The sequence below is a fragment of the Bubalus bubalis genome, chromosome 10, assembly GCF_019923935.1.
Source record: "Bubalus bubalis isolate 160015118507 breed Murrah chromosome 10, NDDB_SH_1, whole genome shotgun sequence".
Classification (NCBI taxonomy): domain Eukaryota; kingdom Metazoa; phylum Chordata; class Mammalia; order Artiodactyla; family Bovidae; genus Bubalus; species Bubalus bubalis.
Window position 1 is genome coordinate 30531417 of NC_059166.1, and position 288358 is coordinate 30819774.

General features: G+C 38.8%; 1 protein-coding gene, 2 non-coding genes and 1 pseudogene across 25 annotated transcripts; 3 read left to right on the forward strand and 1 right to left on the reverse strand.

Annotated features, from left to right (window-relative positions):
• Positions 1-6063: 6063 nt before the first annotated feature.
• AHI1 (Abelson helper integration site 1) lies at positions 6064-225168 on the forward strand. 23 transcript variants are annotated; one of them, XM_044924197.2, is made up of 29 exons: positions 6067-6250; positions 6934-6996; positions 10274-10604; positions 11015-11082; positions 12574-12698; positions 25787-26343; positions 34374-34555; positions 43693-43906; positions 45163-45355; positions 46761-46856; positions 51185-51370; positions 52937-53089; positions 59824-59956; positions 63275-63398; positions 70192-70421; positions 72123-72229; positions 74682-74800; positions 77754-77884; positions 79413-79553; positions 92385-92581; positions 98405-98431; positions 114129-114246; positions 151947-152002; positions 182796-182958; positions 186322-186422; positions 212747-212796; positions 218633-218682; positions 219936-220038; positions 224208-225168. In XM_044924197.2, the coding sequence occupies exons 4-29, from the start codon at positions 11073-11075 to the stop codon at positions 224266-224268; spliced, it is 3627 nt and encodes a 1208-aa protein (XP_044780132.2). In that variant the 5' UTR covers positions 6067-6250; positions 6934-6996; positions 10274-10604; positions 11015-11072; the 3' UTR covers positions 224269-225168. The 23 variants fall into 23 exon arrangements, 20 of the variants coding, with proteins under 20 accessions (XP_025150275.3, XP_044780132.2, XP_006059325.3 ...); XR_003111894.3 differs by lacking the exon at positions 10274-10604 and adding an exon at positions 220241-220489; XM_006059263.4 differs by lacking the exon at positions 10274-10604 and having other exon boundaries at positions 6068-6250.
• On the forward strand, positions 98442-104823 carry LOC102399999 (annotated as a pseudogene).
• TRNAG-UCC lies at positions 145701-145773 on the reverse strand. The gene has a single exon. It is a non-coding gene; the product is annotated as a tRNA-Gly (tRNA).
• A 61170-nt stretch (positions 225169-286338) lies between the features above and the next one.
• On the forward strand, positions 286339-286412 carry TRNAE-CUC. Its single transcript has one exon. It is a non-coding gene; the product is annotated as a tRNA-Glu (tRNA).
• Positions 286413-288358: the final 1946 nt, after the last annotated feature.

Here is a 288358-nt window from a genome sequence, read left to right on the forward strand (position 1 = left end):
ATAAGGTCTTTAAGGAGCTAAGTCAAAATTACATCATTAGGGTGGGTTTTAATCCAGTGTGACAGATATCCTTTTAAGAAGGGATTAGGGCAAGTACACACAAGTACAGAGGGAAGACTATAAGAAGACTCAGGGAGAAGGCAGCCTTCTACAAGCCAAGGAAGGGGAGAGGCCACAGAAGAAAAACAACCCCTTGCTGATACGTTGATCTTGAACATCTAACCTCCAGAACTGTGAAAAATTAAATCTGTTGTTTAAGCCACCCAGTCTGTGGTACTTTGTATAGGAGCCCTAGAAAACTAATACAAATAGTAAAACGAACATTTCTTCTGATTGGTTTAACACGGTCCTCTCCTGGGGATAGTTTATATATCAACCATATTTATGTTTTATTCAGTAAATTCACTATTTTTATTTATTTAATATTTTGAATACCCTAAATCTATTCTCATGAATGATTGCCCAAGTAAATGGTAATTACTACCACCACTACTCATAATCCCTCATCTCTCCTAATTCTAATAGAGTGAGTGACCTCAGTCTTGATCTTGGTTAATGAAAGTAAGTAAAAGTAGCATATTTGCTTTTTCCAATTTGAATGGGACTCATGAATATGTTAACTGTATACTCAAATGCCTACTGGATATATCCTACTGAAAACACCTTTTCCTCCATACCTGCTGTTCCTGCATTTCCATTGTTAATTAGCCATTCTTCAACCAGATATCTAAGCCAGAAACCTCAGTACATTAAAACCATTTTCTATAATTTTAAAATGTTCAATTACAGAAAAAAATTGCAGGAATAGTAAAAGGAACACCTTTGCACAAATTCTCCAATTGCTGATATATTACACTTGTTTCATTGTTCTCTGTGTCTATATATATATATTTTTTAAATTTACTTATAAAATTACATTATTATTTTTCTGAACCATTTGAGTAAGTTGTAAGCCTACAGCTTCATGACCTTTAAACACTTCTCTGTGTATTTTCTAGAAATGAAGGGATCTCCTACATTACCATAGTCATTAAAATCAGGAAAATAACATTGTTAAAATGCCACCATTTAGTTCACAGACCCCATTCACACTTTGTCAATGGTCCCAGTAATATCCTTTATAACAAAAAGATCCAATTCAGAGTCATATGGTCCATTCAGGGGTCATGTCTCTTTAGTCTATTACAAACTGAAGATGTTTAGGTGTTCCTTTGTCTATCATGACCTGGACACTTTTGAAGAGTACAGGTTTATGACTTTGTAGAATGTCCCTCAGTTGGAGTTGTCTTATCTTTCCTCGTGATTAGATTCAGGCTATGTATTTTTTGAGCAGAAATATCAAAATAGTGTGTTCTAAGGATCTCTTGCCATATACATATATTTTTGCATATGTGTGTGTGTTTGTGTGTGTGTATCTCTTACAACTCTCACCTTCTAGTTTTAGCATACATTGAGGATTCTTGTCTGAATCAATCTGTACTATAAAGGTTGCTAAATAGTGATGTTTCTATCTAAATTATTCTTTCTACATTTATTAGTTAGCAATCTAATGTAAGGAAGAGACTTTCCTTATCCCCATTTTTATTGTTTTTTAATAATTAACATTTTATCTATCATATCCTTTATTATAATAAATTCTCTTTGTAGACAGCTTAATAATATACCTAACATTTCCATATAATTTTCTCAAATAGTCTTGGCATGAGCTGCTGCTGCTGCTGCTAAGTCACTTCAGTCATATCTGACTCTGTGTGACCCCACAGACGGCAGCCCACCAGGCTCCTCCATCCCTGAGATTCTCCAGGCAAGAATATTGGAGTGGGTTGCCATTTCCTTCTCCAATTATCCCCATTTTTAAAAACTCATATATTTATGTCAGTATGGACTCAAGTATTCTTAGTGGATCATAATTTATTAACATTATTATACAGATGCTCAGATTGACCCAAAGGTGGCAATGCGGGCCCTTTCAAGCTGAATTCCCTGTCCCTCTGATATGTTCTGGGCTTCCCTTGTAGCTCAGCTGGTAAAGAATCTGGATTCATTTCGATATTTGGCAAAACTAATACAATATTGTAAAGTTTAAAAATAAAATAAAATTAAAAAAAAAAAAAAAAAGAATCCACCTGCAATGTAGGAGACCTGAGTTTAATCCTTGGGTTGGGAAGATACTCTGGAGAAGAGAACGGCTACCCACTCCAGTATTCTGGTCTGGATAATTCCATGGACCATAGAGTCCATGGGATCACAAAGCATCAGACACAACTGAGTGGCTTTCATTATTGATATGTTCCATCATTCTGTGAGAACTTTCTTCACATCCATTTTTGTTTAATTTCTAGTGCAAGAAGATTTTCCAAGGTCATGTTACATTTGCCAAGCTCCTGATCTGGATTAGTCATTTCTCCAGGGCTTCTAGTTCCTATCAATGGAGAATAGCATTAAGAAACCAAGGTCTGGGTGCTATGTACTCATTGCTTCTAAGGTATTATTGCTCCTAGAGATTCTGAACAGAGAGCTAGGGGAAAGATAGATAGATAGGAGACACATATATACACATGTACACAAGTACTTTATCTGTATTTCTGTATGTGTTTACATATATATTGAAGACTGTGAGTTCAATTCCAATCCAACAACACCATCACCAAAGTCATTCTGGAATTGCTCTTTTTCCTATTTGTAACTCCCTTCTACGTTAAGGAGAAGATTGCCTCTCATTAGCCCCAACACACTTATTTCTTCACTCCTCTTTTATGTAACTATTATGGCCCTGACATGCTTACTACCTCTTCATCAGGAAAGGAAAAAAACTGTTTATCATTTTTTATTCTTTCCTATCACTCACTTCTCCATCCAATCACCAAGTCCTAACATTTTTCTACCTTCCAAAAATCTCTTCTGTTCATCCTGACCACTTCTAGTCTTGCCCCTACCACTAGCATATCTTACAGAGTCTACAACAACAGAATCTTAATTAATATTGCTGGCTCTATATTTGTTTTCTTCCCATCCATTTTTATATACTGCAGCCAGAGTTATCTTTCTGAAATTAATAGCTGACCATTTAACTGCATGGTTAAAACAACCTCAGATATGCAGATGATACTACTCTAAAGCAGAAAGTGAAGAACTAAAGAGCCTCTTGATGAGGGTGAAAGAGGAAGAGTGAGAAAGCTGACTTAAAACTCAACATTAAAAAAACTAAGATCGTGGCATCTTGTCCCATCACTTCATGGCAAATAGAAGGGGAAAAAGTAGAAATAGTGACAGATTTTATATTCTTGGACTCCAAAATCACTGCAGACAGTGACTGCAGCCATGAAATTAAAAGATGCTTGCTCCTTGGAAGGAAAGCTATGACAAACCTAGATAGCGTATTAAAAAGCGAAGACATTACTTTGCCAACAAAGATTCATATAGTCAAAGCTATGGTCTTTACAGTAGTCATGTACAGATGTGAGAGCCACAGCATAGCAAAGACTGAGTGTCAAAGAATTGATGCTTTTGAACTGTGGTTCTGGAGAAGACTTTTGAGAGCCCCTTGCACAGCAAGAAGATCAAACCAGCCAATCCTTAAGGAAATCAACCCTGAACATTCATCGGAAGGACTGATACTGAAGCTGACACTCCAATACTTTGGTTACTGGATGCAAAGAGCCAATTAATGTATTAGAAAATACACTGATGCTGGGAAAGATTGAAGGCAAAAGAGAAGGGGGCAGCAGAGGATGAGATGGTTGGATAGCATCACTGACTCAATGGACACGAATTTGAGCAAACTCTGGGAGACAGTGAAGGACAGAGAAGCCTGGAGGGCTACAGTCTGTGATGCTGCAAAGAGTTGGCCATGACTTAGTGACTAAACAACAACAACAACAACAACAACAACAAAACCCTTCAAGAGTACCTCATTGACTTCACAGTACACTGTTTGGATCTCCTCAAAACTTGCTTATCTTTTGTCTTATTTCCTCCAAAAGCCCCCTTTGTCATTCTCACTATTTCACTAAGCCATGCTAAATTTACTTCAGTTCTTGGATTATGCCAAGTTTTCTTTCAGTGAGAAATACACTCCATCTTTTTCTACCCAGAAACTCTTCCTAACCTATATAACTCTACACATTGTTTAGATTTTTACTTAAATGTCACCTGCTGTGAATTATCCTTGACCACTCTTCCCCACTAGCACTACACACACGCACCTCTCTCTGCAAGCTGTTGTAAGGTCTAGGCAAGAGGTAACAGGTATGCATCTCAGCCAGTCTAATAGACTGTGGAATGTGTTATTAAAATGCATAATAACAAGCTAGAATTATAACCTGTCTTTGTAAAGTACGTACTTACATCACAGCTGTGAGGATTGATGAAAAGTGCATAAAATACCTGAATTGTAAAGCCAATATATGTCATCTATTACTCATTCACATATGTTTATAAAGTATGAACTACTTGATATGTATTGTGGTAGACACTAGGGCTTGGGAAATTAATGTATAATGCAAACAGTTAAAGTATAAGGTATAGAATCAGTGTCCAAAGCATAACAAGATATATACCAGGAATACTTGGTGAAATTAGTTAACCTGATTAAGATTCAAAGCATGGACAACATTTGGGTTGAGATGGAGGAGCAGGATTTTACAAGGAAGGATTCTTCAGGAAGACAGGACAGCATGTACAAGAACTAGGGCATGAAAGGGTATGAATTATGCATGAGACTGAAACAAGGCAATGAGAGATGAAACTAGCCAGGTAGATGGCATGTCTTTTATCCTCAGCAAAGTAACACAACTTCCTCCTACCGATCATCTTTGAACAATTTTCAGGACAGTGGTATCAAATTCCCATTTTCAGTGAGGTCAGTATGGCAGCAGTGTGGAGAACGGAATTCAAAACTGAGTCAAGGGACTGGTAATGAGGCCATCTCACAACACTCCCAATGAGAAGTGATGAAGTTGAACAGAAGGCAGTGGGAGTTAAGATGGACAGATCTTACCCTGGGGATGTTAGAAATGTAGAATGGACATGATTTGATGTTAAAAGGCATTTGGAAGGATCTACAGGAATTTAACTAGAAAACTGGGAGGATAAAGCCAAGATAGAAACCTGGAAAGAGAATTAAATTTTAAGTGGAAAGATGGGGATCTACTGGGTTGGTTAAAACTTATCGCTAATTTCTCACAGGATTTGGACAAACAAATGAGATACGCTTTGAAGTGTGTACAGAGGCAAATGGAAATGGAAAAGCTGGACTCCAAAGAAATATGCATAATGCTCTTACCACACAAACGAAGCAACAGGTTTTAGTGCGACTGCAACTGCAGAAAATGCAAGAGTCCTGGACTGACTTGACTAGTATTTTTCCATCCCTGGTGACTCAGAACTAAAGATGGCGCCTGTGGCAAAAATTAGAACGTGGGAGGGGGCACTGGGTGTAGCAGAAGATGATCTTTTGGGGGCTGCTGTTCTGTTTTAAACACATAGTTATCTCACTATAACTGTGATAACTCAGCACCAGATGAATCGTGTTTAATTTTTTTCCCTAAGATTTGGTCTGTGGTACACTTCTGTATTCTTCACGCTTAAAAGGATGTTTCATTTCGTGGGTACGATCGCGTAGAGGAGGGTGGTGGTGGTGGTGGTGGTGGCTTGACAAGTGTATTTCTTCGCATCATTCATGTTTCTTTGCCTTGGCGGGTTCCACGACAGCCTTCGTCTGGCTACAGTTTTGAAGATCAGAGAGCTTCTTCCGGGTGACAGACGGGACGGTAGCAAGCTCCGAGAAGCACCAGCGTATTCCCAGTGTTCCTTCCCGCTCCAGGGAGAACGGATTCCCTTTCGTGGCCCGCGCGGGCCCGAGGAGTCCAGCGCGCGGACCCCGAGCGCGCGCCCCACCGCAGTCTGAGGGCGCGCGCGCCACCTCCACCTACGCCACACGGCAGCGCCTCCGGACCCCGGAGAAGGGGGGGCTGAGGGAGGGGCGGAGCCACGGAGGGGCGCCGAGGTCCGGCAGAGGCCCAAACGGAGAGCGGGGCCCGCATCGGTTGTCATGGGGACGGCGGCGTAGGCAGGCGCTGACGTCGGCGGGAGGCGCGCTGCCCGCACTGCGGCACCCGGCGGGCGCTCAGAGCTTGGGGAAGCGGGCGGCTGGGCTGGCTGGTGGCCACCTCACTCCCAGCCCGCCCCGCACGGTCCGGGCGGTGGCTCCCTAGGGACCCGCTGTCGGCAGTTCTGCGCCCTTTTCTGTGTGAGTACCCTGCAGGCTGGTGGTGGCGGGATCCCGGGCCCGGGAACTCGGCCTGCCCTGCCCTCTCTGGGGACAGCAGCGTGGAGGGCTGCTCCGATCCGAGAGCGTGGGGGCGGTGGGCGCAGCAGGGCGGACGGGGGCCGCGATGGGCCACTGCTGTCTGACCGGCCCAGCGCCGCGGAGTGGAGAGACGTGGTTTTGAGAGTTACCTCTACGTACTTACTTTTCTTCTCCCATTCCTGGGCGGACCTTCTCCGAAGCGTTGAGCGTGCTGTCCTGAAAGAGTGAATGCAATCTTTGCCTTTCCTATTCCAGATTCTGGTTTCAGTTCATTTCAGTCGCTCAGTCGTGTCCGACTCTGCGACCCCATGAATCGCAGCACTCCAGGCCTCCCTGTCCATCACCAGCTCCCGGAGTTCACTGAGACTCAGGTCCATCGAGTCAGTGATGCCATCCAGCCATCTCATCCTCTGTCGTCCCCTTCTCCTCCTGCCCCCAATCCCTCCCAGCATCAGGGTCGTTTCCAATGAGTCAACTCTTCGCATGAGGTGGCCAAAGTACTGGAGTTTCAGCTTTAGCATCATTCCTTCCAAAGAACACCCAGGACTGATCTCCTTTAGGATGGATTCTGGTTTAACAGCATTTAAATCAGATGCTCACTAAGTACATTTATTTCCTTTTAGGGTGTCATCTTGGTGCTGAATCTTGAACCTGTGAAATGCCTTCTTAATTACGTCTGAGAAAAGGTGATCGATCTGTTACGTTTCTAAGTCTAGTTACATTCATAGGGTCATTTCAATATGCATACAAATAGAAGGAAATATATACTATTTAGGAATCTCTTCCAAATGGCTGTGCTACTTTTCAGCATTACTGTAAGAACATCTACTGACTGGAGTATATGACTTTTCCTTCTTCTGAGAAAAGGATGCTAACAGTTTTTTCACCTGTTGCATTTATGATTGCTGTTACTGCTTGGGTCTTATGGAAGAAGATTGCTTGTTATGAGAACTCTGTGAAGTTAAAAAATATATGTGAAAGAAATTTAAATGCCTCCAAATTTTCATCATATTTATAATCTTACATATTTATAAAGACTATCTTGATTTATTGATTGAATTCCTTTTTTCCCATGCTGTAAAATTCAGTTAAGGAGTGAATCATCCAAACCTCTGCCTGTTTTTCCTTTGATCTTTAGTCATTTATTGGCTGATAATGAGGTGTTTAGAGAAAAAATAAAATGAGATGAAATGTAACACAGTTTGTTTTCCTATTTTTTATTAATATCTCTTAGCAGCTCCTGTTAAAGGGATTGTGAGGGAGAAGTTTTTAAATATAATGACATATATGAAATTCACAGATGTCCTTTTAAGTTTGACCTTAATTTTCCTTGATGATCTTACTTATCGAATATAAGTCATTATTAAAGGTGTTTGCTATAGTACACATTACCTTTTAGAGATGATTATTTCTGTAGTGTATTTGCTGTGTTCATCATTGAATAATATTAGTGTTTACTAATTGGATTGTACATTAGACTATTAAATAATAGTAAATAATGTGAATACATAATTATGTTTTGTCTATCACATAATTGTCTATTTTTAATAATGTAATAATCACATAAAGTAATGGGCCATCCATTGTGCTGGTTACTTTTCAGTATTTCCTCTTCTCCTTATAATAAAGTAGGTGCCATTTTCATTTCCCAGGCAAAAAAAAAAAGAACAAGCCTTAGTGAGATTAAGTGGCTTGCCCAAAGCCATACATTCAGTAATTATCACAACAAGAGCTTATGCCTGACTCATTTTGACCCTATTACCGCCCCACCCCTTTTTAAAATGGGAATACACAGATGAAGAGAGCATAGGCCTAGCCCTCCCTCAAGCTAGCAGTTTGGTTGGGGAGGGGTGGGTAGTTTATCAGAGTGAAAATTCAGGAAGCAGAAGGTGGAATGAAGATCAAGGCACTTCGGGAGCACAGTGTAGACCACTTCTTTCTTGAAACTCTTTTTTTCCTTTGGTTACTTCTCCAAGTTTTTCATTTGCTGCCTGATGTCTTTTAGTTTATTTTGTGGGCCCCAAATTTGCTTTTCAGCATTTTTTTTCTTGCAATCATCACAAATATAAATAATGCCCAAATTTTTATCCTCTGTCTCATCACTGGATTGCTATATTCTGTTGTCTACTCACATAAATGGATTATATGTATATGTATCTCCATCCTTAGACACACCAACATACACTATATATATATGTATACAGTAATAATAGCTATCATTTTTGAAGAGCTTGCCATACTCTAGGCATTGTGCTAAGTGTTACTTGCATATTCTTATTTAATCTTTATAGTACCCTATAAGTCATTTATTACTAGTATTCTCTTTTGAAAGATGAGGGATTGAGGTCCACAGAGATTAATCTACTGACGGGTAGAACCAGGAATCTGACAGTAGAGCCAGCGCTTGTAGCTGCTTAATATCCATCAGGTATCAGCCCAACATGTCCCACTAAGTTCACTGAGTGTCCCTGTAAGAAATATCTATTATAATTGTGGCTAATGTTGTTGATGTCTGTTCTGAGGCACTCTTTTAGCCTTTTAATCATTTAACTCTTAACAACAGTCCTCTGAATAGTTGCCGTTAGACTGACTTTACAGAAAAGGAAACAAATTGCCCAGCCTATGCAAGTAACTATGGGAGATTACAGTAATTCCAAGACTTGTGTTATAAACAACTCCACTATACTTGCCTATACTGTTGCTGCTGCTGCTGCTAAGTCGCTTCAGTTGTGTCCGACTCTGTGCAACTCCATAGACGGCAGCCCACCAGGCTCCCCCGTCCCTGGGATTCTCCAGGCGAGAACACTGGAGTGGGTTGCCATTTCCTTCTCCAATGCATGAAAGTGAAAAGTGAAAGTGAAGTTGCTCAGTCGTGTCTGACTCCTAGCGACCCCATGGACTGCAGCCTACGAGGCTCCTCTGTCCATGGGATTCTCCAGGCAAGAGTACTGGAGTGGGGTGCCATTGCCTTCTCTGACTTGCCTATACTGTGCTGTACTCCAATTAATAATACTACTGGTCTAATTATTCAAGTCTGAAAACCATGAGAATCATCCTTGACTGTTTGTTCTCTTTAGGAGTTTTTATTTAATGTATCTAAAATGTCATGAATTTTCTGCTCAGGATAAAACAAAAGAAGTAAGCCTTTCTTGATGGCTCAGAGTCATAGTTCAGCCGTTTTCCTGATTCTTGAATCACTATGAAGTTCTAGTCCCTCAATTCTGTCCGACTCTTTGTGACTCTCTGTAGCCCCACCAGGCTCCTCTTTCTCTGGAGTTCTCCAGGCAAGAATACTGAGGTGGGTTGCCATTTCCTACTCCAGGGGATCATCCCACAGGGACTGAACCCAGGTCTCTTGCGTTGCAGGCAGATTCTTTACTGTCTGAGCCACCAGGGAATCACTATGGAATACTTTAAATATTAAATCTTTATTTGCTTTATATTTTTTCCTATTTATGTGTGGCCAGGTTTCAGTTACTGATGCAGTAACTGAAAAGTATTTGCATGCTTTCTCTTTTCTAATCTGGGGTAGATTAGAAAGATGATCAGCCTTATTAGATCTAAATCATCTAGAAAGAGTTAATGCTGGTTCGTATCAATAAAGAATGGGAGGTTTTACTCTGTGGATTTAATGATGTCTATTTTGTCTGTGTACTGGATAGTTATAGAAGTTAACTCACATAATTAGTTTATTTGTATAAACATTCTTTTTAGCATTTCTTTTCAGACTTTTCTGTCCAAAGTACCACTAATACTAAAGGAACATGGATGTGGATCTCTGGTGATCTAGAACCTTAACTCATAACTGTTGAGCCAAATTAAAAAAAAATTTAAGTCTTTAGTTTTATTCTTAAAAATGTGTGCACATTATGTTCTAATGCGAGAATTAATGTTTTAGACACCCTCATCTTTTAAAAAATTGAAAATTTAAGAATATATATACTGAGTTTATCCATGTTTTAGGTACACAATGATACACACCGAGGTATTGATCTGAGAAGATGGAATGAATATTTGTGCTAAACCTTCTGTTGTAGCAGTATTTTCAGTGGCAGGCACAGAAATATTTAAATTCATTATCTGTGAATGTGCCACCCAGAAGTATACTTTACTAGTGCAATAATGTATGCACTTGGGAAAATCAATCCTGATATGGAGTTTGGTTTCTCAGAAGTACATTGAAATGTCCATTTATTTACTTAAAATACTTTAGTGTTAGTCGCTCAGTCATGTCCGACTCTGCGACCTCATGGACTGTAACCTACCACGCTCCTCTGTCCATGGAATTCTCCAGGTAAGAATACTGAAGTGGGTTGCCATTCCCTTCTCGGGGGATCTTCTTGACCCAGGGATCAAACCGGGGTCTCTCTCATTGCAGGCAGATTATCTACCATCTGAGCTACCAGGAAAGCCCAAATACTTTAAAAGCATACTAAGTTAGATACTTGTTGCCTTTCAATAATTTGAAAAAAATTTTTCTCAATATATATGTATTTTACTCAATTTTGATCCAGTTTGCTTCACTTTAAGACTCTAAACTGATCTAGATGTATTTAAGTTGTTTGTATAAGGTAGGGATAAGAGAACTTAGTTTTATTTTTAACCTGTTGAGATAGTGGACAATCACATAATGTTGCATGGAGTATATTCTATAATTTTTATTTGGAAAATCCATTTTACAAATAAATCTCTTTGTTTTAACAGGATCCTGACTGAATCAATGCTTTATACTATCATTCAGTGCTCTCCGTAAAGCTGAGATATGCCCACTGGTAAGATTTCTATGAAATTTTTTTTATGCAGTGCATGTTATTTACTTTAAAGTTTGGATTATTTTAAGGGATTCTTTAACCAATTAAGGAGTAAAGTAGATATCATCAACCAAATATAACATTTATAGATACTTCATAGTTTGACATTTCTTTCTGTGAAACGTTGGTAATTAAGGTTAATATGTATTTAGTGGCTGGCAATTTGGGACTCAGCTGGGCAGAGTAAATAACATATGGTTATTTTTTATTTTTTATTATCAAATGGATATTTGACTTTAAAGTAGACTTTGGTGAGCTTTTTCCTAAAAGGCAAGCTAGTAAATATTTTAGGTTTGGTCTCTGCTATAACTACTCCACTCTGCCATAGAAGCACGGAGGCAGCCATGATAATTCTTAACAGAGTGGGTATGGCTGTGTTTCAATAAAACTTTATTTATTAAAACAGTTGACTGGCCTGCAGGTAGTTTCCCAATACCTGCCCTGGGGCATTCATTCATTCAGCATTTATTTGAAACACGTTGGCGTATTTATTCTCTTCTAGACCCCATAATAGCTAGGGACGTCGTTATGAACTACTGGGTATAGTGGGAGAGTCACAGTATATTTATATATATAGGTATACAAATAATTATACAAATTCAAGCTGGGTTAAGTGCTGTGAAGGGAAAAAAGTCTGCATTGTGAGAAATGGAGAAATATAGGTGAGGTTGTCAGGAAATGTTCCACTTCACAGGCAACATTTAAAACAGGCATATTAACCCCAGCCAGGTGTGAGGAGTTAGAAGACATCTGCACAGGGTAGAAGCAGCTTCTACCTGTCTGTACTGTGGGAAATTGTCTGTACTGGCAGAAGAGCTAAAAAAGAAAAAAAGGTATGTCTGGCTAGAATGTAGGAATGTCAGGGGCTGTTTTTTTTTTTTAACTGAAGCTGTAGAGGTAGACAGGCCAGGAAATGAGAACCATGTAGGGCATGTGAACAACTTGTTTTATTTTGTTCTAAGTGAACTGGGAAACTCACAGTCTTAAGCAAGGACTAGCCTGATATGATTTATGTTTTAAAGGGGAAAACAACTTTCAGCTTTTAATATTTGTTGAAGGCTTGATTGTAGGCCAGTCAAGCATTAGTCATTTTTCATGAAAAAGTGATCTTTGACTTATGATTATTCTGACTTTACACATAAGGAGAATGAAGTTTAGAGATGTTAAGTGACTTGTTTTAAGGCCACATAACTAACGGTGGCAGATGCTGTGTGCATGGTGAGTAAAAATTAACTTAGCAAAGGAAACTTTTGGAGGGAGTCGCCCAAAAGGTAAGTGGGGTATAAGTGAGTTTGGTGTCACCAAATCCAAAAGAAATGTTGTTTAAGAAAGGACTCGTCAACTGTTTTAACTAAAGCATGTATTTGCGAGGCTGTGGGATTTTATTTTTTATCATGATGTATGTGATAGTAGAGTTGCAGAGAAAATGACATGAGTCATTATTATTTGCAGTTGAGAGTGAAGCTAAAGTGAAGACCAAAGTTCGCTTTGAGGAATTGCTTAAGGCCCACAATGATCTAATACGTGAAAGAAAAAAACCGAAGAAAAAAATTGCCCAATCTGGAGAAAAAATCTCAGTGAGTAATTCATCATTTGGTAATGTTGACTTGAATATCTGCATAAAACCAAGAGTTTCATATGAAAACTCTAAGGAACTTTGGAAATTAAAAACAGCAGAATGGTCAATCACATTGTAAAACAAAGCTTGCCTTCGAATCAGCCTCGCTCTTGGAGTATCGAGCTCTTGAGTGCTGTCCTACAAGAATAACAGACCATCTGGTTCAAGTGACCAGGGAAATGCAAACTAGCCATATTACACAGTCTTGCAGAAAACCCTTATTTTTAACCCAGAATTGTGGAGATTTTAGGAAGTAATATCTTATTTCAGATATGTAATGGCTTATCTTCATATAGACTTCTTCATCTGATTCTACCCAGCAGAACCAGGGGAAATCAATGGACTCTTAAAGAGTTACCCTTTTGTACTTGAGGTACACTTTCAAATGATAGAATTTTTTGGTATTACCCTTGAAGGGACTGAAAATACAGAACTCAAAGAAATACTAAACAAGTCAGAAATTAACTACAACCTGATTCCCAGGGTATTAGAGTCTGTAATAGTATCCCACTTAAGGCACTTCTCACTATTCAAACCTGTCTCGCTATTTCCACTTCTGTTTCCATTTCATACACTCCTTTGACCATAATCTCTGTGTACTCACAGATACACACACAAGCACAAATAAGTAACTTCATGCAAGTTCTGGCAATTAGTACTTGCGTGTTCTGGTAATTGATAAAAGGAATACATACATTCCTTTAACAGGAGTTTTATGAGTTATATACATCCTATATTTTACTTGTAGCATATTTTAACCTAGTCTGTATTTTGTCATGAGACCTGTTCATTTTAGTGTTCTGTCTGGCAGCCATCAGTGTAATCATTATATTCTTGAGTGAAACAAAAAAAAGTAATAACCTTGGCTAGGATCCAGCCGCATGCATGTAAGAGTTCCTAGTACCCAGGGTACTACACTGCATACAAAGTAAGAACCACTGACAGAGTGGAGCAGATTAGGTCTGCCGTAGTGGATGCTGCTCTAAGATAGAACATGCTGCTTTTGGTGTATGGTAGGGAATAGGGGCGTATGGACAATGAACATTGCTTACTGGTACATGCCCTCCCCTTGAGGAAAGTGGTATACATTTGGCAAACCAGAAAGAACCCTGGACACAACTGCAGAATATTTTTATGGACTCAGACAAAGTGGAACTTTCTCTCTCTGTCAGAACTGGGCTTTGTGAGCATGAACAAGGTACAGTTTAAGCCAGGGATACTAAATTAAATGGATAACCAGGAAATGGACAGAAGATACGTCCACTTATCTAAGATCCAGTCTAGGTGTGGGGGACACATAAGGGATAGGTGATTTAAAGTAACTTACTCAGACTCTTTTGGCACACACCAGGCCATCCACAGTCTCTCTTAATTTAAAGATAAAAGTATTTAGGAAGAATTTTTCAGCTGGACAGAAGCAGCTTATTCCTAGAAAGCAAAAATATTTTTGAAATGCTTTACTTTAACAAATAGAGGAGAATGACTAAATTTTGTCTGGTAAATAATAATATGGGCTTCCCTGTGGCTCAGCTGGTAAAGAATCTGCCTGCATTGTGGGAAACGTGGGTTTGATCCCTGCGTTGGGAAGATCCCCTGGAGAAGGGAAAGCTATGTAAATGATTTCTACTAACATAATGCAACTGAATTAGTACTTTAACAAATAGAGGATCATGTTTTTATTTACTAAATAATAGTGCTCTCTTTCAAGCACTTCTGAATATTTTATGTATATTCACTAGTTTTTAATTTAATACACACAATACAATTATGAAGCTTCATTTACATTTATAGATAGGGAAACTAGATCACAGAGAGTTTGAATAACTTACCCAGAGTTGCATAGTTAGTGATAAAACCTTGATTCAAACTGACAATCTGACTTCAGAATCTACTGTCTTCACCACAATCCAATAGGACCCTGTTTAATAAAGTAAGAAGTGATAGGACCTCTTTAGAACAAGAACTCCCAAGTGTAGAACATGCTGAGACTAAAAAGGAAGCAGGGTTAAATAGGAAAATTAAGCAAAGGGAAAGCCATAGAAGAATTCATAATAATGGAAGGTTTATCTTACTGTTTTTCAACTATCAGGCACTCTGATAAGGTCTTTACAAATTATCGTTTCTGATTCTCCTGTTAATCATGAAAGTAGGTATTAGAGGTCTTATTTTGCACATGAGAAATTTTATGACCATCTGAATAGAAGACCACTTACTATCTCTGCTGGGTTCATATAGCCAGAAATAGAGTAAGTTGGAGTTATTTATTTATATGTAGATGGTGCTAGTGGTAAAGAATCCACCTGCCAGTGCAGGAGACTTCAGAGACACAAGTTTGATCCCTGGGTTGGGAAGATTCCCTGGAGAAGGGAATGGTTACCCATTCCAGTATTCTTGCCTGGAGAATTCCATGGAAAGAGGAGCCTGGTGGGCTACAGTCCATGGGGCTGCAAAGAGTTGGACACAACTGGGCACACACACACATTTTTCTATGTATTAACATGTATCAAAAATTTTATTTAGCCCACTGATTAATGAGGGAACAAGTAAGATGTTATAACCAGTTCAGATGGATGTGATTTACAGAGATTTATATTATTTACCAGACAAAATTCAGTTGCATTATGTTAGTAGAAATCATTTACATAGCTTTCCCTTCTCCAGGGGATCTTCCCAACGCAGGGATCAAACCCACGTTTCCCACAATGCAGGCGGATTCTTTACCAGCTGAGCCACAGGGAAGCCCATATTATTATTTACCAGACAAAATTTAGTTGCCTTATATTAATGGAGATCTTTTACATAGATTACATACATTACAAAAATCTTTTACATTCCTGTGGACAGGAAACATTTGCATTGCTATGAGTTTTCTATGTTAACTCTTTTTCTCTAGCAAGTTGTAAAATAGTCAATGAAAGCAGAAATAACCAGAATAGATGAGCTAATTTTCACCCACTAGATTTCAAAGACTTTTGTTACACTAAAGTAAAACCAAAACAGCCTGAATCCTTCTATTTAGAGATAACCTACATATACAAATTTTGTGCCGTATTTTTTAATATCATGTAAGAATTTTAGAATCTGGATTTAAAACTACAGTCTCTCTGTGATTCTTTCTTCATTGCTGCCTCAAAAACTGTACCTCAGGCCTAAAATAACAGAATTGACACTAAGGAAAAATTTAGTGATTGGGCAACAAATATAAGAGAGAATGGCCGAAACTAAAATGAAAGATACAGTAAATAAGGACATATAGAAATACTTGACTTACAAGTCTGTGTTCCCAGACAGCACTAATGGAGCAGAAATAATAAAAAGAGCATGAGGAGGAAACTTTCCTGAGAATGAAAAAGGGAGTGGGAAGAGATTAATCCATCTTGCATTCCAGGTAAAGTTTGAGATGAGAACTCTATCTGGAAACTTAAATTTCAAGGGAGAGAGAAATTTTGCTAACATCTAAACAGAAGAAGAAACACCTAGTACATTTCCAGCTTCTCTCCAAAAACACTTAAGTCCAAAGACAATGGAGCAATGTCCATACAATATTTAGGGAAAAATAGTGTTCCAAGGAATGTACTTGCCTACATTGTCAGTCGTGTATGAGGGCAATAGGGAGCATGTGAATTGGGAAAGCATTATGACTGGTGTTCCCTCTGGAAAAAAATCAATAAAACTATGGAAGATAGATTAGTATGTAGTACCATCTCCAGAGACATGAATGAAAACAAAGTATTTAGGAGTAGAGAATTTATAATCTGAAAATAAATTTGGATGAGCCTTGAAACCAGTTATGTATGTAGAAGTTTCTCCATTGTTTCTGCCAGGTGTTTCAAGAAGCTGTGGTACAGGGACTAGTACTGATAACATTGCTTTAGCTTCTAGGGAAAAAAGTCATTTACAGTCTCATTTCATCTCACATTAAATTACATTTCAGATATCTTAAAAAGTTAAATGTAAACATCTAAATTAATAGACAAATATTTAAATAAGAAAACAGAAGTGGGCTGGTTCAGTTTTCCAGTGTGGGAAGATACTCTGATCTTAAATGAAAGACATCCCAAATAATGAGAATATTCTCTGTCTGCACACAGAAGACCAGTTAAATACTTGCTGAAGGAATAGATAAATCTGAGGTAGAAGATACTTTGAGTCAGAAACAAATACAACTAAAAGTTAGCTAATTCACTGAAACTATGATTTTTTTATAGTCACAGATCTAGTACTCATATAGCCAATAATATAGTAATAGCTAAAATTTATTGAACACTTGTATTCTGGAATCAGAAGGTTCTTTTTAGCGTTCTATTCCCCTATCAATCTAAAGAACAACCTATGAGTAAGTTCCATTCCAAATGTTAATAAATAAAGAAATGCTACAAATAAATGCCTTGAATAGTAAGATACTATATCTCTCAGGGCTTTCCAAGTGGTGCTAGTGGTAAAGAACCCACCTGCCAGTGCAGGAGACATAAGAGACGTGGATTTGATCCCTGGGTTGGGAAGATCCCCCGGGGAAGGGCATTACAACTCACTCCAGTATTCTTGCCTGGAGGATCCCATGAACAGAGGAGCCTGATGGGCTACAGTCCATAGAGTCGTGAAGAGTCAGACACAACTGAAGCAACTTAGCATGCAGGTGTCTTAAGTAAGCAAAAGGTATGAGAAAAAATTAATTACAAGAGAAAATGACATTGACTAATAAAAATACAGGAGCACTTTAAAAGCTATTTAGGTTGGAAACCAGAATGGTACTTTTACTTACCAAGAAAGTATTCAGAAGTTAATTACCAGGGTAGAGAGCATAACTTTTTAATATAATGTTCATAAAAAATGAAGCAGTACAAGTATGGACAACTTTTTCAGAAAGTTTAACTATAAAAAGGAGTATTTTCAGTGCTGATATTGGGGAACATGGAAAAGGCAATGGCAACCCACTCTAGTACTCTTGCCTGGAAAATCCCATGGATGGAGGAGTCTTGTAGGCTGTGGTCCACGGGGTCTCAAAGAGTCAGACGCAACTGAGCGTCTTCACTTTCACTTTTCACTTTCATGCATTGGAGAGGGAAATGGCAACCCACTCCAGTGTTCTTGCCTGGAGAATCCCAGGGACGGGGGAGCCTGGTGGGCTGCTGTCTAATGGGGTTGCACAGAATTGGACATGACTGAAGTGACTTATCAGCAGCAGCATTGGGTAAGATAAGGGAGAGATTTGATGATACAGGAAAGGAAAATTTTTAGAACACAAGTTAAGACCCACCTCTTTATAATGAGAAGGAAAGAGAAAAAGATTGTTTAGAGTACATGAAAATTTGTAGATTTGGTAGTTGAAAGTTGCAGCTTTCCATTTGATGGCTTTTGACTCACCGGTGAAAGTGAGTCAAGAAGTGACAACATTGAACATCAGAGGTAAGTAAAGACAGCTTGAAATAGCCAGTGTGCAGAAGGTACAGAAGAATGCATACAAACAGATTATGCAGTATGGGAGAATTGTTTGTAGCTTTGAGGTCTCAGTTGAATTTATAGGCCATATCTTTAGAATAGTACCAATCTTTGAAGTGGTTCAGTTTCTTCAGGCAGCATTCAACAGCCTGGTTATAGTTATAGAGATGAACATCACTTAATTTGAACAGTGCCCCACTCTAGTATTCTTGGCTTGGAAAATCCCATGGACGGAGGAGCCTGATGGGCTGCAGTCCATGGGGTCGCTAAGAGTCGGACACGACTGAGCGACTTCACTTTCACTTTTCACTTTCACACATTGGAGAAGGAAATGGCAACCCACTCCAGTGTTCTTGCCTGGAGAATCCCAGGGACGGGGGAGCCTGGTGGGCTGCCGTCTATGGGGTCGCACAGAGTCAGACACGACTGAAGTGACTTAGCAGCAGCGGAGTTTTTTCCAGACAGGTGTGATGGATAAAAAGTACATGGTAATGGCAAATGATGAATGAAGTGACCGATTATGAAATCAAAGTATTAAGAATTAGAGATGAGAGGCATGATAGATAAGGAGGATATATTGAGTTCAAACCATAATGAATGATCTGTTGTTTTATATCACTAAGTCTGGAGTGGTTTAATACTCAGTAGTAATAACTGGAACCAATAAGTATAAATTGTTAAGTAGAGAATAAATACTCAAACTGTGGCTATTATTAATTTTGAAGTTGCATCTGAATTTTTGCCTTAATTTAAAGGAAGGACTTTAAATCATTATCATTGTCAATCCTTTATCATCTTGATTTCACTCTTTGATTTTCTATCTCATTTTATCCTAATGTTATTTCATAGAGGTGATAACTTCTTTTATGAATAACAGTTTCTAAAAATGTTTTATGTGTTAATTTTAAAGGGTGGAAAATATGCTAGATTTTCTTGTTGTTCAGTCACTCAGTTGTGTTCAACTCTTTGTGACCCCATGGCCTGCAGCATGCCAGGCTTCCCTGTCGTTCACTATCTCCTGGAGTTTTCTCAGGCTCATATCCTGAGTCAGTGATGCCATCCAACCATCTCGTCCTCTGTTGCCCCCTTCTCTTGCCCTCAATCTTTCCCAGCATCAGAGCCTTTGCCAGTGAGTCAGTTCTTTGCATCAGGTGGCTAAAGTATTGAAGCTTCAGCTTCAGCATCAGTCCTTCCAATGAGTACTCAGGGTTGATTTCCTTCAGAATTGATTGGTTTGATCTCTATACTGTCCAAGGGACTTTTAAAGAGTCTTCTCCAGCACCACAGTTCGAAAGAATCAATTCTTTGGTGCTCAGCCTTCTTTATGGTCCAGGTCTCACATCCGTACACGATTACTGCAAAAGCCATAGCTTTGACTCTATGGACCTTTGTCAGCAAAGTGATATCTCTGCTTTTTAAACATGTCTAGGTTTGTCATAGTTTCTTCCAAGGAGCAAGCGTCTTTTAATCTCATGGCTGCAGTCACCATTTGCAGTGATTTTGGAGCCCAAGAAAATAAAATCTGCCGCTGTTTACATTTTTTCCCTGTTTGCCATAAAGTGATGGGACCAGATGCCATGATCTTAGTTTTTTGAATGTTGAATTTTAAACCAGCTTTCTCACTTTCTTTCACCTTCATCAAGAATCTCTTTAGTTTCTTTGCTTTCTGCTGTTCAAGTAGTGTCATCTGCATATCTAAGGTAGTTGATATTTCTCCCTGGCAATCTTGATTCCAGCTTGTGATTCGTCCAGCTCGGCATTTTGCATGATGTACTCTGCATATAAGTTAAATAAGCAGGATGACAATATACAGTCTTGACATACTCCTTTCCCAGTTTTGAACCAGTCCATTGTTATACGTCCAGTTCTAACTGATACTACTTGATCTTCATACAGATTTCTCAGGATGCAGGTAAGGTGATCTATTATTCTCATCTCTTTAAGAATTTTCCACAGTTTGTTGTGATCCACACGGTCAAAGGCTTTAATGTAGTCAATGAAGCAGATGTTTTTCTGGAATTCTTTTGCTTTTTCTGTGATCCAACTGATGCTGGCAATTTGAGCTTTGGTTCCTCTGCCTTTTCTAAGTCCAGGTTTCATAATATTCTTTAGTTAGTTCATGTATTCATTCACCTTTTTCAGGCTCAACATTCCAGAAGCTCAGAGCTCAGTTCTCAGGAGCCATTCAAGAGCTTATCCTGCAAACAGGCCTGGGATTTGCAGGATTTGAGCAACGAGGGCTGCTGAATTAACCCTTTTCTTCCCAACCTCTAACCGACTGATCAGAAAAACAAGGAAAGAAGACAAATTACCAATACTAGGAATGTAAATATAATTCACTGCAGATGTCTTAAAGACCTAAAAAGGACAATAAAAGAGTATTATGAATAACTTTATGACAATAAATTTAGCAACTTAGATAAAATATATAAAGTACTTGAAGGCTACAAGCTACTGAATATTTTATATCTTTTTTAAAAATTTAATTTGTGGTTAAAAACCTGTGGAAAAAACTAGGTGGCTAGTTTTCTCAGCTGACTTTATTAATAAATTTTACCAAACATTTGAGGAAGAAATCATATTAATTCTATATAAACTCTTTCAGACTATGTAAAAAGAGGGAATACTTCTCCATTCTTTTGGTGGGGGTAGCAATTTTAAATTACTCTAATACTAAAAGAGAAAGACATTACAGGAAAATTACACCAGTATCCCTTTTGAACCCAGAGCAGATATCTTCCACAAAATTTAGGGAATCAGTCTTATATAAAAATAATTATATACATTATGTAATTTATCTCAGCAGTATATCAAAATGTTGAAAAAAAATCAATGTAATTCACCATAAAATTAAACAAAACCATATGATCATCTCAATAAATGCAGTAAAAGACTTGACAAAATTTGTCACCCATTCTGATAACTAAAACAAAAAGAGAAGGGAACTTCTTCAACTTGATAGAGGGAATCTACAATAACTCACAGTTAAAATTACTTAAAATTTAAAAACTGACAGCTTTTGCTCTAAGCTTGAGCACATCACCATAGATATTCATAATTGTATGGGTAACCAATGCAATAATGCAATTTTTGAAAAAAAGTATAAAGACTGCAAAAGAAGTAAAAGAATCTCATTCGCAGATGACAGAATCTCAAAAAAATGCTATTAGAACTATTAATGAGTTAGCAGAATATAAGGTCTAAATATAAAAACCAATTGTATTTTTGTACCAGTAGTGAATAATTTAAAATTTAAAATGTCATTTGTAATAGTAACCAAATATGTAGTAATCTAGGATACATTTATCAAAATATATGCAAACCTGGATACTGGAAATCCCTAATCTGCTAAAAATCAAAACCAAATAGATACATCCATGTTCATGGATTGAAAGCATTGTCAGATAATTATTGACAGATTATTATTATCCATTCTCTGAAATTTTGATCTATTGATTCAGTTTAATCCTAATCAAAATGCCAATAGACTTCAAGAATTAAAAATCTGATTTTCAAATTTATTTGGAAATATAAACAACAAACTTAGAACAGCCAAAACGATTTTGAAAAGGAAGAACAAAGTTGAAGGAATTTTATCATCTGATTCAAAACTCATTGTAAAGATATAGTAACCAGGACAACCTGGTATTGTCATAAAGGTGGACATATAAGTCATAAATCAGCAAAGAGTCTAGAAATAGACTCCAGTGTAGGTGGTCAATTGATTGTTGCCAAAATTACCAAGATACCTCAGAGGGGAAAAGGATAATCTTTTTCAACAAATTTTGCTGGAACAATCAGATATACAATACTATAAACTATGACCATATCATATTCAGAAATTAAGTAGAAATGGATCTATGACTTAAAAAATTTAAGAGCTAAATTCTATATATATAACATAAAATAAGCAAGATAAGCTTGGTAACCTTGAGTTATAAACAGATTTCTCAGGATTCAAAAGTATGAACCATAAACGAAAAGGGGGTTAAATTGGACTTTGTGAAAATTCAAAACATTGCTAAGAAAATGAAAACATAAAATTATAAGTTGAGGGAAAATATTTGCAACACATTGATAAAATGTATTGAGAAAACTTTAGGAACTCTCAGAACTCAATGATGTGAAACAACCTTGTGAAAATGGGCAAAAGAGTTGAACACTTAACCAAAGAGATACAGATAGGAAATAAGCATGTGTAATGACGTGCTTAGTAAAGATGTGGTTAGTACGATGTGTGTGCTCGGTTGCTCAGTCGTGTCCAACTCTGCGACCCCACGGGCTGTAGCCCACGAGGCTCCTCTGTCCATGGGATTCTCCTGGTAAGAATACTGGAATGGATTGCCATTTCCTCCTCCAGGGGATCTTCCTGACCCAGGGATATTCCCTGCGACCCAGGTATCAAACCTGCATCTCCTGTATCTCCTACATTGCAGGTGGATTCTTTACAGCAGAGCCACAGGGGAAGCCTGCTTAGTAATGCCGTTAATAATTAATTTGAAAACAATACGGAGATACCATTACATACCTATTAGAATGCAAAAGGATGAAAATTGACAATGCTAAGTGCTGACAAGTGTGTTAAATAATGGGAACTCACTCATTGGAGAGTGTGAACTGGCACTCTCATTTGAGAGTGTGAACTGGCACAGCCATTTTAGGAAGCCGTTTGGCAGTTATTTAAGAACTTAAGTGTATACTTAGCATATATAGCGGTTGCACTTATGGATATTTACTCAAGAGAAATGAAAACATAACATGCAAAGCTAGAAATAACTCAAATGTCCATTAATTGGTATATGGAGAAATAAAATGTAGTATCTTTCCATACAATGAAAATACTGCTCGGCAGTAAATGGAATGTTATTATAAATGCAACTACATGAATGAATCTCAAAGCTTTATGCTGAGTGAAGGAAACAAAAAACTATCGTCTGTATGATTCCATTTATATGAAATTCTAGACAAGACAAACTATAGTGAAAGAAAACAGATCAGTGGCTGAGTGGGGCCAGGACTTGGAGGGTGGAGATTGATTTTGTAAAGGAATGTGTAGGGCACTAGAAATGTTTAGTATCTTGATAGTTGTGCTGTCGTGTGGTGTCATGGCTGTATGTGTTTGTCAGAATGCATTTAAGTATACGCTTACAGCCGGTGATCATTATTGTAATTCTTATAATTTGTTATGCCTCAATAATGCTTATTTTTAAAAATAGACAAGCTAAAGTAAAAAATGATGCAGAGATGGTAAAGATAAATGGATGGTTAAAGATAAATAGAACATGAACAAATGTATTTGAGAGATTTCAAAATTCAGTGATAGTCCATGAAATGTGAAATTCCATGAAGTAGACTTTTTCAATTATAGTATGACAAAACTAGAACAACAAAAATTTAAAATTTATAAATCACTTGGTAATGTAAAATCTATCTCGTGAAGCGATTAGCAAGAAAAAGGGAATACAAACCACAAAAACAGGAATTTAAAAAGTAATGAAACTGTCATCTCAATAGAATTGTGGAATGCTACCAAAGATGCTCTAAGGATTATATTTAAAATGATGTTATTAGTACAAAGGTTGACAGATAAATGGAAGAGAATAAATAAACATCTTATGAGCTTCATATGATGAGCTTCCCAAGGGTTTCATTTTCAAAATCCTTTCTTCTAGACTATAATTCTTTCTTCTGTTTCTAATTTTTGCTTATCTTTTTCCATTTATTAGTGTCCTCACAGTTTACCTTGATTGCCACTACATTTCTGGTACTGAGAAAACAGAAAAGTTAGCATTTGCTCTGTATTGATGTAATGGGAATTCAAGGTTATTAGGTATGACTGTCTTCAGAGAAAGAAGACAAAAGTATGTTTCTGAACAGATTATCATTGATTTTCCTTGTGTGAGGCAATCTAGGATTGAACTTTGGGCCTTCTTTTTTAAGTAATTTCTGAATTTTTTTCTATTTTTAAATTTTCTGTTTTCTTACTGTTTTATGGATATATTGCTTCTAGAAACAGAACATGTGAAAATAAACCTTTAAGAAGGTATTTTTTTAAAATTTGATTAGGAAAGATTTTTGGAGGATATGGCTTCAGAATTTATCCTTAAGGAATAGGTAGAATTTGGAAATATATTTTAGGTGAGCAGAAGAGTCTTAAAGATGGTAAAATATTGGATATGTGGTGGAATACATTTTTCCATCTTTTCACATATATTAGGTACTCTAACTACTTTGAAACATGAGGGTTTTCAATAATTGAACTTTAGTCTTCACTGGTTCCGTCATTTCTGGGAGAATTCTTTGACTTCAATCTTTTATCACTATGGTTTTACCCATTCTGTTTTTGAACACATCTCTTCAGCTTTTATTTCTGTCACTCAAAATTTTAGTTCTAACATCTGCAGTTGTTTTTCATCTCATATCTTTTGGAATCTCTTAATATTAATTCTACTTATTTTAAATTATTTTGTTGATGCTGTTTGTTTTTCTTCCATGTTTTTCTCTTTTATTGGATTTGGTGGACTTCTCCTCGATGTTCTCAGTTGTTAGTCATCTTTGTGTTTGAGAATTTTTCTCCTGCCTGTTGGTTGTTTTCAACATAGCCTGCTTCTGCTGTTTGGTGAGGGTTGTACCTACCTGAGACATGAAGCCGTATCTCTGTCTGTTCAGCTGTTTTGTTCTCTGGGTGAAAGTCACTGCGTAACACAGCTGGAGGAGGGGAACAGAGCTGCCCTCCCAACTCCTCAGTTGGTCATCCTCAGGCTTATCCCTTCTTTTCGTGTTCCTTGCCTCAGCTATGGCTTCCCCAGAACCAGCCTTTTCTCTGGAGAAGTCTTTTCCTAGAGGCTGTGGTTTTCTCTGGTAGTTTCTTAATGGATTTCTTAATGGATCTAATCCTGCCTGTTTTTCATCCTTGGGAGATTTCTCAAAATATTTATTTTATTACTAGTAACATTCCTTTTTGATTTCTAGCATTATTTTCTGTTTATTTCATATTTTAAATAATTTTGAATGGAGAAAGTTAATAATACAAGTATGTGCTTAGTCTGTTATTTGAATTAACTTGATAATATTTAATACTTAGCAGCCTTTTCAGTGATATGTTTAGACTAATTGCACAGTAACCCTAGAGCTATAAACCTTTGGTTTTTGAATTTAATTATGAAGCAAGATAAATGACCTGTGTGTGTTTTCTACTAGAGAACATGAACTACTTTAAGCATAGCTCTTCTAGCAATTTCGCTGGTATCTCTTAATTAGGTTAGAGTATGGATCATTTTGCCAGAGGAAAGTAGCATTTGAGATTTGAGCTGTTAATTCACTTTTAAAAAGTCATTAACATGTTCCCCATGTTAGTTAGCTCATTTGATCTGAATTTATTCTCAAGATTGCTGGTCTAAGACTGGGAGAATAAGCAGGAAAACGCTCACCAAAGGCCCTAGAATGGTGTCAAAGTTTAGTTTAGTTTAGTTCTAATATCTGCATCTGGAGTAAAAAGTGAAATAGTCTTCCCAGTATTGCATATTGTGAAACAGTCAACATGATTTTATCTTCACAGAACTAAACTGTGTTTAGTTGACACTCTGTTATTGTGTCATCTTCTCCTAGCTTGATGCTGTTACAAGCAATCTTCAGAAAATCAGGGAAACTAAAAGTGATGATATAACTACTGCTAATGCTAAGAACCCAGAGAAGAACATACGAGTAATTAAAAACAAACCAAGGGATCCGCAGTCAGCAACTGAAGATCCAGAAAATGATGTTAGTGTGGAGGACGACAAGCAAGAAAAGGCAAATAAAAAGGTTATGAAAACAGCGCTCCAGGTGACTGCACAAGAGATGGAGCCAGAAGCTCCTGAGAAGGGAGATGCAACACCTCAGAAAACACGGACTAAGCCAAAGCCCCGTGTGACTCATGACAAAAGTGAAAAGGCCAAGGAGGAAGGAGAAAAGAATAGTTTAGATGAGGAGCAACTGATGCAAGTATACCAGCTCCAAGTAGCTGAAGAAATGGCAAAGGAGATTAAGAAGAAAATCCGAAAGAAACTCAAGGAGCAGTTGTCTTCCTTTCCCTTAGATTCTTCATTGCATGATGACAAATTGAGTGGTGAAAAAAGAAAAAAGAAAAAAAAGAAAGTTCCCATCTTGTCTAAATCTGAAACAAGGTATGTTACATTGATACATATACAATGTTCTCTTTGAAAGCACTATTTTCAGCTTTTAAGTGATATCTGGAGTTTTGTTACTAAGTCCAAGCTCATAGTGCCTGCCTCATAAAAGGCCAATAATTGTGAGAGACCAGTTTTGGGGGCAATGAATGGCAACTTTATTCAGAAAGCCAGCAAATTCAGAAGATGCTTCATGCCCCAGATACCCATCTTGCCTGAGATAGAATTCAAGCTCCTTCTGAGGAGGAGGGAGTACTAAATACTAAAGGGAGAGGGAGTCAAGTCCAACACTTTCTGGTTCCCTAAGCCTCCAGAGAGGATCTGTTCATTTCCTTCTCCCTGCAGTCATTCACAGGTGGACCTGGTAAGGATGTTTCCTGCGAGCTAAACAAAGGTATTTTAGCTTAATTTTCATTACTTGGGGAGCAGCGTTTCCAGAGATGGGCCATTGTGTATAATTTAAGCACACAGGCAGCATCCTTTTAGTGATTAACTTGTAATAGAATACAAAAGGTTCTTCCTGTTACAATTCCCCCTGTTGGTATCCATACCACAGTCTTGTGGGATAAGGGACAAAGACCATTCTGCTGAATGGAAGTGACAAATTACCTTAGACTCTTCAGTCAGCCCTTTTTGAAATCTTTAGTCAGTCCTATTTGAACCAGATGAAACCTCTCACCACTTTGCTGTCTAATTCATAATAACTTGTGGTTTTGGTTTTAGTTCCCAATACATATATCAAATTTCTATGCTATTTATTTGGACAAAACTGAACAAATTGGTTACCCCTTCTCCAGCTGTAATGGAATCACCGTCTACTTCTGTTGGATAGGCAGACCCGTTGGAGGCAAACTCATGAATAGTGTAGTACAAAAGTTTTAGTATAGTTGGCAACTACTAGGTCTTTAGCACTTTTAGATTCTCCTACCTGGGCAGACACCTGGAATGGCCTACCATACAGTATTTTAAAGGTGCTTAATTTAAGCCTGCTTCTGGGAGCCATTGATCCATAGCAGGGCAACTGGCAAGGCCTTATGCGAAGTTAAATGTCTCTTGGCATTAGTATTTTAGCGACATTTATTGTTTTTCCTATTGATTGTGGTCTCCAGGATGAATAGTTTTAATGCTTATCCAAATCAGGATGATTTCCTGAAGGAGGGCTTTCAGAGACTCGCTGTTCATGGAATACACTTCCACCCACCCTGAAAAAGTATCCACAGCAACACTATCAGGTTACCTGAGATTTCTTGCAATTGCGATATTTAAGTGAAGTCTCTTTTTCAGTGCAGGGTGGGGCAGGTTCCTCTGTGTTGATTCAATGCCTCAAGTCCAAGAGAACCCTTGGGCCTCTTCATTCAGAGTGTCCCTCTCTGCCACATAAGAGGCTCTCATCTTTTGCTGTTGTTCTTCTTTTTCAGCCTAGAGCAGTTTCTGTTTTCCAAAGTTCTTCCTCCTTACAGTAAGCGCATCATTCCTTCCCCAGTGGGGACTTACCTCTCATCCAGTTACTCACCTTCTGGGAATCCAGTGCCTCTGCCAAAAAAGTGATGTTTCATTTTGCATCTTTCTTCTGTTTTTCCCTGTCAAATAGTTTAAAAAAGCAACATCTACCAATTAAGAAATGTTCATTCCAAATGTTCCATCTAATTTTTATAACTTTCTTCTGATACCTGAGGCACTTTGCCCCAAAAGGTCACATCTGCCATTCTGATATTTTCAGGGGTCTCAGGGTCTGCATTAGTATGATGTCTGTAGGTATGATAAATCCTTTCCAAAAATTCAGAGAGGTCTTCATTTGTTTTGCTGAATTTCCTGAATATTGTTCAAACCCTTTTGCTTTGGTTTCCCTTTTCAAAGCCCTGCCAAGATGCACTAACAAGTCGTGCTCTACTAAGGGCCTTCTTCCCTCACTGGGATCCTGTTGGTTCAGCTGTGGGTGCTGTCAAGTGGGCTTCATGTATAGAGGATCCTCCCTATGAGAAGGGTTCCAATCTTATGACGGTTGGGATCTTTCCAATTAAACAAGTCTGAGAAACCCAGCCAGCTGTTTGTTTGCATTTAGGCTCCCTACAAGATGACGGCATCGGAGAAGGCAATGGCACCCTACTCCGGTACTCTTACCTGGAAAATCCCATGGATGGAGCAACCTGGTGGGCTGCAGTCCATGGGGTCGCTAAGAGTCAGACACGACTGAGCGACTTCCCTTTCACTTTTCACTTTCATGCATTGGAGAAGGAAATGGCAACCCACTCCTGTGTTCTTGCCTGGAGAACCCCAGGGATGGGGGAGCCTGGTGGGCTGCTGTCTATGGGGTCGCACAGAGTCGGACATGACTGAAGCGACTTAGCAGCAGCAGCAGCAGCAAGATAACGGCATAAGGGAAATTACCCTGTTCCCATAGTAGCTTCAGGCTCAATCGGGTGCCCTGTCTGGTCTTAAATGGCAATATCAGAACAAGTCCCTCTCCTCCAGAAACTAACACAGGATTTTCTAACTGATCCCTGTAAGGAGGGGAAGTCCTGAGCCCCAGTGTCAGAAGTTGGGACTGGGTAGGAGTGGAAAATGGTGGGAAGGATGGATGTATTGGCATAGTGGCCAGGTTGGCTGGGTCAGTTAAGGTTTGAGGAATTAAGGTTTGAAGCAACATATCCTCACTTTCATTCCCTTCCTTTTTCTTCTTTTCTGATAATAGTACAGATGCTTGCATATAAAGGATTATCATTCTTCCCCTAATTTTTCACAAAATACCTGTAGAGTCATTCAAAATCCTCTGTGAAATAGCAATTTATCATTAAAAGGATACCTTTTTGCTTTAGCATCAACCAACTGGGATTACAACATGCATTTGAATAGAAATCTGATTAATGCTATGACAGATAGTTTAAGACAACACTGAAATTGAGTTATATCATTTACCAGGATATGCCAGAATGTTAGGAACTCTATATAATTTATAGAATATGAATATTAATAACATTTACCCATGTGATTGGAGAGGGAAATGGCAACCCACTCCAATATTCTTGCCTGAAAAATCCCATGGGTGGAGGAGCCTGTAGGCTACAATCCATGGGGTCGCAAAGAGTTGGACACAACTGAGCAACTTCACTTCACTTCTTCACCCATGTGATACAGTCTAAGAAGTGTTAAGTGTTATTTATTTAATAATGCTTCCCATGCAATTGAACATATCAGATAAGCCCAATTAGTTCTATATTCCTCTCTGAGATGGAGAGAAATAATTTGAGATGTTCCAGAGACCCTCTGAAAAACTCCAAAGTTAGCCAGAGGTTAGATGAACTCCACTTAAAACTTGATCTTTTTGGAAGTTTGTTAAAAAATATCAAAAGTTAACCAATGATGATTAAAGATCCCAATGGCAAATACAGATCACTTAAACAAACTCATAATTACCGAAAGTAATTCAATATTTTAATAAAACTTTTTATCCTCTTAGAGAAAGAAATTCAGATTTTCACCACTTTACCTTTAAGATTTCTTAATTAAGTTCAGTCTTACCTTAGAACTTGGTTTAGTTTCAAGTTATGAAAATCTGGAGAGACTATTCTAGATAGACATTTCCAAAACATTATTCCCATAGAGTTTACTCCAGAACTCCTTACTTCATTTACTTGTATTTACTTAAAGCTTTGTCCCATTATTTTATTTTTCTGATAAACTTTGTAACAGGAATGAGGTATTTTTGATTTCTGGTGAACCTAAAGGTACAACGAAAGTATTGTACTTAATGTGGATGACTCTAAAGACATGTCTATATAAAAACAAGTTTAAGCTAACTTTTCATACCAGATATTATTTCCATACTAAGTATTTCCTAGATCATGTGACCCTGAAACTCATTCTGGCCAGTTTCATTGTATTTGAGTATTTGTGTAAGCACTTAATTTCCATTAAGCCAATTAAATAGTGCCCCTTTACAGATTAATTTTGGCAGTGCCACACATGTATAACACATGTGCAAACACACAAACACAGGGACCTCATAGTTCCCCTTCCAAACTTTTAGCCATGAATCTGATACCACAATGTAAAACCCAGTTGTAAAAGAGGGTAGATTCAAATTGGGTTTCTGGCAGACAGAACAAATCAAGGTCAGCTGTCTACATGGTGAAACCATTTTACTAATATTTATGGAAAAGGCACTTCTGTTTCTATGTGTAGTTTTTGGTGATTTTAGGAACCAAGTACAACTTCTTTTTCCTTGGACTATCCCACTCTTGGACAGGAACAGATTTTTTTTTTTTCCTGTTTATTTTCCCAATTTCATATCAGTAAAAGTTTTAACTATCACAAACTGATATGGCTACAAATAGAGAAGCAAAAGCACACAAGATGAAACAAAAAACCCAAAGAACAAACAGAAAATCCTAAATAAACCCTCAGGTTTGGTCCTGGGAGTTTTACATGTACTAACAACATAATAAATGACCAAAAATGACATAATTAACATAGCAAGAATAGCAGTATGTGGTGCACAGGGTCCCAAGATGAAGATCTTAAGAGGAACTGTGGCCACACATTGTTACAGTAAGATATCATTTTCCTTTCACCCATGGGTTCAGAGCTGTAATAGGATTCCTTACGCAAAATGCACTTCAGAGGACTTTGTTTAGGGATAGATGAAACATTCCTTCTTTTCCAAGACAAACAAAACAAACAAATGCTAGCATCCAAAGAAACCAAAAAACCAATTCACAGATCAGGTAGAAGGCCTACAGTTCTTTCCTCTCCCCAGTGGAATACCCCACAAAATAAATTGACTTATTCCTGAGGGAAAAAAAGCCCAAAGGTGGGGAGGAAATGAAGTTCCTGGCTGTGCACACTGGACGACTTACCCTACCACGTGGAGCCCGTCAGCTCCCAAATGTTGGTTCCTTGCTCCAGTTGCCGGGTATTGGGGCAGCCAGTGCCACTGAAGGGAGTTTTGGAGATCAGATCCTCAGGACAGGCAGTCTCGGCAGCTACGAGGCTCCTGGCTGGCTTCACCAAAATTTGTTACCAAGCTTAAGCTTGTACTGCTCACTGCATGACAGGCCAATAATTGGTAGACAAGTTGTTGGGGCAAGGAATAATTGCTTTATTTGGAAAACCAGCAAACTGAGAAAACAGTTGACTCATAACCCCCAAAGAACCATCTTGCCTGAATTAAAATTTAGGCTCCTTTTATACTAAAAGGGAAGGGAGTAAAATCAAACACTTCCTGGTTCCTATCAGCCTCCAGAGAGGGTGTGTTAACTTCTTTCTCCCTGCAGTCACTTACAAATGGACCTGGTCAAGATGTTTCCATGAGCTAAACAAAGGTATTTTAGCTTAATGCTCATTGCTTTGGAAGCAGGATTCCCAGAGTCAGGCCATTATGTCTAATTTAAGCTCACAGGCAACATCCTTTAGTGATTAACATGTAATAGAATACAAAAGGTTCTTCCCTATTACAGTTTCAGAAAGAAAATGTTTAGTCCTCCTTTTGGACATGTGTACTGTGCATGCTCAATTGCTCAGTCATGTCCGAGTCTTAGAGACCCCATGGACTCTAGTCTGCCAGGCTCCTCTGTCCATGGAATTTCCCAGGCAAGAATACTGGAGTGGGTTGCCATTTCCTACTCCAGGAGATCTTCCTGACCCCGGAATTGAATCTACATCTCTGGCATCTTCTACATTGGCAGACAGATTCTTTACTACTGCGCCACCTGGGAAGCCTCTTTTGGACACATGGGCAGTACAATAATAACAGCTAACCTTTATGTGGCCCCTTCTTATGTGCTTATTAATGCTTTACAAGGAATATGTGCTTTCCCCCTTATGACAACTCTGTCAAGAATAGTACTATCATCCTATTTTGCATAATTACATCCTTTATTTAGTTATAAATACTTGCTTAGATATATAAAAATAACATTTTCCCCTTATTTTACAAATAATATTTATTCACTGTAGAACATACAGACACAAAAAGGAAAACATAAGTAATCCACCCATCCAGAGATAATCCCTGTTAGCAATTTGGTATTCCTTTAACCTTTTTTTATATACAGTAGTTACATGTATATGCTTACATACACAATGTGAACTTCCGTGAGTAGATTCTTATTTATTGTCTCTCCTTGGGGTAAACAAGGTAAAAACTATCTTTAAACTACTGTAAGTTTGTTTTTTGTAATCTACATCTGGATAAACAACTTGAGATGGAAACAGTCTGTATTTGACTATTCTCTGATATTCAGGGTCAGTTTCCTTTAATGTCCTCATCTAAAAATAGTTCCCCTCTTATTAAAAGCTAGACAACCAGTTGTAATAAAGAGAGGGCAAACAGAGTTGCTAACAGGCACATGCATTAAAAGTTACCCCAGACTTTAACAGCTCAGAACAGCAAACATATATTGTCTCCCAGTTTCTATGGCTCAGGAATATGAGTGGCTTAGTGGGTGTCTCTAACTCAGGGCCTCTCACAGGCTATAGTCAGGATGTCAGCCCGGGCTGTAGTCATCTCAAGGCTTGGCTAGGGGAGGATCAGCCAAGTGACATGCCAGTTGGAAGATATGGATGATACACTGCTAAACTCACTCATGTGGCCATTAGCAGGTTTCAGATCCTGACTGGCTTTTGGCCAAAGACGTCAGGTCCTTACCAGTGAACCTCTTTACGTGGGCTACTCAGCAAGGGCTCTGAAAGAGAAAAAGCGAGACCAAAGTCACAGTCCTTTGGAAACCTAATCATAGAAGTGGTGCCAATTACTTTTACCATAATCTGTCTGTAAGAAGTAAGTCACTTGATCTAGTCCACAATAAAGAGAAAGGATTACACAAAGATATGAGTATCAGGGAGCTTCCCTGGTGGCTCAGTGGTAAAGAATCCACCTCCCAATGCAGGAGGCGCAGGTTTGATCCCTGGATTGGGAAGATCCTCTGGAGGAGGAAATGGCAACCCACTCCAGTATTCTTGCCTGAAAAATCCCATGCACAGAGGAGCCTGGTGCGCGACAGTCCATGGGGTCACAAAGAGTCAGACATGCTTTGGTGACTAAACAACAACAGCATGAGTATTAGGAGGCATGGATCATTGGAGGCCACCTTAAAGACTGCTTACCACAGTACACCATAAATCTTATTTCTTCACACAGTTACCGTATCTGTTATGAACTGTAAGTCATACTCTTAGTAAGATCAGTTTATGAATTTTAAAGAAAACCATGCTTTACATGACAAAGACATGCAAAGGGTAACTGTTCTCTTTAAATAACAGTATTTGATGATATGATAGAATAACATGACTTTCTAGAATGACTGCTTTGAAATATTTCTTTACTTTTATTTCTCACCCCCTTTTTGAAATATGACTAAATATATTGGAAGTCAATTTTTTATTAGATGCAGTTTCCTTTTTTATTTGGTAAGTCACAAACATTAATAGGCTGATTTCTCCTTACAACTCAGTGTGCTTCTAGGCTGCTACCCTTTACCATTTAGTATTAATAGTTCATGTGATGCAGATTTTAATTTTAATGATAGTCTTCTGAAAACACAGTGGCACATAAGCCACTGGAAAACATAAGCAATTAATTTTTACCTAGAAATCAAAAGTTGGATATCTGAAGCCTCTTGAAAACAAAACAAACAAAATTAGAACACTTTTTTTTTTTTTTTTTGCTTTTAAATAATCTAGAGATTTGTTCATTATTCATTTACTTGGCAGTAGAGTAAGGATGGTTTTATCAGTCCCAAGTAAAAACAGATCCATTGATCATAAAATACAATTCATTTTCCCCAGGAGTTTAGAGATGAGTTTAATTTGGCTCATGGGATATATAACATCACCAAGGGCAAATTAGTACACATAATACTTAGTTTGACAGCTAACCAGTTTAGTGTGTAAGAAAATATATGTATCTCCCAGCAGAAAATAATACTGATTTTAGGATTATCCTTGCCTCTAGTTGCTGTTAACTTTGCTGCAGGGTAATAATAATAATGGTACGTTTCCAGTGGCTTGAACTTGGATTATATTTGCAGTACATCGATCATCTCTGATGACCCAGTTGAAGGTGAACAAAAGAAAGAATCTCCAGTTGGAGCAGTTACTTCAGATACTCATCAAGATGATGAAGTGAGCTCAAAGGAACAAAATGTAGAAGACAACATGCAAGATGACTCAAAATCCAAACTGAAAAAAAAGAAAAAGAAGGCTAAAACAGGTTTGTTATCCAAATTAAATGAAAAATGTGTGCCTTAGTAGGCATAATTTGATTCAGGGACTTTTAGTCCTTAAAACTAAAGAAAATCTAGTCCCGAGTGGTATAATTGAAAAAATAATCCAATACAGAATATTTGATACTTAGATTTGTCTAGATTGTAACATTCATTTATTTATAACTGTGGGTGTCGGTGATGAGTTTGTCTTACTTGAGTCATCATTAGTAATGTAGTTGCTATTGTGACCCAGATTTCTTCTGGATGTTGTTGCCTCTAAATAATTAAGACAGCATTGAAAACTCTAAATGGGCAACAGCCAATAAACATTTCAGATGTTTAAGTCGCATCCCTCTGTCAAACTTGCTATCTTCACGGTTTCTCGTAATTCAGCTTCTTCCTGCCCACTTTTTATTTCACCTCTTGCTTTCTACATTCCTTTCTGCTCATTTCTTTTATCTTATTTTTCATTACTTATTCTTGACTTTTTTCTGCTTCTTACATTTTCTTTTTATTTTCTTTTCAATTTCCATTTATTTGGCCACAAATTGTGATAAAAAAAATGGGCAATTTTAGATTTTATGGTGCTTATTCATGCTGTTTATGGTGTTTTGTGGCTCCAGTAATTAATTTTTTAAAAAGAAAAGTGTACGTATTATGTGTATGCTACTTAGTGAACTTTCACAAACTGGACATGTCTATAAAGTCATCATCCAAATCAAGAACCAGATCATTAGCACTCAGAAGCCCCCCACTAATTCCCTTCTAGTTCATTGTCCTACAGGAGTGAATACTATTTTAACATCTAACACAAAGTTAATTTTCCCCGTTTTTCTATTTTAAGATAAATGTTTAGAATTACAAATACTATGCTCTTTGCTTGTGGCTTTTTTTGCTCCAGATTATCTTTTGTGAGATTTATACTGTTATTGCATGCACTTGAGCTTATGCATCATGAATCCTGTTTTTGTACTTAGATATCCATTGTGTGAATATACCACAATTAATTACCTATTCTTATTGATTAACATTTGAGGTGTTGCTAGTATTAAACGATTATAAGTAAAGCTATAATGAACATTCTGGTCACATTTTTTAATGAGCATGTGTATACATTTTTTGTTGTTGTTGGACATAGTCTTAGAGTAGAGTTTCTATGCCATAGAGTATATATATTTTTCACTTTAACAGATACTTCTCATTTTCCACACTTGGTTTATCAGTAGATACTAGCAGTATTTGAGTTTCCATTGCTCTACATCTTCACTGACATTTATATTATCAGTATTGTAAAATTTTAGTCATTCTTATAAGTGTTTGGTGATTATTCCATTTTGACTTTGATTTTATTTCCATGGTAACTAATGAAGTTGAGCATCTTATTCATGTTTATTGCCTACTTGGATTCCTTCATGGTAGATTTGTTCAAGTCTTTTGTATAATTTTTTAAGAAATGAAATTGTCTGCCTTTTTCTAATTGTGAATGTTTTATATAACTAAATAACAATTTTTCATATATATATATAAGAATATATTTGCCATATATATGTATATCACAAATATCTTCTCTCTCTGGGTTTTATTATTTTTCTCCTACTGGTACTGATATCTTTTGTAAAACAAAATTTAAGGATTTTATATAGCCCAATGTATTCCATGTATTTCCCTTTGATTTTAAGTGCTGTGATATAAGAAATCTTTCCCAAGTCCTGAAGATGTTTCTCTATATATAATTTTCTAAAAGATTTTTGTTTCAGTTTTCACTTTTAGATTTGCAGTTTACCTGGAATTGATTTTTATGTATGGGGATAGGTAGTGGTCCAGACCCATTATTTTCTCATATATGAATATGTACTTGACCTAATACCATTTACTGAAGAGAGCATCTTTGCCCCTGCATTTCAGTGTCACTTTTATCATGAATAAGGTGGCTGTGTAAGGTGATCAGTTTCACTAATCTCCATTCTTAGATGGTTTACGCTAACATCACTATTATGTCTTAGATACAATAGCTTTATAATAGATGTTGCTGTTAATAATGATAGTTTTATTGCTTCTTTTTTAATTCTTATGTCTTATTCTTTATTTTTACCTTGATACACTGCCTAGAATTTTGATTATAGTGTTAAATAGAAGCGGTAATAACAAATACTCTTCTCTAGCTGCCATCCTTAGGGGAGAGCATCCATTATTTTACCATTGAGTGAGACTTTGTTACAGACTTTTTTGTAAATACCCTTATTGGATTATTCCTAATTGGCTAATAGTTTTTTTTTTCTTTTAACCATTCATAGATATTGAATTTTATCAAATGCTTTTTCTGCATCTGTTAAAATAATCATATTAATTTTTACCCTTTTTTCTATTAATGTGATTATTTGATTATTAAGCGATCTTTGTATTCCTGGCAGAGATGGTGGACGCACCTACTTTGTTGTGGTGTATTAGCTTTTTTTTTTTTTTTTTTAATGTATTACTGGATTTGATTTGCTGATACTTTGTTAAGAATTTTTGTACCTGTGTTCACGAGAGAGATTTGTTTGTACTTCTCTGTTGTTGAAATACCCGGAATTAACATCAAAGTTTTGGTGGTCTTAAAAATAATTGGGAAATATTTCCTTTTTCAGTTCTCTGTATTTGTATAAACTGGTGTTATTTCTTCCTTAAATGTTTGGAAGAATTTGCTAATAAACGTTCTTAGGCCACGATTTTCGTTGTGGGAAGAATTTTAAATCAGATTTAGTTTCTTTAATAAATATCAGATTCTTCATATTTTCTGTTTCTTCTGTCAGCTTTGATAGACTGTTTTTTTTTTTGAGGAATTTGTCCATTTAATATGGATTTTCAAATTTTGTATGTCTATGGCATCTGAAAGGGTACCCCTTGATACTGGTAATTGGATTTCCCTTGATTTCTTCATCAATCTTAGCATTTTCAATTTATAAATATTTTTAAAGGACCAACCTTTAGCTTTTGTTTTTATTCTATCATAGATTTGTATATAATTTTAGTGATTTCTTCTGTCTATATTATTTCCTTTTATAAGTTTCTTTGGGTTTGATTTGCTGTTGATTTCTAACTTTATAAGGAGGATTTTATAAGATTTAAGTCATCCTTTGCTTCTAATTGGAGAAGGAAATGGCAGTCCACTCCAGTGCTATTGCCTGGAAAATCCCATGGACAGAGGAGCTTGGTAGGCTACAGTCCATGGGGTCGCAAAGAGTTGGACACGACTGAGCAACTTCACTTCACTTTCACTTTGCTTCTAATAATATTAAATGACCATCTAAGCACTACTTTTAGAGAAGGCAGTGGCACCCCACTCCAGTACTCTTGCCTGGAAAATCCCATGGGCGGAGGAGCCTGGGAGGCTGTAGTCCATGGGGTCACTAAGATTCGTACTCGACTGGGCGACTTCACTTTCAATTTTCAGTTTCATGCATTGGAGAAGGAAATGGCAACCCACTCCAGTATTCTTGCCTAGAGAATCCCAGGGACGGGGGAGCCCAGTGGGAGGCCGTCTGTGGGGTCGCACAGAGTCAGACACGACTGAAGTGACTTAGTAGCAGCAGCAGCAAGCACTACTTTATCTGCATCCCACAAATTTTTGATATGTTCTATATCATTCCATAAAAGTATTTCTTAATTTCCATTTAAATTTCTTAATTTCCATTTAAATTTCTCCTTTGATCAGTCATTATTTAGAAATGTTTTGTTTAGAAGTGTTTTGTTTAGTTTAGTTTCAGGCAGCAGTTTCTAGTTATCTTTTTGTTTGGGGTTTTATCTTCTATTGTTGTCAGAGAACATATTGTGAATTATTTCAATCTCTTGAATTTATTGAGGCTGTCTTATGACCACCTCATGATGAGTTTGGTGAATATGCCACGTGCACGTGAAAAGAATGTGAATTCTGATGTCATTGGGTATGGTGGTGTCCTATGTATGTCAGATCAAGTTTATTGTATTCTCATCTTACTGATTTTTTTTTTTTTTTTGGTCTGCTTATTCTATCAGCTATTCGATGAGTATTAAAGTTTCTAGTATTCTTTTGCATTTCTGTTTTTGTTTGTGTCATTTTTCTCTTTGCATATTTTGGAGCTTTGTTATTGAATATATACATACTTAGGATTGCTTTATCTTCCTATCCAATTGACACTTTTGTTATTGTCATAGTCCATTCAAGCTGCTACAACAAAATACCATGACTGGATGCCTTAAATTGTAAATATTTATAACTCATGGTTCTGGAGGCTGGGAAGTCCAAGATCAGGGTGCTTGCAGATTCAGTGTGGAAGGGGCAAGAGGTTTTTCTGGGTTCTGTTTTATAAGGGCACTAGTCCCATTCATGAAGGCTCTACCCTCATAATCTAATTATCTTCCAAAGGCCCAACCTCTTAATACTATCACATTGAAGGTTAGGATTTCAGCATGTGAATTTGGGGGAGACATAAGCATTCAGTCTATAGTAATCAATATACAGTGTCCTTTTTCATCTCTAATGGTTCATTCTCCATTACGGTTTGAGTTTGCATAGAACACTGTTACCTTTCTCATTTCTCCATCATCTTCCCCACACAGCGTGCCCCTAAGTGGTGCCAACCTGGTTGAGGGGGACAGCCTTTAAACCTCTGCTTGGTCCATGGTCTCCAGGTCTAGGTGGGGCCAGACAGTACTCTTCTTCTGCCTCCGCGTCCCCGAGGCTCCCTGCCTGTGCTGCTCTGCACAGCCTTTGTTGGAGCCACTTTGTGTCCATGTACCTTTCTTTTTCCCCTTCACTGGTTTTCTTCTCCTCCTCCCGCACATGTGGGATCTCAGCCCTCAGGCAGTGACCTCCTTAGGGACAGGTCCCCAGAAAATGTGAAGTGTTCTTGTGCCCCACTCCCGGGTATCTTCTTGTGTATGGTCTGTGTCCTTATGTTCATCATCTCACTGTTAGTTTTTCTGTACCATCTAAGTGTTTTATGTTCCTTATTCTCCTTGGCTTCTTTTGAGTTGTTGAGGTCACTTTTAAAGATGCTCCTTTTATTAACTTATTAATTACACATTCTTCTTCTTTTTTTTTTTTTTTTTTTTTGCTCATGCTCTGAGAGCAGTAAGTTTATTCTTGACTTATGGTCTAATACAAACTAACTCTCTAACAGAATATACTTCTCCAATATACTATTCTAAAACAGTAGAATAGTTTGACTCCATTGAATCTTGTCAGGTAGTTTCTCTGCATCTGTCTCCCACCTGCCTTCTAGTTTCTCATCATGTATCTTAGGGCTGCATGTATTTTAAACTTCACAGATTTTACAGTTACCATTTTGTACAGTTGATATTAATTTATATTCATTCCCAAATTTCCTTTTTTTTTTTCATTTTTTATCTGTGCTAATAATTCAGTTTATTCTTTCTTTCAGTGCAGGCCAGCTAATTTACTCAGATTTTGTTGTGTTAAAAATGCCTTTACCTTCATTTTTGAAGCATGTTTGCTAATATATAATTTTAGGTTGCAGGAAGTCGTATTAATACAGTTGTCTTCTGGGCTCCATCATTTTTTAATCCCAACTGTAATCTTATTTCTGTGCCTTTGAAGGGTCTGTTGTCTTTTTTTCCCCCTTTGCCTGCTCTTTAGATTTTCTGTTTATCTTTGGTTCAGTATTTTATCATGCTGTGCCTAAATATAGCTTTGTTGGAAGCCACCCTGCTTAGAGTTTACTGATTGATATCATTTATCACTTGTGGATATCACTGACCTAGAGCCAGACATCCTGGAATGTGAAGTCAAGTGGGCCTTAGAAAGCATCACTACAAACAAAGCTAGTGGAGGTGATGGAATTCCAGTTGAGCTATTCCAAATCCTGAAAGATGATGCTGTGAAAGTGCTGCACTCAATATGCCAGCAAATTTGGAAAACTCAGCAGTGGCCACAGGTCTGGAAAAGGTCAGTTTTCATTCCAATCCCAAAGAAAGGCAATGCCAAAGAATGCTCAAACTACCACACAATTGCACTCATCTCACACACTAGTAAAGTAATGCTCAAAATTCTCCAAGCCAGGCTTCAGCAATATGTGAACCGTGAACTTCCTGATGTTCAAGCTGGTTTTAGAAAAGGCAGAGGAACCAGAGATCAAATGGCCAACATCCTCTGGATCATGGAAAAAGCAAGAGAGTTCCAGAAAAGCATCTATTTCTGCTTTATTGACTATGCCAAAGCCTTTGACTGTGTGGATCACAATAAACTGTGGAAAATTCTGAAAGAGATGGGAATACCAGACCACCTGATCTGTCTCTGGAGAAATTTGTATGCAGGTCAGGAAGCAACAGTTAGAACTGGACATGGAATAACAGACTGGTTCCAAATAGGAAAAGGAGTTCGTCAAGGCTGTATATTGTCACCCTGTTTATTTAACTTCTATGCAGAGCACATCATGAGAAACGCTGGACTGGAAGAAGCACAAGCTGGAATCAAGATTGCTGGGAGAAATATCAATCACCTCAGATATGCAGATGACACCACCCTTACGGCGGAAAGTGAAGAGGAACTAAAAAGCCTCTTGATGAAGGTGAAAGTGGAGAGTGAAAAAGTTGGCTTAAAGCTCAACATTCAGAAAACGAAGATCATGGCATCCGGTCCCATCACTTCATGGGAAATAGATGGGGAAACAGTGGAAACAGTGTCAGACTTTATTTTTCTGGGCTCCAAAATCACTGAAGATGGTGACTGCAGCCATGAAATTAAAAGACACTTACTCCTTGGAAGGAGAGTTATGACCAACCTAGACAGCATATTCAAAAGCAGAGACATTACTTTGCCAACAAAGGTTTGTCTAGTCAAGGCTATGGTTTTTCCAGTGGTCATGTATGGATGTGAGAGTTGGACTGTGAAGAAAGCTGAGCGCCAAAGAATTGATGCTTTTGAACTGTGGTATTGGAGAAGACTCTTGAGATTCCCTTGGACTGCAAGGAGATCCAACCAGTCCATTCTGAAGGAGATCAGCCCTGGGATTTCTTTGGAAGGACTGATGCTAAAGCTGAAACTCCAGTACTTTGGTCACCTCATGCGAAGAGTTGACTCATTGGAAAAGACTCTGATGCTGGGAAGGATTGGGGGCAAGAGGAGAAGGGGACGACAGGATGAGATGGCTGGATGGCATCACTGACTCGATGGACATGAGTCTGGGTGAACTCCAGGAGTTGGTGATGGACAGGGAGGCCTGGCGTGCTGCGATTCATGGGGTCGCAAAGAGTCGGACATGACTGATCGACTGATCTGATCTGATCTGATCACTTGTTGAAAATTCTTACTCATTATTGCTTTGACTATGGCTTCTTTATCATCCTCTCCTGTTTTTCTAGATATTTATAACTTCACAAACTCTTTTGAGTTTGTCCACATGTTTCTTATAATTTTTCCCTGAAGTTCTTTTTTTTTTTTTTTCATTATGCTTTGGTTTGGATATTTATAATGATTTTTCTTCTGGTTCACTAATCATGCCTTCCTTTGCATCCAGTATGCTTTTTTAGATAAATCCATGAATTCCTAATTTCAGGTGATATATTTTTCAGTTCCATAATGCCTGTTTTTTTTAATCAATTTCAATTCTCTGTAGAAAGTCTCCATTTTTAAAAATTATTTTGTCCTTTTTTCCTTTTTTTCTTGAGCATATTAATCATTATTATAAAGTCCTTGTGTGCTAACTCCAGTACACATCATCTGTAGGTCTGCTGCTGTTTTCTGTGTTTTCTCTTGGATATTGGTCATATAGTCTTGTCTCTTTTATGTCTAGTAACTTTTTTGTTATATGCTGGACATTGTATGTAGAATTCCAGAGTTGCATCTTCCACTAGAGAGGGTTTTCTCTTTCTGCTCTTAGGCAGACAGAGTGGACAACTAATTTCAACTAATTTAAGCTGAGTCAAATCTGTGTCGTAGTTTTGGTAGGACCCTATCTCTATTTGCCCAGTTCCTAGGATGTGGCCTTCCAGGTGTTTCAAATTGAGAGCCTGGCAGATATTTGCCTCGTTAGCCCTTGAGAACTTGGGGGAGAGTCAGCTTTGCCTTTCAGAGGTTTTCAGCTTAGCCCTTTAGCCTTCTGCCCCATACAACTTCAAATTTTGGCAAATGTCGTGAGGGAGAGCCTGGCCATGTGGCTGAGGCCTCTCAAGTCTCCTGGTTTTGTCACTCCAGCTCCATGTGAACAGCAGAATCTCTGCTGGCTTCTCTGTCCCCCAGTAGGGGCCTTCTGCCAGGGGCCATGCCTGGATTCTCAACCTCTAGATATGCCCAGAATTGGTAAGTGATCCCAGGTGAAAAGTGTCTGTAGGCATAAAATCACCATGCCCTCCGGGGCTTCCTCCTTGCCTGCTTTGTTTCAGGCCCTTCCCTCTGGTGAGTCCTTGCTTGCTAAAACAAGACTGGGAGATTTCACTTCTCTTTAGCCTCTCCCACTGGTCATGTGTTTGAGGCCACTTTTATCACTTAACCCCGCACAACGACTGAAAATGTTTCTGGTTACTCTTTCTCCCAGTGATGAACTTCTGCCTTTGTCCTCTTCTCATGTCCTGATCAGAAAGTGTCCCCAGACACTGAAACAGCTGCCAGTCTATCAGCTTACCCCAGATTGATTCTCCCTCTCTGGACTTTAAGTCCATCTACTGTCCATTGTTTTTGTACTCTTCTGATGCCTTTAAAAATAAGTTTTGCAATTTATTTGGCTTTTTCAAGTTGTTTTTTACCAGAAACATTGACCTGCAGCATTCCTGCTGCATTCTACCCAGAAACAGAAATTGTAGTTATAAACAATTTGAGTGATACATATTACACTTAGAAAGTACCTAGATAAAATTGCTTTTTTGCCTTTGGCTCTCATTTTTTTCTCTCTGTGTTGTTGGTCCTTGTTAGGGAAAACAAAGAAAGATACCTCACCCTATTTTAATGCATTAGTAAATAAAGCATTTACTCTCAGAGCATAGTCTGCTATTGTTTGGCTTTTTCTTTGTTTTTCCTTGAAGTGTCTTTGTGAACAGAGATAAATAAGCATGGATCATAAGCATTAGATTATCTGTAAATTCAGTGTTTATTGTTGAGTATATTGTTATGGGAACAATTAATTATCACATTGATAACACTGATTTTCTTCCATGCATGTGGTTTCAGATGATAATGAAGATACTGATGGTGATGGTGTTCATGAAATAACAAGCCGTGATAGTCCAGTTTATCCCAAATGTTTGCTTGATGATGACCTTGTCCTGGGAGTTTACATTCACCGAACTGATCGACTTAAGTCAGATTTTATGATTTCTCACCCAATGGTCAAAATTCATGTGGTTGATGAGAATACTGGTCAATATGTCAAGAAAGATGATAGGTAATTTTTTTAATTGTACAGCCAGTCCTTGAAATTGAAACTGTCTACAGTAGAAGTCCTTTTTCTGCCACTGACGGTCATTCCCTGATAGCTCAGTTGGTAAGGAATCCTCCTACAGTGCAGGAGACCCGGGTTCAGTCCCTGGGTCGGGAAGATCCACTGGAGAAGGGAAAGACTATCCACTCCAGTATTCTTGGACTTCCCTTGTGGCTCAGATGGTAAAGAATCTGCCTGCAATGGCGGGAGACCTGGGTTCGATCCCTGGGTTGGGAAGATTCCCCTGGAGAAGGGAAAGACTATCCACTCTGGTATTCTGGCCTGGAGAATTCCGTGGACTGTATGTATAGTCCATGGGGTTGCAAAGAGTCAGATACGACTGACTGTCACTTTCAATTTTCATACTAATTGTAGGTGTTCTTCAACTATTGATATTGATCAATATGTTTTATAGAAGAAATGAAGTGACTGTGCTAATTGAGTAATTAATTTTAAGTAGAGGAGAGTTGAGACAGTTTCTCTGAAGCTTAATGACTAATTTATGATATTTAGGTTACATTGTAAGTCGTCTCATGTTACACTGTAAATCCTTTAGTTGTCTAACCTCATATTTTCATATATATTTTCTTTTGAATGTAATGTATTGTCTGTCCCTCAGGTGAGGCAGATGTCTTGAATTTAATTTTTCCTAGTATTAATTTTGTAGCTAATACGTGCTTAAGGCCCAAATACAAAGTATAATAAATGACTGTATTAGAATTCAAAAAAATTATTTGCCTGGAAAAATGGCAGAAATTGGAAACAAGAAAATTATCAAAAAGGTTATTCACTTATTCATTTGTCTTGGAGCATAGAAAGAAAATATAACAAACCTTGAAGTACATACAATCCTGTTGTGCTCAAATTTTGTTAATTAAATCTAATGTACTAACTTACCACAAACTCACTTAATATTCTGAAGATGTTACTTTATTCTAGCTTTATATGCTGAAGGACAAATCATACCTCTCACTTTATATTTAAATAATAAAATAATTCTTTGAAACTGAGAGTATGTAAATGCAAAATGAACTGAGATACTACTACTTTTCAGCCTCATAAAATTTGTAGCTTTCTAGGTACATAAAATATTTTTTCCTTATGTATCATGGCTATTTATTGTTTCTGATCACCTCACCTTGAACACCCTAGTTTTATTTTTTTCTTGCCTTCTCAAAATTACAAAGAATTGTGTTAATAGCAGTATCTTTTTTGAACAGTGAACGGCCTGTTTCATCTTACTATGAAAAAGAGAATGTGGATTATATTCTTCCTATTATGACCCAGCCGTATGATTTTAAACAGTTAAAATCAAGGCTTCCAGAGTGGGAAGAACAAATTATATTTAATGAAAACTTTCCCTATTTGCTTCGAGATTTTGAGGAGAGCCCCAAAGTCATCCTTTTTTTTGAGGTATGAATTGAATAGAGCATAAGTTTTAATGAATATTTTAATAGCACAAATGTAAGTTTTTATTTTGGGGCTTCCCAAGAGCTAGTGGTAATGAACCTGCCTGCCAGCGCAGGAGACTTAAGAGATCAGAGTTCGATCCCTGGGTTGGGAAGATCCCCTGAAGCAGGACGTGGCAACTCACTTCAGTATTCTTGCCTAGAGAATCCCATGGACAGAGGAGCCTGGCAGGCTACAGTCCATAGGGTCACAAAGAGTCAGACACAGGTGAAGAAACTTAGCACACAGGCTATTATTTTAGTAGATTAGTAATTCAAAAAAGTGGTGTGAGAATTTGAGGATAACTTGATAATATCCATCAGAAGTCCTTAAAGCTGTTATTCTAACTTTTGGTATTTCTTCTAAAGGATAAGTGGCAAGTACTCAAAGATGTGTAAGGATGTTTATTTCAGCACTGTTTATAATAGCAGAAATTTTAAGGAAATAGGTCTCTTCAATTAGCGGGAGGTTTGGTTAAATAAATTATGATTTTTATTAAACTTATGATATTTACATGATGATATACATATGTATATATTGACTTGGGCTATCCACTACATATTATATGAAAATAGTTTGCAAAATAGTGTTGGAATACATAGAACAAGATTTAAACACCTGTAAACTTGATGTTAATGTTTGTCAGCTATGAGTCTAGGTTACAAGTTGTTTTTACTTTGTTATATATTTTTCTTATACTGTCTGTTTTTTTCATTGGGAATGTATTACATTGAAGACAAGTTTAAGTATATAAGAAATAGGAATAAATTGGAGTATGTATTATTTTTTAAGTAGTCTTCTATAGATTTGTTACCTCAGCAGACCTTTTGATAAGCACCAGTAGGCTCAAAGTGGTAGTCTTTGACAAGTACCTAGAATACATGTGGCTGGTTGGTTGGAAATCCGTGAAGTTTAATATCCAGACAAGATGGAGATATGAAAGAAAATCTTTTGAGAAGCCTAATAAAAACATATATCTAAAGAGAAAATACCCAAATTAGGAAGTTGATCCAAGGAGGAACCTACAGATAAGGCCATGAGTTTATTAAACAATCAAGTCTTTGAAGTCTGTGCTCATACATTCAAAAATGAGCAAAGCCTAAGAATTCTATGCCTGGTATATTTTTGCCAGGACTACATTTGAGATAATACTTTGTCTTGAGTTTTAAATAAATCTTAAAAGATTTATTGATAAAAGATAAAGTGATCAGAAACAGACCTTACTAACTGGGTGAGTTAAAAGTGAGCGAGATGAGATAAAAATGTTTTTCTTCTAAGTGAGGGTTTTTAAAATTTTAGTAATATTAGAAAATATTAAATTTTAGATAACCTAGTATACTGTGAAATAATTTTTTATGCTTACTTACAGATTCTTGATTTCTTAAGCATGGAAGAAATTAAGAATAACTCTGAAATTCGAAACCAAGAATGTGGCTTCCGGAAAATCGCCTGGGCATTTCTCAAGGTATGTTTTTCAAATCTTCAAATGTTATGGATTATTTTTTTTTCAACTCAGTTTGGTGTCATATAAGGAGTAAGGATAAGGAGGTAAGATTGCTGTGGTGAAGAGGTATTAATTCAAACTCAAATGATGCTCATTCAGATTCTTAGATATTTGTTCAGTGCTTAGATGTGTGCCAGATACACTTTATGCTCTGGGGACCCAGCATTGAAAAAGACACACACAGCCCTGCCCACATTTATTCAACTCAACAAATTATCTGTTGAACCTTTTCTATGTGCCAGCCACTGTTCTATTCAGTGAACAAAGAAGATAAATTCCTTGACCTCATGGGCTTCATATTCTAGCAAGAAAACAGGCATAAAACGGTTGATCATAGAGCTTAGCATTTATTATAATTTTTATGAATACTATCAAGATGATGAAAGCATCTGTGGTATCAGGTAAAGGTCTCCTACAGAAAGGACATTGAACCTGATCGTGAGCTGGATGGCAGGAATGAGAAAGAGAGTTCTCGGTTGGGTGCAGAGTATGCAAAGACCCTGATGTTGTAAGGAGCAAGGAATACCTCGATAACCGAAAGAAGGCCACTGAGAATGAAGGACAGAGACTGAGGGAGAAAACGGTGTCCGGAGAGCTTGCTGAGGTAGACAGGGCCTTGGTTACACAAGGTCTTCGAGCCCAAGCCATTATAGCAACTAGCCACCATTATAGACTTTAAAGAGTAATGGGAAGCCATTTAACGATTTTAAATAAAAGAGTGAAATAATCTGATTTATTTTTTATAAAGCTTACTTTGCTGGGTAGAGAATGAATTAGAGAGGTCAGAAATGTAGATACTGGAAATCAAAGTAGAAACTTCTTGCTGTAGTCTAGGTATAAAATGAAGGTATCTTTGACTAGGATGTTTCAACAGAGATGAAACATATGGATAGATTGATGTTTTAAAAGGGTAAATTTTAATTTCATAATTTTTTTATTTCTGACTTCGAACATAAATTTGAGTTGTAAGAAGTCTTGAGTAATTAACCTGTTGTGTATTATCTTATAAAATTTTTCCATTTGTGCATCCATTCATTCAACAAATATTTACTAAATGTCTGTGAATTGCCAGGCACTCTTTTAAATATAGGGTATTTGTAGATAAATTAGACATTGTCCTGGCCCTCCAGTTCAGTTTCTATGTAAACATATTGCCCGTATGATTGTGTGCAATGAAGCAGACGCTGTGAAAACCCAGATGAGACACTTAGTCCATGCTGAAGTTTAGAGGCTTTAAAAGAGGTGCAGTCCGCTTGCTGAATGGCAGCAGATTGACTGTGGTGAGGAAGTCATTAATTCTAGAGTGGTTTTAGAATCCCTCTGTCCATTGTACCTTCTAAAATCTCCCTTCTATAGCCTCTTATACCTTTTTCTAGACCCCATCTCATACTAAATCAAATAAATAAATAAAAACAAAAGACCAGAAAGGGTCCCATTCACAGAGTGAATGAACATTGCCACCTTGTGGTCTTATTAGAAACTGCTTTCGTTACTTTTATGCTACGGTCTGTGCAGAACTGCCCTATTTACTGTCAGTTGCACTTGGGAAACAATGTATTTCACAACATTTTATCTTTTAAGTGTTATACAAATTTTTATTTATTTATTCATGCAATCAGAAGTAAAGGGTACATTATTGTATGTGCGTCCTCTGTTGTAAACATATATATCTTTCATTAGACTGTAAGTTTTCAAGTCACTGGCAATTCTTTTGGGCCAATTTGTTGAACATATTTTAGTCTGTATTTTACCAAATCTCTTTGCATTTAATATATTACTCTTGAAATTCTCTATAATATCATTCCATGCATATGAATGGCGCACAGAAAGTGCTCCATGAGTATCTACTGAGGGAATTAATAAATATATGGAAACTGACTAAAAAAAACTCATCTTTGAGAAAATAACATGAATCAGATTACAATGCACATGTTTTAATACCTGTACCATTGGTTCTAAGAATGTCCTAGGTAATTGTGAAGTTATCATAGTGATCCAAATGAACCCCAAAGAACTTTGTCCAGATATAAATGAGACTTTATCCTAATTCTCAGGTAGAGGCACTTTTGATTCTTTAAGCACATGTATATGACTAATCTGTTAAACTACAAAATAATAAAACCTTATTTATTCATGCTTCACATTCTATGGTTTGTAATCATAATGGCAGGATTTGGCTGAATCTTAGTTGTTTACTCATACTAAGCAGCATACTTGTATAAACAAAATTGGTTAGTGAATATTAAAACAACTTATGGAAAGTATGATTTAGAATCTGGGGAATAAATAACCTTCTAAAAATGATATTATTGCCTTATGATAAGCTTTAGGCAGATAGTACAGTTTATGAAAGGAATCATGAGTGCTTACTATTTAATGACTAAACATCTCAATTGCTCAGTTTGAAACTATTTTTTTATCCTTCTATTTCATAATGTCACCCCTCAGCTTACAACCTCCGTTGACTTTACATCCTCTCCTACAGGGGTAGGGAAAAGATGAGTTGTATTTTTGCTAACTTTTGTTTCTTTATTGATACCTTCTTCCTGAAGGCAGTGCAAATCTGGGTTTTGCCTCAGCTAATAAAGCTTCTATTTGCCAAATTATTGAACATTTTCTAGTTCTTTTACCAGTCATGCTTATATGTGTAGTACCATGATTTTGAAGCTCTTGATACCTTGGTTTTTCTTGACACCATTTTTTCCTGATTTCCTTATCACGTTCCTTCAGTTTCCTTCCTGGTCTTCCACCTATCTCTTTAATATCAATCCTGCTCATGATTTCATCTGTAATCCACTTTTCTTAGACCCTGCTTTTCCTGCATATGCTTTAAAATTCAGACATTTCAGCTTGGGTGACCCATAGCTATCTGACTCCCCCAAACTGAACATCCTCCCTAAATCTCTTGCATCTTCCCTATCTGCTGCCTCATTTGGTAGCACCGCCATCTGCCCAGTCTCCCAGGCTTACCGCCTTAGCGCTGCCTTATCTGTTTTGGTAGCTACAAGTCATATGTGGCTGTTTGAATTCAAATTAATGAGCTAAAATTAAATGTAATTAAAATTTGATTTCCACAGTTGCCCTAGCCCCACTTCAAGTGCCCGACAGCCATAGTGACTAGTGGACACTGTCTTGCATGGCACAAGTTGAGAGCATGCCTGTCATCACAGAAAGTTCTGCTGGATGCACTACGTTAAGCGTCTTTCTTGGCTCTTCCCCGTTTACTTTCCAAGTTGCACGATCAGTAACAGTTATTAAATGTTCCCTGTACTCTGTCCCTTCCTACTCTTCCAGTTTGTCACCTCCATGTTCTGCCTGAACTGCTGCAGAAGCTCTCAGCTGTCTCTACTAATTTGTAAAGGACACAAAGGTTAACAGAGGTATTTTCTACTTAACGGCCACAGTCTAGTGAAAGAGAACCTAATTTTGAGTTGGTGAGATAATTTTTCTCCTAAGAATGTCCACTTATTTAGCTTAAACGTATGTTGCCTTGTTTAATAGCTTTTTAAATTGAATAGACCTTTTTAAGAAGGTGGACCAAAAACATTTTAAAAACATAATATGGAGCCCTCTTTTAGAATAATCTTGACTTTTTGAAAGTCTAACCATGAAATTTTACCAGTAAAAATACTCATGTTGAACAAATGGGAAATTTGTTTCTGTGTTTAAATAATATGCATTTTAATCTTTATCAGTATTGTTACAGACAGATGTATGTTGATCACCTAATTTGTACAAAGTAACACCTGCCACAGTAATGTTAATGCTTTACCAATGGTCTGAAGTTGTATAGGGGGAAAGACAGCTCTTAGGATGTCTTTTGGAGAAGGCAATGGCAACCCCACTTCAGTACTCTTGCCTGGAAAATCCCATGGGCGGAGGAGCCTGGTAGGCTGCAGTCCATGGGGTCACGAAAAATCGGACACGACTGAGCAACTTCACTTTCACTTTTCACTTTGATGCATTGGAGAAGGAAATGGCAACCCACTCCAGTGTTCTTGCCTGGAGAATTCCAGGGACGGGGGAGCCTGGTGGGCTGCCATCTATGGGCTCACACAGAGTGTGACTAGCAGGACTGAAGCGACTTAGCAGTATGTCTTTTCGGTTACCTTGTCAAAATGATCTGAAACTGTGCTTAACCAACTGTGTCACTGTTCTTTGCTTTACAAATCTGAGGAACTTCAGCATGCCATATTAATCTTTTTAAAATGAATTTTTGACTGTCTACTGTTGGTTTATTGGGCATCTTTTCAATGAAAGTAACGTTTCATTTGAATTCTCATTTTAAGCTTCTAGGAGCCAATGGAAATGTAAACATCAATTCAAAACTTCGCTTGCAACTGTATTACCCACCTACTAAGCCTCGATCCCAGTCAAACGTCGTTGAGGTTTTTGAGTGGTGGTCAAAATGTCCAAGAAATCATTATCCATCAACGCTGTATGTAACTGTAAGAGGATTGAAAGTTCCAGAATGTGTAAGTTAATAGCACATGCAAAAAATATATCTTCTGTTGTTGAGATTAAAGGGTGGGTGATGGTTTCTATTTCTATACAGATAAAAACTTTAGAATTATTTTAATAGATATCTGAAGTAGAAAGGAAACTTCAGAGATTATATATTAAGCCTGTAATAGCTGATACTATACTAAAAATAATGCTAATCTTTAAATATTAAAGATAAAAGAATGACTTAATATGTGATGGTGGTTTAGTCACTAAGTCGTGTCTGACTCTTGTGACCCCATGGACTGTAGCCCGCCAGGCACATCTGTCCATGGGGTTCTCCAGGCAAGAATACTGGAGTGGGTTGCCATTTCCTTCTCCAGGGGATCTTCCCAACCCAGGAATCTAACCCAGGGCTCCTGCATTGCAGGCAGATGACTTAATGTGGAAATTGACAAACAGGACCAGACAGTAAATAGTTTCGGCTTTGCAGGCTATGCAGCCTCTCTCACAGCTACTCAACCTAAAGTGAAAGTAGCTACATACACATATGTAGATGATAACCAAACAGATGGTTTTGGATGTGTTTGAATAAAACTTTATTTGCAAAAATGTCATTGGGCTACATTTAGATCATAGCTTGCAGATTTTTTACACTATTATTCAAATAATCAACAAGTAATGTTTCTACTTCTGTTGTATACAGATTAAAATTATGAGTATCTTAGCAAACATTTGTCCTAAAATGAGGTGAAACTTTTGCTTTTGTCTCATTGATACAAAACATTTCAGGCCATTCTGCATATTCTGTATTGATATAAACTGTGACCACAGTGTTGGTTTTCATTGATTTGAATGGAATTAAATCTATTTTAAGAAATGGAGGATTTAAAAACATTAGGTCTTTATGTTATGATCTTAAAGCCAGAGATTCCATAGTGCAATTCCAGAGCTATAATATAACTTCTGGTAGGTATTGGTGAAGAGGTAGAAACAAAGGGACAGAGTGACTAAAACTGCTTCGTTGGAGTTCTGTTTTAGCCTTTCCCTCTTTTAAGGCTTTTAGGTTTAAGACTGTAATTTCTAGCAACTTTCATTTTATTTAAAGTGATAGTGAAAGTTGTTTCATCATCTCCAACTCTTTGTGAATCCATGGAGTATACAGCCCATGGAATTCTCCAAGCTAGAATACTGTAGTGGGTAGCCTTTCCCTTCTCCAGGGGATCTTCCCAACCCAGGGATCGAACCCAAGTCTCCCACATTGCAGGTGGATTCTTAACCAGCTGAGCCACAAGGGAAGCCCAAGATTACTAGAGTGGGTAGCCTATCCCTTCTCCAGCAGATCTTCCCAACCCAAGAATCGAACCGGGGTCTTCTGCATTGCAGGCGGATTCTTTACCAACTGAGCTATCAGGGAAGCCCATTCATTTTATTTTATTTAAATAGTGTACAAATAAAAGTAGAATTTTTTCTGGATTACATTTTGAAACATTTTCATATTATACTGTTTGTTTCAATATTTTAAAAGCCATATATGCTAGAAAAGAGAAAAAGATTAACATGATACATACATTTTCTCATTTTCTGTACATACTTAGGTAAAGCCATCTTACCGTTCTATGATGGCTCTTCAGGAAGAAAAGGGTAAACCAGTGTTCTGTGAGCGACACCATGAGCCAAGTTCAGTGGACACGGAGCCTGGATTAGAAGATTCAAAGGAAGTGGTGAAGTGGAGACGGTTGCCTGGGCAGGTGAGTGTTCACTGACACTGGATTCATTTACATATTTATTTTAAAATGCGCCATCAGCTCCTAGGGTAAATAGCTTGCTACTTAAAGCTTTCAGGTTATCCTTGTTTTTAGCCATGATCTTGTCTGCCTATTACTTCATTTGGTAAAGAATAATAGAGTGCCTAGCGGGTACATACAGATACTATCTTAAGTTCTTTGGGGTTATGGAGAGTTTTATTAGTTTGCCAGAGCTGCCATAAGAAATATCACAGACAGGTTGGCTTAATCAATAGAAATGTATTTTCTCGTAATTCTGGAGGCTGGAAGTCCCAGATTAAGGGTTGGCAGGCTGGTTTATGCTGAGGCCTTTCTCCTTGGCTGGCAGATGGCTGCCATCTTGCTGCTTCTTTGTGGTCTTTTCTCTGTACGTGTACATCCCTGGTGTCTCATCTTCTTCTTATTAGGCTACGGCTCCCCCTAGCAACCTCATTTTAGCTTAATCTGCTCTGTAAAGACCTTGTATCCAAATACTGTTACAGTCTGAGGTACTGGGCTTAGGGCTTCAACAGAGGAATGTAGGGGGACACAGTTCAGGCCATAAATCGACAGTTTTTAGATTCATGAAATTCTCAGTCCCTGGCTTCTTCCTGAATCACATTTTGATAGACAGGTATATGTATATCCTTTTACCAGAAGTTGAGCAGTATTTAAGTTTTCACTAAAATTTTTTTGTACTTGGCTATCATATTTTGCGGTGGCAAGAAGCATTACTGGTGAAGTTTTGCCAGTTGTATTTGTTTCTGTAAAGAGTGGAGTGGTTCATTTTATAGACTCAGTATATACATAAGAGTGACTATTTTCCTAGACTTTTTCACGTTCTGTTTTGCATCATATTTAATTTTCTTTTTGAGGCCAATTTTACAGATACATCTTAAAGTCACTTTTAAACACTTTACACATAATAGTATGGAGAGATAATACTTAGACTGTGCCCTTGGGGACCTTTCACATCAGTTGGGAACATGGGAGTTACTGTGCTGTTCACTAACAGGTATTCTGCAAAGAACTCTTCAGGAAATATAGATATAAAAATAATTGTTTAGATGAGCAGTTCTCAAAAGTGTGATTTAGGCACTGCTGGGAGTCCTCAGACCCTTTCAAGGGATCTGTTGAAGTTAGTCTATTTTCAGAATAAGATCGTAATAATTCTAATGATTCTGTAATGATTTAATCTGTCTTTTTAACTTTCATTCTCTCACAAGACTTTCATTCTCTCACACTGGAGTTTTCCAGAGGCTAAATGATATCTGATATCACAAGAGGGTGAATGCAGAAGCAGTTTTGCTTTTATTAAGCAAATCCAGCTACCATTTATTAAGCCAGATATTGAAAAGATTAGCAAAAATTTAGAGCAGTTCCATTTTATGAAATCTTTCATGAAAAGAAATTATGTTAACATTTAATGGACTTGCTCTGTTATTTTTTAAATGATTAACAAATGGTTTTTTAATTTCTTAGTTTCAATTTCTAATATGGTAAATATCTGTAGATCTAGCCACATTTGGGGATCCTCAAAAAAATTTTAAGACTGTAAAACACCCTGAAATGAAAGCAGTTTGAGGATTTCTGATACGTAAATGGTGATCTGGAGTGGTGGAAGAAGGGTTCATACAACAGGTTGGCGGAGCCTATGACAAACTTTAGAGTGGTCAAGTTAGGAGTGAGTGAAGAGCACAGGGAAGAGTATTTCACATTGGGGCAATGTTAAAAATAAATGGGAAAGCACCTGTTGTATTCCTCAGACACTCAAAGCTTGGTGGGCAGGAAATGCGAGTTTTTGTAAGAGGTCAAGTGGTGATGATGGAGTAGGCCCACACTCTGAAGTGGCTCAAATGGTGGGTAGCCTAATATTTGATTATGTGGGGCTGAGGAAAAGTGGGAGGTTTCAGGTGAGAAGGAAGTGTGATAACAATTGTATTTTAGGACAAATTAACAGTTTGTCCCAGTGCTGGCAATGGCATGTAGTGGACCTTGAAATAGAATACATCCGAATGAGAGGAAGGTGGCCGTTGCAGTCATTGATGTGTGAGGTGAGAAGGATCCAACCTTGGGATGCTGGTGGCAAAAGTGAGAAATGCGACATGAATACGAAAGGAGAAAAGACCTAGTGTGACTGAGTGACTGACAAAGTAGTAAAGAAGTGGAGAGTTGAGGGTGTTGAGGCCCTTTGTTGCTGTTATTAAATGTTCATCAGGTGCGTCTTCTGAGTATAGTGTCTTACTCTGGGAATGCAAGTTAAATGATGGTGTCTTTAGTGTTTTGGCTTTAGTGATGAGGCACAGTTTTCCTTAACTACACCGCCTCCTCTACGAGCAGCAGTAAATGATTATGAAACCTGCTAACTTTTCCTTCAATTTTTGACCTCTTTTTATCCTCCTCTCCCTTTTCTAAATCATCTGGATGGAAAGATGGTATCTGGTACATTATTGACATCTAATAGATGTCTGTTGAATTTTTCACCTTTCTAGTAGCTGCTCATAATTCTGCCTCTTCATATTGCTGCTAAATTGTGATGCTACTTGTGAGAACCTGGTTCCTGTCTAGAAAGCAGGTCCTTGAGTCAATAGTCTTTGACTGAGCTGAGCTTAACCCTCTGAATAATACTTACTAGCTGTATATAGTACTAGAAGTTACTCACAGGTTTGCTGTGATGAATATGTGTGCATGTGCGCTCAGTCACTCAGTAGTGTTTGACTCTTTGCCATCCCATGGACTGTAGCCCACCACATTTCTCTGTCCATGGGATTTTCCAGGCAAGAATACTGGAGTGGGAAGCTATTTCCTAACTCCAGGCCATCTTCCCAACCCAGGGATTGAACCCGCGTCTCCTGTGTCTCCTGCACTAGCAGGCGGATTCCTTATCACTGAACCACCTGGGAAGCTCATGATGAATATATAAAAAGATATTTGTAGTAAAAGTACCACATTCATGGCATATCATAAGGGCCAAATATACATTTTGAATAATAAGAAAGAAATACAGGAACTAAGGCTCACCAAAGTTTTAAAGAAGTAGAATTAGGACAAGTAAAAGCAAGTAGTATTTTCTACAATACATATCAATACTCAAAAAGTTTTGGTTTCATCTGGTAATAAGGAATGAAAACATAAAAATGATGAAGGAATTTTAATAAAAATAGTGAATGAGAAATCAATAGGAAGTGATTGATTTACTCCAAAAATGCATTTTGGAAGGCTTTACAAATGATGGTTATTTAAGAGAAAAAAGAAAGAATGAATATTTATACATCCTGGACTTCAGCTTGGTCTGTATGTCATCTGTAGACTCAGGACAAGTTTATGGTTCCACAAAAATCACCTATTAGTTGCTGTCATGAAAGAAGGGCGTGACACATATTCCCTTTTGCGGCTATATGAAAATAATCTGGTAGTGACAGCTTTAGAGTATCAGATCTTGAAATTTTGTGTTCATCTTTTAGGTGAATAATGCCAGTTAGGCATGGGGTATCAGATCAGTCGTGTCTGACTCTTTGCGACCCCATGAATCGCAGCACGCCAGGCCTCCCTGTCCATCACCAACTCCCGGAGTTCACTCAGACTCACGTCCATCGAGTCACTGATGCCATCCAGCCATCTCATCCTCTGTCGTCCCCTTCTCCTCCTGCCCCCAATCCCTCCCAGCATCAGAGTCTTTTCCAATGAGTCAACTCTTCTCATGAGGTGGCCAAAGTACTGGAGTTTCAGCTTCAGCATCATTCCTTCCAAAGAAATCCCAGGGCTGACCTCCTTCAGAATGGACTGGTTGGATCTCCTTGCAGTCCAAGGGACTCTCAAGAGTCTTCTCCAACACCACAGTTCAAAACCATCAATTCTTTGGCACTCAGCCTTCTTCACAGTCCAACTCTCACATCCATACATGACCACTGGAAAAACCATAGCCTTGACTAGACGAACCTTTGTTGGCAAAGTAATGTCTCTGCTTTTGAATATGCTATCTAGGTTGGTCATAACTTTCCTTCCAAGGAGTAAGCGTCTTTTAATTTCATGGCTGCAGTCACCATCTGCAGTGATTTTGGAGCCCAGAAAAATAAAGTCTGACACTGTTTTCACTGTTTCCCCATCTATTTCCCATGAAGGGGTGGGACTGGATGCCATGATCTTCGTTTTCTGAATGTTGAGCTTTAAGCCAACTTTTTCACTCTCCACTTTCACTTTCATCAAGGGGCTTTTGAGTTCCTCTTCACTTTCTGCCATAAGGGTGGTGTCATCTGCATATCTGAGGTTATTGATATTTCTCCCGGCAATCTTGATTCCTGTTTGTGTTTCTTCCAGTCCAGCGTTTCTCATGATGTACTCTGCATATAAGTTAAATAAACAGGGTGACAATATATAGCCTTGATGTACTCCTTTTCCTATTTGGAACCAGTCTGTTGTTCCATGTCCAGTTCTAACTGTTGCTTCCTGACCTGCATACAAATTTCTCCAGAGACAGATCAGGTGGTCTGGTATTCCCATCTCTTTCAGAATTTTCCACAGTTTATTGTGATCCACACAGTCAAAGGCTTTGGCATAGTCAATAAAGCAGAAATAGATGCTTTTCTGGAACTCTCTTGCTTTTTCCATGATCCAGCGGATGTTGGCCATTTGATCTCTTGTTCCTCTGCTTTTTCTAAAACCAGCTTGAACATCAGGAAGTTCACGGTTCACATATTGCTGAAGCCTGGCTTGGAGAATTTTGAGCATTACTTTACTAGTGTGTGAGATGAGTGCAATTGTGTGGTAGTTTGAGCATTCTTTGGCATTGCCTTTCTTTGGGATTGGAATGAAAACTGACCTTTTCCAGACCTGTGGCCACTGCTGAGTTTTCCAAATTTGCTGGCATATTGAGTGCAGCACTTTCACAGCATCATCTTTCAGGATTTGAAAGAGCTCAACTGGAATTCCATCACCTCCACTAGCTTTGTTCGTAGTGATGGTTTCTAAGGCCCACTTGACTTCACATTCCAGGATGTCTGGCTCTAGGTCAGTGATCACACCATCGTGATTATCTGGGTCATGAAGATCTTTTTTGTACAGTTCTTCTGTGTATTCTTGCCATGTCTTCTTAATATCTTCTGCTTCTGTGAGGTCCATACCATTTCTGTCCTTTATCGAGCTCATCTTTGCATGAAATGTTCCTTTGGTATCTCTAATTTTCTTGAAGAGATCCCTAGTCTTTCCCATTCTGTTGTTTTCCTCTATTTCTTTGCATTGATCGCTGAAGAAGGCTTTCTTATCTCTTCTTGCTATTCTTTGGAACTCTGCATTCAGATGTTTATAGCTTTCCTTTTCTCCTTTGCTTTTCGCTTCTCTTCTTTTCACAGCTATTTCTAAGGCCTCCCCAGACAGCCATTTTGCTTTTTTGCATTTCTTTTCTATGGGAATGGTCTTGATCCCTGTCTCCTGTACAATGTCACGAACCTCATTCCATAGTTCATCAGGCACTCTATCTATCAGATCTCGGCCCTTAAATCTATTTTTCACTTCCACTGTATAATCATAAGGGATTTGATTTAGGTCATACCTGAATGGTCTAGTGGTTTTCCCTACTTTCTTCAATTTAAGTCTGAATTTGGCAATAAGGAGTTGATGATCTGAGCCACAGTCAGCTCCTGGTCTTGTTTTTGCTGACTGTATAGAGCTTCTCCATCTTTGGCTGCAAAGAATATAATCAATCTGAATTCGGTGTTGACCATCTGGTGATGTCCATGTATAGAGTCTTCTCTTGTGTTGTTGGAAGAGGGTGTTTGTTATGACCAGTACATTTTCTTGGCAAAACTCTATTAGTCTTTGCCCTGCTTCATTCCGTACTCCAAGGCCAAATTTGCCTGTTACTCCAGGTGTTTCTTGACTTCCTACTTTTGCATTCCAGTCCCCTATAATGAAAAGGACATCTTTTTTGGGTGTTAGTTCTAAAAGGTCTTGTAGGTCTTCATAGAACCATTCAACTTCAGTTTCTTCAGCGTTACTGGTTGGGGCATAGACTTGGATTACTGTGATATTGAATGGTTTGCCTTGGAAACGAACGGAGATCATTCTGTTGTTTTTGAGATTGCATCCAAGTACTGCATTTTGGACTCTTTTGTTGACCATGATGGCCACTCCATTTCTTCTGAGGGATTCCTGCCCGCAGTAGTAGATATAATGGTCATCTGAGTTAAATTCACCAATTCCAGTCCATTTCAGTTCGCTGATTCCTAGAATGTCGACATTCACTCTTGCCATTTCTTGTTTGACCACTTCCAGTTTGCCTTGATTCATGGACCTGACATTCCAGGTTCCTATGCAATGTTGCTCTTTACAGCATCGGACCTTGCTTCTATCACCAGTCACATCCACAGCTGGGTATTGTTTTTGCTTTGGCTCCATCCCTTCATTCTTTCTGGTAGTGACAGCTTTAGAGTATCAGATCTTGAAATTTTGTGTTCATCTTTTAGGTGAATAGTGCTAGTTAGGCATGGGGTATAAATTCACTCAATTTTATGGAGAATTAAAACTGATTGTCTGCTTTGAAAGTGAAGTAATTTACTATGCTTTTCCATCATTCTGCTTACTTGCTTTCCTCCTCCTCTGCCTCACAGTAAAGGGACCTTTCAAAAAACCAGAAACGACACCAGCTACGATAATTGAAATCAACAACTAGCTTTCATATTTAATGTTTCTTCATCTGTATTTGTAAAATGTATGTTTTACAGGCCTGCCGTATCCCAAACAAGCACCTCTTCTCACTAAATGCAGGAGAGCGAGGATGCTTTTGTCTTGCTTTCTCCCACAATGGAAGAATATTAGCAGCAGCCTGTGCCAGCCGGGATGGATATCCAATTATTTGTGAGTAATGATCCTATCTGTTTAGTCTAATATTAGACTATGAGAGGATTTTTTTTTAATACATTGAAATTTTAGTTTGTCATCCACCCATACTACTGAATTAAAATAGATTTCCTCAAGTAAAGTCACAATTCTTTTTTAATAATTTACACTATACAGTATATGTCCAGGAATAAAAATGAGAATGATTAAACGAAGGATAATAATGAGAATGATTAAATGAAGGATAATAAATTTTTTTAAATATTTAAGAGGTACTCTTTGTGTATTTTCTATTTTAAGTATAGAAATTTGGCAGCATGTAGGATTAATAAATCTCTTGAGGAATTTTAGTCCAATTTTAGTCCTTTGATAATAATGAGAATTTGGTTATGAAAGCCCTCAAATTTTTTATGTACTAAGACAGTAAAAATTGGCTCAGGAATACCAATGAGGAATTTTAATTTTAGTAAATCAGCAGAGAGTCCAAAGACCTACTCTTAAAGTACCTTTAAAAAATGGAGAAACCACGTTGACAAGTTATTTCTGTAACATTAGAGATGTTTTTTCGGTGGGTATTCATGCTCTTCTAGTCATAGAGGCATGAAATACTTTCCCTTCTTGTTAATGGTGAAAACCAGCTCACCTCAGCAGGCAGTAGCCAGCTTTTCATAGGCATCTGCCCCAAGCACTGACTTTGAGTTTCTCTCAGCTTCACAGTTTATTATTCCGGGGCTGATTGGCTCTTTTTTTCAGCAAGGACTCATAATTGGCTTGATTATCAGCTATTAAGTAAATATTCCTCCTTGTGAAATGTTCACTTTAGATGTACAAAGTTATCATGTAGTTTGATTATGACTATGCTATTCTGCTATCGTTAACATTCACTAAAAGCTATGCATTGGGGAAAAAAAGATTCTAAAGAAAACATACCCCCAGAGTATTAATAGTGATTTTTTTTTCCACTATGCACTGGGCAGTGAAAGAATTATTTTCATTCTGATATACGTTTTTAACATTTCCAGAATAAATATGTGTTACTTCGTGCTTTAAGAAAGACTTGAATTTAGATATACCAACTACTGCTTGAATCTGAAAAAATTTTTTAAAAAGGAAGAATCTTTGTCTTTGGTTTTTGATTATGATGTATCTGCGTGGAATTCATTCAGCTCATAGGATGTACGTACAGATTAATGTTTTTCACAAACTTGGGAAGTTTTTCTTCTTTATTTCTTCAAATGTTATTTCTGCCCCCTTCTGTTTCTTCTCTTCTTCTGAGACTCCCATCATTTCTGTGTTGGTGCACTTGATGGTATGCAACAGAGCTCTGCACCTTTATTCATTTTCCTTCATTTTTTTCTTTCTGCCCTTCCGACTACGTAATCTTAATTGAATTGTCTTCACATTTAGCGATTATTCTGACAGTTCATATCTGCTGTTGAGGCCCTCTAGTGAATTGTTTATTATTTCAGTTATTGTACTTTTCAACTCTAGAATTTCTACTTGATCTTTTTTTTTTATAACCTCTATCTATTAATTGGTAAGAAATAATTCTCACACCTTCGTTCTTTAGATGTGGTTTTCTTTAGTTCTTTGAACATACTTTTAAGAAAGGATTTAAAGTATTTAACTAGGTGTCATAGACAGTTTCTGTTGACTGCTTTTTTTTCCTGTTTGTGGCCATACTTTCCTGTTTTGTGTATATGTGTGTGTCTCCCTTGAAAACTGAATATTTTAAATATTATAACGTGGCAACTCTGGAAATCAGGTTCCCTTACTTACCCACCTCCATCTGCCCACCTGGGATCTGTTGTTGTTATCTGTATAGTTATTTTCCTAGTTTTTATTCCTTGTGAGGTGCTACCCCTGGAGTTTTTGTCTTGCTAGCTTGGTGGTCAGCTGATGGTTAGAGAGGGATTTTTAAATATCCTTGAGTAAACAGGTCTCTGCGCCAGTGCCAAAGGGAGCTGTGTGTGTGTATGTGTGTGTGTGTGTTGGGATAGGTTTCCAGTGCTAAAGTAGAGAGTTTACAACTTCACCTTAGCCTTCACTTTCTGTTTGCATGGAGCTTCCCCAGGGCAGTCACAGTAAGATACAAGGCCTTTCAGGTCTGTCTTGCACATGTATGTGCACAGCCTTTGATGTGTGTGTGTTCTTCTCAATTCCCTGGAATATACTGGAGCTTTTCAAAGTACCCTATGGCCATCTCATTCCCAATATTTCCTTTTAAGTTCTTTGATCAGCTTCTTCTACCTGGTATCACTGCCTCGGAGGGCCACACTACTGATTATTTTATGCACCCCAGGGTTAGGACTCTTCATCCAGAGCATGCTCAGAACCAGGTCAGATAAAGCCAGGCCCTGAGAATGGAGCCTTGCAGGAAGCTGCCAGATTGTCTAACAGTTTTGTCTTGGGGATGGGCTTTGGAGGTCTTTAGGCCTTTTCTGCCCCATCTCATAGATGTGAGGCTACTATTCTTTGTAGTTTCAAGGCTGTTGGTTTTCAAGGCTACTCTGGAGCTTGGGAAAGGAGAATGGGAACAGGACAACTTAAAACACCACAGAGCTCACTGTTGTTGCCAATATTCATATGTTTTTCTTTAGTAAGATGCTCCTCAGGTTGTTATAAGCCTTTAATTCCCAAAATTTTGAAAAAGTTAATCTTGACAATTTTTGCCAGTGTTCTCGTTGCTTTTATGGGGGAGCAGATTTTCCAAGGTCTTTATTTTGCTATAGCAGAAGTTCTTCTGTACATAGTATTTTAAATAGCAGTTGGTTTTACCACTAGGTGGAAGTAGAGACTTGGAAATTGTTCTGTGTTGTTAGAAGGTTTTACTGTATACATAACATAACAATACCACAATGCCTTGTTTTTCAGATTAAATTAGAATTTTTCTCTCACAGTAGCAGAGTTTAAGTTTCTCATTGCTTCGAATAGTTAAATTTTGCTTGAAATTTGATTGATTTTCAGATAAAGTAATACTTTATTCATAAAAGCCCAAATTACAGAATCTTTGAAGTGAATTATAATTTAAAAGTTATCTGTTTGATAAGTTGATTATTAAAGATTATTAGGATTGCTTTGAAAAGAGATCAGAATAATTGTTAATTGTAGCATATTATAAAATTTTAGATGTTTAAGTTCTTGTATCTAAAGCAATTGAAATCTTACTTTTAAGTAGATTTTGACCTTTTTTCATACTGAAAATGTTTTTGGTAATAATATTCTATAGACAGTGCTTACCTTATGTTCAAATTATTATAAATTATGAATTTTTATATTATTAAGTTAAGAATCCTCTGTCTGGAAACTTACTAATTTGGGGAATATTTTCATTAGTATATGAAATTCCTTCTGGACGTTTCATGAGAGAATTGTGTGGCCACCTCAACATCATTTATGATCTCTGCTGGTCAAAAGACAATCGTTACATTCTCACTGCATCATCTGATGGCACTGCCAGGTTAGTACACTTCAGAAGCACTCACTGCTGTGTATGCTTTTTGTTGTTCAGTCACTAAGTTGTGTCCGACTCTTTGAAACCGCATGGATTGCAGCATGCCAGGCTTCCCTGTCGTTCAGTGTCTCCTGGATACTCCTGGATGCTCAAACTCAAGTCCATTGTCAGTGATGCTATCTAACTGTCTCATCCTCTGTGTGTGCTGCATGCCCTCAAAGAGAGTAAATAGAATGTAAAGTGATATAACTGCTCTTATGCTTCAATTATGTCTTTCTTATCAAGGGACTGTCATAAATATGCATCATACAGACTCACTGATTAAATAAGTTATGAAAACTTGTTCCTAAACACATGCTGTTAAATATATTTCATTTATATGATATACAGTGTTCCTAATCCTCAGTCTTTAAATGGTCATTTTGTACAGTTTTGATTAATACTTTGAAGTTATTAAACAACTGAGATTTTTTTTCCTGGAATACAAGCTGTTGATGGCAGGGATTCCATCTGTACTGTTTAGCTGGATCCAGAGACCAAGACATGGTGCTGCTCAATGCATAATGTAGGGTCAGTAAATGAATATGCATCTTGCATTTTAAGAGTGTAATAGATTTTCAAATATTTGCATTTTTCAGAATGTCAGTCTTAAAATAATTTAACCCCTTCCAATTTAATAAGCAGTAGTGTTAGTCGCCCAGTCGTGTCTGACTCTTTGCGACCCTATGGACTGTAGCCCACCAGGCTCCTCTGTGCATGGGATTCTCCAGATAGGAATACTAGAGTGGGTCACCATGCCCTTCTCCAGGGGATCTTCCCGACTTAGGAATCAAACCTGGTCTCCTGCAGTGTAGGTAGATTCTTTACTGTTAGAGCCACCGGAGAACTAGAAGCCTACGATTAATCCCTCTTAGCAATATCTTCAATAACCCATCTGGTTTCTTGTTCTTTCAAGTGTAACCATTCTGCCTGATGCCAAGCTATGCTAGAGAAAAAGGCACAACCTTGGTAAGACCTTGACTATGGATTTGAGAATTGTAAAATCCATAAATTCTCATCTCTGCTGAACAGTCCTTTTGCTTACGTTTATTTAGCTATTTTTTTCTTATTCCTCTAGCAACAGATCCAACCAAATCTTACCATGCTTCAAGTTCTTTGCACAATCTTAAGTTCTCTATACAGTCTTTCCACTTTCATTAACTGACTACCTTCAATTTACAGTGTAATGTAACCTGACATGAAATTCCTGTATTTCTCTCTGGTCTACCACCTAATATCCATAAATTTGGGCTTCCCAAGTGGTAAAAAGCCCACCTGCCAATGCAAGAGACATAAGGGGTGTGGGTTCAATCCCTTGGTGGGGAAGATCCCCTGAGGAAGGGAATGGCAACCCACTACAGTATTCTTGCCTGGGAAATCCCATGGACAAAGGAGCCTGGCAGGCTACAGTCCATAGTGTCGTAAAGAGTTGGACATGACTGAAGCGACTTCGCACACACATTCATAAATTTACCCGTGTGTATCTCTATTCATGTCTCTTAACAAAGAGATATGGGTCCCCACGATCCTTTATTCAGTGTGTTCTGTGGTTTGGTGTGCTTATCCTGCTCTCTCTCATCTTTTTCAGCTTTGAATCTCACTTATATGCTAATAACTTCGAGCTCCTTCTCTTTTTCAAATTCAGCTATTAACACACTTCTGCCTGGATTGTCCAGTGGTACCGCAAATCCAAATCTGAAATCACCAAATTTTGTTTTCTGTTTTTAACCTTCATATAGTTTTTGTTTTGTTTGTTTTGTTCTTTTTTTTTTTAATTTAAATATTTAAAAAATTTTACTATGTTGTATTGGTTTCTACCATATAAATCAGCCACAATTATACATACATCCCCTCCTTTCTTAGGTTCCCTCCTCTCCTGCATTCCATCCCTCCAGGTCATCACACAGCACCAGACTGGGCTCCCTGTGCTACAAAGCAACTTCTCACCAGCTAGCCATCTTACACGTAGTGTATCTATGTTGATGGTACTTGTTCTACTCTTTCCCTCTCCACCATGGCCACAAGTCCATTCTCTGCATCTCCAAATTTTTAAATGCATCTCCTTATCTACCCTGCCTCCCAAGCTGGGAACTCAGAGTAATGCTATTCATCTTTCTTTCTCACATCTAAGTAGTTCTAAAGTGTATCAATTTTCCTTCCTAAAAGGCTCACATTCTGTCACATTCTTTCTGTCTTCACTGCTGTTGCCTTAATTCAAGCCCTTGTTATCTTTTTGCTTCAACTGTTGCTGCTTAAGCTTTGCCAGTGTTCCCCCTCTAGCTCCTCCGCCCCTGCTATGCTAAAATTCTTTCCAAAACCATCTTTCATAATGTCCTGACTTTTAAAAATCTTTGATTGCCACTGCCATTTGAAAAATGTTCTGGTTCCTTAGCACGGCATGACAGACATGGCCCTCACTGACCTCCCATTTTCTCCTGTGCACTTCCCATAGTACCCTCTGCCTCACTCACACAAACTTCTGAAACGCCCTTAACATCTCATCTTCTTTGGCATCTCCCTGTTACCTTATTGACTCTCCCTATGCTTCCTTGCACTTCTCCTCCCCTTCCTGCCCAACTCATTCACCCAGCAAACATCTAAGTGCTGTGGTAAGCCAAGGTGGGCTCATAGTCATCATTGAAGACCCAGCTCAGATTTTACCTTTCTTTTTTTATTTTAGATTTTACCATTTTTTGAAGTCAACTTGGATTTCCTCACATAACATATGTTGTATAAAGTATACTTTTTACTTTGTGTAGCTTTGGAGTTGATCCTAATTTAGGACTGTTTGCATCCTAAAAATACTACTGTGAAGGATTAATTGAGTGAAAAGAGAATCATTGTGGCTAGAAATAAAAAGATAGTGAGATTTTGAAAGAGATAAGGAATGCTTGCAGTGAATGAACTAAAGTCAAAAGGGAAAGAACCAGAGTTGCTAATGCTCCCAAGTGGCAAGAAGTTGGGTTTTTGGCCAGGTCTTCTGTCTTCCATTGAGGTCACCATCACCTGTTATTGTTAGCATCTTTTGAGTAACTGTTTTCCACTGGTTAGCTCTCTGCTAAATGGGTTTAATCTAAATCTCTGTCTTTAGTTATCTTCAGTAAAATTTGAGGGAAAAAAAAAAGAGCAGCAGCTCCCAATATAATCAGAAAAACTTGTCCATATGTGGGTGGGTGGGGTGGGTGAAGACGCTCAGTTGTGTCCAACTCTGCAACCCCATGGACTGTAGCCTACCAGGCTCCTCCCTCCATGGGATTCTCCAGGCAAGAGTACTGTCCATGTGTAATGGCTCCCAAATATACCAATGTGTTCTCACTCCATCCTCTCTTCACACCTACTGTTTTAACTTTGGTATATTCTTTTCTTTCCAAATTCAAATAATTTTTTTAATTTTATTTTATTTTTAAACTTTACATAATTGTATTAGTTTTGCCAAATATCAAAATGAATCCACCACAGGTGTACATGTGTTCCCCATCCTGAACCCTCCTCCCTCCTCCCTCCCCATACCATCCCTCTGGGTCGTCCCAGTGCACTAGTCCCAAGCATCCAGTATCGTGCATCGAACCTGGACTGGCAACTCGTTTCATACATGATATTTTACATGTTTCAATGCCATTCTCCCAAATCTTCCCACCCTCTCCCTCTCCCACAGAGTCCATAAGACTGTTCTATACATCAGTGTCTCTTTTGCTGTCTCGTACACAGGGTTATTGTTACCATCTTTCTAAATTCCATATATATGCGTTAGTATACTGTATTGGTGTTTTTCTTTCTGGCTTACTTCACTCTGTATAATAGGCTCCAGTTTCATCCACCTCATTAGAACTGATTCAAATGTATTCTTTTTAATGGCTGAGTAATACTGCATTGTGTATATGTACCACAGCTTGCTTATCCATTCATCTGCTGATGGACATCTAGGTTGCTTCCATGTCCTGGCTATTATAAACAGTGCTGCGATGAACATTGGGGTACACGTGTCTCTTTCCCTTCTGGTTTCCTCAGTGTGTATGCCCAGCAGTGGGATTGCTGGATCATAAGGCAGTTCTGTTTCCAGTTTTTTAAGGAATCTCCACACTGTTCTCCATAGGGGCTGTACTAGTTTGCATTCCCACCAACAGTGTAAGAGGGTTCCCTTTTCTCCACACCCTCTCCAGCATTTATTACTTGTAGACTTTTGGATCACCATTCTGACTGGCGTGAAATGGTACCTCATTGTGGTTTTGATTTGCATTTCTCTGATAATGAGTGATGTTGAGCATCTTTTCATGTGTTTGTTAGCCATCTGTGTGTCTTCTTTGGAGAAATGTCTATTTAGTTCTTTGGCCCATTTTTTGATTGGGTCATTTATTTTTCTGGAGTTGAGCTGTAGGAGTTGCTTGTATATTTTTGAGATTAGTTGTTTGTCAGTTGCTTCATTTGCTATTATCTTCTCCCATTCTGAAGGCTGCCTTTTCACCTTGCTAATAGTTTCCTTTACTAAAGACCTATATATAGAAAACTATAAAACACTGGTGAAAGAAATCAAAGAGGACACTAATAGATGGAGAAATATACCATGTTCATGGATTGGAAGAATCAATATAGTGAAAATGAGTATACTACCCAAAGCAATTTATAGATTCAATGCATTCCCTATCAAGCTACCAACAGTATTCTTCACAGAGCTAGAACAAATAATTTCACAATTTGTATGGAAATACAAAAAACCTCGAATAGCCAAAGCGATCTTGAGAAAGAAGAATGGAACTGAAGGAATCAACCTACCTGACTTCAGGCTCTACTACAAAGCCACAGTTATCAAGACAGTATGGTACTGGCACAAAGACAGAAATATAGATCAATGGAACAAAATAGAAAGCCCAGAGATAAATCCACGCACATATGGACACCTTATCTTTGACAAAGGAGGCAAGAATATACAATGGATTAAAGACAATCTCTTTAACAAGTGGTGCTGGGAACTCTGGTCAACCACTTGTAAAAGCATGAAACTAGAACACTTTCTAACACCATACACAAAAATAAACTCAAAATGGATTAAAGATCTAAATGTAAGACCAGAAACTATAAAACTCCTAGAGGAGAACATAGGCAAAACACTCTCTGACATACATCACAGCAGGATCCTGTATGACCCACCTCCCGGAATATTGGAAATAAAAGCAAAAATAAACAAATGGGACCTAATTAACCTTAAAAGCTTCTGCACATCAAATAATTTTTTGTATGTTCATCTAGTCTTTACAGATTTGAGTATAAATGTTCTCTGCTATGATCAGTCTGATTTTTTTTTTCCCACAAACCCAGTAATACATTTCTTTTGATCTTAGATTCTCCCATTGCTTGCATGACTAAAGCCATCACTGATACCAGTTCAGCATTTATATAAAAAGCTTCATTCTTATGATAAAACATTGTGTCTATTCAAATTATATTGAGCTCTTTTTACAATACACTTGTCATTTCTTCTTGTTCTATAGCATTTCAGATGTGCTGCTAAGATTTATTAGCAGGACACAGAAGTTTTACTTTCAGCATTCTTCTTAATATTCCCTCAAAATTAGTGATTTTTTTTTTTCCACTAAGTACTGTATTTCATGTTACATGAGTTCATTGAAAGTTTCATGATGGTAAAAATGTTTATGCAGTGACACGTGTGTTTTACTTTTACTTGAAAACAGCCTTTCACTTCCTTCGTTACTAGTTTGGATTCTTAGTAGTTGAAGATCATATCCTGTATTTTTAAGCAGCTGCTGAGAAAGCTTATAGAATGTTATTCTTGAGTAGCAACTGTAATTTTTCTTCTATAGTTAATTTTTAAAAAATCTTAATTTGATTCATTTCTTAGTAATAAAAAGGATAAACTATAAATCCCCATGTTAAAAAATAAATTCTTCTAATTCTGATAACCTAAGTTTTTAAAAATTGAGTGCTTCACACTCATAAAGCACCTGTTTGTTCCTAGATTTTGCCTGTTTTTGCACATTGACTTCAGAGAAGGCAATGGCAACCCACTCCAGTACTAACCTGATAGTTTAACTCTTAGGGTTTACTTTTGTCAAGACTATCACAATAACAATATAATTTTCTTTTAAATCACCTGTTATATAAAGGAAGAGATAATGAGTATAAAAAAGTGAGTACTCAATGTTAGATAACCTGTTTCCTATAAAATATTGTAACTATTTTAATGTTATTTTGTTCAAGTACTTATATAGTAATTTGAAAGTAGCTTCTAAGTCTTTGAGATCTTTATGTTAATTATGCTTTGAAATTACAAATAAAAAGTTAATGGAGTACCCTATTAAGTCCTCAACTGTAAGCACTTTGGAAAAGCAATATACACAACCTAAATGGGAAATCATTGAAATTTCTTCCTCTATTTTATTTTTTACTTATATTTTATTAGATGCAATATTTTACCAACTATGCATTGTGTTTAATCAATGTCAAGAATAGGTTGGTTTGAAAAAAATAGAGACATATGCAAGTACAGTTTTTCATTTTGCAGTATAGATTGCAATTAGTAGATGAATTAATATAATGCTTGAAAATAACTGTAAGAAATAGCTTTGTCAAAATGTAAAGAAGTCTGGTCATCAAATAATGTGATCAGATCAGATTATTTTTATTGTTATAAAATTTACCATTGGTTGTTATCATTTGCTTACTCATAAAGTCCATTGCCTATATCGGTTCTTAGAGAAACGTCTGCCTTTCAGAAGCAATAGGTAACATTTTCATCCTTTTCCAGGATATGGAAAAATGAAATAAACAATACAAATACTTTCAGAGTTTTACCTCATCCTTCTTTTGTTTACACGGCTAAATTCCACCCAGCTGTAAGAGAGCTGGTGGTGACAGGATGCTATGATTCTGTGATACGTATATGGGAAGTTGATATGAGACAGGATCCTGCCGTATTGATCCGACAGTTTGACACTCACAGGAGTTTCATCAACTCTCTCTGTTTTGATACTGAAGGTATGTCTGAAATTATATTCAAATTGAAGGCTAGTTACGTGAAGAATTTTTAAAAATTTTTGTTTCACTAGGATAATAATTATTTCAGCTTGAGAGGGACTTTGTGTATTAGATAAAATTAAATATGTTTGTGCATATTTAGATTGTTTGTGCAGATCATATGATAGACCTGGTCATAAATTTGGTACGGCAGTAGTTGTTAGTTAATTTTAAAGTCAGTATATTTCCAAGCATTTTGATTCAACTAATCTTTGCTGTAACAACCAATCCTGTTCCAAATTTATGAATATATTTCATTGGATTGGTGATTGTTCCCTTAGTAGTTTTCTTAAAAGACTCTTTTCTGTAAATGATAAAATTGAGGAAGATAGGGGGAAAGATCCCAGAACAATGTTGAAAATATGTATTTTAAATGTGGCAACAAGATTTTTTTAAGTATATAAACACATGTTTATGAAAGGGAAATTTTCAATTATTTAAGGTTTAATCTTAGAATACAAGTATTATAAATGGTGTTTTAAGGATATAAAATATAATTATTTTATCAGCTGAAAGACTAAAATTTGTTGTATCTATTAAATAGTCAACTTTTCTATTATTTCAGACATTAGGTTTGTATGGCTGTAAACAATTAGTATGGGATCGTGTCAAAATAATAATATTTCTAATGTACTCAGTTCAACCATAAGGATGTTTATAAGCAGGAACCCCTTCAGGAAAGGTCAACCAAGGATAGAAAAGCATCTGAAAACTCTTGTTATAGAAAAAGTAGCTCAGATTGTGAAAGGGAGATGAATAATTTCTTCAGGTATTTGGTTAAGGTGTGAAAAAAGTGAAGTCCTTCTGTGTTGCTCCAGTAGGCAGGAATAGAGCCAAAGCTACAGAAAACAGATTTTTCTTTGCTTAGAATTAGAAAGAACATTCTCACATGCAGAGCATTTCAACAGTTGAGTAAGCTAAAGTGAAAGTGAAATCTCTCAGTCAAGTCTGACTCTGCGACCACATGGCTCCTCCATCCATGGGATTTTCCAGGCAAGAGTTCTGGAGTGGGGTGCCATTTCCTTCTCCATGAATATGCTAAATGTTAATACTTTTGTGTAAAATATTGCATTCACAGTTGCTGAACAGCCATCTGTTCATATGGTTTCTAAAATATGCCTAATTGTTTATGAAGTTAAATCTGATGGCCTTTGAAGTCCCATTAACTGTAGGATGGTTTGACTTTCAGAATTGATGTTAAACTGGAACACCTGTTACTTATTATTTTATTCATTCCCTAATCATTTATTGAGTTCCTACCAGGTCTCAGGTATTATTCTAACAGTATATACTAGAGCATAGGTGTTTCTCCAGGAATGTGAAATGGGTTATATAGGTTAATAAAAGTGGGCAGTACAGATCATATTGGAAAATTAAAATAATTTGTTTTGCTTTGGAATTTGAGCCATGTACACATGAATTGAGATGCTCATTTCATTTTGTTTTCAAATTCAGGTAGGTGACAAAAAAATAAATCACAAGTAACTCAAAAGGGTGAAGAAAATTGGGATCTGATTGTTTGCCATTTGGGCTTTTTTTAAACTACAGTAGCTTTTAATAGCACTTCAGTTTTTTGTCTTATTGGGATATGTTTGCCCAATTTCATAATAGTTGAAACAACTTCTGTGTAACATTTTTACCTAAATAATTTTTTTTTAATAGGTCATCACATGTATTCAGGAGACTGCACAGGGGTGATTATTGTTTGGAACACGTATGTCAAAGTCAACGATGTACAACACTCAGTGCGTCACTGGAGCATAAACAAGGTAGAGTTTCACCTCATACTTGGGGATTTATTTGAAAAAATTGGGAAAAATCACATGACTTAGAAGATGCAGGACATTCTGTTCACTCCTTTCAAAGGAATTAAGTTTTTCTCAGTCCCTCAAAAGTCAGTTATCATGTCTTCCTGATAGTTAATTGATAACATAGTGACTTAATGAAAATTTTCTTCATTTTGGTTGGGCTTTCCTTTCACATTTTTGAGCCTTAAGTTGCACTCTGGTATTCAGGGATCCATTGGTAAAATTTATGCAAAATGAGGTATATGTTATGTTATCATCTATACATAACAACTTATATTTTCTGCTATTAATATTCTTTTTTTTCTTTGTCCAGTAGCATCACTAGAAGTACCATGCTCAAGGTTTTGTTAACAGTGTTATCTCTCAAAATTATGTGATCAAGATTATGTATTAATAAATATGAAGAGGTCTGTCATTTAATCACAGTAATTGTTTCATTTAAAATATACTAAATTGGCCAAAACAAATGAATAGTCTCATTTTTTAAGTAGAGTGTTTTTAAGATGGCTTGTATACCAAGCAACTTTGTTGGTGTATATTTAGTATGTTTTAGTTAAAAATATGAAACAAGTCATTAAACTTGAGTTTTTTATATATATATATATATATATGTCATATATATAAATACGCTATACCTGTGTTCTTTGGTTTTCTTGTTCTTCATAATAGATTGTAGCATTTGTCCCTGTTTGAAAAAAGACGCATGAAAAAGAATTTCCATCAACTTTAGTTAAATCTGTTGAGTCTGTCATATCAATTTAAAAACCAGTCTATTCTATTTTTAGTCATTCTTATCTAGTCTGTCAGATTAATGAATGATGACTTGAGACTCATGTTGTAGCAATTTCATACACTTTGCAAAGAACTTTCTAATTACTTATATGCTGATAAGTGATTGGCAAGGTTCCAAAGGCAACATTTCTAGTCATTTGATTCTGCAATACAGAGTCTACTATTTATATTAAAAATCATGTGTTTTCTTTCCCTCTGTGTAGTAACCAATAAAGGCAAGTATACCTTGGAAATCTGCCACCTGGTGGTTACTTGAGACAGTCAAATATAAAAAGTGAGGAAATGAGGGATGGGATGTCCTTTGAACAGCTTATGCCTGGGACAGATGGAGACTGCGATTTCTTACTTGGTTCTCTTCCACCAGTGGAGTGGGGGATGCTGGCTTATGCTCATTTGTCCCTTAAGATGAAACATCCATGTTGCTTGTCACATACTCTTTGGTGTCGAGCGTGGTCTTTAACACCAGATCTTGAGCATGAATATGATAAAAATATGAAGGAAATCATTAACAGATGCTACAAACACTAAATCTGCCAACTCTTTTCTCGAATTTATTCCTGACACCTGTTATGCAGCCTTGTTTTTGATTTTGCACATTTGCATCTGTGTAAGTGTTGCTCCAATTGCTCAAACCTTCATCAGTGCATCTTCACCTCCACATCATTGTAGTTGGGCTCAGTAAAATCCCCATCTGTGGTGTCAGTGTTTGACTTCATTCTGGAACTTGTAAAAAAGTAGTTGACAGTGGGTTTCAGCACCAAACAGCAGAACCAGGGATTCTACTGCTGCTATTAGGATTATAGCAGTTTGTACCCCACTTGTATTGGTGCCAACCCACCTCTGAAGAGGAGACCCTCTAGAAGTGAGCAAAATAATAAAGGGACCTCGAGGGAGAGGAATGCTATTCAGAATTCTGACTACAGGGTAAAGCAGACCTTCTCTTGACTCTTCAGACTTTAAACAGTTTTGTATTTGCAGTTGTTTTCTTTCTCCTGATAATCCGAACAAGAAGGATTTTGGAAACTGTCCTTATTTATATATGGCTTGTTCAGGCAGATTCTCCTTCCATGTTTGTGTCTTTCTTGACATCAGTAGTCAGGTCTACTTATAGACTTCTTCTGTAACCAGAAGATTTAGCTGCTTTAAGTATCCAGAAAAACCTAAAATTACAATCTAAACTAAATTGTTTCATAATAAGATGCTAATAACTTATCTTTTTCAGGACAAGTGGAGGTAAATGTATGAAAAAATAATCTGAAACTGAAATAGAACTGAGAGCTAATTCTGTACTTAATTTTGAACTTAGAAATTGAGATTTCTTATATGATGATAAACAGACAATGTAGTAATAAAAGATGTGTTTTCAGAAAGTGCTTCTTCTTTGAGAATATACTACAAAAACACTAATTAAATATAGTGTTACTTAGCAGCCCAAAATTACATTTTATCAGCTTTATTTTCATCCTTAACTTGAAGTTACTTGGAATAATTTTGCTAACAATTTTAAAACATCTTGCATTGTGCAATTAAAAATGACCTCTTAAAATTAAACTTAAAAGGGCTTAACTTTAGACAAATTTTGTAGTTGTAATATTACATAATCTTTTTAAACTCATTTTAGGAAATTAAAGAGAGTGAGTTTAAGGGAATCCCGATAAGTTACTTGGAGGTTCATCCCAATGGAAAACGTTTATTAATTCATACCAAAGACAGTACTTTGAGAATTATGGATCTCCGAATGTAAGTATATTTCAGTGTTTGCAGGTTAAACACTCATAGAATAAGTAATGATTTAATTCATATTTATACAATGCAGCTGTGGTTCTCAACTAGAGAATTTTGTCCCTCAGGGGACCTCTGGCAGCGTCTAGAGACACTTAAATGTTTATTCTAGTATCGAGTGGATTGTTACTCAGTTACTCAGTGGTGTCTGACTCTTTGCGATCCGAGGGACTGTGGCCTGCCAGGCTTCTCTGTCCCTGTCCCTGGAATTATCCCAGCAGGACTGACGGAGTGGGTTGTCATGTCCTCCTCCAGAGGATCTTCCCTACCCAAGGATCTGTGTCCCCTGCTGCTCCTGCATTGGCAGGTGGATTCTTTACCACTGAGCCACCTAGGAAGTGGATAGAGACCAGAGGTAATGAGCATCCTGCAGCATATGAGACAGGCCCCTACAACAATTATCTAACTGCAAATGTAAATAGTTTTGAAGCTGAGATGTAGTCAACTGCTTTTTATTTTCACATTAAAAAAGGAGAAACTTCTGCCATGGACTGTCTTTTATCTCTGTGATATTGGTTTAGCATAGTAATATGATCTTATGTCATGCCTGAATAAGAGGGCTTTTTACTAGCATAACACTGGCATGGATACTGTGGGAGAATGATAAGTAGAATTGGCTCATCAGGAGTTTAGAATGTAGTTGTACTCTCCAAAATAACTTGCAAAACACTTAATTAGCCTACAGTGTGACATCTTCAAGGACTGTTACAGAATCTGCTATTCTTTTTTTTTTTCTGTACATCATACCCAACATCATACCTGGAAGGTAGCAAGTACTCCATAAGTATCTTTTAATGAATATAAATATATAGTAAAAGAATTATGTTTTTCATGGTAACAGTGAAGCTGAATAGCTATAATAAAGCTTTATGTTCAAGGCTCTATGGAGAGTCTGGTCTTTGAGCTCAATCTTGAAGGGTGGATAGAATTTAGATAAGATGGCAGTGTCCTCTCTAGGATAGAAAGCCTGGAATAAAGTCAGGATGTGGGATAATAGAAGTTGTGTTCAAAGCAGAGTGAGTTAATCCATATGAGCTTTGGTTTCTTGCTGAGGAATGCTGAGAGACTATGTAGAGATTTGAGCCAGATTTTAGAAGTCCAGGCCTGCAGAGTTTAGTTGTTCTCTTCTTAAGTAGTATAGTATTCAGCCCATGATCACACTTGGGCTCTGGAGGAAAACTGCTTATAGTCAAATACTGCCTGTTCCATCCCTTTAACTGATAAGTCTCTTTTCCTCCTCACACAAATGGAAGAGTACTACACCATCCTCACAAGTGTTTTGTGGGTAATAACTAGTTTACAGATGTAAAGTATTGGGTTGGCCAAAAAATTCATTTGGGTTTTTCCATAACACCTTACAGAGAAACCCTGATGAACTTTCTGACCAAGCCAATACTTAAATTAACAGAAATAGCAGAAGTTTTGACCCAGTAACCTTGGGTTTAGGAATTTATGTTAAGAAAATAATTGTGAAACAGTGCAATGTGTGTGTGTATACACACGCATACACACACAAGGTTGTTCATAGACGTCATATTCATGCTAGGGGAAACATGTTGGATAATTCTTCAGTTCAGTTCAGTTCAGTTGCTCAGTCGTGTCCGACTCTTTGCGACCCCATGAATCGCAGCACCCCAGGCCTTCCTGTCCATCACCAACTCCCGGAGTTCACTCAGACTCACGTCCATCGAGTCAATGATGCCATCCAGCCATCTCATCCTCTGTCATCCCCTTCTCCTCCTGCCCCCAATCCCTCCCAGCATCAGAGTCTTTTCCAATGAGTCAACTCTTCGCATGAGGTGGCCAAAGTACTGGAGTTTCAGCTTCAGCATCATTCCTTCCAAAGAAATCCCAGGACTGATCTCCTTCAGAATGGACTGGTTGGATCTCCTTGCAGTCCAAGGGACTCTCAAGAGTCTTCTCCAACACCACAGTTCAAAAGCATCAATTCTTCGGATACTGGAAATATCCTAAGAGTTACCCAACAATAGAAAATTTCTTAAGATACATTTAGACAATGATATATGCCTATTAAAATGATAATGCATAATTTTTATTTTCTGACATGAAAGGCCATTACTCATGGTTCATTGTTGACTGAAAAAAGCAAATAACAGAGCAGGATATGTAATATCCTGTCTGTAAACCGATGATGATAATAGTACCTGTGCTGTGCTGTGCTTAGTCGCTCAGTCATGTCTGACTCTTTGTGACCCCATGAACTGTAACTTGTCAGGCTCCTCTGTCCATGGGATTCTCCAAGCAAGAATACTGGAGTGGGTTGCCATGCCCTTCTCCAGGGGTTCTTCCCAACGCAGGGATTGAACCCAGGTCTCCCACATTGCAGGCAGATTCTTTACTGTCTGAGCCACCTGGCACATAATAAGCACTGAAAATGTTAGCTGTTATTATTATTCACACGTTTAAAAGCCCAGAAGGGTACATGCCATATTTAATAGATGATTCAATAATGGTTTTTCTAGTATTTCTGCAGTAATCAAGTATTCATTGATTTAAAATTTTTTTCACATGGAAAAAATATAAGAATATAAAAATTCTGTTCATTTTTGAGTTACCAATTCAAATGCATCTTCTTTGCTCCATAGCTAGAATCATCTCTCTCTCTTATCCAAATCTGCAAAGGACTTTTTCTGTTCTTCTTTTGTGGCACTTTCTACATTCACTTTCTATTCTTCTTTAGTGCATTTCTTCTCTCTCCTGCTAAATTATAAGCTCCCTGAGCTCAGGAACTCCCTCTACTTTATTCTTTATCCATCATGGAATGTATCCTGTGTAACAGATTCTCACAAGTTGCTTGTCAAATGCAAATGAAGTATTGAAAAGTTTTTCTACCACTAGTCATTGAAATGGGTAAGACAAGTTACATTTATAAAATCTTTTTGGTTTCTAGATTAGCAGCAAGGAAATTTGTAGGTGCAGCAAATTATCGAGAGAAGATTCATAGCACTTTGACACCATGTGGGACTTTTCTCTTTGCTGGAAGTGAGGATGGTATAGTATATGTTTGGAACCCAGAAAGAGGTAAATAGCATTTCATTGAACTTTAAAAAGATTTGTTTTGTTTTTGATGAAGTATAAAAACTACCATTTTATAGAATAATTTTCAAGGAAATTCTGATTTTAAGTTCTCAGTTATGTTTTTCAAAATTGGAAAGCTGATAATGAAATTCAACTACAGTCCGAATTTATATTAATTCTGTTCTTTATGGTTTTGATATCTTCATGGATTTAGAATTCTGCATTATAATTTAAGGTTTATTCTTTCCTTGCTGGTAATGAGATATTGTTGATCTCACAGAAGTATTTAATGGGGACTGTAATACAAAATTCAGTTATGAACTGAATTTAGAGTTCAACTAGGTATACAAATGGTTAACCATCTACAGTTCATTTTTATTAGAAACAAACATATTCCTGTCAGAGTTTTGGATATTTGAAACTTAATAGCCATTTACCTGAATTACTATAATTCAACTTTTTCAATAAAATAAACTGTTACATTGGATAGTTCATTTGTGCTTCACTTTGCTTTTTTGGAAGAAAAGCCAAAACTTCATAAACATTTGTTTAGCAATAGAAAGAATTTTATAAAATTTACTTTAAAATTTCTTTAATGAGCATCTTTTTTATTTTCATCTCTCCCTTTAGGCATTTTTAACTAATCAGTTCACTTGGGATTTTGTTTTTCTTCTTTGCTTTTTGAGTTCTGATTTTCAGAACTTCTGCTGTAGTCATTAATAGTATGCTGCTGCTGCTGCTGCTAAATCGCTTCAGTCATGTCCGACTCTGTGCAACCCCATAGATGGCAGCCCACCAGGCTCCACCGTCCCTGGGATTCTCCAGGCAAGAACACTGGAGTGGGTTGCCATTTCCTCCTCCAATGCATGAAAGTAAAAAGTGAAAGTGAAGTCGCTCAGTCTTGTCTGACTCTTAGCGACCCCTTGGACTGCAGCCCACCAGGCTCCTCTGTCCATGGGATATTCCAGGCAGGAGTACTGGAGTGGGGTACCATTGCTTCTCCGCATTAATAGTGTGTGTGTGTGTGTGTGTGTGTGTATTTAAAGGAGATGGTACATCAAACAGCCTCTGGGAAAAAAAAAGAAAAATTAATTCCTCACTAAACTTCCCCCAGCCAGATAATTTCTTTAGTTTTAGTCCTGATATTCCTCCTGTAGTTCTCCCTGGAGTTGTTTCTTAGCTGGCATTTGCTCAGCTCTGTCAGATCTCAGATCTCTACAGATCTCTACTTCCAAGCTGTTTGTCTTTAGTTTGTGCCTTGAAACTCCATCAAGACATTGGACCAAAAAGAAGAAAAAGGAAGGCCAAGAGAATGAAAAATAATTGTTTAATATAGTGGGTCGCAAAAGAGTCGGACATGACTTACCAGCTAAACAACAACAGGTCAATTATAAGTATTTAAGGTTTCCCTGTAAATAGCATGAGGTTTATTATTACTTACCATAAAGCTTTTTTTGATAAGTTGCAGGATAATCTTCTAATGAGAAATATCTGAGATAGTACAAATTATTGAATGTCTTTTCTTATTTAGGAGAGCAAGTAGCAATGTATTCTGACCTGCCATTCAAGTCACCAGTTCGAGACATTGCTTATCATCCACTTGAAAATATGGTTGCATTTTGTGCATTTGGGCAGAATGAGCCAATTCTCCTATATATTTATGATTTCCATGGTAAGTCCACTGCTTGATAAGGAGAGAATATTTAGAGTAACCTTTACATTTAGGCTGAACTAGAAATTATGAGCTCTGTGAAAACTGTCATCATTTGTATTAACAAAACTCTCTTGAAAGTATTATGAAGGCCAAGCAGCTTAAAAAAGATCATATTATTATAACATTTTATTTTATCATGAACATTTTTATTATGGAATTTAAATATCATCAAAAGTATACCTAATGGTTGTGCTCTTGTATTATAATCATAAATGGTAGTCATCATTCTCTTCATAGATCAATTTAAATAAATAAAATTCACCTAAAAGCGATTTGGCAATATCTCTAACATTAAAAGGTAAATAACATTTAGGGTATGTGAATCTGTAATGTTTTTACTTGAATATTGAGTTAATTTCTTATTCTTTGTTTTCTTTTTAACTAAAGCACAGTTTAAATAAGTTATGATTTTCTGAGAGTTTCTTAACATTAAAAAAAAAGACAAAAAAGTCACTTAGAGCTGATTGACTTTGTTGTACAGCAGAAACCAACACAACATAGTAAAACAATTATTCTCCAATTAAAAATAGACTTTAAAAAAGGAAGGGAAAAAAGTCAAGCCTCAGCAAAAATGCCTTTTTCTACATTAAAATCACACTGTTCTTTAATTTTGGAAAATAATAAGGAAATAGACTTTGAATACATTTTTAAGAAATAGTATGGCATTATTAGAATCATTCGGATTTATTCTGTTGTTCATATATTTCCTTAATTTCTGACCTGAAATTAGGATTTCGTTGTTCTGTGTGGTATTGACAGTGTTGACACTCTCAAAATTGCAGTTCCATTTTCTTTATATGTTAATTCTTACACAACAATAAATGGTTTTTATAGTCTCTTTCGGAGAAGGCAATGGCACCCCACTCCAGTACTCTTGCCTGGAAAATCCCATGGACGGAGGAGCCTGGTAGGCTGCAGTCCATGGGGTCGCTAAGAGTCGGACACAACTGAGCGACTTCACTTTCACTTTTCACTTTCATGCATTGGAGAAGGAAATGGCAACCCACTCCAGTGTTCTTGCCTGGAGAATCCCAGGGACGGGGAAGCCTGGTGGGCTGCCGTCTATGGGGTCGCACAGAGTCGGCCACGACTGAAGTGACTTAGCATAGCATAGCATAGTCTCTTTAGTTTAAGATACCATTCACCATTTTTGCTAAGATGATTTACACACAATGTCATAAGTACATAAATATATAAATATGTATTTAGATAACGTTGTGAAACTATTTGGACAGAATGTTTTAAATTAGTGAAATGCAAGGGGTTAAGCTTCCTACATTAACACAGTGTGAATTGGTTAATGTTTGTGATAAGTGCTAAGTTGTTAGACAATTGAATTGAGCTGTAAACCTGAAGTTTTGATCATAGTATAAATCTTATTTCTTTATAGGTGAGTTAGAGAATATATGTAAAATTGAGATTTATCTTGTTTTAAAGAATTTTACAGAGAAGAAATAATGAATTTCTGTAACACATATTCAGATTTACAGAACACTATTACTAATGGTGAATTGTTAAACAACACAGTACCATTTACTGTTACAATCAATATAGCAAAAGTCAACACTTCCTGATCACAGGAAAAGACAAGTGGATTTCTCAAATCATCCAGTGTCCAAATTTGTTGTCTAGTTCAAACATAGGTCCTGAGACAGGTCTTTTTTTTATACATTTTTAATCTTCACAGAAAAAAGAAGAGTTACACCTCATTACTTTGTAATTGGGACTGTTATTCAGGAAATAGGTATACAGTTATTTCCTCAAACTCTTAAGGAGTTTCACAACAGTTTTCATTCAATTTCTAATTTACTTTTGAAATTTTCACTACAAATGCAATTTCAACCTCCACCCTTATCTTTTTTCTTCAGTTTACTTTTTGTCTTTGATACAAGTTCATCATTAGATTAGGTTTGTCCATTTATTTTTTCAACAGTAGGTTTTTAGACTAAGGAGTCCATTCTAGAAGCATATGTAGGAAGAGCCAAGTGTTTGAAAGCATTGGTTTTAGGCTCAGTTCTCTTTCTTTGGTGATCTTGCACAAGCCTTCCTGATGCTCCAATTTCCCTGTCTAGTGAATGGTCCTACTGTTGTTGTTCAGTCGCTCAGTTGAGTCTGACTCTTTGCAACTGCATGGACTGCCAGGCTTCCCTGTCCTTCATCTTCTCCCAGAGCTTGCTCAGACTCATATCCATTGAGTCCGTGATGCCGTCCAACCATCTCATCCTCTGTCATCCCCTTCTCCTACCTTCAATCTTTCCCAGTTTCAGGGTCTTTTCCAGTGAGTTGGCTCTTCGCCTCAGGTGGCCAAAGTATTGGAACTTCCGCTTCAGCATCAGTCCTTCCAGTAAATATTCCAGACTGATTTCCTTTAGGATTGACTGATTTGATCTCCTTGCTGTCCAGGGGACTCTCAAGAGTCTTATCCTGCACCACAGTTTGAAGGCATCAATTCTTCAGTGCTCAGCCTTTTTTATTATCCAGCTCTCAGATCTGTACATGACTACTAGAAAAATCATAGCTTTGACTATATGGACCTTTGTAGGCAAAGTAATGTCTCTGCTTTTTAATACGCTGTCTAGGTTTGTCATTGCTTTTCTTCTGAGAAGCAAGCGTCTTTTAATTTCATGGCTGCAGTCACCTTTCACATTGATTTGGGGCTGTGGTCCTACTACTACTGCTATTACTTGTCCTGCCTCAGAGAGTTATTTGTGAAGATGCCATGAGATAGGAACTGTGAAAGTACTTTGTAAGTTGATAAGCACCATATTAAAACAAAAAAGATAAAATGGACTGTTATGCTCATCCAACCAGTATACACTTGACTTTATGGGAACTTTTGTTTTCATATGCTGATAGCATCTCTTTGGAATGAAACTGAAAACCGGGTTTTTTTTTTTTCCTTTCTTTCTTTCTTTCTGTTAGTCAGCCTTTTCCTTTTATATCTTTCTAGCTCAGTTGTTTTAGAAAATAAATGCATAAAATTAAGAACATCATGTTATTTCCACACTGTCTTAATGTACAGGAGGGATTTCCATGGTGTTTTAGAAATTTAAATGTTCAAATAATACACATATTAAAATTATTTTTGCAGTGTCAGTTCATTTTTGATATACTGACTTATCTTTATGAGCAAAACTTAAAAGGCTTCAGCACATTTTCCCAACTCATCACTGCCTATCTTTAAAAAGAAGCATCCTAGGAAAAAGTTATGTAATCTCAAGCAATTCAAGATTTAGCACAGTTCTCATAAATGATATATAACCATGAAAAAAAGGAAAGTTGTTTCAGACTCTAATTTACTCATTAAATACAAGCCAGAATCATGAAGTCTTTAAATTTTTTCAGTGAAAATTATGGCATTTATTACTGACCTAGTATAGTTTTGCCTTATATTTTATTTATCTTTTAACACAGGACTATTTTGCTCAAATTTTCTTGTCTGAAAATAAAGTTTGCATGTAGTTTTACATAAGTGTTTTCATGATATTAAAATTGAAAGATCTAAAACAGTTACATGATTTTTTTAAATAGTATTTATCAGAGCTGCCGATACGTTTAGGCAATTTTCAAGGAAAATGGAGCAAGTTCTTTTTTTTTTTTTTAAATCAGCTAAATAAGCTGTGAATGAGACCACAATGGTAGCTAAATGTATCATCCATCTTTCAGTTCTAGCAAAATCTGTGAAGAGTCAGCAAGCATCTTTCCCTGTTAAGCATATGTTCAGGTTGTGGTCTTCTGGGTCTTTCATTCTACTGACTTTTTGCTTTTTTTGGTAAGAAATATGATTTTTACTTTCAGAAGGCAGTTGTATTTGCCTGATGTTGAAAGAGTTAATCATCTAGTAATACAAAATTTAGTCACAATGTACCACAAATAATGTACTTTTAGGATTCCCATAATAACAGAGTACTAGTCAGAGAAACGGCTTCTCCTGAATTAAATTTATGAAGCTAGACTTTAGCAATTAATGTTCTGTTATTAATCAATACTTGCCTACCTCAGAATGTAGGATCCTGTTCTACATTTAATGGTAATTACATCTGATACAAAGCATTTTGCATGGGCCTGGTACTATTTTAAGCACTTTACATGTATTTATTTTAAGTTTTCACAATAATCTTACGAGGTTGGTACCATAATTATCCCTGTTTTATGGGAACCAGGACTTGGATCCATACAGTCTGGACTTGGAATACATGCTTTCATTTGCTACACTAAACTTTTTAGCAGATTTCCTGAAATATTAGCTTTTGATTGTCTATTATGCAAACCTTTTTTTGTTCCTACAAAACCATTTATTCTTCATCTCTGTGAAATATGTGATTTTTTTGTATTATCTGTACTTTGTGGGAAGTAGAGTTGGAGGCTTATTTGTCTTTTTTTTAAGCAGTACCTAGGCAGCATGCTGACACGTATTGAATATACATGTAGTATTTTGTGTAGAATCAAGCCTAATTTTCAAAGTTGTCAGCATTATATAATAATTCCAGGTAATGAGCCTAATTTTTCTCTAGGTGGCAGTATGTCCTCTGAGTCAGCATTAACTCTGGAGTGCTTTTCCGTCATTGTGTTTGAGACAAAGCAGATCTTTATTGAGCATCTATTGTGTGCCAAGTTGAGCAGGGCTGTGAAACCCAGGAATCAGAACCATGTGCTTTTCTGATCTTTTATACTTCCTAAGTAGTTCATTAAACCTCTGGGAGAATTTTAGTTGGACTGAAAAGCAACCTACTACTGACACTAAACATGATTTTATTTATAAAATTCATATTTGTTAATGATCACCTCTGTTGGTCATTGTTGATAGGTGTATTTTTCACATTGTGACATGCTTTACAGAGTTCATGTGATATATACCTTTACATTCCTATAAAATTTTTGTTATAGAACTTGCCTAGTAACAATAAGCCCATGGTGTTTATTTATAAGGTCCTATACCTAACCTGTCATATTACTGATGTGCAGTAAATCCATAGAACAGAATTATCCACCCTTACATTTTATAAAAATAAAGAATGAAAGGCATGATCAGTATGATCAATTAATAAATTTGGGTCTAATAATAATAGTGGTAGTTATGGTAGCTAACATTTATCAAGAATTTCTGCTATCAAGCATTTATTTGTTTATTTATTAAGTATTCCCTACTCTAATTAGCATTTTACATACGTTATCTTTACAGTCTTCCCCAGTCCTCACAAGGTAGATGCCCGTATTATCCTCGTTTTGCAGATGGTAAAACTGATGCCCAGGGAAATGAAGTTGAATGACGTCACACGATTGATAAAATGATGTCACTTGCCAGACTATCTAACTCCAGAGCCTGTGTTTTTAAAACATTAAACTGTCTGCTACATTACTAATTTAGACTTTGTATTTCCTATTTCATGAAGTAACTGAAGAAGGTAGCCATATATACCTGTGGTGAAATGTAGTGTTTGTTTTCAATTTTAATATTTAGGAAGACCCCTGATAATTAAAACTTTGGTTGTCTAGTATCATAATTAATTGTTCACTCCTTTACAAATGTTGGGGATAATTATAATACATTAAGCCATTATATTCTCAGTATAGTCCAAAATATGAATTTTCTTTATTATGTAATATTAAATTTTATTTTAATTAATATTTTAATATAACTACTTTTACAATATCTTTGCAATAAAGTAATGTCTAGTTGAAATTTGACATCTGTGGTTTTATGTATAATTTAATGGTGTTCTTGAAGTACAAATTGTGGATGATTCAAAAACAGATATTAATATTATACTTGGATAATAATATCCTTATATATCCTATAATATAAGGATAATATAATCCTTATATTTGGATAAGATTAAACTGTAACATATATAACTGATTGTAGGTTAACATTTTGGATATCTATTATTAGGTTAGTAGGAGAAATTAAGATAGCATGGCAACCCACTCCAGTATTCTTGTCTGGAGAACCTCTTGGACAGAGAAGTCTGGTGGGCTACGTACGGTCCAGAGCGTTGCATAGAGTTGAACACGGCTGAAGTGATTTATCACGCATGTATGCCAAATGTTAAGACATATTAAAGCCACCTGTTTCTTGGTCATATCGTGAAGCATCTGTTTTAATATTACACACATGATGAATAATCTGATAGAAAGCTTGTGTCATTTAAGGATTCAGGGCCTGTGGAAAATGTAGTCAACTTAATGGGTTTGAGCACAAACCAGAGTGCTGAATTCCTCATCCAGGCATTTCATTATTCTTACATTGGTGCTTTTTAAAATGCCCCCAAAAGAAAAAAAAATGGTACTGTTCAAAATAGACAACAGTGTGGAGGGAAAGACCAAAGAAGGAACTAGAGCATTTTGGTTCTAGGCAAAAGGATATCACTTTCTATTTGACACTGGTCACAAAATTTATCATTTCTACATCTGTTTTTCCACCTGAAAAATTAAAATAATTTTCTGTCTTATCTCAGTGTTCTATTAAAGGATAAAATGAAACTAGAAAGCAAAGATATGGAGCATTGATATATGGAGCAGTCTACAGCAGGGAAATCCTAGCTGTTTTCTGTAGCAGTAAACTATTTATTTCTCTAGTTTTGAAGTCTGGAAAGTCCAAAATCAAGGGACTGACAGATTCTGTGTCCAGTGAGAGCCCACTTTCTGGTTTATAGATAGCACCTTTTAGCTGTTACTTCATATGGTGGAAGGGGCAAGGGAGCTCTCTGAGGCCTCTTATGTAAGGGCACTAATGCCATTCATGAGGGCTTTGCTCTCATGACCTAATCACCTCCCCAAAGCCTCATCTCTTAATATCATCATCATGGGAGTTAGGATTTCAGGATAGGAATTTTAGGGGAATGTAACATTCAGACCGCAGAAATTCTCTTCAGGAAGCAAATGTGAAAGGAAAAGGGGGAGGCTGCTGCTTAACTGCAGAATTCTAGGAAACTAGAGCAGTAGACTCATCAGCTTATAGTAATAGTATCGTAATTAGAAATAGGAATATTTATAAGGTATCTGGGCTTCCCAGGTGGTGCTAGTAGTGAAGAACCCGCCTGCCAATGCAGAGACAGAAAAAACACAGGTTTAATCCCTGGGTTGGGAAGATCCCCTGGAGGAGAGCATGGCAGCCCACTCCAGTATTCTTGCCTGGAGAGTCCCATGGACGGAGGAGCCTGGTGGCTACATCCACGGGGTCGCAGAGAGTTGGACACGACTGAAGCGACTTAGCATGCATGCATGCATAAGGTATCCAGTATGATAATTATGTACAGTAACAGGGCTACGTATAATAGCAGATGTTGACCAAAGGTAGTAAATGTTGAACCAAAAGGAAATCTTAGTGTTGATATAGTGTAAGAGAAAGACTGTGCTATTTTTTTAGTTATATTTTTATTATGAAGTTAATAACATAAGTACACATAAATTTTAATAATGACAAACCTTGTATTCTCTTCAAATGCAAAGGGTACAGGATTAAAATATCTTATTTCCTCCATTCTTCCTCCTATAAAGATAAAAATCTCCTGAGCAAACCACTTTATTTTTTATGATTGTTTAAGGCCAGAACATACACAAAAGCACTGAACTTATATATATAAATCAGGATAGAGTGTCAGTTATGAAAACATTTTAAGAAATTTTTAAATTATGTAAAATGTAGAATCCCAAATTTTAGATGAAAAAAGATAAATTTAGAAGTATTTTGATGGATATAGGAAGGAAAGGAAACTACATTTCCCTTAAGCAAATGTGGTTGTCACCTTTGTGTTCTCAGCACCTTGTCCATTGCTTTGCAGTACCACTCAGCACACAGCAGGAATTTCTTGTTGACCTCCAAAACTTCAGACCCCCAAAGGCAGGCAGTGTGTTTGTATTCCCAGGGCCTGCTCTAGTGCGCTACTCAGAGTCATGAAAGGGTAGGGATGAGACTGTTAGCACTGTGAGTTTTCAACATTATTAGTTAGGTTAGAGCTAAATTCACAGGAAGAGAAAATGGCAAAGTGAAGAGGTACAGTTATCAAATTGCAACATCGTACTCTAACTGTGACCTATATAATAATGATTTAGAAAGCTTTAAGTGTTAGAAGCATAGAGCTTAAAGGAATTTCAGAAACCACCTATTATAATTTTATAATGAAATAATCTGCACAGTCTTGTACAAATAGATATTTCTAGTGGGTCGAGGAGGGGAAAGAATACAATAACTAGTCAGCAGCCTATTTGTAGTATCTGAGAAAGTGGGTCTTTATGAATATTACTGGACTTCCCTGGTGGCTCAGATGGTAAAGCGTCTGTCTACAATGCGGGAAACCTGGGTTCGATCCCTGGGTTGGGAAGATCCCCTGGAGAAGGAAATGGCAATCCACTCCAGTACTGTTGCCTGGAAAATCCCATGGACAGAGGAGCCTGGTAGGCTACAGTCCATGGGGTCGCAAAGAGTAGGACACAACTGAGCGACTTCACTTTCACTTCATATGAATATTACTGGAGATTGTTTTATGACTCTTCACGGAACTAGAGGAGCTTAAGATAAAGTGGGTGTTAATGTGACTCCTTGAAATCTAGTCAGATAGCTTTTCTACAGAAAATTCCCTTTAGACAATAGAAATAAGAATTCATAATTGCATGGGATTTATTTTTGTTATCTGCATCCATTTAGGCCTTTTTAAACCTTTCTGAAAGGCATCTTAATGCTTGGAAAAATAAATACTTAGGCAATGCCTTTTCTAATTTTACTAGTTAGATAACTTTCTTTTTTAAAAAAGGGAAAATGTTTAGCATAGCATAATGCTTAAAAAATACAGTCTGGCAAAAGGAATAAAATATTACCAAAATCCTACTGTTCTGTATAGCTGTTGCTTATATTAGTATTGGTGCTTCTAATGAAGTGAAATCATGGTTGACTAATGTGTATTTGTGGGCTTCCTTGTTGGCTCAGTGGTAAAGAATCCACCTGCCAGTGCAGGAGATGAGGGTTCGATCCCTGCGTTGGGAAGATCCCCTGGAGAAGGAAATGCAAACCACTCCAGTATTCTTGCCTGGGAAATCCTATGGACAGAGGAGCCTGGCAGGCTACAGTCCACGGGGTCACAAAAGAGTCAGACATAACTTAGTGACTAAACGACATAAGGAATCAGAAGATGCCATTGGTTAGTGAAACCCAGTTTTACTTTCCATTCATAGTAGCAGAACCCGATGAAATGTTAAAAGGCCAATTTTATTTTTTTAACTTTTTATTTTGTATTGGAATATAGCCAATTAACAATGTTGTGATAGTTTCGGGTGAACAGCAAAGGGAGTCAGCCATACAAATACATGGATCCATTCTCCCCCAAACTCCCACCACCCAGCCTGCCACATAGCACTGAGCCGAGTTCCCTAGGCTATACAGTAGGGAAAGGACAATTTTAAAAAGCAAATAAGGCAAAGATCACGGAACATGATTTTTACATCTTGATTCATTCATCCCTGACTGATGCTAGTGTTTTTAACCTCCAGTCTTTGAGCACTTTTCTTCTACAGCTTCAAAGTTTCTCTTTGTTCTTTAAACAGTTTTCTGTTTGAGGTAGATAAATGTTCTGAGTGTTAGGAAAAGAAGTCCAAACTGTGTACTGAAAAATAATAGACCCACAAAAATCTAAGTGTTGAGACATCTACAGTGCTGAGGAATGCGCATCACTACAAGGGTGAGTGGTAAGGTGGTCTCCTTCAGTTTTGTTCCCTGGTTCTTACCACTATCAAAGTCTGAAGGCAGAGAGCCCCTATTGTCCTTGAGCTATTCCTCGCTTAGAACCTGTGAATGAAGTAGTACATGAATATAAAGATCACAGACCTAAAATTGTTTATACGTGCTCTCTCAAGTCCATACTTCTTGAAACCAAGGTTGATGACTTTTAAAAAAAGTGATCATCTTTTTGTATATTCATGATATTGCTTTATAAACTTTTTTCTTCTGATTAATAATATATTGTGAGAAACTTTCCATCGTGATAATTATACATATGTACATAATTTTAGTGGCTGAATTCCGTTTCATTAAATGAATATACTGATTTATTTAAACAACTGTTGTTGCACAATTCCACTGTTATATGTTTTTCATTATTTTAAGCAACACTGTAGTACACACCTGCCTACCCTTACTCAGTTTATTCCTTGGGAAAAAAATATCTTGAGGTGCAGTGGGTTAGTGGAATAGGCAATAAAAGAAACAGCACTTTCCAATTTGCCTTTTTCTCCTTATTTCTGCTTTAATTATTAGTAAGGCTGGCTATGTAGTTCTTGTTTTGTGATTTTTCTGTAATGGTCATTTGCCCATTTTTCTGTTGGATTATTTATTTTTAATTGATTTGATGGAGATTCTGAATAATAACCCCTTCTATCACTTTCTGTTTGCAGTTTTATTGAGGTATAACTGACAATAAACTATATATATATATTTTTTTTATGATTTTTTTTTTTAGTGTGGACCATTTTAAAGTTTTTATTGAATTTGTTACAATATCATTTCTGTTTTATGTTTTGGTTTTTTTTGGCCTCTAGGCATGTGGGATTTTAGCTTCCTAACCAAGGATCCAACCTGTACACCTCTCATTGTAAGGCAAAATTTTAATCACTGTACCTCCAGGGAAGTCCCCCTAAACTGCATATATTTTAAAAGTACACGCTGATAAGTCAAGACATAGTTATATACTTGTAAGACTATCACCTCAATCAAGATAATGAACATATCCATCATCCCCCAAAGTTACTTTGTGCTCCTTAGTCATCTCCCTACCTCCTCCTCCCATGAGGCAAACACTGAATTAATTTGAATTTTCTAGATTTGTATATAAGCAAAACAGTACATGCCATATACTCATTTTTTTTGTTGTTCTGGCTTCTTTCACTCATACTTCCTTTGAAGTTCGTCTTACTTTGTGTTTTAGAGTTTATCAATAGTTCCTTTTTATTTCTGAGTATTATTTTATTGTACTGCTATATCGTGGTTTGTTTTTCCATTCACCTGTTGATGGGCATTTGAGTTTTATTTAGTTTTTAGCTACTACAAATAAAGATGCTATGAATATTCATCTACATGTGTTTGTATAAACATATGTTTTTATTTCTCTTGAGTAAATTCCCAAGAGTAGAAGGGCTGGATCTCTTTGCAGACATGTTTTAAGAAGCTGCCAAACTGTTGTCTAAACTGGTTGTATCATTTAATTTTCTTACCAGTAGTCTATGTTTCAGTATCTCTGTATCTTTTCAAAATTTGAAATGGCTAATCCTTTTAATTTTAGCCTTTGTAATTGGGTAGAGGGCTATTTCATTTTGATTTTAATTTGCTTGTCTTTAATGACTAATGATGGTAACCACCTTTTTGTGTGCTCACTTACCATCCATATTTCTTTTTCAGTGAATTGTATGTCCAAATCTCTTGCCCACTTGTAAAATGGGCTTGTTTGTTTTCTGATTATTGAACTTTGAGAGTTAGGTTTCCTTTATACACATGGTGCTCTATCAGATATATGACTTGCAAGTATTTCTCCCTGTCTTTGGCTTTTCTTCTGTCTTAAGAGCTTTAAAGAAGAGACTTTGAAATTTTTATGAAGTCCAAAATTACCATTTTTTCTTCTATGGATTTTTAAGTTGCATAATTATATAATCAAGGAAATACTATTTTAAATGATTATTTTTTTCTCCTTTGTACTTACAGGCATTTAAAAAATTTCAAATCCATTTATTTTAAATGATCAAATGAGATGCCTGTGAAAGCATCCTGAAAATCACAGAGTTACAATAAAGGTGCTATTTCCTTCCTCCTCCTTCCCCTCCTCCTCATCGTCACTGTCATCAAAAACATTCAACTTCTGAGCCATCTGTTCCACTCTGGAGAATTAATCCAAAGGAAAACCTTCTTTAAAAAAAAACAAATTATGAAAGCACTTACTCACATACTTCCCAGGTGGCTCAGACACTAAAGAAACTGCCTGCAATGCAGGAGACCTGAGTTTGATCCCTGGGTAGGAAGGTCCCTTGGAGGAGGTCATGGCAACCCGCTGCAATATTCTTGCCTGGAGAATTCCATGCACAGAAAGCCTGGTGGGCTATAGTCCATGGGGTCGTGAAGAGTCGGACACAGACTGAGCAATTTAGCACTTCCTTTCACTTTTCTTTACTTACATATGGTCTATAATGAGGGAAAACAGAAAACATTGTATTTAACAATAGGAGAATACATAAACAAACTGTGGTGCTTCTTTCAATGAGATATTGTAAGGCATTTATAAATGGTAATTATACAGTGGTAGAAATAGAAAAAAATCACATTTAAATTGAAAAACTGTTAAATTGTGTTTACACTCATAACCTTACATAAAATGTACATATGGATAAAGATTAGGAGGGGCATAGAAATATGAAAACAGTTGTTTTAAAAGATAGGTTTGTGAATAATCATTTTTTTTTTTTGTATTTTCTTTAATTCTACTTTGTGTTTTTTTTGTACTGTGTTTTCTGTATGTATCTCTTTAAAGCTAGGATCCCATTCCAGTATGTTATATTTACCAGTCCAAGATACTGCCTGGCCTTCCAGGCTCTGTTATACTGCCTCTAACCTCTGACATGAGGTTACCTGTGAAATAAGTTCATTTCCTTCTTTATGATTTTGTCAGTCATGTTGTATTATTATTATGCAGTATTTAAAATGTTTTATGCACTTTCTGATCATGTGTTTAATGCTTCCATTCATGGCTTAATTTTTCCATTGTGCTTTTACTGTGATGATTAACTAATCACGGACTTGTTTTTATTTCCCAGTTGCCCAGCAGGAGGCTGAAATGTTCAGACGCTACAACAGAACCTTTCCATTACCTGGAATACACCAAAGTCAAGGTGCTTTATGCACCTGCCCTAAACTGCCTCATCAAGGATCCTTTCAGATTGATGACTATGTCCCCACTGAACATTCTTCAATGAAGATGCAACAAGTGAAACAGAGAATTGATTCTGTCACAGTATGTTTATTTCATTTTATTCAGTAGACAAGTTGGAAACTTTAAAACCATTTCAATCCTGTTTTACACACCCATGCCAATAAATATTAACTGAATGGAAAAAGTGAGTGTTAGTCACTCAGTCATGTCCAGCTCTTTGTGACCCCATGGACTATAGCCTGCCATGCTCCTCTGTCCATGTAGATTCTCCAGACAAGAATACTGGAGTGGATTGCCATACCCTCCTCCAGAGGATCTTCCCAACCCAGGGACTGAACTCAGGTCTGCTGCATTTCAGGCAGATTCTTTGCCACCTGAACCACTAGGCAATTCCAGTAGTTACTTAAAACTAGGCCTTCTTCTACATGTATAGTTACTTTCTGGTACTTGTTTTAAAATCACTAACTTCAGTAAGCAAACTAAACTTAGGATAATCTATTATGTTTTCCTGGCCTGATAGATTCTGTAACTATCAGCCCAAGACCTGTATCTCTATTTCTAAAGTATGTGTCTATATGCACATATACAGCATGTAGGCACACACATGTACGACAACCAACCAACCTGGAAAAATACTTAACATAAAATATAAAAGAAACAGCCTTCTTAATATGCAAGAACTAAATAATAAAGAAAGTAGTGAGACTTCAATTAGGAAATGGATAAAAGAAATAAACATGTACTTCTATAAAGAGTAGGTGCTGCTGCTGCTGCTGCTGCTAAGTCTCTTCAGTCGTGTCTGACTCTATGCGACCCCATAGACGGCAGCCCGCCAGGCTCCGCCGTCCCTGGGATTCTCCAGGCAAGAACGCTGGAGTGGGTTGTCATTTCCTTCTCCAGTGCATGAAAGTGAAAAGTAAAAGTGAAGTCGCTCAGTCATGTCCAACTCTTAGCAACCCCATGGACTGCAGCGCACCAGTCTCCTCCATCCATGAGATTTTCCAGGCAAGAGTACTGGAGTGGGGTGCCATTGCCTTCTCCGAAGAGTAGGTACAAGTGTTTCATAAACGCATTTTAAAGTTACATCTCACTTCTAAGAAAGGTAGTGCCACCAAAACCAGATATTTGCTGCAAAACTGGAAAATAGATGATAAAAATGAGAAGGACAATGCTTGGTTAAAAGTTCTGTGGTATTCTGTTAGTGATAAATTACTATATAGTCTTTCTCAAAGTTAAGTGGGAAAATGTATTGAAAAGGTAGAACATCCTTAAAAGTCCTTATGCTCTTTGACCATAATAGTTCTTTTACTGAGAATTAGCCTTGAAGACATGGACTTCACAGGCTTGTTTTTTGTTGTGTTCCCCCTTTTGGTGCATTGCCTGGCACTTAATAAATCATCCCTTCTTCTCCTCCTTTGATACGAATATTGACCAGTTTTAAACCAAACATAGGAAGAACTGCATTGAGACATCTTTAGTTTGGACTGTACTTTCTTCCTCTCTCCTTTTCCTTTTTTATAGAGTTACAGAGTGTGAGGTATGCAGATCACACAGGCAAGGGGGGTTAGGTTTAGTTGGAATATGGGGGAAATTTTTTTTATATGTCTCACTATAAATTATAGAATATATGATTATAAATTAATGATTTCAATGTTGTAATTCTGTATATTTTAACATTTTAAAATAACTGAATAATGCATGGTGTTCCAAATTTTAAGAGGAAGTATGAATAGATAAATGGAGTTTTAAAACTTAGAGAAAAATATTTATTCAGTAGGGGGAAGAAAAGGTGGCCTTGTCTAAAATATTGCATGGCAATATGACTTCATCTACAGACCTAAAAGCAACTCACAGACAGACATATAAAAAAAAATTTCCTACAGCCTGTCAGTCTTTACACTGTAAAGCTTAGCATTCTGGAATCATCTTGGTCTTGGAGCTTTTTACCTGCATCATCTTTTATAGCTGTCATCCTCAGATAAATGAAAGGATGTAAGAACAAATGAAAGTAGATGTACAGGAAAAAATTTTTTAATATATTTCAGAAAAATATTTTTTAAGATATGAAATCAAAGGCAAGGGGGAAGTAAATTGATACTTTATTATAAGAGAAAAACTTATTTGTCTTAGAATCATTGATTTATTTAGCTTTTGCTAAACTTCCTTTTAAAAATTATTCAGATGTACGCTTTGGGATTGACATAGATCGAGGCTTCCTTTGGAAATGAAAGCCTTGTCTATGTGCTGTGGTTTTGTAAAACCATATATTTCCCGGGTTAAGAGAATTCTTTGAACTTTTTTTTCAAATGTTCTCTGCAGATTGTTTTCTCTCAGAATGTAAGTAGTATGTATGGGAGTAAAAACAAAATGTCATCTTTGTTCCCACGGAAGCTCCATCCTTTTTACATTTTGCAGGCATTTAGGTTGACTAGATTCCCACCTTTGGTCTCAGTGCCTTTTCTCATATTTCCTGAACTGTGTTTTGTTTGTTATTGTTCAGTCACTAAGTCTTGTCCAACTCTTTGCAATCCCATGTACTGCAGCATGTCAGGCTTCCTTTCCTATCTTCTGGAATTTGCTCAAACTCATGTCCATTGAGTCGGTGATGCCATCCAACCATCTCATCCTGTCACCTCCTTCTCTGCCTGCCCTCAATCTTTCCCAGCATCAGGGTCTTTCCCAATGAGTTGGCTCTTTGCATCAGGTGCTCAAAGTATTGGAGCTTCCGCTTCAGCATCAGTCCTTCCAATGAATATTTAGGGTTGATTTCCTAGGATTGACTGATTTGATCTCCTTGCTGTCCACGGGACTCTCAAGAGTCTTCTCCATTTTAGTAAACCCCAAATTCCTTTTTCTGTTAGGTTTCTGTTACTTAGTTTATAAGAGACTCTGTCATTGGTCTTCTATGTAGAAGTCTAATAGAGAAAACTGTATTACTTCTATAAGACTGTATCCCTGAATATACTTCTTTCTTTGTAACCACGGAAGAAATGTTTTTCTAAGAAAATATAGTTCAAGTTTAGGGTGTGATTTGTGTATGTGTGAATTTTGCATAATAAGTTCAGCTCCGCAGACATTTCATAGGTGTTTACCCGTGAATGAGTAAAAGTTGCCAAAAATAGATAATTTGCTGTTCTTGGTAGCTTTATCATTTACTCATAATAAAACTCAGCTGTTTCATACTTAACAGAGCCAGCACTGTGCTACCCCTGCAGCATCACCTACAGGGCTCTGCAAACCAGCGAAGACCTCACAGGTAGACAGAATCTTGAGAGCAGTGACACTGTTCATTCTAAGGTTTCAGACTCAGAAATTTGGTCTTATCAGTATATCCAGAGCTCCTCAGAATCTGGGGTACCTGCTAAGAGTAAGTGGTCCTACAGAAAGTTGACCTATAAACTTAAATATCTTATAATGAAAAGTATACCTCTTCAGCTGCCTGATCACTCAAGACCACTCTCCCTTTTAAAAATTTACCTACTATCTAGGTCAGTGATCACAGAGTCATAGGGTCTGAATGGGTTTAAAAAATGCTTTAGAGACTTCCCTGGTGGCCCAGTGGAATAAGAGTCTGTGCTTCCAATCGTAGGGGGCACAGGTTTGATCCCTGTTTGGGAAACTAAGAATCCCATGTACTGCATATGGTGTGGCTGAAAAAATTTTAAATAGAAATTAATTAATTAAATAAAATACCGTATGCCAGTATTAGAAAAAAAATGATTGATTTCTCTACCCCACAGGAGATTTCATCTTACAATAATTGGTGATAGTTAACACCTATTTTGGAGAAGGCAATGACAACCCACTGCAGTACTCTTGCCTGGAAAATCCCATAGACGGAGGAGCCTGGTAGGCTGCAGTCCATGGGGTTGCTACAAGTCGGACACGACTGAGTGATTTCACTTTCACTTTTCACTTTCATGCATTGGAGAAGGAAACAGCAACCTACTCCAGTGTTCTTGCCTGGAGAATCCCAGGGACGGGGGAGCTTGGTGGGCTGCCATCTTTGGGGTCGCACAGAGTCAGACACGACTGAAGTGACTTAGCAGCACCAGCCACAACATCTATTTAATTATGGTTAGTAACTGACATAATGAATTCCCAGTACTGTGCTAAATGTTTTACATGTTTGTTGTATTTAACCCTCAAAACCATCCTATAACATAGATGCTAGTATTATCCCCAGATGACACCACCCTTATGGCAGAAAGTGAAGAGGAACTCAAAAGCCCCTTGATGAAAGTGAAAGTGGAGAGTGAAAAAGTTGGCTTAAAGCTCAACATTCAGAAAACGAAGATCATGGCATCTGGTCCCATCACTTCATGGGAAATAGATGGGGAAACAGTGGAAACAGTGTCAGACTTTATTTTTCTGGGCTCCAAAATCACTGCAGATGGTGACTGCAGCCATGAAATTAAAAGATGCTTACTCCTTGGAAGGAAAGTTATGACCAACCTAGATAGCATATTCAAAAGCAGAGACATTACTTTGCCAACAAAGGTTCGTCTCGTCAAGGCTATGGTTTTTCCTGTGGTCATGTATGGATGTGAGAGTTGGACTGTGAAGAAGGCTGAGTGCCGAAGAATTGATGCTTTTGAACTGTGGTGTTGGAGAAGACTCTTGAGAGTCCCTTGGACTGCAAGGAGATCCAACCAGTCCATTCTGAAGGAGATCAGCCCTGGGATTTCTTTGGAAGGACTGATGCTAAAGCTGAAACTCCAGTACTTTGGCCCCCTTATGCGAAGAGTTGAGTCATTGGAAAAGACCCTGATGCTGGGAGGGATTGGGGCAAGAAGAGAAGGGGACGACAGAGGATGAGATGGCTGCATGGCATCACTGACTCGATGGACATGGGTCTCAGTGAACTCCGGGAGTTGGTGATGGACAGGGAGGCCTGGCATGCTGCGATTCATGGGGTCGCAAAGAGCTGGACATGACTGAGCGACTGATCTGATCTGATCTAGTTGAGGCTTTCAGAGATCAAGCAGTGTTGCCAATCTTACACAAATGGAAACATTGTAGCTGAGATTTAGTCCAGGCCATCAGAATCCCATGCCCCAGTCAGTTTTACAGCCTCCTTTTAGTGACTGAGATTACTAATATCCTTTAGATGTAGGGTGTGTCCCTTCGCAATTTCTGGATTTGAAAAAAAAAGGACGTTCTTCTTTTTCAGTTCTCTTTTTCTGTAAACTCCACATTGTTAACATTTTTCTCTGGTTCTATACTAGACTGATGATATATGCTGGTTAACCTTAATTGGACTTGAGTGTTATTTGTGTCTGTTTAGCAGCAAATTTCTAAGTCATTTATTTTATGTTGACTTTGACTAATTTCTTTTTTCAAAAGTGACTTTTTATTGGTCTTATCCCATGAGTTGTAGGCAATTCCTTTCTTTTGCTCCTCCAGTCATATACTTTACTCTTCAGAAGTGTTTATTATTAGACTTCCTCTGGATAAATTACTAATATGAGAATTATACGTATGGGTGTTGTTATTTATAGAGATAATTCTATACTGCAGTTCAGAGTGTGTCTTTTAGATATGTTAGTGTTCCAGTACAAAAGTTTAGTGTTTACGTTAAGTTTATTGAGGAGACAAACTTTTCTCCTGTGACGAGACATAGGCAGATACATGTGGGCCCTCCATAGTCTTCTTTGTCAGTGCCTTTTCTTTTGGCAAGTTAGATTTTCCAAAGTCATGTCACTGAGTCTCTTAATTTTACCCTCTCCCCAGCTCATTGGAAACAGTGCAGAGAGATACCTGCATGTGATAGATTAAAAAACACTCTCCCGGATATTGATTTTGGTTTTTTAAAAGATTAATAGTTGAATGTGTTAAAAAGAATTGATATTTTTAAATGAAATTATGAATATCTCTTTACTTATTATATTGTATTTCTTTTAGGAGGTGATACAAGCCTGTGCAGCAAAGGTGAGTGGTTTTTTATTACCAGGTGGACAACTTCAGTTTCCATTGTGATGACCCAAAGAATTGATACGTACCATTCATAGTTTTAATAGAACTTTTGGAAAAACTTCTTCTGATACCTGTTTTGTTACAATTAGGGTTGAATTTGTCAAGGAATCATAGTACTGGATGGAACCTGAGAATTTAGCAAGTAGTAGCTTACTATTTTTGAAGATTTAAGAATATTACTACCAATAGTAGCTTACTATTTTTGAAGATTTAAGAATATTAGGGAATTGGGATGTATCAATACTTTCAGTAAAGGGTCAGTAAGATCATTTCCTTCTCTGAGAAAAATATAATGTGATACTTTATAGGTAAGAGACACCAACACAGTTCCAGTGTGTGAATGGGGCGTAAAGTGTATAAGCCTTGAAATGAATGGAAGCTGTGCACAAATAGTAATAATATATTGTGCTCTGGATTATTTGTGCCTTGTTTCATACTTCCTTTCCCATTTAACTATGTAACAGTCCTGAGAGACAGGTTAGAGATGATTGTTATTCCACTTTTAGAAAGGAGGAAAATGAAGTTGAAGGAGGGTTAAGTGATTTGCCCAAGACCCCAAAGTCAGTCTGAAAATGGAAATTGATACAAAGAGGCTCTTGGTTGGTAAACAATTGCAACTAAACTATATCTGAGTTGCTTTCCACCTAGCAGCTTTCTTTAGCTTTCTTCCTTTTTGCAAGCAAGGTTGTTTTATGTACAAACTTCAACTCAGTTGTCAAGAAAATAAGTTTTATTTAAAAGAGTTGGAATGACACCACTTGTCCATTCTTCCCTCTTATTTTCTCCTGTCCATTTCCAAAATTCAGGTGAATCATGAGATATCCGTTTATTTGTCACATATGGTTATATATTGTCACAAAGTAAAAGGGTGAGGTCTCCGGAAGGGAAAGAATTAAGGTGGTATTAGTACAGTCAAAGCCTGCTTTATGTAATGTCAGTGCAATAGAAATACTGTCTTTACTCAGCGGACACCTCCTACCACGTGGCAGGTGCTTAGAATACAGAAGTTAGTAGGCTATTGTCTCGTTCCACATGAGGCATCTCGTGGAGGAAATGTGTCAGAAAACACTAGGCTTATCCCATCACTGAGCTGTCCAGTATCAGTCAGGACCCATCACTTTTTTACCTAATTATCACAAGTCAACAGGAAATAGAATAGAGACAAGGGGAAGGAAGATGAGGGGAAAAAAAGAGAACAAGCTTTATTCTGACTTGAGCTGCAGATGTTCAGGAAACTTGTTCCTGATAGCAATGATTGGTGTAATGATTGTAGCTCCAAGATTACTAAATGTTCTTAAGTATGTATAGTGTATAAAACTGGAGTCAAAAAATAGTTTATCCTCTTGATTAGCAGTTCAGAGCTATTTCTCTTTATTTTTACAAGTATGTTATATACCCCTCTTTTGTAATGCTGTCTGAATGCCCAAAGAGTAAAGTGTTCTGCACATATTTGGCAAGGTTTTATGGAGAACATCCTCTGCTAATCTGGAAACTTCCTGAGGGTGGAAGTTCATGTCATTCATCTTTGTGTTCCTAGTACTTAACAAAAGGTAGAATAAATTATGGTTGAAAATATGACATTTTTGGAAATTAGTCAAAGTATGGAAAGATTGGGCTTCCCAGGTGACGCTAGTAGTAAAGAACCTGACCGCCACTGCAGAAGACAAGAGGTGCGGGTTTGATCCCTGGGTCAGGAAGATCCCCTGGAGGGAGGGCAGAGCTACCCAGGAAGATCCCCTGGAGGAGGGCAGAGCTACCCACTCCAGTATTCCTGCCTGAAGAATCCCATGGACAGAGGAGCCTGATGGGCTATAGTCCATGGGGTCACAAGGAGTCGGACATAACTGAAGAGACTTAGAAGCAGTAGCAGGAGCATGGAAAGATTAACCTACTAGTGTCTTTAGTTATTGTCTTTTTTTATGACAGTTTTATTGATGGCTTCCCTGGTGGCTCAGATGGTAAAGCGTCTGCCTATAATGCGGGAGACCTGGGTTCAACCCCTGGGTCAGGAAGATCCTCTGGAGAAGGAAATGGCAACCCACTCCAGTACTCTTGCCTGGAAAATCCCATGGACAGAGGAGCCTGGTAGGCTACAGTCTGTGGGGTTGCAAAGAGTCGGACACAACTGAGCGACTTCACTTTTATTGATACATAATATACATACCACAATAGTCATGCTTTCAAAGTACACAGTTTACTGGGTTTTATCATATACATAGAATTGGCAACCATCACTACTGTCTCTCCAAAAAGAGATATTATTCCCTCCAAAAAGAAACCCCATTTTCTCTTAGCAGTCATTCTCCATTTCTGGATAAGGACATGCACACAGGCACACACATGCACACACACACACCACCAAACAAAGCACTCAAACTCCTGGTAACCAGCAGGAGTGGTTTATACTTTCTGTCTGTATATATTTGCCAATTCTGGTTATTTAATATAAATGGATTCACAAAATATATAGTCATTTATTACTGGCTTTCTATAGCTTAGAATAGTGTTTTCTTGAGTCCACTTGATAAGGAACTAATTCTGTCCTGCGAAAGTTCTCATCTAGATATTAAACTAGCATGCTGAAGGAGCAGAAAGAAGATCACTAATCTTAAGCAGGATAGTGAGCAAGCGAGGAAGAGCAGTGTTCCATGACAAGTTGGGGAGAAGCTCAGGAGATCAGGCCAGCCTTTAAAACGGTCTTGTAAGCATGGTAATGTAGAGGAGGAAAAGCTTTACTTTCTGCCCTTATAGGTTCTGTGACTGGTCTAAGGATTAAATGGGCATAGACAGATTAACAGGAGAAAAAAAATGCAATTTTAATTTCACACATATGTGAGCCCCACAAACATGTGGGATGCCAAAGACTGCCAGTTAGCTGGGGCTTATATACCATCCTGAGCCTAGAAAATGGATGGAGGAGTCTGACACTTCTGGGGCAGAAGGCAACTCGAGAAGGTAAGAGGAGGAGCTGGTTGGCAGACATAAGTCTCTCAGGTGAAAAAGTTGTCCCTAATGACAGATGGCTTTTTCTTGGTATAGAACCCAATTCTAATGTCTGTTTCTCTTACAAAAGATAGCTTCCACTCTGTGTTCAGAATGCCTGTGTTTATAGTTTCTCAAAGTAATCCTTATGCAAAAGAGGCACATTTTTGGGTGGCATATTCTACTATCCTTCAGTAAGGAGTTTAGGATATTAGAGAAACAAGTGACTGAGATGTTAAGCTGGAAAGAACGTGAGAATGGATTTTATTTATTTATTTATTTATTTTGAGAATGGGTTTTAAAAGGCAAGTAATAGTCTTCAGTTCAAGGAAGAGGAGATTGTGGCCTATACTAGGATGGTGTTACAAGATAAACCGAGGCATATTAAACATTTTAGGAGGGTTTTCTTTGAGCAAAAATCTATTCGAATTGGTTAGGGCCAAGCCTAGGATCATTTAGAAGCTTTTCACCAGAAGCAGCTGGGGAAAGACTCCTAGAAAGAAAGGGCCGAAGCAGAACAAGGAAGTTATGATTGGCTATAGTTTAAAGCCCAGTTGGGCTCCTCGAGGAGAGGCCTGGGGCATGGCTGTGTGGGGCCCGGGAGGTCGCCTTTGCTTGCGCGGGTGCCTTGGAGCCCGCAAGCTATTGTGTCCCCATTTCCATAGCTGCGGCCCCCAGGACGTGGAAGATGGGGACAGGCCACAGCCTTCCTCGAAGACTCCCTAGGTCCCCAAGATCTACACCAAAACAGGAGACAAAGGGTTTTCTAGCACCTTCACTGGAGAAAGACGACCAGGTGTTTGAAGCTGTGGGAACTACAGATGAATTAAGTTCAGCCATTGGGTTTGCTATGGAATTAATTGCAGAAAAGGGCCACCCGTTTGTGGAAGAGCTTCAGAAAATCCAGTGCTCCCTGCAGGACGTCGGCTCTGCCCTGGCGACTCCGTGCTCCTCAGCCAGAGAGGCTCATTTAAAACACGCCATGTTCGAGGCGGGGCTCATCCTGGAGCTAGAGCAGTGGATCGACAGATACTCTCACCAGCTGCCCCCGCTCACCACTTTCATCCTGCTTTATTCTTGCCTAGAGAACCCCATGGACAGAGGAGCCTGGCGGGCTGCAGTCCATAGGGTCACAAAGAGTCAGACAGGACTGAGTGACAACACCCAGAGACTACACCCCGTCAGGAGGCAAGAGCAGCTCCACACTGCACTTCTGTCGGGCCGTGTGTCGCTGAGCCGAGAGACGTGTGGTGCCTCTTGTCCAGAGGGGTGAGACCGATGCAAACGTGGTCAAGTTCTTAAACAGACTCAGCGACTATCTCTTCACACTAGCCAGATACACAGCCATGAAGGAAGGGAATCCAGAAAAGATATACAAGAAAAATGACCTGTTGGACCGCACCTGAGACTCTGGGAAAGAATGGAAGTGACAACGGTGAAGGGAAGACTTCGCCCTCGCATCCTGATCCCTGAAGATCTCACCCACAGGGGCCAGAAGCTGGTCTTCTGTCCAGACCTGGCTTCCTTTCACAGCCCTGACACTTCCTTTGGGAGCTGTGGCTAGTGGAGAATCCTACCCTCCTCCCCTGGGCTCTCCTTGGTCTTTGAGGAAGTGGGAATGAAGTCTGTGTTGCAGCAAAGAAAGATAACGTGATTGCTTCATTGAGGAACCAAGCAGAAAAAAAGAATAAAAGTGGGAAAGGCTTGCAAAAAAAAAAAAGCCCAGTTGGTTATTGGGATTAGTTGTCCTTAGGTTTCAGTGTTGAAACCTCGAAGTATTTACAGGCTTAGATTTTGGTTTGCTTATGTGATCATAGGCCACCTGGCATTAAAGCCACTTCAGTCTAATCCTTGAAATGGTTTAAGAGTTGTAATAATGGGAGTGCAAGCAGTGGACAGATTTAGGATATATTTTAGAAGTAGATTCAGCACAACGTGGTGATGGATTAGATGTGGTGTAAGTGAGAGAACAAGAACTTAAAAATCACTTCTGTGTTGCTGCTTATAGCCACTGTGTAGATGCTGGTAGAGCTTTTTAATGAGATGAGGACTACTGGAATGGAGTTTTCTATATGAATGTTGCTGAGAAGTAAGCAATTGGATATTTGAGTCTTGAGCTCTGGGAAGAGTTCAGGGTAAAAGCCGTATTTGTTCTAAACTGTCAGATTTGGTACAATCACCTGGAGAGAGAGTATAGCTAAGTACCTGAGACCCTGAAGAGAGTATGTCAGGAAATCTCACAGGAAGTATTTTAAGAAAAAGGAGTGATAAGCAGTCACATGCTATTGAGTGAATGAGTAAAACGAGGACAGAAAATTGGCAGGATGATGTCCTTTGGTTTCCTAGATGAGTGCTCTTTCAGGGTTAAAGACAGAATGGGAGTCAATAAAGCAGAGACTGTGTAGACCATTCTTTTAAGAAATTTTAACTGAAGAGCAGAGAAGCAGCAACTGGAGGAGAACATTAGATGGACAATATTAAAGTATGTTTATTTGCTACTGGGAATAATTCGGTGGTGACGGAGAAATTGATAACATCCCATGGAGGTGGTTATTGCTGGACTCAAGTCCTTGAAGAAATGAGAGGGAATCAAATTCTAAATGCCAGTGGAGAAACTGGCCTTTAAGAGAAGTGAGTGTTCATCCTCTCTGATAGGCACATAGGTAGAAACTATGGGTAGATGCTCAGATAAAGATTTGATGATGGGAAGATAAAAAGAGTTCTCATCTCTTTACTTCTGAGACAGTAATTGGTATTAGAAGTCTTCCATTGCTCTCACATAAACTTATAATTTCCAAATTTCCTTGCTCTTTCCTTTGTTTAGAGATGGATTGAATCATATCAGAAATGGTATTGCCTGGAGGAATCTCTTTCCATTAAGCTTTGTATGATTCCTCACAAATGGGATTAATCTGTTTTTCTCATGTTCCCAGACATATTGATTCATAATTGGCATGTATTTTAATTGAGTTTATTCTGCTTTGCTGCTGCTGCTAAGTCACTTCAGTTGTGTCCGACTCTGTGCGACCCCATAGACGGCAGCCCACCAGGCTCCCCCGTCCCTTATAATTAATTTTGCCTATATTCTCCAGATTAAAGTATGAATTTCCTCAGGGAGGAACAATTCTATGCTTTCTTTCCGTTCATCTTCCTGTCCTCTCTTCCTTCTTTCTGTTTTTTTAGATTTTACATGGTATTGTTTCCAGCTCTAATCTTTACATGTCTGAATTTCCATACTTCTCTGTAAGCTTCTTGAAGCCAGAGGACTTTTATCTTTTTTTTTTAATTATTAATGTCATCTATACTCAGTTCAGTTCAGTCATTCAGTCATGTCTGACTCTTCACGACCCCATGGGCTGCAGCACACCAGGCCTCCCTGTCCATCACCAACTCCCGGAGCTTGCTCAAACTCATATCCATCCAGTCGGTGATGCCAGGCAACCATCTTATCCTTTGTTATCCCCTTCTCCTCCTGCCTTCAATCTTTCCCAGCATCAGGGTCTTTTCAAATGAGTCAATTCTTTGCATCAGGTGGCCAAAGTATTGGAGTTTCAGCTTCAACATCCGTCCTTCCAATGAACACTCAAGACTGATCTCCTTTAGGATGGACTGGTTGGATCTCCTTGCAGTCCAAGGAACTCTCAGGAGTCTTCTCCAACACCACAGTTCAAAAGCATCAATTCTTCTGCACTCAGCTTTTTTTATAGTCCAACTCTCACATCCACACATGACTACTGGAAAAACCATAGCCTTAATTAGATGGACTTTTCTTGGCAAAGTAATGTCTCTGATTTTGAATATGCTGTCTAGGTTGGTCATAACTTTCCTTCCAAGGAGTAAGCGTCTTTTAATTTCATGGCTGCAATCACCATCTGAAGTGATTTTGGAGCCCAAAAAAATAAAGTCTGACACTGTTTCCACTGTTTCCCCATCTATTTGCCATGAAGCGATGGGACCGGATGCCGTGATCTTAGTTTTCTGAATGTTGAGTTGTAAGCCAACTTTTTCACTCTCCTCTTTCACTTTCATCAAGAGGCTTTTGAGTTCCTCTTCACTTTCTGCCCTAGGGTGGTGTCATCTGCATATCTGAGGTTATTGTTATTTCTCCTGGCAATCTTGATTCCAGCTTGTGCTTCATCCAGCCCAGCGTTTCTCATGATGTACTCTGCATATAAGTTAAATAAGCAGAGTGACAATATACAGCCTTGACGTACTCCTTTTCCTATTTCAAACCAGTCTGTTCCCTGCTGGGTCATATGGTGGTTTTATTCCTAGTTTTTTAAGGAATCTCCATACTGTCTTCCATAGTAGCTTTATCAATTTACATTCCCACCAACAGTGCAAGTACGTTCCCTTTTCTCCACACTCTCTCCAGCATTTATTGTTTGTAGATTTTTTGATGATGGCCATTCTGACCTGTGTGAGGTGATACTGTGGTTTTGATTTGCATTTCTCTAATAATGAGCGATGTTGAGGATCTTTTCGTGTGTTTGTTAGCCATCTGTATGTTTTCTTTGAAGAAATGTCTGTTTAGGTCTTTTTCCCACTTTTTGTTTGGGTTGTTTGTTTTTCTAGCATTGAGGTGTATGAGCTGCTTGTATATTTTGGAATTAATCCTTTGTCAGTTGTTTCATTTGCTGTTATTTTCTCCCATTCTGAGAGTTGTCTTTTCACTTTGCTTATAGTTTGCTTTGCTGTGCAAAAGTTTTTAAGTTTAATCAGGTCCCACTTGTTTACTTTTATTTCCGTTACCTCTAGGAGGTGGGTCATAGTGGATCTTGCTTTGATTTATGTCATCGAGTGTCCTGCCTATGTTTTCCTCTAAGAGTTTTATAGTTTTTGGTCTTACATGTATGTCTTTAATCCGTTTTGAGTTTATCTTTGTGTATGTGTTAGGAAGTGTTCTAACACCCTTTTACATGTATCTGTCCAGTTTTCCCAGCACCATTTATTGAAGAGGCTCTCTTTACCCCATTTAATATTCTTGCCTTCTTTGTCAAAAATAAGGTACGCATAGTGCATGGGTATATTTCTCCACTCCAGTATTCTTGCCTGGAGAATTCCATGGTAGGAGGTTACAGTCCATGGGGTTGCAAAGAGTCAGACACAGCTAAGTGACTAACACTTTAACTTGCAATTTCAACTACGGAATCAGAGTCAAAGATAAAATAGAAGAACAAAAGATTCTTGACAAGTTTTAGGAGTTCTGTGCCAAGAACTAGGGCCAGAGACCTATATGTATATATTTTTCTATTATTTCATACCCCTGTTTCTAGATTTAAATATGGGTACTGTGTGGATCACAATAAACTGTGGAAAATTCTGAAAGAGATGGGAATACCAGACCACTTGATCTGCCTCTTGAGAAATTTGTATGCAGGTCAGGAAGCAACACTTAGAACTGGACTTGGAACAACAGACTGGTTCCAAATAGGAAAAGGAGTTCGTCAAGGCTGTATATTGTCACCCTGTTTATTTAACTTATATGCAGAGTACATCATGAGAAATGCTGGACTGGAAGAAACACAAGCTGGAATCAAGATTACCGGGAGAAATATCAATAACCTCAGATATGCAGATGACACCACCCTTACGGCAGAAAGTGAAGAGGAACTCAAAAGCCTCTTGATGAAAGTGAAAGTGGAGAGTGAAAAAGTTGGCTTAAAGCTCAACATTCAGAAAACGAAGATCATGGCATCTGGTCCCACCACTTCATGGGAAATAGATGGGGAAACAGTGGAAACAGTGTCAGACTTTATTTTTCTGGGCTCCAAAATCACTGCAGATGGTGACTGCAGCCATGAAATTAAAAGATGCTTACTCCTTGGAAGGAAAGTTATGACCAACCTAGATAGCATATTCAAAAGCAGAGATATTACTTTGCCAACAAAGGTTCGTCTAGTCAAGGCTATGGTTTTTCCTATGGTCATGTATGGATGTGAGAGTTGGACTGTGAAGAAGGCTGAGCGCCAAAGAATTGATGCTTTTGAACTGTGGTGTTGGAGAAGAGTCTTGAGAGTCCCTTGGACTGCAAGGAGATCCAACCAGTCCATTCTGAAGGAGATCAGCCCTGGGATTTCTTTGGAAGGAATGATGCTAAAGCTGAAACTCCAATACTTTGGCCACCTCATGCGAAGAGTTGACTCATTGGAAAAGACTCTGATGCTGGGAGGGATTGGGGGCAGGAAGAGAAGGGGACGACAGAGGGTGAGATGGCTGCATGGCATCACTGACTCGATGGACGTGAGTCTGAGTGAAGTCCAGGAGTTGGTGATGGACAGGGAGGCCTGGCGTGCTGTGATTCATGGGGTCGCAAAGAGTCGGACACGACTGAGCGACTGATCTGATTGAGTTCCTTACTTTTAAGCCCATTATTCTGTAATTCTTATCATCAAAAAGTCAGTTACATTTGAGAAGTCTTGACTATAAATACCACCTTAAATTTGGGTAAGATTTAAAACATGGACTGCTTTCATATATGTTAATGAGTTTGACTTCTGTATAATTCTTATAAGGTTATACCAGCCATTTACTAAACAAATGTATATAAACAAAACCCGTCCCTTACCCTCAAAAAGATTATAGTCTCATGGATGTTAACTTACTAGGTAAGCATCCTAAGGTACTACCAGTGCCATGATACTAGAAGATGTGGGAATAGTGGGGAGACAAAGAAGGAGGTCCGTCTGGTCAACAAAGGTCAGTCTAGTCAAAGCTGTGATTTTTCCAGTTCTGATGTATGGATACTGCAAGGAGATCAAAGCAGTCAATCCTAAAGGAAATCTGTCCTAAATATTCATTGGAAGGACTGATGCTGAAGCTGAAGCTCCAATACTTTGACCACCTGATGGGAAGAACTGACTCATTGGAAAAGCCCCTGATGCTGGGAGAGATTAAAGGTAGGAGGAGAAGGGAATGACAGAGGATGAGATGGTTGGATGGCATCACTGACTCGATGGACATGAGTTTGAGGAAGCTCCAGGAGTCAGTGATGGACAGGGAAGCATGGTGTGCTGCAGTCCATGGGGTCGCAAAGAAGTCGGACACGACTGAGCAACTGGGCTGACTAAAATTAGGAGGAGATAAGTTCTAATGGGAAAGTCTGAAAGACTTTTCGTGCCTGATGTAACACTTGAGCTTAGGCTTTGAGAAGAAGTCAATATCAAAAAGGAAGATGGAGCCAGGAAGGAAGCACATTCCAGGAAACAGAAAAAGCATGAACTGAGTCACAGAGACATGAAGCAATGTGGAATGTCTGGGGAGCAATATGCAATTTGTTGCAGCTGGAACATAGGAGATAGAGCAGTAAGGTTGGAAGGCTAATAGTTCTTATAGAAAGCTTTGTTTGCCGTACTAAAAAGTATGGATTTTATCCAGTGGAACAGTTGATGATGGGTTTTAAACAAAAGTGTTGCTCCATCAAATTAGCATTTTAGAAAAATCACCCTGGTAGCAGTATAGAAGAAGAATCAGTAGATGGGAGGACAAGTCAGCAGACTATTGCAGTGGTAGCACCGATGGTGGAGGAGTGGAATCAGGTGCCAGAGCAGCTGACGGCCTAAATGAGCAACTCCGTGTGGAGTGTCAGGAAGCTGTCCAGGGTGATGCCCATCTGTCTGGCTGGAACAGCAGAGTGGGTGATGAGAGCTTTCCCCGAGGAAGTGAACAGCATAGGGAAGGTTAGTTTGGTTCTGAACTTACTGATCAGAAGAGTTTTACATGAAAACATTGTCAGCATGAAAGGCAGATGAAGCAATGAAAACATACATCTTTGCCTGGGATAACCGTGTGGTGTGAGGGAAGTAGAGAGCCCAGTGGGTCTAGCAGGCAACACAGAGAAGCAGTGGCAGGATCACCAACAAAAAATGGTTTCCCAGAAACACGAGAGTGATTGACAGTGTCAGGTATCTCAGAGGCCTGAGTGAATCTGCCAAATTTGATCATTTGAAGTCCATGATGACTTTAGTTTCAGATTTAGTGTTCTGATAGATACAAGCTTTGTTGTAGCTGCTTGAAAGTGAATGGCTGAGCTATATAGATAGCAGTTATTGGCTGTTTTTCAAAAACTTTAACGTTCAATGAAGGTTAAGGAAATTTATGGAATCATAGTAAGAATTACTTGTTTTCTATTTTGTAGTAAAGTGAAAAGATTAATGCTTATAGCCTGTAGACAAACAGCTAATAGAGAATTTGGAAGAGCCTTAAGGATAGCCACATGGAGAAGGAAATGGCAACCCACTCTAGTATTCTTGCCTGGAGAATTCCATGGACAGAGGAGCCTGGCAGGGTACAGTCCACAGGGTTGCACAGAATCAGACACGTCTAAGCATGCATGCAAAGATATCTTCAAGGGAACAGCTGGGGGATTAATTTTAAATGGAAGAGTACCTCTTTATCTGGGCTTCCCTGATAGCCCAGTTGGTAAAAAATCCGCCTGCAGTGCAGGAGACCCTGGTTCGTTTCCTGGGTCGGGAAGATCCCCTGGAGAAGGGAAAGACTACCCACTCCAGTGTTCTGGCCTGGAGAATTCCATGGACTGTATAGTCCATGGGGTCTCAAAGAGTTGGACCTGACTGAGCGAACTTCTCTTTCACCTGTTTATCTGACACTGGAAAGAAAGAGAGGAGGACAGGTGTAAGAGGCATGTTCTTGGAAGTGAGGATTTCAGGGGACTCAGAACCAAATTTTCTCTCTGGAGTAAGGAAGAGAGAGAAAGGAGGTGAAGGTTTGTACTGTAGTATGCATCAGGTTAATTGGCTTTCTCTGAGGCATATTACTACTGGGTAAGTGGTTTGAACCAGTACCAGCTCTTAATTTTGAGCTTTACACAGGGGAATATATTAGTAATCTTTGAACCACCAGCCCTTATACTCAAAAAATCTTGATTAAATATTACAAAATAAAATGTTGTGATGACTGATCCCCATTTGAATTCTGGTTTAGTTAATACTGTAGGGGGTGAACTAATTTGAGGAGAGATTTTCTAGCTCATTACCCCACTGTAAAAATTTAACAGTAACAATGTTTCTTCCCTATCCCTCACTTCATTGTCCCAATTTATAAGGGCAGTATCTAGGACCTAGAGAGATCATGTTGCATCTCTCTTTATGACATCACGGCCTACTCATTTCTTAGGTTTTACTAACCTCTATATCACAGAAATGTAAGTTGCTTTTAGAACTTATGAGGTGTTCAGATAACTGACTTCGGATAACTTGAATCTCACTTTGGCTCAAGTTTTCTGTTTAACTTGTTTTGTAATACTGGGATTTTAATTTTTACAGCAGACATATAATTTGCAACAAAAAAATTTCCTAGGTGCTGGTTTTAGAAGTGTCTTCAAATTAAAGTGTTATCTGCATTGTTGTTCAAATTTAGTTTAAAAAAATAGATGTCCGGAAGAAGGGGGACACATTTGTTAACATAAGTGTATAAACAGTGTTAATATCTTTTCTGTTATCATTGAAATCAAGTTTGAAGTATCTTCACAAATTGAAACTTTGAAAACAATTCTTCAGGTGAATAAAGCATATAAAGTCAGCTAAAAGGATTAGACTTGTAAATATATATGGAAATGAGTGTTACATATCTCCCAATGGTTTTACAATTTAATCACTAAAGGGTAAAACTATTGTAGCCTGTTTAGCTTTGTGCATTCAATTTGAGGTTAGAGCAATGACTTTTTTAACATGAAAATTAACTCCTCCTAGAGAATTAGTATTTGCATATTTTACCAAAACTGTTTATACCCTGAAAGAGCAGGCAAAACAGTTTTTGTGATTAACTTGGCAGTTCTAGGTGGTTGTTTTTTTCTTTTCTTCCATTATGAATTTTATTAAATTTTTATGCTTCTCATTTTGCACAGTATGGAGGTATTAAACTGACTTTGGCAGACTGTGGTTTTTGCATGAGGCAAGCAGAAAAGTGTTTTGTAAAAAGAGGATAGATTGTTGTAGGGTAGACTAGCTTAGCCAACCTTTCTGTTGTTGTAAAATTATTAAGCAATTCTTTTCCACAGCATATGTTTCAAAAATAGATATTGCTTCACTCTGTATAATGGTTGTTATTATTTTTCTTCCTTTAAATGAATTAGTGAATATGTATAGGCTCACTTTGAAAATACTTTGAGTTCTAATTTCAGATCACTATTAGTTCAGTTCAGTTCAGTCACTCAGTTGTGTCCAACTCTTTGCAACCCCATGAATTGCAGCATGCTGGGCCTCCTTGTCCATCACCAACTCCCGGAGTTCACCCAAACTCATGTGCATCGAGTTGGTGACGCCATCCAGCTATCTCATCCTCTCTTGTCCCCTTCTCCTCCTGCCCCCAATCCCTCCCAGCATCAGGGTCTTTTCCAATGAGTCAACTCTTCGCATGAGGTGGCCAAAGTATTGGAGGGTAGTGATTAACAATTATCCATACCTTAGAAACTAAGTTATCCTCCCTGTTATGTTGCCACTCATCACTTCACGAACATTTGAATAGTCTCTAAAGATATGTCAAGAGAGGGCAGAAGTGTAGAAATGCTTAGAAAGACCATATAATTGTAGATCATAAATTGGATTTTTTAAAACAGCATTTTACTTAGAAAAAGTGGCAAGTCTTTCAGTTTGAGTGGAGTCATTCAAGTATCCTATTTGAGCTTTCTTGGTATTCATTTTTTGCTTTAGCACAAGTAATTTTCTGAAGAGGAAGACTGAAAAGCAAATTTGTGTGTATGTGTGTGTGTGCACATGTGCGTGTCCAGCATACACCTGCTTTTTTGCACCAGATTTCAAAATGCTTTGTTTGATAGGTAGGATTAAAATTTTCAAGAACATAGAAGTAAACTGAAAAATGATTCTAAAAAAGAGAAGTGAATTAAATAGTTAAGTGATAAATATGTCATTTTGTGTATAGTACTTCCATATAAAAGCATAGCATTCTGAAAAATTTACTGCAGCATCTTACTGCATTATATATTTCTAAGTACCCTTGCTTGTAATGATGTTAATAATAATAACTAATATTTATATAACAATTTGTATAGCACTTTAGGATCCCCTTTGTGAATGTACTCTGTTTAATCTATTTCATTAATGTTATTTAGTGCTTTAGAGTTAACCTATGTTTTAATACCAATGATTATTATTAGTCTTCAAGCACATTTCCTTTGAAGTTTATTTACTGTTTTTATTATCTCCATTTACAAAATGAAATTCAATGATCTTAGGTGATTTCATTGTTACTTTAGCTGTTGTATCAATGTAAATAGTCAACATTAATTTTGGTCAGTGTTAATAATGGCTTCTTATAGAATTTTTCTAGCTGGATAATTTTTCTTAGCACTGATGTAATATTTGACCCCATCTAATAACTACTTTGGAAAATATTTTTATTTTTCATAAAATGATACCACAATAGTTTAGGAATCTTAGAGCTATAATCGCACATGATCTTAGTTGACTTTTTCACAAAATTCTTTCTTTCAAAAGAAAAACTTAATCTTATATACCATTTACTGTCACTATTTGAAAGAAGAAAAGCATTTACAAATATTATGTAAATAATGAGTCAGATAAAGGGCATGTAACCACAACTCAGTACTGTTGTTCTATGTATAGAACATCAAAAGGGAATTTTTAAATACTAATACAGTGGAAGTCCTCTGTGTAGTTTTGAGTATTTCAAAAAAGAGAGAGAAAGGAGCTACTTTCCTATACTAATATTTACATACCATAAACTGTCATTTTTAATAGTTTGTTAATTAACAGATTACTTTTTTACAGAAAATTAGAAATTTAAACATTTCCTTTTTTTTCAAAATTCGATCACATTTTATCATGCTTGTTGGAAGTGGTAAAAATAATAAGATATGATTGATTTATTAATAATGAAAAAGAGACTAGATCGCTGCTGAAATTATCTGAACTGCAAGATGATTTTACTAACGTTCTAAACATTTAAGCCTTTTTCTGTGAAGTGTACTCTTCATACACTTACAGTGTTACAGTGTGGTTACAATGTAGTTACAATGTTGCACATGTTACTCGTTTCATTTCATTTCATTTCATTTCTGAGTACAGACCATTGTACTTGCACAATTGTAGTAGAATTTTTGTGCTATTGAACATTGTTTTTACTTATAGAAATTTTGCTTGTTCATTATTTGAGTTGTTTTTTGAAAACTGTCTTAAGAATAAGATTTTTTGATACGGCAGAAACTATTTCACCTGGCTAGTTCAGTTGCAGCTGTGTTATCTATGTCACTGTGATACATATAAACGTGAACATTACAGGTGTTTTCTGTACAGTATCTGAAAAGGAAGTACTTGTTCTTTCAAAAATGCTAAGGAAATGTGGATGTGAAACATTTAAAAACTCTTTCTTAATTGAAAGCAGTCAGGGAGTCACTTATTTTTTGCATTTTTTTTTTTTTGGCATAACTTTTAAGACCACTCTAAGTTACTAATAAAGTTAATTCCATGATAAGCAAACTTGTTTTCAAAGTAAGGCAGATTGTAAAAACTATAGAGTTTTGTAAACTCTTAAAAACTAAGCATATAAATCATTGTCACTCCTTTTGACATGTTCCCTGGTTTGCATCGTAAGCAAATATTTCTCATCCACTATTTGCATCAGTAACCCCGGATATTACGCTTTCATTTCTGATTTGCCTTTCCTATTACAGGTCAACAAAAATCTCTCATTCACTTCGACATCAGCCTCCTCACAGCAGTCTAAGTCAAAACAATCAAACATGCTGGACGCTCATCAGATTCTGCGTCAGTTTGGTTTCACTCAAACCGGTGAGCCCCTTTCTTACTTTGACTAGTCAGTAAATGTTCAGATTCTATTTTTTAATGGATGTCATGTATTTCACTTCAGAAGTATGGCTCATAGCATTATAACGGTCAATTTTCACACTTGGTGAATTATATTCCAGCATTTTTTTCTTTAAAAATCACTGAACTATTTCAAAAGCAAATTTGAATTTGGTAACTTTATTTTTTTTTTTATTTTATTTTTAAACTTTACATAATTGTATTAGTTTTGCCAAATATCAAAATGAATCCGCCACAGGTATACATGTGGTAACTTTAATGGTAGATACTCTCATCCTCTAGTCTTTTGAGTAGATAATAATTGAAAAGTCACAGAACATGAGCTTTATATCTGATTCAGTTTCCTTTGGGTAAAGGAACCATAATTTATGGATAATCAGATTTTGTGATTCATTTCAAAGAAACCCCAGGTAAAATGCATTTTGGTAGAAACAGGATGCATCCTGCCAAAATATCACGTTTCTTCAAAACTGGAAAATTAACAAAAGATGCAAATAAGCTAGTTATTTAAATGTATATCAATCACAGAGTTGAAACGAACTATACAATTGCAAATTTTAGGCGAATATTTTAAATTAATTTGAATAAGTTTTTCAAAGAATCTCAAAGAAAAAGCCTCTAGATGAGAAGTGTGTATTTTTGGTATTGAAAGATGTCTGCTTCTATTCATTAGCTTTTGGTATTTTCTAGTATTTTTTTTCTACTATGGAAATCTTTCAGAAAGATGAGAGAACTGAAAAGAACAAAACAGTTGTCTTTGACAGAGAGAGGAGGAAACTTGAGCTTGAAAAGACCAGCTTAATTTATTTAGAAATTTAGGAACGATCTTACTCTTCTACTTTGAAGGTATTTGGAGTTTGCATATGAAGTTAGTGTAATATCGCTGAGTTACATATTCAGTTCAGTTCAGTTCAGTCGCTCAGTCATGTCCAACTCTCTGCGACCCCATGAGCTGCAGCATGCCACACCTCCCTGTCCATCACCAACTCCCAGAGATACCAAAATTCATGTCCATTGAGCCAGTGATGCCATGCAACCATCTCATCCTCTGTAGTCCCCTTCTCCTCCTGCGCTCAATCTTCCCAGCATCAGGGTCTTTTCAAATGAGTCAGCTCTTCGCATCAGGTGGCCAAAGTATTGGAGTTTCAGCTTCAACATCAGTCCTTCCAATGAACACCCAGGACTGATCTCCTTTAAGATGGACTGGTTGGATCTCCTTGAAGTCCAAAGGACTCTCCAAAGTCTCCTACAGCACCACAGTTCAAGAACTAAGCATCAATTCTTCAGCGCTCAGCTTTCTTCACACTCCAACTCTCACATCCGTGCACCACAACTGGAAAAACCATAGCCTTGACTAGGTGGCCTTTATTGGCACAGGAATGTCTCTGCTTTTTAATATGCTGTCTAGGTTGGTCATAACTTTCCTTCCAAGGAATAAGCGTCTTTAATTTCATGGCTGCAGTCACCATCTGCAGTGGTTTTGGAGCCCAGAAAAATAAAGTCTCTGTTTCCACTGTTGCCCCATCTATTTCCCATGAAGTGATGGGACCAGTTGCCACAATCTTAGTTTTCTGAATGTTGAGTTTTAAGCCAACTTTTTCACTCTCCTCTTTCACTTTTATCAAGAGGCTCTTTAGTTCTTCACTTTCTGCCATAAGGGTGGTGTCATCTGCATATCTGAGGTTATTGATATTTCTCCAAGAAATCTTGATTCCAGTTAGTGCTTCATCCACTCCAGCATTTTTCATGGGTACTCTGCATATAAGTTAAATAAACGCAGTGACAATATACAGCCTTGACGTACTCCTTTTCCTATTTGGAACCAGTCTGTTGTTCCATGTCCAGTTCTAACTGTTGCTTCCTGACCTGAATATAGGTTTCTCAAGAGGCAGGTCAAGTGGTCTGGTATTCTCATCTCTTTCAGAATTTTCCACAGTTTGTTGTGATCCACACAGTCAAAGGCTTTAACATAGTCAACAAAGCAGAAATAGATGTTTTTCTGGAACTCTCTTGCTTTTTTGATGATCCAACGGATGTTGGAAATTTGATCTCTGATTCCTCTGCCTTTTCTAAAACCAGCTTGAACATCTAGAAGTTCACAGTTCACGTATTGCTGAAACCTGGCTTGGAGAATTCTGAGCTTTACTTTACTAGCGTGTGAGATGAGTGCAATTGTGTGGTAGTTTGAGCATTCTTTGGCATTGCCTTTCTTTGGGATTGGAATGAAAACTGACCTTTTCCAGTCCTGTGGCCACTGCTGAGTTTTCCAGATTTGCTGGCATATTGAGTGCAGCACTTTCACAGCATCATCTTTCAGGATTTGAAAGAGCTCAACTGGAATTCCATCACCTCCACTAGCTTTGTTTGTAGTGATGCTTCCTAAGGCCCACTTGACCTCACATTCCAGGATGTCTGGCTCTAGGTCAGTGATCACACCATTGTGATTATCTGGGTCATGAAGATCTTTTTTGTACAGTTCTTCTGTGTATTCTTGCCACCTCTTCTTAATATCTTCTGTTTCTGTCATGTCCATACCATTTCTGTCCTTTATTGTGCCCATGTTTGCATGAAATGGTCCATTGGTATCTCTGATTTTCTTGAAGAGATCTCTACTCTTTCCCATTCTGTTGTTTTCCTCTATTTCTTTTCATTGATCACTGAGGAAGGCTTTCTTATCTCTCCTTACTCTTCTTTGGAACTCTGCATTCAAATGGGTATATCTTTCCTTTTCTCCTTTGCTTTTCACTTCTCTTCTTTTCACAGCTATTTGTAAGGCCTCCCCAGACAGCCATTTTGCTTTTTTGCATTTCTTTTTGCTGGGCATGGTCTTGATCCCTGTCTCCTGTACAAGGTCATGAACCTCTGTCCATAGCTCATCAGGCACTCTGTCTATCAGATCTAGTCCCTTAAATAAATTTGTCAGTTCCACTGTATAATCATAAGGGATTTGATTTAGGTCGTACCTGAATGGTCTAGTGGTTTTCCCCACTTTCTTCAATTTAAATCTGAATTTGGCAATAAGGATTTCATGATCTGAGCCATAGTCAGCTCCCAGTCTTGTTTTTGCTGACTGTATAGAACTTCTCCATCTTTGGCTGCAAAGAATATAGTCAATCTGATTTCGGTGTTGGCCATCTGGTGATGTCCATGTGTAGAGTCTCCTTTTGTGTTGTTGGAAGAGGGTGTTTGCTATGACCAGTGTGTTCTCTTGGCAAAACTGTATTAGCCTTTGCCCTACTTCATTCTGTACTCCAAGGCCAAATTTGCCTATTACTCCAGGTGTTTCTTGACTTCCTACTTTTGCATTCCAGTCCCCTATAATGAAAAGAAGATCTTTATTGGGTGTCAGTTCTAAAAGGTCTTGTAGGTCTTCATAGAACCATTCAATTTCAGCTTCTTCAGCATTACTGGTCGGGGCATAGACTTGGATTACTGTGATATTGAATGGTTTGCCTTGGAAACAAACAGTGATCATTGTCATTTTTGAGATTGCATCCAAGTACTGCATTTTGGACTCTTTTGTTTACTATAATGGCTACTCCATTTCTGCTAAGGGGTTCTTTCCCACAGTAGTAGATAAAATGGTCATCTGAGTTAAATTCACCCATTCCAGTCCATTTTAGTTTGCTGATTCCCAGAATGTCTACATTTACTCTTGCCATCTCCTGTTTGACCACTTCCAGTTTGCCTTGATTCACGGACCTAACATTCCAGGTTCCTATGCAATATTGCTCTTTACAGCATCGGACCTTGTTTCTAACAGCAGTCACATCCACAACTGGGTGTTGTTTTTGCTTTGGCTCCATCCCTTCATTCTTTCTGAAGTTATTTCTCCACTGATCTCCAGTAGCATATTGGGCACCTACCAACCTGGGGAGTTCATCTTTCTGTGTCCTATCTTTTGCCTTTTCATACTGTTACATGTTACAGTAGGAAAATATCTGGATCAAGAGCTCTTATCTTAAGTCCTGGCTGTGCCTTTTATTATCCTTGTTACCTGCAAATGTTAGAATTTTCATTTGAAAACTGGGAATGATGTTTGCATTATATATTGTGGAAGATCAAGTCACAAAGTACATATGAAAACACTCTATAAGCATTAGATGCTATGTGAATGTAACATACTTGTATTGTAAACATGATTTGTATGTGCACTAGCTTTGAAAAAATACTTTGAGTTCTAATTTTAAGTCACTCTGGTAATTAACAATTGTCCCAAACCTTAGAAATCTTAAATTTCTAGTCTTTCAGATATTTACCGGAAGTTTGAGCAATAGTTTTGCTCTTCTTGTGTATAGTGGAGGGCAGACCATGTGCACCTCCTATAGATGCATTCTCTGCATCCTAATGTGATACTTGGTTTGCCTTCAGACCACGTCATTTTAATGAGTAGGAGGGAGGAGGGAACCTGGCTCCACCACTTGATGCCTGTCTTTCTGCTGAGGTCTAAATTTCTTCCGGGAACAAATCTTGCCTTCCACATTTCAGGATTAAGAGTATAAAACATAAGTCTGATCAAGTTAGCAGATTGATTAAAGTTCATTCAAGTAGTATCTTAAGTTTATCAGCCAATGAGGTATAGATAATAGATACAAAATTCTTTCTTTTTCTGTAAACGGAAAGAGAAGACAGGATAGATAGGAAGGCTTTGAAATGGAAGAGTGATTACCACTCTGACAGATAAAGAATAAAAGGAAAACCAGATATGATAAAGGCAAGCCTTGCAAACTTAACAATTTTACCTTGGATTCGCTTCCTTTACCTTCAGCTTCCATGGTCATATAGGCCTTGAGTGGGACTTTTAAATCTTGCATATCCCTCGATGTGAGCACTGTCTCAGGAGCATGACCATTAAGCCATGTAATATCTGGTAGGACTGCTTTGCTCAATTTTTAGTTATTCTCATTTTAAGGCATATCGTCCCTATAAAATTTGTTGAGAGACTTCCGTGGCAGTCCAGTGGCTAAGACTTCATGCTTCCAGTGCTGGGGACATAGGTTCAGTCTCTGGTCAGGGAACTAGGATGACACCTGCTGCACAGCCAAAAAAGAAAGAAGAAATTTTCTTAGATACCATTGTATAGAAAACTTATAAAAGCAGAGTATGTAATCCATTGCAAAGTGGCCAAATCCATCTTATTCATTAGGAAGCCAATCTTTGTGAAAAGAATCCTGCACTAGGAAACAGGTGAACTAATTTCTACGCTTGGCTCCACTTCTGAATGACTAGAATTTTTAGCAGTTTCTTTAAGCTTCAGTTTTTTTCATCCCTGCAGGGAAATGAGGGCTCTGGATTTGGTGAGTTTCTATCTTAAAAATTCTGTGAGTCTATTCAATATTCAAAACAGTTTTAAAAGGGGACAAAAGTTAAATGTTCTTGACCGTACAAATAATCTATTAGAATCTGAAATGAAGGACTTTGAAAATAATATAGATAGGATGTTTAAAAACAAAAACCTTACTGAAAAGCTGTCTAAATATCAAGTCTTATGTGCAGCTCTTTCAGTTTGTACAGTATAAAGAAATACAATTTACACAGAACTAGTCAGTATGGCCTACTGGCCTTCATGCCAGAGGCTTAAGAGGAGACTTTGATTTGATACATATTATATGTAAGTGAGTTTATATGCTGGAAGGTTAGGGCCAGGGGTGGGTTTATGGTCTGCTATCACTTCTGTTGACCTCATTCCAGGTGAGTTCTGGGTAATGGAGACTGCTAGAAAAGTATTTGTTTCCTCTTTGGTCTATTTTCTGTAGAGTTTCTAGACTACTGTCTTTACTTATTCTAAAATCATTCTAAGTAACTACTTTGCTTAAGGTCCTTACTTAAATATATGGACAAAATAAGACAGTCTCTGTCCTCAGGGAGCTTACAGTCTGGAAAGGCAAATGAGCATGCAGCAAATTATGTCAGAGTGTGATAAATTCTGAAATCACAGTATAAACAAAGTATCACTGAAATATAGAGGGATAAAGCAGTGGGGCGATTTCTCGTACTTTACATGTCCAAGCAGAACTCTTGCCCCCAAACCCTTCATCTACTTCCACTTCCCCTACCCCACACCAGGTCTTCCCACCAAACACTCAGGCACATGTACCCCGTCGTTTAGGGATCCCTCTTCTCCCTCCACTTCCCTACTTCTGCTCCTATCCCTTAGATTATTCTCCCCATAGCAGACAACAAGATTCTTTGAAAAATGCATTAGATTCTATTATTTCCCTATTTAAAACTCTTTAATGGCTTTCTCCAGCAATCAGAATGAGTTCCAAAGTCCTTATAAAACCTTCCAGGGTCTTGCCTCTTGTCTCTGTCACTGGCCTTATCAGCAGATGGGGTTTTAGAAGGGCACACTAAGCTGAGATGGTTGTGTGCTCAGTTGTGTCTGATTCTTTGCAACCCTATGGACTGTAGCCCACCAGGCTCCTCTGTCCATGGGATTTTCCAGGCAAGAATACTGCAGTGGGTTGCCATTTTCCTCCAGGGGACCTTTTCAACTCAGGGATTGAATCCGTATCTCCTGTGTCTCCTGCACTGCAAGCGGATCCTTTACCACTTGAGCCATCAGGAAAGCCACACTGAACTTCTGAACAAACAATTGGAAGAGAGCCTGACTTGCCTGGTCAGTGGTATGAGGCTTAGGTTAGCTGGAGGAAAGGATGAGATGCATGTATTTAGGAAGACCTGAGCTGCAAAGGTAGATGGGGTCAAATTGTGCCCTACTGGGGAATTCACATTTCATTCTCTAGATAAAACAGAGCTATCCAAAGGTATGAGGATGAAAGAGTAATAATAAAATATGTTTCTAAAAAATACCACTGGTGTCTCAGTGAGGGGTGGGTTAGAGAGGAAAAAAGCTGGATACAACACCTATGATACTTATTTCAGCAACTGTTTATTAGGCTATTGTTCCAGGTACTTAATGAACAAAATAATAAATCAGCTAATTTTATTAAAGTTAAAACTATAAATATTTTCTGAGTAATTTGTATAAGAAATAAATTTATAAAAATATATTCACCAATTATACCTAATGGCAACCCACTCCAGTACTCTTGCCTGCAAAATCCTGTGGACTGAGGAACCTGGTTGGCTGCAACATCCATGGGGTCACTAAGAGTCAGACATGACTGAGCGACTTCACTTTCACTTTTCACTTTCATACATTGGAGAAGGAAATGGCAACCCACTCCAGTATTCTTGCCTGGAGAATCCCAGGGATGGGGGAGCCTGGTGGGCTGCCGTCTATGGGGTCACACAGAGTCGGACACAACTGAAGTGACTTAGCAGTAGCATACCTAGATAAAGCTGGGGGGGTGGGGGAAGAAATTTTAATTTTAACATTTTAAATTAAATCGTAGGTTCAGTTCAGTGTCCGACTCTTTGCGACCCTGTGGACTGCAGCACATCAGGCTTCCCTGTCCATCACCAACTCCCAGAGCTTACTCAAACTCATGTCCATAGCGTCGGTGATGCCATCCAACCATCTTGTCTCACCACATAATGAACGTGTTATGCTCTTCCTGTACTTCCTTTGTATAATGAAGAAAATCTGTAAAATAACATCATGACTTCTACTTGTATAAAAAATTTTATTTATATACATCTTCATTTGATCCTCAGCAAAACCCTCTGAGAAATAAACATTAAAATCACAGAGTGTAAACTCTTTTGAGAGCTTCTTGGTAAAGAATCTGCAGGAGACCAAGTTCTATCCCTGGGTCAGGAAGATCCCCTAAAGAAGGGAATGGCAACCCACTCCAGTATTCTTGCCTGAAAAATTCCACAGACAGAGGATCCTGGTGGACTATAGTCCATGGGATCACAAAGAGTTGTACAAAACTGAGTGGTTATTTGTTGTAAGACCTTAAAGCTTTGACTTTCAGTCCCTTTACATCGAAACTGAGAAGCAGAGGGCCTGAAATGAGAGTTCACATAACTGGTGGCAGTTGTGTCTAGAGAAAGATTGCCTCTCTTCTGGTTTGGTACTGCTCACACTCCCCACCCCATGCTGCTTCTGCCTCTGCAGAGAGGGGGCTCTAGTTCAGATGTGAGGTGGACCCTTGGTGATGCTGTGCCTGGATCCATTACTTCATCCCTGGCCCATTGTCCTCCCACTCTGTCCAGAGGTCCCTCTGGCCATGCGTGTGACTTTTACTCCCTAACATTGGAAGTGTGTGATATATTGCAAACTAGTAACCTGGACAGCACTATTTGGAATAGGTGTAATTGTTAAAACTGAGGTGTCGTAAAAGTAATTTTCTAAGAATTTATGAACTTATCTTTTTACTGGGCCTTGATATACAACTCTGTCTTTGCCAGTTACTAGATTTCTTAAAGCCTAGTTCCAGTGAAACTGTGGTATTCAGTCTCCAGTCATATCAAGAGATTCTCAAGAAATTTAGCTCTGGTCATTGGTCTGAATCCTAGATCCCATTCAACCATCTCAAGAGTTCTTATGGTAGTAGTAAATTTTAACATGTGGATTATTCAGTAATGAGTAAAATCAATCACAGTTATGACGGTGGAAGTTAGAAAGTGCTATCATCTTTGTATGTCTATATTTGAAGGACAGCACCATTCATTTTTGTGTACTTAATGTACATTTTCACTGCATTGCACTAAATTTAATTCATATCAATAGGTAAGTAGAATCATGTAAAACAAAATGATTCATTTTTATTAGTATGACTGTTCATGTAATCTTTTTATCATGTTTTAAAATTGTAAACTTGGAATTTGATGGAGAGGCAGAATGTGACATGGCTTTTAAAAAACAATCAGTAGCTTCTGTCTTCTCCGTAATTTATTTGCACTCTCCTTTACAACATGTTAATATATATTAATGTTTTTATCATACCCTAAACAGTCAAGATATTTGACTTAAAATCATAAAATAATTCAGATAACTTTAGTATTGGTTGAGAGATCTGTCAAGTTAATTTTTGTACTTCCACATGTTGGATAATGTTTGAAAAATGTATTTTTGTATTCATTTTAGCCAAATATAAAGTTATTCCTTTGAGAAGTTCTGAAAATTACAAGCTATTTTTCTAGTTAAATTTTAATTTTATTGTTTTCAATATGTCAATATTTTTAAGCAAGGTTTTAACTTTTTATCAGTTCAGTTCAGTCACTCAGTGATGTCTGACTCTTTGCAATCCCATGGACTGCAGCATACCAGGCTTCCCTGTCCATCACCACTCCCAGAGCTTGCTCAAACTCATGTCCATCAAGTTGGTGATGCCATCCAACCATCTCATCCTCTGTCGTCCCCTTCTCCTCCTGCCTTCGATCGTTCCCAGCATCAGGGTCTTTTCCAGCGGGTCAGTTCTTGGCATCAGTTGGCCAAAATACGGGAGTTTTGGCTTCACCCTCAGTCCTTCCAATGAACACCCAGGACTGATCTCCTTTAGGATGGACTGGTTGGATCTCTTTGCAGTCCAAGGGGCTCTCAAGTATCTTCTTCAACACCACAGTTCAAAAGCATCAATTCTTTGGTGCTCAGCTTTCTTTATGGTCCAGCTCACATCCATACATGACTGCTGGAAAAACCATAACTTTGGCTAGACAGACCTTTGTCAGCAAAGTAATGTCTCTGCTTTTTGATATGCTATCTAGGTTGGTCATAGTTTTTCTTCCAAAGAGCAAGCGTCTCTTAATTTCATGGCTGCAGTCACCATCTGCAATGATATTGGAGTCCCCAAAAATAAAGTCTGTCACTGTTTTCCATTGTTTTCCTATCTATTTGCTATGAAGTGATGGGACCAGATGCCATGATCTTAGTTTTCTGAATGTTGAGCTTTAAGCCAGCTTTTTCACTCTTCTCTTTCACTTTCATCAAGAGGCTCTTTAGTTCTTCTTCACTTTCTGCCATAAGGGTGGTGTCATCTGCATATCTGAGGTTATTGATATTTCTCCCAGCAATCTTGATTCCAGCTTGTGCCACGTCCAGCCTGGCATTATGCAAGATGTACTCTGCATGTAAGTTAAACAAGCAGGGTAACAGTATACGGCCTTGATATACTCCTTTTCCTATTTGGAACCAGTCTGTTGTTCCATGTCCAGTTCTAACTGTTGCTTCCTGACCTGCATATAAATTTGTCAGGAGACAGGGAAGGTGGTCTGGTATTCCCATCTCTTTTAAGAATTTTGCACAGATTGTTGTGATCCATACAGTCACAGGCTTTGGCATAGTCAGTAAAGCAGAAGTAGATGTTTTTCTGGAACTCTCTTGCTTTTTCAATGGTCCAACAGATGTTGGAAATTTGTTCTGTGGTTCCTCTGCCTTTTCTAAATCCAGCTTGAACATCTGGAAGTTCTCGGTTCATGTAATGTTGAAGCCTGGCTTAGAGAATTTTGAGTATTACTTTGCTAGCGTATGAGAGGGAGAAGGCAATGGCACCCCACTCCAGTACTCTTGCCTGGAAAATCCCATGGATAGAGGAGCCTGGTAGGCTGCAGTCCATGGGGTCGCTAGGAGTCGGACATAACTGGGCAACTTCACTTTCTCTTTTCACTTTCATGCATTGGAGAAGGAAATGGCACCCCACTCCAGTGTTCTTGCCTGGAGAATCCCAGGGACGGGGGAGCCTGGTGGGCTGCCGTCTATGGGGTCGCACAGAGTCAGACACGACTGAAGCGACTTAGCAGCAGCAGCAGCAGCGTATGAGATGAGTGCAGTTGTGTGGTAGTTTGAGCATTCTTTGGCATTGCCTTTCTTTGGGATTGGAATGAAAACTGACCTTTTCCAGTCCTGTGGCTACTGCTGAGTTTTCCAGATTTGCTGGCATATTGAGTGCAGCACTTTCACAACATCATCTTTTACGATTTGAAAGAGCTCAACTGGAATTCCATCACCTCCACTAGCTTTGTTCGTAGTGATGCTTCCTAAGGCCCACTTGACCTCACATTCCAGGATGTCTGGCTCTAGGTGAGTGATCACACCATCGTCGTTGTCTGGGCCATTAAAATCTGTTTTGTATAGTTCTTCTGTGTATTCTTTTGTGTAACATTTTAGAGAAGTGCACAATTTTTTAAATAACGTAACTGAAATCTATGTCCTGCTTGACTTCACATTCCAGGATGTCTGGCTCTAGGTAAATGATCACAGCATCATGGTTATCTGGGTCATTGAAATCTGTTTTGTATAGTTCTTCTATGTATTCTTCTGTGTAACTTCTTATAGAGAAGTACAAAATTTTTTAAATAATGTAAATGAAATCTATTATTTGTGTGTCAATTTCACCAGAGAGTCTGTGATATCCTTATATAAACCCATTGTTGAAGGCATATTACATGTAAACTGGAAATATGATGGTTCTTGTATTTCAAAGGGAGAAAAAGAAAACATTTACGCAAAAATTAGATTAGAATAACTCAAACACAGGTGATGGTAAAAGGGGGTTTCCATTTTAAGGAAGGTAAAATGAGTTCAAAGTACTCTTTCATACTATCAGAATTGGCAGAATTTTCTGATAGTATTACTTAATGAACTTCAAACTATTCATTGAAAAAGAATGTTTCATTGAATTCTGATTTCGGATCTCCAGAATTTCAAGGCTTAAGTTCAGGTATGGGTTGGTGAAAGGAATTAATTCACTACCATAGATAATTTACAGAATTAACTGATTTTCTGTAGACAGATGTCCTTAAATTTGCCTTATCTGCTAACCGACCACTCTTCTGAATCCAGCGCTTGTGTGTTTTGGTGGAAAAAGCACTAGACCTGGAGTCAGAAGGCCAGAACGGTTGGGCCTGACTCGAATTCTGCCCCATCACAGCTGTTACCTTGGGTAGTTTCTCTCTCCCAGTATAATGTCCCTACTTTCCTCTTCAGATGATTTTTCTACTTCATAGAATTGTGAGAATCTGAAGGGTATTTTTAATGCTTTGAAATCCATAAGATACTGTGAGAATAAATATCACGAGATTCTATGGGAGATTCTTTTTAAGTTTGAAATTATACAGTTTGCAATGTGGCCAAAGGAATGGAGGAAAATCTTATTTTAAGACATGATTTAATAAAATGTGTTAAGTGATGATGGTTAAGTGATGATAGAGAAAAGAACATGTCAGAGAGGCAAACATGGATTCTCGAAAGAGAATTTTGAGAAGCATGCCAAAAAAGACATGAAGTTGAAGTAATTAGAAGACAAGTTTTCAAACAAATATACCTCAAATATAAATAATCCAACTAGAAGCTTCTTAACTTTTGAAACTTTGACTTTCCATATAAGTACCAGCCCACACAAAACCCCTGGAGATGGGATTGTTTTAATATTTGGATTTTTCTGGACACGGAGAAACAGACCTTGATCACATGGATTTTTTTCTTTAACACATCATCACTATTTTATATTCCCTTCCACAAAGAAGAGATTTCATTTGTTAGATATTTTTGTTGTCATTAGTAATTGGATTCTCTAAAGCTGATGTTTGATGGTACATTAAAGATATAAGATGCTGTTTTAATAACCAATATGAGGGTTTTACTGAGTGATTCTCCAGTGATTTGAGTTAATCTACTTGTTGAAGATTGAAGCATATCTGTACTTGTAATAAAAGTGCCTATATTTCTTCAGTAGTATCACTTTAATTAGTAAACTGTTTCTAACCATGTTCATAACTTAAAGTATATTCTACATATTTGTGTGTGTATGTGCTAAGTCACTTCAGTTGTGTCCATACTCTTTGTGACCCTATGGACTGTAGTCTACCAGGCTCCTCTGTCCATGGGGATTCTCCAGGCAAGAATACTGGAGTGGGTTGCTATGCCCTCCTCCAGGGGATCTTTGCAACCCGAGAATTGAACCCACATCTCTTATGTCTTCTGCATTGCCAGGTGGATTCTTTACCACTCAAGCCACCTGGGAAGCCCATTCTACATATTTATTCTTTACTAATTTGAACATCATTTTTATCAACTCAAGTGAATGTTAATATACTTAATGAATAATCTTTATGCACAAGGTTAGGCACTTAGTATCATGGTCTGCATTGAGATTTCTCCTGATACCCTCTGAAGAGAAAATATGAATGCAAACATTTCTCTTCATCTGAATCTGCTGATTTGAATGAGCTTAAATTTATGCACTATTTTCTAGACATTTATTTTGTAAGAAGCTGTTTTGTAGAATATTTATATGGTGTAAATGGTTCTAACTTTTTGATTTTCAACCTTTTTCTCCCATCCATTAAAAATAGAAGATTTGCTTTATGTTTTTCTTCTTTTTAGTCACATTTCTCTGTGTGTGTGTGTGTGTGTGTATTTTGTTTAAGAACCTACTAAATTTAGTTGTAAAGTATACTGTGACATTTGCCCAGTGGGTTAATTTTTAAAGTAAAATAATTAAGTTACTGAAAAATAACAAGAAAGCAACTGAAAACCATAAACTATAGGAAATTAAAATGAGATCTTACGGATTTAATGAACATGAAAACTACATAATTTCATTGTAACATAGCCAGAATACATGCCAGATCACTGAATTTGTATTTTATAGATATTCTGATGTTTACCTTTTTATCTAAGTTTTCCAATTGATGTGATAACAAATGCTTGATTTGTCTTTTTTATATTTTAAAGATTTATAGAAGTATTTGCATAAGACATCTTTTTTTAAAAAAGATCAAATACAAAATTTCTGAGAGTTTAAGCAAAGTTAAATAGCTGTTGTAGTTTATGTGGCTCTGAAATATGAAATCTAATCTTAGAAAAGATTTTCAGCTTCACATTTGTGTAGTGAGATATATTAGGTTGATGCAAATGTAAATAAGGTTTCAGACCGTGAATTTTAAGTCAGTGTAACTAGGCTCAAACACATATTTATTAATCAAAATAGGAACCATTACAATCAACACATTTTTACCAATGAGAAATAAGTTTGTTTATTCCTGTAGCATAAAAAGTCCATACTTCAGGATTTGAAAAATTCTTGGAAAGCATTTTCTGCTTCCTCTTGGTTGAAGTGTTTTCCCTGCAAAAAGTTGTTGAGATGCTTGGAGAAGTGGTAGTCAGTTGGCAAGAGGTCAGGTGAAATGGCAAATGAGGCAAAACCTCGTAGCCCAGTTGTTCAACATTTGAAGCGTTGGTTGTACGATGTGTCTTCGGGCATTGTCGTGAAGAATTGGGCCCTTTCTGTGGACCAGAATCGGCTGCAGGCGTTGCAGTTTTTGGTGCATCTCATTGATTTGCTGAGCATACTTCTCATATGTAGTGGTTTCACCGGGATTTAGAAAGCTGTGGTGATCAGCTGGGCACAGACAAACAAACAGTTCAGTTCAGTTCAGTCACTCAGTTGTGTCCGACTCTTTGCGACCCCATGAACCACAGCACGCCAGGCCTCCCTGTCTATCACCAACTCCCAAAGTCTACCCAAACCTATGTCCATCAAGTCAGTGATGTCATCCAGCCATCTCATCCTCTATCGTCCCCTCCTCCTCCTGCCCTCAGTCTTTCCCAGCATCAGGGTATTTTCCAATGAGTCAGCTCTTCGCATCAGGTAGCCAAAATATTGGAGTTTCAGCTTTAGCATCAGTCCTTCCAATGAACACCCAGGGCTGATCTCCTTTAGAATGGACTGGTTGGATCTCCTTGCAGTCCAAGAGACGCTCAAGAGTCTTCTCCAACACCATAGTTCAAAAGCATCAATTCTTCGGCGCTCAGCAGGTGGCCAAAGTATTGTAGTTTCAGCTTCAGCATCAGTCCTTCCAATGAACACCCAGGACTGATCTCCTTTAGAGTGGACTGGTTGGATCTCCTTGCAGTCCAAGGGACTCTCAAGAGTCTTCTCCAACACCACAGTTCAAAAGCAGCAATTCTTCGGCACTCAGCAGGTGGCCAAAATATTGGAATTTCAGCTTCAACATCAGTCCTTCCAATGAACACCCAGGACTGATCTCCTTTAGAGTGGACTGGTTGGATCTCCTTGCAGTCCAAGGGACTCTCAAGAGTCTTCTCCAACACCACAGTTCAAAAGCATCAATTCTTCGGCACTCAGCTTTCTTTATAGTCCAACTCTCACATCCATACGTGACCACTGGAAAAACCGTAGCCTTGACTAGATGGACCTTTGTTGGCAAAGTAATGTCTCTGCTTTTTAATATGCTGTCTAGGTTGGTCAGTGACCATGACCTTTTTCTGGTGCAGGTTTGACTTTGGGAAGTGCTTTGGAGCTTCTTTTTGATCCAGCCACTGAGCTGGTCCTCACCAGTTTTTGTATACAGCCCACTTTTTGTTGCACATCATGATGTGATGAAGAAGTGGTTCGTTGTTGTTGCATAGAATAAGAAGACGATGCTTCAAAACGACAATTTTTTTTATTTCAGTCAGCTCATGAGGCACTCACTCACTGAGCTTTTTCACCTTTCCAATTTGCTTGAAATGTTGAGCAACCATAGAATGGGCAACGTTGAGTTCTTTGACACGTGTAGTTGAAAGAGGATCATTCTTGATGATCCTCTCAGTTGGTGGTTGTCAGCTTCCAGTGCCGGCCACTGCACTCCTCATCTTCAAGGTTCTTGTCTTCTTTGCAAAACTTCCTGAACCACCACTGCACTGTATGTTCATTAGCAGTTCCTGGGCCAAATGCATTATAGATGTGGCTCTGCTGCTTTACCACCCGCTTTGAACTCGAATTAGAAAATTGCTTGAATTTGCTTTTTGTCTAACATCATTTCCATAATCTAAAAAAAATACATAGCAAGTAATAAGTCATTGGCAAAAAAACAGAAAGTGAGAAATATACATTTAGACAATGTATAACATAACCTGCATTTCAAAAGGCAAAGATCAACAAAGCACAACCTCTATTACTTTTGCACCAATCTAATATACCCGAACCACTTTTTGTCATATATGTGATTGAACTGTGATCATTGCCATGAGTGAGGTTGAGTTTCCTGAAAGAAATTTCTGTATTTTACTCTTGATATTTGCATTACCCTTTTTCATGTGGAAACTTTGGACTCCTTCTCCTTTCCTTTTTCTAACTAATTGGCCTTCTCATTCCTTTATTCAAGTCTTCCTTAGTTCACCAATCATCCATCTGACCCTCATGGTTTCTTTCTTGTCCTGTTTGCTCCTTTTTCCTAGTATCAAAGTTCTGTGGATGTCATTATATCTTCCTAAATCTCTCTAAGTTCTCTTCTCTGAATTGACATTTCCTCTATGTTCAGTTTTTTTCCTCTGTTAATATATCCTGTGCTTTTCTTTTATGCTAGTGACTTTTTCCTTTATATCTGATGATCCTTGGTATCTGTTTTTTTAAATGAAGGACTGGGTACAAATATGGTTTTCTTTCCTCTTCTGTTGTGTAAGTAACTCTATTATTAGCTTTTTGTCCTCTGAGCAGAAAGCCTATCAAGAACTTTGTGTAAGTGGCTAAAACATATTAACTGGCAGCTTATATTTAGGGTAAAGAGGCAAAATAAATGAATTCACCTGTCAGGCTGTCAGACTAATTGCCAGAAAGAGAATAAGCAGATCAACAGTATCCACTCTAAAGGTCTTCACTCTTTCCAGATGGTTTGTTCAATATTTTTTCTCAGAGACAGTACCACTTTTTTTTTTTTGTGGTTAATGCTCAGCAGTTTTCATTTTATGTGGGATCTACATCCTGTTTGGCCCAAGTGTTTTACATATGAACCTTCGATGATTTCTCCTGGGTTATATTTTATTTCACCACCTTCCCAATACGCTGATTCAGTGTTTGCAACTCCTCTTGAGTTTTGTTTGTCCAATAGATTCTGTATCTCCTTCAGCCCACGGTAATGTTTTCAGACAGATGTGTCGAATCACTTTTCATCTTCTCTAAGTTTGTTGAAATCTCTAATCTGCTCTTTCAGTCTCACCAGTGACCTGTACACACTGCTAATTCCAATGGTCAGTTCTCTGTCCTTATCTTGCTTGACCTATCAGTGGCATTTGACACATTTGATGGCTTAATAACACATGGTTTCCAGGCCACCGCATTCTCAGTTTCTTTCTCTTATCTCATTAGCCACTGCTCTTCATCCTTCTTTGCTATTCCTCTTCTCTTCCATGTCTTCTTAGACTGCTCCACTGCAATCAGATCCTCTTTCATTACCTATATATATAATACATATTCACTTCCTTGGCGATCTCATGACTAAAGAAAACCCACGCACCCAGTGATTCTCAAGTGTTAGTCTTCTGCCCAGACCTCTTTGCTGCATTCTAGACCAGCACAGTCTATTATGGGAGCCTCCAGTCTCACGTGACAGTGGAATACTGGAAATGTGTTTTGTGTGACTTAGAAACTAAATGTTTAATTTTCCTTCATTTCCATTTAAATGTAAATAGCTTCACATGGCCAGTAGCTGTCATTGTGCACAAGTTCAGACCTATATCTGCTGCTGCTGCTGCTGCTAAGTCACTTCAGTCTTGTCCGACTCTGTGTGACCCCATAGACAGCAGCCCACCAGGCTCCCCTGTCCCTGGGATTCTCCAGGCAAGAACACTGGAGTGGGTTGCCATTTCCTTCTCCAAGACCTGTATCTACTTTGATGTAAATCTTTATTATCTGGCATCAGACAAATCAGGTGTTACAATATTAAGACTAGATTACCCATTTTTAAATTAAGTACAAATAATGCTTTTACTATTAAAACTTTCCTGAAAATATCATCCTGAAGATTTCATGATATTTCATCATCATAATTGTGCAGATGTTATTAACAAGCAGTATTGATTAACTTGAATAGAGAGTCCAGAAGTTTATTTTTCATATTTAAATTAGTACCACATATTCTAATAGCACTTAGCCAAGAGGTCAGAAGCACCTGAATTTAGGTTCAGATTTTGTTTCTTATGCTATGACCTGGAGCAAGTTATTTCAACTTAGTGACTCGTCATTTGAAAATAGAGGATAGGAAAGTGTTTACTGCAAGTGAAAGTTTTTAAATACCAACCTATATTTGACTTACAATGCAGTAGAGTTATAGATAGTATCTTTATGACTACATCCAGAACTGTTTTAATCATTGAACTTTTTGATTTTTAACTTCCCACTAAACTTTAGAAAGAGAAATCACTATGCTCTTACAATTAAATTTAGTGAATGTCTTAAGTGAAAAATCCATGTTCTTTTAGTACATAAATATTTTTTTCAGAGTACAACATCTAGGCATACTAATTAAGACGTTTCCAAGACAAAAGGAGTTTTTATTACATAATCCTAAGGTAGGAGAAGTTGAAGGTTTCAGCTTTCCTATCGAAACATAATTCACATCATGGTGGAAATCATGAATGTTTTGTACTTTACTGCTGTGCCTCCAGGGAAAATTGATAGTATCAGTAACCAATCTACTCAGAGTGAGGATTAGAGGAAGGATTACAAAAACTTTATATTGGCCGCAGCAGGCAAGGTGGGAGGGCAGGTTATAAAATGGCAAAATTATTTTTGACTAGGCCTAATTTATGGTCTGTTTCTTATAGTTTCAGAAAGACTGTATTTAATACTGTTTAATATCAACCATAAGACACATTTTACTATTTTTATAATTTTATACTGAAATTGACAGTTTTTCCATTTTTAAGGTAGTTAGGCATATAAAAAGATGTTGTGGGATATATTCCCGAATATGTTTTTGCAAGGTTTTCTGTACATTTTTTTTTGTGATAATAAACTTAGTGCCTGGTCTTAAAGAAAACGAGTATTCTATAATTTCAAAGCCTTTCTTCAGTTGCTAGATCTTATGCTTATTTTTAGTTTTTCAGCGCTATATATCAAATGTTGACCATATCTCTGACAATGAAGAATAGTTTAGTTCATGTTTAAAGTAGAATAAATTTTACTCCATGTTAATCATGTATGTGTATTCCTTTCCTTTATGTATCTATACATTAGCATTTTCACATATTTCCCAACACTGTCCATTTCAGTCTTTATGTTCTGTTATTCTGTGAAAAGTTATGACTTTGAAAAATTAGTTATAGTTTTATTGACTGATCTTGCTTAGAGTAGGCACTACTTAGAATGAAGAACGCAGCTCTTTATGTTTCCCCTCCCGTGGTCATGGGAAAAAATGAAATACCATTTATATCATAAAAATGATAATTTTTATTTCCTTTGTAAATTTCCACCTCCCAAAGTAACTGTTTTGTGAATTAAGTCTATGACAAGAAATACTTTAGTGTTTAAACATTTTGGTTGTGTCTGCTGAAAGCCCTGGAAATTCAGAGAAGGAGGGTTATATAAATGAAGTTTTCATTTACTCTTACTCAGTTAGGTTATACTTTTCTAAGTTGTGCTCAGAATAGCCTAAGGCTTCTCGCAGAGTAGCTAACTGCATGCTTTTGCATTTTGTGGTTTAGTCAGTTTGGTCTGGATAGTGAAGAGACTGTGATATCATAGAATTTACTGGTAATGTTTTCTGGAAATGAATATCCATCACTTATTGAAAATGTCAACTAACAATGGAAATTAGGTTGAGGAATCAGACCTTCTGGTAATGATAGAGATATCTAGATAATGTTGATTTGTATTTTCCAGAATTTTAAACATGTGTTTTCAGGAAGCTTTTTCCTTGAGTAAAAAGTGAATGAAAACGTAAAGAATTACTCTGTTTTTTTTTCTGCATGTCTGAGAGCAAAGTTGATGACAAATATGGAAACTAAGAATTGACTAAGTGGAATGACTGGTCATTTTTTTTTAATAATTTAAGCGGTTTTTGCAATGTAAATGTTTGACAAGTAAAAAGAACATTTTTCTAATGCTCTAATTTCAGTCAATTTACTTTTTTTTTGAATTTCTTCTCTGAAAAAAATTCAATTATAATAATAATATAATAAAATTAAGGGTGATTTTTGACGTGTCCATCTTTTCCTTTTTTTATCAAAACCAGAAATACTATATTTTAGTAGAAGCACTCTTAAAAAAGCTGTTACTGAGTTTAAAAAATAAAAACTTTTTTATACTTTATCAAAAATTAATTCATATAGTCTATCAACCAGTGTTTATGGTGAGTTTACTATGTGTTAGGGACTATGCCACGCCCTAAGGAAATGGAAGATGAAAGACTACCCTCAGAGTCCTCCTAGGCTGAACACAGCAGGCAAAGAAATAGTTATAAGATATTGGAGAGATGACTTCAACAGGAGATAAGCATAAAACACTAAGGAAACACAGAGGAAGGAATCAGCTTGATTAAATGTGTTAATTCTGTGTTGTCTTTACAGTATAGAACAATATTATCCATTTAAGACTGCTCTAAATGGCAGTTTAGAGTTAGGAATCTGAATTTTATTGCTGGCCTTTTATATGACTAATATGTCACAAGTCATGTCATAACCTTAATTGCTATGTTACTTCTTTCAAATGCATCTCCCAGGAGTATTCTGGGAATAAGTGAGTTAATACATAGAAAACCCTCCAGTTTCTTTTATATTAATGTGTATGAGTGACCCTGTGTGTGTGTGCTGTGTATACTTGCCCTTCTTTTGAAAGAAATCCCAGTCTTTCACATCTCAAAGCTATTAAATCTAATTAGGAAGGTTTTTGGATTTTTTTTTTTTATCAATGTAGAATTAACAAAGTTTGGGGACTTTTGCAGAGGTGGTCTTGTTTTCCTTTTTTCTTCATTTTTCTTTTATTTTTGTAGTAATGTTATGAGACTTGATACTTAATGTCATCTCAGGCTTTTCAATCTGTATATTTTCAAGTGAAGATTTAATAAACAGTTGAAAATAAAACACTTTAATGTTAAAGGCAGTTATAAATGCACAGTATCGCAATTAGGCAAGTTAATGTACTTCTTAACATTCATTGAACTTTGAGCAGGGAAAAAATTAATATAATATAATCGTATTTTTAAAATGACTTCTCATTGCTTTGTCAAAAGCATCTTCTAAATCATCATGCTTATGTTCAAAATTTTCTTATCTCTCCCTAAAATTTAAATTTTATCTTTTATGACTAGACCTGGGAAAATGAGTTCTCTCTTTCTTACGTTCTCAATACCACACCACTGTGAGAGAGTGAGAGAGAGTGAAGTCGCTCAGTCGTGTCCGACTCTTAGTGACCCCATGGACTGCAGCCCACCAGGCTCCTCCGACCATGGGATTTTCCAGGCAAGAGTACTGGAGTGGGTAGCCATTGCCTTCTCCACCACACCACTGTAGTAGATGAAAATAGCTTTCCATTATTAAATCCTTTCTAAACGCTAACTTTCTTCTTGTGTGTGTGCTTTGTTTTTTCAATTACAAAGGGTGTTGAATTCCTGTACATGCAGAAACTGGGAATGCAACATTCATTCATACATTCAGTAAGTACCCAATGCGTACTGACTTTGTCCCAGGCACAGTTCTAAGTGTTACGTGAATATATCAGTGAACCAAACAGATAATAATCCATGTCCTTGTTTAAATTTAACTTCCAGCAGAGAGAGACAGACAGTAAGCAAATAAATATAGAATAAATAACAAAGCAAGGAAAGGGCTGGGAAATGGGTTAGGTTGATGTCTTTAATGGGGGGAGGGGCCAAGGAAAGCCTCACAGAGAAGGTGACACTTGAGCAGAATTTTGAAGAAGAAGGAAAGCCGTGTGGTCTGAAAGAGTAGCATATACAACCAAGATGCCAAGTCAGGAGTGTGCTTGGTGTGCATTTTGCACAGCAAAAAAAGGCGAATATGGCTGTTGTGAAGGAATGATGGGGAGAGTGGAATGTCAGAGTGGTAACAAGAGGCTGTATATAAACGAAGTTAAAAGCACTGCCCTATCCCAGTACTGGCAGTATTCACTAGAGATGTATTTTCAAAAGAGCAAGGTGGGTGGGACTGTACAGTTTAATACTTGCTATAATTAAAGATAGGAACAAAATATACTGGAGAGCAGATATGATGTAAAGCAGAAAAATAATTGTTATAAGATGAGAAGACTTATAAAAGGTATTAGGGCATTCCATCTAGGAAGGCTGTTAAAAAATTATGTTAATTGTAGTGGAAGAACAGGACTGAAATAAGAAGCTAGAGAGGTGAAATTATTAACATATTAGAAATTTGGAATATGAATGGTAAGATATAGAGAAGTAGAATTTGAGGATAACTAAGGATTCTAATTTTGGTGAATGAGTGAATGGCAATCCATGAACAAAAATACTGAATAGGAATATTGGGGAAATGGTACTGAATTGTATTTTGGATATAATGAGTTTGAGATGCCTGGCAGACATCTGGATTGAGCTGTCAAACAGCTTGTAGTTCTATTTGAGCCTTATTTATTAAATATCTTACTATGAGTCAAGCCCTAGGCCAGGAACCAGACTGCATACTTTGAAATATAGGCTTGAATCATAAGTATCGATTAAGGAGTGAAGGGCATATGTGTAGTCTTTAAATCCACAAGAGTTAGGGAGATAAGCTGGAAGAGACTATTGAAGAAACTAAGAACCATTAGGATGACTGTGAGATCAATAGCTTGGATATTTGCTGCCTCAAAAGACAATAAAGGAAACACTGAAATAACAAGACGTACAGAAAGCTTTTTTTTATGCTAAATGTCTTTTTAAAAATTCTTCACTGCAGCAACAAATCTGAATAAAAAATAAACTGAATTATATGATTACCCTTCATCTTTTTGTAGCTGTACTTGTGATTTGCAAGGAACTATATAACATTGTTCAAATAATTAATAACAGTATTAAAGACAGATTAAATTATATTTTATGGATTTAACACCAGAATTGAAGTGTTTTTGTCCTTGTCTCAATTTTATTAGAAACATACTTGACTGTCCTCAGATTGAATATCTAGAACATGTCACAAAAGATATGATTTGCACAGACTTCAGTCTCTTGTTAGAAGAAATTGATGAAATACTAAAAATTCTGTTCAGTTCTTAAGTAGAAATAAGAACTGTGGGATTTTGAGGAGTGATTATCTTGCATAATTAAATTATTTGTGTATCAGTTTATGAGTCAGTTAAAGAAATACTAGCTTTATATATTCATTGGATCAGTAAATTTAATTTTTTGACTGATATTTGGGAATAAATAGCACAGATATCTTAGAGACTGGTATAGCCAGGAAATCTTCCCAGAAGGTATGAGATGGAACTGAAGCACAGAAAGACTGAATTATACTGTTGGTGGTGGGTCACATTGTCTGATTGATGTATTCTTCACCGTATAGCTACTCACTTCTCCTTGCTTGCTTTATACTTTTTCACAAGCATTAATTTACTAGTCTCAGAGTTTATGGACCTCTTTTACCCTACTTCCTAGTGTCTTATGCACTCATTCATGTTTACATGCTTCTGGTGAGTGGCTCACTACATGATTCCATGACTGACACATGAAAGCCTACTAATTTGTGGTTTGAATATTCACTGCTTTACCTCTCTCTGTGATGTACGGATATCCAAACATTGTAGATTTAAGGGCTGTAAGGCTTTGATGTTTCTGAATTTGGAGAAGTTTTTCCATATAATAAATGAAAAATGCAGTTTTCAAAGAATATTCTCTTTCTGAAATCTTTAAAATATATAGAGGGCTTTCCATAGCATCCTGAAAAATCTGATATGAAATAAGTATTAACATTTTACCAGGTTAAATGAGGATAAGCCACTTTTAAAATTCACATTTACTAAAAATTCCATTTTAGATGAATATTTAGAAAAATATATGGAATATGGGATGCCTATTCCTGTGGAGAATCTGTAACCAGTTCTGCTGCAAGATGTTTTTGTAATTCTCATTTTCTCTATTCATGTATTCAGTCATTCAACACACACTTATTGAAGATGAACTGTATGATGCAAGAAACTAAAACAGTTTTATTAAGTATAGTGATGGAAATGCTGTGATAGAGGATTTCACAGGAATACTAAGGGAGGGAGACGTGTCGGAGGGCATCTAAATCAGGAGTGGGGTGAGGAGAAGAAAATCACCTAGTGTTTCCTGGAGCGCGCAGTGCTTGCTGTAACTTGAAGGGTTGTCCGAATGGCTTTGCATGCTGGTTTGAGTTAAGCACTTCTCTGGCAGTGTGGGATGTCATTGGAAATTTTACAGAACAAATCAGGGAGTTGGATTAGAAAGCTATTTCAATAATCCAAATGATGAGTGTCCCAAAAAGTAGTGAGATAGAGAGGAAGGGGCAGGCTTTATTTATATTTATTTATATATATATATGTATATATACACACACATATATGTGTGTACATATATCTATATGCATACACATATATATGTATGTATGTGTATATTTTATAATAAATTTTTAATAATAAAAAATTTTAATTAAATGTATGATAAAGTCAATATTTTCATCTCAGGTTTTATGAGGTGAGCCATTAAGTTCTAACAAGAACTCATTATTAGAATCGCCAACCTTTGTCCTATAAATATTTAATTATATTGCTTGAAAGTGAAAGTGAAACATATCCGACTGTTTGAGACCCCATGGACTATAGTCCATGGAGTTCTCCAGGCCAGAATACTGGAGTGGGCAGCCTTTCAGGGATCTTCCTAATCCAGGAATCGAACCCAGTTCTCCTGCATTGCAGATGGATTCTTTACCAGCTGAGCCACAAGGGAAGCCCTAAACCTTAGTTCTACATGTATTTAAAGGCTGTTGAAAATATATGGCAAATATAGAATTTTTTTAATTGAAGTATACTTGATTTACAATGTTGTGTTTCAGGTGTGCAAAGTAATCATTCAATATTTTTATAGATTATACTTCCTTTAAAGTTATTATAAAATATTGGCTATCTTCCCTGTGCTATACAGTATGTCTTTTGAGTGAGTGTGAGTGGTAGTCGCTCCCTTGTGTCGGACTCTTTGCGACCCCATGGACTATATAGCCCGCCAGGGTCCTCTGTCCGTGAAATTCTCCAGGCAAGAATACTGGAGTGGGTTGCCATTTCCTTCTCCAACAATATATCTTTATAACTTATTAATTTTGCACATAGTTTATACTTCTTCGTAATCCTCTATCTCTTATCTTGCCCTCCCCCCTCTTCCCTCTCTCCACTGATAACCACTATTTTGTTCTCTATATCTGTGAATCTGTTTCCTTTCTTTATATTCACTAGTTTGTTTTACATTTTAGACCACATTTAGGTGATATGATACAGTATTTGAATTTCTCTGACTGCCTTATTTATTAAGCATAATATCCTCCATGTCCATCCTTGGAAATTAACTTGTTTATGGCTGGGTAATATTCCATTATACACACAGATCAGATCAGATCAGATCAGTCGCTCAGTCGTGTCTGACTCTTTGCGACCCCATGAATCGCAGCACGCCAGGCCTCCCTGTCCATCACCAACTCCCGGAGTTCACTTAGACTCACGTCCATCGAGTCAGTGATGCCATCCAGCCATCTCATCACACACACACACATACACATATACCACATCTTCTTTATCCATTCATCTGTTGATGATAGGTATTTGGGTGGCTTCCATACCTTGGCTAGTGTATATAATATTGCAGTAAACACGAGGGTGTGTGTATCTTTTTGAATTAGTGTTTTTGTTTTTTTTCAGATATATACTTGAGAGTGGATTTGCTGGATCATATGGTAGTTCTAATTTTAGTTTTCTGAGAAACCTCCATACTGTTTTCCATAGTGGCTGCACCAATTTACATTCCCACCAACTATGTGCTAGAGTTCCCTTTTTCCCATATCCTCACCAGCATTTGTCCTTTGTGGTCTTTTTGATGATAGCCATTCTGACAAGTAGGAGGTGGTATCAGATTGCAGTTTTGATTTGCATTTCTCTGATGATTGGTGACATGGAGCATCTTTCCATGTGTCTGTATGTCTTCTTTGGAGAAATTGTCTATTCAGGTCACCTGCCCACTTCTTAAATCAGGTTATTTGTTTTTTTGATATTGAGTTGTATGTGCTGTTTATTTATTTATTATGTATATTATTTATTGGTCATATCATTTCCAAATATTTTTTCCCATTCAGTAGATAATCTTCTCATTTTGTCAGTGGTTTCCTTGGCTATGTAAAACCTTTAAGTTTAATTAGGTTCCATTTATTTATTTTTGCTTTTGCATCCTTTGCCTTAGGAGAAGATGGGGAAAATTTTTTGCTTCAATTAATGTCAAAGAGTGTTCTACCTATGTTTTCTTCCTGGAGTTTTATGATTTCCAGCCTTTAATTTAGGTCTTTCATCTATTTTGAGCTTTTTCTTTTTTTATCTGGTGTGAAGAAATGTTCTAACTTCATATTTTTTTTACAGTTAGCTGTCCAGTTACCCCAGTATCACTCACTGAAGGGTCTGTCTTTACTCCATTATTTATTCTTGCCTCCTTTGCCAGACCTGCCTGTTGTAGGTCAACTGATCATAAGTGTGTGGGATTTCTTCTGGGCTGTCTATTCTGTTCCATTGATCTATGTCTTTTTGTGCCAGTACCATGCTATTTTGATTATTGCAGCTTTGTAGTATAGTCTGAAATCAGGGTGTATAATACCTCTAACTTTATAAAGATTACTTTGGCTGTTCAGGATCTTTTGTATTTCCATATAAATTTTAGGATTATCTTTTCTAGTTCTGTGAAAACTGTCATGGATATTTTGATGGGGGTTGCTTTAAGTCTGTAGGTTGCTTTTAGCAGTATGGACATTTTAACAGTATTATTAGTTCTTCCAATCCATCCATAGTATCTTTCCATATCTTTGTATCATCTTCAGTTTTCTTTATCAGTGCTTTATAGTTTATAGAGTGTAGATCTTTTACTTCCTTGGTTAAGTTTATTCCTAGGTATTTTATTCATTGTGATGCAATTGTAAATGTCATTATTTTCGTGCTTTCTCTTTCTGATAGTTCATTATTGTTGTTGTTGTTTAGTCACCAAGTCATGTCCAGCTCTTCACGACCTCATGCACTGCAGCACACCAGGCATCCCTGTCCCTCACCATCTCCCGGAGTTTGCCCAAGTTCATGTCCTTGAATCAGTGATGCCATCCAACCATCTCATCCTCTGTCACCTTCTCCTTCTGCCTTCAGTCTTTCCCATCAGGGTCTTTTCCAGTATGTCAGCTGTTCACATCAGGTGGCCAAAGTATTGGAGCTTCAGCTTCAGCATCAGTCCTTCCAAAGAACATTCAGGGTTGATTTCCTTTAAGAGTAACTGGTTTGATCTCCTTGCTTTCCGAGGAATCTCAAGAGTCTTCTCTAGCACCACAGTTTGAAAGCATCAGTTCTTCAGTTGATTGTTATAGTATACAAAATCAACAGATTTCTGTATGTTAATCTTATATCCTGCAACTTTACTGAATTCATTTATTAGTTCTAATAGTTTTGGGTGGAGACTTTAGGATTTTCTGTTTATAATATCATGTCATTTGCAAATGGTGACAGTTTTACTTCTTCCCTTCCAATTTGGATGCCTTTTATTTCTTTTCCTTTCTTTTGTTTTTTTCTTTTTTGTTTGACTGCTGTACCTAAGACTTCCAATACAATGATAAATAGAAGTAGTAAGAGTGGGCATCCTTGTCTTGTTTCTGATTTTAGAGGGAAAGTTTTTAGCTGATCACCATTGAATATAATGTTAGCTGTAGGTTTATCATAAATGGCCTTTATTATGTTGGAATATGTTCCCTCCCAGGTGGCACAGTGGTAAGAATCCATCTGCCAATGCAGCAGACACAAGAGATGCAAGTTCAATCCCTGCATCTGGAAAGATCTCTTGGAATAGGAAATGGCAACCAACTCCAGTATTCTTGCCTGAAAAATGCCATGGACAGAGAAGCCTGGTGGGCTACAGTCCACGGGGTTGCAAAGAGTCAGACATGACTGAGCAACTGACCATACACACACACACACACACACACACACACACACACTAATTTTGATGAGAGTTTTTATCATGAATGGTTGTTGAATTTTGTTTTTCTTTTTGCTCTTCTGATTGGATGATTTGCATTGTTCTAGCTTTCAGATCATTTATGCATTCTTCTATGTTACCTTGTCTGCCATTAATTCTTTCTAGTATGTTTTTCATTTCAGTTATTGTATTCTTTAGTTCTGACTGGTTCTTTTTTATGATTTCTAGTTCTTTGTTAAAATTCTCACTTGTTCATCTATTCTTTCCCAAGTTCAGTTAGTATTCTTATTGCTAATAATTTGAACTCTTTTTCTGGTAAATTATCTGTTTAATTAGTTGTTCTTTCAGGGTTTTTTTGTTTTTTTTTCCTTGTTCATTCATTTGAAATAAAAACTTCTGTCTTATTTTGCTTAACTTTCTACGTCTGTATGAAATTAGGTGAAACTGTTAACCAGTACAGCCTTGAAGTCTTGAAGAGGTGTTGTGGTGTGCGAGCATCCTATGAACTATGTTTGTGCCCACTGGCTTTGATGTTCAACTTGGATCTGAAAGGAGCAAGGGTTGTGCTTTCCCCTAGGGTGTAGTAGCATCAGTCACCTTGGTGGGAAGTGGGGTTAGAGATGCAGGAGCTGAGTCACATGTGAGCATGGGCTTCTCCTTTACTGAGTGGGCATCACCACCGTATCAAGAGTAGGGATGGGTCCCAAGGTTATGGAACAGAAGCCCTACGGGGCAGATCTGAGCTTATTCTATTTCCTTTAAGTACATTCTCCCCACTACTGGAAATGGCACCTTCTCCCCAGAAAAGAGCAGTGCTGGAGCAACAGGAGCCAAAGCAGACATCCACTGGCCCAGGCTTGGGCACATGCTGGGATGGTCACGGGACACCAATCAGAGCTCTAGACCACGCCTGATCTGCCTTCGCGAGTGTCAGCCATGGCCGCCTGCACCCTGTTCACATGTGTGTCGGGTCCAAGTCATCTCCATCCCACCCAAGAGACCACTGTCCTCAACATGAGCACCTCTGAAAGCTGCACCAGACAAGAGGGGCTGGAGCAGGCATCTGGGGTGGGCTGGGTCAAGAGCTGAGGCAGTTGTGGGAAACCGGCCTGAGCCCTCGGCGGTTTCGGTCGGGTTCCTCTGCCTTTTTCAGGGAGTAAACACACATGCCGAAGAAGACAATGGCAACCCACTCCAGTACTCTTGCCTGGCACATCCCATGGACAGAGGAGCCTGGTAGGCTGCAGTCCATGGGGTCGCTAGGAGTCGGACACGACTGGGCGACTTCACTTCCACTCATTGGAGAAGGAAATGGCAACCCACTCCAGTGTTCTTGCCTGGAGACTCCCAGGGATGGGGGAGCCTGGTGGGCTGCCGTCTATGGGGTTGCGCAGAGTCGGACACGACTAAAGCGACTTAGCAGCAGCAGCAAACACACATGCACATACTCTTCTTGAGTGAAGCCTCAGTTTCTTACAGTCCTCCTGTAAGTCCCACTGGTTTTCAAACCCCACTAAGGGGATTCATCTTCCTGATTTTGAACCTTAGAGGTGGAGTGCCCAATATATGGTTCAAACCTCTTACTCCCCAGGGAGGATCTTTGAGTTGCTGACATCCTCCTCCTCTTCTGTGTCCCTTCCTTGGGGCACAGGTTCCAACCTGACTGCTTCTCCTCCCTTCCTCTGCGACTCTGTGTGATCTTTCTTTACAGGCTTGGGTGTAGATGAGTCTTTCCGCAAGTCTCTGGTTTGCTTTCAATGAGAATACTCCACGTGTAGATTTTTTTTGAGGTGTTCATTGGCAGAGGTGAACTTAGCATCCTTCTACTCTGCCAGCTTGATCTCCTTCTGGCTCGGATATTTTAAACATTAAACTCAAAATAATCATCCTGAGTATATATCAATTATGTTTGGTGTTCAGTATGCCAGGTACAGTTTGAAGTACGTTTTATATTAATTAGCTAGTTGAATCCTCCCATCAGCCAGTGAGCTTCCCCTGTACTGAACTAGGAAATGAAGGCATAGAGTGGGTAAATAACTTGCCCAGTTATCAGATATATCACATATCTGATCATTGCAAGAGCCAGTCTTTCTCTGAATTACAGAATAGCTCCAGAGTCAGAATGTATTATACTAATAAATTGTCCTTTGGAATGTATTTTTTTCCTAATTGTAAAGGAACAAAATCTAATAGTAGAGAATTATAAGAAACTCATATCTCTGAACGGGACATTGATTTTCCCAGAAAGTAATTTTTTTTAATGAACGTAGTAGATTTCTGAGTAGAGCTATCAATATGTAAAATACAGTACATTCATGCATTAATTGTGAAGTTTTCTCTCATTTTTAGGAAGGTGTTGTAATCAATCCAGAGTGAGTGTTTTGATTTTTTGTTGGCTCTTTGTTTTAAATAATTTCGAGAAGTTTTTTCAGTAAAAATTTTAAGCCTATTTACTCTGCTTATATGGAATATTTTATAATTTTCAAAACCATTGAAAACTTGCTTGCCTACTTAAAGTCTATTAAAAGCCTACAATCCTTTCTCAGACTTCATTTTGAAATATTTTAAAACCACAGAAAGGTGGAAAAAAGTAGGTAAAATGAAACTTGATTTGCATCTTCTGTTTTAAAACCTCATTCATATATCTGCCAAAAAGAAGGATATTATTTTAAATAACCATAGTTTCATCATCTGGAGAAGGCAATAGCAGCCCACTCCCTACTCTTGCCTGGGAAGCCCCATGGACGGAGGAGCCTGGTAGGCTGCAGTCCATGGGGTCGCTATAAGTCAGACATGACTGAGCGACTTCACTTTCACTTTTCACTGTCATGCACTGGAGAAGGAAATGGCAACGCACTCCAGTGTTCTTGCCTGGAGAATCCCAGGGACAGGAGTCTGGTGGGCTGCCGTCTATGGGGTCACACAAGAGTCGGACACAACTGACGTGATTTAGCAGCAGTTTCATCATCACATCTAGGAAAATAAATGTACTATAATATCAGTTAATAAGCAGTTCATATTCAGATTTTCCTAATTATACCTAAGATGTCTTAAGTAATTTTTTAAATTTACTTACCTATTTCATATAGCATCCAGTCCAAATTACCACTTACATTGGTCATTATTTCATTATAGTCTTATTTAATCTCAGTTCATCTAGAACCTCTTTTTGTTTCTTTGTTTTTCATGATTTTAACTTTTCAAAGAATCTGCCCGATCCAGTTATCCTGTAGAATGTCCACCATTTTGGTTTTGTCTTGATTAAATCCAGGCGATACCTTTTTTGACAAGAATACTGTGAGTTACATGCCTTCTTACATCATGTCAGGTGGCGTGTAATGTCAGGTTGTCCTACTATTGCATTGCTATATTTAGGCTTGGATCTTTTTCTGAATATTTTAATATATCCTGTTAGTCTGTGTGTCTATTCATGTGTCATCCCCACATTGTTTTAATTACAGAGGCTTTTTATAATATATTTTGATAGTATTTTTTTTTTCAATCATTGCTCTTCCCCCCCCCCAAGATTTTTCTAGCTATTCTTGCATGTTCTTTTATATTTTCATTTTATTTATTCATTTTGGCCTCACAGCTCTGCATGCAGGATCTTAGTTCCTGACCAGGGATCAAACCTGTGTCCCCTGCAGTGGAAGTGCAGAGCCCTAACCACTGGACCATCAGGGAATTCCCTGTTCTGTATGAATTTTAGAGTCAACTTGTCTAGTGCTAGGGTAAAAACTTTTTTACTGAAATCACCTTAAATTCATGTGCTGTTACATTGTCTTAGAACAAGGGATGTCTTTCCATTTGTTTAAGACTACATTTATGTATTTTAGAACTGCTTTAACATTTTCTTCATACTGTTTTCTCTGGAGGAGGAAATGGCAACCCATTCCAGTATTCTTGCCTGGAGAATCCCATGGACGGAGAAGCCTGGTGGGCTACAGTCCGTGGGGTCGCAAAGAGTAGGACATGACTGAGCGACTTCACTTTCACTTTTTTGGTATTTATTCTGGTGTTTTCTCTGTTATGATAATCTTGTAAATGGGATATTCTTTTTCATTGTATCTTCTAATTGGTTTTTTGAATATATAAAGAGTATTGATTTTATATATTAAATTTTATATCATGCTGACTTTCTACTTTATTAGTTCTGTTACTGGCTCTGTTTTAGCATTGGTTCTTTTGGACTTTTTGGGTATGAATTGTATCATCTGAGTAACAGTTTTACTTCTTTTCCACTTCTTGAGAAGGGCCTGAAGTTTTCATATGGACATCTTTATATTAAATTTGGCAAGAAAGATCTTTGCCTTTTTAAACTGGTGTATTTTACTGGAATATAATAAATTGTATTTCATTTTCTCCTAGCCATAGATAATCAAAGCATAAATCTCCCTCTGCCCTATGTAGAAATTAATGGCAATTTCCTAATTCAGTTAGGATGTTAGTTCTAGCAAAAAAAAAAAAAAAAAAAAAACTCTTTAGAAGGCTTCGCAGAAGGGAGGGTAGAGGTTCTCCTGTCCTCAGTGTGGTGTCTTGTGCTTGATGGGTTGCCCATGATCATTTGGTGATGATACATAAGATTGCTGATATGTTCTGACTTTAGAATTTGACATTTATTCCTGCCTGCTTAGTTTTTGCAATAAGTCCAGTCATATCTTTCCTTCCTTTCCTTTGATCATGGTCTTGACTTGAAGGTTGATAGAGTTTAAGGAAACTAAAGAATATATAATTCTGCTATTGGAATCAGTCAAGTACGAGTGGTATGAAATGTCATGTCCTGATTTTCCACAAAGTAAAATACCTAAAAGCATCTCTCAAGAAGCATAAAATTTCTTTATTATCTTTCTAGGGTATATTAATGTCTGGAAAATCAGGAAAAAATTTAAGTGATACTTCTCAGTTTTACAGTAGGTTTATTAACCTTTTTAAAAAGAGTCCTAGAACATTAATTCAAACATTCTGATAACTAATGTACACAGTTAACACTGCATTGTAGAATTTTAAGCCAGTGGCATAGCTTAATTCATTCGGTTAACGTTTGAGTTAACTCTTGAGGACCTTCTGTGTTTCAAGTTGGACCAGGCCCAATGGATAGAAAAATGAATTAAATCAGATCCTGACCACAGGGTCTAGACAAACACACAAATGGATCTGGAGGGTGTGTGACGTAAATCCTGGGTTTCAGCAATTGTACTGCTGCTCCTTGTTTTTGTACCCCATCTTCAGATTTGCTTTCTGAAAGCAAAAAAAATTTTAAAGCGAAGCTGTTTCTTCGCTTTAAAATGGGATTATCTTTGTTGTTTATTAGTTACCTTTGTTAAAATTCTTAATAGTTGTCAAGTTTTGTTTTGTTTTGTTTTAATTTAAGGGATTCTCTAATTTTCCCATTGTTATCAGTGGCACTACTAGTTGACTTCCTTGGTGGCTCAGATGGTAAAGAATTTGCCTGCAAGGCAGGAGACCTTGATTCAACCCCTGGGTTGAGAAGATCCTCTGGACAAGGAAATGGCTACCCACTCTAGTATTTGGCTGCCCACTCCAGTATTCTTGCCTGAAGAATTCCACGGACAGAGGAGCTTGGAAGGCTACAGTCCATGGGGTCGCAAAGAGTTGCTCAGATGACTAAGTGACTTTTACTTTCACCAGTTGTGTAGGGTTATTTGCTGCTTCCCTGGTAGCTCAGCTAGTGAAGAATCCCCCTGCAATGCAGGAGACCCCGGTTCGATTCCTGGGTCAGGAAGATCCCTTGGAGAAGGGAAAGGCTACCCATTCCACTAATCTGGCCTGGAGAAGTCCATGGACTGTGTAGTCCATGGGGTTGCAAAGAGTGGGACATGACTGAGCGACTTTCACTTTCAGTTCAGTTCAGTCACTCAGTGGTGTCCAACTCTTTGTGACCCCGTGAACTGCAGCACGCAGGCCTCTCTGTCCATCACCAACTCCTGGAGTTTACTCAAACTCCTATCCATTGAGTCGGTGATGCCATGCAACCATCTCATCCTCTGTCATCCCCTTTGCCTCCTGCCTTCAGTCTTTCCCAGCATCAGGGTCTTTTCAAATGAGTCAATTCTTTGCATCAGGTGGCCAAAGAATTAGATTAGCGTTTCAGCTTCAACATCAGTCCTTCCAGTGAATATTCAGTACTGATTTCCTTTAGGATGGACTGGTTGGATCTCCTTGCTGTCCAAGGGACTCTCAAGAGTCTTCTCCAACACCACAGTTCAAAAGCATTAATTCTTCAGCACTCAGCTTTCTTTATAGTCCAACTTTCACATCCATACATGACTACTGGAAAAACCATAGCCTTGACTAGTGGACCTTTCTTGGCAAAGTAATGTCTCTGCTTTTTGATATGCTGTCTAGGTTGGTCATAACTTTTCTTCCAAGGAGCAAACATCTTTTAATTTCATGGCTGCAGTCACCATCTGCAGTGATTTTGGAGCCCCTCAAAAAATAAAGTCAGCCCCTGTTTCCACTGTTTCCCCCATCTATTTGCCATGAAGTGATGGGACCGGATGCCATAATCTAAGTTACTGAAACTCCTTACCAGAGTTCGTTTTCTCTGCAGGCTCATGACTGTGGTCCCAACTGTACTGCTGGATGTCTGAGCTGTAGCATAACAGTGAAAGGGAACCTGTGCCACTGTTGCTGCTGTACTGAAGCACAGGAGTAAGCTTCTCTTCTCAAGTCTCATCAGGGGCAGATTCAGCCATCTCCCAGTAATTGGCCCTGGAAGCAGATTCCTCCAGGTGGATGGAGCCCTTGGTATATTTGGCCTCCTTTGAGGACCATTGTGGTCCATAGGATCTGCCAGACCCTAGGTGCACTACCAACATTAAACTGACAGAATAGCTAGTTACCAGAGAAAAAGGGGGCAACAGAGGATGAGATGGTTCAGTGGCATCACCAACTCAATGGACATGAATTTGAGTAATCTCCAGAAGATAATGAAGGATAGGGAAGCCTGGGGTGCTGCAGTCCGTGGGGTCACAGAGTCAGGCACAACTTAATGGCAGAACAACAACAGAGGATTTATAGCTTCTCCTGGCTGAAAGACCTCAGTGAACTCTGGAAATCCCATTTTCTGCCTACATCTTGAGAAGAGGCCTGTTTTCTGTGCACAGGTCTTTGCTCAGCACCAAAGAGGATGCAGTCCTCCCATCCTACCCCCCTGCCTGATCCATGGGCTGTGAGATCCCAGAAAATAAACTTCATCCTCTGAGATATGTCCAGGTTGTGCCGTTCCTTGTGCCTTAGTCTTTGTTGGCCTCTGGAAAGGAACTAAACATGATTTCAGATTTTAAAAACATTAGACAAAGTGAAAAAGAAGATGCTCACCTAGAAGATTAAGTGGAACGATTTTCAAAAGATAAATAATTAAGAAGGTAAAAATAAAATGAGGTGAAGAATTAAATAAAAGTTTCCCAGAGCAGAGGAACGATAAGATTCTGCAGATTAAAGGGCTTATCAAGTCCCCAAAAAGATTAATTATAACAAAGACATGCTTAGACACACCCTAGTGAAAGTAGTCTTTCTTCAGGCCTTCAGCTGGCTTGATGAAGCCCAGTCACATCGTGGAGAGCAATGTACTTTATTCAAGGTCTGCTAATTTAAATGTTGATTCCATCCAAGAAATACTTTCACAGAAACATCTGGAATGTATGACCAGATGAAAGTGAAATAAAATATAAATATAGACATTTTAGGTAAAACTTACTTAAAATAGCAAACTATTTGGGATTGTTTTTCCTTAAGCTTATTCCTTTCTGTATATTCTCTGTTGAAAGCTTGAACATACATGTATGATTTATTTCCAAATGATATAATTTTTGTAGGCAATCTAAATTGAAAACTGAGCTTATGTCTATACATAATCCATTTTAAAATTCTAGTTTTCAACACATTCTTATCCTGAAGTTGAAACTAAAATATGCATTTTTTTCTTTGTACTTTCATAAGCTAAGGATGTAGATTTTAGGGGGTTTTAGTTTTTTTATTTTTTACATCACTTTGAAACTACTTTCTAATTGGATAAGAAGTTTAAAATCAGTAATCAGCCAAGGCCAGTTTTATGGCTGTCAGATTATAGTAGTGAGAACACATATGTAAGATGTTGTTAATTCCTGAACCCTGTGGTATGACCACTCTCATTTAAAAGCCAGAGTGTCGTGCCAGACTGTTCTTAGTGGTTGCAGCTAGAGAGGATTGTGAGAATATGGGGGCTGGAGAGATGAGGATTTCACCATTAGTTCTGTATACTTCAGTGTCATTAAAGTCTGCAGTAAGAGTCATCATTATTTGAATATTTTCAAATATGTTTTACTTGGGTTTTTAAATTGTTTATTCAAGGCCAGTGTTATCTATAAATAAAAATGTCTTTCCATCAAAATTACTTTAAAGACACAGTTATTAATACATTTAAGACAGAGCTGTTAATTTGCTATCTAGTATTTCTTCAAAGAAGGATACCTGTTTTACTAGCCTCTTAAGGTCAGAAATCATAATTTATCCTTTATAATCTTATCTTTTTTATTTTTATATGGTTTTTTAAAAATTGGAACATAATTGGTTTACAATGTCATATTAGTTGCTGCTGTACAACATCTTGAATCAGCCATATGTGTACATATATCCCCTTGCTCCCACCCTCCCATTCTGCCCCTCTAGGTCATCACAGAGCACCGAGCTGAGCTCCCTGTTATGATTTATCTTCTATCACTGAGTTCCAAATAGCCACTTAAAACTGTAATAAATATTAGTTGAGTGAATAAGGAGAGTATAGTAGTTTATACTTCACTGGCTAACAGTAGATATTAAGAATATTTTTTAAATGAAACAAATTAGTTTTTAAATCATGTTTAAATCACTTTGTTCATTTTGAAGATATTCTTGCAAAAGTGACCAAAAGCGATTTCTTTGTGTTCATCTCACTTATTTATTGTCCTTTAAGAAAAATGAGTTAAAGGCCTACAGATGAGAGTATCTAGTGTTTTGTTTCAGCTAGGAATTGTGCTATTTGCTATTGACAGTACTTTGCAATTCTCACTTCTAACCTGCTCTGCATTATTTAAACAAACTATTAAACTCCTCACATGTTGGTTTGCTGACTGACAGAGATTGAAAAGTAAATGAGAGCCACACCTGTGTTCATTTTAAACTTGACCTTGACTTTGAACCAGTATCTTTACAGATGAGATGCAGTGTGTTACATCCTTAGAAGATGTTTATTACAAAGGAATGTAGTAGAGGACAGTGGGAACAAAAAGATAAATCTGTGCATGGTAAAATGATTTTTCTCAAGGTTAGCAGTCTATATTGTCATTTTAAAGGAGAGAATGAAGGGAACTTTTTTCTTCAAGTACCTCTGTGGTGATTGAATAAATAGCTGACTATCATAGTAGGAAGTCAGATGATCAAAGGGAAATTTGAATAGATTTATTTATTCTTTTTGTGAAAATAAGAAAGTGATTCTTTTCATAGACTTTTCATATTTCTCTATGAAAACTTGATGACCTCAAGACAGAAGCAAAACTTTGATCTAAGAAATGCAGCAGAGGAAGATAATGGTATAATTTTTGAGCTAAGATCAGAGTAAGGACACATCTTGTGCTCTTGCTGTGTGACAGCTGAATGGGGAAGTTGGCTTTGCTCACCTTAAGTCAGGTCTCTTAGTTAACTAAACTCTCCAGCTGTGTCTGACCAGAGAATTCATGATGCCACTTTAAAGGATTCTGCCATCCAAATGAGGCTTTTTCCTTGTAAGCTGTAGGAGTTATGTCTTGCTGACACAAATGTTTTTAAAATAAAATGTTTAGGTATAATAAGCAAATATTCACAGTCTTTTCATTTCACAGGGATTATGAGCATAGAAAGAAAGCCTTGTAACCACCATGTAGATACAGCACCAAAGGTAAGGCAGTCTGTTTCTGCATTGCTAAAACTGTTAAGAAGGCACTAAATGATACTGGTTGTAGTGACACAAAATGTCATTGTAGAAAACTCTTGTAACCTACCTTTTGCCAAGAGTTATAGCTCTTTACAAATTAACCTTAATGAAGAAACACTACCAATTTTTGCTAAGATACAGGAAAGTAAGATGCTCTGTCCATTTTATAAGTACTTATTTATATTAGTGTTATGAATAGAATGGTTTTTAATTTAAGAAGCTTTATACTTTTGGTAAAGTACTTAACATCTTTATGCAAATTGATTTACAACCTTGTGAAAATGAGCGTTATTTTGTGCACTAGCATCATGATTTTTAGGGTGAATGTTTTGTAATAATGAAAGTAGGCCATTATGCTTCATTTCTCCTGTAGATTACTATGCTTTATTACTAGAGAAGTGAAATCTAATATTTTACCCCTCTTCTATTATGACCAGACAACTAGACGTTTAATAATTATGGTGTCTATTTACTATATAAAAATAATTATAGAAGATAGTATTGAAGGAAGACAATTAAATTTCCCTTTTAATCTCTGTACATAGTATTTGTATGTATGAAATATACTTCAGTTGCTGGTTCCCCACTTCAAAGATTCATATAAAATAGGCTAGAGTATATCTCTTACTAAACATATTATTGTTTCTTATCCTTTCTATATAATAAATCTTTCAAGTACTCCATACAATTCAGCATTTCCTATTGTGAGGAAAGCTTTAGTAAAATACCATTTTTAAGAAAATAAGAAAGTATTAAGCTGTATTTGAATTTTATTGATAATCAATATTTTTCTCACAGACAAATTGATTCCATTTTCTGTTTGTAATAAGTCCATATAATTGATTCAGCATGTTTGGTAACTTAATGTGTGGGGCTTCAGAAAAGACTGGTGTTTGAGGAATTAATCATTAGCATAATCATGAAAAGTACATGAGCATAGTGTACTTATCCTTTAGTGAGTATGCTAAAAGAGTAGCCATTACATTATGTAAATTTTATTCATTAATATTAAAAATAGAAGGCTATAGCAGCAAAGTACTCAAAACCCCCTTCTCCAGTAGGAGCAAAGAAATGGGTTGAGAAGGGCTCACAGTAGGCAAAAAAAAGATGGCAGCAGCAAGAACTACAGTCACCAAATCATTGTATCAAATAATGCTACTTTTGCCCTTTGCATCTAAACTATTGGGAATAAAAAAATGGTGTTTTAGCCATATTTCTAGATACATCGTCAGTCTGGGATGAGAGGTGCTGACACCACAGCTGATTCTACCAAACTGAAGACCATTTAATAAAACTAGACCCAGAGTATAATGGGCTGTATGGGATGAACAATGAGGAATGAACATTGTGAAAGTGGCCAGTACCTACCGTGATGCTGGCATATTTAGGACATGGTCTGTTGTTTGAACTTTAAGATTAAAATGGGTCATGGACTTAAAAAAAAAAAAGGAAGGCTAGCAATTATAGAAAATTACTATTTTAAGCTATTTGAATAATCTCATTTGGTTATATACTTTTGAAATTTATTTTATTCCTGTAGGCTGTTCTGCAGCACCTTGCTTACATTTCTGGGTGTTTTGTACATTTTGGAACTCAGAAAAGTGCAACCTGGAAGGTGTTTTTGTCTCACCCTGTAGGCCGATGGCAGATTCCCATGTTGATTAAATGATAATAGAACCAAATATTCATGAAATCCTGAGAAATAATGATAGTACCATTTGCAGTATCGCCCTAATCTCAAAATGACACCAGTGAATTAGGAACAAAATCGAATGCATAATGGTTTAGATGTTGTTGGTCCTTGGTTATGTTTGCCCAGTTGGATTATTAAATGGTGGCTCCTAATATATTAATAATATATATATTCTGTGTAGTCAATAAGTTTGAAAATACTTCGTTTATACAGACACTCTCCAAACACTCATTAATTCTCCAGGTTCGATTTGAGCCAGTCTTCCTTTCTGACATCTCTTTCTGAGCTCCTCTCCTTCTGTCTCTCTTTGGCAAATTAAGCTTTCTCCTCTTGCCCTCAGTTCCGCAGCTTGCTGCCTTACCAAAGTTACCCTTGGCCCTTTCTCCATAACTGCTAAACAGAATCACAACTCTGTTCATTACCCAGTCTCTTCTGGGCCCAAGGGTAGGTAAAGTCTAATTTTCATAGAAATATAATTTTACCTAATTTCCATCCTTTGTATCAGTGTGCCATTATTTTCCCTAAAGAGTTTAAGAGAAGAAACTATTTAGGGATAAAAGAAATAAGAAAAAGTCTGTCTAAAAATTTAACAAAACGTGATACATATATGTTCAAACTTTTCAGCCAGTACTGGCTGAAAAGGAGAGATACTCCTTGTGCCTGGGGGAAGAAGTAAAGGGGGAGTGGGCTAGCATTTCAGAATGGCTGAGGCTCTGAATGACCCTTGGTCTCATACCTAGCCACCCGTTTCTAGCCAACCTCTCTACGTTTTCTCTTCATCCAAGTACTACCATGAAATGGCTGGGGTCTAAGAGGGTGCTAGATGCTAGGTATGACTATTCAGCAGGGGAAGGAAACAAGACTTTCTCAGGCCTCCATGAAGGAGAAAAATGTTTCTTAATGTTTCAAGTTGGAATGAACCTTTCTGTAAATACATGGTTACAGAGAACCTGTAACCAGGTTGATCCTGTAGCCTTATAGTGGGATGCACTATAAGTGGGATGCACCTATATTAGGTGAATATAGATTAGCCTAAGAATAAAACCCCTTTTGTCCCTTGGTTCTATATTCTTTCTCACTCAATTTACTCGTTTCCTTTTTTCCACTTATTACATGACTTTTAATTTACTTAGATTTTTTTTTTTCTTTTTGACACGCATAATACCGTATCTGTATTTGCAGGTGTCTTTGATACAAAGTAAAACAGAATGTCCCCTAATGGCATGACCTCGTCCACCAAGAAGAATCAAACCTCTCTTCTTCACTGACTATAATCACTACATTTTTTTTTTTTTGCATTCACAATTCTGCATTTTTTTTCATATCCAGGAGTATATTTTCAAGTTATTTTTTTTTTCAAGAAATATAAATTGAAAGTTATATTACCTCAATCTGCATATTTTAAAATATCTCTCATTTGTCTTTGCACGAGACAGCTTGCCAGGGGTTTTAGTCCTTTTCCCTTCAAAACACTTGGAAACTGATCATCTTAAGATGCCTTCTGTCATTTAGTAGCTTGGGAGAGACAGTAAATATCAGTATGATAGTTATCCCTTTGTATAGGTAGTCTGTTTTGCCTGTTCACATACTACAGATTTTGTATTTTCTTTATACTGAATATCTTAGCTCAGATTTGATGCAAAAACATGTGGCTTTCTTTTCACTGATTTGTGGCCTGAATGGTATTCACTCAGGCATGTTACTATTATAGGAAAAGCAAATAAGACATGATACAATCATAATATTAAGATTGTTGTTGTTGTTTAGTCGCCAAGTCATGTCCAACTCTTTTGCAACCCCGTGGACTGGAGCCGTGCCAAACTCCTCTGTCCATGGGCTTTCCCAGGCAAGAATACTGGAGTGGGTTACATTCCCTTCTCCAGATCTTCCCGATCCCAGCTCAAACCCGAGCCTCCTGCATTGGCAGGCAGATTCTTTACTACCTAGCCACCTGGAAACCCTAATATTAGTTTATGTGGAAATAACTAGATCATGCCACTTTAAGAGCTAGTTGCTGCACCTGCTTGTAGCCTATAGGAAGTTAAGGATAATATCAAACTCAGATTAATCAGAGGTCATTGTCTGAACCCTGAAAGGCAGGTGTAAAAGTTAGTTAATAGTTAAATCAGCATAGGCTTGAGTCCCATAGTTACTTTAAATAAAGGACTTATTTGCAAACCAAAGAGAAATAGCAACTAGCATAAGGAAGTCTTCCACCCACATGTTTGGTCTTTTCTTATTGTAAGTTATTACACAAGAAACATGGTTAAAATCTACCTGCCCCTTAATGTACAGTCATATGCACAGCAATTCCCATAGCTTTTCCTATTTTCTGGTGGAATTAAAACATGGTAAACCATATTGAACATATAAAGAATTTTTAGTGATTTGAGGAAAACTGTTTTTGAATCTCTTCCAGTGAAAACAGGTAAGATAAAATTCAAATAACATCAATATGGCCTATTGTAGTCAATCATTTTTGTAAAGTTTCTACTGAGAAGTGAAAGTGTTAGTCTAGTCATTCAGGGGTGTCCAACTCTTTGCGACCCCATGGACTGTAGCCAGCCGGGCTTCTCTGTCCATGAGATTCATTCTCCAGGCAAGAATACTGGAGGATCTTCTCCAGGTGATCTTCCCTACCTAGGGATCAAGCCCAGGTCTCATGCATTGCAGGCAGATTCTTTACTGTCTGAGACACCAGGGAAGCCCAAAACTTCTGTTCATACATTCCAAACATGTAATGTTAATACTATTTCTTTTTTTTAATTTTATTCAGTGATCTTACAACCTCCATTAATGAGAACCACTTTTCTTTAACAGAGGGATTTTTTGTCCGTTTACAAAATTATAGCTTATGTTTTCGTAGAAGTCTGCACATCTACCATGAGTTGAAACAAACTCCAGGCTGTCTCATAAGAATTATACCAGTTATAGAACACTTTAGCCATCTAAGTGTTGCATAAATTATTAAGAATTAAAATATCATAGCTTGATTGGAAATTTAAATGTTGATTCATTTTTCTTCATTGTTGTAAGACCAATTTAACAAGCTATTCATTTATTCCACAGTTAAACTCCCTCTAGGTTTTCTAAGGGTTTGATTGATAAACTTTTGTTACATGATTTTTCATCAGTGGTTCACTTTACTGTGTTTTAGAGTATTTTCCTATTCTGAAAATATATCTGAGATATTTGCAGTGTTGCTTGCCCTTAACAGTACACTTGTTAATAAATATACATGCAAATTAAACTTTTTTCTGAGCCTCTTTTGCATTATATGATTATGGTTTATATGATATTAACTCTACAACATTTTGAGTTGTTTTTGTTGTTAGATTATTATCATTGTTTATTTCACTCTGGGTTCACAAGATTGCTACGTATTGCATTATTACATATTAGCTTAATACACTTTATACATATGTTTACATAAAATATGCCTTTCACATTTTAACATACTGTCAGAGGCAGCTTGTTTATAGATAAATATATGAGTTCAAGTGAAATGTCTTTGATCCAAAGAAGCACTTTATTTTCTCTAATCTATAGAATTTTCCAGGAATTCATAGTATGTAAACTACGGTGAATGTGCCCCTATAAAACTCATAAAACAGAGCCTATGGCCAATCTCTTCCTGAAGGTAATTGCAGGGTGGAGAGGGAACTGATAAACTGTAAGCTTTTATAACTTAAGTCATAAAAGAATCTGTTTTCACTTATCAATAAAGTAGCAATTCAGAGCAATTCTATTGAAATTCAAGTGTAAGTCCAAAATAGGTTTCTTTAAAGACCACTTGTGAGTTGTCTGTAACATTTTTCTTAAGTATCTGCATGTTTTTCTCCAGACATTGTAAATTATGAAGCTTATGTTGATTTTTCCCATTAGCATACTTTACTGACATCTGTTTTTATCAGATTTTTCCCCAAATCTCTTTTGACTTTGCTAAATTCCTCTACCTGACAAAGTTTTAAAATTCTGAAAGTGTTATATTCCTGGAGAATTGTCACACAACAGTGGCATAATAGGAATTTATTTTCTAAACTATCAACAAACATTATGTATACAGTACCCATAGAACAGTACAATACCAAGTGCTGGGTAGTTGTGAGAGTTGTATGAGGAAAGTAGCAATATAGAAAAGTATAAGCATGTTTTGTGTCTCTGAGTAGCTCTTGGTCTCATTTGAAAGTGAGGTGAGATGAAAGTGTTAGTTGCTCAGTCATGTCCAACTCTGCAGTTCCATGGGCTGTAGCCTACCAGGCTCCTCTGTCCATGGAATTCTCCAGGCAAGAATACTGGAATGGGTATCCATTCCCTTCTCTAGGGGATCTTCCCAACCCAGGGATTGAACTTGAGCCTCCTGCACTGCAGGCAAATTCTTTACTGTCTGAGCAACCAGGAAGGCCTGTAAACAGTTAAACCTCAACACATGAACTGAATATAAGTTCAGGGCAATGAGTACAGATGTCATGTCACCAGGCAGCTTGTACTCAAGTATAGGAATATGGGATGGGATTTGAGTGCCATAGGAATTTCCAGGGCTCAAGTAGTTTGGGAAGGCAATTTAGAGTAGAAAGGTGCTTAACTGAATCATAAAGGAAATACGGGATTTTTAAAAGGAGTAGGATATTCTAGACTGGAGTAACAGTGTGACTGAAAATAGTAAGGAAAGGAAAGTACACAAAGTTTATAGATGGAGACAGTTGGCATGAAGCAGAGCTTTTCAGAACATGAGATAGATTAAGAAAAGGTAATTGGGACATGATTTATCAAGATCATTGGATGTTAGATAAAGAATTGAGACTTCTTCAGTATAAGCAACAGTAAGGCATTTGAGGATGAGAATAATATGATCAAGGGGTGATGTTTTTTAAAAAAATTAAAAGCACACATGAAATTGCAGGTAGTGGAGACCAGAAAAAAGTAGGTGCTCTGTAAAGCTATCATAATCCGCTTTCCATGGTGTTAAGGATCTGAATAAGGAAAGAACAGTAGAAATGGAAATAGAAGTATGCTTACGAGAAATATTTGGAAACTAGAGTCAGTGTTGGAAACTCAAAAGAAAAAAGGTAACATAGGAGACAGACACAGGTTACTGAGAGAATGATGGCTGTTAACAGATTTTTTTAAAATAGGGATACAGGATGATGTTTAGAGAAGAATAGATTCTGTATTAGACGTGTTAAATTTCACATAACCATAGGCCATGTACAAGTAGAAATGTTCAGTAGAGAACTGAGAATATAGGCTTGGACCTCAGAAAAGAGGATGAATTTGAAGATCTGCATTTGTTCTGCTTGAGAGAACCGCACTGCACAGCTCTGGGCTCCAGAAGAGAGCTCCAATGGTCAGAGGGCCCAGGCCTCAGTTGTGGCAATCCCACACATCATCATGGATGGGGAGCAAGCAGACTCTTCACAACAGGTGTCCAAAGGCCTCGTCCTGGAAGGAGGCAGATATCCAGTCTTTAGAAAAAGCTTGGCCAGAAACCAGACTGTTTCTACTCATCTCCCAAGTTTGTTCTCCACAGAGTTATCTATCCAAGGCATTGGTGGTGGTGTTTAGTTGAGAAATTGTGTCCAACTCTTTGTAACCCCATGGACTGTAGTCTGCCAGGCCCCCAGTCCATGGGATTGTCCAGGCAAGAATATTGGAATGGGTTGCCATTTCCTTCTCCGGGGGTTCTTCCCGACCCAGGGATCGAACCCACGTCTCCTGCATTGGCAGGCAGATTCTTTACCACTGAGCCATCAGAGAAGCCCATATCCAAGGCATAAATATCGTATGTTAAAGGTCTTGGGGTGCACCCCATCTCCTGCCAGTTGAAGGCCAAGCTATGTAGCATGTGATTTGAAGCCTTTTGCTACCTTTTTAGACATACTTCCAGCTTTTCCCCCATGTTAACGCTGGCTGCTCTGAGCTACTTTTAGTTCTCTAAACATGTCCAGGTCTCCTGCAGTGAGGAGTAATTGTAGAAGAGGGCTTAAGAACACTGAGTCCAGACCAGATGTCCTGGCTTAAAGTCCTGCTTTGGCCACTTTTACTCCATGTGACTTCAGACAAGATTCTTTATCTCTTTATCTGCAAATGAGGATAATACCTACTTCAAGGATCGTTGTGAGGAATGAATGAGTTGAGATACATTCCACTCAATATGTTTCTCTATAACAGATATTGAATATTATTTCATCACAGGAGATGGCCAGATAATAAGAACAAGACCATGTCCCAACCCTAAGGTCTAGAATCCAAGGGAGGACCCCAGAGTCCCAGCTAGAGCATGGAAACCAAGAGCCAGGAAATCTGATAAATGTTGCCTCAAAGGCCTGCCTGTGTCTTGATCAACCTCCTTTCTTTTTCTCTTTTCATATGTATGTATTTATTGCATATTGTGGCTTTTTCTGGGAGTTAATGCAGAAATCCAGTTACACCAGGACAACAAACATATAAACTAGGACTGTCTTGGGCAGTCCTAAATGTGTGAGCACCTTATCCATCCATTCTGTAAGTCATAGCAGCCAAAATGAACTTTCTAAAATGAGAGTCAGAATGGATTATCCTTGTCCTTTTTAACACTCCTCAATAACTTCCTCTTACATGTAGAATAAACCCCAGATCCTTTCCTGGGGCTTACAGGGCCTTGCATGATTTGGTCTCTGCCTACCTCTTCAGCATCAACTTATGATATCCTCTGCTCTGAGTTTCTGGAACACAGCCAGCCTTTCTCACACTCACCTATCAGCCTTGAACATTTGGCCTCTCTGCCAGGAATATACACTCCCTTTGGCATAATGGGCTTTTTCTTTAGATCCCAGTAAATGTCAGGCGTTCAGAGGATCTTCCTTCAGCACTCTATCTGAAGTAGATATTCCCCACTTAGTCTTTTTTATTGCACCTTTTTTCCCTTCTTAATGTTTAGCTCAATTTGTAATTTTTTGTTCAGTTGTTTTCATATTTATCTTTTTGTCTTCCTCAGTCAAATGGATGTAAGTTTCCTGAAAGTAGGGGCCATGTCTGCTTTCGTCACCATTTCTTATAGATTGTCAGCATGTACAGTTTAAATGAATAAAGACTGAAACTATAGAAATAAGCGCAAAGAGCTAGCCTAGACCTCAGGGATGTCCATATTCAGAAGGTTGGAAAAAGCCCCATGGAAGACAGAGAAGAGAGACATAGAAAGTCAGGAGTTGTGTAGCATCTTGGAAGCCAGGGGAGTCTAAATAGAGGGTGTTTTTGTGCTGTCATGGGTAGTCAGAAATGTTTGGGAGATTGGGAGCAGAATGGAAGCATGATGAACTGGAAGCAGTTTAGGAAACCTGTCTTGAGAGGAGGATGGAAAATGCAATAGCAGTTAACATAGCCTTGTGTGTATATTGTTGACTTACACAAAAGAAAGTAATGTTGTGTAAAAGGGCTGCCATGAAAGAAACCTATATAGAACAATGAAGTAAATGTTTCTTTTTCTACATTCTTCAAAAATGAAAAGTTAAGTTTTTGTATTTATGCAGCATTATTACTTTCAAAATGTTTCTCAGAGGAAGGGAAAAATCCAGGAACCTCAATGGAGAGAAAGATGCAGACTGTATTTTAGCATTTGACAAAGGAGTAGTGTAAGGGCAGCTGTAGCAAGATTCCTTTGTTGTTTTTGTTCAGTCACTAAGTCATGTCCAACCCCATGGACTGCAGCACACCAGACTTCCCTGTCCTTCACTATATTCTGGAGTTTGCTTAAACTCATGTCCAGTGAGTTGGGTAATGGCTTACTAAGTACTTAAAACTTTTCTAGTTGGTAAAATGAGGATGTTTGAAGAAGCTGATCTTTTAGGTATACTTTTGGGTCTTTTTTATCTGCTCTTACTATTCCAAGAAAACATATTAAAGAAGAAAAACTAAACAAACTTCTGATAGTCATCACTTGAATAATCACTGATCATTTCTCTCATTCCTTCTGTTCTCAGGACTCAGAATTCACCCATTTACTATATATCTAGAATAGAGCGCGCTCACTTGTGTCTACTGAATTGGCTGACAAATGCCCATCACCACCATTGCTACTAGAAATTCCATGCTGCTTAATTAATGGACATGGGTTAGTTGTCTTTAGTAGATCAAAAACCTAAGTCCTTTCAGTACCAACCAAATCTCTCCAGTTTCATAAGCCCAGTGCTTGGTGAAATGATGCCAAGCAGTAGAATATGGTGTTCAGATAACTGTTTAACTCAGCAGGGGTTGGAGAGTATGTGCAGTACAGCAGGGAGAAGAAGGGACACTGATCCTGCTGCCTGGGGCTCTACTGAAAGAGCACCCAGTAATTTATTTGGCTCTTTTCAGTCTCTGACTATCTTTCCCATACAAATAAAAACATGTTCAGTTATATAAACTGGTAGAAGTTGAGGAATCAGCTCATCAAAACTATGAATCAAGAATAATTCAAAAGTACATAAATCTCCTAAAACAGTACATCCAAAGCATTAAAAAAAAAAAAAAACTAAAATGAAAATCTTTCCATTTTAGATTCTAGCTGAAGTACTTTCTTAGTTAGGCTAGTGAGATGTCTAAAAGTATGAACACATGGTTCCCTTGAGACCTGACTCCAGAGGAATTATTTTGGTCATTTTTTTCCCCCCTGAAAACAGCAAAAAGAGCAAGTGCTGGAAAGGAGTCTGTTCCCTCGGGAACTTAAACTGGGAAGACAGGAAGACAGGAGCCGGAAGGCAGGAGCTCCATTAAATGCCATAAGGGGAGGTAGCGATATGCCCCACTCAGAACATTTGCTAGCCCTCTAGCCTGTTTCTTTGGAGTAGTACTTCCTGTCACTGTAAGTGCAGCTTGTGTTTCTGTAATACAAAGTAGCCAACGTGCAGTTAGTAAATAGATGAACGATGTCAATAAGATTGCAGACTTTTTCCTGCATGGTTTAAGTTCACAGCCATCAAAGGCAGGCTTTTCTCCTAACCAAATGGAAAGACTGAGTAATTTTAGAAAAAAATCTGAAATGCCTTTTGCTAATGGCTGATTTAGTAGCTTCAATAGCTGCTAGTACAAATGAAGAAGCTGCAAAAACATTTCCCTTAATTTCAGAAAAATTGTTTTGTTTGAGAGATGAAGAAATCTAAAACCTGATTGGGTTTTTAATTTTGATTAACTGGTCTCTACTGAAAGTAAATTTTTTCATGGACCTGACTTAACAGTCATGCTGGGTGCAGATACCAGCAGAGGTTTAATACTATATTAGTGCTTTGATTAGAATTGTTAGTTTCTATCAGCACTCTAGTTATAAGTTCCATAGATTTTAAGTAGTCTGAAACAACTGCATTTTTCATAAGCCTCATTCTACAGAATGCAAGGCTTTATAGCAGAAAGGCCTATAAAAATTATGGAATTTTGTCTCCCCTCGTAAACACCACTAAAAGAGAGGTTTTCCATGTTCTTGTTCAGCACTACAATATGAGAACTGTCAACTGCGTTACACGTGGTATCACTAGCTATTATTTATATTACTAGTGTTCATAATGATCCCAAACCTCCAAGATTGTTCATCATAATTATATGTGCATTGACTACTTACTGTGTTGCCAGTGTATCTTTATACTTACTTTCTTTTCATCTGTGTAATTCTTTAATAAATAGTATTATCCCTTATTATTATCCCGATTTCATAAATTACGAAACTGAGGCACTGAAAAGATAAGTGTCTTCCCTAGGGTCACACAAATAGTAAATATAGAGCCAGGAAATTCTTTTTCCTTTTAGTTAACATGTTACCCAAGAGCCTCTGGAGTTCTTGATGTTTGCCAGAGACTGCACTATCTGCTAATACTGGGATATTTTGATGAAACCGTTGCAGTGTTTCTAATCTCTACACATCTTTAGCCCTTTAGCTTCAACATATGAGAAGGATGTATCACTGGTTACTGGAAAAAAAAAAAAACAGTCCCCTTGCTTGTGGATACATTCTTTCCTAGAAAACAAAAATTACTTCTACTTTAGAAACTCTGTGTTTTCATTAATTACTCAAGTTTTGTGCTTTACTACAAAAGATTAGTATCTTGATTTTGCTTTGCTTCTAGATCGTTACAGAACAAGTCAGCTTCCTCTTCTATAAACATGGCTCTTGAGATGTTTGGGCCTGTCTGTCTCATCTTGACCGTCTCTTTTTTAAGATAATTCCATCCATTTAATCCTACTGAATCTATACTGAATCCATCCAGTTTGTTCACGTTCTTTAGAAAGTGGCATCCAGAACTGAACTTAATATTCTAGTTGTGATATGAAAAAGAGTGATATTTTGGGTTTCTGTCATCTGGATACTGTGTTTGATATTGATTTTAAAAATAATTTCTTGATATTTTAAAAAATTTACTGTCAAACCTGTCTTCCCATTATTTACCCGTTTGTGCCTCAGTATGCCCATCTGTTGAAAGGAGGTAATAATAGCACCCACCTCAGAGGGTGGTGCTGTTCACAGTACTGAGCTCAGTACTGTCTAGCTCACAGTAATCTCTCAGCTTTCCACTATTATTGTTTAGCCCTAAGTGCTGTGGTCCATTTATCCTTGTTGAATTTCAACAGTTTATTTTTTACTCACTATTCTTTTGAATCCTGATTATTTTTTTCAGCCCTGGTCACTCCTCAACTCTGTAACATGAGAAGATTTTGTAATGCCCTTTGTTAACTGTCTTTATTCACAACATTAGAAAAATATTGACCAACCAAACAAAATCAAAAAGGCAAAATTTTCTTTATCTATGGTCAGTTAAAGTTTTTGGAGAAGGCAATGGCACCCCACTCTAGTACTTTTGTCTGGAAAATACCATGGACAGAGGAGACTGGTGCGCTGCAGTCCATGGGGTCACTAGGAGTCAGACATGACTGAGCGACTTCACTTTCACTTTTCACTTTCATGCATTGGAGAAGGAAATGGCAACCCACTCCAGTGTTCTTGCCTGGAGAATCCCAGGGACGGCAGAGCCTGGTGGGCTGCCGTCTATGGGGTCGCACAGAGTCGGACACGACTGACATGACTTAGCAGCAGCAGCAGCAGCAGTGGTTAAAGTTTTTATAATCAACAAAATGTCTTATAAATAAAAGCCATTTTGCTTGGGGAATATTACTGTTTAAAAGCAGTTTCAGTGTAACATTGCATTGTCCTTTAGCAAAACATTTACTTGCCTGTCTATTAAAATAAGATTTAATGATTACTTGAAACTTTCCTTTTAATCAATATAAAATTTGATCCCTGTAAGGAAGCTTTAAATATATTATATAACTGAAACCAAAACTTGAGTCGATCATGCTATAAAATGAAGCAATTACCTAGAAAAAAATTTCAGACTTATCATTTTATGGGATATTGTTTTCTATTTGGGGAAAATTTAATCATAAGTTATCAAACTAGTCCTCTATGTTTTCTGCCTAGATGGACATTTGCTATCTCCCAATCTATCTCATGTTCCATAGATTCTTTCCTCACCTTGATAAACATACATGAGTTCACCAGGTTTTTTCTTCCTGTGACGCCTTTTATCCTCCCAGTTTCTCAGTGTCCCCAGAGATCAGTCTTCCAAGAATGCAGACACCTTTTGTTGTAACCACATTATTGGGTCACCCGTTAGTTTAATACATAAAGATTAAGTAGATAAGTCCCTAGAGGGATTGAAACTTCTTGTTCTGTGTTTTTAATTAAACTTTATAAAGTTTTCTCGTCACCGTATCTTGGCCTGGTAATATGACATGAGCAGACTTCTCTTAAGTGCACTTTTTGGATTCAAAGCTTATTTTGACAAACCAGGAAATAAATTTCCTTTTCAGAAATAGACTTGGAGTTCATAGATCTATATTTTGTTTGGAAAATACAATTATATTTGAAGTACTGCAGAAGTATTTGACTGCAAAACACCATTCCTCTTTGATAAAGAACTTTAGGAGTTGAGTAATAACAACCATACCTAACATTTGTTGGGCACTCACTATGTACCACTCACTATGGAAAATGTTTTATGTAGGTTGCTTCATGAATGGATTAATTCTGTAAGATAAAAGCATTATCATTATCATCATCATCATTTGCCAGTAGAGAAACTGAAACACAAAAGATCTTTAAGAGTCTTGTGGAAACATTTTAATTGAATGTGTTAATGCACTGTGATAGATGAGCCAAAAATATTAACTCCCTAAGAGCAGAACCATTTTATACTATTAAACCATCACACTCAAATGTCAGTCAATGGCACAAAGCAGATTCTGTGGAAACTGGGAGCAGCTCAGGTAATATTAGCAGCAGTTAATACCTATAAAAATAATTGTTAGGTTTTAAAACCCTGCTGTGTAGTGTGTATTATCTCATCCTATCTTTGTATCATCACTGTAGCTTGTAATGGCATTAGACAGGGGTGGTAATGAAGAGAGTAGACGGCTGAGCAGTACTGATAGAACTGACCAGAATGACACCTAAGAAGAGTCATGAGGACCTTGAGGATAGGAAAGAGCCAAATACAGATTCCTCCCTCTTCATCATCTACCATGGATGTTGCCTAAGAAAGCCAATTGCAAACTTTGTTTCTTGGAAAACATCCCATCTACCCATCAAGAAGTTTTAATCAGATATGATTTGAGGTTAGTGGATAGGGCCTTAGATTTCCTCAGAATAGTGGCACTTCAGTTCTCATAGCTGTGGGGTGGGTTAAAGACACATAAGTAACAAGAGTAATCTGGATGTGAGAAGGGGATCTTGGGGTTTGGTGGGAAGAAAGGGGCCCAGAAGCTGTGGTTTTTCTAGTGCACTGGCAGAGTCACCTGTGACCTTGAGAAAGGAAATTACAAACACCTGCTATGCTTCAAACTATGCTACCCACATGCCACAGACAGCTGTTTGAAGAACCGGACTAAAAAGAACAGGAATGAAAAGGTAATCACCCAAGAATGAGGTGATTGGACTTTTCCCTTCTTCCTTGAGACCTACTTTTAAAACTCATTGCACACACTCAAGTGTCAGCTGGTACCTTAAGCATGAATGACTCCTTAGTTGATGTTTCTAATCTTAATTATTCTTTTCTTTCTCCATTCTACTAGAAAAATCTTTATAATAAATATATAGGCTGTTAACCATTTGGTAACCAAAGAACCTGAAAATGAGTACAGCTCAATAAAATTACCACCTTCCTTGGGACTTATTTAGGTCATACCTGAATGGTCTAGAGGTTTTCCCTACTTTCTTCAATTTAAGTCTGGATGAAGCACAAGGTGGAATCAAGATTGCCAGGCAAAATATCAGTAACCTCAGATATGCAGGTGACACCATACTTATGGCAGAAAACGAAGAACAACTAAAGAGCCTCTTGATGAAAGTCAAAGAGGAGAGTAAAAAAGTGGGCTTAAAACTCAACATTCAGAAAACCAAGATTGTGGCATCTGGTCCCATCAGTTCATGGCAAATAGATGGGGAGACAATAGAAACAGTGACAGACTTTACTTTTTTGGGCTCCTAAATCACTGCAGATGGTGACTGCAGCCACGAAATTAAAAGATGCTCCTTAAAAAAATAAAAAATAAAAGATGCTCCTTGGAAGGAAAGTTATGACCAACCTAGACAGCATATTAAAAAGCAGAGACATTACTTTGCTGACAAAGGTCCGTCTAGTCAAGGCTATGGTTTTTCCAGTAGTCATGTATGGATGTGAGAGTTGGACTATAAAGAAAGCTGAGCACCGAAGAATTGATGCTTTTGAACTGTGGTGTTGGAGAAGACTCTTGAAAGTCCCTTGGACTGCAAGGAGATCCAGCCAGTCCATCCTAAAGGAAATCAGTCTTGAATATTCTTTGGAAGGACTGATGCTGAAGCTGAAACTCTAATACTTTGGCCACCTGATTCGAAGAACTGACTCATCTAAAAAGACCCTGATGCTGGGAAAGATTGAAGGTGGGAGAAGAAGGGGATGACAGAGGATGAGATGGTTGTCCTACTCAGTCATGTCTGACTCAATGGACATGAATTTGAGTAAGCTCCAGGAGTCGGTGATGGACAGGGAAACCTGGCGTGCTTCAGTCCATGGGGTCACAAAGAGTCGGACATGACTGAGTGACTGAACTGAACTTTGCACTTGTATGTCACTAATACTACCAGCATCCTGGAGAAGGGAGTGGCAACCCACTCCAGTATTCTTGCCTGGGAAATCCTATGGACAGAGCCTGGGGGCTACAGTCCATGGGGTCACAAAGAGTCGGACACGACTGAGTGACTAACACTACCAGCTGCTTAGTTCTTACTGACAAAACCTTGGTGATATATTCAACTTATCTATTTCTCTTATGTTCGACATATATTGTTTACTCCTTCTGTTACATTTTCACAATATGACCTCTTTTGTGCATTTCCACAGTCAGAATCAAGGCTCTTCTCTCTGACATGAATTGCTATGGTCTCCATCTCTATGTTATTTTTGCTTGTATCTATTCCCTTATTCATCATGGCTAACTTCACTTTTTGTAGCCATAATTTCTATGATTTTTTTTTTTTTAGTAACAGCTTTATTTGGATAGCATTCACATAGAAAAATGTTTGCACTTGACCCAGAGGGATGGTATGGGGAGGGAGGTGGGAAGGGGGTTCAGGATTGGGAACACGTGTACACTCGTGGTGGATTCATGTTGATGTAAGACAAAACCAATACAATATTGTAAAGTAAAAAAAAAAAAAAGGTTTATTCTTTTACAGTCTGCAGGTCATTGAATTTTAGTCTATTCAGTTTTGAACCCATTATCAGTGTCCAATTTTAAAACATAGTGGTCACCCCGAAAAGAAATTCCATTCTCAGTAGTAGTCACTGCCCCACTCCATTGCCTTCTCTCCCTAGCCCCTGGCAAATAATAATCTGATTTCTATCTCTCTGGATTTGCCTATTCTAGACATTTTACATAAATGCTGTCATAATATACGTGACCTTTTGTATCTAGCTTCTTTCACTTGGCATGTTTTCAGAGTTCATCCATGTTATAGTATGCATCTTTTTTATGGCTGAATAATATTCAATTATGGATATGACACATTTTATTTATTCTTTTATTTATTGATGAGCATTTGGGTTGCTTCCAGTTTTAGCTGTTTTGAATAATGCTGTATGAACATTTACATACAAGCTTTTGCGTGGACATTGATTTTCGTTTCTCTTGAGTGTGTATTTAGTACTGAAATTGCTGTGTCATATAGTAACTGTGTTTAACATTTTGAGGAACTGCCAATGTTCTCTAAAGTACCTGAACCATTTTGCAATCCCACCAGCCAAGTATGAGAGTTTCAATTTCTCCACATCCTCACCAACACTTGTTAGTATCTTTTTTATTATAGTCATTTTATTGAGTGAAAAGTGATATCTCCTGATTTTGATTTGCATTTTTTAGTGATTAATGAGGTTAGCATATTTTGTAGTGCTATTTGTATCTCTTATTTGGAGAATTTATTCAAATTCTTTGACTATTTTCTAGTTGAGCAAATTATAATTATATTTTACTATATAATTGTCTAAATTAGATATATTTTAATGAATATGGTATGTATGTATGTATATATGTAGGGGATTCAGATCTTATCATACCAAGGGTAGAAATACAGTTTTGTTTTTAGAAATGGAGTTGAAGTTAGCACATCTACATTTAATTTGGAAAATAGGATCACATTTATAGTTGTGGGTGCCCTCTAGAAATATTTCTATTTTAAAACACCATGCCTCTGTGATAACTTAAAGAACTCTGGCATTTGAATCATAATTATACCTGAAACATACTATATGCCTTTCATATGCAGGAATATAGCATATAAATCAGTTCAGTTCAGTCACTCAGTCATGTTCGACTCTTTGCAACCCCATGAATCGCAGCATGCCAGGCCTCCCTGTCCATCACCAACTCCCGGAGTTCACTCAGACTCACGTCTATCAAGTCAGTGATGCCATCCAGCCATCTCATCCTCTGTCCTCCCCTTCTCCTCCTGCCCCCAATCCCTCCCAGCATCAGTCTTTTCCAGTGAGTCAACTCTTCACATGAGGTGGCCAAAGTACTGGAGTTTCAGCTTTAGCATCATTCCTTCCAAAGAACACCCAGGACCTATCTCCTTTATAATGGACACCAACTTAATTTCAATAGTGTGTAAAAACTTTAATTTGGTTCTTTTCCTTCCTGCTTCCTTTTTGCTATTGTGGTCATAGAAATTGCATCTTTATACATTGTAAACCATCAGCACATTTTATAATTCTTCATGAAGTTACCTTTTAAATCAGGTGAAAAGTTGCTTTTAAAAAAGGACACTTACACTGTCTTTGCATTTACTTATGTAATTACCTTTATCAATGCTCTTTATTTATATGGATTTGAGTTACTGTCAAGTGCCCTTTTATTGCAGCCTGAAGGACTCCCATTGGTTTTTCTTAAAAGGCAGGTCAATTAGCAACAAACTCTGTTATCATTTATCTGGGAATGTATTAGTTTCTTCTTTTTTTACATGGTGATTTTGCTGGATATTGAATAGTAGATTGAGTTTTCTTTCCACATTTAATGTTGAAAGCATCATCTTACTAACTTCTGAACTCCAAAGTTTCTGATGAGAAATCTACTGATAATCTTATTGAGAATCCCTTCTATGTGATGAATTGTTTTACTTTCACTGCTTTCAAGATTCTTGGTCTTCAGTAGTTTGGCTACGATATATCTAGGTGTGGATCTTTCTTACACTGTATGGATTTTGTTTAAGCTCTTGAATGTGCAAATTAATTTTTTTAATCATTTTTGGGAAGTTTGTGTCATTATTTCTCTAAATCTTCTTTCTTCTCTTTTCTCTCTTCTGTGCTGTGTGCTAAGTCACTTCAGTCATGTCTTACTCTGTGCTATAACCCTATGGACTATAGCCCGCCAGGATCCTCAGTCCATGGGATTCTCCAGAAAAAATACTAGAGTGGGTTGTGTTTTCTTCTCCAGATCTTCCCAACCCAGGGATTGAACCCACATCTCTTAAATCTTCTGCTTTGGCAGGTGGGTTCTTTACCACTAGCGCCACCCAGGAAGCCCTGTCTCCAAGCAAGAATACTGGAGTGGGTAGCCATTCCCTTCTCCAGGGAATCTTCCTGACCCAGGAATCAAACCTGGGTCTCCCACATTGCAGGCAGATTCTTTAATGTCTGAGTCACCAGGGAAGCCCTTCTAGTGAATATTGTACTTTTCAACTCCAGAATTTCTATTAGCTGATTTCTATTTTGCCATTTGAAGTACTGTTTGGGAAGTTTTAGAATCTCTTACTCAACCATCTTCATCTCTGTATGTATCATAATTATATTTATATGCTAAAGTAGAGATGTTTTCCATCAAGCTGCTGCTTCTGTGATATTACTATCTTCTTCCTCATTAAACCAAATACTCACATGTGTATACATGAACTTTTTTCAGAATTTTTGGATTATCATTGGATTTAGAAATAGACAAGCCTCAGTGTTTAAACAAGATGAGCAGTTACTTATTGATATCTTATTATCAGCAGCCTAAAAAGCTTTTCTTTTTCCATTTAAATTTATTATTTAAGATTCCTACACAGAGTCTTCCCAAATTAACTGAGCTTATAGTCATTTCAGTATAAATATAAACTGTAGTGATCAGATGGACACACATGTTAGTATACATATATCAGCTGTCACTTTGGCCTGATTTCTGTTTACCATATAACTTCCTAGTTTGATGGCTTCAAGAAATTGTAACTGAGAAGCTAATGTAAAGAAAAGTGCTTTGATGATCTTCTTCAGGTGCCATCTGTAATAGAAATACCAAGTCTTAAAGATCCTCCTTTGGGCATAAATCTTAGCAAAAGCCAAAGTCAGTGAACCAGACATATATTTACTTGGTTCCACGCAGGCCTCTAACTTCAAACTTAAATATGTAAGGTTAGTGATTAACAGCATAGATTTAGGAGAAGAGCAAACCTGCTAACATTTAGAATCTGCCAAACTCTGTGATTTAGACAAATAATAATCTTTTAGTTTATAATTGAGGAAACAAAAGCATATATATGAACATGAAAGTTCCTCAGTCCTGTCTGGCTCTTTGCAACCCATGGACTGTAGCCTGCCAGGCTCCTCTGTCCATGGAATTCTTCAGGCCAGAATACTGGAGTGGATAACTGTTCCCTTCCCCAGGGGATCTTCCAAACTCAGGGATCAAACCCAGGTCTCCCACATTGTAGGCGGATTCTTTACCAGGATTCATCTGCCTGCAATGCGGGAGACCCAGGTTCAATCCCTGGGTCAGGAAGATCCCCTGGAGAAGGAAATGGCACCCCACTCCAGTACTCTTGCCTGGAAAATCCCATGGATGGAGAAGCCTAGTAGGCTGCAGTCCGTGGGGTCACAGAGAGTTGGACATGACTGAGCGACTTCACTTTCACTTTTCTTTACCAGCTGAGCCACCAGGGAAGCCCAAGAATCCTGGAGTGGGTAGCCTATCCCTTCTTCAGGGGAACTTCCCAACCCAGGAATCGAACTGGAGGTCTCCTGAACTGCAGGTGGATTCTTTACCAGCTGAGCTACCTGGGAAGCCCCTACAAAGGCATAATAAGAACTAAATAGGGTAGTTATGGATGTATATGTGAACATGCATGTGCACGCAAATATATACCATGTGCATGTATTTGTATGTGCATACGTACAAACACATACATACATAGGGTAAAATGCTTAGCACATGCCTGAATAGTTCTCAAAAATATTAAGTACTATAACTCTTTGTATGCATTATATAATTGCTTGTTGTTGTTTAGTCGCTGAGTTGTGCCTGCCTCTTTTGCGTTCCTGTAGACTGGAGCCTTCCAGGCTCCTCTGTCCATGGGATTTCCCAGACAGAAATACTGAAGTGAGTTGCCATTTCCTTTTCCAGGGGATCTTCCCGACCTAGGCATCAAACTCACGTCTACTGCATTGGCAGGCAGATTCTTTACCACTGAACCACCAGGAAAGCCCCGATTTATTAGTATAGTAAGAAAACAGTTCCAGAATGGAACAGTACAAGTCTGTTTGAAGAATGCAGTAGGATAAAAAAATAATATTCCATTTTTCATAAGGAGTATAATTTCTGTGTGTAATCTTTATAAACCACTGCTTTGAAGTATGAAGTATAAAATTTATAACTACTAAGACTGTGTATAAAACTGAATAATATGTTTGCAAATATTCAGATTTACTTTTGTTTAAAAATATTGTCTTCAACTAGTTCTTTTTTTACTGATTTTACATTTACTCACAGCTCATGGCTTGTTAGGAGAATTTTAAAATGATTATACTTTTTTAAGTAATTCATAAATTATTATTTTAATATTCATTATCAGCATGCACCCTAGTACTCTTTATTGGCAGCTTAAAAGTAGAGAAACAGCAGAGTGACTTGTGCAGATATTAAAAATATCCCTTTTGTCAAAAGGGCCACCAGACCAAAAACAATGACACATAAAACGGAAACTCCCAAGGACAGGGCTGTGATCACTTCTTTCTTCCCAGCCTTTAAGAATAGCTCAGACCCAGTTGTATCTATTGCTGGGTGAATAGGTTTAATCTTTCAGTTTTGCTTGTTTTTCTATTTTAAAAATTTCTCTAATCCTTAAGAGGTTGTAGGGAAACCTAAGAAATGTTTACTATGACTCCTAGTTGCCGTTTGAGCGTGAGCTTTTTGAAAAAAATGATGAAGTAGATGTTAAAATTACTCAAATCTGGAGCTAGTCAGCATTTCAGTGAGATGAGGGAAACTGAGAAAGATAAGTAAAATAGGAAAGGGGAAACAAGTTTACTTTTTATAAGTTTTGCCAGTAACAGTTTGTTATAAAGCTTGATTTTATATTTTAAAATGTTTCTTAACCAAATGTTTGCTAACCATGTAGTCACATATTTGATATGTGCAGAAAATAAACATATAAGTTTTATAAAGTAGGTCATCAAAATAAAGGTAACTAAACCTCAAAGTACATCAGAATCACCTGGCAGGCTTCTTAAAACAAATTTCTGGGTCCATCCCCAGAATCTATGGTTTTAGTTGGTCTGGAATGGGGCCCAAGAATTTGCATTTCTAACCAGTTTCCAGGTAATGTCATTGCTAATCTGGAGGCCACACTTTGGGTTGGGTACCCTCATCTAAACCGATGACTCATAATTCTCCTTTTGTTATCCCTCCTAAGAAAAATAAAGTGCATTATCATTTTTCTTCACTAACAACAACAAAAATAATCCGCAGTCCGATCTATAAAAGTCTGCATCATTTTCTTGATTTTTTTTAAAGGAAATAACCAATACAGAGATGTATTCAACGAAGCACTAATAATTCACTGTAGCAAAGTATGTGAATGGTGATGTCCAGTAAGGTGTTTAATACCAATCATCATATAAAACCAGTAGCTTCATTTATAAGGTCCAAAATCTCAGTCATTCCTATTTGTCAAAGAAGGAAGAAGTATTTCCAACTGGTAAATTCCAAAGAAATGCTTTATCACTATTCTTCTTTAATTATGACTAGCAGGCTTTTCCTCTGTGGTATTACAACAATCAAACAAGCTTTTCTGGTTCATGTGTGATCACAGTGAATACAGTCACACTGTTATCCAGCCAATCAGTGTTTTGAATTCATATTAAAATTTGTGAATGCTGTTCTTTTGTAATAGGTATTTGAATACCTGGTATGATAGAATTTTAAAAATGGAAGGCATACCACCTAGCATCTGGTCCAGACCCCTTAGTTTACACACATCCAGTTTGTGTTTTGTGCTATGTTTTAGCTTTGGAGGCCCAATCAGGACTGAAAACTCACTATCTTGATTCCTAGTTTAGTATTTTTTCCATTAACCTTTACCAGAAGGTATTAGAAATTAAATATTTTCAGTTATCTGTTTAATGAAGCATTTAAGGTCCATATATACTTACATAGCAGATAGTTTGATACAGAGACAATAAACTTTGTGCAATTATTATTTGTTTTCTTTATCTGTTTTCTTAATCACACTAATCTTTCTTATTATCCAGATAAGATCAGTTAAAAATAATAGGACTTTAATTTCTTTTTATTAATATCTTCAGAGTTGTCTTACTTAGTGTTCATGGAAATAATTGTAAGAGACTGTGTATATTTCTACCACATGATGCTTGAAATAGGGTTGTATGTTTTTCCATTTATCTCATGAAATAAAATACAGTCCCAGTGTCACTATTAGTAAAGGAGTCATTTGAATGTTTAGTAATGTACTTCTGTACAATTGAGGATTTATTGTTAAATTTGATTTTCTACCAAAGTTTTTAATCTGCTCTTTTATTCTGTTTTAATAATAAAGACCAAATAGTCCTTGTCATAATTGAGAAATGAGACTTTCTTAAAGTTTAATTTCACTTGTTAACTGCTGGGAGGCAGCAGGCATGCACAGCCGGTGAGGGGACTGGTAGAGGTAAGGGGACCATGCCCAGTATGGCTCACGGGCCGGGGCAGTGATTCTCAGGTGAGGTAATGGGACCATGCCCAGTACGGCTCACGGGCCGGGGCAGTGATTCTCAGGTGAAGTAAGGGGACCATGCCCAGTATGGCTCACAGGCCGGGGCAGTGATTCTCAGGTGAGGTAAGGGGACCATGCCCAGTATGGCTCACTGGCCAGGGCAGTGATTCTCAGGTGAGGTAAGGGGACCATGCCCAGTACGGCTCACGGGCCGGGGCAGTGATTCTCAGGTGTGTAGTGATTGGCAACTGGGCAGTGGGCAAGACGTACCTATATAGAAACTGTGCCAACAGCATGTTCCTGGAGAATTACGTGCCTGCCATCTTCAACTAGTACACAGTCAGCGTAACCATAGGCGACAGCTAGTACCTCCTGATTCTCTATGACACAGCCAAACAGGAAGACTAAGAACAGACCAGACTGATCATCTGAGGCTTTTATCTTATCCGATGCCTGATGTTCTCCTTATATGCTTCTCTGTGGTAAATGTAGCCTTATTTCAAAATGTGAAAGAGGAGTGGGTAACAGAACTTAAGTAATACATGCTAAATATACCTGTTGTATTAATAGGAACTCAGATCTCCAAGTGAAGTGAAGTCACTCAGTTATGTCCGAGTCTTTGCGACCCTGTGGACTGTAGCCTACCAAGCTCCTCCCTCCATGGGATTCTTCAGGCAAGAATACTGGAGTGGGTTGCCATTTCCTTCTCCAGGGGATCTTCCCAACCCAGGGATCGAACCCGGGATTCCCGCTTGGAGGCAGATGCTTTAACCTCTGAGCCACCAGGGAAGTCCATTCTCCAAGGTGATCCCCAAACAAGACAAAGATATGAAAGACAAACCTGTGTCTGGAATAAGGGTGGAAACTAGAAAAGGAAATGGGAGCACACTGGCTGTGTGGAATGTTCAACTTGAACACGTCAGGGATTGAAGTGTTTAGTGAGCTATCACAGCCATTTTAACTTCAGAGAAACAGAAAAAAAAAAGTTCAAGATGTATAAATTTTTTCATTTCATAAGAAACATTTCCAGTGGCCAAGAAAACAGTCCATTTCTCTCAGAAAGCATATGAAATGCTACAGCTACCCTCAGACTTCTTGTATATAATGAAGCAGTTTAAAACGAGAGTGTTTAAAACTTGAGAGTATTTAAAAAACCCTTTTGTCAGAGTTCTATAAAATTCATTAAGAATGTTTCCCTAAAAACTGAAAAAGCAGCAAACCCATCTAAAGCCACAATCTATTCTAAATACTTTATTTCAACTAGAAAGTACTGTCTCTCAGGAGTTTCGTAGTTAAAAAGCTATAATCACCTCATGTTGTAACTAGGAGGAAAACAGTGCTATAAAGATAACGACCTAGCTTATACCATCCATACTTTTGCATAGTTCTTCTGGAATCTACACAAAGAAGCATCTTCTCCCTTTGCTCCCATTACTTGTTCTTGTATGTAAGTTGCTTTCTATTTTAATACATACAGAGTGATGAAATAACAAGGCCAACCACATAGCCAAAGGTCACTCCAGGCCTACAAGAGACGGACATCCCAGAGGAAACAATGTATACGATCAAAGAAGAATAAAGGTTTTATCATCACTTGAGCCAGAAGTGTAACCTAAATATTTCTAACACCTGATGTGCTTTCTTTAAGAATACCAAGAGTGTAATAAAGTCCCAATTGCATTTATCATGAAAACTAAAAATGTACACATTTTAGTTAATGTGCATTAAATACCTGTAACAAGGCTTCTGTCAAGAAGAATAAAATAGTTACTGAGGTGTTTCTTTTTGTTTCATCTTATATTAATTGATAATAATGCTGCCAAAAACCATAAGAAGTACCCTTAATCAGTCTTTGGCTGAGTACTGATCTGCACCTGCATGGGGCAGAACCCCATAAGGAAAGAACCGTCACTGGAGCAGGCTACCCAACAGAAAGAATAGTTGTCAGTCCTGCCAGCCAGATGGACAAGTCTCCTAATACGTGGGGCGTCAAGGGAGAATATCAGGAGAATCACGCCTTGGTGGTGGAGTTTATTGAGTCCTAGAGAAAAGTCTTCCTGAATATGCTCTAACAAAACTTGAAAGAAAACCTGAAAAGGGTCAGACCAATCTCAGCTCACTACCTGCCAGAAAAATGTCCAACACTCTTTAAAAGAACACGAGAAAATCCAGCACTCACCACTGTAAGCTACATACGCATTACTTTTCCAGGACTGTTGTGTCAGATTACCATGAACATGGTGTGGCTTAAAACAAGAAAAATTTATTCTTTCACTGGTCTGAAGGGCAGGATTCTGAAATCAAGGAAGCAAGGAAGAAGCAAAGGGAAGAGGTGCCTCATTGGCTGCATTCTTGCACGCAGAAACTCCCTGACAATTATGGACCCGCAGAAGCAGCGTTGGAGGAGAAAGTGCTCAAGTGTATGATTTATTCCACGTAACTTAGTTGGTTGCATGACTTGGGGTCATTGTGAGTATTAATTTTTGGATTGCATCACGGATAACATTGCAAGGAACATCGGCTGTTGAGAAATACTGGTTAATGTTCCTTCAGCACAGTGGTATCCATTGAGAAGTCTTCAGAGACAGCTATTCTAAAGAAAAACCTCACAGAAGATAATGCAAAGAGGAATTCACCTGTCTTATGGTAGCCTAACAGACTCTGCCTAAACCAAGATATAGTATCTGGCAAACACTGCTAAGAAGTCTGAGAAATATGTCCAACAACAACAAAAAAGCTTGCCAATGACCCTTCTGCCATGAGTGATTATGCCCTAGCAACTCAGCAAGTGTTAAGTAAGGGAGGGAACTCTGTTTCAAATATGTCAATAATAGTCAAAATGTGACCAAGTGGATTTTGTGGAACATTTTATTTCCTAGACCTGTCATTACCAATATGAGCACATAAACACATATTTTTAAATTTCTGTCAAAAAAGAAAGATTGCTAAAAGATTTCAGAAGTCAAGATAATTTCACAAAGATTTCATCAGTTCAAGATTTGGGTCATAGGTGGCTCAGAGGGTAAAGCGTCTGCCTGCAATGCAGGAGACATGGGTTTGATCCCTGGGTCAGGAAGATCCCCTGGAGAAGGAAATGGCAACCCACTCCAGTACTCTAGCCTGGAAAATCCCATGGACAGAGAAGCCTGGTAGACTATGGTCCATGGGATCACAGAGTCGGACACGACTGACTTCACTTCACTTCACTGAGGAATGAGGGATTTCCTAGTGGTAAAGAACCCTCTTGCCAATGCAGGAGACATAAGAGATGCGGGCTTCAGTCCCTGGGCCAGGAAGATCCCCTGGAGGAGGGCAGGGCCCCAGTATTCTTGCCTGGAGAATCCCCATGGACAGACAAGCCTGGTGGGCTACAATCCATGGGGTCGCAAAGAGTCCAACATGACTGAAGAATGATATTTTGTCACGCCTATGTGCAGACTACCATATGCACAAAATGGTGCATTATAGAAGATACTTTTCAAGAGAGTGATCAGAACAGATTTTCTGTGACAAGGCCTACCAAAATAAGAAGAAAATAGAAATAGTATTAATTCATGACAAAACTGCATGAAATTGTGTCTTCCAAAGCTTGGAGACTAAAGCTCCCAGTATGGCTTTACTTTATCCTAAAACAGTGAGATGACAGCGAAATCTAATTGGAGATGGAGAAGACATGACTTCTGCCAAAGCCACTGCCAAATTAAAAGAAGCCAAGTTTACTGTGTATACTGTGATGCTGAGAAGAGAGTAGTAGTAGTGAAAGTGTTAGTTGTTCAGTCATATCCAACTCTTTGTGACCCCATGGACTGTAGCCCTCCGTCCATGGAATTCTCCAGGCAAAAATACTGGAGTGGGTTGCCATTTCCTCCTCCAAGGGAATCTTCCCAACCCAGGGATCAAACCCATTGCAGGCAGATTCTTCACTGTCTGAGCCACCAGGGAAGCCTCAGAAGAGAGTAAGTGATCTTCAAATGAGAAGATAATGATAAAAGCACACGGTGGGACTTCATTGGTGGTACAATGGCTAAGACTCTGCACTCCCAATGCAGGGGGCCTGGGTTCAATCCCTGGCCAGGGATCTAGATCCTACCTGCTGCAACTAAAAGATCCTGCCTGCTGCAACTGAGACCTGGCACAGCCATATAAGTAAATTAAATATTTCTAAAACAAAAAGCCACACTGAAATACAAGCAGATTCTCACAACCCACGTGGCTTTTGTCATGTGTCTTCAGCATGATGATAGAATGGTCATATTATAACTCCACTGCCGCCCACATGTGGGCTGTTGGCATGTGAAACACACTGAGTTCTCAGTGGACAGCAATTTTTCACCTAAGTGTCAGTAATGGTGTGACAAAACAGGGCAGCTTTAGGGAATGTAGTCTCTGTCCTAAGGGTGGTAGTTGCGGAGTTTAGCGATGAGGACATTGTTTCTACATCAGGAGATAGATTACAAGGGTGTGGAACACAGTGCCTTTAGCTGGGTGCCAATGAGGTATTGCCAGTTTGCAATACCATAAGAGATTGGTGAAGAAGGCTGAGCGCCGAAGAATTGATGCTTTTGAACTGTAGTGTTGGAGAAGACTCTTGAGAGTCCCTTGGACTGCAAGGAGATCCAACCAGTCCATTCTGAATGAGATCAGCCCTGGGATTTCTTTGGAAGGAATGATGCTAAAACTGAAACTCTAGTACTTTGGCCACCTCATGTGAAGAGTTGACTCATTGGAAAAGACTCTGATGCTGGGAGGGATTGGGGGCAGGAGGAGAAGGGGACGACAGAGGATGAGATGGCTAGATGGCATCACTGACTCGATGGACATGAGTTTGAGTGAACTCCGGGAGTTGGTGATGGACAAGGACGCCTGGCATGCTGTGATTCATGGGGTCGCAAAGAGTCGGACACGACTGAGCAACTGAACTGAACTGAACTGAAGAGGTTGGTAACTCGTGATTCGCTTGACATCGTCAGCTTATGTGACTGTATTCTGTTTTAGTTGGCCAGAGCTGCTGTAACATAGACAGGGTACTTAAACAACAAAAGTGTATTTGCTCACAGTTCTAGAGGCTAGAAGTCCAAGATCCAGTAGCTGGCCAGGCTGGTTCCTCGTAGCCTCTCTCCTTGCCATGCAGACGGCCACATTTTCACTGTGTCCTCAAGGGGACTTTTTCTCAGTGCACGTGTGCTCATGGTATCTCTTCCTCTTTCTACAGGCATGTCAAGATGAAGAACAATAGGAACAAATCCCCAGGCAGGTTCTGGGACAGGGTCTCAGGTGTCATGAAAGGGGCACAGTGGGCCTGCAGGTGACCCAGGGGTCAGTCTTCCCAGCACAGCCAACTGCCCATGTGCTGCTGTCCAAAAATGTGCCTTGTCTCTCGTGAGTGGTGAGGGTATCATGTCCCTCATCCTGTCCTCTGCTGCTTCTTTCCCATGTTCGATACTAGACAAAGATGGCCTATACGTGTATTTCGTTTAAAAAAAAAAAAAAGAAAGAAAAAATCATGAGTTTAAATCCTGATTCTACCACTTACTAGTTCACTATAAGCAAGTTACTAAATTTCTCTGTATATCAAATTTCTCATTTATGAAACTGAAATAAGACTGTCTGCCCTCAACAGGATTGTCACAAAGGTTGAGTAAGAAAATTCACATAAGCAGCTGGCAAGGGACCCAGCACATGGCATGCACATTTTAATTAGCTTTCCGCTTCTGTGATAGGGCAACACAGGAGAATTCAGGAGAAGAGGTTTGGAGAAGGAGGAATGGAGGAAAAAATTAAGTCCCACTTGTACATGAGTGAGTTGGCATCAATGTACTGAAAGTTACAAAAGATTTGTCAGCTTTAAACAATATCCTACATAATAGGTTGTAAACTAGGGCCTATGCGAAGCAGTACAATAGGAATTGTATTTTTACCATTTAATTTAATTATCATTACTGCCCTTGTATTGTATATCATTAGTACCCTTATATTGTATAGTGACAGCAGTCAATTCCAAATGTATCCATTAAAATCTTCTGGTTCATTTGTTAATAAATATTTTAAATTAATTAAAGGCACCACAAAGAGTTTTATAAGCTGTTATGGAATTCCTAGCTTCCCATGGCCCATACTGTAAGTCTGAACCTTCCAGCATGTATGATCTGGCACCTACTTACTCCTGAACCCTCGGCTTTCCCACTTTCTATCCAGATTCTTCCCTCTAATGCCAAACTCCCACCATATTGAACTACTTGGGATTTCTGTTCCCTGGACTCTCACACATGGGGTTCAGTGCCTGGGACATACTTTTCCATCTTTTCATCTGGCTATTTCCTGATTATCTGTCATTCTCGGCAAAGCCTAAGCAAGGTTCCTCTTCTAGAAGTTATCCTATTTATCACTGTACGTTCACAGAACCAGGCACATTAGGATTTCAGTAAATACTTGTTAGGTGAATAAATAAGTACTCAACCTAAATGCTATGAGTCGGACACAACTGAGCGACTTCACTTTCACTTTTCACTTTCATGCATTGGAGAAGGAAATGGCAACCCACTCCAGTGTTCTTGCCTGGAGAATCCCAGGGATGGGGGAGCTGGGTGGGCTGCCATCTGTGGGGTCGCACAGAGTTAGACATGACTGAAGCAACAGCAGCAGCAGCAGCAACCTAAATGCAAAGGGTTGTAATGATAGTTTTCCATTACATTATACTTGTATAGCCTATAAGTTTTCAACTTCTATTTGCATAGGGAAAAAGTGGAAGTAGTCTATTCTTTATATTATATTATGTCCTGCTTTATACACTGCATCATGTCTGAAGTGGGTTGAGGTTTGCTTCCTTCTTGTAACTGCTGTAAGGGATTTGTAGATGCCTCTGCAGCCATTCATTTTGAATTTGGTTTTTCAAAAGAAAAAAGAATCAAGTATAATGACTACTGTAACGTAACAGAGAAAGAGGGTTCTCATAGGAAGGCCTTTCCTCTTAAATTTGTGACTCTTGAAAATAAGCATATCAAGGTATTTTTAAAGGTAGATTTAGATTGTTGATATAAAATACCAGAAAAAAATGGTATTTGTATAGAAATACATCACAAAAAGATACATTGACAGTAAACCCAAATGATCACAATGAAATTATGTAATCTGGTTGTTCCATTGCATTTTTCCTATTTTATAGAAGTGTTGACCTTCTGGAGATTTTTTTTTCTCTGATGCCTCTGCTTAGCACAGGGAATGGGACCAAATGTAGAATGAAACAATTCTAACAGTGAATGATGTGTGAGCTTCTTTTTTTTTATTTGCTTCACAAGTAATTTACTTAAAAAAAAAATTAACATCTGCTATTTTGAAGCTAATCTTAGTGTATTGAATGCTCGTAACCATTTCTCAATCCCGCAGCCTTTTATCTTGCTTCTCCTGCTGTGTTCCCACCACCCCTGATCCCATTAGCAAACCTTGAGACAGCCTCAGACTCACCAAAGTACTGCTTTGGTTTCAGCTGTTCTTCTGCAAGAGGAAGTGAATGTTGGGGGTTTTCTCTGTGGTACAGTTGTGATAAAGCTGTGGTGGTCTTATCTCTCCCTTAGGTAGTGGCTCTTTATGACTACACAGCGAATCGATCAGATGAACTAACCATCCATCGCGGAGACATTATCCGAGTGTTTTTCAAAGATAATGAAGACTGGTGGTATGGCAGCATAGGAAAGGGACAGGAAGGTTATTTTCCAGCTAATCATGTGGCTAGTGAAAGTAAGTTTTATGCTCCCTTCCTGGTTTACTAATATGGTATAACTGATAGTCCCAGATTTTATCATCTTCTGCTCTTTAACTTGCTGTCTTGTTACTTTTGCATATGTTTACCAATGGGGTATTGCTCTTCATTCTCATGTTGCAAAAAAAAAAAAAAAAAAAGAGGGGGGCATTAGTACACTCAAAAGCTATGACATTCTGAGATTGGAATGCCAGCTTCATGGACTTCCCATCCCAGGGGACCTGCCCATCTTGCTACCAACCTCCTTCAGCCCCTCTTCCTGGCCACCTGCTGCACACACACTGACGTCACCCTTCCTCCTGCCACTCCTAGGTTGACAGGCACCTAAGAACCTCTAGTTCCTCAACTCCCATTCTTTTTACGTTGTATCCCCAGGCTTAACTGGCACCTGATCAAAAAAAAAAGAAAAAAAAAGGCTGCAATAGATTGTTCCATTCTCAAGTAAATTAAGCCCTCATTTGTGAAAGGAAAAAGAAATGAGCTGGAGAAGAAATTCTAAATCCAAGTTTCTGAAAGCTGCAGATTTACTACCAGGCCTTGAGAGAAGAAAATAGAAGTAACACAGACAGCTTGAAAACAAAGGGTAAAGACTATGAAGCAAGGGGAGAGCGTAGCAGCACTTCTTCAGAAAAACATGTCCCCATTGGTTGTCAACTCGCTGTGGGGTAGGAAAAGCAGAATGCTCAGGGGTCAGGAGAACTGAGCACTAATCCTGGCATCACAGCTAAAACTGCCATGCCTCTGTTTCTTCCCACAGAACAAGGAAGTCAAACTCCATCATCTCTAAGCTTTCTTCCAGAAACACTAAAATCATATAGTTCTGTTAATTAAAAATAGAATAGAGGCAGCCAAGAGAACACTCTCCATTTTGAATGTTTACCAAGTCTTTTGTTTCTGCAAAATAATTATTAAAATAATAGTTGGTTTGGGGCTAGTCTCTGAAACTCCATTCAGTCCAAACTATGGCTGAACAAAAGCACTATTAATTTCTAACTTCAGTTCTAAATTTTTAAAGGAAAAGAAAGAAAGGAAAGGAGGAAGAATTTCTTCCATGAATCCTGGGTGCTGGGGGCTAGGCCCAGCCAGATAAAATTATTTCTCTTGGGGCACCACCTTCCAGTTCTGCACCCAGCCCTTCCCATGGCTCCCTACCCAAGAGCCCTGAATCTCACTGTAACTCCTTCCCCTCCCTTGTTTATCTGCAGCTTTCAGCAAACTCCTCCCCTCCAAAGTGCTAAGTGTCTCGAAAATTACCCACTTTTCTCTCCCATAAAAAAATTCTTAATTTCCTTTGTGCCATGGTTTTAATTCTTTTTCTCTGAGCATTAAACAGCTAATGACTCTTAAACTCTATCTGAAATATACTTCTATGTTTAAAGGAGAAAAGTTAAGGCAGTGTGGAAGGAAGAAATCTGGAGACAGGTTAATTCCCAGGCCTCTCCCCTCCACTCAGCACTTCTCACTTCCCGGTCATCTCAGACATCCAGGTGGCTCCCCTCACCTCCCAGTGATGGCTTCCCACAGGACCATCAGCTGGAATTTTGCAGGGGTAGCTGCTGTTTTTAAACCAAGAGCTTCCTGCACAGTCCTAGTCACTCTGGAGAATATCTTTCATTTTAACTAGATATTATAATCAGTTTTTTCTTCCAGATACAAGTGGAAACATTTAAAGTATTTTTCCACTTGATGGTATAAAATGATTGTGTATGTCCAGGCAGGAGGGTATTAGATGGTAACTTTAGAATCTAATTAGTTTGCAGAAATAACCTCTTAGGTTTGCAAATATTGAAAAACTATAGATATTTGATCCACGGGGGATTACAGATTCAATAAAACTTGGTTTTCTCCCATAAGAACCAAAGTGGGACTTACAAAGCATACTACAGTAGCCAGGCTTGATGGCTGTGTGCAGAAAGCAGTTCCATGTCTCAGGAAGTGGATGTCCTTCTGATGCCGTGATTCCTTATTGTACCCCAGAATAATTGATGGGGTTTTTTTGGCATTAGTCATTGCTTATTGAGAAAGACTTGCAAAGGCCAGAACAAACAAAAAGTTTTCAGAAAACCTGAGAATATGACTGAATTCTCAGTTCATCAGGCGATCTTTTCCTTTCCTTTTATCCTGCTTTTTACCTGAATGTAACAAAAACTCACCTGCCCAGTTTTAACATTCAAGGAAAAATGACTGTCAGCAGCATATTCCACTCTGAAAATAGTAGGAGAAATTCTCCTTTATCCAAAACCAGTTATACAAAGCAGATGCTCTGAGGGAGCGTGTGTATGTGTGTGTACATACACACATAACCTCTTTCATCCATTCAGTTGAAAGCCCTATCCAATAAGAGAATGATATAATAGAAGACATTGGTATCTTGTTATCACAAAGGACATTTCCCTTGTGTCTTAAGCCACTGGAAAGGGAAATTAGATCAGCCTCCATTAATCACATGTAACATCCTTTCCAGTAAGAGACAAACCCATAATAAAATCAACCCATACACAAAGCCCATCAATGTAGCTCATAATTTTAGAATTTTGATCAGGTACAATTTTGGTTCAATTTTGAACTCGTTGTCTCAATTCAGAGTTGCCCATCATTTAACCAAAACAGATTTCCTTTTTAGCCTTTTAAAATTCCCACATAACACCACCATGCATATACGTGGATTATACAGATTATAACTTTCGATTATAAGAACCTTAGACCGAACACCGTGAGTAGATTCTTTGTCATACATACTCCCAGTCCCATGTTTGTTTATCTCATACCATATTTGCAAATTATCCTTTATCCACCTCCGCCTGGCAAAATCCTGCCTATTTTTTAGTCTGACAAACCTGCCGCTTTTTCCATTAAGCATTTACCATCTCCACATCAGAACTTGTCTTTGTTACTGTCTCTCTTCGGAACAATATCACACTTTGTTGTATATTGCAGTTCATTGTGAACACATCTGTCTCTGACTACATTGTAAGCTCCTTGAGAGCAAAGACTGTCCTTGGTCATCTTGCTGTATGATCTTGCATATAGCAGGTTCTCGGTAAATGTGTATTAAGATAAAACGAAATAAGCAGCTGCATGACCGCACACATAGTCAGTAAAAATGAGACTTCCTCCATTTCTGAAACCTGCTGATCAAGACTTGCCGATCATAAGTTGTGCTCTTTGGATAACGAAGACTGTGAGTCGGCTTAATGAAAAGTGCTGGGTCAGCTTATTGTGACACCAAGGAAGTGAATAGCAGTGTCTGTAGTTGCATGTCTGCTCCTCCCCATTGTTGTTTTGCCCCCATGGAACGGTGCTCCTCAATTTGATGATGTGAATTCTTTGTTCCATTCTAGCACTCTACCGAGAATTGCCTCCAGAGGTAAAGGAGCGATCCCCTCCTATAACCCCTAAGGAGAAAGCCAAAATGGAAAAAGCTTTTCCAGCTCCACAGAAGGTAAATGTTTTCGAGTATATGTATTCCATGTACTTTGATTTTCACCCTGTCTGGATGAAATAGTACTTCATTTTTCATGCTTCTACCCTTCATTGTTTATATTATTATTTCTTCTAATATTGCCCCCAACATTATGAAATATATAAGGCAAATCTTTACTATAGCCATTTTCCAGATAAGGAAACTGAGGAGGCTCAGAGAGATTAAAGTAGACCCCCGAGTCACAGCCCAAGTGATAGGATGCGAACCCAAAGTGGAACTTGTAGCTTTTAGTGTCGTGCTGTTTGCACTCAGTGCGTATTTCTGTAGCCGTGACACTGACGCTGTCAGCAGCCTCGCCTGAGGGGCACCTTTATGCAAAAAGCACTGGGCCCGCAGAATAAGGATGCTCTATCTTCCTAGAGTATTCCTCTTACTTGTGCGTAATTTTAAATGTTTTCAGGTTAAAATAAATATGGATACATAATCAGCCAGAGAAATGTCATGATTTTTTAGCCTGTGCGATCAACTCCTTAAGGATATCAGGCAGAATTCTGATGCGGGTAGTGCTTTGGTAGAAAAGTTTATAAGCACTGTACCACCGTCTATATTACTTATTTAACTTATTATATGACATAAACTCTTACCTTAGGCTGAGTAACTTTGGTTCTTTTTGACTCCATAAATTGGCAGGCATGTACATGTATATAAATATATATATATATATACACACACACACACATATATATAAACAAATACCATGCCATGATAGGCTTTCTGACAGTTGAACCTGTCGTGTGTTTTTCTGCCATTCATTCTGTATTTGTTGAGTGCTTACTTCTGTGCTAAGCACGCTTTAGTCCTCACTGAAACAAGACTGAGTAGCCAAGGCGCCTGCCCTTGAGGAGCCTACAGGCTGATGGGTGAGACCTCTGCAAGCAGGTGATTTCAGCAGACTATGGTGGGAGCTATAATGAAGATCTAATCCTCTACAATATGCCCTAGGGAGTCCAGGAAGAGTTCCCGGAGGAAGCCAGGCTTGAGCTGAGGCTTATAGGATGAAAAAGGATGTGCTAGGTAAATGATCTTAGAAAAAACATTCTAGCAGAGGGAATAGTTTGGGTAAGGTATGGGATGGGATGGTTGTGTGTAGGGAGCACAGGGCCTGATGGAAAGAAGAGTAAGTGAAATATAGGAGCCAGGCCTAGCATGCTCTGCTCAGATGCTTAGACTGTAGCCTTCAGACAGAGGGGATTCCCTGGAGAAGGAGTGACATGTACAGATCTACAGGATAAAAATACCATTCCGGTGACAGCATGGTGGTTGGATTAGTGGGAGCTGGGAAATTGGTGAAGAAGCCATTGAAAACAATACAGAAAAACCTGAACTACTAGAGATGTAGGGCAGGTGTCACAAGGTAAAGTTGGCAGGATTTTATGATTGATTAGATATGATTAATTAAGTTGGAATCTAGGATTATGCTAAGGCTTATTATACAGCTACATGGATAGTGGTACCACAGAAATAATAAAGGAATAAGGAGAATTTGGGGAGTTACAGAAAGGGAATGTTGGGAGTAGGATGTGATGAGTTGTTATAGATATCTTGATTTGTTAGTGGTGTCTCTAGGGCTCTCAGATAGAAATATTCACTGGGGAGCTAGTAATTCAGGACTGGAATTTGAGAGATGGTAGAGCTTCAGAATAAAATGAGGGAGTTAATATATTCATTGAATTGTATGAAGAAAGTTGAAGTTTGTAATAAAGGAGATAGCATAGAGCAGAGAGTTCTGAGAGAAGGCAGTCAAGGACAGAATCCCAGCTGAACACTAACTAGGATTTAAGGGACAGTCAGGTGAAGGGCTTCCCTTGTGGCTCAACTGGTAAAGAATCCACCCGCAATGCAGGAGACCTGGGTTTGATCCCTGGGTTGGCAAGATCCCCTGGAGAAGGGAAAGGCTACCAACTCCAGTATTCTGGCCTGGACAATTCCATGGACTGTGTAGTCCATGGGGTCGCAAAGAGTTGGACACAACTGAGCGACTTTCACTTCACAGGTGAAGGGAAGAAGATTAAGAAAGAATAATCAAAGGAGAAAAAAGGGGAAAAAAGAAGTGGCCTGGAAGCCAGGGGGAAAGAGAGGTTCAAAGAGGGTACAGTCAAGAGTGTCGGAAACAGCTGGTCAGGTGGGGTCTCAGCATGTGGTCACCAAGGACCTGGCACGCAAGCAGTAGCGTCAGGGACTCACACTGCTGTGATGAGGGTTGATGAATAGAACAGGCCTCTGCAAGTGAACCTGTGGAAGACATTCCCAGAGCTTCACTTGAAGAAAACCAAAGTGGTGGCTAGAAGGATGACCTGGTTCCAGGAATGACTTTCTAAATACTGGAATGACATAAAAGCATATCCTGAGTTGTCAAAGCCGAGGGGACAGGTGCACATTGAAGGCAGATAAAGAAAGCACACGTGGATCTTAGCAGAAGCAGGAGCATTGGAAAGACAGGTTGATAGATTAGTCTTGGCTTAGAGCAATGGTTCTCCACCGAGGGTGATTTTTGCCTCCCAGGACACATCTGGCAATGCTTGGAGAAATTTCTGCAAATATCAGCAAGGTGAGGGGTACTACTGACGACTAGTGGGTGGGGGTCCAGATGTGGCTAAACATCATAGCATCCCCAGGACAGCCGCCTCCATAAAGGAGTGTCGTCTGGCCATGCTGAGCATAGAGCTGCTGCTGCTGCTGCTGCTAAATCGCTTTAGTCATGTCTGACTCTCTGCGACCCCATAGATGGCAGCCCACCAGGCTCCTCTGTTCCTGGGATTCTCCAGGCAAGAACACTGGAGTGGGTTGCCATTTCCTTCTCCAATGCATGAAAGTGAAAAGTGAAAGTGAAGTCGCTCATTCGTGTCCAACTCTTCGTGACCCCATGGACTGCAGCCTACCAGGCTCCTCCATCCATAGGATTTTCCAGGCAAGAGTACTGGAGTGGGGTGCCATTGCCTTCTCTGGAGCATAGAGCATTACCCCTCTAAAACAGGTAAACATAAAAGAGGATACAGGTAAGTTGATAGCGTGGAAGCTTAGAAATTGAGACTATCTCCATGTTCTCTAAAACAGGAAGGTGGGTCTGCTTCTGGTGTGAGGGTCATAGGAGTGAGACAGGAAGAATAGTGACTGTGAGAATACCTGTAATGACAGCAGGAGCAGGGCTCACTGGGGACAAATAAAGAGATTCCTGAGTAGTTCTGAGAGCTACTGTTTGAATACCGTAAAAGCCTTGGTGGCATCTTTCCGTGTTGTTGGGTTTTCCCTCAGTAATCCTCAGCATCTAGGCCTGGCAGTGGAGAAGGCAGCTTTGGTCTGATGCATAATTGGAGGTTTTGTGGGTGTGACAGAGAACAAGAGGAGAAGAGACTTGATAGCACTGGTCAAGCAGTCACAGGAGTGACCCACCACGGAGGGTCAGCCAGATCAGAAAGGACGTGGAACTGGCAGACTTAGCAAGGTTGCAGCAAGCCACCCACACCCCAGTGGCAGCATAGTGTGCAACAGGAAAGGAATTAACCAACTGAAACGATGACCTGTAAACCCAGAAGTTCTCTTGCTTATTTAATATATCAGATGCCAGGTAACTCAAAGTTATGATAAATCCACACAGTTGTGTATAAAAGCTGGAGTGAAATTGAAGGACATGTCAATAGAATTGAGCTGGTCAAGGAATTAGAGTTATTGGTTTGGCAGGTTGTTCTCTTGGACATTAAAATTCCAGGACAGTTATAAGAGTTGGGAGGAAGAGGGCACAGGTGAACCAGGAGCTGAAGTTCTTAATTCTTGTGTAAAGCAGATGTTTCAACCTTGGCTTCACATGAAAGTCACCTGAGAAATTAAAAAAAAAAAAAAAAAAAAGGCCTGTATTCACATCCACAGATAGATTTAATTGGGCTGGAATAGGGCCTTGGCATGGATAGATTGCAGAAACTTTCCAGGTGATTTTAATGTACAACCAATATTAAGAACCATTGTGTAAGAGTGACCACAAGTCTGAAGGTAAGAGCTGCAAAGATACATAAAGGATGTTATAGCCAGATGTCAAGGTATAACATAACAGCCTAAAATTAGCAGTGGAGAGCTAAGAGGAGGCCACTGTTAACTCCAGCCCCCATGGTTCATGGTTGGCTTATGTGTGAATGAACAGCTTATGTGCAGAGAATTGAAACACAAACAATTCTTGGTAAAACTCCAGTTAAAAATCCAGCAAGGATTTATGGCAATGGTTGCCTATAAGAGTATGGGGACTACAGTGGGTACAGTTGAAAGGACTGGCATGGAATTTGGCTATGGGCAGATGTCACATGTGTAATAGTATCCATTGTTTGAAATTCACCATATTTGAGAATTTAGGAAGATGCTAATAGCTTATATGCAGAGTACATCTTGAGAAACGCTGGGCTGGAAGAAGCACAAGCTGGAATCAAGATTGCTGGGAGAAATATCAATAACGTCAGATATGCAGATGACACCACCCTTATGGCAGAAAGTGAAGAGGAACTCAAAAGCCTCTTGATGAAAGTGAAAGAGGAGAGTGAAAAAGTTGGCTTAAAGCTCAACATTCAGAAAACTAAGATCATGACATCTGGTCCCATCACTTCATGGGAAATAGATGGGGAAACAGTGGAAACAGTGTCAGACTTTATTATATTTTGGGGCTCCAAAATCATAGCAGATGGTTATTGCAACCATGAAATTAAAAGACGCTTACTCCTTGGAAGGAGGGTTATGACCAACCTAGATAGCATATTCAAAAGCAGATACATTACTTTGCCAACAAAGGTCCGTCTAATCAAGGCTATGGTTTTTCCAGTGGTTATGTATAGATGTGAGAGTTGGACTGTGAAGAAAGCTGAGCACCAGAGAACTGATGCTTTTGAACCTTGGTGTTGGAGAAGACTCTTTGAGAGTCCCATGGACTACAAGGAGATCCAACCAGTCCATTCTAAAGGAAATCAGTCCTGGGTGTTCTTTGGAAGGAATGATGCTAAAGCTGAAACTCCAATACTTTGGCCACCTCATGCTAAGAGTTGACTCATTGGAAAAGACCCTGATGCTGGGAGGGATTGGGGGCAGGAGGAAAAGGGGATGACAGAGGATGAGATGGCTGGATGGCATCACCAACTCGATAGATGTGAGTTTGAGTGAACTCAGGCGGTTGTTGATGGACAGGGAGGCCTGGCGTGCTGCAGTTCATGGGGTCGCAAAGAGTCGGACATGACTGAGTGACTGAGCAACTGAACTGAACTGAATATAAATGTAACCTAAACACATACATGCAGTGAAAGCATTTATGACATCGGCATGGAGTCATCGTAACAACTAACAAGATTTGTAGTCTGTGTCAGGAACTGGGTGAGATGCTTTGAAAGACACGGCCTTTACTTGTGTTGGCTTACTGGTATTCCCACCTGTGCCTCAGGCTGAACTTTGACACTGAACCCACCTTGGTGTGTTCCTCTCCAACAACCTTGAGCTACTTGTGCCTCAGCCAGAGGAGTTACAAGGAACTCCGGCACTGCCTCACTGGCTGCCGCGTCCTGATGAGCCTGTGCTCCTATGGAAGGAGACCTCTTCCCTGCCTCTGAGACTCCCTGGCTCTCACTGCCTGTGCCGCTCCTTTGCTTAGCAGAGCTTGCCGCACCGTAGTCTCAGTCTAGACTGTAACTGATTTTTTAAATTGTGTGTGCCTTGTCTTCTCACAGACTGATCTTCATGCTGGAAATAGACCTTTATATTATATCCCAGCGGACCTTCAGATACCCCACTTGACCTTTGAGATCTGCTTCAGGCTATCCCACTGCTGCCCAAACCCTAATTCTGGCAGATCCAAAGAACTTGTAGATGTGCACGTAAAACACTTAAAAACATAAATAGGTAGAGTAAGGATATGTAAGAGGCTAGGAATACATTTAGGAAAAGAAGGAGAAAAATTCTCCTGGAGAAGATGGAGCTCAAATAAGGCTTTAAGGCTTAAGATACAAGGATTTCTTTTGTTGAAGAACATAATTTGATCTACTTTATCTGAATCCATGTATTAGACTACCAACCAACCAGTGAAGTTGCTCAGTCATGTCTGACTCCTTGCGACCCCATGGACTGTAGCCTACCAGGCTCCTCCATCCATGGAATTTTCCAGGCAAGAGTACTGGAGTGGGTTGCCACGTCCTTCTCCAGGGTATCGTCCCAACTCAGGGATTGAACCCAGGTCTCCCACATTACAGGCAGTCGCTTTACTGTCTGAGCCACTAGAATCTTACATATATGTATTTGTCTTCACATGTAGAACGTACCACATGAATAGTCAGACAGTGTTTTACGTCCCTTTTGGAGAAAGTATAAAAAATGATCTAAGCTTATGTGAGAAGTCCCCAGGAAACGTTAATGCTGTCCCAGGTAACCCAAATGCCTTGGGTATACTCTTGAGTCATGATGCAAACAGCCAGCCCTTGAGAAATGTGCATCTGGGCTTCCTTAGCACCTGGCAGAGTTGCATTTCTTCAGTTTAGTTTCTTTATCAGAGTATGTATGGTTTGATTTTATCAAGATCCTGCCTTATAAACCTACCACAAATTCTATCAGATGTTTAATTTCATGTGCAAGTTTTATTTTTATTATCATATATGAGATAAGTTTTTTCTTAAAAAGAAAAAAGGACATGAAAAATGATCTCTGATAAGCGACTAGAATTGGGGGCGAGTTGGAGAGTGCGTCCTGAGTTCATAGAACTATAGAATTAGTGACATGGAAGGAACCTTAGAGATCCACCCTGGTGATTCTAGTCAGCTCCTTTTTGTAGATGAGGAAATCAAGATAGATCCAGAAAGGTTATAAGGAGTTCGTTCAGAACAACCCTGCTGGTAGGAGCCCAGCCTCCGTGCTCTCAGGCCAGTACCCTTTGTCCTCCACGTCTAGTCAGCAACACAGGCAGACAGCTGTTACCTGCGCAGCTAGCCGCGTTTTGCGTTACATCACCTTTTTTAAATATTATAGCCAATATTATTGGCTGTGCTGGGTCTTTGTTGCTACCCAGGCTTTTCTCTAGCTGTGAAGAGCAGGGGCTACTCCCTAGTTGCTGTGAGCAGGCTTCTCGTTGTGGTGGCTTTGCTTGTTGAGGAGTAAAGGCTCTAGGGTGTGTAGGCTTCAGTAGTTGTGGCCCATGGGCTCAGTGGTTGCAGCTCCCAGGCTCTGGAGTGCAAGCTCAATGGTAGTGGCACAGGGGATTAGTTGCTTTGCAGCGTGTGTGATCTTCCTGGATCAAGGATCTAACTGATGTCTCCTTTATGGGCAAGTGGATTTTTTACCACTGAACCACCAGGGAAGCCCTCACACTGCATTTTTACATTCCTTTTTATGTTTGTTTCATTGTACCCTTTCTTCATGTGGAAGCCTTTAGAATCATATTGTCTGTCCTTCTTAAGAAAAAAAGGAAAGAAACCCCTTCAATAGTTTTTTTTTTTTAATTTCTATTCAAACTATAGAATAAGAAGTAAAATTATACCATTTGGCAGCTGCTAAATCTTCTAAGTCCTTCCAAGTGGAACACACCTGCTGTGTCGCTCAGTGTACCAGATACCTTCCAACATTTCGTCTGGTTCATTGAAGTGTTGGCAGGTGATGGCAGCATTTGGCTTTTCCTCTGCAAGAGGAGAGGATGAGTCTTGTTCATTACACTCCACAAATGGCCAGAGATTCCCCAAATTAACATGTACCACGGGGGTATAGGAGAATGTTTTCTCAAGCTCATTCTAGAAAATCTTCGCTGTAGTGTGCTGTAAATTTACATCTTATAGAAGGAAGAGTACTGGTGCTATCAGGGAGAAAAGCAACTCAGGAGGTTTGGGAAAACAGAAGTGCTGACAACTTTCATTTGTGTTTATACTGTGAACTCTTTAGGCTTTTTATTTTTGCTAGCCTAAGTACTAACCTACATCATTCATGTATTAGTGGAGGAAAGCTGTTGAAAAAGTTCCTTTTGTAAAATTTTTATTTATACTATAAAAGTAATATATACTCATAGTTTTAAAAATCCAAACAATAGAGAATAGTGTAAATGAAAGATAAAATTCCTTTATCCTGCTAACATTCATCTTCACTCTGTTTCTTGCATACCCTGTTAAAGATGTTATCTGAATATATGAATACATGTCTGTTCATGTCTGTTCTTTGTTTTGATGAAACTAGGATCATAATATTTTTATTTCACCAATATATCTTGGACATCTTTTTTAATTAATTTTTTTGAAGTATAGTTGGCATACAACGTTAGTTTCAGACATGCGACATGGTGATTCAACATTTAAATATATTATGAAGTGATCACCACAGTAAATCTAGTAACCATCTGTCACTATACAAAATTATTATAATCTTATTGACTATATTCCTTATGCTGTAATTTATTTCGTAAATGGAATTTTGTACCTCTTAATCCCCTTCGCCTGTTTCGCCCATCCCCCCCATGTATCTGAGCCTGTTTTTGTTTTGTTTGTTCATTTGTTTTGTCTTTTAGATTCCACATGTAAGTGAAATCATAGGATATTTGTCTTTCTCCATCTTACTTACTTCTCTTAGTATAATACCCTCTAGATCCATCCATGTTTTCACAAATCGCAAGATTTTATTCTTTTTATGTCCATTATATATACCACATCATCTTTGTCCATTCATCTGTCAGTGGACACTTAGCTTGCTTCGTATCTTGACTATTGTAAATAACGCTGCAGTGAACGTAGGGATACATACATTTTTTTTGAAATAGTGCTTGTGTTTTCTTCAGGTAAATACCCAAAAGTGGAATTGCTGAATTATATGGTGGTTCTCATTTTAATTTTTCGAGGAACCTCCCCTACTGTTTTGCCACAGTGTCTGTAAAAATTTACATTCCCACTGACAGTGCACAGAGGTTTCCTTTTCTCTGCATCCTTGCCAACACCTGCTATTTTTTGTCTTTTTGAGGATAGCAGTTCTAATGGATGTGAGGTGATATCTCATTGTGATTTTGATTTGCATTATCCTGATGACAACTGATACTGAGCATCTTTTCATGTACCCATTAGCCATCTGGATGTCTTCTTTGGAAATATATCTGATCAGATCCTCTGCCCATTTTTCAATTGGATTGTTTGTTTGTTTATATATTATTAAGATGCATGTGTTCTTTCGAATATTAACCCCCTATTGGATATATCACCAAGCTATCTACTGCCATTCAGGATGCTGCCTTTTCATTTTGTTAGTGGTTTACCTCACTGTGAAAAGCTTTTTAGTGAGATGTAATACCATTTGTTAGGGCTTTCCAGGTGGCTCGGTGGTAAGGAATCCACGTGCAATGAAGAAGGCATAGGTTCGATCCCTTAGTTGGGGAGGATCCCCTGGTGGATAAAAATGGCAACCCACTCAAGTATTCTTGCCTGGAAAATCCCATGGACAGAGGAGCTTGGTAGGCTACAGTTCATAGGGTCACAAAATACAGTCCATAGGGTCACAAAGAGTCGGACACAACTGAGCATGTAGTACATTTCTTAGTTTTTGCTTTTGTTGTCCTTGCCTGAGGAAACAGATCCAAAAATATTACTAAGACCCCTGTCAGAGTGTTTACTGCCAGTATTCTCTTTGAGGAGTTTTATGGTTTCAGGGCTTACATTTAAGTCTTTAGTTCATTTTGAGTTTTTTTTTTTTTTTTTTTTTAATAAAAATATCTAGGTATCTGTTCTTATTACCACAGGTAATTCTGTTCTTTTTATAGTTTCAAGATACTGAAATATCCAGTTATCTTTTTTTAATACCTAAAATGCCCAGGGTTTTTTTTTTTTAATTTCTGAAAGTGCTTAGTTCTCTTCTTTTTTTTTTAATTTCTAAAAAATGAAACCTATGATAAAAGAGTACCTTCTAATATCAGTAAATTGTCAATGTTAACACAACCAATTATGTTTTAGTGTAAGTGCCAGGCATATAGTAACAGTTATGCATAGGAATATTAGATTATTTCTATGAATGTGGAGAAATTACTGTGACGTTTTATGTCTTTCTCTAAAAACTCATTAAATGAATAATAGTTATTTTTTTATTCCAAGATAATTGTTAAAATATCCATCATAGCTCATCTCTTCATGAGAGAAAAGTGTTTTAATTATTTTCAAAATTTTACTTTAGCATATAGAGTCACAGAGAGCAGGCTTGGTTAATTCAGAAGAGCTGACTTCCAAACTGAACTGCATGCTCCAGTTATATTCAGAAACAGCTGTTTTCTTGTCTAGTCCAAAATAAGAACAGAGAACCCCAAAGCATCAGATAACTCCATGGTAGTTCCTCTTCCAGCCAAACACATGCACACAGAATTTTACATTGATAATTCTGTCAACCTATCAGGAAAATAGTAGGCAGTGAATAAGTTGCCTTTGGTGTACATGTTTGTGCCTTTTTCTACGAAATATCTAACTTCTATTTACCCTCTTCATCCCCAAAGTAGACTGTTTATTAAAGCCTGGATTAATTATGCTCTGTATCACTGTTTTTAAAAATCACTTCATATAGAAAAAAATTTTCCATTTACTTCTCCTTGTAACAGAAGTATATCCATATTATTCCTAAACATAGGAATTATATGATTTTATTACTGTGCTGATGTCCAATAGCAAATTTATAGTAGACAGTGGTAGATTTTTCCAGCTACCTAAAAGTTAGTTAATATACACTGAATCATTGAATACAATCATAACACAACTGAAGCGACTTAGCAGCAGCAGCAATGCTAAAGAATAAAATCAATTTACATCTTTTTCACTTTAGTAATTTATTTGTCAAAGAAAATACAGTTGATTAAACCTCTAATTTATTATATCAGATAGATAAAAATTACTATATGCTTGATTCACTTTAAAATTCAGGGTATATTTGAACTTTTCTTTCTTTATCTGAAGAGAACTAAGTCAAAATTTTAACTTATAAGTAAATAAGCATTCAAGTGCTTGTTGGTGTCCCATAAAGAATCTCAGTGCAGACACTGATATTTCTTTTTCTCACCATAATTTGGTTCAGTAACTTATAAATATTTAAAGGAAAAAGATGTCAATTGTTTAAAAAAAAAAAAAGTGTTATTTACATTTGAAAAATATATTTAGTCTAGAGAGATTTGATGCCCTGTAAAGAAAGTGAGTGGACGACTTCCTTGGTGGTTCAGCGGATGAGAATCTACCTGCCAATGCTGGGGACACATGTTCGATCCCTGGTCTGGGAAGAGCCCACATGCCACGAGGCAGCTAAGCCGGGGGGCCACAACTACTGGAGCCTGTGCTCTAGAGCCCCCGAGCCGCAGGTGTCGTGCGCCTGGAGCCTGTGCACCACAATGAGAAGCCTGTGCACCACACTGAAGAATAGCCCCTACTTATCTCAACTGGAGAAAGTGAGCACACAGCCACAAAGACCCAGAGCAGTCAAAAATAAATACATAAATGATTTTTAAAAAAAAGGAAAGTGAGTGGGATCCCGCATGATATTACAGCAGCAAAGCCAGTGTGAGTCTCCTCACAAGCTCAGATTCGACTCCCAATAATAAAGTCCCTAAACGTTCTCCATACCATTTCTGTCCTTTATTGAGCCCATCTTTGCATGAAATGTTCCCTTGGTATCTCTGATTTTCTTGAGGACATCTCTAGTCTTTCCAATTCTATTGTTTTCCTCTATATCTTTGCATTGATTGCTGAGGAAGGCTTTCTTATCTCTCCTTGCTATTCTTTGGAACTCTGCATTCAGATGCTTATATCTTTCCTTTTCTCCTTTGCTTTTCGCTTCTCTTCTTTTCACAGCTATTTGTAAGGCCTCCCCAGACAGCCATTTTGCTTTTTTGCATTTCTTTTTGCTGGGCATGGTCTTGATCCCTGTCTCCTGTACAATGTCGCAAACCTCCGTCCATAGTTAATCAGGCATTCTATCTATCAGATCTAGGCCCTTAAATCTATTTCTCACTTCCACTGTATAATCATAAGGAATTTGTTTTAGGTCTTACCTGAATGGTCTAGTGGTAGTGGACATGGAACAACAGACTGGTTCCAAATAGGAAAAGGAGTACGTCAAGGCTGTATATTGTCACCCTGCTTATTTAACTCATATGCAGAGTACACCAGGAGAAATGCTGGGCTGGAAGAAGCACAAGCTGGAATCAAGATTGCCGAGAGAAATATCAATAACGTTAGATATGTATATGACACCACCCTTTTGGCAGAAAGTGAAAAGGAACTAAAAAGCCTCTTGATGAAAGTGAAAGAGGAGAGTGAAAAAGTTGGCTTAAAGCTCAACATTCAGAAAACGAAGATCATGGCATCCGGTCCCATCACTTCATGGGAAATAGATGGGGCAACAGTGGAAACAGTGTCAGACTTGATTTTTGTGGGCTCCAAAATCACTGCAGATGGTGACTGCAGCCATGAAATTAAAAGACGCTTGCTCCTTGGAAGGAAAGTTATGACCAACCTATATAGCATATTCAAAAGCAGAGACATTACTTTGCCAACAAAGGTCTGTCTAGTCAAGGCTATGGTTTTTCCAGTGGTCATGTGTGCATGTGAGAGGAGTTGGACTGTGAAGAAAGCTGAGCACCAAAGAATTGATGCTTTTGAACCTTGGTATTGGAGAAGACTCTTGAGAGTCCCTTGGACTGCAAGGAGATCCAACCAGTCCATCAGTCCTGGGTGTTCATTGGAAGGACTGATGCTAAAGCTGAAACTCCAATACGTTGGCCACCTCATGTGAAGAGTTGACTCATTGGAAAAGACTGATGCTGGGAGGGATTGGGGGCAGGAGGAGAAGGGGACGACAGAGGATGAGATGGCTGGATGGCATCACCAACTCGGTGGACATGAGTTTGGGTAAACTCCGGGAGTTGGTGATGGACAGGGAGGCCTGGCGTGCTGCAATTCATGGGATTGCAAAGAGTCGGACACGACTGAGTGACTAAACTGAACTGAGCTGAAACGTTCTCCACAGAGGAACTCTAAAAAGCTCCAGAATCTCTCTTGCCTTGCAAGAACCCGTGAAATCTTAACTCTATTGAAGGTCTGTAACAAGTTTTACTACTCATTCTCCTCTTGTACCTCTTCCGCAGTCAATGTCTGTGATGAGGGTAACTTATTGCTACTTTGGGCAGTTCTCTTAACCCTCCACAGAGTGAGACCCCACAAATTCCTTGTCCTCTTAATTTCTCTCTCCTAGATAATTGCCAGTGGTTTTAGTCTCAACCCCACAAAGTAGGTTTGGGGAATATTTCATTTTCTTGAGGGCTTCCCTGGTAGCTCAGCTGATAAAGAATCCACCTGCAATATAGGTAGTTCAATTCTTGGGTTAGAAAGATCTGCTGGTTCAATTCTTGGGTTAGGAAGATCTGCTGGTTCAATTCTTGGGTTGGGAAGATCTGCTGGAGAAGGGATAGGCTACCCACTCCATTATTCTTGGGCTTCCCTGGTGGCTCAGCTGGTGAAGAATCCACCTGCAGTGTTGGAGACCTGGGTTCAATCCCTGGGTAGGGAAGATTCCCTGGAGAAGGGAATGGCTATCCACTCCAGTATTCTGGCCTGGAGAATTCCATGGACAGAGGAGCCTGGCAGGCTACAGTCCATGAGTCACAAGGAGTCGGACATGACCGAGTGACTTTCACTTTTCACTTTCATTTTCTTTGATGTCTTCCTAACTCCCATCACTTAAAATGTGTAGAAAATAATGTAAGGGCAAAGTTGTTTTGCAGTGTAGCAACCCACTGATTATTCAACTGGTTTGAGTCTCTGAGCCCATCTCATTTTCTTATATAAATCTTCCATGGAAACTTAGTTTAGAGAATAATATAAATTCTCAATAAAGTCTTCATAATTGTTTCAATAAACCATTGATAAGTATTTGAAGGACTCACGATTCTGAGAAGGCAAGTTTAGATTCTAATCTTTGAACAATGACACACATAAAAGTATAAAATATGTGATGCTGTACTGGGGGGAACCAATGTTCTTTTTGGCGCACGCTTTCTCTGACAGTGACTTTAAGTTCTGTTTGATAGCATAATACAGTATTTGCTCTCCATGATGATATTTTCAAAAGTTAACCGTAACATCCCTCTTATAATCTGTTACAGATCTAAATTTTGAAAGATGTCATTGGGAAAACTTCCCACCAGTCATTCCAAGTTGTAAACTGCCCTTTAGATAGTGGCGGAATTGATTGCTATCACTCCCCCTGTCTTCTGACTTGACGGTCAGCATGACCTTTGTTTCAGAAGTTCTGTAATACCCTAACTCTGCTGTCCTCTTGTTTTGTCAGGCACTCCAGTGTTTCTCAGCCTGGGCACCGTTGGCATTTGGAGCCAGATAATTCTTTGTTCAGAGGGAATGTGTTGTGTATTGTAGGATGTTGAGCAGCCTTCCTGGCCTCAACCCTTTAGATTCCAGAAGCACTAACCCCCTCCAATGGTGACAATCAAAAATGTCTTCCAGACATTTTCCTTGGGGATCAAAATTACGTCACCCACACCTGAAAGCAACTGCTCTATTTTAATAGAAATATATATAATATTTTTATACATATGGTTGTATGTGTTTTTCCTCAAATTACAATTCTGATTTTAAGATCTTGATAAGGAAACTTTGCTTTTATTTTCCCATTGCCTGCAAGTATGTAAGTAGTGTTGTTGGAGTTACATACTACACAACTTAAAAACGACAGCTTCACATAAAGATGTATCCAGGTATGTGAGGCTCAGTGTGATGAATGTGTATAAAGTGTGTCAATTAAATTTATATGTCACTTGACTATCTTTTATTTCCTTTGCTTAAGAAACTTGGCCGAATGCTAATCTTTACATAAGCTGTGGAAAATTAACTATTTGCTAATGTTCTTATTGTTGCCCTCTCCTCCTCTTCATATAGTAAAGATTCTGCCTGCAGTGCAGGAGACCCAGGTTCCATCCTTGGGTCAGGAAGATCCCCTGGAGAAGGAAAGAGCTACCCTGCTTAAGTGTTCTTGCCAGGAGAATTCCATGAACAGAGAAGCCTGGAGGGCTGTAGTCTATGGGGTCACAAAGAATCAGACTTGACTAAACACACACAAAAACATGGTTCTTAATTGTTACTACTTAGCAATCCCAATAAGGTGATCCTGCTTGTCCCTGATTTTAACATGGTTCTCCAGTTGACATAAAAAGGGAAGTGTCTTTTTCTATTCGAATGTCTTTTTTTATTCTCACAAACCGTGTGTACAATGAAAGCCCTCTGAACATATTGGAACAGATTTGTTTTTTATCACTCCCTTACTAAATGTTTTAGCACTTGATGAGTCTTTTCTTTCTTTTACTTCTGTTTCTGCTTCCCCATTACTTTGGGTATGTTTAAACAGCACCCTCCTACCCACTGCTGTATCTCCCAGGAAGGAGAGAGGGTGTTTGATCAACCTCCAAAGGTTGGCATCTCATTTGTAAGAAAATGCTCTCTCCTGCCAACTTGCAGAATCACTGACCGAAAAGCAGTTTCGATCCCAAGATCACAGTAGAAAACAAGCCTGGGCCAAGACCATGAAGGCTATATATTGCCCTGTCCTTAAACTCACTGGCAGGTTCAGATCTAAATTGCACTTCAAATTGAATTTTTCCATGTGAATCATCTTATTATATGGGTCACATTTTTTATCACAACTTTTGTAATTACCTCAAATACCATGTATATTTATTTAGTCTGCTACAGCCAATAAATGTGTACCTTACAAATGTCAAAAAAAAAAAAAGTGTGATTTTTGCTTGGGTATACATGATTGAAGAAGACAACAAAAGAACAAATTTAAAAGCAGCATGACCAAGCAATTGTGTTTAAACTAACATGAACAGATATACATATGTACACATACTGAGATAATGAGGAAGAGGAATAAGGAATAAGACTGAGCTGCAGAAAGGCCAGCTGGAACCTCCATTTGTTCAGAGAAATCTCATTTTCTCCCAAAGTCTTGTAGCATATTGTTTGTCTCTTACCACATTTATCACCTACTTCCTTAGTGCCAAGTCATTTATATGTATATTTGCCCTCAATAAATTATGAGCCTGATAGTTACTGTGTCTGTGTAATGTTGTTTGTTGGGAGGGAACTTGAACTCCTTGATGGATAGTGCTGGTAAGAATTGACATTCCAACCAGAGGAAGGGAAGAAGGCAAGAAAGGGAGGAGACCATAGAGATCACAGCAATCCATGCTTATCGGCTACTAAGCCAAGTCAGCTTCATACACACAAGGCAGGATTTAGTCCTGAGCTCTCCAACCCCCGCAAATTACTGCTTTGATATATGCTAGAGTAATAGTTCTCAAACTGCTAGGCTTCAGAATCTCCCTGGGCACTTGTGTAAAAACTACCAGTGCCCAGACTGTACCCTAAATGTACTAATCTTTGCAAGATAATCCTTTACATTTCTGAAGGCCCCTTTGTAATCACAGAGTTACAGAATTTGCTAGAGAATGTTCTTCCAGCCTCATCAGTGGAATAACGTATTTACTTCAGGCTCTTTGACCTCGGAGTATAAACTTCCAGTTGACCTGACTGAATAGGAGTCTATAAGCCCTTACACACAGCCATGTGAAACTAACAGGAATCAACTTTGCAACATTTGTATTCCTCCCAAAGTCCCCATCTTAGTACTGTACATGTATGATATTCTCAATGAATGATTATGATTTGATTGAGACAGATCTCCCCAAAACCTCATACATTTGTCAAGGAATAAGATTATGAAAGGTAGAACTAAGGTAGTAAAATAGTAATCTGGTGGGTGCACAGAAGCCATGCTGGAAACTACACCATCAGTTCTCCTCATTTACAGTGCTTCTGTTCTGTAAATTCACCATGAACACTGAATTACTGAATTCTAAACCAGAGCTCCTAGAGCAAATGGAGGATTAGGTTCTTGAGAGCCTCTGGTCACAAGATTTTCATCAACGCACCAATATATAACCTTGTTTTATATGTATGTTGGTGTAAAAACACTTTAACTAATATAGTCGAATCATTAAAATTGAACTCATGGAGTACAACTTGCACCTGAACAAAGCCTGACTAGCACACAAGGTTTATCTGGGAGGCACCTCAGCCCTCTTGCACTTAGTCACATGGGTCAGCACTTCAACAATAGGCTTAGGGTTCCTTTAAAACGGCAGAATCACCAACAAAAAGCACAAAAATGTGAAAAACATGTCACTAAATAGATCAGGAGAAGGACACTTGTTTTCTGTATGAGAACTGATACAAGAAGTCAGAGCATTAGAAACATGCCAAGGCATCAGGAGGTTCTAACGTTCCTCCCTCATCTGGCACATGTGCGCTGGGCAGCTCACACGTATCACCACTCTGCACCAGTGCATGTATTCAACTGCAGAAGCACCACACAGATTGATTTGGAGATTACAAATAAATTTTAGTGAGTAGGAAAATTTGCAAATAGGGATCCACAAATAATGAGGATTAGCTGTATTTTGAAACTTTATTAAAAGTACGAACTCAGTCGCTTCAGACTCTTTGCGACCGCATGAACCGTAGCTTGCCAGGCTCCTCTGTCCATGGGATTTTCCAGGCAAGAATACTGGAGCGGGTTGCCAGGGAATCTTCCCTACCCAGGGATCAAACCCACGTCTCCGGCATCTCCTGTATTGCAGGCTGATTCTTTTACCACTGAGCACCAGGGAAGCTGCTAAGAGTACATGGTTATTTTATAAAACCTGTTAATCTTTATAATAAAGAAGGAGACAGAAAAGCTCAGGCATAGAGTCAAATGGAAAAATGTAACCTACAACTCCAGCTTGGCTCAGGTGTATGACTTTTGTCTTCTATTCTTGTCTTCCCTTTTGGATGTAAATAAAAGAGCTAAAAGTTCCTTGAAGGCAGGGACTGTGTCTCATTTAAAATTGAGTTCCCAGTATCTAGCACAAAGCAGGTATTCAATAAATGCTTACTGAATGAAGGATCAGATAAAGAGGAGCAGCTGTACTGATATGTAATACCGAGATGTATTAATCTTCCAAATCAGACCTGACCCTGTCGAACATCAGCAGTGATGATGTTGCTCATAAGCAGATGGTCAACAGTGTGCAGAGGGCTGCAGTGGACTTGATAAAATTGCCACATCTCCCTCAGTCTCCCAGTTTCCTTCCCACATCACTCATCTAGGAAATAGTTCAGTCCCAAAAAGAGGCACTGGCGGACTCAAATGATTCTTTAGTTTGCAGAATTTTTTTTAAGTGGGAAGAGGTGGTATTCTGATGTTTCCTGCCTTCTTGGTTATCTGCCATTGTTTTGTTTTGTTTTGTTTTGTTAATTTTATTTACTTTTGGCTGCGCTGGGTCTTCTTTGCTTCTCGAGCTTTTTCCCTAGTTGCAGTGAGAGGGGGTTTTCTCTGGTGGTGGTGCATGGGCTTCTCATTGCTTGGGTTCTCTTGCTGCAGAGCACGGGCTCTAGGCACTTGGGCTTTAGTAGTTGCAACATATGCGCTCAGTAGTTGTGGCTCCCAGACTCGAGCACAGGCTCACTACTTGTGGCACAGAGACTTCGTTGCTTCACAGCATGTGGGCTCTTCCTGGACCAGGGATCAAACCAGTATCTCCTGCATTGGCAGGCAGATTCTTTACCACTGAGCCACCAGGGAAGCCCCTGCTGCCAGTTTTCACTTTCCCCAAACCAGCTCTTAGACCACCAGGAAATAGATGCATGAAAGCAGCAGTCCTTTAGCAGTTTGATGTCATACACATAAATGGCTCTTCGAGTGTGTGACTTGGCATACAGGTCTTCCCAGTCCCCAGCCCTGAGAGTAAACCAGTTGTCTATTTCTTTCACGTCTACTCTGGAATCTCATCACTGCCAAAGAAAAGCACGTAACTGTGGTGGTTATCTCTGTGTCATATTTGATTCCCAGCCTGAGTGAGGTCCATGGTCTTGATTGTCTTTTTGTTCCTCCTGACTCCCTATCCCATTCTTTAGAGAGCCTAGTCAAAATAAGGTCCACACTCTTAAAACAGGCTGACTTTGTGCTTTCTCTGTGTTTCTGTTACTTCCCCTTCCTTCTCTAGCGGCTTTCAGATCTCAAAGAAAGATGTACCTTCCTTTCTACGGCCTACCTCTCCACTTGTATTTTGGGTCATTTTCCCTTCCCACGTTCTTCTGGCCCTCACTCAACCAATGATCTGCATCCTCATCCCTCCACCCCTCTGGTGTCTTTGATGTTTATTCATTGAACACACATACATTGAATGCCTGCTATTGTCCCATAGAACTGGTAAAGTGTCATCTGGGTAGTGTAGTGGTGAATTAAACAGAAAAGGTCCCTCACATTACAGAACTTAGAGCCTGATGAGTGAAAGTAACTGTAATTAATGAGTCATAAAACTAAACATAAGCAGTGAAAGGGCTGAAGGGAAGCTGTGAGGCCTTGTGGTGAGAAGTGGATGGGTTAGTTTTTATGACGGGTGGAGGCGGGGAGACCAGGAGGATACATTGGAGGCATTAGAAGCAGCTTGTGCAGAAGCCCTCAAGTGGTCAAAAGTGCTCCTCAGAGAAACTGAAAAACCAGCTGGTCACAAGGGAAAGAGACTCGGGATAAAGCGCAGGATGGAGGGAGGGATCATTTTCAGCAGTTTACAGGCCATGTAAAGAAATGCATAGGCCAGCATCCTGGGTCATTAACACCTCTGTTTTTTTCTGTTTCCTTAATGTTTGTAACAGTGTGCTTACCTCTCCTTTGTGTCTCATTCTCTAACTTTGCTTGATACCATAAAACAAGCCTTCATGAAGATATATATGCTGCATCTTTTTTTTTTTTCTCTAATACTTCTTTCTGGATTATCCTCTACCTCTATAATTTCAAATAGTTTTGTTTTGTTTTGTTTTCTGGAGCCAAATGTTTTATTTTTTTATTTTTTAAGTAAATTTTTCATTTTGTATTGGGGTATAGCCAGGAAGATTCCCCTGGAGAAGGGAAGGTCTACCCACTCCAGTATTCTGGCCTGCAGATTCATTCAGTTAGATATCATTCTGGAATCTCTGGTCCAATATGCCCAAAACCAAATGCAGTTTTAAAAGCCCAGTTTTTTCCTCTCTCCTCCAGTGTGTCAGTGGAATTGTCATCTACCTTCGCCTTGAAGTAAGGAGTTCTCTCTCTCTTGAAAGAACAAATAGTCAAACATCAGGAGTTTTTGCAGCATAGTAATCTAAGTGTTTTGATAAATTTCTATATGTAATGCAGGAAAATAAATAGAACTGGCCCCTGACCTAAGCTTAATGAGGTCAGGAGATGCTTTCCAATGGGGTTTATTTCTAAGTTTTATAGGAGGAAGGGCATTCCAGGCAGACTGAACAAATACTAAGGCATGGCACACAGGCTGTCACAAATACTTCATCATGGCTGGAGCCTAGGCTACAGAGTTAAAAACAGGTAGAGCTGAACCTGCATACGGGGCCAGGATCAAGAGGATCCTTATATGGCATGTTAAGGAGCTGGATTTGATCCTGAAGGCACTAGTCAGCCACTGAAAGATTTAAAACGTGGCGGATGGCATGATCAAGTCAGTTCTTTCAAAAACTCATTCTAGAAGATCTGAGACTAGAAGAAGGAAAATAAAAGCAGTACTGTACAAGACCAGGAGAAGCTGTTGTAGCAATCCAAACCAAACATAATGAGAAAGTAGGATGTGGTGACAAAGTCCATATGAAGGAAGAGGAACAATCTGAGTTTCTAAGGTGACCACCTCTATATGTGAGAACAAAAGGGGGCTTCACCGTGAGAGGCACGACGTGTTAGTACTTGTGCGGCAGCCAGTGCAGCAGAGACGGACTGAGAACTCAGCTTGGCGAGAGAGTTCGGAGGCAGATGTATGGTTCCAAGCGTATTTTCAGAAAAACTACTGTATTTGCAAGATTTGCTGAAAACTAATGAAATTGCCAAATCATTTTGAAGAAAATTGGAGATTGAGGTTCAGGTTATGGATTTGGAAGTCGTTGGCATAAGCATATGGGTTGAATCCATGGGAACAGAGGAGTATACGGAAGGAAAGGACAAAGACCAGAAAGCGTGAAGAGGCGCCAGTTATTTTAAAGTGCGCACTGCGGGAGAGGAGCCTGGGAAGGATGACTGTGAAATAGCCCCCAACCCCTGCCTGGGGAGTCACCAGCTCCCATACCCCAGTCTTTACTGCACTCTTCACCTGCCTACCAGAAGTACACTGTTTTCTGTTGCTAATACAAAAGTTGAATCATGTGATTTATCAGCTCAGAAATCTTAGTTGGTGCTCTCTTTGCCTTTAAAGCCCAAATCTCATAAGTTTTAATCTAGCTCTCATCCTTCAACATTTGAATAGACGTTCTGACCAGTTTTTCCTCATCTCCCAAATCATCCTCCTTGAGTACACTGCCTTGCACACACAAAGTCTTCAGCCTCTGCTTACCCCAGTTTCTCCAACTGTATAATTTTTGCACCACTCCAGTGATCACAGTTTCAATTTATTCCTTAGGAGTTAGCTAAATGTTTCCTCCTCCGAGAATCCTCCTCTGAAGCCTCCAGTTGCAATTCAGGCCTTCTGTTCCTTTATATCTGCACATTTCTTTTCTCTTTATCGTAATGTGCCTCATTGCTTACCTCCATGCCTTTCCCTGTTAGAGTATAAGATATTAGAACCTGCTTAGCTTTGCATCTCCAGGGTGTGTAGTACACTCCTTGCCCCTAGAGTGGCGTTCTGTTAAGTATTTGGCATAACATCTTACAGAAAAGCCCAAACTTTTTGGCCAACTCAATATTTGTTGTTCCTACCTGGCATAATTAGTATCCAAAACTACAAATCATGAATCAAGATGAAGGCTTTCGCTTTTTTTATATATACTTCTAGAAGGGGCTTCCCTCGTGGCTCAGTGGTAAAGAATCTGCCTGCCAATGTAGCAGACGTGGGTTTGATTGCTGGGTCGGGAAGATCCCCTGGAGAAGGAAATGGCAACCCACTCCAGTATTCTGGCCTGGAAAATCCCATGAACAGAGGAGCCTGGCAGGCTACAGTCCATGGGGTCGCAAAAGAGTCAGACACGACTTAGCGACTAAACAACAACATACTTCTAGAAACTACATCTTCATAAAGGAATATTTTGTTCTTAAGGAAAAGCATAATTGGAAGATTGAGTGCCAAATACAGCTCATAGAACCAATAATAAATTCTAAAATCAAAGAATCAACAGCAAACTTATATGAATATTCAAAATCATAAAATTATGCCCCCCATCCAAACACAACTTTAGCAGTAGAGAAAACCGGAAAGAGTTTGTCTAGTTGAGCAGTTTGTAAACTCTTCTCGATAGAGCCCTGTTCCTCCAGGCTCAGGATTCGATCGAGGGAGGCAAGGTTTGCCTGGCCTCCAAACCTCAATTCACCTAGAGAATTTCTAGGTGTTTAAGTGTTTGTATGTGAAGCTTTCAAACAAAATTGTATTGAAAAAGAGCTTAGCTGTTAAACTAAGCTGTTAAATCAGTTTGAATACAGAATTATAACCTTCAGGCTACTTCTATAATCTAGGTAACTCTGGGCTTCCATTTCCTCATCTGTAAAATGCAAGGATGGTGCTATGATAGTTCACGCTTTTATTCTGAGTACCTTCTGTGCTTTTTCAAGTAGAAAACAGACCTCAGGAGAAAAGTGGCTTCCTTGGGGCACATAGAGTTAAGAACAGAATCAAATTATAATTTAACCAACAGCCCTAGTTGTTGGGCTTTTTTCGTCTTTTAAAAAAAATTCCTACAAAGTGAGTATAAAAAGAAATTGCTGTTATTAATTCTTTGGAAAAGGTAGCTATCGGGAGGTATATAAATAGCACATGAAAATAAAGCTGTATTGTATCATAAATTTGCCTTATTTAAAGCTGGTGTGCTGCTGCAACAAACATTGATCAAATACCTACCTAATTTTACATTCATTCTTCAAGTTTATAGAAATATTTGGGTGAGTTGTTTGCATGGCCTATTTCTCTTTTACACAGTGTTTTATGAGTTGCTTCTCCTCGGTAAATCATGTAATCAAGGGAGGCACTGAAAATTATTCCATTAATCATTCCTTTCATGTTTGTCTCACTGCATCTAAATTTATGAGCATCACTAGAAATCGTGAGGGTTTGGGAAGCAAGAGTCTATATATTCTGACCCTTTCATTCATCTCCTCTGCTTTGCTCATCTTCCTCTCTTCATCCCCTCCTCTCCATTATCAAGGGTATCCATGAAGAGGAAATTAAGTCCCCAAACAGCTGAGGTGTGTGAGTGGACAGGAGGGAAAGAAGGGCAGTCATGCTCCTTGGCCTTGATGGTTGGGGGTGCTTACGGGCTGATTGTCTCATAGCCTTGGGGGCTTTTTTGTTTAACGACAAAGTGAAACAAAACAGCTCACAGAGACACCTCCTTCTTCCCCCTCCTTCTGCCTCCATGAATAACTACCCATATGGCATGCTGCTGCTGAGACCAAGGAATGAGTGAGTAAAGGTGTTTAGAAGTGAAGTTTTGGTCCTAATTAAATAAGTGTCCTTTTACAAATCAGTGTTAAAACTTTGTAATGTGGATCCCCTCTAATTTGTGGTTCATGGAATTTGAACCCAGGTTAAAACAACCTTTGCATCATGAGAAAGGACCTGGACGTGCCCACTATACTAATGCAATAATACAGTAGGAAACTTAACCTGCTTAAGACAAATTTCTGAGGACATCACAGCACCCATTTCATATGAAAAGTCTATGAAAAACAGGTTTGCTAAGACCTGCATGTGGCCATATGTTGTTGTTTGTTTTTCAGGGTCGCAGTATGCAAGGACAAGTAACACTGACTCAACAGTGATGGATAATTCAATCTGACTTTTCCCTCAACCTCTGGAGTAGACTCAAATTCTGATTAGAGCCATGATTTGGGTTGTTTTTTTTTTTTTTAATCCACTGGTTTTACAACATTTCATGTACATAGTTGGCCTTCCTTACCCACAGGTTCTGCATCTAGAGAGTCAACCAGGCATGGTTCACAATTACATGGAAAAAAATTCCAGAAAGTTCCATAAAAGCAAAATGAATTTACCACGCTGGCACCCATTTATTTAGCATTTACATTTTATTTACAACTATTTACATAGCATTTATATCATATTAGTTATCTATATGGCGAAGGCAATGGCAACCCCCTCCAGTACTATTGCCTGGAAAATCCCATGGACAGAGGAGCCTGGTGGGCTGCAGCCCATGGGGTCGCTAAGAGTCAGACACGACTGAGCGACTTCACTTTCACTTTTCACTTTCATGCATTGGAGAAGGAAATGGCAACCCACTCCAGTGTTCTTGCCTGGAGAATCCCAGAGGCGGGGGAGCCTGGTGGGCTGCCGTCTATGGGGTCGTACAGAGTAGGACACGACTAAAGCGACTTAGCAGCACCAGCAGCGGCAGGTATTTATAAGTAATCTAGAGATGAGTTTACGTATACAGGAGGTTGTTAGGTTATATGCATACTACACCATTATATAAGGCACTTTTAGGATCTGTAGATTTTGGTATCTGGGGGGTGCAGTGTCCTGAAACCAACCCCCCTCAGATACTAAGGGACGACTGTATATGTGTACATTTATTTAAGATGTTACTCTTGCATTGGGCAAAGAGATAGAAGTAATAATTAGACCATGTAAAAGAAGCATCTTACCATGAATTTGATTGCACTGTTTGGAATTTATTCCATAAGCCTGAGAAAAAACTGAAAAAATTAGGTTATAATTGATGCTTTCTGAGAGGTTTTGATAGTTTTCTTCTTGATGAGTTGCCTTAAGGGCAGGTAGACTATTCTGCAGTCTGCATTTGTCCTTGAATTTAAATTTTCTGTGTACTTGTACCTTTTTTCCCAAACACATTTTAATTGTGTCAGATTATCTTCAAATAGTTGAGAAAAATAAAAGATTGGTTCTTTGGATGTTCTTTAAAACACGACAACACCCACCTTTCACCACTAAGTCTCCTTGTCCTTTAACTCTTGTTTTTATTACGTGCTTGATTTAAAGCTATATAGCCAGCAATAATATCACATAATTATGGTCCAGAAAAGTACAAAATCCTCTTGAAATCTTTATGATAAGAAAAGTAATACTTGTTTAAAGGTGCTCAGTGCCAAATCTTGCTGAAATCTGATTGTGAAGGAGGAAATCTAAAAAGGCAAAGCAAGTTTCAGTAGAGATAAGCCTGGGAAAGCAGTAGTTACTCAAAGAAGTTAAGACTGAAACAGAAAGTTTTACTCCTTTCCTTTCACTTCATTTTGTGTTTTTTTGTTTTCTGGACTTTTAAGAATTTCATTAGATAGTTATGGTATATCTCTTTCATTCATATGTAATTCAAAGCTTTAACACAGTAACATGTATATTTTCTACATGAAGTTTAAGTAGATCTTTTCCATAACATGTAATTATCTCTAAATAAAATTTCTAAGTCTGTTTTATGGCAACATTGATTTCTAAAATACTGTCTCATATCAAACACCATTGTTCCAGAGTATACTTGGATTTGGAATGGGGCTTCCCTGGTGGCTCAGGTGGTAAAGAATCTGCCTGCAATGCAGGAGGCCTGGGTTCAATCCCTAGATGGGGAAGGTCCCCTGAAGAAGTGAATGGCTACCCACTCTAATATTCTTGCCTGGAGAATTCCATGGACAGAGGAGCCTGCGGGCCACAGTTAATGGGGTCACAAAGAGTCGGATACGACTGAGCAACTAAGCACAGACAAGCGTAGAGGAAACCTCTAACTAACTAACTCTCAGTGTGTAACCTGGTACCACTCAAAGTGCTTATTTGATTTCCTCATGGAGGTGCCATTAATAAAACAGACTGAGCAAAGTTTGTAGAAGATTCAAAGAGCTTGCAGATTCAGAATTTTACACATAGTTCAGTGTGTGGCTTCATGAAAATATAGAGTGTAGTGGGAAGATTACAAAGGAAAGATGCAATGGTGAAAGGTAAACGCATAACTTGAGTAATAAAACACAGCATTACTGACTTAATTTAGGCTGATTCACAACTGACTCTTTTTGACACAAACCTAAAAGCTCACTTCATTTACAAAGAGTGCTTAACCAATCTGAAGAGCTGTTTCCTTGGTTTTCTATGGGAGTGAATACATTATGCTGATAATCACTTGTGTTCAGAACAGGCCAGCTCTACTCATTCAGCCAGTTGGTGGATTTTCAGCATGTGAATATTGCCAGTGTTGTCTTCTGTGATTTGTGACTTACTCTTTGTTTTTCTTTCACAGCAGTCATTCAAGTCCCAGGATTTCAGACTGAGCTCAGAGTCTATGGCACAGTAAGCAGCTTTACCTCCTAAATAATTTGCAGTGATAAATAGTTGGTGTTTCTTTTAAGGACAGTTTCTCCATTTCTCTCTTCATAGCACCACACTACAAAAGTTATGAAACACCCGTTTCAAGGCATTACTGTATAAAGGCCTGTATAAATGTATATAAATTTACTTATATATATATATATATATATATATATATCCTTATAGATTTCTTACAAATGCCTTAAGTATTTGAGCAGTTTTTAAAGTGTTTATTTTAAAAAATCCCTAGGAAGTTTTTGTAATTTTTTTGGTACTTGCTATTAATACATTACTTAATACACAAATGGAAAATCTCTTTTACCTCAAAAAAATATTGAAAACCTTTACAAAGTTACGTCTCAGTTTTTATCATTGCAGAGCATATTGTACCTAATTTGAGGCCGAAACTTCATATTCATACATCACCAGCAAACTGTCACCTGAATGTAACAACCTTGAACAGCTCGGGTATCTGCCATGCCCTCCCAATCCCACGTCACCATTCCCACATCTGGGTACATGCTTCCACACACATACACACAGGGAATCCATACCGAGTGTCCTTCAGGAAAACATTTATTCAGGTTAACCCTGCTAAACCCACTCCAGTATTCTTGCCTGGGAAATCCCATGAACAGAGGAGCCTGGTGGGCTGTAGTCCATGGGGTCACACAGAGTCAGACGTGACTGAAGCGACTTGGTCCTCCTGCATTGGCAGGCAGGTTCTTTACCACTAGCACCACCTGGGAAGCCCATCTAGGACTACATATCATTGTATATCATATATGAAGCCCTGTGTTGCTTCAGAGCACGGTCACTCATCATCACATTTGAGTCTCCACATTTCCCTGCAGACCGTTGCTCTTGCCCCTCCTCTGCATGTGGAGAAACATGACCTGAGAGGTAGAAAGAGGCAGACCCTGTCCCAGCACACAGATCCTCTGCTTCCTAATCTGCATTCTTCCCATACTTTCACTCTGCCTGTCACATGACACAAACACATGTTCCAGGTCTTCCCGTTTTTTGTCTTTTATTTTATCTGCAAGGTATGTTTTCAGTACCAATCTCTGAATAATTGAAAGTTTACATAATAGTTGATGAGATAATAACTGACTCTGAGGAGTGTATACTCAATGACAGATCACACATATGAAAAAATATGCTGGATCAGTACAGACAAAAACTCTGTTTCAACAACCAGAAGTGATCATATTTGAATACATTATGGGAACAGTGCTGTCTTTGAACATGTTTTATAAAATAGTTTAGAACTTTTACCTAAAATGTGAATGAAAGATTCTGTCCTCCCTCTGATCACTCTGGATACATATCTTTAGATGATGTGAAGATGCCACACAATGCTCTCCAGATGAAAATTCAAAAAAGCCTCAAAAAGCATCCCAGCATGTCAGGGTAGCTAGGCTTCTCTTTTTGAACACAGAGTACTTAACAAGCTTCTGAAAATAAATCTTCATGAGAAGTTCAGTTATGTCTCAATGCTCAGGTTCATCTAAGGCCTTTGGGCTTTCCCTATACTCATAATTTCTTAGAATTAAGGATGAATTTACATTTCTCATGATTTCAAAACTGTAGGCGACTTGAAGATGGAAATGCTATAGTGCAGTATGTAACAAAGTCATTTCTTTATTTCTCTAATTTACTTAAATGAGTCCATTGTACCCAAGTAAATGGATAGAAGCTATTTTTTTGTTTGTTTCTTTGCAGTGTTGCCATTCAGTTCCTAACATGTGTTTATTAGCTGATTGACCAGGCTATGTAAATGAGCCACATACGACTGCCTCTCACCACTTTCTACTTGAATTTCTTGTCTCATTTATACTTTTAATTTTTTTTTAAAGAAATGTCAGTCACTTCTGTGCAAACAATCTTTACACATTTTAGTTAAAGCTACACTCTTGATACTAAGACGAAATTGTATAGGTTAATTTTAAGCCTTTTTCTTGAAAGTCTTAAACTTTTACCTTTTGTATCTCATGCGTCTATGATGTGTTTATCTGCTGCCCAAGTCAGAGTTTTTTATGAAGCTTCTACAAATATGTTTTAATCCTTAAATAATATTAGTGTTCCCTAGTTGCTAATGTATCTTATATTGAGTTTGGGGGTTTATTTTGAAACATGGACTATTTTACTTCTTTAACAGCTTTGATCAGAGAGAATTTAATTCAGATGATCAGTAATATTAAAGGCCTTTATTTGTCAACACTCATATGTGAACTGAATGAATAAATGAAATCTCTTCTTAATATAACGTAGTCATAAGTGTTAACTCTGATTATCCAATCTCTCCTCCACTAGATATTTTTCCATCTTTATAATCACCACATTCCAAACTCCTTCAATTTCTTCTTCTTTTCATGAGAAGAAATTAATTCTTACCAAGTGTCAACCATCCTTGAATAAACATTCTCCAGGTTACTATAAGCTGTTGGCTAATTTGCAAAATTTTTTAAAGTTAAATTTTAAAAAACCATTTTTGCCAGTTTTCCCATAGCTTATTTGAAGGAGAAATTTTTCAGAAGTCCTTCCACCACTGTTTTTGCTGATGTAACTTAGATGTTGAGTAGACTTACTAGTAAAGCTATCAGGGCCTGGAGTAGAAGATTTTTAACTACAAGTTCAATGTGTCTAATGCAAGTACGGCCATTAAGGTTATATATTTCTTATATTGTTGTTGTTTAGTTGCTAAGTCACATCCAACTCTTTGCGAATGCATGGACTACAGCACTCCAGGCTTCCCTGTCCTTCCCTGTCTCCTAGAGTTTGTTCAAACTCATGTCCTTTGAGTCAGTGATGCTCTCCAACCATCTCATCTTCTGTTGCCCTCTTCTCCTGCCCTCAGTCTTTCCCAGCATCATGGTCTTTTCCAGTGAGTAGGCTCTTCACATCAAGTGGCCAAGGTATTGGAGCTTCAGCTTCAACACCAGTCCTTCCAATGAATATTCAGGGTTGATATCCCTTAGGATTGACTGGTTTGATCTCCTTGCAGTCCAAGGGACTCTCAAGAGTCCCAGCACCACAATTCAAATGCATCAATTCTGTGGTGCTCATCCTTCCTTATGGTCCAACTCAACTCTTACATCCATACATGACTACTGGAAAAACCATAGCATGGCTGTATGGACCTTTATCAGCAAAGTGATATCTCTGCTTTTTAATACACTGTCTAGGTTTGTTGTAGCTTTTCTTCTAAGAAGCAAACATCTTTTAATTTCATGACTACAATCACCATACACAGTGATTTTGGAGCCCAAAAAGATAAAATCTGTCACTGCTTCCACTTTTTCCCTTTCTATTTGCCATGAAGTGATGGGACTGGATGCCATGATCTTAGTTTTTTGCATGCTGAGCTTTAAGCCAGTTTTTTCACTCTCCTCTTTCACCCTTATCAAGAGACTCTTTAGTTCCTCTTCACTTTCTGCCATTAGAGTAATACCATCTGCATATCTTCTCCCAGCAATCTTGATTCTAGTTTGTGATTCATCCAGCCTGGCAATTCACATGATGTACTCTGCATACAAAGTAAATAAGCAGGGTAACAATATACAGCCTTGATGTACTCCTTTCCCAATTTTAAACCAGTCCGTTGTCCCATGTCCAGTTCTAACTGTTGCTTCTTGACCTGCATACAGGTTTCTCAGGAGACAAGGTGGTCTAGTATTCCCATCTCTTTAAGATTTTCCAAAATTTGTTGTGATCCACACAGTCAGAGGCTTTAGTGTAGTCAATGAAGCAAAAGTAGATGTTTTTCTGAAATTCCCTTGCTTTCTCTATAATCCAACAAATGTTGGCGATTTGATCTCTGGTTCCTCTGCCTTTTCTTTTCTTTTCTTCTTATATAGGCATTGATAATCTGTGTCTTACACAGAACTTCTCCATTTCATGCAAGTGGTTGAATTTATTGACATAAAGTAGTCATAATATCCCCTTATTATCTTTTTAATATGAATAGAATCTGTAATAACATTGCCTCTTTAATTCCTGGTGTTGAGAATTTATTTCTTTACTCTGGTTTCCCCGGTCGGCCTGGCAAATGATTTATGAATTTTTTTGAAAATAACGAGCTTTTTTTCCATTGATTTCTCTTTATTGTTTATCTATTTTCTGTTTCACTGATTTCCACTCTGATCTTTATTTCTGATAATTTTAAGTTGTACTTCTTTTTAGCTAGATTTGTTAGGTGGGACTTGAACAGTGTTTAGTCTTGGACTGTTTATTCCTCACCACTGATAAAAATCCCTTTTAGATATTCTACCTAATGCTTTCTGAGTTGTGAGGTTTTCCATCCTGGCTGATGGAAGTAGGTACTGTCCCTGCCCTCAGGACATGTCCTCAGATGTATACGTTCACCTGTACTCTGCTGAAAATTCGAACGGGACTCTTGCAAGTCTTCACGTTCTCCCACTCTCTCCTCTCTGGCAATCTGTGAACTATAGCCTTCCTGGTCTCCTCAGACTCCTAGCCCTCATTCAGGGAGTCAGCCACATTGCACACCATTTTCATCTCCCTGTGCTATAGCCTGGAAACTCTCAAGGCAGTAAGCTAGGCGATCATAGGGCTGATCTCATTTATTTTCCATCTCTTTGTTATCACTTTCTTTTGTTGCCTATGGTTCCATGTCTTGAAAATGGTTTCATATGTTTTATCCAATATTTGTGGTTGTTTTAGGTGAGCAGTTTACTTGGTCCATGTTACTCCATCTAGGAGGCAAGCAGAAGTCCAAATGTTGTATTTTTCAGGGCAGCTTTCTGTTAGATTGTATGTACATTGTAAGGAAAAAAAGGTGGAAAGGATCACTCAGTCTGATTTTTCTGCAGTGGTTAGGAAAAGCCAAAGATGTAAGAGCATTTAAGTCTTAAAAACCATGTAGAGACAAGGTGAACAAAAAAGAAAAGGACCTAGAAATCAGAAGAGGGGCAGGAGCTAAGGCACAATTGCATGGAGGTGCCTGGAATACCCGGAAGCCAGCAGGGCACCCTATGACTGGAACAAAGTGGGGTAGGGAAATGCACAGAGCAACAATACTAAAAAAAAATGTTTTAAACAGTTTTTAAAATAATATTTAAAAAACAGAAAAACAACTGCTAGCAAGATACAGTCCAGGTCCACTGTGTTTCACAAAAATGTATGTGCCATATTTCTTTTGAATCTCTGGACCCCAGCTCCACTTCTTCCAGGGCTTCCTCCCCTGGTACTGGGATAGTGGTTGCCTCCCTGAGATGAGTCATCCACTCTCCAGTTTACCGAGTCCTGTTGTGTCATTCCTGGGCTGCTTCCCTCGTTCTCCTTATCACCCTGGCATCACAGACATTTGAGTTTTTTCTGTGACGCTAGCGTGTAGGTTCCCTGAAGATAGTAAGCTATCAGTGCTTTTTGGGTCAGAGCTCCACCTTTCCTTTCTGTCTCCTCGTTTTCCTACTTTCTAAATGTGCTCTATTTGTTCTTTCATCTTTGTGACTTCTCATCTTTTCCTTCTCAGTCTTCTGACTTCACTTCATTTACATATGTGTGTGCTCAGTCATGTCTGACTCTTTGTGACCCCAAGGATCATAGCCCACCAGGTTCATCTGTCCATGGAATTTTCCAGGCAAGAGTACTAGAGTGGTCACTATGCCCTCCTCCAAGGGGTCTTCCTGACCCAGGGATCAAACCCACATCCTCCTGCATTGGCAGGTGGATTCTTTACCACTGTTCCTGCTGAGAAGCCCTTTACTTACACGGCTCCCTATAGACTTCTCTAGCTGCTGTAACAATACCAGAGACTTGGTGGCTTAAACAATGTAAATGTATTTTCTCATAGTTCTGAAGGCTGGGATTTCAAGATCAAGGTTCCAACAGGGCTGAGTGCTGGTGAGTCCTCTCTTCCTGGCTTGCAGGCGGCCACCTCCTTGCCATGTCCTCACATGGCCTTTCCTGTCTGTGTGTGTGTATGGAGAGAAAGAGCTCTCTGGTGTCTCTTCCTCTTTTTATAAGGACACCATCCTGTGGCTTAGGGCCTCACCCTTATGACCTCATATAACTTTAATTACTTCTTTAAAGGCCCGACCTCCTTTGTAAGATGTATTAACTTTGGGGGCTTCAACCTGTGAAAGACACAATTCAGTCCACAGCAGTCATTGTTCAGTCCTCTTTATTGCTTCATTTTTAAATTCTCGTACTGTTTTTTGGGCTCTGTCATGATGTCTTCCCTGATAGCTCATTTAGTAAAGAATCTGTCTGTACTGCATCTGGTTTGATCCCTGGGTTGGGAAGATCCACTGGAGAAGGGATAGGCTACCCATGCCAGTATTCTTGTGGTTCCCTTGTGGCACAGCTGGTAAAGAATCCACCTGCAATGCGGGAGACCTGGGTTCGATCCCTAGGTTGGGAATATCCCCTGGAGAAGGGAAAGGCTGCCCACTCTGGTATTCTGGCCTGGAGAATTCCATGGACTACATCCCATGGGGTTGCAAAGAGTCAGACACGACTGAGTGACTTTCACCTTCACTTTCTTTCATGATGTCTACCACCATTCCTGGACATCCTAGAGAGGAGACACTGCCTTCCATTCTTTGAATTTCCCTTTTTTCATGATTTCTGTATTTTCTTTTCTCTAACATAATTTGCATTACTATATATACATCCATAAAGTATTCATCTTCTATGTTACTGTTAATAGGAAACCATTTGAAACACTGCATTCCCATCTCACAGGTTGGGCTATCACTGTTTTCTTTACGTAAACGTCTTCTTCCCTTCTTTGTCACTAAGGGATCTCCTGCACTTTAACACACACACACACAATTTGATAAATTTTCTGGTTTTTCCAAGGGAGCTAATATTTTTCTGGGATAAGTAGGTTTTATTTTATTCTTGTCCCCTCATACAGTAGAAAAAGGAGCCCAACCAGCTAAGGTTTGTAATCTCTACATTATTTTCAGCAACTCCCTGCTTCCCAGACACATATATAATCACTCATGTGGTCTGTTGAATATTTTTCTCTCAGATCCTCCCATTTATCTCCCTTTTTATTCCCGTTGCCACTTTGCTGAATCAGAGCCCCATTGGAGCTGTGGCAGCAGCTTTCTCACTAGCTCCTTGTCTCCACTCTTCCCCTCCTGCAGTTCTGAGTGGGGCAGAGAACAGAGCCAGGAGAACCGAGGACATGTCATGGACACACAGGGGAAGAAGATGGAGCAAACCAGCCGGAAAGTCACCCTCATCGAGGTGAGAGGAAACCAGGAAAGAGTCACGTCACGGAGTCCACAGGAAGGTTTAGGAAAAGCATAGTTAACAAGGCCACATGTCAAAGAGAGCAGAAGCAAATAGGGACTGAAAAATGCCTTTGGGTTTGGCAGCCAAGAGGCTGTGGCCTGGGAGAGGAAGGTTTTGAATGAGAATCCTGGAATGTGAGTCAGATTGTCTCCAGCCCACAGGGAGAAGACCTGTCAGAAGAGGCCACTTCTCCCAAACGTTGGACTTGAAAGAAAAGGCTGAGCAGTAGGTAGTAGAAAACACAGGATATAGAGAAAATCTTTATATCGGAGGGAATTACAAGAATATTTATAAGCCAAGAGCCCCTTGAGAAGAGCCGGTCAACGTGCAGTATAAGGGGAGTAACTAAAGAGGAGAATTTGAGACAAATTCAAATTCAGGACTACTTTTTCCACTGAGAGAGGTGAGTGGGACATGATGATGTTTTCTGGTGAGAGATGAAGAAGGACAGGAAAGGACTTTCTAAAGAAGGTGACCTCTGTTTTCTCTATTAGCAGAAGAGAGTTTGGCTATTAAAAGTGAAATGTTAAGCTCTATCACATTACTTTTCTCATCATACAGAAAGCTTATAAATCAATAATTGTAGGATCATGAGTGTTAAGGAATGACTTTTTATTATTGATATCAGAATTAGAAAACATATTTTGAAACAGATTTTTAGATCTAAATAACAGAACCTTTAAAATCATTTATGTCAAAGACAAAAAAATGTGTAAGCAGAAGCTGTAAAGAAGATCCCAGTGACCTGGGATCAGGAAGAATTTCACAAAATATATGACAAAGGGTTAATACCCTCAGCGTATAAAAAGCTGTAAAAAATCAAGAGGGAAAAGATTATCAATAGGAGAACTGACCCATAGGATACACAGAACATTCTTAAAGGGATATATATATATATATATATATATATATATATATTTCACTGATATATATATCAGTGAAAATCTGAAATATGTCCAATTCCAGTGATCAAAGTAATAGAAATTAAATCAGTAAACGAGATGGTATTTTTCCTTCATGAAATGGCAGCAAGCTTCAGACTTACACAGCCTTGTGTTAATGAGAGTGTGGGGAAGTGGATTTTCTCATATACTGCTGGTAATAATATTAAAATAATCCTTTGTAGGGTATAGCTCCTTCTTAAGTTTTCGAATTGTTCATATATTTTGACCTGACAGTTCTACCTCCAGGAATTTACTGTAGGAAAGTATTTAAGTGTATATGTAGAGATTTAATTAAAAGGCTACTCCTTCAAGGTTTCAAAATGGAAGGGAAAAAATCAATTTCTATGAATAAAGGCTTGATTATGAAATAGAATACCATGTGACTATTAAAATAGTAAAAATATCATAGAAGTATTTCATAGACATGAAAAGACTGATGATACATTTGTAAGTTAAAAATGAAAGATGATAAATTTGTAAGTTAAAAATGATTATAAAATAATTTTTATATAACATACATAAAATATGGAACAATATACATCAACACATGTGAGTGGTTATCTCTAAATGATGGAACTGTAGTGATTTTTTATCCTTCATTTTACAGTGTGTATTTTCTGATTTTTATACTCAGCAACTACTTGATCATTTCTTTTAAAACAAAAATAATTTCATAAATTTTCTGATACAGCCCTTTCTTTCTACATGTAAAGAAATTAAGGTCTCAGACCCAGAGTTTAAAAGTGCCTAAACTAGGACTCGATCTTCTGGCTCTGAGTTCAGAGTTATTTCTGCTACACAATGCTTTGCCTTTTAACTCTGATTAAATGGTAATATTGGGTTGGCCAAAGAGTCTATTTGGGTTTAACCCAGTACTTTAAGGCTATAATGCTCACATTTTCTCCCCCCAGTAATTCTCCTGGTGTCTAGCCACACAGCAAACCTTTGAGGAATACTCACTGGATTGAGTTTCTTGTGGAATAGGGCGCAGTATTTTTATGAATCTTATTTTTCATACCATACACACAAATACTGACCTGGTTTCCTATTCATTTTTAAAACCCTGCTATGAAATCTTGCTTTCTCTTTTCATATGATTTGCCTTTAAAAGGCCCTCACTTTGTTGCTCTCCCTCTGTTACATTATGGGGTTCCTTAATGAGGAGATGTGCAGAGAAAGCCCGGGTTCGCATTCATTCCAGCGTCTTGGTGAGATGGCATCTACCCCCTTGGCAGCAGGCCTCCGCCGTCTCCCAGGCTCTCAGTTCCTGTGCCGTCAGCAGCCAGCATCATGCTGCTGAGGCCCCCTTGCTGGTGCCCTGTTATTTGTCCAGGGTGTGCACCTGACTCTCTCTTCTCTTTTTCCTTTTATTTTGTCCCCTTGCTCCCTTTCATAGACAGTCTTTGATATTCTGTATTCAGTGTTCCTTCCTCTTCTTAATCTGAGTCATTTCACATAAATGTGCTGTCTTCACTGCCTACTTTAGCTTATTCTAGTTCAGTTTCTCCTCAGGTTCCATCTCCTGAGGGTCTTCCTGGCTCATCTGTTTATAATTTCTCACCGTTCAGTCTTGCCCCATCTTATGCAGCATCCAGCTCACTCATTTCCAGCTGTTCTCTCCACTTCCCTTTTCTGTTTTTCTTCCTCGTTTTTGTCCTGCCAGTATCATAAACTCCTCCTCTCACTCTGTTTTGCCTCGTTACCCCTCTGAGATCCTTTACCTCTCTCACTGTTCCTTACAGATGTTTATAGGGTCCCTGGGTGACTTGTGCTCAGCATCCATTTGAGCCTCTTTCCCCTTGTTATCAGACCCTAATCTGAGGCAAGCCTTACATACTGTACCTGTATACCCACCAGGACAGAATGATGCCCTTTTTCGCCCCTGGTGAGATTGTACCTTGGCACACCATACCTGCATCTTTTTAAACTCTACCTCAGTTGCATTTGTGAGCATGTTCACTGGAAACATTTCAGGGCTTCTATACATAGTGCTAATTTAGCAAATTTAAAATCAGGAAACAAGGACTGACAAAGGGTTTTCCCCCTGGTGTACATGTTTTTCATACAAAGGGTAGTACAGCCATTTATTTAAGATTGGGCCATAAACTGTAATGGAAAAGAATATGAAAAAGAATATATATATGTATAACTGAATCACTTTACTGTATAGCAGAAATTAACACAACGTAGTAAATCAACTATGTTTCAATAAAATAAATTTTAAAAAATAAAAATAAAAGATTGGGCCTGACCTTAAAGGCACAGATGTTCCCTAACCTTTCTGGTTAGGGTTCAGCAATGGTTATTAGCACATCCTTTTTTCCAGCGTAATGCTCTAGCCTCTGCTTTTCTCAGGAGTGATCAATGGAATTGCCCACACCTAAGCAGCTGGCCATCATCCTTAGATTGAAGTTTGTCTCCTGAGAGCAACCACATGTTAAGCCGTTTCTGCTCAGAGGGAAGACAAAACAATTTTGTGTAGTCCAGATACTCATCACTGATACATGAACAATTGTATTAAAAAATTTCAGGTTCAGTCCCTCGTTTATTACCCTGTGATCGTGGTATACTTACCACATGGCCTCTAAAGAAGCAACTTCTTGTTTCATCTGCCTGTTGGTTCTGGATTTGTATTAATAGTATAATTTGTTTTAGTTCAAAGCTGCATCTAGATATATAGTTAACCATCACTATCTTGCTCAATCAAAAATGACACATGCCATTTTGGGGATTTATTGGAAAAACTATAATAGTTAACCCACTTCTAAAAGTAGACATCATCATAAACTAAATGAAAGAGTGCTGTTTAATAAAACGGCCTACATGCTTTCCAGTCACTAACCCTGAAGCAGCATCCATGACAGTTTTTTTCCAGTGAATGAAGAATTTCATCAACTCTGATTGTCTGCACTTAATTTTAGAAGTTGCCCAGGGTTTGCAATGCTTACTGTATATATTTGAGAAATGTATTTCTTTCTTGCTGAAATTAACTGATCAGCCCTGGAGCAGGCCTTAAGCAACTGCTGATGATACTGAAAGACTTTCACAGTTTGTTCAAGAGGCAAGCCAGACTTTAATTCTAAAAGTTAAACTAGGATATATTCAAGAAGACAAATCAGTGTTTTGGTCCTGTGGTTGTGTATGTCACTTAGTACATTGTGTGTCATTTTCTCCTAGTAAAGAGTTGAAGAATGAAGAGGGAAAGAACCAAATATACAGAAAGGAAATGACAAATTAAACCAAATGGAATTTCTCTTCAGAGTTCAGAAATTTCAGATGGCCAGGAAGAAAGGATCTACTATGTTCTATCCTTATGAAAGAATCTAGAAAAATCAGAAGCAAGGTATGGGTGGAAAATAAATGTGGCCCTTTGAGCTTGTTATAAACCATCGGGTTTGTTGTTGATCAAAATAATGGCACTTGTGCTTATTAGTAATTGCATCAAAATTACATTACCACTGTTGGAAAATCAATAAAGAAAAATTATAATTGCTACTCAGCAAGTACAAAGAAAAAGTGTTGGTATTGCTAGAATGTCTGTTAAGTAATCGTTTAATATTATTATATCTGTAGTGTGGTTATATGTGTGATGTTATGCTCAGAATTGAAATATATGCTGTTGAAACTTAACTTTATTTAAAATAAAGATAAGCAGCTTCAGGATTTTGTGTATTCAAAATGTTCCAAATAAGAAAGGCATTAAAAGGTAACAAATGTGTTTGTTTTGATGAATCGTATGTATAACTTGATACACGTAAACTAAAAGTGACTTTCGGCAAGCCTGGCAACAGTTTTCCAAATATTTTTTTTACTTTTAAAAAAAAGGCATTTCATGTTGAAGCATGTAAGTGATTTGTAGACTTAAATTGTTTTAATATTTATTTTAGTCTTAACACTTGTTTTTAAATTTTTACATTGGATTATTTATTCCTTTAGTTCCAGAGTAACAGTGTCATATTTGACTATGTATTTTGAAGTGTGAGGTTATAAAATAGGAAATTTCATCCCTTTGTGTTTTACTTGGCTCTTCTTTTTCAACTGTGTGACTGTAAGTCTGTCAATAAATATTTAACCTCAAGAAGGTCAAGACTAATATAAAATTAGAAAACTTATTTACCAAATTAGACAACTGATTCCATTAAAATAAGAAGTGAGAAAAACAGTGTTGGGCACTGAGGTGTAAATTTTGCCCAGATGTATACCCAATGTGAAGAATCTTCTAGTAAAAATATATTTGACTCTTCCCCTGCACATGTTGTAGGAGTATGAAAATTGGTAAACGTGCCCCTGCTGTATAGAACTTTGGGCAGGGGGTTCACTGGTGAAGTGATGAGTGGCAGTGATAACTGCTTGGGCCCTCGGCGATAAGCACAGAAGTGTGTTCTGATAGCACCAAGCTCCCCTGTTCTGGATGCGTGTGTCTCTGCTCCAGGTACAGCTGGACCCAGGCAGCCTGAGTCACCCTTGCACCAGTCTGTTTTTTCTGTCTTGTGAATGTACTTGATAATTAAAAACATGTGGCTCTGTGGAGTTTTAGCTCATAGTTTTGAGATATGTGTTGGTTCTCTGATTTGGGCTTTAATTAACAAAGAATTTCAACAAGTTGCAAAAAGATTCTAAATTAAGATGATAATAAAATAATATGTCAGAGGACCTAACATTTGCTGAGATCCCAACGTTCATATGAAAACTAAAGGATTATTTTTATATTGCAATGTCTGAAGACAAACTAACAATTATGACAAACACCAGGAAAAGTTGTTTCTGCTCAAAGCCCATTTCTTTTCTTTTCTGTCCTATTGACAAAACTTGGGTTATCCATGAATACATAACAAAAAGTCTTCACCACCCTTGCTAACGTGAGAGAGAGTAGGGTGGGGGAGATAATAAAAGTGCCCTCCAAGTAGTAAGTCCAGGTTATAATTAAGCAGAGAAATCAGACATAGGAATCCATTTGAAGGGCTTCCCTGGTGGCTCAGTGGTAAAAAGTCCACCTGCCAATGCTGGAGACATGGGTTTGATCCCTGATCTGGGAAGATCCCACATGCCACAGAGCAACTAAGCCCATATACCACAACTACTGAGCCTGCTTTCCAGAGCCTGGGAGCCACAACTACTGAAGCCCACATGCTTTAGAGCCTGTGCTCTGCAACAAGAGAAGCCACCGCAGTGAGAAGCCCTTACACTGCAGCTAGAGAGTAGCCCCTGCTCACCACCGCCCGAAAAGAGCCCACACAGCAATGAAAACCCAGCGCAACCAAAAATAAACACATGTATTAAAAAAGAATCCATTTGAAGATTTATAATACTACATAGTTACTTAGTAATAAATTAGTTTTATTTTTATTCTAAAATTACTAAATTTTATCCCATTTTATAGTCTCTTTTCTCCAAATAAGTAACAATTTGACTTCTAGATATAAATAATGTCATTCTTTAAATTTATTTCCCAATTATTCATTCCACTATATGTTGAAGATTCAAGTTTCTTCAGTACCAAAACTATACGAGTAGGATTTGTAAAACTAGAATATAAAGCAAGTTTCATAAAGATTTAAAACATGAAATATTTTATACTTATGAATGCAAATTCATGTTTAAAATGCACCTTTTAAATATTAAAATAGTGTTTTTAAATGGCAAACACTTCATACTTTTGAAACATTGTGTAAGGTTTCTTTCAAAAAAAATGAATACTTGACCTTAATTTTATTTCTGTTATAGAAATGTTTTATCAAAGAAAGATATTTTTCTCTTTAGGAAGTTCAGCAAGACTATCTGGGAAATAATTTACCATTTTGTAACTATATATGACATGTTATTTTAGTCATATATTTAAATGACAAATACTGTTCAGAGGGTTAGAAAGTTCTAGAAACTATAATAAAAAGTCATGACCTTACACTTTTATACATAATTTCAGTGATTTCCACCTGAGGTCCATATCTGTTAAGTAAATTATGGGAACATTTTTCACCAGTCCAACTTTTTAAAGCTTGTATTTACTGATTTCTACCTCGTTGAACTTGACTAAAGAAGAGAGTCCCCAGATTTGTACTTCATGTACATGACCTCATTTACTCTTCACATTAAACCTAGGAGGAAGATAAAATCTTCCATGCTGCAGATAAGGAAACCAGGGCTTTGAAGGTTAAGTAACTTGTCAAGTAAATGCTCACTGTCCATGGAGGTTTGTCAGACTCCACTGGGAGGTCTTGAAGGGCCCCACCCACCTCAGGTGCTGGGTAAAATGAAGCAGTCACACCTAGAGTCTATCTCCTGCCCACATAAGATTAAGGAAGCAACCTGATGCACCTACAACCACACTCGGGGACTAGAAACGTCTCCTGTGTCTTTCATGCAGCAGTGACCTACATAAAGTGAAATACCATCTTTGAGTAAAATTAAGAAAAAAAAAAAAAAAAAAGCCCTGATAATGTCTTTATCCCATAACTGTTTTGCAAGATCTTTACTCTGTACTATAATTCTTACTTTTTTCTAAGAAATCAATTCTATAGAATCAAACTTACACATGCACAGTAACATATTATTCAAGAAAACAGAAAAGGCGCCATCCCAGTCACATAAGAGAAAATAAAAACATCAAGAGTCATGTCAATCAAAAGACTCTGTTGAGTGGCAAACTCAGTCTATGGATGGACCCAATTATCTGCAGGAGAATTGGATGTCAGCATCATTTAGGGTTAACAATGGACCTACTAGGCAAAAGTAGACAGCTCCTCTCTTCAGAGACCCGGAAAGCGAACTTGGTAATGAGGTACTGCATTCATCATATCTTTCTGCTCTAGTTATTAAAATGAATAGGAAATACTTTTAAGTTAAGGCGGGAACTGGATAACATAAAAACATCTGTTTTGTAAACACAAAGAATGCTTTTTTCTAATGATCCTCTTCAAATCTACATCAGGCAAATGTGAGCCCCCTCTTTTTGAAAGTTGCTCTTCTAACACCTCAAATTCATTATGATTTTGGATGGGTTATTTTGATGGTCTCAGAACAGGGAGGATAAAGCTGCCAAGAATGTACAATTTTACCCTCTACTCACAATCTAAAGTACATATATAAGAACCATGCATAACACATTCTCCCTCTATTACAAAATGGTCCAACTTTATATACTTCAATGTCGTTTCTATCTAAAGGTACTAAACAGTTTGATTTTTACTCATGATAGTTCACTTTTTCTTAAATCATCACTTGGTTCCTTGTGAAGAATTGTGAAAGAATTTTGTAGAGGAAAATACAGGAATTTTTTTTTAATGCAACAGTTATATAAGTAGACCTACATTGCCAGTCTTTCAAGCTGCTTGAAATGAGATGACTTGAGAGGGGACAATCATAGTTAAGGAAAAAAGAAAGTCAAAAGGAGGAAAAAGTAAGCAGGTGAGGAAAATAGATTGTTGCCATGTTAAAAATGAACAACTGTAAAATATCATGTATGAAACGAGTTGCCAGTCCAGGTTTGATGCACAATACTGGATGCTTGGGGCTGGTGCACTGGGACGACCCAGAGGGATGAAATGGGGAGGGAGGAGGGAGGAGGGTTCAGGATGGGGAACACATGTATACCTGTGGCGGATTCATTTTGATATTTGGCAAAACTAATACAGTTATGTAAAGTTTAAAAATAAAATAAAATTAAAAAAAAAAAAAATGAACAACTGAAGCTTGTGAAAAAGCAGTCTCAAAACCAAAGGAAGAAGGTTCCCTGGAGAAAAATGTGGTCACTTCAGTTGTTCAGTGTTTTCAACTGAGAATCAATAGTTAATTTTTTTTTTCTATTTGTTCATGGGACCATTTTATAGAAACACTCCACACAACTTTTACAGAGATGCAGTTCTTCAGTTTCAAATAAATGGAAGGTGGCTAAGCACTGTGATGTTTTTAACCATCTCTGCTTGTTTTACAGAAGTTAATGTTCAGAAGTTTCTGCAGATGCTACTTTTAGCAACTAAATATTTCCACAGTGGTAAAGAAATGTCAGTGAAATCTATGTACTTTAAGAACATCAAATTCTTATTATACTTATCATGTGTGCAGGCAGAGTACATAATAAACTAGTCTATAGCAGCTGTAAATTTCTGAGGATTTATCTAACCACAAATACATTGAAATGGGGAAATGGGGCTATATTAAACTATGCAAGATGCTGCTGGAGCTTTGCCATTTCTGCAACATCCTGTAATTAATTTCTCATGACAGGTCTGGCAAACTGAAACATCCAATACACTTGCGACAGACTGTTAGACTATGGTTGCTGCAAATCCTGCAGTTCCATGAAGTGAACGGAGTTTCTTCTTTCGAACATGAATGTAGACATAGTGTTCTGTGGCCAAGGACAGACTTGTCACTTTTCAATTTTAAAATAAAGAAGATCTAGAATATAGAAAAGATCCTGAGCTGAGAGATTGGCCTGTTCTCTGAGTTGTGTGGTCTTTTTGTGAAGACACAGCCCTGGGGAGGGGAATGATACAGTCAGGTCACCCTTGGCATGCATGTCTGGAGTAGATATGACAGGATTCTCTCCTGGGAAATTTGAGGTCAGTTCTGTCTCGAACTCATCCTCCGCCCATAAACAAAACTCACAAGAGCTGCTTCTCCATCTGTGTGCCATCCTCTTCTGATAGCCACACTCCTGCCATTCTGCAAACATAGAGCACAAACACAGAAATTATCCCTGCTCCAACCTAGAGAAAGAAAAAAAATGTAATTTTTTTTTTTTTTACCAAAATAGATGTTCCTGTATAACAATAAATTCTGTGTTCATATTGGTGTGAAAGAATTTCCTCTCTACTGGATGTGTATAATTTGATTCAGGTGTTAAGTGATTGGTGTTAAGGATGGACCCTTAGCAAACAAGGGTCCTTCTTTTGAGGGAGTGGAGATTTTGCACCTAAAACAACGAAATCAACAGTGTATCAGTGTCCACAGTCCTGCCCATTTCCTTTGGAAGGTCAGAGTTTCTCAGACTACAAACAAGAGAACCCAAGGAAGTCTGGGAACCTTGAATCTGGAAGTTTTCATGAGAAAGGAAAAGTTCCAGGTGGTAATGAATAGGCTGTGTCTTGCTTGGTGGAGAGGTGTTCTCACCTCTCAGGCAGGCAAGGGGCAGTGGTTCCAGCCCAGTTGCCAAAGGCTCCCTGTAAACACGGTGGCCTTTGGATCTTCTCCAGTGATTGTCTTTCCCTTTATCCATGCTACTGAAAACATATCCTATTCAGAGGACCTGAGAAGTCTGTTTCCTGGGCCAAGTTTTAGAGAAGAGCAACCATAGAACCCCAAACTGAATAACCGGAAGGGGAAAATGAACAAGAGACCATGCAGGAATGCTTCCGTATCCTTCCACTCTCCTCTCCATGAGAAAAACTCCCTTCAGAGCTCTTCTATGTAGAGCTCTGCAAATGGAAGAGAGAGAGATCAAAACATAAAAAGAAAGATCGTTCTTTCACATACTTGTCCAGGGTCACAAAATCCAGGGGAAGGACCCCACCTTTTCCTGTTGCTTAAAAATTATTCCCATAAATTCAGTCCTGTGCTCTCTGATATCACAGGAAACTCTCAAATGAAATTCAGTCACCTCGGAAGTGACAGCAAAAGTTAGAAGCATGGTTGATATCTGAAAGTCCAGACAACTGAGCATAGCAAAGACCTCCCCTTACCCTCAGTCATTCGTGTCATGACTGCAAGTGGACGCCCTCAGTTCATACTGCAGTGAGACCATACTACTGTCCCTCAAGGACCATAGCTTCCTCAAACCCTTGACTTGTTCTCGACTTGAAAACTCTTTTTCCCAAAGCCTCTGCTGAGTATATATATATGTTTCCACTTAAGTTTCATCTCAACTCATACACTAAGATTCTGTTCCTACAATGGTAATTGTTAGTAATTAGGAAAGGAATCTTAGTGTATAAGTTGGTATGGTAATTAGTAATCCTTGCAGTGTCCTATATCTATTGTCTATAAAACACTTAGCACATGACATGGAAACTGATAATCTATTGATCAGTGTACTATTTGACATTAATTAATACATAATATATCAACCAATGTAGTATTTAACATTTCTTGTGTGCCTCAGATAATGCTTTTTTAAATTGAAGTAAAGTGAAGAGGAACTAAAAAGCCTCTTGATGAAAGTGAAAGAGGAGAGTGAAAAAGTTAGCTTAAAGCTCAACATTCAGAAAACTAAGATCACGGCATCTGGTCCCATAACTTCATGGGAAATAGATAGGAAAACAGTGGCTGACTTTATTTTTTGGGGCTCCAGAATCACTGAAGATGGTGATTGCAGCCAGGAAATTAAAAGACGCTTACTCCTTGGAAGGAAAGTTATGACCAACCTAGATAGTATGTTGAAAAGCAGAGATATTACTCTGCCAACAAAGGTCTGTCTAGTCAAGGCTATGGTTTTTCCAGTGGTCATGTATGGATGTGAGAGTTAGACTGTGAAGAAAGCTGAGTGCCAAAGAATTGATGCTTTTGAACTGTGGTGTTGGAAAAGACTTTTGAGAGTGCCTTGGACTGCAAGGAGATCCAACAAGTCCATCCTAAAAGAAGTCAGTCCTGAATATTCATTGGAAGGACTGATTCTGAAGCTGAAACTCCAATACTTTGGCCACCTCATGCGAAGAGTTGACTCATTTGAAAAGACCCTGATGCTAGGAGGTATTTTGGGGAGGAGGAACAGGGGACGACAGAGGATGAGATGGCTGGATGGCATCACTGTCTCGATGGACATGAGTTTGAGTGAACTCTGGGAGTTGGTGATGGACAGGGAGGCCTGGTGTGCTGCAGTTCATGGGGTTGCAAAGAGTCGGGCACGACTGAGCGACTGAACTGAACTGAACTGACTGATAGTGGTTTTATGTATATATTTAACATATATATATATATAGTTTTGTGTGTGTATATATATATTCTTATAAATCTGTGCTTGTGCTCAATATCACAGGATATTCTCAAGTGGAATTTAATCTTTTTAAAGATCTTAAATGACCAGTAAGACTTGGCAATTTAGGGAAGGAATCTAAGAAGGAAGCCCAAGTGGTAGAGTCTGCCTGCAATGTAGGAGACCCAGGTTTGATCCTTGTGTCAGGAAGATCCCCTGGAGAAGTTAATGGCACCCCTCTCCAGCATTCTTGTCTGGAAAATCCCATGGACAGAGGAGATTGGCAGGCTACCTCCATGGGGTCACAAGAGCAACTAACACTTCACTAGTCATTCTTCCACAGTCACAGCTGTCTTTATCTTTTTTTTTTCTTTTCTCTTTCTCGCTGAGTGTGCGCTCAGTCACTAGTCGTGTCCAACTCTTTGCAACCCACCAGGCTCTTCGGTCCATGAGATTTTTCAGGCAAGAATACTGGAGTGGGTTGCCATTTCCTCCTCCAAGGGATCTTCCTGACCCAGGGATCCAACATGTGTCTCCTGAGACTCCTGTACTGCAAGCGAATTCTTTACCACTGAGCCTTTGGGGAAGCCCTCTCTTTCTCATACTCTTCCTTTTTCTTCTTTTTTTTTTTTCTGGCTCCCTTTTTCCTTCTTCCCTGCCTGACATCAGCAGTGGCATTCACTGAATTCAACATTAAACCATTAGAACCATAACTGGTCACCATCTCAAGTCTGCTGCTGAAACTGGGAATCCAAGATGGTGGCAGCTTTGGCTACCTCTTCTCAAGCCCCAGTGCACTTTGAGTAACACTTTATTTACATGAAAACACAGTCTTTAAATGTGAATGTAGTCTTCTTTTCATGTCTTTAGCTTTTTTTATTGAGGCAAATTATCCAGAAGATTAAATCTGATTTGCATAATATTTTGCATTCCCATTCACCTGAGGGGGAAAAAAATCCTCCCAAAGCCTTCTAAAATCGGCCTATCTGAACCCCATTGCCTGTGAATCTGATATCTTTACCACTCTGTACTTATAATTTCAGTAGTTTCCTGTAGAAAAGTTTCCTAGATTCATAAAGTCCATGGTATCACTATGCCTGAGTCTAAGCATCAATTTTAAGAATTCACTGCTTCATGTTATGTATGTTTATGCCAGGAAGTGAATCTAGGCATTTTCATTCCCTATATTTTTATCATCTAAAGCATATCTAAAAGTTTCAAACAACTCTTTGTTCAACAAGTAAGACCAATATCCAGCCCAGCCGTGTTTACATTAGAAAGTTCCAGGAGCCCCCAGTGCCCGAAGGCAGAGGTGTAGGAATCACACACAGACCTGGCTGCCTGGGGTAGACGGATTGGCTTGACGTTTCTTGGCTTGGGTTCAGTGAATTCAGGTCTGCTGATGGTCACGACAATTTGCATTCAGATTTCTAAATGATTGATGTTAGAGATGTTATTGAACATCCTTACCTTTTACTCCTGATGTGCTTTCAAGTTTGGATCTTCCATTTCTCCTTAGGATTAGTGGAGCTACTCCTGAGTATAAACATTAGTCTGGTCAGCTTCTTGAGAATGCAAGCCATTGTGGGTAACCCCACTGTGACACTCACGCTATCTGCACAGCCAGGGAAATGGGATTTTGCTATTTATCCTCTTAAATAAACCATTCTTCAGCACTCTCAGATCATTCCACTCAAACCTTATTTAACCTTTTTAGTAGACTGTATTAAATGTACGTGCACAAAAAATGATCATTATTCCAATTCACTTTGTCCTGTGTGGAGTCATAATTTAACAGGGAAAGGAAAAGTATTTATTACTAGAATTATTCATGAATAGACCAATTTTAATAATAGCCACCATTTGCTGAGCACAGGCTAGATACTAGGCTCCTTGTCAGGGACTTTATATGCATAACTATCTTATGTAATTTTTAAAATAAGCTTACAAATTAGATATCATTGTTATTACTCCCATTAAAAAAACAAAACAGGGATTTCCCTGATGGTTCAGTGGTTAAGACTCTGCACTTCCAATGCAAGGGTGTGTGGATCCAATTCCTTGTCAGAAAACTAAGATCTCACATGCCATGCAGCATAGCCAAAAAAAATTTTTTTAATAAAAACAAAAACTCAAGTTCAGAAAAGTAACACTATGTGTCAGAGATCACACAGCTTATAAATTAGGATGTCAGGATTTAGATCTCTGGTTTGTCTGAATCCAAAATTTCCCTCTTAATTATTATACTACTGCCCTTGAGTTTACCAAACTACAGGTTGTATTTTATTTTTAAATGAAATGGCTTCTTTTTAGAATGCTTTCCCCCCTCACAGTTGACGAAAAGTGACATTCTATTATTTAAAAAATGAAAAAGTTAAGCAGCGTAATATTTTCCAAATTTCTACTGCCTTTTGCAGAAAAATCTTTTAAAAAATAGGTTGATCAAAAATTAATCTAATGCACCCTAATGTTCACAGCAGCAGTATTTACTGTAGCTAAGACATGGGAGCCACCTGAATGTCCATTGACAGATGCATGAATAAAGAAGATGTGGTGCATATATACAGTGCAATACTGCTGCTGCTACTCAACCATAAAAAAGAATGAAATAATGCCATTTGCAGCAAGACAGATGGACCTGAGATTATACTAGGTGAAGTAAATCAGACAGAGAAGACAAATATCATATACCATCATTTACATGTGGCATGTAAAAAAATGATACAAATAACTTTATTTGCAGAACAGAAACAGACTCACAGATACAGAAAACAAACTTAGGGTTACCAAAGGGGAAAGATGGGAAGGGAGGGATAAATTAGTAGGAGTTTGGGGTTATAGCCCTACTATATGGGTGACAGTCCATGGTGTCGCAGAGTTGGACACAACTTAGTGACCAAACAACAACATATATAAAATAGATAACCAACAGGACCTACTATATAGCACAAGGAACCCTACTCAATATTCTGAAATAATCTATATGGGGGAAAGAATTCAAAAAAGAGTGGAGACATATATATACACACACACACATATATATGTATGTATAACTGAGTCACATTGCTGTACACCTGAAACTAACCCAACATTGTAAGTCAGCTATACTCTGATATAAAATAAACATCCTTTTAAATAAAATGTAAAAAGAAATCTCAAAGTTGCATGTTGCCTTGGAAATATTCACATCAACCTTTAGCATTTAAGAAAAATGTTTTCTTTCCAATGTTTATGTTCACGGCAGCACTCTTTACTATAGCTAAGACATGGAAGCAACAGAGATGTTACCCTAGTCCAAAAGCAATGAATAGGAAAAGACCATCACCAATGCATTTCACATTTTTGTCTTTTGGTGTTGCTTTTGGGGTGAAGAAGAGGTTTGTGTAAGGTCTTCTCTCTTGTGTTTCCTCTTTAGTCTCCCTTCACCCTTCTAAGGGGAAATAGCTGGCCCTTTATGTCATCATGGCCCATGTACATCATCATGGCAGCCATCTCATAAGTGATAACTTGCCATCTGACTATAGGATGACAATATCTTTTCATCATTTATTCCCAGCGTTTACTTTAGTACTTGGTGCATAATAGGCACATTCAGTACTCAACAAGGTGGATCACAGGACCAAAGGCTTATTTTCTGTATATCATTAAGTTGGGGGTGAAATGTAGGTAGGTATATTAACAGATCATGGAAAATACATATCAAGTATCACACCTACCCAAATTTCTGTGTATTTTTCTATTTCCTCTAATAAATCTATTTCCTTTCCCCTCTTTTTCCCCTCTCACTCCCTCGCCTCTACATGTATCCTGTCTTTTAAACTCTTCAGTTCTTTATTTAAGTTAAAATTGTTTGCAGTGCCCCACACCTTCTGGCTTCCAGCTGGTACTTGTATTCAGGTGCAAACAAAAGCAAGACAAACACAGGTTGCATCTGTACCTTGAAACAACCTCGATTCCAGGTGGTTGAAAGGACTCCCTGGGGCACCTGAAACTCAGGTGGGGCCATAGCAGTGTTTCAAGTCCAGCCTGTCTGTAATTCCCCTTTCCTCTTGACTGCCAGGCAGGCAAGAACTGGGTGTGCAGAACTGGTGGCTCGAGTTCTATCAGGTGTCGGCCTCTGGCATGTGCAGTGGTGAGAGACAGGCTGATACTACAAACTGTCTTCAGCCTGCACTTCACTGAGGTCACAACCCCAGGACCTCATGTGTCCACATCCATTTCTCAAAGAGCGTTTTCCTCCTGGACTGAAGGGGAAAATCCAACTTCCTATGGTTTTTCTCCTAAAGTAGTGTGCAGTAGGGGCTTCCCTGGTGGCTCAGTGAAGAATCCACCTGCAATGCAGGAGATCTTGGGTTCAATCCCTGGATCAGGAAGATCCCCTAGACAGGGGAATGGCAACCCACTCCAGTGTTCTCGCCTGGAGAATTCCATGGACAGAGGAGCCTGGCAGTACACCTACTGCTAGGGAGACTACTCTCTGGGAACCAGTGCGCTCAGTCATTCCAGGCCAGGCTGGGGTGCTCGGTGGGCCGCGATCTCCCTGTCACTCCTCCCCTTGCAGTGCCTGTGGATTCTTGAGACATGTCTACATTGCCATTACAAGTTTTTCTTGTTGCTGATTTATAGTATCAGCATGAATAATCATCTGGCCTTCATCCTAGCAAGAATAAAAAGACATGGGATGGTTGTCAAAAAGGTAATGTGTGTGAGTATTTCAGGATTAGCTAATTATTTTCTGACTGGAGAACCAGATGGACTGCAGCAACACTGTTTGTAACCCCACGGCCTAACCACGTTCCTAGGTGGACAAGTGCATGTGGATCAGAAAGAAGAGTCAAGTGAAGTGGGCTTGAAACATAAAGACCTCTTTTTGTGTTTGGCTTTAGTTCCTTTCTGCCAAGAAATGAAGAAAGCTTCAGAACACCTTACACAACATTTCCCGTTTTCTTCATTCTACCAAAATGCTTTTATTTAGAGTTCAGTTTTTTAAATTGGCAAATCGAGTAAGAAGGAAGTCTATTTCCTTATGGCACAGCTTAACAGGAGACCCAGGATGGCAACCTCTGCAGAATCTTCATTCTCAGGACTATGGGGAAAAAATTTTTACAAGATTTATGCAAAACTTCAAAGCAAGCCCCTCCCTGCACACACCTCCCCCTTACGTGGGTGTTTCCTTCACCCACTGCCACCAGTGTTGGTTTTTATGTGAGCATAATTGTGCTTTTGTCTTGGAGTTGGCTCACCTCAATACACTCTACTCTGAGATCCCCTGGCCTCAAGCCCAGGGTGGGGCTTTGCCCTCAGTACTGTAAATAATGGTAATTACCTTTACAAACTTAAAAAAAAAATTTTTTTTTTCCAAGGCCAAGAATATTCCAAAGTCTAGGCCATTCTGTACAACCCCTTGTGTGTAAATCTGCTAGAATCTGTGTGGTGATTAGGAAGAGTTTCTCCCTCATGGAATGAATGTCCAGAGGGAAAAGACTATCGGTTCTCAGCTGCCCCGTGGATCACTCTGGGCCCATGTGTTCTCTGCTTCCAGATTGTAATGGTGACATAAATCCAAATGAAGGGAGTAAATATTGAAGGAGAATTTAGTGTTGATTCTCACTGCTGACGCAGACGTTTTTGTGAACCAGCTTGAACAGAAGCGTGTTCCATATGCCCGCTATAAACTCAGATGGAGAAGAGTAAGGCCGCCTGATTCTAGACTGTGCTATTTCCAAGGCATCACTTCTTACAGTGTCCCTGTCTGCTCGACAGCATCTATTGTTCTGATGAAGTTGACATGCATCCAAGCTTTTGCTTCATTAGATTATCACTATGGCACTGAGGCTATAATTTCTACATAATCTTGGGATTTTATTTCATGCACAATCACTAACTAGCAGCTGTTAGCCACATCTAAGATCAAAACAATTAATGAAAATTCAAAAAGTTTAAACTCACTAGTTTTTGGCCACACAGATATATCCAGACTTATACAAAAGGTTTGATTTATGAGTGAGATAGATTGGTTTCCAGGTCACAGGGTTTCTTTGATTATTTTACTTCCAGATTAACTGGTTTGAGCGTGGAGACCTGAACATCTGGACAGATGCCCTCAACTTAGCATGCACTCTTTTCAAAGGCATGTCAAGACCAAAGACACAGAGTGGGAAGCATTTTGGGCATGTGTAATAGTTGGAAATTTACAAAGACTCTCAAAGGAAGTGTCAGAGTTGTCTGTATGTCATTTTTTCCATTCAGAAGTCAAACCATTTCTCCATGGCTATAGGAGTTATTGAGGTCATGCTCTGTGCTCATGTTATGGTGTATTTTGGGCATTTAAATGATCAAGAATATTCATCAGTGAGGTTTCTTGTGCTAAGAGAAGGTGATTTATAATGTACTTATCAGAAAATGAAGCTATCTGATCCATAATAGCATCACTTCTTTAACAATTGTTTTCCCTTGGCTCAGGACCAGCTGAAGATCCAGAAGTGTCCACTTGTGGGCTCTGGAGCCTTCTCCCCAAGGGCTAACTTGTAATCAGCAGTAACAAACTTCCCTTCTCACTAGGCGGGCTTGATGTTTAGGAGGTAATTCCTCTTTTGCACTTGGCCTCTTTCCACATGTTCAGAACCTCTTGTGGAGGTTCTGAAAGCTATTCGTGCAGCCTTCCCAGTGTTTGCTCTTTTGTTTGTTAAAGACTGCCCTCGTCCCCACACAACCCCTCAATCCATCCACCATCCAAGTTCCAGAGACTGCTGGAGAGAACACCATGCAGATGGCTGTCCGTCTGGACTCTACACAAATTCAGCCCTTTCAGGGGGACTCCCCAAGTGACTAATGTTCTTGTGCATAAGTGTGAAAAGTAACTCCGTGCGAGGTACACTGGTAGTTGTTGTGGGGGAAACAGACACACCCGCACAGAGCCGATGAGGCCAGGCAGCCCCATTCACCATCTTTGGAAATTTTAAAGCTGGGCTGCGTGACAGTGTCTCTTCTCTCTGCTGCATAGCCTCTAAAATAACTTGTTTGATGGTGATGGAAAAAACCTGAGGGCAAACAGGAATTGGTTTTCTAGGTCAGGTACTCTAAGACTTACTGAACACCTAGAGAATTCAACACACAATGTCACCTTCATTCTAGAGGAGTATCCATCAAGCACCATCTCTGAGGGTCTATCAATACAAAAGGAATATCTCTCAGCCTTGGCATCAAAGCTGGAAATACCTAAGGATAATCTTTTAACACTTCTGTCTGAAAGTGTTCTGTTCTTTGTTTCTTAACATTGGTTCGAAGTACTATTGCCATCCATTTGTGTTGCATTTCTTTAGAACAGACAGAGGGGTAGGAATTGTTTTCTAAACCATGAGACTTGACTCTGGTTCATTTAGGAGAAAAAGGGTTAAGTCCTTTGGGTAAAACATTGTCAATCACTAGTGACTGCCACCAAGAAGAAAAACAACTGCACCTGTACATGGGCAATTTAAGAGATTCTGGTCAGCTATTTTTCTCTGCTGCTTTGTTCTGCCAGCTGCCTCTGCTTTGGATGCAGGTGGAAGCATGGACTTTGCTATCTATAAAAAAATTTAATGGTGAAGATCAACTTCCGCTTCACCTCCCCAGGGATCAAAGTTTTGGGGCTCTTTTTTTTTTTTTTCCTTTCCCTGAAAGACTAGTAGAGCAAAGCTCAGATCAGACAATGGATATGTTGTTGAGAAGCCCACTCTCCCCTGAGAAGTAGCAGATCTTTGGTGGGTTTTTTTTTTTTTTTTTCCTTCCCAGTTTGAAGAAAATAATAGAAGCAGGAGATGCATGCCTCCACAGGGTGAGGTCAAGCATCTGCTGAGAAGAGGGCTGGGGAGTGACAACTGGGGGGACCTCGTTACACCGGCCACCATCGTGAGCCTAATGGGGAGCAGCCAGATATGACATGGAAGTGACAGGCTCGGTGCCTGCAGTGGGAGAGATGTGCTTCCCGGCAGCCTCATCTCTATGGAATTGGGGTGTCACAAACCTCATATGGGTCAGATTACTTTCTGTTCCACAATCAGTGACCAGAAAAATGTGTAGATAGAGAAGAAGCTTAAAAATCGAATGCCCTGGACTAACCCATGCAAGAAACTGTAAGTGACATGCCTCACCAATGATGTTCTCAAAGTTCTCCCATTAATTCTACAAACATTTATTGCTGCCATGTGTCAGGTGCTAAATTAGTTACTGGACACACAGTGGTTGTTGTGAGCTGAACTATGTCTACCCAAAATTCATATATTGAAGTCCTAACCTCACCCTCACCCCTGGCACTGTATTTAGAGGGAGAGCTTATAAAGAGGTACCTTCAAAGTGCCTGTATACCTAGTCATGTCCAACTCTTGGCAACACTTTGGACTGGAGCCCATCATGCTCCTCTGTCCGTGGGGTTTTTCAGGCAAGAATACTGGAGTAGGTTGCCATTTCCTCCTCCAGGGGATCTTCCCAACCCAGGGATTGAACCTTTGTCTCCTGCATCTCCTGCATTGCAGGCAGATTCTTTACCAACTGAACCATCTGGGAGAGATAATTAGGTTAAAATGAGGCCATTAGGGTGTGCGCTAATCCAATCTGACTGATGTCTTCATAAGAAGAAGAAATTTGGACATGCAAGGAGACACCCAGGGCTCAGGCACAGGAAAGGCCAGATGAGGACACAGAAAGCAGGCGGGTGGCCATCTGCTCACCAAGCAGAAAGACCTCAGTAGAAACTCAATCCGCCACCATCTTGACCTTGGACGTCCAGTCTCCCTGAACTCTGGGAAAACACATTTCTGTTACGGAAGCCACCGAGTCTGTGGTGTTTTTTACAGTACCCTGAGTAGATGATGACAACGGTGAGTAAAGCCAGGTCCACTTCTAACAATCAACTGAAGAGCTCGCCATCTCATGCTTATTGAGCAAAGTGACGAGGGGTGCTTTTAGACATGGCCTAGCAAGCTAAACTTGGTAAATGAACCAGACCAGGAATTCCAGCTAATCTTTGGACATATTTTGTTATGGCACCTACGGTCTTTACCCTTTGCATTTGAATTAAGGGCAAACAGAATTATCATTGGATTCTAACATAAGAAAGCAACAAATCCTGCCCTGATCATGTGGTGGGGGAGGGAGAAAACCGAACAGATCTGACCTAAAAGGTTAAGTGGAAAAGAAGCATGTGGCTAGATGAGCATCACATGCAGACACATCACAAATTGTGTGGGCTTTGACATTACCAGTAGAAGGAAAGGAAATCTGTATATTTTTATAATCACTACACAGGTGCTTATTTTAGATTGTTTTCTTGAAAGCTGTTAGTTATTCTTTTTTTTTTTTTTTTTACCTCACTGCCCTGTACTTGTTGCCTCAAAGGAAGCATAACATGAGATAAAAATACAGAAGCTGCTCTCCGGAGTTCAACAGGTTAAAACAGAGCTGAAAATAGCTTCTAGGCATGTCATATGGTTGGCTGACTATTTAATCCTCTGATAAGTATGAGACATGGAAACCTTCTTTTATCTGCATATCTACCAACTGTCCATGAAATTTTACTGTCCTCGGGATTTTTGAGGACATGGTCATGGGGAAATTGAGTTTACTAAGCTGGTGAAAATTACAAAGTTCTCCTCTGCTGACGGACAAAACCTGTGGCAGAATGTGTACTTTCTGTTTTGTGGATGAGACACACCTTGTATGTTCAGATATTGTGATTCCGTTCAGACAGAAAAGAAGCCCTGCATGTGTAGAATTGGAATTAGGTAGGGTCCCAGATTCCAATTCTATACACACAGAGGTCTGTGACTGTTTGGGCAGAATCACAATACTGGGGCTTCCCAGGTGGCTCAGTGGTGTAGAATCTACCTGCAGAGCAGGAGATGCAGGAGACATTGGTTTGATTCCTGGGTCGGGAAGATCCCCTGGAGGAGGAAATGGCAACCCACGCTAGTATTCTTGCCTGGAAAACCCCATAGACAGAGGAGCCTGGTGGGCTACACACAGTCCATGGGGTCTCAAAGAGTCGGACACAATTAAGTGATAGAGCACTTGCCGCAGAGGGTCTCAGATAAAGGATGAACACACTGGGACAGTTATAAAAATACCACTCAACCCTGAGGGTGGTGTGGAGACCTCAGGTTGAAACCCAAAATAAGGATCTGATGGAAAAATCTTAGGCAGACAACAGAGTTAAAATCTCTTTCTTGGTCTTAAGTAAGGTTGCCAGACAAAATAGGACCTGCCAGTCAAATTTGAATTTCCCATAAACCACAAAAATAATTTTTATTGTAAGTATTGTAAGGATGTCTGATGCAATATTTGAAACAAACTAAAAAATTCTGTTATTTCTCTGAAAGTCAAATTTAATTGGGCATATGTATTCTACTTGCTAGATCCAGCAATGCTGCTTTAATGGCATGTACTAGCTTCAGTGTGGAAAGGAAGAAAGATTTAGTCATCTCTGGGGAACTGGGCCTAGACCTGGGTCATGACATCTGTGAAATGATGAGCATCTTTCTGGATTGGAACTGAGTAGCCTTTCTGCATCATACGTGGCACCAGAACCAGCAAGGATGGGAAGATAAGAAAACTATACAGCATAAACGTAACAGCTTGTTCTATTGAATTCTCTTTATACTCTCTCAGCATGCGATGCATCTTCAAGAATCCTTAGGCCTGTGAATTCCCAGCTCTGTCAAAGTTACAAACTTAAGGAAAGAACTTGGGCCCATACTTGGCAGGAGCAGTAAAAGCAAGTCCCCCCAGGGACAGCAAGTGCTGAAATCAAGGAGACAAAATTGCAGTCAATTGGCCAGTCCCACCTGGGAGTCTCTGGGACTTGTTTTATGGAGGGAGGCAAGTATTGCTCCCAAGTGTGAAGAAATCTGGCAGAATGCTAAGGCTCCCTGGTTCTGCAGTAGCCACTCCCTCCCCTTCAGCTGAGGGATTCTTTGAGTCATCAACCAATACTTACAGAGGATCCACCCTGTGGGCCAACCACTGTGCTAGGGCTGGGAATATAACTACCCCCAGGCATCACACTCACTCCAGGGAGCCTCTGGTCTTAAAGGGAAGATATTCATGCTCCTGTTCATAAACTCAGCCCTGGCCCGGCCTGGCCATCCAGCTCGCATCTCCATTACACAAGCTCATTTGGTTACAGTCTACTCCTCTTCAGCATGAGGAAGCCAGGACTGCATCACAGACGCTTGTACTGTGCTTGGGGTCCCTGTAATAACTCATCACATGGCTTTGGAGCTCTTTACTTTCATTTTCGCTTGGAGCCAAACACAACAGCTCAGCTTGCCCCTCACCCTAAGGCTGTCTGTCTGGCCCCTACATTTAAAGGGGTTCCAGATGTGTGCAAATTGATAATCACATCTGGGGTAGACCTCATTCCCTACTCCGTCACATTGCCCTGTTTCATGGTCCTCACTGCATGTATCACTCTCTGGAATTGTTTTCTTGGTTCATTTGTGTACTTTTTAACACCTCTTCCTAAACTAGAATGAACACATTTTGAAAGAAGCAAACTTATCTCTCATTCACCAATGTAACCTCCAAAACTCAGAATAGTATCTGATACTGGTGGACACAAAAGTCTATTGAAGGGGTGAGAAACTGAATGAATGAGTGAACAAACAGCCAAATTACCTGTTCCAGGTCACCTGTGTCGTGCATGGAGTGGGTCTCATGCACTGGGACAAGGCTGCATGTAGAATACATTAAACTGTGTCTTCCAAGGATAAGCATGTGCTATGCTTTCTTATGGGGTTATCTGGGGCTGTATCTGTCTTCCTTATCATGGTCAGGGCTATCAGCTGGTCACCCAGGCTGGGAAACTAGAATCAGTACAATCTCCTCCTTCTCTCTTTTCCTACCTCTACAGTGAAACTACAATCGAGTACAACTAAAACTTCAGTAGTGGTCGAGTTAGTGAACCTGCTCTCTGCCTCCCTTTCCCACCTCCTCCCAGTGTGCTAGCCATGGTTCTCCAGAGAAACAGAACTAAGAGGATCACTAGGCGTGTTGTACCTATATGTAAGTCTCTTTCTTTCTCTCTCTCTTTTTTTTAAACTAATTCATTTGTTTTAATTGGAGGCTAATTACTTTACAATATTGTGGTGTAAGTCTGCTTCTTTTGCCATTCCAGAAACAGTTGAAAGAACCCAACTCCCTACATCATGTCCTTTCCTGGTTGAAATATCTAGATTAATCACTGTTGCATATATATATGTACATAAATGTGTTTTATATATTATAAATATATATATGATCACATGGACCACAGCCTTGTCTAACTCAATGAAATTATGAGCCATGCCGTGTAGGGCCACCTAAGACGGAGGGGTCGTGGTAGAGAATTCTGACAAAACATGGTCCACTGGAGAAGGGAAAGGCAAGCTACTTCAGGATTCTTGCCTTGAGAACCCCATGAACAGTATGAAAAGGCAAAAAGATAAACACTGAGAGATGAACTCCCCAGGTTGGTAGGTGCCCAATATGCTGCTGGAGATCAGTGGAGAAATAACTCCAGAAAGAACGAAGAGATGGAGCCAAAGCAAAAACAACACCCAGTTGTGGATGTGACTGGTGACAGAAGCAAGGTTCAATACTGTAAAGAGCAATATTGCATAGGAACCTGGAATGTTAGGTCCATAAATTAATGCAAATTGGAACTGGTCAAACTGGAGATGGCAAGAGTGAATGTCGACATTTTAGGAATCAGCAAACTAAAATGGACTGAAATGGGTGTTAACTCAGATGACCATTATATCTACTATTGTAGGCAAGAATCCCTTAGAAGAAATGGAGTAGCCATCATAGTCAACAAAAGAGTCTGAAATGCAGTACTTGGATGCAATCTCAAAAACAACAGAATGATCTCTGTTTGTTTCCAAGGCAAACCATTCAATATCACACTAATCTAAGTCTATCCCCTGAGCAGTAATGCAGAAGAAGCTGAGGTTGAACAGTTCTATGAAGACCTACAAAACCTTCTAGAACTAACACCCAAGAACGACATCCTTTTCTTTATAGGGGACTGGAATGCAAAAGTAGAAGTCAGGAAACACCTGGAGTAACAGGCAAATTTGGCCTTGGAATACAGAAAGAAGCAGGGCAAAGACTAATAGAGTTTTATCAAGAGAACGCACTGGTCACAGCAAACACCATCTTCCAACAACACAAGAGAAGACTCTACACATGGACATCACCAGATGGTCAACACCAAAATCAGATTGATTATATTCTTTGCAGCCAAAGATGGAGAAGCTCTATACAGTCAGCAAAAACAAGACCGGGAACTGACTGTGGCTCAGATCATGAACTCCTTATTGCCAAATTCAGAATTAAATTGCAGAAAGTAGGGAAAACCACTAGACCATTCAGGTATGACCTGAATCAAACCCCTTATGCTTATACAGTAGAATTGACAAATAGATCCAAGGGATTAGATCTGATAGACAGAGTGCCTGAAGAACTATGAATGGAGGTTTGTGACATTGTACAGGAGGCACGGATCAAGACCATCCCCAAGAAAAAGAACACAAAAAGGCAAAATGTTTGTCTGAGGAGGCCTTACAAATAGCTGTGAAAAGAAGAGAAGCGAAAGGCAAAGGAGAAAAAGAAAGCTATACCCATTTGAATGCAGAGATCCAAAGAATAGCAAGGAGAGATAACAAAGCCTTCCTCAGTGATCAGTGCATAGAAATAGAGGAAAAGAATAGAATGAGAAAGACTAAAGGTATCTTGAAGAAATTTTGAGATACCGAGGAAACTTTTTGGCAAAGATGGGCATGATAAAGGACAGAAATAGTATGGACCTAACAGAAGCAGAAGATATTAAGAAAAGGTGGCAAGAATACACAAAAGAACTATATAGAAAAGACCTTAATGACCCAGATAACCATAATGGTGTGATTACTCACCTAGAGCCAGACATCCTGGAATGCAAAGTCAAGTGGGCCTTAGGAAGCATCACAACGAACAAAGCTAGTGGAGGTGATGGAATTCCAGTTGAGCTATTTCAAATCCTGAAAGATGATGCTATGAAAGTGCTGCACTCAATATGCCAGCAAATCTGGAAAACTCAGCAGTGACCACAGGACTGGAAAAGGTCAGCTTTCATTCCAATCCCAAAGAAAGACAATGCCAAAGAATGCTCAAACTACCACACAATTGCACTCATCTAACAGGCTAGCAAAGGAATGCTCAAAATTCTCCACGCTTGGCTTCAACAGTACGTGAACCATGAACTTCCAGATGTTCAAGCTGGACTTAGAAAAGGCAGAGGAACCAGAGATCAAATTGCCAACATCCACTGGATCATTAAAAAAAGCAAGAGAGTTCCAGAAAAACAACTACTTCTGCTTTATTGACTATGCCAGAGCCTTTGACTGTGTGAATCACAACAAACAAACTGTGTGGAAAATTCTGAAAGAGATGGGAATACCAGACCACCTGATCTGCCTCTTGAGAAACCTGTGTGCAGGTCAGGAAGCAACAGTTAGAACTGGATATGGAACAACAGACTGGTTCCAAATCGGGAAAGATGTACATCAAGGCTGTATATTGTTACCCTGCTTATATGCAGAATACATCATGAGAGATGCTGGACTGGAGGAAGCACAAGCTGGAATCAAGATTGCTGGGAGAAATATCAATAACCTCAGCTATGCCGATGACACCACCCTTATGGCAGAAAGTGAAGAGGAACTAAAGAGCTTCTTGATGAAAGTGAAAAAGGAGAGTGAAAAAGTTGGCTTAAAATTCAACATTCAGAAAACTAAGAACATGGCATCTGGTCCCATCACTTTATGGCAAACAGATGGGGAAACAATGGAAACCATGAAAAACTTTTTTTAGGGGGCTCCAAAATCAGTGCAGGTGGTAACTGCAGCCATGAAATTAAAAGACACTTGCCCTTGGAAGAAAAGTTATGTCCAGCCTGGACAGCACATTAAAAAGCAGAGACATTATTTTGCCAACAAAGGTCCATCTAGTCAAAGCTATGGTTTTTCCAGTAGTCTTGTAAGGATGTAAGAGTTGGACTATAAAGAAAGCTGAGTGCCAAAGAATTGATGCTTTTGAACTGTGGTGTTGAAGACTCTTGAGAGCCCCTTGGACAGCAAGGGCATCCAACCAGTCTGTCCTAAAGGAAATCAGTCCTGAATGTTCATTGGAAGGACTGATGCTGACCTGAAACTCCAATACTTTGGCCACCTGATATGAAGAACTGATTCATTTAAAGAGACCCTGATGCTGGGAAAGATTGAAGGCAGGAGGAGAGGGATGACAGAGGATGAGATGATTGGATGGCATCACCAGCTCAATGGACATGGGTTTGAGTAAACTCAGGGAGTTGGTGATGGACAGGGAGGCTTGGCGTGCTGCAGTCCATGGGGTCCCAAAGAGTCGGACACGACTGAGCAACTGAACTGAACTGATAAATATATATAAGGATTCGCTCACAAAATTGAAGTAGAATTCCTTCCTCTTCTGGGGACCTCAGTTTTTCTCTCAAAACTTTCAACTGATTGGATGAGACCTCTCACCGTATGGATGATAATCTCCTTTAGTCAAAGGCTTAAATGCTGCTGCTGCTATTGCTGCTAAGTCGCGTCAGTCGTGTCCAACTCTGTGCAACCCCATAGACGGCAGCCCACCAGGCTCCTCTGTCCATGGGATTCTCCAGGCAAAAGTACTGGAGTGGGGTGCCATTGCCTTCTCTGGCTTAAATGCTGCTGCTGCTAAGTTGCTTCAGTTGTGTCTGACTCTGTGAGACCCCATAGATGGCAGCCCACCAGTCTCCCCCAAAGCTAGTCCCATCTAAAAAAATACCACCACAGACTGGTGTTTGACCAGACAGGTGGGCACCGTAGCCTCACCCTGTTGACACATGAAATTAACTGTCAAGGATGCCCTTCTGCCTCCATCCCAACCTCCTCCAGCAGAGGATAGAAAGATAAAATTATATTTCTAAGATTCCCTTGCAGCTAGGTAGGGCAGCCCGGACACAAAATTTAAGGGATTATTGAAACACTCAGTAATTGAGATAAATAGTTAGTGAAGTATTTTTAAAATTAGCATATAATGCAACATTTCTGGGTTTTTTGTCTTTGTTTCCAGTATGGTTTGGCATAGCACTCGGTTCTTAACATGATTAGGTTCCATCAGTGAGATGCACTCATGATATCTGAAAGGCAGAAATGAGGTGGAAGATCTCTTTCTATGCTGGTCAAGCCTGTGTTCCAGCATGCCATCACTTGCTTTAATGAGGGTTGCAAAGTGTAGGCTAGGGCATGTACCTTTTTCTGTTGAAGATGGAGTGAGCACAGCAAAGTTCTAGAGCCACTACTTACCGTGACTGCAGCTCCTGACAACAAAAACTGAAGATCTTGTGTGCCACAACTAAGACCCAGTGCGGCCAAATAATTTTTTTTTGTTGTTGTTAAAGGCCAGGGCACTTCCCTGGTGTCTCAGTGGGAAAGAATCTGTCTGCCAATGCAGGAGGCACAGATTCAGTCCCTGGTCCAGGAAGATCCCACATGCCACGGGGCAGCTAAACCTGTGGGCCACAACTACTGAAGCCCATACACCCTAGAGCCCGGGCTCCACAACAGAGAAGCGGCTGCAATGAGAAAACCATACATCTCAACTAGAGGAAACCCATGCGCAGCAAGGAAGACCCAGTAGAGCCAAAAATAACTGACTAAATAAATATTAAAAATAAATAAATATTTTTTAAAAAGAACAAAAATGTCTAATGTTCAACTAAACATTGTAGATGGACCTCGTATGGAGGAGGAACTCCAGCTCCAGGTTGCTGACTGTGTTCAAAATTCAGCTCTATTGCTAACTAGCTCTGCAATTAGCAAGTTCCTTAATCTCTTTTGCTTTTGATTTTTTTTTTTTTTTTTTTTGTAAAATAGGATAAGAATTGTTCCTTAAAAAGCCTATTTGCAATGACTACTGAAGGATCGGAGAAGGCAATGGCACCCCACTCCAGTACTCTTGCCTGGAAAATCCCATGGTCGGAGGAGCCTCGTAGGCTGCAGTCCATGGGCTCGCTAAGAGTCGGACACGACTGAGCGACTTCACACTTTTCACTTTCACTGAAGGATTAAGTAAGCTAATATAAGAAAAGTGTCTGAAAAAACAAGCCAGTTGTCTGGGAGTGTTGCTATGATGATGTTAACGATAATGCTGAACAGATGCTGTTACTGCTGCCATGTAAGTCATCATTATATCCCCAAATCTTGATTAATTCTGTGGATTTGATTTTAAAATAATAATTGCTGAATTTCACATTCTGGTTGAAGTAATAATGAAAACAAGGGCAAGCAAATTCATAAACTGACCTAATGCAGCAGAAGCAATTGCTCTTTGGCAAGAGCTTGCTAGCTCCTTGGGGAATAACTGAAATCCTGAGATCGGGGATGGACGACTGAGTCGACTGCACCCACGCCTGAAAGGGCGGGATGAATCCAGCTGGTACCTGAACAGTTCTTTGCACATTCACTAGGGAGATGGCCATTGCATTCCAGGCGGGCAGGCGGGCCCTTCCCCATTTCTGAGGTTGTACACCAGTGCCACCATGTTGAGAAGGATTCTGAAGCCATGCCCAAACTCAGCTTGAATTGGTAGGTCCTTGACCAATTAAGGATCCTTGTCATGACCCGGAAATACTCTATGTCTGGGAACATCAAACTATAGGCCAAGGTCATCCTACCACATGTTTTTTATGACCCATGAGCAAAGAATGTTTTTCAAATGGTTGAAAAAATGGTGGGAAGGGGTGGGAGGTAGAAGGGAAGATCAAGAGGGAGGGGACACGCATATACCTATGGCTGATTCATGCTGATGTATGGCAGAAACCAACACAACACTGTAAAGCAAGTATCCTCCAATTAAGCATAACTACACTTTCTTAAAAGCTAAAAAAAAAAAAAAATACTATTTTATAGGGCATTAAAATGATATGAAATTCAGATTTCACTCTCCATAAATAGTTTTGAATTTGGTCTATAAAAAAAGTGGTGGAAAATTATTCACTCTTGTCATAAAGATTCTGTAATTTTCTTTTGGCTCAGAAAGTCTACAATATTTACTATCTGGCCCTTTACAGAAAAAGGGCCTGCCGCCCCTATTTTACCTGATCCAGAGGAGCCCAGTGTATTCCCACAATGTGCCTTCTCATCCTCTCACCCTCAAGGCTGTTCCTACTTTTTTTTTAACTGGAATACAGTTGATTTACAACATTATGTTAGTTTCAGGTGTACAGCAAATTACACACATATATATGTGTTCTTTTCATATAATTTTCCATTATAGGTTACAATAAAATATTGAAAATAGTTTCCTGTCCATGTGTGCTAAGTCACTTCAGTCATGTCTGACTCTTTGCTACCCTATGGACTATAGCCCACCAGTTTTCTCTGTCCATGGGATTCTCTAGGCAAGAATATTAGAGTGTCCTTCTCTAAGGGATCTTCCTGATCCAGGGATTGAGCCCATGTCTCCTGTGTCCACTGCATTGGCAGGTGAGTTCTTTACCACTAGCATGACTTGGGAAGCCCATTGTTTCCTGTGTTATATAGTAAATCCTGTTGCTCATCTATTTTATGTAAAGTAATTTCTATCCATTAATCCCATACTCCTAATTTATCCTTCCTCTCTTCCCTTTCCCCTTTGGTAAACATAAGTTGTTTTCTGTGTCTATAAGTCTGTTTCTGTTTTGTATGTAGACTCATTTGTATGTGCTTATTATTTTAAACTTGATTTTCTTCTACTAGTACTGTGGGTAGGACCCCAAGAGTCCTGTGGATTTTCTTTCCTTTGGTAGAAAATTTCTTGTAAAATTATTTGTGGGAAGTATTTGGTTTGACTTTGGTTTTTATCAAATACTTAAAATGAGTTGGTGGCTCTCACTGTCTTCTATGTTGACTAAAGTATAAGACAGCTCCACAGCATTCTCATGATGAAACATTCTTACTGCTTCTTCTAGTTTCATGGGGCCTGCCAGATCTATTTTATCTAACTTCCTTTATCTAACTATCTAACTTTTATGCTTTAATTAAAAAAAGAAAAAAAAACTTTCTTAGACTTTGCCCACTACCACCCACGTCTCCTCTCTGACTAATTGCAGACACTTGAAAAGTATTTGCTTCTTATAAATCATTTTATTTTATTTTTGGTTGCACTGGGTCTTTGTTGCTGCCCATGGGGTTTCTCCAGTTGCAGTGCATAGGCTTATCATTATGGTGGCTTCTCTTCTTGCTGAGCGCAGGCTCTAGGCCTGTGGGCTTCAGTAACTGCCGCACTCAGCCTCAGTAGCTGTGGCTCATGGGCTCTAGAGCGAAGGCTCAGTAGTTGTGGTGCATGGGCTTAGTTGCTCTGTGGCTTGTGGAATCTTCCCAGACCAGGGATCAAACCCGTGTCCCCTGCATTGGCAGGCAGATTCCTATCCACTGTACTACCAGGCAAGTCCAATATTTGCTTTCTTGGTACAGTGCTTTCCTGATAGTCTGGACCTTGAACATTCCCCATTCCCAGAAGTCAGGCACCTTTCTCTTCAACCTGAGCTACCCGGTGACCTTTCTCCAGAAAAACTGTGTGAACTTTGAATTTTTTCAAAGTAATAATTTTCCTGATAATTATAATACCGCCAGAGCTTATCTTTATTTCTGATTGATCTGAAGTTGGCACCGACTCCTAAAACTTTCTCCTTCTAGGCTCCACCTCTGTGTCCTGCACTGCAGTTAATGATCTATCAATATTAACAAATGCATAAGAGTTTTAATAGAACTGCCTTTTAAAAAGAAGCCTGTAGAAATTCTTTCAGGAGAGAGAAAAATCCTTAAGAGAGTAAATAGTAATACTGTAACTGTATGTTCTGGGGATTTTTGTTTTCTTCTTTTTAGTATTTGCATGACAGCCACGATATCCCTTCTTTTCTGAAAATGTGTCTCCTGAAGCCTATTTACTCATTCATCAACCATTTACTTTATTTTTCTTAACTGATTTTTACAAAAGCAACATTTACTCTGTGACAGTTATAAAGAAAAATCACCCTTCCCCTCCTTTCTTCAACCTCACTTGCCAGGTTAACCCAGAATTGCATCTAGGATTTCTTTCATCCACTTCACTATATTCAGATAGGCAAAAACAAATGTAAAGAGTTATTTTTTTCCTTGCCTTTTACAAAGAATAGAGGTGTTCCATACATATCACTATGAAATTATAATCAATATGCATGCATATAACTCTTTCTTCTTGTATATTTCATGGTAGCACTCTTGGTGTCTCTGTTGATAGACTGTCAATCCAACAAAGATTTACTTCACACAAAATAAATGCTAGACAGTTCAGTAAATGCTAGGGAGAGAAAAGTGAATAGCACATCACTTTTGATGAAGTCAAGGTTCCGTGGAAGAAATTAAACAAATGATTTCATGAGAACATGAAGTGCTACAATGAGAGGTTTACTGTTATACAGAGAAGAGACAGAGAAACAGAGGGAGATTTAGATTCATCTAGGGAAGAAACTAACAGACAAGCGGGGAAGGCACAGGTTTAGGGAACAGCATGTGCAAAGCCAAGGAAGTTTGATGGAACATGGCACCCCCAAGAAACTGCCTAATGCACAGTATGGAGCAGCTGGAAAGGGCAGAATGGTAGGTTGGCACAGAAGTGAATGGACTTGTATACCAAGCGAGACAATCTGGACACATCCAGTGGGGGCTGAGAATAAAGGAAGGACATTCCGGGATCTTAGCCTGAGAATAAGGTCCTGGTTTTAGTCATTTAAAAGATACCTGGTAGTGGGAAGTTGTGGAGCAATGGGTTTTATCTTCTATTAATAAATCCTGATAATATCAGTTGTAAAGAGGCTTGGCAATGGAAAGAAAAAGTAGTTTGAGATTCTATAATTTGCATATGAAGTAAGTACATCAAAGATAAAATATTACAGTTAAAAATGATACCTGGCAGATTAACTTGCGAAGAAAGACCAGATATAACAGGGGATGGCAAGAAGCTTTTGACAAAGTCTAGTCAAGAGAATTAGGGACTGAGGTGGGCCAGTGGCCAAGAAGGGAGGGAAGAGGATCAGATTTGTTTTTTGAGGTTGACCCAGTAGGGCCTGGGAGAAGGCAGTGGCACCCCACTCCAGTACTCTTGCCTGAAAATCCCATGGATGGAGGAGCCTGGTAGGCTCCAGTCCATGGGGTCGCTAAGAGTCAGGCACGACTGAGCGACTTCACTTTCACTTATCACTTTCATGCATTGGAGAAGGAAATGGCAACCCACTCCAGTATTCTTGCCTGGAGAATCCCAGGGACAGAGGAGCCTAGTGGGCTGTAGTCTCTGGGGTCGCACAGAGTCGGACACGACTGAAGCGACTTAGCAGCAGCAGCAGCAGCAGCAGTAGGGCCTGTGGGTGGACTGGAGAGTGGTGGTGCAGGATTGCTTTTTAGCTTGGGCAATCAGATATACCCATTGAAGGAAGCACAGTGGAGGGCAGTTCTGCCCAGGAAGGGTGATAACTTCCGTTTTGTACATGTTGAATTTGAGGTGCCTGTGGAAACATCTTGGGCTCTGAACATTTTCCAAATACGTAGCAGTGATGGCCCTTCTAAAATATTTCATTTAACTTTGTGATAGGTTTTCCCCCTTCACAGAGAAAGAGGAATGAAATGACTCAGTAGGGTTGCAACCACGGACTCCAATCTCAGGGGGTGGGAGCCACACAGCCCCAGGGACTGCACACTCAGTGCCCCTAAGTGAACTCACAAATGCTTCCTCTAGCAGACAATCTGCAAAAACATGACCTCTGGGTAGATCAGTCAGTAAACAGCATCCGTCCACTGGGCTGAGGCACACATGGCAGAAGCCGTGGCTAGGAGAGTGGACTGTGGATAAGATTCCACAAGGCTACCCTCATCAGTCAGGCACTTGTGTACAGGTCCCAGCCTGCACAGCCATAGGCAGTAGCCCACGGTCATCAGAGACCTCTTCTTTAAAAAAATTACTTTTAATTGTAGTATAATTGCTTCACAATGTTGTGTTAGTTTCTGCTGTACAACAACATGAATCAGCCATTTAAGTATACATATATCCCCACCCTCTTAAGCCTCCCCCCTACCCCACCCTGCATCCCATCTCTCTCTCTCTGTCATCACAGAGCTCCGAGCTGAGTTCCCTGTGATATGCAGCAGCTTCCCACTAGCTTTCTATTTCACGCATGGTAGTGTATGTATGTCAATGCTACTCTCTCAGTTAATTGCCTAATCCAACAGATACTTATCAATCCACCTCTTATTTTATTCAGTAAGCACACAATACTCCACTCTGGGCCAAGCACATTGAACACCAGGAACACCATCATGAGCAAGACTTGCCCTCAAGTTGCTCTCAGACAAGTGTGGGAGTCTGAAGTGACAACCCCCAAATCCCACTATCACATGATGAATGATTTCAAACTGATTGGTGCAAAGTATAGAAGTATGAGAAAAGGAAAAGCTCTTTGGGGCAGAGTTACAGGAAGCTTCAGGGAGCAAAAGTTAGTGAGAATCTTCCGGGGTTAGTGGGAATCCCCAAGACAGACAAGATTCCCAGAAGGATCTTCCACAGAGGGGAAGGCTGTTGGTTCCCAGACATGATCAGGAGAATCATCTGGAGAGCTTTTTAGGATATCAGCAAAGGAGATATTTGCAATTTAAAAATCTGATGGTGTACAGAAAAAATAAAGAATTTATCCGTGGAGAGCACTGCTCTTTGTTATTTGGGATAGAAACATACTAATATTGTCTTTTTAAGTGCAAGGCCCAGGAACTTGGGTGGAGGGGAAGACTAATGCAAAAAGGGCTAACCTTGTCTGCAAACCAAAGGGGGAGCCTCTCAGAGTTTGAGGAGGATGCCTCCAATTCTTGCATCTTCCAGATTGTTCCCAGAGAAACACCTCAAATAGGAGATGATACTGGAAGGCTGGAGAGGAGAGGCAGTGACCTATCGGTTTGGGCATCTTTTACAAATTCCTGTAGACTCCAAGGTGGCACTAGTGGTAAGGGACCTGCCTGCCAGTGCAGGAGACATAAGAGACTTGAGTTCAAACCCTGGGAAGGGAAGATCCCCTGGAGAAGGAAATGGCAACCCACTCCAGTATTCTTGCCTGGAGAATCCCATGGATAGAAGAACCTGGCAGGCTACAGTCCATAGGGTCACACAGAATTGGACACAACTGAAATGACGGAGAAGGTGATGGCACCCCACTCCAGTACTCTTGCCTGGAAAATCCCATGGATGGAGAAGCCTGGTGGGCTGCAGTCCATGGGGTCGCGAAGAGTCAGACACGACTGAGCAACTTCACTTTCACTTTTCACTTTCATGCATTGGAGAAGGAAATGGCAACCCACTCCAGTGTTCTTGCCTGGAGAATCCCAGGGATGGGGCATCCTGGTGGGCTGCCGTCTCTGGGGTCGTGCGGAGTCGGACACGACTGAAGTGACTTAGCAGCAGCAGCAGCAGAAATGACTTAGCATGCACACACATGGGTCCCACAGAGTCAAACACGACTGAAGTGACTTAGCATGCACATGGGTGGCTTAAACAACAAACGTTATTTGTCACAGTTTCGGAAGCTGAAAGTCTAAACTGCCAGTGGATTCAGTTCCTGGTGGGGGCTCCCACCCTGGTTTGTAGAGAGCCTCCTTCTTGCTGTGTTCCCACACGGAGAACTCTGGTCTCTTCTCTCCCTATAAGGTCACTAATCTTATCTTGGGGCTCCATCCTCATGACCTCATCTAAATCTAATCACCTCCCAAGGCCCCCACCTCCAAATAGATATTCCTCACATTTGGAGGTTAGGGCTTCAACACGTGAATTTGGAGGGAATACAAACATTCATTTGACAGCAGGAAGGAACCTGAAAGTGGGGGAGAGGGAAGGAGAGAAGATGGGAAGAGGGCACTCTGGGGGCAGGGAGCAGGTAAGGTCAGGGCATAAAGTCCAGGCAAGAACACTGGAGTGAGCTACCATTTCCTTCTCCAAAAGATGGCAGTAACATCCTGTTACTCCTCTAACGGTGGGAAAGGCCAAGTCCTTCTAGTGGTGCCTGATAGTCAATATTGCCTTGTTTCCTGTTCTACCTTTAGTCTTTCCCATTTAGTTTTTGTTGTTTTTTAGTTACTAAGCCATGTCTGACTCTTTTGCAGCCCTATGGACTGTAGCCCACCAGGCCCCTCTGTCCATGGGTTTTCTCAGGCAAGAATACTGGAGTGGGTTGCCATTTACTTCTCCAGGGGATCTTCCCAACTCGGATTGAACCCGGGTCTTTAGCATTGCAGGTAGATTCTTTACAGTTGGAGTCACCAGGGAAGCCCTCCCCACTCATTAGTTAAGCTTTATTATCCACTAATTAGTGTCTGCCTAGTGGTGGTGATAACCCTGGGGAAAGCAGGGAGTGGGTGATCTTTTGAAACAAATACAGGATAGGGAGACCACCAAACTGATCAGGGAAAAAGTATACATATAGTTGATTCACTTCATTGTACTTCAGAAATTAACATTTAAAGCAATTATATTCCATTTAAATATATGTGTGTGTGTATATATACACACACACACAAATAAATAAAATATTTTTTTTAAAAAAGGAAAAAGCTGGGATAATAGGTAAAAGAAAAAACAAGGAAAATCTCTGAATCTCCTTCGCTTTAACGTAGGAATCCTCAGACACATGTCAGAGGAAAATGAAATTTCCATGGAAACATATATCATGGAAGCTTGAGTTCCTTCAAAGCTAAAATAAAAGTAAAGTGTAAATAAAGATTTCCTTTCTATGTCTGTCTGCCCCCGAAAATTCTGTTTCTGAAGGTTTGGGGGTGGGGTTGTGCCCAGATGGCCCTGATATACCACCAGGTTTAGGGACCACTGCCATAGACAGGGGCTTCCTAGGTGGGTGGCTCAGAGGTAAAGAAGCCGCCTGCCAATGCAGGAGACACACATTCGATCCCTGGGTGGGGAAGATCCCCTGTAGGAGGAAACAGCAACTCATTCTAGTATTCTTGCCTGGAAAATCCAGAGGAACCTGGTGGGCCACAGTCCATGGAGTCGCGAAGAGTCAGACACAATTGAGCAGGAACACACACCATAGACTATGGGGACCAGGAGTGTTTCAAGGAAGTGTGTTTTTTAGAAAGCTAAAAAAGTTTCTAAAACTTTTTTTGTGTATTTTAGAGAGCTCAGCCTGCTGGGTCATGAGACCTAGAGGTAGCCTGAGAGATGGGCCCTCCTGAGGTTTCCTGTATGTGCCCCCACCGTGCAGCCTGCCAGTTTGCATTCCCATCGTCTCCCTGGGAAGGAGCATTCTCCCTGGCAGCAAGGTGTCTTCACTTGAATTCCAGTGTCTGTTGTGGAAGGAAGATAAAAAGCATCTCTGTCATGTGTTTGTCATTCATCAGGATGCCATCTCTGAAAGACAGGGGCAGAACCAAGGCCACTTGGACCTACTCCTGGCTTTGGGATCTTGTTAGCTTTTTGCTTCTATATCTGATAAAATCAGGAGGAAATTGCTAAAGCTAATACCTGCCTTTTGCATTAAGCTGAGTGTAGATGGGTTTCAACGGAGAAGGCAATGGCACCCCACTCCAGTACTCTTGCCTGGAAAATCCTGTGGATGGAGGAGCCTGGTAGGCTGCAATCCATGGGGTGGCTAAGAGTCGGATACGACTGAGCGACTTCACTTTCACTTTTCACTTTCATGCATTGGAGAAGGAAATGGCAACCCACACCAGTGTTCTTGCCTGGAGAATCCCAGGGACGGGGAAGCCTGGTGGGCTGCCGTCTAGGGGGTCACACAGAGTCGGACACGACTGAAGTGACTTAGCAGCAGCAGTAGCAGATGGGTTTCAAAAGAGGGAGCCTGCCTCCTCCTTATTTCCCTACTTTTTAGTAGAGCACTAAAAAGAAATTCAAGATGTTGCTCTTCTTACAAAATGATATTTTAAACTTGTCCTTAGCTAAGGCAGGTCTTAAGTCGAACTTGACTGAGCAGGCATCCACGCACTCACACTGGGGAAGCAAACCCTTGTGGGGGTCCTTTTCCCCTTAGAAATGCATCCTGAGCTCTAAATGTGAGGGACAGAACAATTACTGGGCATAATAAAAGGAATTACCCCTAAACCTACCCAGCCTCCTCCCGCCACCCTCCCCCTCCCCCCCCCCCCCCGCACCTTCCTTTCTAATGTAAATGTGGGCAATACCAGGAAACGAGCTGGCACTGTATTTGCTGTCTTCATATCTCCACTCTGTCTCTTTGGAGTCTTGGGTAAACATGCCCCCAGCCGCAGAGTTCCACTGATGGTGAGCACACAGCCTTGGACATCAGGCACCTCCCCTGTAAGTTCTGATTAATATCTCTCAAATCCACGACACACTTTCTGAGTCAAAGAACTAAAGAGACTGCCCGAAACTTAAAACAATACGTGTCTCACACAGGAAAATTCTTAAATAAATCGTTCTTTTCCAAACATCAGGAGAAAACTTCTACTTTAAGAGCCATCTCATTGTGCTCATGGGGACTTAAACATATAAGTCTCAAATATATTTATATATATACTAGGAAGCTGTATACAGTGTAAGTACAGATATGGTATTATTAGTGTTATATAATCCTTCAGCTATAGGATGAAGTAATACATGTATCACATATGAATACATGCCCCATAATATAGAGTTGTTACACACCATGCTAAGATTTGTACTATTAATAACTATATACCATTCCAAATGCTAATTGTCATTTTTCAGAGACCAAGCACTTGTTTTGGAAGAACAAGGCCACAGCTCACATTGTTCTAACAGTGTGGCCAGCTGCTGGCTTTACCACAATGAGACCCATTGTTGGGTAAATGGAGCCCCTCAGGTGAATGTAATTATGCAAATCCTTCCCTAACTACCAGCACTCTCCCGATCTCTCCCCAGGGCCTCCCACCAGTGGGAACACTGTCACATTTCATTATGGGAGGCCTCGCTTGTTTGCTGGGAGTGTCCCCACCACGTTCTCAGGCCTGATGGCCAGAACCTGCTGCTGGCTCCGTTCCGAAGTTCTGCCGGGCCCGCTAAGCTGCTGGGAGAAGACCAAACCCTTTTCACCAGCTGACACATTTCTTTGCAATATGTCACACATTGGCAAACCTATCCTTTAATTCCCTTGTGTGTCTACCCCGGATTCAAGGCAGGATCAGTTCAGTTCAGTCGCTCAGTCATGTTTGACTTTGCGACCCCAAGGACTACAGCACTCCAGGCTTCCCTGTCCTTCACCAACTCCTAGAGCTTGCTCAAACCCATGTCCATTGAGTCAGTGATGCCATCCAACCATCTCATCCTCTGTCGTCCCCTTCTCCTGCCTTCAATCTTTCCCAGCATCAGGGTCTTTTTCAATGAGTCAGTCTCATCAGGTGGCCAAAGTATTGGAGCTTCAGCTTCAGCATCAGTCCTTCCAATGAATATTCAGGACTGACTTCCTTTAGGAGTGACGGGTTTGATCTCCTTGCAGTCCACAGGTAATTCTAAGGCCAGAGGCCAGAGAGGTAGGGAAAGGTGCTGGGAGTTATGTAGCTCCAAGGTCAAGTGTCTGTCGTGTCTCTCTCTCTTTCTCGCTCTCTCTTTCTCTCTCTCCCTCTCACATAGACACACACACACACACATACACACACACACTCACACACATGGTTACTTTTCATTTACTCCAGAACAACCCTCTGTGGTGACTGAATATAAGCATTCCGCATCCACAGACAGAAAACTGAGCTGCATTTGCTTATTTATTGACACAACCGGAGACATACCTAGAAATAGGGAACCTGGACAAATAGATCTCTTGAAAGTCCCCACCTTTTAAATTTTACATGAGTCACTCAGTGTGCAGGGGTCATTTTTTCCACATTTTTGGTGATTTCCCACAGTCACCAAAATAGAAGTCTGCCTACAGTGGGTCCTGCATACATGTGAGGGAACACAAATTAACCCTTTTTTCCTTTCTAGAACTAGCTCAGTGAAAGAATATTGGTTTAATAATTACTTCTCAACATTCTGTATGTTGTTATCCTACCCTCTGCTAAGTCTTTTATTTTATTTTATTTGTAATTGGGGGATAATTACTTTACAATATTGAGATGGTTTCTGCCATACATCAACATGAATCTGCCATAGGTATACACATGTCCCCTCCTTCTTAAACCTCCTTCCCACCTTCCTCCTCATCGCAGGAGATCATCCCCTCTAAGTTGTCACAGAGCACTGGACTTGACTTTGGGTTCCCAACATCATACAGCAAATTCCCACTGGCTATCTATTTTACAAATGGTAACATACATGTTTCAGTACTATTCTCTCAAGTCATCCCAACTTCTCCCTCCCTGACTGTGACCTAAAGTATGTTCTTTATATCTGCATCTCCTTTGCTGCCCTGCAAATAGGATCATTAGTACCATCTTTCTAAATTCCATATATATGTGTTAATATATGATATTTGTCTTACTCTTTCTGACTGACTTCATTCTGTATAATAGGCTCTAGGTTTATCCACCTCATTAGAACTGACTCAAATGCATCCCTTTTATAGCTGAGTAATATTCCATTGTGTATACATAGCACAGCTTCTTTATCCATTCATCTGTCAATGGACATCTAGGTTGCTTCTGTGTCCTCAGTTCAGTTCAGTCCAGTCACTCAGTCGTGTCCGACTCTTTGCGACCCCATGAATCGCAGCACGCCAGGCCTCCCTGTCCATCACCAACTCCCGGAGTTCACTCAGACTCACGTCCATCGAGTCAGTGATGCCATCCAGCCATCTCATCCTCTGTCGTCCCCTTCTCCTCCTGCCCCAATCCCTCCCAGCATCAGGGTCTTTTCCAATGAGTCAACTCTTCACATGAGGTGGCCAAAGTACTGGAGTTTCAGCTTCAACATCAGCCCTTCCAATGAACACCTAGGATTGATCTCCTTTAGGATGGACTGGTTGGATCTCCTTGCAGTCCAAGGGACTCTCAAGAGTCCTCCAACTCCAGAGTTCAAAAGCATCAGTTCTTTGGTGCTCAGCTTTCTTCACAGTCCAACTCTCACATCCGTACATGACCACTGGAAAAACCATAGCCTTGACTAGATGGACCTTTGTTGGCAAAGTAATATCTCTGCTTTTCAATATGCTATCTAGGTTGGTCATAACTTTCCTTCCAAGGAGTAAGTATCTTTTAATTTCATGGCTGCAATCACCATCTGCAGTGATTTTGGAGCCCCCAAAAATCAAGTCTGCACTATTTCCACTGTTTTCCCATCTATTTGCCATGAAGTGATGGGACCAGATGCCATGATCTTAGTTTTTTGAATGTTGAGCTTTAAGCCAACTTTTTCACTCTCCTCTTTCACTTTCATCAAGAGGCTTTTGAGTTCCTCTTCACTTTCTGCCATAAGGGTGGTGTCATCTGCATATCTGAGGTTATTGATATTTCTCCCGGCAATCTTGATTCCAGCTTGTGCTTCTTCCAGCCCAGCGTTTCTAATGATGTACTCTGCATAGAAGTTAAATAAGCAGGGTGACAATATACAGCCTTGACGTACTCCTTTTCCTATTTGGAACCAGTCTGTTGTTCCATGTCCAGTTCTAACTGTTGCTTCCTGACCTGCATACAGGTTTCTCAAGAGGCAGGTCAGGTGGTCTGGTATTCCCATCTCTTGAAGAATTTTCCACAGTTTATTGTGATCCATACAGTCAAAGGCTTTGGCATAGTCAGTAAAGTAGAAATAGATGTTTTTCTGGAACTCTCTTGCTTTTTCGATGATCCAGTGGATGGTGGCTGTGTCCTAGCTATTGTAAATAGTGCTGCAGTGAACACTGGGGTACATGTGTCTTTTTCAATTGTGATTTCCTGAGGGTATATGCCCCATAGTGGCATTGCTGGGTCACATGGAGGTTTTACTCCTAGTTTTTTAAGAACTCTCCGTACTATTCCCCCTAGTGGCTATACCAGTTTCATCTGTTAAGTTTTAACTGTTGAGAGAATTTGAATGTAAAGTCGGATGTAAAGACAGTGAACCAAAGAACATTTTTTCAGGAGAAAATAAAATAAAACACAGAATCACTAATTACAAATGTTATTTACTTTAAATCTAACCTAGCCTTGATATCAAGATAATCATCAAAGAATCAGATATTCTAAATGTCAGAGGCTCTGTCAAATTTGCAAATCATGAGTGAGGATACAGACTAAGTTTTGGTTAGCAAAATGAGAAGGGTGGAAAGAGGTCAAAATTACTGGCAAAGAGTTCTCATAATTCAGAGCCAAGACTATATATGGAGGGAGATTATCAGGGAAGATGATGGCTTATTTCTTCAGTCACACAAAAGTAGTATGACTATTGTGGGATAGAATTGGAAGAAATAGAATGTATGTATGAGTAAATGAATAGGATTCTGTGTATTTTTAAGCTTTCCTGGAATCTGTCATTTTAGTTTTAAAAAATAAAAAAAGATTTGGGCTCTGGTAATAAAATATAGTTTCATATTATTTCAAGGGCTCTTAGATTTAGGTAGATGAAGTAAAAATAAATTCATGTATTAGAACCTACTGCAATAGATTCAAGATTTCTAAAAGGGTATCTATCACATGTAGGAAATAAGCAGATTTTCTCATTGCACAGTTTCATTACAACCAGATTATGATATCTGAAATCTTTCATTATTTTTATCTGTCATCTGTTTGGTCCTCTGCACTGGCCATAAACTGAGCCAGGTACTTTATTCATTCATTGGAAGCTCTTTATTTCTCCAAGCAATCACATGAGGGGTAATGATTTCCATTTTACAGAATTGGAAACTGAGGCCCAGCTACATCAAGGAAAAAGCATAAACAAGAAAGGAAATAAATCCATCATGAAATGGGCCCTAACATTGAGCAGATCCTGGGGATCCTCGCCTTTTGTGGCCTCTTCTCCAATGTTCTCTTATGGAGAGTTTGGTGGGAGTATGACCACCCTGAGCACAGGAGTTTGGAGAATGGAAAGCCCACATATCAACTGTCAGAGTCTCAAATGAAGATGAGCCTCATCAGCCCTTGCTGAAAAGTCCGCCAGCAAAACCTGCCAAGACGTCACAGGCACATCCTGCCATCAGTCCCTGCAAACTGAACTTCTTTTTTTTCTAAAATTGCAACAATAGGGACTTCCCTGGCTGTCCAGTGGTTAAGACTTCGCCTTCTAATGTAGGAGGTGAGGATTCGATCCCTGATGGGGAGACTAAGATCCCACATACCTCATAGCCAAAAAACCAAAACAGAAAACAGAAATAATATCGTAACAAACTCAACAAACTTTACAAATGGTCCACATGAAAAAAAATTGTTTTTAATCATCATAAAATTGCAGCAATATTAAGATTTTTTTAATATTAAGATTTCTTAAAACTGCTTTTAATTCTCTTTAGTGTCATGATTCCATTTGGCATTTTTTCTTGTTTCCTATAATACTTGGTATGTTATGATATGTTTACAAATAAAATAAAGTAAAAAACTAGAATAAGGGAAAGAAAGCACTTTTATAAAAAAAAAAAACTGCCCTGGTGAGGCAGGCAAGAAATTGCATTCAATATTCCATACATGAAACACAACTTTTCATCTTTTTTGACTGATTGCCTACATGGATTTTAATCAATCCTGGGTGCAGCACTGTATGTACAGTCAGGATTCTTGTCCTAAGTTTATTATCCATATCAGTTTCATTAAGGGAGTGAATTCTTTACCAAGAGCCAAATCATATCAGCTCTTTAGTACAGAACAGCAAATGATCTGTCAGTCTCGGGTAAGAGCTGCACTGAGAGTATAAGGCGTGTATATGTGTGTGTGTGTGTGTAAGTCGCTCAGTCGTGTCCGACTCTTTGTGACCCTGTGGACTGTAGCCCACCAGGCTCCTCTCTCCATGGGATTCTCCAGGCAAGAATACTGGAGTGGATTGCCATTTCCTTCTCCAGGGGATCTTCCCAACCCAGGGATCGAACCTGGGTCTCCGGCATTGCCGGCAGACGCTTTATTCTCTGAGCCACCAGGGAAGCCCATAAGGGCCATAGGTAGTTATTTATATGAAAGTCTTACTGCACTAACACCTTGCTAGCAAAACAACCACTACTTTCTCCAGGGTTCCTTTCCAGAATCACCCCCTCAGAGCCCAGCACATTCTGGGAGATCAGAGCTGGAGCTTTGCTGTCCTCAGAAAGCTAAACTGTACCTAGCCTTTCAAGGTATTCTAAAACCATGAATGTGAGTGTTTAGAAAAACAGCCCACCTCTCAATTATAAAGATTGTAGTAAGCCATCAAAAAGACAGTTTTGCGACTGTGGGAGTGGGAGGCAGGAAATAGAAATCTCTTTCTCGTGCTGTAGTTTTGGACTTAGGTATTTAAAGGAAACAGGCACTTGTAGTTTTCACAGTGGAGGAGGCAAAAGCAGACATGGTTGTGAATGACATCTCTTCCATCTAAAGCTGTCAGCTCAGAAACACTGCAGCCCATTGATCCCAAGCCAGAGCAGTGGTTTCTGGGGTTGTTTGAGGGGGTTTTTTTTGGCTGCCAGGCTGACAGCAATGGAAAGCTTAGAAATGACAACTGAACAATAGAAAAATTCCACCATGTTGCTATTAATCATTAAAAAGGAAAGCCGGTTCCCTGATACCAGCTGGAAAAACCTACAACAGGCCAGTCATTCCCTTTGCACGCTCCCCTCTGACCACACAGGGGAACCAAAGCAGTCAGAGGAATCTAAGATGGACGAGAGGTGGAAGGAAATCTGTCCAAAAGGCCAGATTTTCCCATACTCTAGAAAAAGTATCTTTGTAACTAGGGTGAAGTACATTGTTATCAGATTAAAGGCCAGTGAAGCAACATGTACAATGGAGTGACTAAGAAATAGTTTATTATTTGATGGTGATGATTAATACAACAAAGTGCCAATAAGTGACTCAATTCTCAGTCTCTTTCAGAAGATTTTATCAAGTCCTTTCCTGAAGCTTGCAGAGAGATGTGAACAATTATTTACCTTTTCTTTCATATGTATATAGAAAGTCCATGCACTTAGGCAATTCCTGGCTTAAAAAAAAATAAGTAAATAAAATAATCTATTTCTTTTTATTTTTTTCCTATTTTTTTTGTTATCCCTATTCCAGAAACTTCTAGGATCAATTAAAAGCTGTTCTATGAACAATGAAGAGTTGGTGATTGCATCAGCTTTCTCCTCAACATTTCCTATGCTTTAGTACTATTGTTAAGGAAATAAAAATTAACAGTAAAGAAAATTTGAAAGATAGAGCAAATCCCAACTATTTTCACTTTTTAAAATTCCCTTCTAATGCTAATGATATGCATGCTCTGTTTTTGCATGGTAGTTAGTTTAATACGTGGAGAAGGCAATGGCACCCAACTCCAGTACTCTTGCCTGGAAAATCCCATGGATGGAGGAGCCTGGTAGGCTGCGGTCCATGGGGTCTCTAGGAGTCGGGCACGACTGAGCGACTTCACTTTCACTTTTCACTTTCATGCATTGGAGAAGGAAACGGCAACCCACACCAGTGTTCTTGCTTGGAGAATCCCAGGGACGGCGGAGCCTGGTGGGCTGCCTTCTCTGGGGTCGCACAAAGTCGGACACGACTGAAGCGATTTAGCATTGGTTTAATACGTGCCAAAGAATATGCGCTACTTTCTTTTACTGAACATTGCATAGTAAGCATTTTACTTATCTTTTGTAGGTTACATAGAACATAGGCCACATTGTTCTATAATTTAATTAAGGCCTTAGTGTTTTCTTCCTTTCCTTCTTCTTTCCAAATTAACTTCCTACTCTCTTTTCCTCTTTCTTTTCTACCTATCGCAAGTCCCATCGCTTCTTTTTTATTTAGTCTTTTTTTACACCGAGTTTCCAGAAATATGATTACTATGTGAGGTAAATGATAATTTTTATTGTTCTTTATATATAGTGCTAACTTGTTTTCCAAGATGATTGTAGCAATTCACACTGCCAGCAGTGGTAGATAAGTGTATCAAATTCCATAAGCCTCTCTTGATAGTATGTTTAAATCGTTCAAAAATCCTAATTGTTATTTTTATGTATATTTTAAAATTTTTAGCAAGGTTCAAAATTTAAGTCTTTTGCTTGCTAATTATGTTTCCTCTTGTTCAAACAATTTATTTATCTACTGGGAGTTTTTGCTTGCTTTTCTTGCCAATTTGTATGAAGTCTTTCAATCATAAAGAATATGCTATATTTATCACATGTGCTCTATGCACCTTTTCACAGCTCTTTGTTGAGAAAGGTGTTTTTAATGAAGATGTAAAGATTTGCAAAGTCTCTTTAGCTTAATCTATAGACTTCCAGTTTTTCAATTCCATCTTTTACTTCGAAGGTAATCAAAAGCAATCCAGGGACTTTTCTAGTGGTCCATTGGCTAAGATGCAAGGGGCCTGGGTTCGATCCCTGGTCGGGGAACTAGATCCCACATGCCATAGATAAAATTTGCATGCTGCAACTAAGACCCAGATCAGCTAAATAAATAAATATTTTTCAAAAGCAATCCAACATTTAGATATTTGTTAAATATTAAACTCTTTTTCCATAAAGTAAAATATTTAGTTTTTTACTGTATTATTGAGTGCACGATTCAGATGCAAAAGGATTTTATGCTCCAATCACTACCCACTAACCACTATCTGTTTTCTTCCTGGTCACTTCATGAGACCTGCCTTGTGACATATTAAATTCTTACCACCATGTAGCTATTACAGCCCAGTTTAACACATGTATTTATTGTGGCTAATATGGGGCAGTGCTGCTTCTTTTCTTAGTCTTTTTCTTTTGTATAATATTCTCTTATACTTTTACCTGGCCCTTCTTTGAAAGAAAAGTTTAAAATATATTATCAGGACTTCTCTGGTGGCTCAGTGGCAGAGAATCTGCCTGCCAATATAGGAGACTCAAGTTCGATCCCCGGTCCAGGAAGAATCCACATGCCGTGGGGCAACTAAGGCCCTGTGCCACAATTATTGAGCCTGTGCTCTAGAGCCCAGGACCTGCAACTATGAAAGCCTGTGCGCCCTAGAGCCCATTCTCGGCAACAAAAGAAGCCACCACAATGAGAAGCCTGGGCACTACAATTAGAGAGGAGCCCCAGCTCGCAGTAACTAGAGAAAAGCCTTCATAGAGCAATGAAGGCCCAGGACAACCAAAAATAAAATTATATTATCAGACTTAAAATCATCATGCTGGAATTTCTTTACACCTGAGAAATTCTTTCTTGCAATACTTGAGATAAAGTGGCATCTGACGACTGGGGTCTTTTAGTAACAGATATCCTGAATTAAACTGGGTTAAGTGAATATTTTTACTCTGAACAACCTGAAGAAGACATGAACTAAGAAGCTGATAGAAAGTATAGCTAAGGAGAGGATTCCAGATCCATATTCAAGGAAAATGTAAAGAATCAGGTCCAAGGGGACTGAGTTAGCCTTGAAAAGTCGAAAAATGGCATCTGGCACTGAGCAATCTAGGATCCAGGAGAGCAAGAATAAAGCAGTTAACAGACTTAGCCGAACCATGGGTATCTCACCAGACTCTTGGTTCTTGCTATTTTTCTACAAGTTCATTGAGTTGCCCTTGTGTCAGCAGTGTCATCGAGAGCCTGGCCATGCGTTTTATAAACTAGAAAGAAGCTTATATAATCCTGTGAACTGTCAATAAAATCCAGGCATCTGTCAGATTTCTAGAATGTTTGATGTGTTCTGCAGGAATCTTCTACAAATTCTCAATGAATCTTTCATTGCAGGTTCCAAACAGGAAAAGGAGTACATCAAAGCTGTATATTGTCACCCTGCTTATTTAACTTCTATGCAGAGTACATCATGAGAAACACTGGGCTGGAAGAAGCACAAGCTGGAATCGAGATTGCCGGGAGAAATATCAATAACCTCAGATATGCAGATGACACCACCCTTATGGCAGAAAGTGAAGAGGAACTAAAAAGCCTCTTGATGAAAGTGGAAGAAGAGAGTGAAAAAGTTAGCTTAAAGCTCAACATTCAGAAAACTAAGATCATGGCATCTGGTTCCATCACTTCATGGCAGATGGATGGGGAAACAGTGGAAACAGTGTCTGACTTTATTTTTTTGGGCTCCAAAATCACTGCAGATGCCGGTTGCAGCAATGAAATTAAAAGACGCTTACTCCTTGGCAGGAGGGTTATGACCAACCTAGATAGCATATTCAAAAGCAGAGATGTTACTTTGCCAACAAAGGTCCATCTAGTCAAGGCTATGGTTTTTCCAATAGTCATGTATGAATGTGAGAGTTGGACTGTGAAGAAAGCTGAGTGCTGAAGAATTGATGCTTTTGAACTGTGGTGTTGGAGAAGACTGTTGAGAGTCCCTTGGACTGCAAGGAGATCCAACCAGTCCATTCTAAAGGAGATCAGTCCTGGGTGTTCATTGGAAGGACTGATGTTGAAGCTGAAACTCCAATACTTTGGCCACCTGATGCAAAGAGCTGACTCATTTGAAAAGACCCCGATGCTGGGAAAGATTGAGGGCAGGAGGAGAAGGGGACAACAGAGGATGAGATGGTTGGATGGCATCATCAACTCGATGGACATGGGTTTGGGTGGATTCTGGGAGTTGGTGATGGACAGGGAGGCCTGGCTTGCTGCGGTTCATGGGGTTGCAAAGTGTCAGACATGACTGAGTGACTGAACTGACTGAACTCTCTTAGTACAGATTTTTAAATAAGCTGAAGAACCATTTACTTTGTGATATTTTGCAATATTTTGTTTTGAAATGTATACTCTTGAAATCGATAGTAAGTCATAATAGTGGGCTTTATTTTCCAACTTCAAAATTGCCTTTTTTAAAATCAGAAAGGTGTGTGATACCCTCTTGGCTACAAACATTATTTTATAAGAAATAAAATACCCTCAGCAACAAATTTCAGGCATGTTTTATTTCCTGAAACGTAGATCAAGATAATGAAAATAATATGCCAGATCAGTTCTACAGAAATCTGTCTTTATTCAAACATCTCTATGAGTTTAAATACATTTTATTCATGAATGTTTTTGACAATTTCCAGAGCCTTTTCTTTCCATTAGAAACTCTTCATTCTAAATGACATCTCTATAAGTAATTATTATTTAAAGGAGCAAGTATTATAAAGAAGAGATTGTTGCGTCCTTTATAATACCATCTTCTCGGGCTTACCTGGTGGCTCACACATAAAGAATCTGTCTGCAATGCAGGAGACCTGGGTTCGATCCTTGGGTTGGGAAGATCCCCTGGAGGAGAGCATGGCAACCCACTCCAGTATTCTTGCCTGGAGAATCCCCATGGACAGAGGAGTCTGGTGGGCTACAGTCCATGGGGTCAGAAAGAGTTGGACATGACTGAAGCAACTTAGCATGCACACACGTTCTTTCCCCCATCTCTGCTCACGAGCTCTAAATAGCAGCAGACAGCATTTATGTAACCTCATACATTTGGCCACAGTGACTGCTTAAGAGAAAGTCCCTGAATCAAATGAAGAGGCATCGACTCCCAAGACACTGAGTACAGCACTTCATCCTGGGAAAGCCGCATGTAACAGAAATTCTTGGAACTTTGCACCGATCCTCTCTGGTATCTATTTTTGTGTGCCCATGTCCTGGCTTTGGTGCACTTTGCCTCTAAGAGCTTGCATCTGTGATTCTCTTCTGAGGCCTGTATGGGCTACTGGAGATACTTTGCTTTCATACATCTGCAAGCAAGTGCAGAGAGTCAGAAGCATCTGGAATGGCGTGGGTTTTGGCCAGTGACCAGCTGTTGTGCAAGTTTAAAAGTGCGACAAACTTGCCCTTTATCTGGACAAAGCTTGAATGCCATTTGCACTCCAGAGGTTCCCCGTAGGATCCAGCTAAAGCTGGAATTTTGTCTGAAATTGTATCCTTGTTTGGCTTCCTTCCTCTTCCATGTCCTGCTCCCTCCTTCCTTTTCTCCTGAGGGCACTTTCATTATAAATGACTTGAACATAGAGCCCCTTCACAGGCTCTGCTCCTAGCGAGCCTGGCCCAAGCCAGCATGGACTCCCCTGGGGTCCATGAGTTTCTCTCTGAGATTTTCACACATGGGGTTGGGAGGTAGGAAGCTTGTTAGGATGAGCCTGAAGCTGACCCACAGGAAGCTGGGAAGACAACCCTGAAAGGCCAGTCTCCACCTTAAGGTGTCCTGGAGACATCTCAGAAACTTCCAAGGTGTGCTTGAGATAGAAGCTGTGGTTCAGATAGTTTATTCCACCCTTGCCATTTGCACAAAGAAAATCTCAACTAATATCATCCAGAGAAGAACCCTCAAAGGCTAAAGCCCCTCTCCATGGGAAGCAACAGTTACTCCAAACATCGTATATAATTTCAGGGGTTCACAGCCACAGTCATGAATTCTTTATGGCTCAACCCCACCTTCTATTAGCGTCATCCCAGCACTTTGAATTTATGAAGGTTAAATGCTCACAGGTTGTTTATTACTCATCCTGGCAATAGTGCTTGCCTTGATGGATAATCCTTTAGACATGTGTGAGAAAAACAATAACCAGGACTCTTCTGTTTGGATTTTTCCCAAGTAAACACATATACAAATATAGAAATCACAGCTTATAAAGTCAATAAATAAGGAAGCAAAAAAAAAAAAATAGTGCATGCCAAGTGGAGCACCTACTTGTAGCTGTGCAAATGTCCCCATGAACAGAGAGGTCATGAAAACAAGTGGGCAAAACAGAGAAAGACGGCATCCTTGAACTATCATCTGACCCTGAGCATTACCTAAGTAATAGTACTTCTCTGATAGAATTTTATGCTGCTGCAAGATCAGTGAAATTACAATGTATGCTCCATAATTCACTTACCTGATTTGGCATATTTTATCAGTTTTGCCATGTGTCCAAATGAAAAAAAAAATTCTTCTCAGGACAGCTGGGCAAGCTCCTGTCTTCTGCCTGCTCTGCACCCTTCAGCAGCCCTGTCCCCATGCTACACACAGTACATTGTGTTAGGAAGATTAAGTAGCCTAACATTCTCAGGCCCATAGTGGCAGCATCCAGTAAATATCTACAGGTTTGTTTTAGTCCTGGACCTGTGCTCAGATGTACCTCATACTCTATTCTCTGAGCCCTTTAAGGTGCCCCTCTGTCACAGAAGCCCCTCTGGGTGTGGATGTCAGAGTAGCCGGAAGCTGAGTCTACGAGGGGTTCCCTTGGGACATTTACCTTGAAATCCCATCATCTTACAGAAAACACTCAAAAATGTTCTGGGATCATTTTGCACTAGTTCCTTGACCTTGGAAAGCAGGGCTAGGCAGAGGGGACAAAGGAGTTCTTCATGCCTGGCAGAATCGTCACTCTAAGATGGTAATCACCTTCTACAGTTGTAGGTAAATGTCCCTAAATTGTTTCCCAACAAAAGTTGGGAAACTTTTGGGGATCTGGGAAACTTTATTTCCCTCTGACTGTGTTCTCTTCTGCTTTATGAAAACCCATCTTTGGAGTGGTGGAGAGGGTGAATTGGATGAAGGCAGCCAAAACGTACAGACTTCCAGTTAGGAGATAAATAGGTACTAAGGATGTCATGTACAACATATTGAATATTATAATATGCTGTATTTTATGTGGGAAAATTGTTGACAGTGAATCCTAGGCATTCTTACCATAAGAAAAAAATATTTTTTTAGTTTTCTTTTCTATATCTGTATGAGATAATGGATGTTCACTGAACTTATTGAGGTATCATTTCATGATGTATGGAAGTCAAATTGCTATGCTGAAGTGCTGTGTGTCAATTATATCTCAATAAAACTGAAAGGAATCAACAGAAAACCTATCTTTATAATAAGTAAACTTATGTTTGCCTATCCATTGATTTTACAATAAAAAAAGAGGGAGGAAAAAAAAGAAAGGAGGACAAGTCAGACCCTACACTTGATAATGGTGCCTGTCAGCATCTTTCTGTTGAACACATCATCTTCTCATTTTGACACGCATATGGCAAACGTTAAGGCTGCCTCCACCTCTGCGCCTTAACTGAAACTTGGTTTTGCCTGATGACAGTGTTCCTTATAACCAGTTTTCAAGAATAGAATACTCATATTCCCTCTCCTCTTTAAACTTCACACCTTTAAACTACAGAGTCATATGCTGCTGCACAACAGATTACCACAAGCTTAGCAACCTCAAGCAACGCCTAATTATTAGCTCACAGTTATGCGGTCAGCAGTTTAGGAGGTTCTGACTGGGTTCTTTGCTTAGGGCCTCACAGGCTGAAGTCAAGGTGTTGGCCCAAGTCGGCTTTATCTGGGGGTTCTGGGGAAGAATCTGCTTCCAAGCAGATCGAGGCTGTTGGCAGTTGCTTGGGGGTTCTCATTTCCTTGCTGGCTGTCAGGTGGAGGCCTTTCTCAGCTTCTAGCAACTTCTCTCTGGCCCTGGCATGAGGCCCTGCTCTATCTGCAAAGCCAACAGGAGTGTAAATCCCCATCGCATTTTCTGACTTGTTCTTTTGCCACTTTCTGGAGAAAATTCTCTGCTATTAAAGGGCTTATCTGTCTGGGTCCAGCCCACCAATAGAATCTCTGACTTGGGGTTTTAATGGCAGCTGCAAAATCCTTTCAGAGCAACACCTAGGTGACCGTGGGGTTGAACACCTAGGGCACAGGCATCCTGAGGGAGAGGCCATCTTTGGAATTCTGTCCACCACGGCTACCAACTTAGAAGCCCCGCAGCCTCTTTGAGGGTCTTGGATTAATGTGGAAACTTTCACAGCTGGGATGTGTAGTTTCTCCTAGGGCAAGCTCAGCTTTTGGAGTTATTTGCAGCTCACTGTTTGGATTTTTGTCTGCTACGCTTCTTCATCTTATTTATGTCTTCTTTGAGTTTTGTGGAAGGTTTAGAGATTTCATTTACTTTCTTGTGAGACTAAAAAGTTCTTTAAAAATTATGTTTGTATAAATTTATATAGGATCTAGTTATGTTTTAATAGAAAGGCATTTTGGAGTAGATAACCCTTATAATGATGCATTAAGTGGCCACAGATTCTTTAATTAAATATGTGTGTGTGTACTTATCAATGATACAGCATGGTTACTGAGCATTCAGAATGGATTCCAGTCATGAATGCCCAGTACAACTAAATAACAGCCTTGCTATGGTGGCTCAGTCCATGTGGTCGCTAAGAGTCGGACACAACTGAACGACTTCACTTTCACTTTCACTTTCATGCATTGGAGAAGGAAATGGCAACCCACTCCAGTGTTCCTGCCTGGAGAATCCCAGGGACAGAGGAGCCTGGTGGGCTGCTGTCTATGGGGTCGCACGGAGTCGGACACGACTGAAGTGACTTAGCAGCAGCAGCAGCATGGTGGCTCAGTGCGTAAAGAACTCGCCTGCAATCCAGGCAACATAGGAGATATGGGTTCAATCCCAGGGGCAGGAAGACCCCTTGGAGAAGGGCAGGGCAATCCACTCCAGTATTCTTGTCTGGAGAATCCCATGGACAGAGGAACCTGGCATGCTACATAGGGTCGCAGAGTCAGACATGACTGAAGCAATTGAATACACGTGTATGCTCTAATATCAAGGAGGTATGTTATAAATTGCTATGAGAGACTCAAAGATGAATACAAAAAGATGTGACAAGTCTTATGAGGAAGAAGAGCTATGTATGTAAAAGATAATAGAAAAATTTGTGTTAAAAGAGATAAAAATAAAATGTTTTGCATGGGAGGGGAGAAAGATTGTTTCTAGCTAAAGCAATCCAGAAGATTCCATGAGAATACTGCTCATGAGATGAGGCCTGAGGAAAACAGGCATCCCAGGCCTTTCGCAATCTCACCTAGGGACAAAACATTTTTCAAGACCTTGATGGAGTACCCCCTGTAACATGTGTGTTAATGTGCTGGCAAACTATTAAAGATAACTTTTGTGTCTAATGCAGGTATAAGCCTATTTTCTGCATTAGATCTAATTTTGATTATTAAAAGGTAAACCATGACATCAAGACATCAATTTCATGACATCAGGAGACTCAAGAGACTAGCCATAAGGCTATCTATTGTTTATTAATCTCTGTTTAAAGTAATACAAAATATCTAGATATCATCACATTGTTTTTTAATTGAAGTATAGTTGACTTTCAATAGTATCATAGTTTAGGTGTACAACATAGTGATTTGATATTTCTATAGATTATATTCCATATAATGTAATTATAAAATATTGTCTATAGTCCCTGGGGTATACATTATGTCCTTGTATCTTACTTATTTTATACAAAGTAGTTTGTATCTCTTAATCCCCTTCACCAGTCTTGCCTGCCCTCCTAGTCCTCTCTACTCTGGTAACAGCTAGTTTGTTCTTTGTGTCTGCTTCTGTTTTGCTATATTTGTTCATTTGTTTTATTTTTCAGATTCTACATATAAGAGAAAAACACACAGTATTTGTCTTTTTCTGTCTGACTTGTTTCACTAAACATAATACTCTCCAGGTCTATCCACACTGTCACAAATGGTAAAATTTCATTCTCTTTTATGGTTGAGTAAAATTCCATTATATATATACACACACACACATACCACATCTTCTTTATCCATTCATTGGTTCATGGACAGTTAACTTTCTGTCATATTTTGATAACTGCAAGTTATGCTGCTGTGAATATTGGAGTTCATGTATCTTCAAATCAGTGTTTTCATTTTCTTGGGATTTATATCCAAGAGTAGAATTGCTGGATCATATGACAGCTCTATTTTTAATTTTTTGAGGAACTTCCATGCTGGGTTTTTTTTTTCTTTTCTTTTTTTTTTACAGTGGTTTCACCAATTTACATTCCCATCAACAGTGCACTTGAGTTCTCTATTCTCCACATTCTTGCCAACACTTATTCCTTGTCTTTCTGACAGTAGCCATTCTGGCAGATGTGAGCACATTGATTTTTCATAGCTCAGGGCTCTCATCTTTTGATCGTCAGTCCTGAAGCAGAGGATTTGGCTCATGACTGCACATCCTCTTTAAAGAGGAAGATATGCTGACCCTTTCAGCAGCATCTCTCAGGGTAAAAGTGATGGATGTGTTGGTTGCTTTGACAGATTGCAAATGTGGCTTCAATTATTTGGCTCCCTTTGCAATGTGACTTTGTAGCTCTTCCCATCAAGATGGGGGGCCTATTTTCCCTCTCCCTGATTCTCAGCTGAACTTGTGACTTGCTTTAATCAATAGAATGTGAAAGAGGTGACATCATGCCTGGTCTCCAGAGACTGTGCCTGCTGGCCTGCTCTTTTGGAACTTTCTAGAACCACAAGTGAACAAGTCCTGTACCCCATGCAGCCAAATCCAGAAACAGAGCTGGATTTCAGGTGCTTGAGGAAGCACAGCTGAGATCCGCAGAAGTGTCAGTTCCCAAGAAAAAAAAAACAGTGGCTGTTATTTAAAGACACTAAGTTTGGAATTGCTTTGTTATACTATCATAATTCCATTTCTCTTCTGAGGCAGGTTAAAAGGGCAAGTCACTCCCTGTTCTTTAGTAGTAGTATTACATAGGGATCTGGGACAAAGATTTCTTTCGGGAGCTTTGCAAAAATATTTCATTTGTTTCAATAATGTGCAAATTTTCTTTCTGTGATAGATACACATAGATTCTGGGTAATTTACTCAAGAACTACAGCTAAACATCACAATATTTTATTTCCCTCTTTTTTTCTCTAAAAGTGAAAAAAAAAAAAAAAAACCACATTAAATGTGTAGTAAGCTCCAGGTACTTCAGAAGAAAAATGAAGTTTTAATTAAAAGTCTCCTGAATGTCTAGGCTTCCCAAAGGCTCCAGCAGCGCCATTACATTACATAGCATTGGCCACACTGGGGCGCGGGGGGAGCGGGGGCCGGTTAGAGGAGGGATGGTGTCTAAAACATCTGAAAGACATAAATGTCACTTTAGTTTTTGTGATGCTAACAGTGGATTTCTTTTTCTAAGTAACATTTATAACTTTTAAATTGTAAGATGTGGGCATTATTCTTCACTCCTGCCCTCCCAGCTCATTTTATGCATACGGATACAAGGCTTGGAGAAATTAAGTCACTTGGCTTAATGATACTGGTATGTTATTTTCCCATTACCATCTGACACCCAAACCCAGGCTTTTCCCACATGTTAATAAACGATCGCTGTTGTTTGTTGTTTAGTTGCTTCAGTCACGTCTAACTCTTTTGCAACCCATGTACTGTAGCTTACCAGGCTCCTCTGTCCATGGGATTTCTAGGCAAGAATACTGGAGTGGGGATCTCCATTTCCTTCTCCAGGGGATCTTCCTGACCCAGGGATAGAACCTGGATCTCCTGCATTGGATTCTTTACCACTGAGCCACTTAGGAAACCCAATAAATAATGAGTGGTTTGAAATTTGACAGTATGTTTCACTTAAGATCTTTAAAATGTTAATAACTTTTCTTCTTCCATAACATCCATTTTTTAATTTGGAAAATATTGAATAGAGAAATAATTATTATAACAATATAACATTTAATTTAAAAACCACCTGTATAATAATCTTTCAGGCTAACCTCACTGCTAAAATTGTGTTCATCTCCCCACCCCCAACTTTTGGTTTGTGAATATTTTAGACATTCAGAAAAGTTGAAAAAATTTTAAAGCAATCACCCATTTTGATTCTATAATTTACATTTTATAATACTTGCTTTACCATATCATCTACTCAGTTATCCTTTCTTACCCATCCTCCAACCAATTTTTGTGTATTCCCCTTTAAAAGGATGGTTCTGAAGCCCAAGACAAAACACTGTTAAGAACATTCCTTTGTGAGCAAAGGTTTGTCATCTCACCTTGGCACCAAGGTCTGCAGACAAAACCACTGATGATCTGAAAGCCAACTTCGAAGGAAGGATGCCAATAAAAGAGCCAACTGCAATCAGTTTCAAAATGAGTTACATGGTCTGAAGGAGGCATTGCCTGCCGCTAATAGGAAGGCTTGGCAAGAATGCAACTCCTACCCACTGGCCTAGAGGATGTTTTTTCCTGCAGCTCTAATCCTGAGTCATATGTTGGCTCTTTCCCTTCATTTCTTTCTTTCCTTCTTTTTTATCTTTCTTTCTTCTTAGAGAAAGACTTTTCTCTAAGAAGGGACTTTCTTAGAGAAAGTTTGGACTTTCTTCTCAAGAGTGATAGAAACAAAAATAAAAAACCATGGAAGGAATCATGGAATCACAGGATATAGAAGGACAGGAGAACACCCGACTCTGCCAAATGGGCCAGATCCCTGAGATTAAGGGTAAAGATCACCAAACACAGAAAGCTGGAAAAAAAAAAACAACATGCATAGTGTTGGAGAAAAGAGGAGCGGCAACTCCAGAAGAGTGACATAGCTGGAGGTTAAGCAAAAGTGGTCAATATGTGCTGCCAGGAGTCTGGAAGAAGGGCCCTAGAAATACTCCATCCACTATTGTTTTAAAACCATAATGCCCACATAGGCTGGTAAATTATTATTTTTTGTCCCTGGAACATGCTACTTTATACTTTGTTCTATTCACTAAATACAAGTATTGAACCAAAGGGAACCAGTCTTACAAATGGATTTGAAATCTATGGCTTTGGGAGGCCCAGAAATTCTACTGTATGCAGAGAATTTTTATAAATCTTGTGGGAAGTTTTGTGGCTGCATGACCCTGGCTTCTGGGAACTTCTCCAGTAAGTGAAGCCCACTGACTCCCCCCACGACTAAAACCACAACCATCCTTTGGGGGGGATAAACAGATAAACAAATGTCACTGCTTACCAAGAGAGCACTCAGACGGGAGTGTTTAGAGGACTAGAAAGAAGGATCTGGAGGAACCTGATCAACTGTCTTACAGCATGAAGAGTAAGGAAAAATCCTTCTTGACCCAAGGTTATTATAGATGTGGTTGTTATTTATGGATTTCACCAAGCACAAGATTACTTGGACCCTAGCTTGTAAAATGAGTGTTTCTGATAACAGCAGAAAATAATTCAAAAATTAAGCCTAAGACAAAAAAAATCATGTCATTTTATTTTTACAGAAATAATATGAGGCTCTATCTGTTGTGAGAAAAGTGGACCAGGGCTTGGAGAGACATTCATGGTAGGAAGGGCTATAGAACCAGAGTGGCTGGGAGAGAACAGCCACTGAACCTTGGGAATGGAAGGCTACTTAGGGCAATTGAACCATCACAACTGCCTTGAAGTCCCATAACCATCTAGCTCTCTGAAGCATCTGAGTCTGAATGTGTCTTTTAAAAAATATTTATTTATTTATTTGGCTATACAGGTCTTAGTTGTAGCTTGGGGGATCTAGGTTCCTGACCAGGGATCAGACCCAGGCCCCCTGCATTGGAAGTGCAGAGTCTTAGCTACTGGACCTCCAGGGAAGTAAGTCTCTGGTCTTTATAGTCTTAAGCAGCTCAGACAACTGAAAAATGATGACCATCTCTCATTCTAAGCATCCCAGAAGCTCTATGTGTGTGAGAGGAGCAGAGAAATGAGCCGTATCACTCATACCTCTGTGTTTTTCCTCCTAGGAAGTATTAGGATCTCAGATATATTAGAGACAATATAATTTTATGGTTTATTATAAACCTGTATTTGTTGTCAGTGGTTGCTATGGACTGAATCATGTCCACTCAAAGTTTATATAAAATGTATCTGTTGAAGCCCTAAGCCCCCTTGTGACAGTATTTGCAGACAGGGTTCTTAGGAGTTAATTAAGGTTAAATTAAGTCTTCAGAATAGGGTCCTAATCTGACAGGATTGGTGGCCTTTTCAGAAGAGGAAGATAAAGAGACCTCTTGTTCTCTCCCTGTGCACACACTGGAAGGCCTTGGAAGGATCCATGAGAAGGTGGCCGTTGACAAGATGGGAAGGGGACCTCCAAATCCTGACTATGCTGGCACCCTGATCTCAGAGTTTCAGCCTCCAGACTGTGAGGAGCCTCCAGACTTCAAACAAAATAAATTTCTGTTAAGCTATCTAGTCCGTGGCATTTGTTATGGCAGACTGAGCTGACTAATACAGTGGGAACAAGACCAAAGGAGGAGCCTAGATCTGACTCCTGGTCAAATACATTTTTTTGCTCTTTTTAAAAATGTATCCACCAGTTCTCATTCATTTTTGTTCTCTTTCTCGGACTTTCCCCCTCTCTCCATCTGTCTTCCCAAGTGAGTGTTGTGTTCTTGTATCTCTTCCAGCTGACCTCAGAACTTGGCAACATGGAATTTAAAAGGGGTTTTCAGAGGTCTGGGAACCATTATGCAGAGAATTTCTGTGTGCTGCTACGGTAGTCCATGTTTTTCTTTGTAGTACTCATGTTTGCTCTTGAAGATCTGTATTTTCCCTAGAGTAGAAGCTCCATGAGGACAGAGGCTTTTTAACTTGTTCATTGCTATATCTTTAGCCTCTAGCACAGAGAAAAATCATCAACTGTACCTTCTGTCACAATTCTCCCATTTATCTGGTTTAGCAAGCATTAACAAAGGACCTACTACAACCTAGGCTTTGTGCCATGGTAGATAGTAACAGTATGTGCTCAGTCATCTCAGTCACGTCTGACTCTTTGTGACCCTATGGACTGTAGCCCTCCAGGCTCCTCTGTCTGTGTGATTTTCCAGGCAAGAATACTGCAGTGGGTTGCCATTTCCTTCTGTAGGGGATCTTCCCAACTCAGGGATTGAACCTGCATCTCCTGAGTTGGCAGGCGAGTTCTTTACCGCTGAGCCACCAAGGAAGCCCCTATAATGAATGGTATAGTGGTTCTCAAAGTGTGGATCCTGAACCAAAAGCATCAATATCACCTGGGACCTTGTTAGAAATACAAGTTCTTGAGCCTGGCCCCAGACCTAGAAATCAGAAACTCTGGGTGTTGGGCATAGCGTCTGTTTTTTCACAAGCCCTCCAGGTGATTTAGCTCAGGTTCAGGTTTGTAGTAGTGATCACATCAGTCGTTCATTCCATTGCCCCCATTTTTCTATCTCAGTGGAAGAAGTCCTTAATGCCCAGCACCTGAGTATTGCCAACAGCTCTTAGTAACTCTGAGCTGCTAAAGTCTAACTCAGTGTGCTCAGTCACACTGGAGTCACGCTGGGGTGTTTCCCAAACGTGCTGAACACCGGGCTCCTCTTTTAGAAGCTCTGCTTCAATTAGTTCTGCCTGTGACCTGGGCAATAATATTTTAAAAGTTCTCCAGGTGATTGTAATATGTAGTCAAGCTTGAGAACCACTGAGATAGTTGGAAGAGGAATTGAAACTGAGCATGCTGAAGAAGGTTGAAGTTTTAGATTGAGTCACATGAAGCTGCCATAGTTATAGGTCAAACTCTGTCAAATATTGGTAATTATATGTAGTTTAATGTATTGAATGTTCTCAACTCCCCCAAAAAAGCAGTCAGCACACCCAATCAAAGGGCTCAGGAATAAAGAAATTATTATAAACTCAATTTGGTCAACTGAAGCAAAATCCATTATCTTCACCATTAATAATAGAATTGCTGAGAATTCCCTGCTGGTCCAGCAGCAGTGACTCTGTATTTTCACTGCTGGGGCCTGGGTTCAATCCCTGGTCAGAGGAACTAAATTCTACAAGCCGTGTGGCACAGCAAAAAAAAAAAAAAAAAAAAGGAACTGCTACTGTGGTTTTTGATTACTTTTCCCAAGAGCTGGGGTCACAAACTTTTCTGCAAAGGACCTAATAACAAATATTTTAGGATTTGCAGGCCACACGGTGTCTCGTACCTTTCCTAAACTCTGCCATTGTTGTAGGAAATCAGCCAGAGACAACATGTAAACAAAAGGGCACAGCTGTGTTCCAAGAAAACTGTATTTACTAAAACAGGCAGATTTGACCAGGGGCCATAATTTGCCACCTCCAGTTCTATGTTATGAATTTTCTATAACAGTGTCAGATAAAAGTTAAGACTTTTGCATGATGAAAACAGCTGCCTATTGACTTAAGTAAAGTTACACAAATTAGCTATAAGACACAAAGAGAGCTTCCATATGTCAAGCAGTTTTCAAGTGCTACAGTGCAGTGTTGTTGAGTTCCTTGGAATAGAAGCTCCCATTTAAGTGGCAGTTGTGAGGTGTGGGGACAGAGATGGGAGAAGTCCCAAAGTGTGGGAAAGTACTTTTCCCTTCCTATACAATTAATGTTTAGCAAATATTACTGTCTTAGTTTGCTAGGGTCATCGTAACAAAGAACCACAGATTGTGCTAAAAAGCAAAAACTCATTTTCTCACAATTCTGGAGGCTAGAAGTCTGAGAACCAGGTGTTGGCAAGGTTGGTTCTTTCTAAGACCTTGGCTTGTCACTGGCCATCTTCTGCCTGGGTCTTCACATGATCTCTCTGTGTGTGTCTTCATCTCTTCTTTATCTTATAGAGACACAGGTCTGATTGGATTAGGATCTACTGGTATGACCTCATTTGACCTTAATTATCCCTTTAAAGTTTCTGTTTACAGATATAGACACATCCTGAGGTACTGAGAGTTAGGACTTCAGCACATAAATGGGAGTGGAGGCATATGTTCAGCCCATAACATTTATCAAACGCATTACCTTCATGACCAATACACATGTCAAGTAAGTTCTCCTCTAAAATCACTGTAGTCTCTGTTGCTGCTGCTGCTGCTAAGTCGCTTCAGTCGTGTCCAACGAGAAGGAGAAACATCATATGACATCTCTTATATGTGGAATCCAGAAAGAAATGATACAAATGAACTTACTTACAAAACAGAAAGAGACTCACAGGCTTAGAAAATGAACTTATGGTTGCCAGGGGGAGGGGATAGTTAGGGAGCTTGGGATGGTCATATATACACTGCTATATTTTAAATGGATAAACAACCTATTGTACAGTACATGGAACTCTGCTCAATGTTATATGGCAGGTTGGATGGGAAGGGCGGTTTGTGGGAGAATGGCTACATGTATATGTATGGCTGAGTCCCTTCTCTGTTCACCTGAAACTATCACAACATCTTAATTGGCTATATATCAATACAAAATACAAAGTTAAAAAAAATCACTGTAGTTTCCCATTTGCCACATCCTAATGACTTGTCTCACTCAGGGATAGTTACAGCTGGAAGGAGCCTGCAGCTGAGCTTATCCAAACTCATTTTGTAGCTAAGCTAACAGACCCAGAGAGATGCAGTGGGTGACCATAGTCATACCAATAGGCCAGAGGTAAGATGGTGTCAGGATGCTGATTCATGTTCTTACATGGATTTTCCAAGTATTTCTTGAGCGCCTACCACATCTAACCCAATGCTGGGCATTGGGTTAGATGCTAGAGATAAAGGGAGTTCCCGTCATGGAGTGGTTTAGACATGTACCCACCCATGAGCCATAGTTAAGCATGCAGTGTTGATGTGCCTGGGAAAAGCGGACAAAGTTTGTGGGGATGTTGAACATCTGTTGTTTCATCTCTAATTTCAACTCTAAAGCTAGGGAGTTCTTTCTGAAACTTTTGCTTTCTTCCTTTATTTTATGATATCATCAGCTATATGGCTATATGGATTTACTAGCAATTTTCAAAAAAAGAAAACAATCAGACAATGTGAAAGATACATCCTGATGTAAAATGTTAAAACATGAAAAAAGGACATTTTAGATTTAGAGAAATAAGATTATGGTTATGAAGATTTAGAGAAGACTCTGAAACAGGCCATTTTCTTAGTACTTTGGGGATATCCAAGATAATATTGCTCTGCCAGTAATTTGAAAATTATATATATCAAATTATGTATAGTTTTGAACTCTGTCTTACCTGAGAAGTTCCATAAATATTTGTTGAATGAGTGACTTAGATTATTGGTGAATGTCTCATACCTGTTGTTTTTTATCCTCTCTGACTTGTATATTTAATGCCCCTGTTTTCCCACTCATTGTCATTTGGTGGAGTTTCCTGGTGGAGAGTCATTAATTCATGTCTTCAGCACACTATATTTAACCAGAACACATGTTTCTATTGTCTTTTTATTCTGGAAGATTTGAAACAGGGGAGGGAAATGGGTTTGGGATGATCTGAGTAAAGCCAAGTGGCTACTACCTTACATAATAACTATTTTTACGCTGTGCTTCAGGCTGTTCATCAGTCAGTGCTCGCACTGACTCAGAAACTGTCCAACGAACGGAAGGCAAGAGAGTCTTCCTTTTGTTAGGTCCTTGGGACCATTAAGAAATAGGTGAATGTCAACATAGTTTTGGAAGTTTTGGCCACAGCAATCAGAGCAGAAAAAGAAATAAAAGGAATCCAAATTGGAAAAGAAGTAAAACTCTCACTATTTGCAGATGACATGATCCTCTACATAGAAAACCCTAAAGACTCCACCAGAAAATTACTAGAACTAATCAATGACTATAGTAAAGTTGCAGGATATAAAATCAACACACAGAAATCCCTTGCATTCCTATACACTAATAATGAGAAAACAGAAAGAGAAATTAAGAAAACAATTCCATTCACCATTGCAACGGAAAGAATAAAATACTTAGGAATATATCTACCTAAAGAAACTAAAGACCTATATATAGAAAACTATAAAACACTGGTGAAAGAAATCAAAGAGGACACTAATAGATGGAGAAATATACCATGTTCATGGATTGGAAGAATCAATATAGTGAAAATGAGTATACTACCCAAAGCAATTTATAGATTCAATGCAATCCCTATCAAGCTACCAACGGTATTCTTCACAGAACTAAAACAAATAATTTCCCAATTTGTATGGAAATACAAAAAACCTAGAATAGCCAAAGCTATCTTGAGAAAGAAGAATGGAACTGGAGGAATCAACCTACCTGACTTCAGGCTCTACTACAAAGCCACAGTTATCAAGACAGTATGGTACTGGCACAAAGACAGAAATATAGATCAATGGAACAAAATAGAAAGCCCAGAGATAAATCCACGCACATATGGACACCTTATCTTTGACAGAGGAGGCAAGAATATACAATGGATTAAAGACAATCTCTTTAACAAGTGGTGCTGGGAAATCTGGTCAACCACTTGTAAAAGCATGAAACTAGAACACTTTCTAACACCATACACAAAAATAAACTCAAAATGGATTAAAGATCTCAACGTAAGACCAGAAACTATAAAACTCCTAGAGGAGAACATAGGCAAAACACTCTCCGACATACATCACAACAGGATCCTCTATGACCCACCTCCCAGAATATTGGAAATAAAAGCAAAAATAAACAAATGGGACCTAATTAAACTTAAATGCTTCTGCACATCAAAGGAAACTATTAGCAAGGTGAAAAGGCAGCCTTCAGAATGGGAGAAAATAATAGCAAATGAAGCAACTGACAAACAACTAATCTCAAAAATATACAAGCAACTCCTACAGCTCAACTCCAGAAAAATAAATGACCCAATCAAAAAATGGGCCAAAGAACTAAATAGACATTTCTCCAAAGAAGACATACAGATGGCTAACAAACACATGAAAAGATGCTCAACATCACTCATTATCAGAGAAATGCAAATCAAAACCACTATGAGATACCATTTCACACCAGTCAGAATGGCTGCGATCCAAAAGTCTACAAGCAATAAATGCTGGAGAGGGTGCAGAGAAAAAGGAACCCTCTTACACTGTTGGTGGGAATGCAAACTAGTACAGCCACTATGGAGAACAGTGTGGAGATTCCTTAAAAAACTGAAAATAGAACTGCCTTATGATCCAGCAATCCCACTGCTGGGCATACACACTGAGGAAACCAGAAGGGAAAGAGACACGTGTACCCGAATGTTCATCGCAGCACTGTTTATAATAGCCAGGACATGGATGCAACCTAGATGTCCATCAGCAGATGAATGGATAAGAAAGCAGTGGTACATATACACAATGGAGTACTACTCAGCCATTAAAAAGAACACATTTGAATCAGTTCTAATGAGGTGGATGAAACTGGAGCCTATTATACAGAGTGAAGTAAGCCAGAAAGAAAAACACTAATACAGTATACTAATGCATATATATGGAATTTAGAAAGATGGTAACAATAACCCTGTGTATGAGACAGCAAAAGAGACACTGATGTATAGAACAGTCTTATGGACTCTGTTGGAGAGGGAGAGGGTGGGAAGATTTGGGAGAATGGCATTGAAACATGTGTAATATCATGTATGAAATGAGTTGCCAGTCCAGGTTCAATGCACGATACTGGATGCTTGGGGCTGGTGCACTGGGACGACCCAGAGGGATGGTATGGGGAGGGAGGAGGGAGGAGGGTTCAGGATGGGGAGCACATGTATACCTGGGGCGGATTCGTTTTGATGTTTGGCAAAACTAATACAGTGTTTCAGGTTTAAAAAAAAAAGAAAGAAATAGGTGAATGAATTTACATTCTTTAGGTAAGTGAAAAAAGTCTTAGCTCTGTCCTTAACATCCGCTCCTAGAAACAGGTTAAAGGTGATTCATTAACTTTTAGATTCAATTCAGAGGATGTTTTCTAGCAGGAAAGCCTAACAATTCTATCCTAAGTGCTCCAGAGTCTTTGGGTTACTAAAGCATTCTTCGAATTGTATTTGTCTTTGATCTGAGGACCTCTGTGTGCTTTGTAACTATATACAGGATTAAATACTTCCTCCATTTATATAGAAATCCCAAAGCACAGAGGTGTAAAGTGATTTGAACAAGAATTTTCGGTAACTTGATTGGAGACTGGTTTAGAACCAGGGGCTTCTGGATTAAAATAGTGTTGTTGTTTTGTTTTGTTAATATGCTAAACTTCTTGAGCTGTAAAATCCCTTTTGATAGATTATGTGCAATAGAATCATATTATTAAAGAGATTCAGATACACTGTGTATAAAATTATGCTTTCCTACATGTTGTAAAAATCAAACAAAAGATAGCTCTTGAAGGCCAAAGTTAGCCTTAATTAACAGTATCTATCACATAGTAATTCTCCAGATTTAAGAAACTCTTATAGTTATGGGCTTAGTATTTTTCTAATATTCTATAGACCAGTGGGCATCTTAATGAAGAATTATGGATTCCACTGGAATTGAAAGCTATGGGGAGGGTTAGAAGGAAAGCACAGGTTTGGGGGAGTAGAAGGCTTTTCCTAAGGTGGGGTTTTTAGTGTGAACCCCTCAGACTACCTGCCTTAGAATCATCTGGAAGCTTGTTGAAATATTTCTAGGCCTACACCTCACTCATGAATCAGAATCCCTTTGGGTGAGGTCAAGAATCTTAATTTTAAATAAGTTCTCAGTGTGTTTCTGAAACCTCCAGTTTGAAAACCACTGGATTGCAAGAATAGGGAATCCTCTGGTGGTCCAGTAGTTAGGACTCAGCACTCTCACTGCTGAGGACCCGGGTTCAATCCCTGGTTGGGGAACTAAGGATCCTGTAAAGTGTGTGGTGGGACATAAATAAATAAACTTAAAAAAAAAAGAATATGTTCTAGATTAAAGAGTGTAATAAAAGAATTGTAAAAGTGAACTGAAGACGCCCTCAAGAGAATATTGGCAGGATTCCTTAAAGGGCAAAAATCTCGGGCAAGTCAAGGATTATGTCTTATTTTTAAAAGTCACTTGGGGACTTTGCTGGTGGTCCAGTGGCTGGGACTCCACACTCCCAATGCAGGGGGACCCAGTTTGATCCCTGGTCAGGGAACTAGCGGAGAAGGCAATGGCACCCACTCCAGTACTCTTGCCTGGAAAAATCCCATGGACGGAGGAGCCTGGTAGGCTGCAGTCCATGGAGTTGCTAGGAGTTGGACACAACTGAGCGACTTCACTTTCACTTTTCACTTTCATGCATTGGAGAAAGAAATGGTAAACCACTCCAGTATTCTTGCCTAGAGAATCCCAGGGACGGCAGAGCCTGGTGGGCTGCCGTCTATGGGGTCGCACAGAGTCGGACACGACTGAAGTGACTTAGCAGCAGCAGCAGCAGGGAACTAGATCCCACATGCCGCAACTGGGGGTTCATATGCCACAGCTGAAGATGCCTCATGCTGCAACCACAAGACCTGGTATGCTGAAACGAAGATCGAAGACCCCACGTGCCACAACTAAGACCCAGCACAGCCAAGTGGATAAATAAATACAATAAGTATTTTTTTTTAAAGTCAATTGAAGTTTTGATGTTTGAAAACAGCAGGGAAACATTAGATAAATTGTTGGTTGAAAATATTCTGCTCTTAAAGGAGAAAAGTGTTTTATGCAAACAATTCTTTTGAACTACTTTTTATATGATAAAATATGTAAACCCCTTTTATATACTCAGATCAAAGGATATTTTTCAATAAGATTTTCTGGGATTAAAGCACATTCCTTTGAAATTAAGAAGCAGTAGGAAAGGTACTATGTAAAATCCAATTAACGGGGTATAAAATTCAGACTCTGCTATCATTTGGCCCCTGGAAACCTGAGGTTTAAGTTTATACCATGTATGAAAAAGGGATTTGAACAGAATGATTTCTGTAAATCAGGTGTAAATTAATCACCTTATTTCCCTGACTAAAATCATTTGATGACCCCCCCATATCTCTAAGGACAAGGTTCAAAGCCTTGAAGAATATTCACAGGACTTCCTTCTCCAGTCTTATGTCTTCCCCCCAGGTTTCCCTTTTAGTTTCTGCTCATTCTGACCTTTCAGATCTTCTCCTTCTCAGACCGCCATTCTTCTTCTTGCTGCCAGCAACATTCCCTTTTTCTCCCTTCTTCTCTAGCACGTAGTGAGCATTTAACACATATTGTATTATTACTAATATTATCGTTACTGACAATGAAGAAAAGTGCACGTTAAGATATATTTTCAAGGTAAACTGGTCTTTCTGAGCCCATAGGTTTAAGAGGGGTGAGAAGGTATAGAGAGACATCTAGGATGATGCTTAAATTTTTACCTTGAGAAATGAAGAAATTAATTTAAAAGTTAGGGCCAATTACTGCATATGAGAAAACAAAAAAGCCCTAAGTGATTACACATTTTGTTTTATTCATGCTAAATTTAAGATGCTCATGGGTTGGGGGGAAGAGATGTTAACATGGAATAGAAATCAGGAGTCTGGACTTCCAGAAGCAGGTAAGAGTTGAAGATAGAGATATAATTAAAGCAAGAGCAGTAATGGGATGTATTTAAAGATATATTTAAAGATATTTAAAGCAACAGCAGTAATGGGATGTATTTAAAGATATATTTAAAGATATTTAAAGCAACAGCAGTAAAAAAAAAAAAGTAAAAAAAATAAAAAATAAAGCAACAGCAGTAATGGGACTTCCCTGGCAGGCCAGTAGTTAGGACTCCATGCTCCCCATGTAGAGAGCATGTGTTTGATCC

Bases quoted from the DNA above. Each gene is read 5' to 3' on its own strand.
- AHI1 (XM_044924197.2), top strand. The intron at 77,885-79,412 runs GTAAATAGCATT...TTTCTTATTTAG, and splicing joins TGTTTGGAACCCAGAAAGAG to GAGAGCAAGTAGCAATGTAT. The intron at 114,247-151,946 runs GTGAGCCCCTTT...TTCATTTCACAG, and splicing joins GTTTGGTTTCACTCAAACCG to GGATTATGAGCATAGAAAGA.